This window comes from Melozone crissalis, unplaced genomic scaffold (genome assembly GCF_028551555.1).
Source record: "Melozone crissalis strain CALT ecotype California unplaced genomic scaffold, PUWL_Pcris_2 ptg000013l_1, whole genome shotgun sequence".
NCBI lineage: Eukaryota > Metazoa > Chordata > Aves > Passeriformes > Passerellidae > Melozone > Melozone crissalis.
The window spans coordinates 49,050,367-49,338,724 of record NW_026535791.1 but is presented as its reverse complement, the minus strand read 5'-3'; the positions used below and the strand labels follow the sequence as shown (position 1 = coordinate 49,338,724).

The 288,358-nt window shown below is 41.7% G+C and overlaps 3 protein-coding genes across 4 annotated transcripts in view; 1 reads left to right on the top strand and 2 right to left on the bottom strand.

Moving 5' to 3' along the window:
* The window catches only part of TMEM255B (transmembrane protein 255B), a 66,862-nt gene extending 17,621 nt beyond the window's left edge, over positions 1-49,241 (top strand). The window contains exons 4-9 of the mRNA XM_054271886.1: positions 11,020-11,109; positions 32,807-32,887; positions 36,768-36,853; positions 39,548-39,707; positions 45,688-45,831; positions 48,576-49,241. Of these exons, the coding sequence (XP_054127861.1) occupies positions 11,020-11,109; positions 32,807-32,887; positions 36,768-36,853; positions 39,548-39,707; positions 45,688-45,831; positions 48,576-48,743 (729 nt within the window). The 3' untranslated portion in view covers positions 48,744-49,241. The remainder of the gene's footprint in view (positions 1-11,019; positions 11,110-32,806; positions 32,888-36,767; positions 36,854-39,547; positions 39,708-45,687; positions 45,832-48,575) is intronic.
* Positions 49,242-53,134: 3,893 nt separating this feature from the next.
* Positions 53,135-92,878, bottom strand: GAS6 (growth arrest specific 6). Of its 2 annotated transcripts, XM_054271545.1 has the most exons (15): positions 92,798-92,878; positions 92,269-92,435; positions 78,494-78,518; positions 77,614-77,676; positions 73,026-73,148; positions 71,349-71,468; positions 69,199-69,324; positions 67,855-67,976; positions 67,622-67,740; positions 67,040-67,229; positions 61,573-61,737; positions 59,800-59,968; positions 58,052-58,224; positions 57,056-57,281; positions 53,135-53,694 (listed from the first exon to the last, which is right to left on the bottom strand). In XM_054271545.1, the coding sequence occupies exons 1-15, from the start codon at positions 92,865-92,867 to the stop codon at positions 53,543-53,545; spliced, it is 2,010 nt and encodes a 669-aa protein (XP_054127520.1). In that variant the 5' UTR covers positions 92,868-92,878; the 3' UTR covers positions 53,135-53,542. The 2 variants fall into 2 exon arrangements, with proteins under 2 accessions (XP_054127520.1, XP_054127521.1); XM_054271546.1 differs by lacking the exon at positions 69,199-69,324.
* A 48,266-nt stretch (positions 92,879-141,144) lies between these two features.
* Positions 141,145-269,039, bottom strand: RASA3 (RAS p21 protein activator 3). The gene is made up of 24 exons (XM_054271484.1): positions 268,809-269,039; positions 230,445-230,562; positions 220,512-220,615; positions 208,349-208,443; positions 197,833-197,909; positions 174,740-174,820; positions 171,994-172,066; positions 167,693-167,772; positions 163,598-163,702; positions 162,941-163,097; positions 162,013-162,161; positions 160,231-160,345; positions 159,277-159,351; positions 158,310-158,433; positions 157,053-157,159; positions 156,356-156,433; positions 155,354-155,431; positions 154,735-154,808; positions 150,981-151,087; positions 149,963-150,045; positions 146,345-146,556; positions 145,493-145,596; positions 143,566-143,749; positions 141,145-142,984 (listed from the first exon to the last, which is right to left on the bottom strand). Exons 1-24 carry the CDS (start codon positions 268,861-268,863, stop codon positions 142,909-142,911), a joined length of 2,511 nt encoding a protein of 836 aa, XP_054127459.1. The 5' UTR covers positions 268,864-269,039; the 3' UTR covers positions 141,145-142,908.
* Between the last annotated feature and the right edge of the window lie 19,319 nt (positions 269,040-288,358).

The window sequence follows — 288,358 nt, the reverse complement described above, 5'->3', positions numbered from 1 at the left end:
CATGGGTAAGGGTGGAGAGGAATCTGTGGAAGGAGGGAAAAAGACGTGTCCCTTTTGCCAGGAATAACCTGTTATATCAACTCACTGTGGTGTGAAACCATCATCTAAGTGTTGTCAGTGAGTTAAATGCCTGAAGATAGATAGCATAAATTTCCCAACAGTGCTGGAGAAGTTCAAAGACTCAAAAATAGATGCTTTCACTGTGCAATTTATGAAAGGAAGTGTGGGAGGTGTTTCAGCTCTTCCCTGATCTAGTTCCTTATGGATTGGCATTTCATATTACATGTCTACATGTGTATGCTTTCAGATTTTACCAGCACAGATTCATCAGCTAGACATGCAAATATTTATTTATATGTAAATATTTTAATATAGAAATCTATTATGAAATTATAACCATGTAATACCTAACCTGTAATATATGCTCACACATGTACATTTATGAATTTACAGCTGACATGTCCTGGAAAATACCTGTAATAATGACAAAGAAGTCTATGCCACTGTGCCACTGACATTATGTCTTTATTTTGTAAAGGGCTTTTTACACTCTTCATAGATGTGTGTGCCAGGTTGTTTCAGCTGTAATGGGTAGCACAGTCAGGTCTGTAGCAATCTTTGTGCTCCATCATCAGGGCTGTGTCTGACACAGCTAGAGATGACACCAAGTACCTCCACCTGCAGCCCAGCACTGTAGTTTTTCCCTCCCACACAGCCCTCTGCTGGTCCACTGGTTGTACCAGTCTCAGGTCTTACCCACCTCAGGTTTCTCACCTTACTGGAAGACAGAAGTGGAATGTTGGTTACAAAAGGAGAAATTTTGAAAGAGATTCTTTGGTTTCTATTTGGAGAGCTTCCTTGGCAACAGGAATTACTTTAGTTTGCTTCTGGAAGCTTAAATTCAATAGAAACAGAAAGATGCATACCTGTATGAATGAAAATATCTCTCCACCACCAGAGCTTATTTCCAATACTGAAGTCTTTAAAGGCTGTCACCATTCTTTAGAGTCAGAGACTCAAGCCACAAAGTCAGTTTAAGTTCTCTATCTTATTAAATGGCAGTCTTTTGGGATGTGGTTCCTTTCAGATCTTGCTTGGGAACAGCACACAGGATTAAGGGCATAATAGGGCACTTCTTAACTGCCAGTTTGTTTTCTTGTGCTGTTTATGTAATGAAAGCATTTCTGTCACACAGCTGAAAACAAAAGTAAACCTGATGACCCATGAAATGTGTTTGTGGAACAATGAAGATGTCAATTACTCTTCCTAGCAGATAGGAGCATGGGCTAGAAAGTGTCAGTAAGGAATCTAATTTCTGGTGTGTGCATGGTGAAGAAGGTGAGGTGGGCTGTGCCCTGTGGAAAGGACACAGGCAGTTTCTGAACCTCTTGTGGAAGAATTAGCGCAAATTAAATAGCCGACATCCCTGATGGACAGATACAATCTTCCAGACCCTGCAGGTAGAATTTCACCACCAAAAAACCTTGTAATTAATGCAGTTCTATAAAGAGGATGTGTGCATGCAATTACTGTTCAGGGAAAGAGGATTTGTCAAAACAGAGACTTTGGTGTGAAAACAGTTCTTGCTGCTCAAACAGTCAGCTCTGACGGTCTCGATCTATGTAAATTCCACCATTTTTTATCAGGAAGCATAAACTTTTATGACACATGGTATGCTATATATTTTTGGGTTATTGTTCTCATACCACCCAGAACAGCTGTTTAAGTGATGAAATGACCTTGTTCCAGCTTAAGCAATAAAAGAGCATCCATAAAAAGAAATATGTGATGAATTCCTATAATGTCAACACTGTTAATCAGTGAATCTAAATTTGTTTCACTTTTGTTCCCTTTCCTTTAATGCTGTGTTTAGCTTTTTCTTTTAGAGTGAATTTGATGTCCCTAAATGCGTAATAATTTTTAACTGTTCTTATCTAAGTGCTTTTGTTGATGTTTGCAAAGGGGAATTCTTACCAGTTTGAAGCGCCTACTGGGTTAAGACTTGATGAAACTGGTTCCAAAACCATTAGCATTTCTCCAGCTGTGAATCAAGGTGATTTTTTTTCTCTTTTCTGTGTAAGGGTGGCCAGAGAGTGGCACTATCTGGAAAAGCACGCTAGACTGAACTGCCCTGAGAAGCCCCAGTGCTGCCCTACATAACAATAGGAGTCTGAAACAGAGGAAAGGGGGCTGATCACACACCTGATTTAATGGGATGGAAGAAAAGTAGAGCAGCTATTAAAAAAAATCTCTCTAAAAGGAGTGAAAACACAGGAGCAGAGCAGATGAAGTGCATTTCCTTGAAATAAGAAGGTCAGCCAGTAGGGGGGTTGGATCAATTCAGACTTGGGACAAAATACAGCAGTGCTGTTTGAATGAGTTGAGTAAAGCTGAGATGTGCTGCTGCTAGAAAGAAATCAGGAACTGCAGTAATGGTTACCAGGATGATCTGTGGTTCTAAGATGTGAAGGCTGAAAAGAGCACCATGGATAATAAAGTTAACCCTGCACCAGGAAAAAAAATTCCTTTTTTTTTGTTTCCTTCTCTTTCTTGTCTTAGAAAATGTAAAGCAAGTTCAGTTCTGTTTCATTTTTTTGAAAATTGTTTTAATAATATCTGTTGGACTCCAGTGAAGTATCAGATTCCACCAAAATCCCAGGAGACTTGATAGTGCATCATCAGTGGTGGCATTTTTAACTGAATCAAGATGAGCATTTTACTCATCAGTGAATGAATTAGCTTGAATTTAATATGTATTCATTTACACATAAATCATATTCATTCTCTGATTGCAATGTAATGGTGACTCCAGTTTCAAATTCTTAAGTGCACAGAAGCTTCTTGATATAGGTTTTTATTCTGTAGATTGGTCATTCTAGTAAAGATTTGCTTTGCTAAAACAATTTGAAATAATTTCCTAGCTATTTTAAGTCTGGTTTTGTAGCTGATATTAGATTATGAGAGAAGAAAGAATGCATTAATCAGGTAACCTTTCCCAGTAATTTTGTTTCATATTTCGTAATGGCTATTGATTGAATTCCTACCAATCTTTCATTGTTTGAAGATAAAAATATGGGAAAATTTGTCTTTATTTTATATAATGTTTTTCACATAAACTGTATCGTCATGTGTTCTTCATGTTAGAAAAAAAAGACAAGATGAATTATAGAAAGCGTAGAGCAAATGCCTTGGCTTAAGTTAAGGATTAATGCTCAAGACAACATTTCTAGAGGGTGGAAACAACAGAGAGACCTAGATCAGGGAACTATTAGAACTAGCATACAAGCTTTTATTTGGACAGTACAATGTTAAGGCAAATGTTTCCATGCCACTTTTCTAGAGACTTTATTGAACTATGGGCTTTCATGCCCTAAAGGGAAATAGCAAGGAAAGCTGGCTGGGTGAGCCTTCCTGCCCTGGGTGAGCCCTCCTGCCCTGGGTGAGCCCTCCCTCCATGTGTGAGCCCTCCCTCCATGTGTGAGCCCTCCTGCCCTGGGTGAGCCCTCCCTCCATGGGTGATCCCTCCCTCCATGGGGTGAGCCCTCCTGTCCTGGGTGAGCCCTCCTGTCCTGCGTGAGCCCTCCTGCCATGGGTGAGCCCTCCTGCCGTGGGACCCAGCACAGCCATCACACAACCCCAGGTCTGTGTGAGTGTGCTCAGATGCTCAATTCCCTTATCTCCATAACAAGCTGCCACAGCAAGTGGCACAAGGAAAGTTCCCAGCAACCTGAGCAGTCTGTTCATCTGATCAGTAAAGTAGTCCCTTTATATATAATAATAAATCAGTCTTCTGAAACATGGAGTCAAGATTCTCATTGCTTCCCTCGTCCTGGGACCCCTGTGAACACCACCACATTTGGTGACCCTGAGTGAGGAACATTTTCCTACACCCTTTCTTTCCTTACTCAGCTGTGCTGCATAAACCTGCTTGGGCTGGAGGAGAGCCAGGACTGCTCAGTCACCCTGCTGTACATTTCCCATCCTTGGATACTTCTACAGTCCCTTGCCATTGTGTGTAGCCTAAGTCATGAATTATCTACAAAAGCTGAGCAGCAGTACCACTGGAAGAGAAAAAGAGGAAAACAATGTGCCTACTTTTTTACATGCCTATGTCTGATAAAAATTAACTGTGACTACCTAAGTTGTAACAAAAGATATTGCAAATCCTGCCTTTCACAGTTTTGCCCTTCAGGATGTGGGGAAAGGAAAAAAAAAAGATAAATTTTCCAAACGAAAATGCCACTTTAATTTTGAAAGTGAATTTTGATCTTGTTTTTTCTCTTTGGCATAATAATTTATTCCTCTCATGTGGTTTCTGTATTCTTTTCCCTTTTTTTATCTAATTAATTCGACCTTTTTTATGCATGTGAGGTTGCTTAAATGTCTCATGGGACTTTTCTCCTGCCTGTGTTACACCAACTGGCCTTTTCATGTTGTTATTTTTCCTAATTATACCTGACACAATACTGGGAAACAGCAGACTTCTTCACAGGCAGTAAAACAAAAGTCTCCTTGACCACAAACAAAAAAATAACCCCAGTCCTTATGATTTATTCATTACAGCTAAAACCTAGCTTTTACTTTGATAATCCCTAGGACTGTAAATTACATGGAACAGGTGAAACAATCTATTAGTTGCTGTCAGCACTTCTGCCTCCTTCCCTTCTGTCATGGCTACATGGTGTCACCTTCTCATTTGCACTGAATCTAGTGCTCATCTCTCTCTGCAGTCTTCTGATTTAACTCATTTGAGGGCATCAGCAGTTTCTGCCTGTGGAGTGAATTTCACTGGCTTTCTGTGTGTTTGGGTGGGCACAGGAGCTGGGATGAAGGGATGCAGCCCTTTGGGACAGAGAGCAGGAGAAAGGGCTGGACAGCAGGGAACCAAAGGATTGGAGGAGAAGATGCCCTTTGAGTTGGCAGTGAGCAAGCAATCACACAGGCTCCAGTCTATAGCCTGAGGTGCTATTTACAACAGAGAGAGGGAAGGAAATCTGAATTGAAGATCTTTGGTTTTGCTGATAATATTGAACAATATGGCTGGACTTGCTGAATTCAACTGTGAAAAGGCCATAGGTTTCTAATTTGGTCACTTGATCTAACGATGAGACCTAATCTAAACATATGACAACACAATCATGGAATCACAGGATGGGTCAGGTTGGGAAGGACCTTAAAAAGATCACCTAGTTCCAGCCCCCCTGCCATGGACAGGCACACCTTCTGCTAGGCCAAGTTGCTCAAACCCCATCCAGCCTGTCCTTGGACAGTTCCAGGGATGTGACATCCACAGCTTTTCTGGGCAACCTATTCCAGTGCCTCACCACCTTCACAGTAAGGAATTCCTTCCTAATACCCAATCTAAATTTTCCCTTTTTCAGTTTGAAGCCATTTCCCCTTGTCGTCTCACTACATGGCCCATATAAAAAGTCCCTCTCCAGATTTTTGTAGGGTTCCTTTAGGAACTAGAATACATAGTTTGGGAAGTCATGAAAGTCTTTCACCATTATGAATTCTTGTGATTGTAACCAGTGCACAGCTATGACTGGAGTTGGCATTAATGAATAACGAACATGATGTGATCCCATCTCCTGTGGTGTGACAACCCTCCAGCAGAGCCTCAATTACAGCCATGCCATTTTTTAAGAACCAGCCTATGGAAAGAGTATGTTGTCAGGCCATAAATTGTGGAGCATATTACCTGGGTAGTGAGAAACATCCTAATTATCTCAGTTGTGAAAACTGTAGGAGTCTTGCTTGTGCTTCATTTTCATCACAGCAGCAAAACATCTGTCCTAAGGGCAGAAAAAGAATTGGCTGTTGTGTGAGAAGCAGCTGCACAGGAGAGGGCATTCCAAATTAGAGAAAATTAATTCACAATTAAAGTAGTTACATACAGGCCCATTTCACAAGACAGGCAGTGCTTAGTTGACAGCAGCATCTGAAATACAATGCAATGCAATGAGTTTAATTGTCTTAATTTTGCAGGTTATTAATCTATAGACCTGCTGAGGTACCATGGTAACAGATGCAGCTCCTGGCTGAGATTGGTTGTTCCAGCTCCCTGGTTGCACCAGGGTGAAAAATCATTCTGTGTTTTGGATTTGTGATATGAGTTTTTGTAAACTTCTACTCTTACATGATCATCATCATCCCCATTGAAAAAGTGCAGCAGATTTATTTAAGACTACAATTCTGATCTTAGGGACATGGGGAAATCCAACCAGTAAAAAGGACCACAGAATTAAACAGTAATTTGAGAAATATAATGTTAGGGGCAGCCTAAAACAAACTGCCGCATGCATTTCTTTTCCAAATACTTGAGCCTGTGTGGGAATAAAAAAGATCTTTACAAATCTGTGGCATTACATTTACACCCCCTTTTGCAAAAACTTGACTTTGTAGAGCAAAAAATATTGAGTGGCAGTGGTTGTCAATTTACATCAGTCAGGATAATTCTGATTCCTTCTCTGCCTGGAAAAGAATCCCAGGGAGGCTTGATGAACAGTGCTTGGAGACATTGGAGGCTGTGCAATGCAGAAGTAGCCATTTAGCATGAGGGAAGTGAGTCTGTTAGATGTAATGCAACTTGCATCCAGTACCAAGGTGATTTTGAAAACAAAAATCCATGCATTTTTCAGTCTCAGATCTACTTGGTCTAGATCAAGAGAAGGAAGCATCTCACGCAGCATCTGGTGCTGGAAATGACTGTCATTACCTGAGAAGTTGTGCTCTTTGGTTGAGGATAGGTAGAGGCTAAATTAGAATGATGAGGAAACCAGGGATGTGCCAGAATTGAGAGTGTAGCTAGCTCCCAGAAGTATCCACAGGGCTGTTGGAAACAGCCAGACAAGTGCCAGCCTGTAGCCAGCATGTGCTTCTGCTGAGGAGCACCGTGGTTTTGGGTGGGTCTGCTGGCAAACATTGGCTGCAGGTCTGTGTGTGTCACACCAGGGATGTGGCACCATCAGTGTGTCATTCAGCACAGAGTGTGCCTGGGGACCTGAGGTGCAGTGTTTGTGTGCAGTGTGTACATGAGAGTGTGCCTGCAGCTGAGCTGGCCTCATCAAACTCAAACATCCTCTTGGCTCTGCTCTCTGGCCAACTCTTAGGGGAATCCTTGTGGGATACATAGCTGCCAATCCCTGTGCCAGGTGCATTTCTGACAGCTGGACAAGAGTCTGTGACCAGCATCTCTGGCCACTGTGTGTCCCCTGTTACCTTCACTAGTCTTACTTGTGCAGGAGGGTGATAGTGCAGGCAGTGGTGTTGTATACCTGCTGAAGGACAGGAGGTTCTCCAAGACAGGTAAATTCTGAAAAAAAATGCAAGTCTTTTCTGAAAGGAGACAGTATGCAAGGATTTAGCAGTCCAGCCTTTCACTAGTTTTACTTTTTAGAGCGTTTTCATAGTTCTGTGACACAGCTGAAGATAGATCACAGCTCTTTAGTTAACACTGTGTACAAAACTCCCTCATTCCGTGTGCTGTTTTGTTCTCCCTTTTGCTAAAACCCCTCTGTTAAACAACTGCCTTTTGAGTTTGATTGTTAGGCCCACACATTACAGTTTTCAGTGTTTAATAGCTGGTTTTATGTCTCCCTTGTAAATAATCAGATTATTGTATTCTATACAAGAGCCAGGAGTAAACATGTTCTGATGGCAAAAGCTGTAGAGAAGCCTGGCTGCACATCAATGGAATAGCAAAAGCAAAACTGTTTCTTGAATAACTGTTGAAATATATTGCTATAAATAATGAATAGCTGTCCTGACAAAACATAATGCTGTTGAAAATGGAGATAAGATGATGTGATGGATCAGTATTTATTTTCTTTAAAGTGTTATTTCTTATACCTGTCAGCAAACATTCTCTATCTTTAAATGAGCTGCATTTCTTCTCTTTCTAGACAGTCCTAGGCTTGTGAACTCAATGCTCCACCAATCACCTACTACTCAGGAAAATTAGCTTTTGAATTTGCAACAGCTCTTCATTTGGTTGTCCTGGCAATTTTCAGAAGTAATTAATTTTGTACTTGGTTTTTTATGTTTTTCACATTCTTAATAAGCAGTGAGAGATTTGAGAGAGAATATAAATCTATAATTTTATTTTAAGAAATTTTTTAGTGTGCTCTTGTACTGTCACTTCTTTTGTCGTTCAAATGTATATAAGGCAGTTTCAGTCATAAAAAGCTCTCGGTGTCACGTTCTGCCACTTTGGCATCATGATAAATATTACTTCAGTCAAGAAATGAAATTGATTCTGAAGGGACTGTTCACTGAAGTAGTTGCTAGTAGTTATGGATAGGAACAGCAGGCTGTAAACCTTTGACTTGCACACAATTCCTTGGAAGCATAGATGATCTCCAACATGACTGAGGAGTGCAAAGCTCCTCAGCTTTTTTCTATAGCTCCTTTCTATACTGTGATTTACTGCACCTTTTAATGTGGTCTCCTAAGGCTATATGGTGAAACTGAAAGGCCAGCACACTCATTAGGTGATTTAAGCTATCTCAATGAGTGGAAAATGTTGGTTTGGGGATTGTAGATCATCAATAAATTGTTCATGTGTGAAATGAAAAGCCACCTTGAGGTCAGCTTCCAGTAAATTCATCTTGAGCTCAGGCTAGCTCACTTAGCCCACTAATTATTTGATTGACTGCTATGACTTGAAAAACAAGATAGAGGTATCAGACAATACTGGCTTAATCAGAACTTTTAAACACTACTGCTTTTTCAAATAAAGAGACCAGGATCTACAGCAAATGCTGCTGCCACAGGGCACACAGCCCTCTACCCTGCAGTGATAGGAGTCCACAGCCCTCTCAATCTGATTAATTGCATGCCAAGATCTTTAGACAACCAGATTCATGGGACATGACCTTCCACCCTGGAGAAGCAGAGGTTGAAGTGTGATGCAGCCAACAGTGTTTTCCTAGGGTTTCAGCAAGAGGGAGCTGGCTGCAGGGGGAATGCAGCAGGCTCCCAAGATCAGCCAGTACCATCTACCTCAGCCACATTTGTGTGTGCCCCTTTTCTCCCCATGCTGAGGATTCCAATTCCACAGCAATCCCTATGTCAGTGCTGGCTCATCTCTGATTGTATGAGACATGAGCTGAGGGGAGATTTAAGGAGTGTGTCAGAAAGCATTGTGATTCTCCTGCTTTTAAGCTGTACTTTTTGTGAATTCTCCAAGAGCTCTTACCTCCATGTGGGTGATATTGCTTTGATCTGTGCATCCAAGCTGTGGGCTTGTATGATTGTAGTTTCTTACCTGCCTAATATAAATATTTTTGAGAAAATCAACAATGCTACATCCCCTGGGAGGATTCACATTGTACTATTCTTAACCCAACACAAGCTAAAGAGTCCAATTTTTAAGTGAGCTAGTGATGACTTACAAATTTGTGAAAATGGCATCTAGGTAATGCAGATTTTGTATAGGCAAAAGGATATATGAACTGTATGGATACAATTTTTGTAATCTGTATCTAGGCATTCCAGGAATACATGCTGTGAAGGAGCATTTAATAACTAGTAAATAACAAAAAGGTTCCACATTCTTAACTGAATCCCTTTTCCCTTTTCCATGTGCCCTATCAAAAAAAGAATGCTGTTCTGTCAGTGTTCAAGAACTGTTTTTAATCTGTTGTTGTTATTAACTATAACTTAATACTGTTGTAAATTAAAAGCAACATATAGGATGTTTCAAGGGGTTCCTCTTGGGACTTTGCCTGAGAAATGCCAGAGACATGAGTAGTATACATTACATTATATTAAAAAGCACAGCCAGATAGTGCATATTAGGTTCACCTGCAGGAACTCACTCCTTCAAACTCAGGGTGCAGAGTCCCCAACATCACAAAATCCTCTAATCTGGGAGAGGAGGAACTGTCAGGTTCTCTCCTTCATCTGATGGCATTGGGCCTAGCAAACCCAGGGGAGTGCCCTCCCAAGTGCACAGTTGGTCTTTCAGGGCTTTATCTCACCTGGCTCACAGCACTGCACCCTTCAGATGTGACCTCGGAAGAAGCCAGTGTCACCTCAGAAGTGTGTGCCAGCAGCACACTGACTGGTCCCTGAGAGAGATGCATTCCACATTCTTTCCAAGTGCTGTTGCTCTCTCCAGATTGAATTGGGCAGGAGCTCATGGTGTCTAGGTTTGTTCTAGCCCTGCAGTTGCTGTGAGAGCTGCAGCACAGAGAGCAGGGGGCTCAGCATGCCCAACCTCCACAGCCTTTTCTCCCAAGCCCTCCATACCACCACAGCTTGTGCCAGAGCTGTGCTCCAGCAGTGCACCATGTGCAGTCCTGTGGAGAGAGAATTAACAGTGCTTAATGAATGAAGCAGTTTGGGAGGTCTGAAGCTATGGCTAGTAGGTTGATGAAGACATTGTGCTGTCTGTGCTGCAGCTGGGACACTCACTGAGCTCTGCTGTGCTCTGCTCTCTCCACCCTGAGACTGAGGGCCAGGTTGGAAACTCCAACAAGGGTGGGGGCCAAGGCAGCACACCCCAGCCCTTCCACAGGTACCAGTCCTCTGAATCTCTGATTTTGTTGTGGCATAAGCTATTTGGGATGATAAAAAATTTCTGATCATTCACAGGCTAGTTACTAACTTAGCTACAGATGCCTTTATCTATTGATGTGAAATACTACCATGTAGTCATGCTCCAAAGATTTGTGTAAGCCAGCAGGAAGAGGACTTTTTACCATGTCCCTGTGGAAGCACTGCTGTTTTATTAAGTAAGTTGATTTGGAAGAAATCACCATTGAATTTAACTCTTGCAGCTGGCCTAATTTTCTCTTGAAAGATTAAAACTTTTCTAGTAGGCTTGATGGACTGTCAACTCAGCATCAAGAATTTCTGCCTTTTTACTAGTGTATGACTGTCATCCTGACTCACGATCTAAAGTGAGTTACAGCAGTGGGAACCATAGTTTCAGAATACTAGAAAAACTAGTGTAATTGTTTTATTTAAGAAATTATACTGAAAAGATTACTCAATCTGTTTTTCTCTTCTCAGCTGGTGGCCTCCATTGTGTTTATCAGCTTTGGTGTTGTAGCAGCCTTCTGTTGTGCAGTAGTTGATGGAGTGTTCGCAGCACGACACATAGTAAGTGCACTGATTTTGTCATCTTTCAATTTTGATTATGTCATTTCTAGCAGGAATATATTTTCTTTTGGTTTATGTTTAGCAGTATATTAGGGGTTTTGATAGATCTTGGTGGAGATTCCAAATAGAAAGGTGATATAAAATGATGTCATGAAAGGCATGCTAAAAGGTGTATCTGCTTAGAAAAGGAAGACATTTCAACCACTACCAGAATTTGTTTCCTATTGTACAAAGGCTTTTTGGGTTCAGTAAGGATTTGGAATGCAACCAGTGATGAGCACCCTCACCTGATGGGATTTGAATATGCTAGTTTATATGTTAGAAATGTGTTGTTTGCTGTTCTATCTTTTGTGATAGAATGCCTAAAAAATCAGTCAAAAGCCTAGATTTAATTGAGCTTTGATTTCAAAAATCATCAGGAAATAAGTAGTCATATGTGTTAACAGACATTAGAGGTCAGATGGAGTATACTAAATAATACAGCATGATAGTATACAAGCTCTCTCTGCTATGAAATACCATGAGCCTGCTCATCTTTCTGCTTATGTTCATTGAGGGGCAGCATAACTCCACTGGCATCAGTGAGACCCTATTGAATTTCTGTTAGCAAATACCTCAGAATAATTAGGCTTTAGATCACCTGGAGCATAAAGTTATAAACTGATTTATATTTTAGTGTTACTGAAGAGGGCTTTAAACCAAATGTGTGTTTCTGAGCTTCATATGCATCGCACAAGACAAAAAACATCTATTGGCGTAAAAAGCTGAGGTGTGCAATGTGAGCATGGGTAAATGCTCTGGATTGTAGTCATGTTTTGTGGTATACAGACCCTGCATGATGCCAAAGTGGCCTGCTTTTTCTTGGATTTATCCTGTAGCTGGTCTGAATGATACCTGGTTTAACTGTTCTGGTTAGCAAAGGCCCAGGGAGCCTTTCCATGGGAGCTGCTTAAAAACAGAGGGGAGCAAATTCCTATTTAGATTCCCTGCTCCAGAACATTCAGTGGTTGTGCCCTGGAAAACCACTGACACTTGCTGAAATTTTGGACCTGTCCTGGAGAGGGTGAGACAACTGGGGTTGTTTAGTCTGGAGAAGAAGAGGTTATTTATCTGAAAGGAAGTTACAGTGAGGTGAAGGTCAGTCTTTTATGCCATGACCCACTTGCAAGTTTGAGAAGAACTGGCCTTAACTTGAGCCAGGGGAGGTTCAGATTGGACACTGAGAGAGTGAGTAGTAAGCATTGGACAAAGTTGCCCAGGAAGATGGCAGAGTCACCATTTCTGGAAGTCCACGAAGGCATCTGGATGTGTCACTTAGGGATATGGTGTAAAGGTGATTTAGGGTTAATGATTGCACTGTATGATCCTGAAGGTCTCTTCCAACCTTGAGGATTCTGTGATTCTGTAATTTCCCAGGAACCTGAATTATTTCTGTCCTGCTTTAATGTGATCATTAGGAAGTGTTCACATGGCACTTGTGCAGTCTTACACGTTGTAACTGCAGTGCAGCTGTGCAGCCACAGCCCCCCACTGCTGAGGGTAGACACAGCTTCTCTGGGGTGAGGTCCTGTGTCAGGGGACAGTTTGTGTGCTCAGTCTCAAGCACAGACACAGCCGTTGCTCCTCACACCTTTCTAGGTGTTTTCAGTAGGTGAACACCGAGGCACAAAGTCATTGCACTCACCCAAGAAAAAAGCACTTTACAATCTGGGGTGCAGTTCTGTATCTGGGTAAGTCAGTGACTGGGTATGACTGCATCTCCTGTGCAGAGCTGGAGGGTGGAAGGGGCTGGTCACCATCCATCCATTCCCTGGTGTGCTGGAGTTGTACAACCCGGTAACATGATCCTGCTTCAGTCACATCATGACAGCCTTCATGGAAATGCATGACCAGTTGACAGGCTTCATGGAAATCCATGACCAGTTGTTGACATTTGGGCTTAGTTCTGTTTGTCACATCTGTATCTTGATGTCCCTTTCACCCATGACAGAGCAAAGAAATACTAAGTAGCACTATTTGTTGGAAAACTAATTTGCATTTCAGCATGATCATACTCCCTTCAACTCATTCTCCTCTGTCTAATAAGGAACTTGATAGGATCAGGTGAAGTAAAGGTATACATCACCAAGTTTCTCTGACTAACACACCTGGGAAGGTCTGTAGGGATGATAGTGTAAGTGTGCTCCCAATTTAATTTACAGGAATGGTGGGGCTTTATCAGAAGAACATGTGCCATGCAGACTACGGTGTCACTGCCACAGAGTTACATCCTCTTTGCATCACAGCTCATTTCCTTCAGGAAGAGCAGCAACATCACATTCAGTCCACTCCCTACAGGCAGTACCAGCTTTTTTCAGACCTGGCTTGTGTTGTTGCCATTTTGTCCACCGCCTTTGGGACACAACTGCTGAAGAGTTGGAGTAAACTGTCCTCCAGTCAGGGAAAGGATAAATTCAATGTCAGAGCAGGTGCCTATACTAAAGCCATCAACTTTTTGTGAGAAATGGTAGCTGAAGCAAAGCAGAGACTGACTACAAATACAGCATCTTTCACACCAATTTGGAATAAGAAATGTGTCCGCCCTTTTTGTTTTATTTTATAGCTTCATTTGAGCTGGAAAGGATGTGAAGAGGACAAATCCCATAATTGCATATTTTTCTTAGTATATGCCTGCAGTGGAATGGAGACAATTATTGTTGCACATTTTCTCCTGCTTTTATAAAACTGTGAATAGCATAATAAAATCGTTTCCTCTGTTTTATTTCCTTCCTAAGAAGGCATGAAATTGACAAAAATTCTTCTAGGAAATGGATGTATTTCAGAAAAGAGATGCTTCAATTATTTAAGACTTACTTTGCTTTATAGAAAGCTCTGGGTCACACCATTTATAAAATTAAAAACACTGAAGGAAATGTAGCTTGATTTAAAATAGCAGTAGCTTATTTAAGAAATAATGCAGATATAATTCACCTTAAAAAGAAAAAGCCAACCAAACCAGAATCAAGAAAAATAAATCAAAGTTGAAATTAAAGTGCAGTGATGTTATTTCAGAAAAATATGGTCATTAAAGGAATTTATGTGCATTTGTGTTTGCTTGAGACATTTTGTTATTTAGTGGATGAGAATAGTCCAGTTGTTCTAATGGAGATCATTCAACAATCTCCTCCTACCACACAGGGAGATGTCCTGTCCCACCGCAGGTACAGGTTCTCTGCAGTAGCTATGATCTCCTATTCATGACTGCAAGCCCTGACCATTGCCATATGATCTTTAGCTTTGCAGTTGTGCTCCACGTGGAACCAAAAATAGGCAACAGCAAGAAATCCAGGTGTGAAGGGAATAAATTGCCTTTTCCAACCGAGTTTAATCTGTGATTCTGTGAAGGAAAAGCTGGGTGCTCTGGAAGGCAGAGTTACTTGTCCATTGTGACATCTAAAATGCACAGCAAACCAAGCAGTGTTAAGTGTTGTTCCTCTCCTCTTCAAAGCCACTTCTGTGTGACAGTGATTTAATTTCATTTTCAGCTGACGTAGTTTCTTCCTCTTGACAGTGATGGCTTAAGGAATTAATTAAAAAAGAATATGTCATCAGGTGCTAAGCCCTGAAATGAACTTGAGAATGAACTTAGCTGAACTAGAGGATTCTGAAACATTCTTAGATTCAGATCTTCACCCACATGGTGTAAGTGCAGCTTGTGGACTGCTAAAGTATATCAGCTAGGTAATTACCTACTGGTTTGGGAGTTTAGAAATTAAACTTGAAATATTTGCCTTTTCTTTATATCTATTAACTCAAAATACTGTTTGTTAAGATGGGCATTATGTGAACTCACTTTCTGTAAGGCACAGAGGCAAGGCAATGGGAAAATGGAGTCTTTGATCTGGGGGATGTCCATGCAGACCTAGCGAACAAATAGCTACATTATAAACATGTTCTATCTGATGAAGATCTGCTGATTTCTGTGTTAAGAGCAGCTCCCAGGCAGACACAGAGACCCCTGACCAGCAGTGATCTCAGGGCTCCCAGCAGTGATCTATGGGCTCCCAGCAGTGACTGAGGGCTCCCGGCATTGTCCTGAGGGCTCCCAGCAGTGACCTGAGGGCTCCCAGCAGTGACCCATGGGCTCCCAGCAGTGACTGAGGGCTCCCAGCAGTGACCTGAGGGCTCCCAGCAGTGACCCATGGGCTCCCAGCAGTGACTGAGGGCTCCCAGCAGTGATCTATGGGCTCACAGCAGTTATCCATGGGCTCCCAGCAGTGACTGAGGGCTCCCAGCAGTGACTGAGGGCTCCCAGCAGTGACCCATGGGCTCCCAGCAGTGAGTGAGGGCTCCCAGCAGTGACCCATGGGCTCCCAGCAGTGACTGAGGGCTCCCAGCAGTGATCTATGGGCTCACAGCAGTTATCCATGGGCTCCCAGCAGTGACTGAGGGCTCCCAGCAGTGACTGAGGGCTCCCAGCAGTGACCCATGGGCTCCCAGCAGTGACTGAGGGCTCCCAGCTGCTCCTGAGGCCTGGGCCAGAGGATGCCGGTGCTGCCGTGTGTGCCCTCAGGAGCTGGCAGCCACATGCGGTGTTTCCACGTGCCATGACCGAGGATATCCATCCCCTTCCCATCTCTGGAGCTTCTCACGCAGTTACCGACGCTCAGGCAAGGACAGCAGCAGGGGTGACTGGCAGCTTTGCTGGCCACTGCTGCATTTTACTACAGGGTGGCTTCATAAGTCCGTGGCATATAACGCAGGCCACAGTCTTGCACACTACGGGCCAGATCCTCTAAAAGCCATTTGAAAATGTTCTGAGCGAGCCTGTTGGCCTTCCCATTGAAGAAAAAAACCAAATAGTTTTATTCCATGTCTAATACAACGCAAAGAATAATTTCTCACTGGAATTGAATTAGGTAGATTCTCTGGAGAACAACTCTAAATGCATTTTGTGTTCTCCATGTTGCCACATGAGACAAAATTACACCTAATTACTTTTAATTCCATTTCCATCCTGTATGACTCATTAATGTAATAGCATGGCATAGTATATACCATCAAAAGGATCAACAGCAGCATGTCCAGCAGGTCAGGGGAGGTGGTCTGCCCCTCTGCTCTGCTTGGGTGAAACCCCACTTGAGGGGAATGGGGTGAAACCCCACTTGAGTGCTGCATCCAGCTATGGAGTCCTCATCAGCAGAGAAAGGATATGGATCCCTTGGAGCAAGTCCAGAGAAGGGTCACACAGATGATCAGAGAGATGGAGCACCATTCCTACAAGTACAGGCTGAGATAGCTGGGGTTGTTTAGCCTGGAGAGGAGACAGCTCCATGGAAACCAGACTGAGGCCATCCAGTACCTAAAGGGGCCTATAAGAAAGATAGAGACAAAATTTTTAGCAGGGCCTGTTGCGATAGGACAAGGTTTTAAAGTAAAAGAGAGTTAATTTAGGTTAGATATAAGGAAGAAGTTTTTTACAATGAGGGTGGTAAAACACTGAAACAGATGGCACAGAAAGGTGGTAGGTGCCCCATCCCTGGAAAGGAATTCAAGGTCAGATTGGACAGGACTCTGAGCCTGGTCTGGCTGAAGATGTTCATTGCTATTAGATGGACTTTAAAGGTCTCTTCCTACCCAAACTATTCTGTGATTCTCTGAAATGCTTTGCAATTGTATTTTTCTTTTAGCAGAGTGAGTAGTAAACATTTTAACTGAAAACTAGCACTAGTTCAGTAGTGATTTTTATGTTGATGGTCCACCGAGCATTGTTTCATTGTGAACTTCCTAAATACAGAGTGCTTAAATTTGCAATCAGTACATTTTGATGCCAATGGTCAGCTGTCCCACAGTATTAATTCCAGTACTAGACCTTGCATCTGACACTGAAGCACAGATTGCATTCTTAGGCACCAGCCATTTACAGGGTGGGATTAATTATTTTTTATGAACTTAGTTCAAGAGATGGGGCAAAGGAGGATTCTTGCAACCAGCTTAAGCCCATCTGCCAAGAGTTCTCTTTTGTGCTGCAAGACAACCCCATTCACACATCCAAATGCAGTTGACTATACTTTAAATCAAAGGGCAAATACTTTGAAAAAGAATTTTCCAGGAGGGCCTGAAGAGCTTGGAGCCTGTTGTACTATCATTTTTGTTCCTGTTACTCAGATGTATTTTCCCTGTGAAGCACATTATAGCTTGGGAGTGTCCAGTCCTGTGAAAGGTAAATTAGTCAGAGGTACATAAGCAAAAGCCTGAAAACAGAAGTCAGAAGGACATCTACTAGAAGAGAAGGTACTGACATCACAGAAGAGTTTCAGACCACCCCCACAAGCTATTTTGAAGCCAGATTTGAACTGGACATATAATGCTAAGCTGTGTTGATGTGAGCGAAGTGGTGGGACTGTGTGGAGTTTGGTCTCTGGCTTTTATTTGGCAACATAGGAATAGCCTGTGGGACCACTGCTAGATTACTGATTCCAGCTCTGGTTTTTCTTGTTGCTTTGCCAAATACCTGATTGACTTGGAAAGAGTTTGGAGAAGAAAAATCTGATATCTGAAGTGGTAGCTTTTAGAAAAAGTACTCAGAAGATTGATTTGTTTTATTTAACATAGAAAAGGTTGACAGGTAAATTGATCATGGCCTTTCTAAGGTATCTGTGTAGTCAAATGTATCTGATAGCAGATGCCTTTTGGTCCTTCGCACAAAAACAAAAGAAGTGCAGTGAGTTGAAGTCAATGCTAAAGAGATTCAAACCATGGGGCAGACATGGTTTTGACAATAATGAATTATGGAAGCAGCTTTGTCAAGGTTATGGATAATCCTCCATCACTGAAATATCTGAATTCCAAGCTTCTTTTTGTGTGATCTTACGAAGCATTACCAGAGGTTATGAACTTGAAGCATATGTCTTGGGATGAAATGATTTAGACTTTGTTATTCAGGAAGTCATTCTAGAGCAGGGTCTTCAAGGAAGGCTTCTGTGAACTATTTTTACAGTCAGGTAGAAACTCTATTGCCTCTTGTAAAACCTGTCTGTGTGGTGCCAGGACCTGTCCTCTGCTAGAAAATGCTTAGGATTTGATAGACTAAAACCACTTGAAAACCATTTATCAATATTTCTGATCTAGGCTTGCTGATCTTCAAATCAACAGAGGAAATGCAATCTTTAACATGAACATAACTTAAAAACTTCTCTACTAAAACCACTATTCCTCACATACTGGATAACATACAAGACAACCCAATGATGAATACATTATATATATATATGAGTACATATATATTGATTATATTGGATGCATCCAAGGATTTGTCAGCAAAACTGCCATCTTGCTAATGTTTTCTGGTCTAGAACACAGATGAAGGGATTTTGTACCCACAAATCTGCAATCTGATATTCCTCTGTTTCCAGACAGGTATTATGTATACAGCCCAAATATACTGACATTACAGAGGAGCTGGTAGTATGCATTATGGTTGCCAGATATTTTGCAGTAAGAAAAATAATGGCAACCATTTTTATTTTTGGAGAACCTCTTATGATCCCCCTTGAGTTTGCAGAGCCTCTCACACTGGCAAGGATAAAGCTCCCAGTTTACACAGTGCATTTTTTTTTTTTAATCCCTGAAATTCCTTTCAGGTTTAGCCAAATTGCAAATTCTTTAAAATCCTTTTTTTCCTTTCCTGCTGTGACTTGTTCTCCTGAGGGAGAAGGGCTGGTATTGTGCCAACCAAACAGAAATGTCTCAACCATTAGGCAGCACACACACTGTGTTTGGATACCAAAGAGGAATTCACTTGTTGATAGGAAGGGAAAAGAGGGGTTTGGGTTCCTTTCCCATCTGCCCCACTGTAGAACAAATGCCTTCACTGCTGACAAACCAAGGATTGATCCAGGATTCCAAAGCCCCCTGACATAAACACCGATCCATTGGCTTTCCTCTTTGAGATGTAACAGCCCAAACTGAGATCTCTCATTAATGTCTTTGCTTTGGTCATTCAAACTGCAGCAAGGCAGCTTTGAGGGAGGAGTTCTGTGAAGATGCAGTAAGACCATCTTTCTACAATTACATGCAATATGGAGGAAGGAAGACTGTTCTTTTATTTTAAAATGGGAGTTTGTACTTTGGGAAAATGTTAATGCATTTGAATATTTGAAAGCTAATGCCACTGCCATTTAATTGCATGATCCTGTTGCACAGAGACCACAATGTCAGTGTACAACTGGGCAGAATTTTTAGTGCATTGGGGTTGTAGCAAATCTGGCATTTCCAATCTCTTTGACTCTGAAGGTTTAATTATTTTCTTTTAGCTTTGCTTCTAGTGTACTTAGATAGGGATGAATTCCATTGAGTATATTGTAAATCAGCTTCAGAAATAAGGAAATAGGATAGGGAAATTGTACACATTTTACTGGTATTAATAATCATATTATTAATGCTAGAAATAATACGAGAAAGTGAGAAAGATTTGATCCAAATTTAAAATTACACTGGTATTTTAGTTCTCACAGATTATAGTCTTCTGCATTTGTACATAGGTAATGCCTTCTCATCTGTGTGGCTGCCATACATCCAACAATCAGGAGAGTGGCAGAGACAGCAGAACTTGTTCAGCAATGCAGAATAGCAGCTTGGGTCAGGGGAGATTTATTGTCTACTTCCATCTTTGCTTCATTACTTTTCAAAGCATGGGCGTGATGGAATTTATGCAAAGTGTACAAAGCAAGTTAATTACACTTTAATCCTCAGAAAGGTGGGTGACTGGGGCAAAGGGCTTGCAGTCTGTTCTGAAAAGCATGATCTACTTCACTCTGATGGGCTGCCAGCAGAAGATAATGTCCTTTATTGTTTCCTATTCTCAGAAATGGTTCTAGACTAACAACAGATGTTTCTTTTCTATGAAAAAATTTCAAAGCTTCTACACAGACATATAGAGGGAGTGAAAATAACCACCTGCAGACTTCAGATTGAAGCAAAAATACTTAATAGTTTTTTCATCATTTCTCAAAGGAAAAACATTGTTTTCAGTTGCCCAGTGCAGAAACTAGTGGAGTTAAAAAAAAAAAAAGGCATTTTGTATTCACACGGATCTTAAGTCCTTAAATTCTACTAGAGTAAAAATTAAGGGTGTAATTAAGGGTGTTTCAGTGTGCTGCAATAAGCCCTAGCAAAAGGTTTTATTTGTTTCACCTTTAAGAAGAAACCACAATTAGTATGAACAATCATATCATAGAGCAGGAATTTCTCTCTCTGTGGGTGGATGATTATTCAATTGCATATAACATCCATGGAAACTATGTTCCCAGGTACTCAACAAAGTTTTGATTTATGATTATTTATGGCTCTGTTAAGAGCTTATTAAAATGTATTGCATCACTGCTGCTAGATTATGGAACTTCACACTTGTAATATATTTATTTAGTCTTTTATGATGAATTCCAAGACGGTAACATACTTAAGAAATTTTTTTACCTAATCTGCCTAAAGTTTTCTTGTACGGCTCAGTGCAGTTCTCTCCACATTCCCAGCCATCAGTATATCCAGTGACTTCTTCTCCTCTGGAGCACTGAGCGCCATGTATTACAACATTTCTAAGATCTTCTGAGATGCATGTAAGCTTCAAAATGACAAGCCAGTGGAGATGGGGAAAACTAATTGTACCTGAGCAGTCTGGGCATTCATGAACCATTTCACTAATTGTTTAGACTATTTTACTTTTAAAACTCATGTCTTTTCATTCCTCTTGAGATTTCTTTCATGGGCTTTCTCCTCTATTACCTTTTGGATCCCAGTCCTTCAGTTCCTCCCATTTGGGTGAGGCCAGTCAGCCTGGCTGACATGTGGCATTCCTGTTACAGGAATGATAGGGACCTTTCATGGCAAATTGCTGGGCATAAACAGCTGCTTTCTGGCTGGTTTCTGCTAATAGCTGACATAAAAATGTCATGCATAAAGTTGTTTTTACATTAATCGAATATAGTAGGGATATGTTGTGCCATGCCCTGAAAATTAAAACCAACACAAAACCAATGTTTATTAAGCCTCCAGCATTTTATCTGTAGATGTAGATATTCAATATATTTATATATTGCTCAATTAGTGTATTTAATGCAGCCTCTTTTCCTTCCCTTTGCTATAAAACAAATCCAAAAGAGCAGTATAAGTTAAACCCCTGTACACTTCAGTCAGCAGGACATTCAGTATTTCAGATGCCTAAAGGCTAATGTCTTCCAAAATGACACTTGTTGCAGTAGTATACTTAGAGATTTATATGAGATTAGTGCAGCTGGGCAAAACATGGTGCTCATAATGCCAAGGTTGCAGGTTTGATCCCTGTGTGGGATCATTCCATTCACTTAAGAGTTGGACTTGATGATCCTTGTGGGTCCCTTCCAACTCAGAATATTCTGTGGTTCAGTGATTTCTTACATACTGTGATAGCATTAAGACAATAGGAAGGAGATGGAGCAGTTTTTCATGTATTTGAGTCACATTACCAGAAACAGAATAAACAGTTCTTGCATTCTTGTGGATACGTTAATTACTCACATGGCACAACATCATTACAATCAAGACAGAGCAATCAGTTCATATAACAAACCCTATAATCAAAGTAATGTAATCAATGGAAGTAATCAACTATAATAAGCAATTAAATACCTAACTGCATCAAGCAATAACTAAAATTACAGCCTTGAATAGTATCAGCTAATTGCATCATTAGAAACTTGTGTAAAAGCCAGTGGTAAGGCTAAGTTTTTAACTACACAACATAGCTATTGCAGGTGTTGTGGGAAGGTCTATAGCTTCATCCTGAGAGATGCTGGCTAGCAAGACTTGACTAAAGAAAAGCAGAGGCAGGCTTGGATTTGCTGTATTAAGGCAGGAATAGGCTTCCTCACTGGAGCCTTGGGTGGCCTTATCCGCAGAGCAGCCAGAGCAGCAGCGCCCAAGCAGACACACACCGTGTCACTCAGCAGCTCTGCACACACGTCCTTCCTTCCTACCACCACCTAAGCCTGCTCAGCCAAAGGCACTGCAAGCACTGAACCTCCTTGGGAATGTGCAGGGGAGTCAGCTCCCATTTCTTTTGCCTCTTCCTCTGCACTCCATCTGCTTGTGAAGGCTGACAGGCCTTTCCTCCCACCTTCGTGCCACGGAGAGTGTGGCCTAAAGTCATTGAGGGAAAATCACCTGTTTGAAGAGGTCTTAACCTCTCCTAATAGATCTGTATCCATCTGAGAACAGACCTGTCAGTCCACATCAGGAAGTATCCTGTCTGTGCCCATTGTTCAACAATGGGGCAGCTCCAGCATCTGGAGGCTTTTCATTTGACTGTAGCAGTACTAGAAGAACACAAACCTCACCAAAATAAAGAAGAGTAAGACTAAGGCTACCACTGCAAAGTATGAATAAAAAAAAACTCAGTGAGGAAATATAAAGTGAGACAGAAGCATATTTGTGTGGTTTTCAGCCATGACAGTTTACAGGTATTCTGAATATTTTATTGGTGTGAAAGACCTGAAATGAATATGTGCTGCTACCAAATGTTAAGAGAAGAGGATTCAGTAGGATCCAGTCTTTCAGATTAAATAGAAATTCTAAAAAGAACCCCTGGAAATGTGAAGTAAATCTAATTTGTGACAGTAAAGTTTTAAGCCCCACCAGCTGCTTTTCCTATTTTCAGCACTGAAGTTGGGTTGTTTCAGCATAGCGGACAAAATAGGCAGGGTCTCTAGGCTGGAGTGCAGCATTTCTAGAAGAAGATTAGCTCTTAAATTCATGCAAGGCCGATGTAGAAGCACAAGAAGGGTAAGCGCTGTCTGCAGTCTGCAGTGGAATTGCTCTCATGGCATGACCTCACCCAAAGAATGTAACCAGATACCCTGGCGGCTGCCTCCGAAGTGCTTAAACAACACTGGGGATGTACTATTTGCACCAGGGGATCACTAAAGTGCTGTAGTTACAGTAGCAGTATGGCATGGACAGAAGCATGTCTCTGTCTCACTCTGCCTTGCTTTGAAGCGTTTGATCAACTGTACATTTGGGAGCCCTTGACTCCTAAGGCATGGGCAACATGTGTAGAAACTGAATTAACACATACTATTCTAGGGCTTAAAGTTTCTTAATATACTTTCCTAATTATTGTATACATTTTGAAAAAAAATAGCAAAAAAATTGAAAACATTCTATTCCTGCCAGTTGGGTCTGTTGCAGCCCTTGGCAGAAGCATGGCCTTAGAGCTGGGCTGCTGCACTCACACAGGGCTGTGGGAGTACAGGAATGGCTCACTTTTTTTTGGCATCCTCCCTTCCAAATCCCACCCAGCATGCACTGTGCACACCCTGACAGCCTAGGACTTCCCATGTCAATAGCCAACGTGATGGTATCGAGAGAGCAAAACATCAGAAAAAGTAAGGAACAATCACAGGGGAGGAAAATGGCTGAAATGAAGAAATGGAAAGGCCTGGAGGCCCACTTGATGAAGTGAAACTGAACTGACACATTTGGATTCAAAAGCTGATTATGATCTTGTTGGCTATGTTAATAATTCCAGAAAAAAAAACTGTCTTAGTGCATGGTCAAAAGGTGAAATAGGAAGGGATTATTATAGAATGGTAGAATTATCTAGGTTGGAAAAGACCTTTAAGATGATCAAATTCAATGTAAACTTAACACTGCCAAATCCAGTAGTACATTTAATTTTCTGATCATAACTGTACTTTCCCAACTTCCTTAATTAAAAAAAAAATTGTTTGTTTTTGTTGCAATTTCTGTCTTTCAATCATCTCTCCATAATGCCCATGACTTTATTTTCTAGCACCTGGACTTCCTTTCAGGGTCACAGTGGTTTTTAAGCCTGAGGTTTTATAGCAACCACAGCATTCCAGATAGCTGCCAGCCAAATGCTTACAGCCAATTTATTATGTGGGTTGAATTTCTTTGTGAATAAGAGAGGTGGAGATGCAATGTCAGCCTCTTTAGAGTCCCTGGCACTGACTGAAAGAGCACATCCTGGCAGAGGGCAGGAGCTGATGCCTGGCACTCCCCTAACAGCTGCCCCAGCTATTGAAGGGGGGGAAGAGAAGCCCACTGGGCCCCATGGTGATGCTGGGCAGCCCAGGACACTGGTCTGACCAAGGAGTCAACATTTCCTGTGGGAGCACATGATGTGTCCTGCCCTGAGGCTCCTGCTACACACTGAACTCTCTTCCTCTCTGCTCAGCTGCTGCCTGAAATAGAAATGTTTGAAACTAATGGTATTAGTTACAGAAATAAATTTTAATAAGGCATGTGAGGAAAACTATGTTAATAACTGTATGTAAACAAATAGTTTACAAAACAAACTGTATGTAACTATATGTATACAAAAATTTTATATCTCATGAATTATGAGTAAGGCATTCTGTTGGACTACCAGGTAGTTAAAGATTCTTTAACAACACAAGAGAAGATACAGGTCTTCAGGAAACTAGCAGTTTTAAAATTATTATTTTAATTAGTTAGTTTTCTGGCAGTTGATGAGGGTTCAATAACTAGAAATACAGACTTGGAGATTTCAGGGGGTATTGTTTCTTCTTTATCCATGTAACTGTGAAATACTGCAAGATAAATTGTTTTCTGAAAACAAAGCCATTTCTGCTTCAGAAATTACAAACTGAAAACTAAATTGTAGGTTTATCTGCCAGTGAATAAAAGCCCAAAACACTTTTCAAAAAAACCCACCCTTGTTTCTGATTCTAGAGGGGAATGGTCATGTGCTCTATGTGGGAGTCACAAGGCTGGGGAGCAAACTGAGCTGCAAAATGTTTTGTGCTTCAAAGCTGATGCCCCCTCACTGCAGTGTTGATGATACTGGCCTTAGAATCAGAAGTTCCTAACACCAAAGTGGCCAGAACCAATATGTAAACTGTTCATAAATTTTTTTTACGTGACATATTTCATTTGTTTGTGATTGAAAGCAATTTTTGTATTAATCACTCCTGTGAATCCCTAGGATTTTCTAGCTGTCTTCCTTAGGAGAAACCCTTCTCATTGGGAATGCTGTTGGAAAAGATGGAGAAATAGCCCTTGGTCAGAGGGAGACAGGAATTACAAAAGACCTGTAGCATTTCCTCTCATTGTTTGTACAGGGTAGGATCCAACCAACTTTAGCTTGGGCCCCCAGACAGTGATCCAGTCTGCCTGCTTTCCCAGGCTCCTCATATGTTGGCCCCTTCTTTTAGGAGCTTCTTTATCTTTGGTCTGAAGGTTCTCAGGTTTGTGTGCTCCCATGTGCCATGTGCTGCCAGCCAGTGTGGGGCAGACACAGATAACTGTGTTCCATCTAGCCCCCCAGAGAAGCATCAAAGCTAATTACTAATAACTTCTGTTTGTTCATATTTGCATGCCTGTTTGGAGAAAGTTAGCAGAGTGTGATCTTGAAGGGAATGATAATCTCCAGAACACCCAGCTGTTGGCACAAGGCTGAGCTGGCACTGAAGGGTGATGTTTCAGTTTGTTTTTAGGATTAAACTTGAAAAATCTTGGCAGCTTTCCCTCTCCTATTCATTGCTAGCTTTGCTGTAGATGAAAACAACCAAAAACAGAGAATTAAAACTTGACACTAATGAGACACTGAAAACATTATTCTGATTTTGGACTCCTAAATTTTATCTATATTCATCTCTTTCATGTGACCAGGATGGTTCCTTGCTCCCCAGGCCAACTGGCATGGTGAAACCCACGTCCTCACTCTCAAAGTCTCTTGGAATGTAAATGGCAATGTCCAAATTACTTACTGGGAATGGTTCTTGGCCCATACTAATTTACAAACCATGCCCAGAAAATATTTTGGAAGAGTGATAGTTTGCCCAGGCCAAAGCCATCACCAGCACAGTTCTAGCAATTTAATAGGCTTGATGCTTGAGTTTCAGCCCTGGGAACATTCCCTGGCATTGATCAATCTACACCTCTCTTGATGCAGCTATGGGAGCTAAGACTAAATAAATACTGTAATTGGAAAAAATTAGCCCTCACTGTATAATTATTTCAATAAATTATTAGCCATGTTTTGTAAAGTATGGCATACATTTCAGTCTATACAGTTTAAGCTATATCTGCATTTTCTGAAAGTGAGCTTACACATAAGGGAGATGGAATTTTCCCCATGTTATCCAAAATATATCTGTTCTCCAAGGAAACAAAAACTGGCATAGAAAAAGCTTCTTTCCATACCTCAGCCTAGAGCCCTTCAACCTCCTCACAGGCATTTTATCAAATCCACCAAAGATACTGTTAAAAAAATACTTTTCTTACACAAAAAATGTACTGCAATGCTCCCACCATTAAAGACAATGTGGGATTTCTGTTGTACGCTCTTAAAATAAAACAATCAGCCAAACCAAAACCCTCTATATTTGGACCGTATCTTCTCTTCCTTGGCATAAAGCCTTCCCTCTTGTCTGTCTGTCACTCTCAGGTTTTAATACACATACTAGAAAAGTATTGAAATAAAAAAAATTCAAGAAGAGGGAAAGTTACAGTTTGCTTTGTAGGGTTCAAGGCTGAGCAGTTCTGATTTGTCTGAAATTAAAGGGAAGTACTGGGTATCGTGGGTTTTGGGGGGTTTTCTGACACATCTGAAAACTTAGCTTGATGGCATTCTGACTGTACCTGCTTGGTATACACAAATGTAGTTAGCTAAGAAATCATCTTTTCCAGTGCTCAGAAGGATTGAATAAAACCTGTCCATTTTTCTTTTGCACCAATAAATAAACAAACCCAAGAATACAACAACATTTTTGTAGAAAATTCGTCCTTCCTTACCAGCCTACGTATTTTGTCCTGTGTGTATCAGCAGAGCTTTAAGCAACAGAACTTTCCCACCTGCCCATTTCCATTTAAAGGGACTTACTCAAAGAAGCAGAGAAAGGGAATACATTATGTGTTATATATTAATATTTTACATTAGTGGGAGGTATTGCATAGCTCTGTCTCAGTAATAGTGGTTGAGGAAGTTCTTGGTATCAAATGATACTAAATTAGTTAAAAAGAATATTGTTGTTATACACTTTAGAGTTACTCTTAATAGATGAAATGTATATATATACATACACACACATATATAGTATTTAACAGTAGCTCTGTCTCAACACTATTGCAATAAGCAGTAGAATCAGGAAGAATCAGGGACTGGTAGGTATATACTAATTCATACACAATCTGTTGTGAGCAATGTGAAGTATTTTAAGACCAATCTGTTAGGAATAGTTTTATAGCTTTAAAGTATGTCTCATTTGCCTTTGGTAAGAGACACTCCTATAAAGTCCAGTGGGTGTTTATGTGGTGTGACATACTGTTGGATAACTTTTAAGCACTTTTTAATATCTATGTGGTGCCTTATTCATATAAACACCTCAGTAGACAGACAGACCACAGCAGCTCTGTAACATGAAAATGGAAGCTTTTACCAATGCAACATTTTGGCATCCCCAGTGTACCTTCACTTAAAAGCTGCGTGCTTTAGGTGTTAAATTCTGTAGGTGTCCGGACAAGGCCAATGTTATCTAATCTTTGTTATTTTTGTACACTTGATCATCACTCATTTATTTCATTGCACATAGAGATGCATTTAGAGAATGGACTGAATGCAGAAGACTGGCTGTATCAGTGCAGCAAGCTTGCTGTCCAAAATTAGGTGCAGGAAGGAAGGTACTTGTTTGCCATGATTGTGCATGCAAACATAATAACTGTATTCTCTGTGGTCGCTTCCAAGTCACAGCTCTGACCTTTTTGCTGCACATCAGTATCAAGCCATAATAGCTGGTATGGATTAATCAATCACCTCTTTCCTCAGAGAACAGTGGTGCTTCCAGTCACAAGCACACTTGGATGAAAAGTGTGCTTGTCTTCTCCATTGAAGACCAAACCAAAAAAAGGACCAATTTCTTTTTTAAGAGGAAGAAAGTGTAAGAGGTAGAAAAACTGTGTAAGCCAAGAGATCAGGGCCAAAAGTGAGGATCTTCTTGTACTTGATGGAGGCAGATTAGACAGCTCTGTCACTGCCTTTAAGAGCAAATAGAGGTTTCTGAGGGGAGTATCTTAGCATTCAGGGTCAGACTCAGCCTCATAGTGTGATGTGGTGGAGTCGCTCATCAGCAACCTGTAGTAAGATGTGAACACCTCGAAGGTAAGGCCAGGGAGCATCTGTTTCCAGGTGCTGAACTCATAACCTATGATACTTTGAGAGAACTTGTTAGTCTGCTCATAGGCTGACATAGACTCTGACCCTCTTCACAAAATCAGAGTTGCTGAGACTGGGCAGAACCTCTGGAGATTTCTAATCCAACCACCTAGCACAGGTGGCTCAGAACTGTGTCCAGTTTGAATATCTGCAAGGATGGAGACTCCACAACCACTCTGGGAAACCTGTTACAGTGTTTAATCACCCATAGAATAAAAAAAGGTTTCTTCTTATGTTTAAATGGAATTTCCCATATTTCAGTTTGTGCCCACTGCATCTTGTCATTCTTCTGGACATTACTGAGAGAAATGTGGCTCCATCTTTACTTCCCTATCAAGTATAGACCCATAGTGATAAGGTACATGGGAACCTTCTCTTGTCTAGGCTGAACAGTCCCAGCTCTGCTTTGCTTGTGACAGATATTCCAGTCTGTTAATTCACAGCCCATGTCTGTGGTGTCTCTCACACTGGGGAGCCCAGCACTTTACCCAGTATTCCAGATGTGTCTCACCAGTGTTAAGAAGAAGGATCACCTTCCTGGGCCTGCAGGTGGTGCTCTTTGTAATGCAGTCATGAATACTGCTGGCTTTTCTTGCCACAAGGACACATTGCTGGCTCTTGTTTGACTTGCTACCCACCAGGACCCTCTCTAAAGCTGCTCTCCAGATAGTCAGGCCCCACTGTTTTCTGGTGCATGGGATTATTCCTCCCCAGGTTCAGGATTTGACATTTTCCTGTACTGAACTTGTTGAGGTTCCTGTGGGCCATTTCTCCAGCCCAGGTCTCTCTGAATAATGACACTGTCCTGCGGTGTTTGAGCCACTCATCCCAGTTTTGTATCATCTGCCAGCTAGCAGAGGGTGCACTCTACCCATCACCCAGTTCAGTAACTGAGATGCTACACAATATTATCGTAGCAGTAACCCCTGGAGCAGACAACTATTAAGTCACCTCCAGCTGGACTTCAGATCACTGCTCCCAGCACTATGACCTCAGCAGTTCTGCCAGCTTTCAGTCCAGCTCACTCTCCAGTTATTTAGCCCTTATTTAGCTTGTCTGTGAGAATGAGAGACTGACGGAGGGATTAGTGAAGATAAAGATCCAGAAACAGGTGAGCAAGAAGCTCCACTCATTCACCAAGCCAGTCACATCCTTGTAGAAGGTCAATAGGTGGTTCAGACATGACTCTCGCTTTGTAAATCCATGCTGACTACTCCAAATTGCCTTCATGTCCTTGAGATGTTTGGAAATTTTTTCCAAGATTATTTGCTCCATCCCTTCCCTTGTAGCTCCCTTGATTGTCTTTCTTGTAATCCTTGAAGACAGGATGTATCTCCAGCCTGCTTAAATGTTCTTTAAACTGATCCCCCTTTTGCAAGGGCAATTCTTTCTTGTACCAGATTTTCCCACTGGTCTCCACTGTAGACCAAGGCAAAGAAGGCACTGAATACTTTGATCTTTACCATGTCTTTGTACTACGCTGCCTGCCTTATTCAGTAATGTGCACACATTTTCCTGATTTCTCTTTTGCTGCCAATACACCCAATAGAAGCCCTTCTTCCTGCCCTTTGCAACCCTTGCTGGACTGAATTCCAAGAGAGCTCTGGCTTTCCTAACCCCATCTGTGCAGGCTCATATAACTTTTCTCTTTTCTTCCCTGGTGATTTCCCCATTACTGCTCTTCTTGTAGACTTCCTTTTCATGCCCAAGTTACATCTGGAACTCCTTGTTTATTCACACAGGCCTCATGCTGCCTTTGCTTGATTTCCTGCTAGATGGGATGAACTGTTTCTCAATTTGGAGGAGAATATCAACCCACTTTCCTGGGGCTCGTTGCTTTCCAGGACTGTACCCCATAGGAGTCTTCCAAACATATCACTGAATAAACCAAGGTCTCCTTTCTTCAAGTCCAGAGTTGGAATCCTGCTCCATCCTCTCTAGATTCTGAACTCCAGCATAACATTGGGGGCAAGGCTGCCCTTGACCTTTACATCCCTGAGCAATCTTTCCTTGTTTGTAACTATGAAGTCCAGCAGAGCTCCTCTCCTCGTCAGCTCCTTGTTCTGGCAAAGAAACTGCAATCCTCTTCGACCTCCCAACCAGAGCTGTCCCTGGAAGTCATGGCTAAAGGCTATTGCTTTCCCAGGACTGTGGAAGAATGTTGACCTAGTTCAAGACACGGCATGCTGTTCGTGTGGTATTTGCTTTTCCTCTAGAGAAGAAGAGTTACTGAAGCTTTTTTTCCTTACACTTGTGTAGTATAAATAAATATTTTTGGATGCAGGAAGCTAACCTTTCTCTAACCCTTGAGAGTTGGTGTCCAAACTTGCTTAAGGTTGCTGGAGTAATCAGAAAGGCAAACAAGCTGATGGAGAAGCTTTATTCATTGATCTCTCTGCATTCCTGCATAGCTCTGCATTTTAACTAGTTATGTATTTTGGATCAGCAGATTTATACAGTTCACACTTCATTATCCAACAAACAGAGAATACTCTGCTTGTGAGCTGAAGTAGTGCAGATCTTTATGCAAAATCTGTGTTATTCCTGGATGGATTTTAAAGCTTTAAAATGCAGTGTAAGTTAATCAGTGAAGATTTCTGTTAACAGCTTAAATAGTCCTTTGCTTGTAAGTTGGCATGGAAAGAGGGGATGGCAGATAATGGGTTTGCATCATCTGTCTCGGATCTGGTCTGACTGACTTACTGAGGAGCAATGAGTGCTTGACTACTTCCACAGAATCACAGAATCACTAGGTTGGAAGAGCCCTTCAAGACCATTGAGTCCAACCCATGCCTTAACACCTCAACTAAACCATGGCACCAAGTGCTACATCCAGTCTTCTTTTAAACACATCCAGGGATCATGATTCCACCACCTTGGGTGCACAATTCCAGTACTTTATCACTCTTTCCATAAAAAACCTTTTCGTAATGCTCACCCTGTATTTCCCTTGGAGCTTAAGGCTGTGTCCTCTCATTCTGTCATCTGCTGCCTGGAGAAAGAGACCAACCCCCACCTGACTACAGCCACCTTTCAGTTGTAGAGAATGACAAGGTCACCCCTGAGTCTCATTTTCTCCAGGCTAAACATCCCCAGCTCCCTCAGTTGTTCCTCACAGGGTTTGTGTTCCCAGCCCCTCTCCAGCCCTGTTGCCTCCTCTGGATGCGCTCAAGTGTCTCCATGTCCTTCCCAAACTGAGGGGCCAGAACTGGACACAGCACTCAAGGTGTGGCCTCACCAGTGCCCAGGACAGGAGCAGAATGACCTCCCTGCTCCTGCTGGCCACACTGTTCCTGACCAGGCCAGGAGCCCTTGGCCTTCTTGGCCCCCAGGGCACACTGCTGGCTCATGTTCAGCCAGCTGTCACCAGCACCCCCAGGTCCCTTTCTGCCTGGGCACTGTCCAGCCAGACTGTCCTCAGCCTATAACGCTGCAGGGGGTTATTGTGGCCAAAATGCACTTGGATTTATTAAACTTCATCTTATTGAACTCTGGCCATCCATCCAACCATTCCAGGTCCCTCTGCAGAGCCCTCCTACCTTCCAACAGATCTACAAATGCTCCCAGCTCTTCATGCTTTTGAAGGCACGGATCAGGACTAGATAAGTGATGGAAAGTTGAAAAAGTCATTTTTTTTTTTTTGCAAACAAGTAATTCCGAGACTGCTTTGGGATAGACATTGGATCACAGAGGACTCAAGCTGTCAAATCCTCCCAAAACAAATATGGTCTAGTCCTGAATCTGACTGAGGTATGCACCCTCCAGGCTTCAAAGTGGCTGTTTGCCAAGGTCAGAAACACACATTTTCCATCTAGCCAAGGATATTTCACTGTGTTCTTCCTTTATATCAGTTTGTGGGAACTGTTACAAGTAAAATATGAAATATGAGCAGTGAATGCATCTTTTGCAACTGTATAAATAGAAAATAAGGCAAAACCAAACAATGTAAATTGCTTTCTCTTTATGCCTTAATTTCGTAATTATTCTTTGTTTTACTTCTGGGGTTTGAAGTGTGTGTTGTAAGTGGAATACTCAAACTATTATCTATTTTACTTTGTTCTCACCATGGACATTGTTGAAATTCTTTAAAAAGAAAGTCCAATATCTTGAAAACAACCTGCAAAATAAATCTTGGTTCTTAGGTAAGAAACTGCACCAGAAAAAAGAATGACTGGACCATTGTCAGAGCAGTACCATTTGACGTTGAGTGTGGTTAAATGACGTCAAGTGGTTAAATGCCAGAGGTGATGTCTTTCAGAGAAAAATAGATCATACTCACATAGCTTAGAGGTAGAGTGAGGATGGAAAATGTAACCCTGAGGAGAGCCATTCAGGAAGGAAAGCCAACACAGGGGATGTAAGCCTTTTACCCAAGTGACTGCACTGCTTCAGCTCCACAGAGCTGTAAACATCCACATGGGGAAATTTACATAGTGCCTTCCACTTCCTCCAAACCAATCACTTTTTTGGCTGTTTTTCTCTTTACAGGAACCCAGACCTCTGTATAACAAAAGATGCCAGTTTTATTCAAGTGGAATAGGATTCCTATATGATGCCTACCAGACTGAGGTAAACAAACTCACCTCATTATGTGTTCATTTCTGCTGTGCTGGGGAGGAGCGAGGGAGATGTTTGAGAGCATGTGTGTGCATGTAGATCATGGGTAGATAGAAATGCCACTGTTTTTCTCCACAAGTGACTCTCTGCTTGTCCAAGCTTCTGATGATTTAAAATCACTACAGTCAGTGAGGTTTTGGGTCATCATCAGTGTTTGGATCCAGTACTTTACTCTGGGGTTGGAATGATTCCTAGTCCATCCATGCTGTAGAATAACTGTCTGGAATGTGTTTGTCACATTGGCATCTTCCTCTAAGAAGGCTTTTGTAGACTCCAAGTGGAATAGGAAATATCTAAATTAATCCATCTGTATCATCCAGAAGACTTCAAATCTCTGTATTCATCCAGCACAGGTCAAGAACATCAGCAGTTTGAATGCAGCATTTTTATTATCTCAGTGACATTAGCATGGTCAGGAAAGTGCCTCTATCCAAATGGCTCGCTTCCTGAGAAGTCCAGAGTTAGTTTCTTTTCCTATTTTATTATTGTGGTAAATTGGTGGCAGTGAATAGAAAAGTGAAATGGTATAAACAGTGGTATAACTTTCAAGAAGCCAGTTGTTCTTCATCACCATTCCTGCCATGGCTAAGAAAAGGTGTATGGGGAATGGTGCCACTAATATTTCTAGAAAGCTTAGTGAAGTGTACTAGCAGGTTAAGCAGCTCCTTAAATCTTGGAGGATGTTAGGGCATCCTGCTGTTGATTCCAGAAAATGTATGGCAAAAATATTTCACTGATCTCATGTAAAAGACCGACCCAGACAAACTTCTTAAGTGTGACAACACCCTTTCCTGGAAGATTTACTCCTTCCTCTTCTAAAGTGTGCATGCACACTCAGACTCAGACATGGCCTGAGAAATGCTTCTGATTCCTGTAATGAGAATGTGGTTGGTGTCCCACTGACCACAATTCCTTGCAGGTGACCCCAGCCTCGGGCTTCTGGCCAGATGGTTTTCCACAGCTCTGCTGGTTCTGGGAATGTCTAAACTTGGGCCACCCAGAACTCCTTTCTCTATTCTGGAAAAAAACCAAACCCCATATCTTTTAGAAGTGTATGTAGTTTCTAATAACATTCTTGTCTGGTTGTTCACTGATTTAGAGTCAATGTATACTAATTCAGAGTTAGGAATTCATAGCATTTATACTTGGCTTTTGCTTTTCCAGAGGTTGCCAGGTAGTGAGCAGGGGGCATGCTCTGCATGCCAGGCAAACACTTAACTCGGAAAGCAGATTGTTTACTGACTGCAAGTTTCCTTTTGATTGACATCTCTCACCTGTAAGTGATCTCTAGCTCATTTGGTCTGCCTATTTCAGTTCTCTTTGCTCAAAGCAGAAAGAATTTGATTTACTGGCAATTACCATGACAGGAGAACATATCTTCAATTGATGCTGTGGAGATAATAAATCACAAATGCCCAGGACATGAAAAAGCTGTGTGTCTGGTCACTGAAATGAAATAATAGGTCTTGACATGCAGAACACCCACAAATGGCCTGTTTCCACCACCCTTGCTCACACCACACACCAATTTGTTTATTTTGGTTTATCTACCCTTCTCCTAAAAAGGAGTGTCTTGTTCTATGCATGTTTTAAAAATGCAGTGATAAAAATAGATAACTGTAGTAACTTCCTTGGCCAATAATATGTGTCTTGTAGTGTAGAAGCAGCCAAAAACATGTTTAAGGTCATGCTGATCTCCCTCTTTTTGTACTTTTAGCCTTCTCCATTATAACAGGCAGACTGGCTTTATTAATGCTTGGAGAGAGAAAAACTACTTTTATTTCCTATCAGAAGTGGTCCCCAAACCATGCATGAGAACAAACCGCTTTTTAGCAGCCCATTCCATCTTATAAAGCCCTCCTATCCCAATCATGCATGTGTAATGGAAAATGGTGTTTTAACTCTGCAGATCCTAGGCCATTGTCACTGCATAGAGGAGGTCAAAACCAAAGTCTGAAGATCTACTGAATGCAGAAGTGTAGGGCATCCCACAAAATGGCTGAGGTAGCACACTGTGCTCCAGGATTGGTTTCCAGCCTGCTTTGAGAAGTAGCCATGTGGGATGGTTCAGTCACTGCCTTGATTAGGATGATGTGGTCAGTGACAGTAGGTGCTCCTCTTGTGCTGTCAGCTGCAGCTCAGGCTGACAGCTGCAGCTGAATGTGACTTCAGGCCAGCAAAGCCCTTAGGTTACACTCCAGTAAGTTCAGACACAATAGAGCAATGGTGGTGAAACAAGGTCCTGTCTCAGGGTGAGATGTCCTTGTGACAAGTGGGATGTGCCTGTATCAAACTGTGAGCTCTTTTTCCAGATTGCAACCTAGACTGAGACTGTCCTTTTATTTCTACCATTTTGGGCTAGAAGAGGTGATTTGTATGAGACACTAACCACAGGTACAGCCTTGTCCTGAGCAGCAAAGCAATCCCAAGGAATCATTTTAATCTCCTCCTAACATTAATTTTGTCACCCATCTTCCACTGCCCAATCAAACCCTGCTAAGGACAAGTGTAGCAAGTTGGAGAGCAGTTATGAGATGAACTTGCTCTGTTGCTGAGTGTGTGTGTGTGTTTAAGGTTTTCCTTTTTGCTGGGAACAAGCACATAAGGAGTACAGACTTATCACCAGTGACAATTTTCATATTAAAAGGATACACAGATCCAGGACTTAGGAAGTGAGAAACATCTAGTTTAATATCTTTTGTGGACATTATTCCATGGAGTAAAACATTTGTGGCTAAGCCAGAGCTTAGCCTGAGTCTGAGAAACTTGTCAAAAGCAGGCATGTATTCCTAAGCATGTTCCTTCTACTTTTTCATTATGAGTTTTCCATTCAATAATATATTTTAATTGTATTTTGTGAACAAAATAATTCTCAGTGGTTGCAGAGATTCTTTTTTCCTATCAAATAAAAGCTATAGAAAGAATGTATTTTCTGACTGCTAGCTTTTAAAACCTGACAGCTCTCCAGGATTTCAAAGTCAATAAGCTAAAACTCTCAGGGAAAAAAAAAAAAAACCCAAAACCTTATATATCAAGTATTTCAATTGGTCTGTAGTGCCAAATAGAAATAATTAATGCTTACCATACTTAAGGAGTCATTAAAATGATTTTGTGTCTGGAAGGAGAGTGGCTTACGTGTGCCTGCCTTTATTGGTCTAACATCTGTCCATCTCTGCAATTCCTCCTCACATAAATAAACCTTTTCAGTTTTGAATTTGAGAGCCTGCAATAAATGGTACTGATTTGCTGGAGTGCTTGGATATTTTCTGAATTATTCTGTTTGTGGGTTTGAAGATTATTCTTGCTGTTATTCATAATTACTTCCTTCTTCAGGAGGGTTTCACTGAAAGGGGAGAGCTCCCCTTTACTGGAAGCTGTTCAGATAAATTGGCTCCCTTGCCATTTCCCCACTATAACAACTGGTTCTCTTATCCACTTCAGTGTTTGCTGTAGTGTCTCTCTCCAGACCCACAGTCAGCTTGTCACAGCTGTAGAGCTCTGAGGCTCCTGGCTGCACTCTCTGGGTCTCAGCAGAGTAGCACCAGGCTGTGCAGCAAAGTGCTTGAAAACTCTGGCAGCCCTGGCTGCAGGCTGGTCCTGAGAGCTCTGGGCTCCACAGTGCAAATGTCCTCAGACTCAGGACTCCTGTGAGCTCAGGGATGGCCTTCTGGCTTCCAGTCATGAATTCTAGAATCTCAGGATCTTTCTGCACAACAGGTAATACAACCTGACAATGTTGTAGTAGCTGGGGTTTTTTTGTGGTCAGTACAGTAGGATGATTCACACAACAGTGAAACATTGAGCATTAAAGTAAGTTTCTGGTTTTTGGCAGGTTACATGTCATACCTTAAACAGCAGGTGCCAGCTGAAAGTGAAGAGTAACACATGCTATTGCTGTGATCTGTACAACTGTGAAAAGTAAGTACCTGTGTGCATTCTGTGGCCTCTGAGAAGTTCTTGGCTGGTTGTCCTTGTAACTGGCAGGGCCTGAAGAAGTAACACAGGGAGCTCGTATGCTGAGAAATCCAGTTTCTCTGCAACTGAAGTCCTGATGCCAGCACAAAGTATGTCAGGAGTTGTTCATTTGTGTTGGTATTACTTAATTGTCTTTTCCTTTGAATATGTCCATAAGCATTTTGCCATGTCTTCAAAACTGATCACTCAATTACATCCCTGCTCAGATATACTGTTGGTCTGGCAATGCATTTTTCCCATTAGATTTACTGAATCTTCTGCTTGGCTCACCCTTTGCACATCTTACTGTCATAAATCACAGAATGATTTGGGTTGGAAGGCACCTTCAAGACCATCTAGTTCCAGCTCCCCTGCCATGGGCTGGGACAGGCTGCTCAGAGCCTCATCCAACCTGGCCTTGAACGCTTCCACTAATGGGACATCCACAGCTTCTCTGGGACATCTGTTCCAGTGTCTCACCACCCTCACAGTGAGGAATTACTTCCTAATATCTAAATCTTCCCTGTTGTTTAAAACCATTCTCCTTTGTCTTACCTGATCTTCTATATAATTTTACCATATACTCTCATGCAACCTCTGCAACCCTCTACAGGTCAGCCACAGTAATTTTTCCTTCTTTCCCCCTGTGTATTTCCCATCTTTCTTCCTTCCTACATCTATTTTATTTTGGTTTTGCCTCCTCTTCACATAGTAGCAGCCTTGAATAACCCCAGTCCTCTATAGGACTTGGCTAGTGTGATGCCAGACATTAACATTTTATGTGTAGGGAAACAAGGTGGGAGCAGTCAAGCTTCTACACAAGGCTTCTGCATGAAAAGGTAACTTTTAGCCAGATGATATCTCAACTAGAGAAGTAAAAGAACATTTGGGACTAGAGAGAAGTGATTTATGCAGATGGGAGACACAAAGTGAATGAAGGTCTATGAAATGAATTAAAATCCTATGTAGACTCTTTTGCTTATGTAAGAAATGTTAAATCTGGACATGATGGAGTTGTACAAAACAAGTGGGAAAGGTAGAGAATGCACAGCTTTGGTACCTTTTCTATAACAGACAGATGATGGAACATCACATTTGCAATGCAGTATGTGAGAATGTTTCCTTCCATGGTACACAGCTGATGTCTGCATGTTAACAGTGAACCAACCAGCCCAACTCAACACAGAAAAGAACAGGACTGCTAAAGGGGTGAAAGTGTTGGGAGTTGTCAAAAAAAGTGACTGAAACTGTTGCTTAAAGTAACCTCAAGGAGAGATCAGGCATATTTCCCTTTCAGATGGAGATCTTCAGTGCCATTTTTCTAAGACATTAAGTTTGTTTGAAACACTTGGGACTGCTCATTGCTGTGACATTATCCAATGATATATTAAATGTGTATGTTCTGCTATTGTCAACATTCTACAGTGGACAGCAAGAACTTATGGCACTGACATGGACAAATCCAGGGTAAATAAGCAGTGATGCTGCTCTAGAGACTTGGCAATTCCTTTTCACATGATGGCTAGAGAGAAGTAGGAAGAGGCACAGGCCCACAAAGTGATTTGTTGTCAGCCTAGAATAGACTGATATGAAGGCAGGATTGTAAATCAAATTTCCCCAGCCTCATGGCAGCTGAAGCTGTAGGTTTATTTAGTTAAGATGGGCTCATGGCAGGGCCCAGGTGAACTCAACAGTAGTGATTCTTCAGTGCCAGAACCATGACCTGAAGCCATTGATTGGATATTTCCAGCAGTTACTGTGCCTGGCTTGGTGCTTCCCAGAAATGTTGTGGACTGCTCTGCAGAGCTTTCCCTAACCACACATGCACTGGGAGATGGGGGAACAGAGGAGTGAACACAAACTGCCCACTTCTGGTTTCCACCATAATCTCATGGCAATTTGGCAGTTTCCTAACAGTGGAAAAACAGGCTTGGCATTTAAAAAAATCTTTCCTACTCAAATAGCTACCCTAGAAGATCATTAGTGGGCTCAAATTAAGGTAGGTACTGGAAAGGACTGCAGGAACCTGTGGTTTCAAATTTTGCAGTAGGATATTTCTGGCTTTTGGCAAGACAATGAGGTGTAACTTCACCACATGCCTGATTTACAATAACCAGTGTGGTGTAGAAATATGAACAAAGATTTCTGGGTAGTACAACCGAAGTGTAAAGACATCTCTATACTGTACTGTGTTGGAGCCACAAACACCATAAACAAATGTAGCTAGCTGGCATTACCTCCCTTCCTGTAGCTGAATTAATGCTTAAGCAACTTGCCTTCCCCAATTTTTGAGATGCCAGCAGATTTCTAGGTGAGCTGGGTAAAAAAGCAAAGCTAAGCAAGCTTTATCTGGTAGCTAAATGGAAAGGGTAGCCTCCATAGACTAAGATTATGTCTCTGTTTAGAGGCACTGAAGAAAAAATAAAGAAGGGTCCATGCTGGTAAACCACCAATCAGCCAAACTGGGGTTGGATTGCATTTGATGCTGGCCTTAGCAGAGCCAGTCTTTCAGCAGGGCTTTCTCCAGTTCTTCTGAGCAGTTTTTGGTGGGAGCATGGGTGTAGTACTTTGCCAAAGAGGAAAGCAAGCAGGAAGGATCCTGTATTGTGTGCAAAACCATTCCCACTGCAGTGACATTGTCTCTGCATTCTCTTTCAGTTCAGACCAGTCCTCCAGCTACTATGAGTTTCTGGGTGTGAGCAGCTGTCAGGATGTGCTCCACCTGTACAGACTGTTGTGGTCCTCCACAGTCCTCAACATCATCGGCTTGTTCCTGGGGATTATCACCGCAGCCATTCTTGGGGCTTTTAAAGACATGGTAAGGCTCACAGTGTTTTGCCTTATGAGAGGACTTTCTGTGTGTTGGCATTATCAAATTAAGACCAAGGAGGTATAAATGCACAAAGGAGATGCTTTAAATATGTTTCCAGGGTGTTGTGGGAATCTGGAATGTGAGCCACAACAGAAGGTACCAAGAGTGTAACCCAGGTTCTTGTTAATAGCTCCCTTGGAGCAGATTAGAATGAAACAACACTACATGTCACTGCTTTTAAATAAGCAATGTAGGGTTTATTATAAACCAGTTTGGTTGCAAAGGAAAAACAGCTATGGAGCCGTTTTGGTGATTATCTATAGTAATACAAGATTAAAGAATTGCAATATGAATGTGCAACAACATCACCCAAGGACACACACAAGGAGAAAGAAAGAGAGAGAGGACAGGAGCATGAGGATCTCACCACCCACAAGAGACAAGGCTTGGTTGCTGTGCAGTCTTGGTCCAGGTGGTGGTTGCTGATCACATCTGTCTGGTGGTGGAGGAAATCCTGAAGAGTAGTGGAGAAAAATCCCCAGAACACAGCATCTGTGGGTCTGTATTCACTCTGGTTCAGGTGGGAATGCTCAGGTACCTCCCACTAGGCGGGGAGCTTGACATAAGAATGTGAATTATGGGATGCTTTGGGAATCCTTGACACCTTCTAAGACAGCACAGCTGCCCATCCTAGAAGCAGAGTCAGTTATGTCCCATCAGTAGAGATAAAGATGCCACAGGCAAATGTCCTGAATTCCCTGGTACTTCCCCGGGGGAGGAGGGGGACTCCCACAACTCAGTGGTTTGTGTTAGAGACCACAAATTAGCATGACAATGGGAACAATCCATCTCCACAGGATCCAGCTCCTATCTCACTCACAGCCCATCATTCACCCTGTGCCTTATCTGATCAGAGGTTTAGCCATTACACACCCAAAAGTTCACCTCCTCCAGCTCAGCTGAGCGCCTTGGGGTCTCAACAAATGGGGGATGTTTTGAGTCGTTGTCCCTTATCAGTTCAGCCTCTGTCATGGATTTATACCTTTAGGCAAAGCTGTTGCCAGCTGTTCACAGCTAAGTAGGTCAAGCCCGGTCAAATACATGAATGGAAGAAAAATACCACAACAGTGTGAACAAATGCTGGCAATTCACTTAGTGGCATTTGTTTTTTCCCTTCTAATTCATCACGGAATGTGTGGGCCAGCACGGAGTCTGAGGATGCTAATTTGTGGCTAATATGTAAAAGTCAAGTCCTACGTGGGACTGCTCAGCCTTGTGTAGTTCTTTTCCCTAAGAATGGGGTGAATTCTGAAGTACCAGTTAAATTTTTATTCAAACAGTCTGCTCGGGACACTTCAACATCCTCTTTTGTTTCACTAAGGAATGCTGCCTTCTAACTACTCCCTGTGCCACGCCACGATGCTGTGCATCACAGCATTCAGAAGAGACTGTGCAGTGAAAGTGATTCTCCAATAAAGTCCCTCATTTGCTGGGTTACTGGCACGTTAAAGGGTGGAGTTGGTGTTCCTGGGATTATCACTGTCAGTGGCCCTGTTTGCTAGAGCAATGCCTACAGACCAAGCAAGGGGCTCATGATTCACTAGGCTTTCAGGAGAGCAGTAGAACTAAATGGGCAGAGGCATGGAGGTGGAGGTGAAATGCAGAAACCAGAGAGAGGTTTGATAGCAGCATGGGCCATCTTAGATCCATGATGCGTCTGGTCACTGTTGTAACTTAACACAGAGGAGAAAACTGAATAGAAAGATGGGTAAAATAAAAAAAAAGAGAGAGATAGAGCAGGCAAGAGAAGGCATGAGAGATAGCTGAGAGATAGAGCAGGCAAGAGAGATGAGCTGTACATTAGTACAGGAGGGGGAGAAGAGTGGCAGGAAGGGGCTGCTCAAAACTGGCACCCAGTCAGAGCCAAAGACCCAGTCAGACTCAAGGCCATCAGGCCTGACATCTCTGACCCCTCAGCATTCCTTAGGAAGCATGCCCAGGCTGTCTACAATGTGTGTTGGGTGCTTAAAACCATGTTTAAAGTAGAGCAGGGCCATGTGAATTTCTTGAAATTCACCTTTGTTAAGGGTTGCAACATTTCCTGGAAATATTTCTCTGTCCAGCTTAAGGTAAACAAGAGCCCTGAGCTGTCTCGTGTAAGAAACGTGCAGCTGAGCTCTCCTTTATGCAGGGGACTCCTGCAAGGAATTGATAACAGATTGCAGCCAGCCACTGAAGACTTGCAGCTGCAAGAAAACTGCTTTCTACTCAAGGGAGTAGAAAGCAGTTTTCCCATCTAAATTCACCCCCTCCCTGTGAGAGGAGCAGAAGGGGAACAGAAACAACCACAGTGGGAAATGAGGGGAAGGAAGAGCAGCTTGCATGTGGAGTGAAGGCAGCTATCATCTACAATAAGTTTTTGGGGGAGCACTGCAGCTTAGTGCCCCCAAAATATTTCTCCTGCCTCACAGATGGGTGTGAGTGCAGCTGTGGGAAGCATGCAGAGAGCCAGCCTGAGTCCACCTAACCTGTCTTGCTCAAACCTAAGCTTACATGAGATTTGGGCTGAGGCTCTGATACAGCTCTGTGCTTTGCAGGGCCATCACTGCACTGCTGGTGAGGAACATCAAGGCAAGGAGATGTTCCTGGGAGAACTGCAGTCTCCATGATCTGGCACATTCCCTTGCTGGGAGGCAGAGCCTGGGTCATGGTCTGGGTCCTCTGACTGGGTGACATAAAACCATGGAGAGAAATCCCAGCCGCAGTGGATGAGCAGCTTGACCCCAGGCTTAGCTGGAGTGAGCCTGTCAGGGCTCCAGCTAAAAACCTCATCTGAATAAGCTGTTCAATGTCTCCACTGAGTGTGAGCAGGAAAAGGATGTCATAGGTCAAGGGAAAGATGAGTTTGTGTCAGGCTTGTGAAAGCCTTACTAAAGCAGCAATCCAAAATGCAATGATTGCTCCTTGCTCCTGCCTGTGCTTTCTCAGGGTTCTTTTGAGTTAGTACCAGAAATAGTTTGCTAATCTGCTGCTCCCTTTCCTTACAAAAGGAGTAACTCTTGGGGGAAGACAGGGGCCAAGAAAACATCAAGTAGAAGAGGAAAAGAAAGGGGCATGGGACTGAAATAAAAAGAGCAAAACAAATCCCTTTAAAGCATGTGAGAGAACTATTTACTTTGTTTTAAGATGTCACCTTCTCACATAAATGCTCACTTGTCATTTTGCAGGGGGAACTGCAAAGCCCCCTGAAATGCCTCACAGCATTGCTTTGGGATTGACTTCCAGAAAACACAAGGCCAGGCTGACTAGTCAAACAAAAAACATCATGTTTATCTCTGGGGAATGCTGGCAGCTAAACCATGTTACAAAGGGGAGAGTTTGCAAAATAGTGCCCTTTCCTTTAAACCCATCATATTTTCTGGACAGAAAAAAAGTGTTGTTTTGGTTATTTCGGCTTTTCTTTCTTGTGACAAATTCCCTGCAGACCCTGGGCGCTCCCCTGATCTCCTTTTAAGATCTGCAGCATGCTTGGATATAAGACATGGAGGCAGTTACCTTAAAGTCACCTCTAACAAAAAAGCAGATCAAGATATTACATCAATAGATGTAGTCGAGGTCCCAAAATGATACACTGTGATTATTTCTTACAGAAGCTGCAGGTAAAGAATTACATGGAACATTTCACTTGCTGATGAGGAGTTAATCTAGAAACTCCCTTCCCTGTCCCGTGTTCATTTGATGACTTCTTGATGTTTTTCTGACACACCTTGCCAAGGAATCTGCCTGCCCTGAGTTTAGGGCTGCATTAGTCTGAACTACTGATAGTCCTGAGGGGAGGATGGGGGGTGGGAAGGGGATGCTTTTTAAAATTTGTTTTAATTAATCTCCTTCTTGCAGTCCTTAAAGGAATCTGAACAGATTAAATAGCATTGCTTCCTTCACCCTGCTCTAAAAAGGAAAGCAAAATGAACCCCTAATGATTGAGCTACTTGCCATGGGTTCATGGCTTAGCACTCATGCAACTACAGGTGCAGTCTGATGTGGAAAGAAGCTGGAGGTCAGACAAATGCTCTGGCAGGTCTGTGTGAGGCCAGTGAGCTTTGTGAGCTGGCACTGTTAGCACTCCTGGCTAGTTCACAGCTCCTTATCTCTTTGACTTGGGTGTTGGCGCAGTTTAGAATGTCTCAACCCACCCGTGTATTTTGGGTGAGTAATTTAACACAGAATCATTACTGGAATACTTGATAAAAGCATCCAACCAGCTTCAGTAACCATGAATTGTTGCTGGCCCTGGGCTGAGATCAGATAGAATGATAATAAGGCGCTTTGAATTAGAATATGTGGCCTGGATGACTCCCCAAATTTGTCTTCTAGGACTGTTGAGATGTTCATCCTTAGCAATTAGAGAGCATTGCTCTGTGGGTGGATGGAATGTGAGAGGACTGAGAGAGGTCCTTAAGAGGAGAAGCCAAAGGGGGTCACACAGCAGCACCCAAAGAGACCCACACCAGAAGGCTGGTGACAGATGCACAACAGAACATTTCACATCTGTGGGTAAAGTTTCTTCACTCATTTATGTCAGAGGGATGTGATTTTATCCCTCCTCTGAGGAAGGAAGGGCACCCTCTGGGGCTGTGCACTGGCCCCAAACCTTTGGGTCTGAAGCAAGCAGGTTACCTGCTCTTCCCTACTCCTGAGGCAGTGTCCTTTCCCCACCATATCCACCCAGCAGGGCAGGTAGAAAGGTGAGTAGCTTGCAGATGAGAGTGTTCTGAGGAGGGTGCCTTGAAGATGAGGGACTTTTGCCTTCTCCTGTGAAATAAGCTCTCTGCCTTTGATCCCAGCCTTTCTCCATGCCAGCTCATGAAATGCCAGATTTCCCCAGGAAGCTAAGGCCTAGATTTTTCAGTAACTTTATGTGGTACATCAGTGACCTAGATGATGTTCTCCATGTACAAACACAATTAATATACCTCTTTCTCAATCAGAGAGATCTCACACTCTCTCCAGAGGGTGCAATGGTTTATATCTCCCACTGATAAATCTGAAAGGAAGTAAAAAAAAAAAAAAAATCCTGGCTGCTGCTTTCAGCATTTGTCTGGCAACTACCATATTTTATTATTTCAGTGAAAAGAAAATTCCATGCTCCCATGTGGAAGAATCTGCTAACAAAAACAAAGGAAATAAAATAAACCACTGGATTTATCTCGTGAAAATATTTCACAAAGCTCTGTTGCTCTGCTGTCCTTCACAAATTGTTATATAGCACAAGGTTTTAGGGTTTAACACAAACCCTCTTTCACATCCAGCTTTTGATCTTTCTTCCTGACCAAGATTTTTTATCTGTTTTAATGTGAGCTATTACTTCTTCATTCAAACTTCATTTTGCATTGTAATTAAAAGACATGCCATAAAGCCATGAGAGAAGGATTTTCTGCAGTAGGAATGAGGTAAGCACATTGAGAGTGATGATGGAGAGTCAGCAGCAAACTCCATTTCCCAAGTGAGAGTGAGCTGTGAAAGAGGAACAACTGGTCTGGAAAGGGAGATCTAGGTAAATCTGTGTAGGAAAGCAGAGAAAAAAGACTTGAGGGCCTCAGGTAGTTGCCATTGCAAGGAGCCAGCTGTAAATGGTGAAGGACTTGGTGTTTGGATGGATGAATAAGAAGAGGCAGCCAAGGCTGTATGCTGTGCACTTCAGGGTGTCTTGGATCTGGAGCCCTGCCAGTGCTTCTGTAACTGTTGCTAGGGAAGCACCAGCAGCCTTTTTCCAAGGGAAGAAGATTAAAATAGCTGTGTATTTTTACTCAGAAAATTCATTCCGGATACAGCCTCCTCTCATTCTGTCTGCAGGTTTTTTGTACTACTGCTATTGTGTTGGAAAATAGAAAGCTGTTAAATTGTCTTGTTGCCTGTATTAGGAGCAACTCCTGCTCCAGCCCCCTCTGCACTGTACTGATATTTTGTTGTCTTGTGTGCTCAACAGGTACCTCTGTCCCAAATAGCCTTCAGTGCTGCACCTCCTCCCCAGATCCTGTACAATCCTGCCCAGCAGATCCTGACCTACGCTGGGTTCTGTCCTTCTGCAGCAGCAATTTCTACCTATCCCTCCTACCCACTGCCTCTTCAGGTACAGTACAAACACACACCCCTCTCACACACCACAAAAGCACTAGCTGCTACTCAGTGCAAACTCTGCAGAGGAGCTCTTAGCTGGATCCCAGCTCCCAGGTTTGTCTGTGGGATGACTTAGTCTGTGCCTAGTTTTCTGCTCTGTTCTCAGACCTCAGGATTTCTCTGGTTGTCCTTTGGACTCTCACCTGCTGGTGAGGTAAGAGTTGCCAAGAGTAGACAGAGAAGGGGATAGAAACACATAAAATTAAGCTGAAAATATTCATGTAAGTAGTCATGAGGATCCATTGTGACTGTTCAGTCCTGTGTCCACTGAGAAATAGAAATACATTGCATTTTCCCCACATTCTTATCTGCGCTCCAAAATAAACACTATTATTTCCCTAGATTTCTACTTTTTCAAATAAATCTGTTCATTTATCTTCCTTCACTTTCATAACATTCAGAGGCAGACACCAGGAGCTGTTCCCAAGTCAGGAGAGGTTAGTAAGAAACACTGGGATCCACTGGGATTGTTAGTAAGAAACAATAGGAAAACTTAACTCTATTCCTGGGGAAAAAAGTAAAAGCAAGCCACCTCCCTGTATGTATGAACTCATTATGTTGCAGTTTGGAGAGAAGTAATTTCTGCATCAGTATATGAATTTTAAGAAATCAAAATAAACTTATTCAGAGGTACAAATCATGAATGATGGAAGCAGGAATGATAGGAACAGCCAGAAGCTTAACTGTCATCTGCTTCCATTGCTTGAGAGCTGTGGGCTAAATCCATGGGGCTGGAGGTCTTCATGTTCCATCTCAGTGCTTCAAGCTGCTGGATTCAGACCTTCACAGATGGTTGTAGTCCTTAATCCCAGTCTGGAATTCATCTGACTGAACACAGGGGCTGTTGGCATGTAGGGATCTGAACTGCCTGATAATGAGATCAAGTAGCCACCTGGCCCCTGCTGCTACTCTGAGAGGGTCCAGGTTCAGGTCCCATTTCCCTGGGTCACATCTGTAGGGACATCTGGGATATCCCATGGCATCCCAAAAGGGCTGCACACTTAGATGTGGGAAACTGAATTTTTAGCTGCCCACAGATTAGAAGTCCCTGACTGAGCTAGTCTACCCTTTAGAGTCACCAGTGGATTATCTCAGGTTAAAGATATATGACATTCATTCCTGGTCCTTTGCTGAATCCAGTATCTCACTGAATAAATGCTGGCCAGAGAGGCAAAGTCTATAAAAGAAATCAGCCATATAGCAAAAAGAAATGGTGATAGCAGGAATGCATTTTGAAAGGATGTAACCAGCATTTCTTTTGTTTGCTGTGACATGTGCCAACAAAATAATACAGCCCTTGCTGGTACAGTTCAGCCTCAACTAGTCTTGGTAACAGGCCAGCCAGCTGGGCAGGTAATGGTCCTGATTAGCTGGGCAGGGACTGCTGGTGATGACAGCTCTTATGGGTTGTGCCACTTATTCCTGCTAGAGAGAACAAACTGCAGAAGCAATTCCAGGCAAACAGATGGAAGCAGTGGTTGCAGATTGAGAGGGGAGGGAAGCAACAACTCTGAAATAAATAAAGCCCCAAGCCAACCCAAAACCACAACACCTAAGTTTGGAGGTGATGTATCTAGCAGATCTGTCAGTGTACCTGCACTGCCTCAGAGAGTTAAAGGGCCCCAACAAGCCTTCCTGTTGAGATCTCCCCATTCTCACTAAGTCACTGTGTGGTACAAATGCAGGACAACATTCTCCTTGCCAGGAGGGTTTGACCCAGCAGTCACATGGAGCCCCATGGAGGAAGCAAACACCTTGGCATGGGGTCTGCCAGCCTGGACAGCTCTGAGATGCCATCGTCCAAGGGCAGCCCTGGCCTTCTAGATTGTGGATATTAATTTTTTTTAGCAGCAGGGAACATCACTTGCCCAGATTTTTCATTTCCCTTGAAAAAGATCCATGATTACTTTATCTCATTTTTAAATTCCAGACACTTTAAGTTCACTTTAAAGTCTGAACTTGAGGGGAACTGAGCCCAAGTCTTCAGCTGAAGCCCACAGACTGACACGTGCTGTCATATGAGAGGAGGAGTAAAATCGTCATCCTCTTGAAATCAGTGACAAAACTTGGTTTAAAACAGTAGAAGGATTTTATCCAGAATATTACTCCCTACATGCATTTTTTTGTGTTAATGAACCCTGTTTGTTTCTGAAGATAGGCTACTTCCCAAGCTCTATTTATTTAATGTGCCTTTTTCAGGCAAAGCCCCATCATAGCTGACTGCCAAAGAGGGAAACACATGCCCATCTGTAAAATTTTCTCTTAAGAGGAATCTGCATTTGGCAAATAATTATGCAAGTATTATGACTGAGATTAATTACATCTGAGGTAATTTAAATTTCACAGTGAGGCCTGGAAAGGAGCAGCTACACATAACCTAATCAGTCAGTCAGGTGCTGTGCCTCACCCAGGAAGCCAAGCATCTTTTCCTGCAGAAATTCCTGTTCTGCTCTATTGCCTAGCTGTCTGCACAATGTCTATTAAAAATGACTTGGGTTACAGATGGAATCTCTTGTTTCACTAGACACCATCATTGCTACACTTAAGCAGGTGCTTTAGAACTAAAGTTAATGTTGTGCTGCAATGCATGTGAAATTTAATCATGGGGCTTATTATGTAACACATGGCAAACAACACAAAGCTGCAATGGGGTTGTAATCCTTTACTGAAGAAGTTATTTTTCCTTGTCTGATACAGCCTGCCAGCAATTTTCCAGGAACATCATCTACTGACATTTCTTTATCAGAAGAAACTCAGCCTCCATCTCAGTCCAGCTCCAGCTATGGTCTTCCCCCAAATGCTCCAGCCCTCTATACACCAACTTACTGCTTGCCTGGGGAAAAGCCTCCACCGTATGCACCATAGAACAAAGAATTTATCTTAGTAGCTGGTAGGCTTTTCTTTTGTTTTAAAGAAACCTCTGGAAACTGTGCTGTGCAGGCAGTAGACTTCCCAAAGGAGCCCAGCACAGAGTTACTGCCACTCTGCTTTTAGCCACATCTCCCTGTGAGCAGGGCAGAGCCCTGGAGCTGTGAGGGCAGGCACATCACCACTCAGTGTGCCTGCAGGCAGATGTAGTAGAACTTTCTGGCTACTGTAAGCATGAGATGCTTCCCTCCCAGTCCACTGCAGAATAGATTTTCTTCAAGAGGAAAAATGAAGAAAATACTCCAGATATGTGTTCTGCTTTCATGAACCAATATTGAGGGGTTTTAGACTGTGTTGTCTGAGTGGGTAGCTGGGAGCTCCCAGTCAGTAATTTTGGTTAGCAAGAGTTTGTTTGCTTGTAGTGTTTAATAACTCTTCTGGTGAAAGTGTTGTACTAATAAAGTGTGGCAATTATTTTACAATAAAGTTCACTGTGTATATTCATACTATCCTAAGGCTGTGCATATTTGGAAGGAAAGGAAAACAAAAGAAGAGAGGAAGAAGTACTCTACCAAATAATTTCTCTTTTCAAGTTTCAGATAGAAAGGCTAATTCTATTTGGACTGTTTTAGCTGAACTTTTTGCCAGTCTAGTCTTCATAATAAAATGTCATGTTAATGCACTAAAAATACCATTTCCAGACGTGTATTTTAGGCTACACTTTAGTGTTCAAATTAATTTCTTTCTAGTCAAAAGAGCACCACAAGCAAAACCATTTTAGGTTAAATGCCTCTTATTTATTTTTAAGTTAATCCAAGACCTAATGCAGGTATTTCACAATGACTGAAACAGAGTGAATGAAAGGATGAAAGGAATGAAGGGGCCCAATTCCTTTTTTAATGTATTTATTTTTTCCAAAGGCTAAGCAACAATACCTTTGGCAGTGCCACTGACAGGAAAAAAGTCATATCCCTGTTGTCTGCACCCTGCCTCCTCACATTAGCTGGGATTCCTTTTGGCACACACTTGCCTTATGCTGGGACAGGGGTACTTACAAACAGCACAAAAACCCATTTAATGCTGCATCCTTTCACTGCATTTTGCTCCTGCAGGAAGGGTGTTGGTGCTGCTTGCTCCATAGATCTTACAGTCTAGACAGCAATGAAACTCTAGAAATTTCCTGAAATGCCTAAGAGTAAAACAAGGAATGGAAGCTATTTCTCATAAACATTTTAAGCAGCTGCTCTGTATTATGAGGATATTGAAAAAAACTAAATAAACAAAACCAGCTTACTTGACAGTTTCCTTTGAAAGGAAGAGACACCATCAGACCTGTTTAAAATGGAAAAAAGAGTGATCATCCTTTTGCATAATACTTTGCAACTTGCAAAAAATATCTGTTAATACATGTGTTTTACCTCAATGTATAAAAAGCAGATTCAGTACTGATACACATAAGAAGAGAGATTAATTTACATGGACCATAAAAGCCACCTTTTGTTCAATTAAGGTTTTTCTGAGATGCAGTTTTAGGCCAGTGATGAGGTGCCTTACTCATCTTGTTGACAAGGTGAGTTATATGAACATGGCTGAGAAAAACAGAAGTCAGAAAAGAGATCATTTGTTTTGTTTTAAACATTAATTTAATGCATCCCAAGTGCTTAGTTCTTGTGCCAGTGCATGCTGTGAAAAGCACAGTCACTCTGATTATGAAGTAAGTGAAGCTACACATTTACTTCTTTTTACTTGCTGTGAATACTACCAGGGGAACCACCTGGGTCTATTTAGAGGACTCAAAGTCCAGAACAGACTTGATCCCTTTGGGTTGAACACCTAGACTAACTGAACAAGGATGAAATCAATGTTTCTCTTGGGTTGAAGCAAGTGACTGAGAAGGAATGAAGGAATGCTTTTTGCAGCTACCTCTTCTTCCAAACCTTTCTCCAGTATGGTACTGCACTAGGGTATTAAAACAATTCATCTTTACACTCTGCTCCCCCTTGTCCCCCACCTCTTCTGTCATTCTCCAGACTGAGAAATTCGGAGTTTCTCTTCTAAACCACATTTTGAGTCAGGGTGCATTGTGGTCTATGCAAAATATCTACACATACATGCACACATATGCACAGTTTGGGAGCAATTTCTGCTCTGAATTAGAGAATTAAATGCTCTCGTACACATGACATTTAGTATGGAACTGCAGAGTACCATAACATACCACAGGATTCACGTTTCCAGGACCCAAAATAATTCTGGCCACATAAATAGTGTCACTTACATTAACACAAAAGTCAGACATGCTTGTGATTCATTTATGCCACACGGTAGTTTTTTTGGAACTACCACAGAGATTTTACCAAAATACCAGACATGAAACTATTTTGATAGATTGTTTCATTTGAAAAGAGCAAAGTAAAGCAGGGCTTGTTTCATCTTCTTGGTTTAAAAATAGGTGTCTTCCGAATCTGTAATTTTTTTCAGTGGAGTTACTCCAAGTCTAAACGATGGGAGATTTTTGTGGTGGAACCCCAGCTGGCAGCCCAGCCCCAGGCAGCCACTCACTCATTCTCCCTTGCTGGGATGGGGGAGAGAATCAGAGGGGTAAAAATGAGAAAACTCATGGGCTGAGATAGTCCCAGTTTAATAGGTAAAGCAAAAGCCACACACACCAGCAAAGCAGAGCTGGAATTCATCCACCACTTCCCGTGAGCAGGCAGGGGTTCAGACATCTTCAGGAAAGCTGGGAAACGTCGCGTGGAACAGGGACTTGGGAAGACAAAGACCATCACTCTAACTGTCCCTGCCCTTCCCCTTTTGTCCCCCAGCTCTATGTGCTGATCATGAGGCCACATGGTGTGGGATATCCATCTGGCCACTTGGGATCAGCTGTCCCAGCTGTGTCCCCTCCCACCTCCTTGTGCATCCCCAGCCCCCTCACTGGTGAGTGAGAAACAGAAAAGGCCTTGGCACTGCAAGCCCAGCTCAGCAATAGCTAAAACATCCCAGAGTTATCAACACTGTTTCCGGCACAAACCCAAACTACAGCCCCATACTGGATCACAAATTGATCCAGAGTCATCAGGGGTAACTAAAGCACTTTCAGAAACAAGCTGGTTTCCCTTGCTCAACTAAAAAAAAGGCAAAAACATAGAACTACTCCTGGGTTTTCCTATCCATGCATGGTCTTTCAGTAAGTTATTACTGTCTGGTGGGAAATTTCCTTTCAAACTTGTGTCTGGTTAGAGCTGACAGTAGATCCTTCTCCAAGTATAAATGAGTAGATTGGTTCAAAGTGATAAAGTTCTGTTCTTTTCTGCCCTACTGCATCACTGCTGATTGTTTTACTTGTGATAAGAAGCTATGATGCCATGTCTAATGGCTAATAGAGTAGCTTTCTCTTCTCTGCTAAATAAAGCAGGGATCCTTGCTGGAAAATATGCTTGGAATAGTCTTCCCCTTCTTTCCCCTTTTCCTCTGGGACAGTTTTATCTTCACAGTTTGGTTGCAGATGTTGCCGCACATGAGGATTATCAGACTAATGTGTTATCTCCTTATCTGCTTAGGGAAAACATAACATGACTGACCAAGAATAATTTATAAAAGACCTTGTAAAATTAGACTTTTTTCATGCTAATCCTCTGAAGGATGGTGTAACCTTAGCCACCCAATACTTGGATTTTTGCACTGCAGCATATACCAAAATTACTCAATTTATTCATTTGATGCAAGACAAGGACCAAATAAAACAAGATTTAAGTGACTCAAGAGAGACTAGGCAAAGCCCATCCCAACTTCAGAAGGATAGCTGAAAAGTTGAACACACTTTATGGCTCTAAAACCTTTCCTGCATAAATCCCCATGGATATTCTCACCTCATGCAGTTCAGCCTGGCTAACTCTCACAGCTCAAGCCTCTCTGCTCCCACTAGGCTCACAGTGAATGAGCCAACCTAAAAATGCAGCAGCAAAAATATGTCATCACCAGATAATATTCCCCAATTCTCAACACCTCATCATTTACTCCAGCAGCTATTGACACAAAAGCTGTATGGCTTTCAACTTCTTGAGTCTTTCCTTCTAAATGTTTTCTGCTGACCCAACTTCATTTTCCATTTTCTGTTGACCAAGAATTTTTCTAAAGGTCACAACTGGTACCAGAAAGATAAGCTCTAGCAATAAGAATAGCAGCCACCATTTGCTCTGCAGCTGAGAAGATATGAAACACTGATGGAAGCATATAAACCCCAACCCTCAACCTCCAAAAAAAAAAAAAGGCAGCCCTTCCCCTCTCCCCCACCCTCTCCCAGTGTAACCTCCTCCAGACACCAGAATACAGAATAATCTCGAATAATCTCAGTACAGGTAAATTAAAAACTTGTATGTAAATATTTTATTCTCTCATATTTTGCAAATCAGAAAGCAGTGTTTGGTAATAAAAATAATACAGAATTATTATTTTTCTTCCAGTCCATACTCATATATTACCAGGTTTCCCACATTGCAGATGAAACTGTCTCTTACAGCCTAAAGATAGTATTCACTTTCAGTACATTCTGTACTTTTGACTTATTTAATATTAGTCTTCTGAACTATTTACAAATATATTACAACCTTTAAACCTCAAAGCAAAGAGCATTTCAATAATCAATCTGACATAGGGATCAGTAGCTTCTACATAACTTCAGTGTTTAAGAGAAACTATACACGCAGTGCGGTAGATCTGAATAATTTATATCTTTTAAAAAAAGAAAAGCACTGAAAGTTTCTGAGTATAAAACTTTCGCATTGCAGTGGTACCTACTGACCCTCCTGGACTGGAGGACAGGAATGTGAGGTGATGTCACTGTGCTTGTAGAGAGCCTCATCCAAGTCCAGTGCTGTGTTGTTCAGCTTGAGGGTCATGCAGCCATGGTAGGAGGCGGTGACCGGAGTGGAGGTGACAGGAACGTCTGTGGGAAAGGGGAGATAAATGTCTCTGACAGCTGCCTTTAAGTAAACACCTGCCCTGCCTAGGCTCAGATGGATAGTGCTTCAATGAGTTCAAGCTCACCTCTTTCCATGCTGGCGTTTCTACCTCCCCTGCCCCCTTGCCAGAAGGCAAGAGCCCAATCCCAGACGTGAGGAAAACACCATCTGTTCTGGTGCACCAAAGCCCTTCTCCCAGGCTGAACCCTTCCTCAGCTGCTCTGTGCCTCTGCAAGGCCTCCTGGATGAAACCTTGTGCTGCACAGCTTCACTGCAGTGGCACAATGTGCTCACACAGCCCCTCCATCTCCGAACCCTCTGCTTTGTTATTGGTGGAGATGTTAGACCTCCCTCTAATGCTCTTCCTCTTCAAAATAGCCTCCAAAATATTACGGGGAAAATTTTATGACAGGAAAGCACTTCCCATATGCTGCCTCTGCCACTTGCTGGACTCATCTTTACCACGGTTTTGCTGTGTATGAGCACAGGAAGTTTGCTGGCCTTCATGAGCAAGGTGCTGGAATTCATCAGTTGAATTGGTCAGACTAATGAGGCTAATTTTTACTGTGGAGATCCACTGTTCTTTTAATCAGTTTACCAGAGACAGAAAACAGATGGCAAGAAGAAGACACTAAGTACAATCCAATAGACTAGAGGAAATTAGTCAGTCTTACTACTAACTTCTGTAATATCATATACAGACTGACTGTAAACAAACAAAACCACAACACAGTAACATAACAACAAGAAAATCTACATGAGCTCTGTCCTCTACCTTTCCCCAAAGGTCTTTAGTTTATTTACAACCCAAAGCTGACCCAATCAAACTGGTTGTGCAATGGAAAATAATGAACTCAAAGAATATTTAACTTCACAGTGATTCAAGTGGCTAAATAAATCACTTATCTTTACATCGAAGCAAGGACAACTTGAACAATAGGTTGTCCTGTTGACCCAAGATTATATGAAATTTAAAGTGTTCTGCCTGGAGATATGCAGGGCTGATGTGCTCAGACACAGCTCAGACAGAATCTGGGACTGAGTGGGAGAGAGAACATTTGTGGGAAATCTGTAAGCCACAAAGAAATACTATAAACCTCTTCAGCTTCCTGGGGGAGAGCTACCATTGCTCAGTAGTTGTTTTATTTAGTGATGTTATCTATTTCCCATTCCCCTCCGTTTGCCAAAGTTTATCTGCAACGTCTGCTGAAGGAATGCAGCATCTCTGTTGTAATACCTTACAGGAATGTAAACTAAATTTTGAGTCAGAAGAGTTGAAGTTGTGACTTAACAACTTGAAGACTCATCTAAGGAGTCAAGCAGATTGCTGTCACATGTGCCACAGAGCTGACTGAAAGACAGTGTGGGCTTTCAGATGGATTTGTAAGAGATTAAAAAGAATTTTTTTTCATTTTATTGTAAAAATACAATAATTTATACAATGAAATACAATTTCATTGTATTGTAAATTATGTGAAATATTTAATTTTCTGTTTTGACTAGAAACGGATCTGTCCAAAATGTGGTCATGTAAAGATTTGTAAGCCTAGTTTAAAGGTTTGTTCACCTAGTGGAATGCATAGTTTCTGAAAAATCACCTATGCATTACATAAATTACATAATTTAGGATTTACCAGAACTGAAAAGCCTACAGGAAATGCAATTAATGTCTACATGTTCTCTCTTATTTGTTGAAACTCTAAGTAGTATTTCTTCCACATCTGCAACATTAGCTGTGCTTAGGATCAGACTTAATACACATTTGGATCCAGAATTCTTTCTTTCTTTGTGGCAAATGGAATAAAGAGGTGAAGTTTGACCACTATACTGTTTTTTCCACAGGGTATGGAAGCACGGAAAAACCAAAAACTACGTAATGTTTTCAAAATCTGAATGAGCCAAACTGACTTAGATCTGACCATTTGGTATTGTTACTTAACCCAGAATGATTAATCCTACTGAAGTGCTGAAATGTTTATTTGTTTGGCAAGTGACAGTGTTTCTCAAGCAAGTGCCGGGTTCCTCTCAATGGCAAAAGCAGAGTGCTGGCAGAAATTCCTGTTGCTGAGCACAACAGATCAAAGGGGGGACAGCAGCTAAACCTACAGCAGCCAGCTGAGCCTGAGCTGCCACAGCCATGGCAATGAAAACCAGGGCTGCACCCAGCACAGGTAGTCTAAACCACAGAGAACCTGCACAGTGACAGAATGGGATAATTTCTGAGCTGTGGAAATCTCCACTGTGCATCTGAGAGCAGCTTAAAAGAAAGCAGGCAACCTCTCTTGCCTGTGCAATGGCCAGCTTAGATAATTTAATCTGAGAGCAGAAAATGCCACGTTTGGGATTTCAGCCTTGTTCCTGCCTCTGTGTGAATGTCCCAGAGTGTGTGGCCTCCCCCTTTCAGGTGTGACTGGGAGCCATTTGCATCATCAGCAAAAATCCTCTGTAAACTCTTGCTCATGGTGGGGACAGCCACACCATGTGTGCTGTGTGGCACCTCAGCCACCCTGTTCCAGCCTGACTGCTTCAGCAACTCACAAGAAGCCAACATTTGTACCTCTCCCTTGCTTGGGCAAGTAAGGGCAAGATTTTGCTTAGCTGCTGGCATCATGTGCATCAGAGACATAAGTGTTTCTTTAATAGCATTCCTCAGCAGAAGGGATTGATAAACCTGTTGAGGCAGAACAAGAAACAAACTCCCAAACTTGGCCAAAATTCATGATTCAGATGAAAGTTTGATCTTAGGTTCAGAAGAGAGGAGCAGACTGACCTCCCAGAAGAAACCCTGTTGTGCTGAAAAGCCAGAGACACTATAAATGGTGTTAGCCCCTTGGTTGTGCCCTACCTGCCCCTGGCTGGGAGGCAGTCAGTTAACTGTGCCGTGCTGTGATCACTTCAAAGAGCATCAGCCAGGGACAATCCCCACACTGGGCTTCCCAAGTTTCAGGTAAAACCCCCTGAGGCCCTAGTACTCCCCTCAAGGAGTGCTCCCATGGATTCATTACATTAATGAAGCACTGCAAGAACCTGTAGCCCAACTCCTATGGATTTTACCAGGTTTAAGGTAATAACCCAGTTTACAGCAATCCTTCAGATTAAATAATTCTTATTGTTGAACAAGCAAAACCTCCTCTTAATATTTTTGCCTCCAGCTGCCCTCACAAGGACACAATCATTCAAGCAAAGTGCAACCCCAGGTCCATTATGTTCCTGCATCGCAGACAAGGCCTGCTCAAGCAGAAAGAGAAGGACTCTCACAGCTTGAACAGAAACACTGTTCCTGACTCCCAGCTCAGCAAAGAGAGTTGGAAGTCTGTGGTTCATGGTACAAAACTGGAGGCTCACCTGGCAATCCTCCCACGTATGTCTTCGTTGACGGCAAAGAGCTCTCCAGGATGGACAGACTGTCCTCCAACTCAGAGATGCTTAGTTCACTCTCTCCTGCTAGCCCATCCACCCTCAGGGATAAGTGATCTTTCTTGAGGAGGACATCCACAGAGTGTTCCTTTTTATCACAGAGATTTATTGCCAGCCTGGACACAACTGTGTTCTCCAAAGCCACGATGACAAACTGAACAGCAGCAGAAAGAAAGAAAAGCAGGCAATGAGCAGAAAAATACCTAGCTACACTTACCCAGTACCAAGATGAGCCCAACGTGTCCTTTATTACAAATATATTGCAGAGCCTTCAGAGAATTAGGCTTATTACTATTGCTGATTGTGTTCTGAGCTCATTTGCACAGATGAAAAACCAGTGAACCAGTGGGACTAATTCTTGAAACTGTGTTTTCTCAGAGAGAGTTCTTAGTGGGTCTTGCAGAAATCATTATATTGCACTGGGGACAAACCAACTGGAGCTGCTGTACTATAAATGAAAATTGGCTCATGGGATTTAGTGAAATCCTTCCTGGCTTACCCTTGTGGAATGCCAGAATTTAGCCCTTTGTTATGAATGCCATTCAACACTCCACCATGACTGGCTTTTCCCAGCACCTTTCCCACACCTAAAGCCTGTCTCTTGGCTACTTTGGGACAGCTACTGATAAGCAAGAATAGAAATCCATGGTTTATGGCACTAAACAGTTTCTGTGCCAGAAAATAAAATATGCCTGCATTCAAGAGAGCAGTTCTTTTACCTAGGCCACATTTGCAAAGAGCTCCCTATTAGCATCTGACACACACCTGTAAGAGGCAGAACTTCAGTTGTTTCAGACTGTGCTCTTAACAGATGGGACAAATAATGAGACAGGCAGCAAACCTGACAGCTGGTTTTGAAACTGACTTCTAGTTACCAGCAAGGAAACAGCAAGGAAACGTCTCTACAAAAATACTTGTTTGTACCTGTTGCTTCAGTTTCTTTGTGGAGTGATAGTCAATCAGAGACAGCGATAAAGGGACAGATGCTTCTTCTGTAACTAGGGCAAACAGCACACCAGTATCTGTTGCTGGTTGAATTACAGCATTTACTTCAATTTCCCAATTTGTCTTGGTTTCATTTCCAGAAGAAGGTTGCACTGCAGAAAAAGGAATTCATTGGACAATGTGTCAAATGGGTAAGCTGTTCAATTTCTCCCTGGAGAAGAGCATAGGCAGATGAGCATCTGGAGGGACTGCCACATTTTTTTTTATTTTACAAAAAATCATTCCAAAGCACCTGAACATAAAATTGGACAAGAAAATGGCATCAGTTTCCTCTTGATACCTTATGCATTCTGCTGCTTTTCAGAATGTCAAAGGATAACATAAAGCTTTTTATCACAAAGAGTTAGTCAAATTCCCATGGCTGCCAATCTGACACATTCAAAGAACTGCTACAAGATAGGTCAATTGAAAACCAGTTTTTGAACCAGTCTGTCCAAAGATCATTGAGAAATCTGAGTTGAAATTTGACATGCAGGAAACATTTCTATGAAAGCCTGTATTAAACTCAAAAATTGTGTAAGCATACTACACTCATCACCTACTCAAACTCTTCCTGATCACCGATCTCTCAGAAGTGTGGCACGTTTTATTTCACCTGTTGCACCCTGAATTAAATTTTCTGGTATCTACTTACTGCCTCAGTGCCCTAATAATTTAAAAGGTAATGAAGGCTGCAAAGAAAGATATCAATGTGCTCCTGTAACCTCCCTTCACAGGACTATTAGCTTTGGTACTTCACCACATCTTGAAATACAATAATCCATTCTTTATAGAGCTTACCACTGCAAAGGAAAAAAAAAAAAAAAGAGAATGATTGTTTGAAAAAAAAATGCAGGTGCTGAGGCCTTATCTGCACTTCACCTGCATTTTAGATGCTGCCTTGTCTTTACTTTAGAACTTTTAAATCCATGTGCTAAGTAATATGACAGACACCTGGTACTCCCTAATTGACCACGGCACAGCAGAAAAATCCACATAACACTGAACAGATGGCTCCTGCAGAGCAGGATTTACACACCATACTAAAATAGATGGTCAGCATTTGTGTGGGTTCAGAAATATTGATAGCTGATTACACAGATAAGCAAACACAATAATCTAAAACAATAAAAGGTGCCTTTCTGAGTGCTACATTAGTATGGACAAGTTTGATTTGAAACCTGTTATTACTGTATGCCAATTTCATTGGCTTCTACCAGAGATATGCTTACTGCATTTGTCCCAAGTGTAAGTAACGACAGCCCATGATTAGAAGTGAATCCAAGACAATAGACAATATCAATTTTTCTGTCTATCATCATCTCAAGATACAGAAGTATGGCTTTCAGGTCTCCCTGTTGAGCAGGAAACAATGGCAAGAACTGGAAGCACCTAAGCTGCTGACAGAGAGGTGTAAAGCCTCTAAGGCTGAGGATGAGCTGGAGCCAGTCTGGCTGTGAAATGTGTTACTGGAGCTACACAGAAAGAACCTGATCCCTGCTGGCCATATTTGCACTGGCTTGAACTATCATTTACAAGCCTTCCTTTGACAAGAACCACAAGTTTAATCTTTTCTGCATCAATCTACAGTGAGTCTGGTACACACCTAAGTTTTAACACTGTTTATTAACCAGGTATGGTTAATGGCAGGACAACAGGTCAGAAACAAAAAATCCCAGCCTACTTACTGTAAGTAAGATTGAACACAGCAAAACCTCGGCCAGGATAGAAGGAGCCTCGTCCTGCCACAGCAAAGCACTGCATCTTTTCATTCATCTTTATGGTCTCCTGGATGGAGGTGTCCTCCCCATTCAGCCAGTTCCATGCCCGCATGCAGCCATCCAGCCGAGGGTTGATCTGGGAAGATACAGCAGCATCTTATGCCTCAAATGATTGCTCAGTGAAGAGGAATTGTGTGCAAAGGAATATTCAGTTATATTCTCATACTAAACAGTAGAAATCATTTTGATGTGTTATGCACACGCAAACCAAGAGGCAGCAACCCCAATCCTGTGACCCCAAGCAAGTGAATGGTCAGTATTTCCCCAGGAAACTCCCCTGAGCTCAGCTTGTCTCCACAGGCCAGAAGGGCACTGGCTAGTGCAGGCGCTGGTTTGGTTGTATTGGTTCTGTAAGCTCCTCTATGTGTTGCCCATCATTAATACAACTTATTTCTAAAGCTCTGTAGCTAGAGCTCCATAATTCAGCACTGCAAATGCTGGAGGCTAACTTAAGGCTGGAAATCCCAATCCTTTTTGTCATTGCAAACAGCCTGCATGACACACAAGACAGACATTGGAGCTGATCATGGTATGAGTTTTTGGGTTCTGGCTCAAGGAGGGTGCCTGCACCACAAGACTGGCACACCACTCTGTACAAACCTCATTCCTTCCAGCTTCTAGTTAGGCTATCCTGTACCTAATGTATTAAATGTCTTAAATTTAATTTTAATATATAATACATTATATAATAATACATTTAATAATGCATTAAATTAAATGTATTATCCTGTACCTAATGCCAGCATTAAAATGGGAGTCAGTTTGTAAAGAGAAGGCTCCTTGCAAAGTCTTTAAATCAGCACCACTGCCCCCAGTTAAGTGAAGGAGAGAGAGAATTAAGTGCCTGAGCCAGGATAAAAACCTGAGGAGTTTCTGGCCCTCAATCCTAGGTTCTGACTATACCCTGGGCTTACTGTTTCTGACAAGCAGTGGCCCTGAATGACTTCTTGGGAGGCACAGGAGCTGTGAGGCTCAGCTGCTGCACTCCCAGTCACAGAGCCTCAAGCTTGTCACCCAATTTAGGAATAAAGAGATGCAAATTTGGATTTCAAGGTGTCAACTCTGCTGGTGGTGGGCATTCAAACCAGCCTGAGCAGCAGCTATTCCAGAAACACAGCAATCATCCAATCGTACCCAAGGACTGCCTTAACTTTTATTCATATGCAGTATCTACTTCAATTAGGAGGAAATAAAGAAAAATAAGCTTCTCTTTTTCCTTGGCTCTCACTATAGTGACAGAGCAAACAAATGCAGCATATTGTGATTTGTTACACGTGAAGAACAAACTTTGGCCACAACACAAAGAGTGCCCCAACATTGGTTCCAGACTTAGTAGGCACAGTGTCACCCTCACACAGGGGCGTGCCCCCTGACCCCTCCCCAGGCCACTCCTGCTCTCCAAGCCAGAATGACCACTGAGGACTTTGTCATGTGCTCCAGTTTTGCTGTGCCCTAACTCTGCAGGTGGGATACATCTCACCCAAACTTACCAATCAAAACATCTGGGGACTCAACTTTGCTACTGGCTTATGGGCAGAAAGCTGCATCCAGAAGGTGATAGTTCTACCTGTTTCAGGGCAGGTTGAACAGCCCTCAGGAAGGACCTACATTACCCCAGGAGAAGATGAACTCAAGCCCTTCAGGCATGCAAAGGAACACAAGTTATCATGCTATACTTACTGGCAGAATAAGGTCCTTTGTTTTGAAAGGAATGCCTCCCACTGTCAAATTCAGCTGGTACACTCCCTTGTACAGTGTAAAGAGGTTTCCTGAGACAGCAATTTTCATAACTGCATCCCTGTTCACCTTTATAATCAAATTTCTTTCAAGTTCCTCAACAGAGATCTGAAAAAGTAAAATTCCAAATTGAGTTATTAAGTACGAATAGAACTTAGTATCTGTAGTTGCAGGTACATGACAGACCACAGTGAAATCCCCAAGATAAAGGAATATTTTCAGTCCCCAAGCCTCTTTGTTCACCTTTTAAGTTATATTCCACCTTGAAATGTAAATCTACTCTAGAAAGCAGTCTGTGATTAACCTTATTGGTGAAGACAGTCCACCTACTTCAAAACAGCTACAGAAAAATGTGAGTGGATTAAATACATGACTTGTGTAGGTTGCTTTATGCAAAATGTAAATGCAATAATGAGTTATTAATGAGAAACTTCCTATTGCAACTGCATGTGAAAGGAAAGGCTGGAAGGACAAACAAGATGTCTTTTGTTGGATCAGTGTAAGATAATGCAGAAGCCTCCCAGACCCAGTCTTTTAATATCAACCTCCTCAAAAAGCACAACACAGAGTGGAAATTTTGAGAGGATAATAAAAATGTGTAATAGGCAATAACTTTTCTCTCAAAAAAACAATTGCAAGTTTTCCTTCCATGTCTCTGAAAAGCTACTTCTAGGAAGATTCTATTACCACTGAAAATTCAAAAAGATTTCATCATTTTTATTATGACCAGGCTGCACAGAGAAGCACTATAAAGCTTCTGTGGAGGGAGGGAAGGTGAAGCCCAAAGCTGATGCACCAGACTGACCAGCAGCCAAGATTCTGCTGCCTTGGACATGGGTCCTGCTACCAGTGAGGTGCTCTGTGGCTGTGGCAGAAGACAATCTCAATCCTTCTGTAAAGAAGAAAGGAACACACCTCCACTATTTCATAATCTTCTTCCCACTCTATGACAGATACTCCACCTACTCACTCTTCATCTGTACAGCTCTGTTCCCTGGGACACCCAGAAGCTGCTTCTATCAGTGAGCTGCTGTACAAACCAGTTATCTGTTTCAGAGGATGTTTAGACATGTCCTGTCCTCTCCCTGCTAGCAGGTCAGGTCCTGAGCATCTTTCTCTCTGTATTCTGACTAGCAGTCCCAAATTGCTCTTATCAGCCATTCTGAGCTCTTGCTCTGTGGCTGTAACATAAAGGAGAACATAAAGGAGTTGAGCAGGTTTGTACCTGGGCACTCCCTTTGGATTGCAGTCTTCAGTAATCAAGATTAAGTGAATTTGATAGTAGGAAAGATTATTCACAGAATTTCCTCCTCTCATGAACCTTTTTCTTCTCTTGTGAATTCCAGTACAATCTGGTTTATATTGCTACAGCACTGTTTCCACCTGCTGTGTTGCTCTATGCCACATCCTACAGGACATGAATTTGTCTGCAGCTTGCTTGTTTAAAGCAGCACCTACATCTCCAGACTGCATTTCATGGAGACACACCAGCCAGTCTCATACAGGCTCTTTCTGAGTACTGGGTGGCTGTGAAGCCCATTCAGTGTGTGGGAACATAAGCGCATAGGCTGTGCAGCCAAAAACTCACACACCTCTGCCCAGTGTCATGGTCACCACTGCCCTGATGCTCCAGGCTGTGGAGTGCCACAAGGAGCTGGCACAGAGCACCTCCCTGCTCCTGGCACAGACACTGGGCAGGCACAGAGCCAATGGGAATTGGGAATAGCCCGCTGCAGCAGTGCCCATACTCTGAAGAAACACTGCTACTTACAGGGCCACCAGAATTCAGGGCCTTTTAAAATTTTATTAGATTGCATAGCAAGTAATAACATATAAAAAAAAAAAAATCTGAGTTCTTAGCTGCATCTGATCTTTAATACAAGCAAACCAAAATCAGTGAAAACTTCCATAAGAGAAGGGGTTAACCCCTGTGGGAATTCTCAACAGATTCCAGTTTAGGAAATTACATTCTGCCTACTTTACAATGCCCTCTGCCCTCTTAAGCTCCTGCTTCTTATAGTCAAAGATTAATTGCTGGTGCCCTACCATCACATATAAACCAAAAGAGGAAGCCTTTCAGTAGTTAGCATCCTGCTCCAATTCCCTACTCCTATGGCAAGGAGAAGCTGCTTGCTGCCAGCCACCATGGCTTAGACACATTCAGCAGGACAGTTCTCACAGCTAAGGGTTCCCATATGCTTAGGCATAGCAAGGGCAGGCAGCTTTGTGTGTTGGACTCATGCCCTGGACAGCTCATGGCACACAGCCAGCCTGCCCACTGTTTGCTGAAAAGCAAGAGGACAGCACTGAAAAGGGACAGACCAACAGTCAGCTGCAGGGTTACAACCAAATACCAACCTTGTGATTGCTTAACTTTCAGCCCTGACATTTAACAGTGCAGGTAAGTTATTATTTTTGCTAACCAGACTGTGCCCTCAGAGCAGAACTAAACTGAACACTGAAAATAAGACAAAATGATGACTGTTTTTGGAAATGCAAAACAAACAGAAGGCGAGTGCATTCTCTATCATAATTTCATACGTGCCACTTCATCCAGCTGCATTACACACAAATAACCACATTAAAAGTCTTTCCTGAGGTTTGCTTGTTTGTGTTTTCAATGCTGGTTCAATGCTCATTGCAAAATATTTTAGGAAGGATTAACACCAGAGAAAAGGTGTTAGGTAGAAATATTGGCCTGAAGTTTTGAAAATGCCATTGTATTTCAGTAAAAAGTATGCAACTTTTGCTCAAGACATGAGAACATTGCTGGTGCTTTTTCCTATCTTTTGCTTTTAAATACTCAGTGTTTTTCCATCTGCTGAAAGTTAAATAGTAAAATTGCTATTTTCTCACAGCCCATATGAAGTTCTCTCCAGTATCCAAAGTCCTCTGGTAAAGATCTAGCCAAAACTAAGGGCTTGATTCTGTGCATACTGAAGTGCAGACTAAAGCTCACAACTGCATTTAAGCCTTGACTGTGACATCTGAAGATTGTTGGGGCTGTGTTTCATAGAAAGTGAGGCTGCAAAGTACACACACAAGTCCATGCTCAAAATGAAATGTGTGGCTACATGTTTTATAATAGGAGACAGTAAAAGAAATCTTTAAACAGGATTTCCTAAATCAAAAACCATGCCAGAGAGAGAAAAATGGAGAAATGTGGGAGGGGATAAAATGTAGGAACATATTTACAGTTGTATCACTCAGTCATATAGATTAAATGGCATTTAGAGGTGTGTGACACTAGATGTCAAGCAGAAGAGAGCCAAGGGTGAAAGCAAGAGATAAGAAAATACAGCAGAGAAAGGAGAAATCAACAGCCCCCCAGCAAACCAGGCAAGGTCCCAGGTCTCAAAGGTGTAAAATAGGAAGTCAAGAGACCAAAGGTTCCTTCTTCCAGCTGCTGTTCATCTGTGGGTAAATCCTTCTGCTTTGGGGCACTATCAGCACTGTTTCACTCTGGGAGACAGTGACCAGAATTATGGCCACTGACCTGCTCCAGGTCCATTCCTGCGGCAGCCCTGCACGATGCTCCCTCCTGCACTCGTGCCATCCTATCTGTGCCTCTGGCACTGCTCAGCCCACAGGCAGGGCAGCCCCCCTGGCTGCAGGGACACCTCTGCCTCCCCCCCATCAGTGTGGCTCCTGCCCACCTGCCCCAAAAAGCCTTGGGAAGCACTTCTGGGGGATTTACACAACCCCTCAGAAAATGTGCAGGGTGTGTTGCTGCAGCCACTCGGCCAGGCAATTCCTTGGTTAGGATGGTACCTGGGGATAAGAGCCCTGACACTGATAGCTGGCAGGAGACATTTAATTCTTGTCTAAACATGACACTTTCATCCCACTGCCTTCTCTCCCTGAAAAAAGAAAACACATTTCAGCTGTGTCCCCCTCAAACTAATATGGGCTAGTTTGTAATTATCTTATAATGAGGTCAGGCACTTAGCAGGTATGTTAGCTCCTCTATTAAACAAATTAGCTTCAAAACTGCTGATTTTTGTGACTCCCAAGTCACTCCAGTGGCATCCACTCTGCTTTTCACTCCTTCTGTCACCATCCTCTCTTTGCAGGCAATTACAATTGTCATATTTCAAATTAGCAGAACAACTCTTACCATAAAATTTGGTAAGAACTGGCTTGAAGCCATTCCTATATGTAAAGATACAGCATGTCACACATTTTATCTACAGCTTCACTGAACCTCTACAGTTCTCCATTTGGAATCTAAAATTGTTTCACTATCATTAAAGGAACTGAACCAAACATCACCTCATCTGCTGGAAGCATTACCAAATGTTAGTGGTTGATAGTGAATGTATTCTTAATTTATTAATTAGAAACAATTTTTTCCCACTTTGCTTATTTCTTTAATGTATGATTTGGAGCTTTTATATACTAAAAAATGTAAACCAGAAAATGATTCAGTTACCAGTATCTGCATTTGTCTCATATGTGAGTTAGCTGAGAACTTCCCACCCACTCCCCAAGAGGCACATCAACTTAAAAGTTAAAAGAACTGATTAAGTAAGAAAAAATGAAAGGAGAGGAAAAGCAGAAGTGAGAAAGCATGTATAAACTGCTCATGTAGTCTAGATCACACTGCAGCATGTTTTTCATGATCCTGGCACAAATGGCAACAACCATAATGCTCCCAAAATCACCAGCTGATGTTCTGTGAGAGTGCTAAGAAGAACATGAACCCTTACAATCCATACAATCTCATGAGATTTCTGAGATTATGGTATCAATAAAAAGATGCTTGAGGGGTTACAGTGGTATTGCTGGGTTGACAGTTGGCCTTCATGGTTTTTGATGTGTCTTCCAACCTTTTTTGGAATTCCCTGATGCTATAGACTCCAATATCTTTACAAGGGAAACAGTCTATTTTCTATATAAACAGGCCTGAAGACTTTATAAAAAGTATATTGTAGCATAAGAGATTTGTCAAGGCCTCAGAAAATCTGAGGCCTGTAACTAAACAAATGAAGGAATAAACAAAAGGAATAAACACACCTCCCCACACCAAATACACTTGGAAACTTTCTTAAAAGAACAGTAAGAGAGAAGGATCTCTTCATCTGACTTCCAGCCCTCAGCCAGAGGGCATCTTCTTGAACTGATGGGAAGTCATCTTAGCCCTGCTGCATCTCAAAGGCACTCTTTCTGCAAGTGGTTGCTCTGGTTGTGCAAATTAGAGATGCAGTGTATATTACAATGGATATAAAGTATACTTCAATTTCTTAGGAAAATTATTTTCACCTTGGAATGTGTAACATACTGGCATGCCTTTAATGGACAGACAGGTTGGAGAAGCATTTTCCCATGAATGCACAGAGTCTGTCTGCACTTGATGAGTGCCCCCCAGAGAGGCCAGGAAGGGGTGGGGCCCCGGCAGGTGAGGGCTCACCGTTTGCCACATGCCGTGGTTGATGAGCGGCCCGGTGCTGGTGACACGGCCCATGCCGCCGTACTTGAGCTGCAGCTCCAGCCGTCCCTTGCGCAAAGCCAGCACGATCCACGTGCTGCCTTGATGGCCTCCAGCAAAGAAAAGGATACCTTCAGGATCAAAGGTTCTAAAGTCGAACTCAGCCACAAGTCTGACCGCACAGGTGCCAAGAAATAAATTAGTTATGCAGAGTTCAAAAACCACAGAGTATTTTCCATACAGATAGCATCAATTCTAGCAGCTCTAAAGCTCTGTTAAAATACACTAGCTTTTAGTGCACTCCTGAAAGCCTTAAGATGTGAGTACAGCTTTTAAAACATCATCAAGAATAAAGAGTACAATAATATATTTCAGTAATTATCCTAATAGCTCTGTGGTCAAGGCTGCCTTTCTCAATTACTGGTTTAGGTAATGTTTAGCCTAACAGGACTTCATAATCCAAGCAAATAATGATGAATGTAGGGTCAATTATTATTGTAACAACTCCCTTGCATGCATCAAAGCCAGTTAGAGCATTTCACTGCCATTCTAAACTGTCCTCACCTCGTCAGTTGTTTCCTTTTGAAGCGCAGCCTGATAACAGGAGTGCCGCTGAACATCCTCCCCAGGTGCAAGGATTTAATACTCCTTCCAACAGCAAAAGGCACACATGGTATGATGTTCTATAATCAAAACACATTTCTGAGTGCTTATTATCCTCACAGAGCAGAAAGAGAATCGGAGAGTGCTGTGAAGTAAAGGTCTGTCTGCAGTTACAGCAATGAACGCTGACATACCTCACATGTATTCATGTCCTGGGAAAGCTTCACTCCCCCTCTGCCATCACAATGACAGGTGTAACTCCCTGGTGAGTTGACACAGGTCTGTTCACAGAGCTGTTCTTTGCATTCATCTATATCTACACAAGACCAGCAAAGAAGAGAGATACAACAAACTGAGTTTGTTTAAACATTTAAACATGACAGAACTGAGGGAATGGCCTGAAGTTGTGTCAGGGGAGGTTTAGGTTGGATATTAGAAAAAGTTTTTTCACCTAGAGGAGGGTTGGGCACTGGAACAGGCTTCCCAGAAAAGTGGTCATAGCACCAAGCCTGACAGAGCTCAAGAAGAATTTGGACAATGGTCTTGGGCACATGGTGTGACTGTTGGTGATGGTGCTGTGCAGGGCTGGGAGTAAAGACTCTATCCTTGGATCCTTGTGGGTCTCCCTTCCAACTCAGCTTATTCTGTGAAATCTATTTTCACAGACAGATTCCAGCTGCCCAAAGATACATAGCAAGTCAGTGGGAAGGCTGGAAGCAGAACTCAACTACTTGTCTGCTGGAGCAGAGCCCTGGGCTTTAACTCCTAGACAACACTTCCTCCCTTCAGGGCCCTTCTGCTATGCCTGTAGTGACTGGCTTCTGCTCCTTGCAGTCAGGGAGTGCATATAAAACCTGAGTCTCATTCACTCTTTTCTTTTTTTCTTCAGCTATTTTTTATCTTCTTCACAAACAAATGCAGGAAAGCAAACTGTGACAGCTCACAGGGATCTCTTCAGGCAGAGTTTAACACTTAACGCCCAACAGGACAGGTTGGAGTGTGATTTGAGTTAACTTAGACAAAAGGCAGGGAACAGTGCTGGTTTTGGAATACTTCCAAAACTTACTCTGTTGAGAAAGCTTGCAGCAGTGTAGCCAGCAGAACTCTGCATGGTTCCAGTACATATTAAATTCCTAGTTCAGAGTAATACCACAAGACAGGTTTTGAAAAAAGAGCTACTGCTTTGTAACTTTTCTTGTCCTATGAAGAGAGACAGCAACACGTACAGATGCTTCTGAGCTTTCACCAGATCTTGCACTTGTTGAAATTTCAAGAAATCTCAGTACTTTAGCTCATACAGCTCGATTCCAGTCATCAAAGGTGACTGCAAACTCACTGAACTCAAAGATGACAGCAAGCTCCATGAACTCAAAGTGACTGCAAACAGCAAACTCACTCCTAACTAGGGAAAGGGAAGAGAACTCCAGTGTGTAAGCAAGATTAAAAAACAAATAAAAAAGGCTTTTACTAAAACTAAATTTCTGGGGTTCTACAGATTTAAGTTATATCATAAATGCTAACACATTTCTTGTGCTTACCCTGACAAGTTTTTCTCACATCATCATACTTGTAGCCTGCATTGCAAAGACATTCATATGAGCTTATTAAATTTTTACAGTGAGCTTCTCCACAGATGTCTGCTGATGCTGTGCATTCATCTATGTCTGCAAAAGAAGCAATTAAACAACACAACTTCAGAGGAGTATAATCACTTCACTCTTCACACAGAGTGAGCTTAGGGCAAGGAGATCCCTGCATTACTTTGAAAAAAACCAGTATCTTTAAGAACCTACTTTTAGGGTTAGCTAGTTATAAGAAGTGACTTCAGGCTTCAAAAATCAGTTGGTCTTTTTTACCTTAAGCCATTAACCACTGTTGGAAAAAGCAACGTAAAGTAAACCAGGAGAAAAACTGTAAAACAAAACAACTAGCACAAAACCAAAAAGTCCCACTCTCTCCAATCAGGGGACTGAAACTGCAGGTTTAAAAAAGCAACAGGCAGAAACTTAGGAGTGCCAGCATGAATCTTATCCAAAATGCTGAAGGAACACTCAGCCTATGGCACTTCAGACATTTCTGCTCTGTGTCCTCAGACAAGCAAACAATACATTTTCATATATTTACAAAGCTAAGATCTGAATCTGCTGGTGGCAAGGGAGAACTGAAGCAGCCCAATTTGTCCCAGAGAACAAGCCATGCCAGAGAGACATGGGGTTTTGCCATAAGGGCAGGCAATGAACTGGAACTGGAAGTCCATGAAAAAACCTGATTGTTTTCCTCACATGTTAACTAATACCCTGCAAAATCCCAGTGTTGACAAAACATTTGCAGTGTACTAAGAGTTTAATATTTACTTTTGCTTTCTAGTATGTGTTAAAACTGCAATTACTCATGACTCTTGTTGATTTTCCCACATATGAGTGAACTGGCTGAGTACTCTGTGTAGCTTAGCCTACAAATCAAGGCAAGAGGGAACTTTTGTGTGTATGCCCACAATGACAGGAACAAACATTTAAGAAGTCAAAATGCAATGATAAATCTGAGCTATCAATAACCACACCTGACAGTAATCTCAACAGCTGGAAGGTCACACATTGAAGCTACAGAATGCTTATATATCAGTGCTCACAGTGCTCTAGGAGACAGTACTAGGGTATGGAACAAATGTACACACACAGCAAAACAAACACATATGTGAGCCCCTTGCCAGCCACCTGTCCATGCTGGCTGACACCAGAGGGCAATTCAAAAGTGAAGTTGGCTCTTCTAAGTTGCTGCTCCTGTTAGGAACCATGTAATCTATACGGTCATCACTTTTTAGAGTGTAAGTGAAATAGAAACAAAATCTTGCTCTTTTCCTTTTTGCTGGTAGCATTAGTAAGTTGTTCAGATAATGTATGCAAATTGTTTAGAAATATGCCACCACATCCATCTCTAAGAGACATATTCCTGTTTTTTCATTTTCATATATATCTTTTTCATAAAATGAACATAACTTTAACAGCCACCTGTTGTTGAATTACTGAGTTTGTCTCAGCATGCAGTCTCTTAACACTTCTAAAATCTCAGTTGCTTAAGTTTTGGTTATGTAAATTCATTTAGCAGTTTCAATCAGAAACTTCAGGTCCCCATTTTCTGTTCTCAGCTGGTATGTAAAATAGCTGCCAAACTTCACCAGGGCCTTTCTACACCTATTAATATTGAGTTGCAGTGAATTTAGCCATCTGTATCTATCTGAGTTCATTAGCAGCTGCACACATACAAATCTAAAACAATAAAATAAGAAGCACACAAAACAAAAACAAATGGCTCACATACTACAACACTGTGAGACTGGAAAGAATCATAACAACACATCTGGCCAGCACTTCCTCCTCGCAATGTCAGGATATGAGGGCTGATCAACTAAACCAATTTAGCACAATCCAAGCCACAAATCCTCCATGAATCACGCCTCTGTTATGCTCTTGAGAGCATCATGGTCCAACTGCTGACAAGCCCAGGCATGCAGGCTGGCTGGAGCACCCAGCAAAACCCCAGTGCAGTAAAGCTAAGAGGAGCTACCAGCAAGATTCTGCTGGGCTAGGGAGCAGAGCAGGACTGCTCAGGGCAGCCCAGCTCCCCAGAATACAGACACAAGTCATGAAGCAACCCCCTGAAGCAAACTGAGAGTCCCAGCAAAGCTTACCTTCACATATTTTGCCATCTTTAAGAGCATAACCACTGTAGCACGAGCACCGGTAGCTGCCTAGCTTGTTAAGGCAGAGCTGGTTACAGCCGCCGTTCTGCATTCTGCATTCATCAATATCTACATCAAAAGAAAGTCCACAGTCAGCTGTTCACATCTGTAAATAATCTACAGAGTCACAGGGCAAGAGGCATTGGGAAGGAGAAAGATCAAACAAGAAACAGTATTACAGATGCAATAAGTGATAACAAAAAGCACAAAGATTTCTTTCAAACACTTCATGTGTATAAGCTCAAGTTTGTTTAACTTACAAAAAAAAAAAAAAAGGGAGAGAGAAGGATCTCTAACTGAATAGTATCTCCTTCACAGCTCTGAGAATACATAAAAGTATCTTTAGTCACTGTGGAGGCAAAGAAACTTGTTTGCAGAAGCAAACTACTTATGTATTTTATATCATAACTAAGTACTAAAATTATGCTATGGCCAGTAATTCAGGACAAAAGCTTTAAATAAAATAGGAACACTATATTGTTACTATTACAGAACTCATGAGAACAGAGGAACTTCCAAGTTCAAACCTGCTGAACATTTGTAAGCTTAACTGTGCCCCACTGAAATTGGCAGCAAAGGCCAGTAAAATCCAGCAGAGCCTGAGTTTCACCCTCAATCTACCCTACCTGCTCAATATGTCCTGCTTGTGTATGGGACTCCAGAGTTAGCTGCTGGGTAGAACAGCATGTCATGGCATTTTATAATAAAATAAGGAAATATGCTTCAGACTGATAAGAGCCTGAGCTCTCAAAGCCAACTGGATGCAGACTGATCTGCTTTCTGAATTGATTAAATAAGATGCCTGAGTGATCCTATAAACTCATCACAATATTTACATGAGAAGGAAAGGCTTGGATCTCCTGCTGTTGCCACAATTCTGGACTGGCTGAATACAATTCTAGTCATTACTTACTATTGACAAGCAAAGAAGCAGTAGCCCTGACAGGAAGCCTTGCAGGCAGAAGAAAAAGAACCAAAGAAACCAGAAAACAAGAGGAGGGAAGATAACTTGTAGAGAAAACTCTGTGGGCAGCTGGAACTTCTTGAACGAATAGTTTCTGTCTGAAATTCTCTTTTGAGGTGATGGAAATGCACCAATGGAATATGTGGAATTAAGTGGACATGGAATAAGGTCAGACTAGCAAGGAGGCTTCAACAGACTAATTTTATCAATCTGTGTGTTATCAGACTCAAACCTCAACTTGCCAGCTGGAAGTTGCTGTTCCCACTGCAGGGATGCTAGATGGGAAGATGGGCCAGCTTCTCTGGCTCTGTGGTCTGTGATCTGTTACACCAGGGTTCACAGCAGCAGCTGATGCAGCTCTGCTTGAAAAGCCACTACTACTCTATTTCTGCTGCTGCTTTCAGAGGGGTGGAGCAGAAAGTTGGGCCATAACTTCTTGGATTACACAGCCAATACCAAGCTGAGCTCCATTAGAGTCATATAAAAAAGTTGATGTGAAAAACTACCTGTTTCCCAGAAGGGTAAAAACATGAACAATGTGTAACCCTGGTTCAGTTCTGTGACTTTTGAATTGTGCAGCACAGCATCAGTGACCATTTGAGAATACAGGAAAACCCAAAATATCTTTGTTACAAGAATAAAAGATAATGAAACCAAATTACCTTTTTCACATTTCTTTCCCTGCCAGCCACGCTTGCATTCACAATAGAAATCCCCCTTGAGATCCTCGCATTTGACAGTCCCTTCTTTGTGACAAGGATTGGGAGAACACTGGTTTGGCAAATCTGATTTACACAAGGAATAAAAAAACCAAAACAAAACAATACATTGAAGTCACTGGCAACAAGGTGTTTCACTCTCATTAGAAGATGGGAAGCTTAAACAGTATTGGGGAATCACTCAAAAATACTTGCACCTGGCAAAACTATAAGCTGATTCTTAGTGCTCACATGCCAAACAAGCTGTGCCAGGAATTTTACAGAGCACATGCAGTGGAATTCACTTAATTGCAAAAGGGAGTGAGCTACCACCCCCATATCTGAAGGACATATCTTGAAAGAAATAACTTAAAGTAGCTTATTTTTCTACTCTCACTAATTTTTGAGAAAAACAAAAAAAGCAGTATCAACTCACATACTCAAGAAAGGATGGGTACTCTTTTCAATCACCTTAGGTAGTTAAACTGAGGATTTAACCAGGACTGATAGATTTCCAGCTATTTTAAATGAAATTTTTTATTACATAGAATGAAAATAAAAAAGGAATACCCATATAACAACAACCAAGGAATAGCAAACCATTAATCCAGTTTACAAAGAACACAATGTTCATATGGGGATTTTTAAGCCATTGAAAAGAAGCATTTAAGCCATTTTTCATTGGAAAGAAGAAGGGGAGTAGTCACCACACTTTGGGAATGACTGAAGGAATAAATATCTAAGAGTCATGTAGCCACTCACCAACTGTAGTCACCTGTCCAAATTCACCTACCCACTTACCTGCACAACACCCAGGGACAGTGCTTCATAGAGGTGGCTAAAGGAAGGATGAGACAACACCCTTGTTTCCACAAAAAATGAGTTGGTAGCTATCAGGTAGTAGTAACCTTTTAACACCAGTGCTGTAGATCGGTGGTCTTCAAAAACATGAATGTGGCAACAGCTTCCACAACTTCAACCAGAAGGAACAGTGCAGGAGCTCATTCTGCCGATTGAAAAGCTCAAGAGCCTTTCTTTTCACATATCTCCTCCCAGCATTTGAAAGTGCCCAGTGTGTACACACTGAGTGAGCAGCAGCAGAAAAGACCTGCACAGCTTTCCATGCACTGGTTCTGCTGAGTCCAGTGTGGACTCTTGATATTCTAAACATGACAGGGAGGCTTTTAGGAGAAAAGCTCTTTGTAGATTAGCAGCCCCATCAGACTTCTCAAACTGAGAAGAGTTAAGACTCCTGCTTTTGTCAGGATTACTATACTGCTACATGTCTCTCCTTAGCTTCCTCTGTGTGATCCTGAAAGTCACTGTCATGACCAGCTACTTTGAAAGAACTTTAACACTTCTGTGAGTGCAGGCAGCAGCAGCTGCAGTTGATGTCTCATAAAGCACTGAACAGCACTTTTGTTTGCACTGACTGTCTTGGATTTAAATCTCAGGTGGTTGAGGTTGGCAGGCATCTCTGAGGTCACTTGTGCCATCTCCCTGCTGAGGCAGGGCCACCTGCAGCTCAGGACCATGGCCAGAAGGCTTTTGATTATCCCAGGGATGGTGACTCCACTGGGCAGCCTGTGCCAGTTCTGGTTCACTCTCACAATGAAAAAGCATTTCCTGATGTTCAGACAAAACCTTCCAGCTGTGCAGAGCTGGGGCAAAGGCACAGCCACAGAGGCCAGGCCACACAAAACAAAACACAGCTACATGGGCTGTCTTAACATCCACCTGCCAGAACCCCTCCCAGTAAATCCCTGCCCAGCTGACACACTGCTGGAGGGGAGGAGCTGGGGAAGGAGAGGCCAGGTTAAGGTGGCAATGAGCCACAACAGAGCAAGCCTGTCCTGGATGTTCCTTGTCCTAGACACATCAGAATGTTTACATGAAACAGAAGGGTTTAGGTACAGTAAGACAAGGATTTTTCTTTTTTTTTTAGCAGCACCCACCAAGCCTCCTAAATATGGCAGTGTTTTCAGTCATTTGATAAGCAAATCAAATAAACAGGGTTATGCACAACTTATCTGGTGTATCCACAAGTTTCTGCTTCTTCCCTTCAAACTGGATTCTGACATGCCTTGCAGAGCCACATGGTAGTAACAATGCCCAGCAGGGTAATAACCCATGGTATAATCCATGGATATCAACCACAGAGATTTCTATCACATCAGCACTGTGCTGATTGTTTTCTCCCCCTTATCACAAGAGTTTGAGAGCATAAGACACACTCTTATACTCTTCTGGTGGCTTCACAGTTGTGTTATTCTGCTGGCTTCATACAAGGTGCTCCTGATTGAAATCATTGCAAAAGAAAAAACCTGAGCTTTTGTTTCCATTCATTTACATGACAGATTTTAGTAAAGCTGTTAAAAGTAGTGATGAACATGACCTTTTCATGTGCTTTGAGCTATGTCTGATAGCACCTATGAAGCTCACAAGTGCACACACAGAATAGAACTACCAATTCCATCTTTGAAATCTGCATGGAAACAAGACTTTTTTTATGCCTGCTGACTGTCATTTTCAGTTCATTACTTTGTTCTGTGAACTTATTTTTTGATACCCAAAAAGTTGTTCATATTGAAACTTCATAAAATGCTAGGCTGCAGATAATATTACACTCAGTAACTTAATAGTAAAAAGCAGGCACATATGACCTAACAAAAATGTCATTGAGTTTTTTGAGGCCAATTCATTTCCCAAAAGTCCTGCAGAACTTTCCAAAGCCTTGCAGAACCAAATCCTTAATCCCTAGATGACCTGCAGGATCTCTTTTAGAAAAAGACCCAGATATGCAGAGAAAGTATCAGTATCCATGTATAAAGTAAGCATCTATCTGCAAAGCAATTATAAATACTCATTGCAGTCAGTGGAGACAGTACAATAAACAGAGTCTGTGGAGGGACCCAGGTCTCCTCAGAGCAGACACAGCTTGGCTGGGGAAATCCCTCTAGAACCAGAGGAGATTAACTCTCTGCTAACTCTGATGGGAATACTGCTCATGTAGGCACGTATGATGGAAATACCTATTTACACACTGTATCAACTCTTCTGGATCTAGAGGGGAATCCTAGTAGCAACCTGATCTTATGAGTTTATGAAATTAGGAATCCTCACATATTCCATCTAACCTGCCTAATCACTGTCATACTTAAAATTTCTGCCTTATTTCCAGTATAAACTTGTGCAGTCAATCACCCTCCAGCCCTCAGGCTGTTCAGTAGCTTTGTACACCAGGTTAAAAGAACATTCCACTGCCTTGTTTTGAGAGGAGAAAGGCTGTTAAGAAACAAAGTTTAGAAGTGTCTTGCAGGCACAAACCCATAGAGCTACATAGTCTTTTGGCAGCATCTGTGAAAAATTAAGAGACACACTAGCACTGGCCAAGCACGAAGCCTGTCCCTCTTCCAAGCGCGCTTCAGGCTCCTTCTCTGTTACTGCTCCTGTGAACTGATGATGGCTAGCCAAAACTCAGCCATTTAAAACCTGTTAATATTTTAATGGGGGAAAATATTATAATTTTCTTTCCAAACCACTGCATCTGCAATGGGCAGAAATCCCTAAAAACAATTATTCAGCTTTTATTTTTTTCTGTTTTTTCATCACTACCCTTTAGACTCTCATTTCTGAGACCCTGATTAGATCTTTGGAACACGTGTTCCCAGTGGATATCAGCATTTTCAGCAGAAACTCCTGCCTCTTTGCTCTGCCACACACACAAGTAAATGTAAACATTCAGCCTCACATCCCACTTTGGACAAGCTGGCATACTGCAGCCAGCACAGGTACCACAGGCCTGAGAAGTCCCAGTTCAAAGGACTCAACAACCATAAGTGATACTGCTGCAATATGTGAGGGAAATTCTTCACATATCACTTATTAACCTTGGAATTCAGTCTTTAAAAAGGTTGTTTTAATGCAGTTTATTAATGTAAAAAGTTGACTAGAGGCAACTAGAAAGGTATTAGAAGAATTCACTAAATTTTCTTCTCTAGTGTTAGTGAAGGACAAAAAAAAACCCCTTCACCCTCTACAAAGTTATCAGTTTGGCTTCCAAACTGATTTGAGGTTTTAAAGGTAGCAATATTCAAAGCATAGTCACATGATACATTAAACTGATCTCTCAAAGCAAAGAAGGCTGGCACAAGCCTGGTTTGACTTTAAATTTTTCTTGAGGTTCCTTAATGGAGTGAGCCAAAGCTAGCATTCAAGGGAATAGAAAACAAGGGGCCAACCACTGTGTACCTTATGCCTTATGGCACTTCCTAGTTCTTGTCCCTCCTACTTCTCATGTTATTCAAACTTTGGGAAACTGGTGGGAAAGAAACTTGCATCATAAAATATCAAAGCACTAAAACATGACAGCAAGGTGGCATTAGGTTATAAAATGGGAAAGATTTTGTTTAGTGGTATGGAATCTTAAGCCTGGAGAATAGGAAGACCAGTATTAAAATACTACCAAAACCAGAGATGGCTGAGCTAGTCCCACACCTTCAGGTAGAATGAGAGAACATTTAGCTACAATATAAAAACCAGAAATGCTTACTATGAACACATGTAAGGAAATCTGGATTTCTCGTATACGGCGACCCATATTTCTGAATACAAGCTGAAAAACAGAAAATGAAATTGTTATTGTTGCAGTGGTGAAGGACAGCTGTTCAAAGCACGTAAAATGATACCTGGCCTACAAAGATTTGGAAGGTGGATGCAAAATCTATCCAATATTATCATCTCCCAGATGCCTTGAAATTCTGAAGTTCATTGAAATCTTTTAGCTTTGATGTACAACAGTTAAAAGCCATTTGAAAAAGATGATCACTTAACCAGATGCTACTATGATTCTAAAACTATGATAGTAGCTACTCCAATTTGACGATCTAAACTTCTTAAAATATCTAAAAAGTACATGTTTTTTTCTCCCACTGTGGCATTTGTAATCTTAAATACATAATTTTTAACACAAATAGAAAACAGTATGATGCCATGACTATGATACAGTCAATAGAATAAGCCAGTAGTTCAATATGGCACCTGTTTCTTTTTTAAAAAGAAATCTCCTTTTCCTTTTCTCTTTAAAAAAGAATCTCATTTATAAAAGGAGATTAGTTAAAAACTAACTTCATTAAAGAGGGAAAAAGGTAGAAAACTACAAATTATTTCATAACAAGCCACTGATATATATGCAACATCAAGATTTCAACATGCAGAAAACACAGAAAGCATCTCTGTCTGCAAATGTACACATAAGTAAAAACACACACCCCAAAGTACAATAAGGAACATAAAGTCTATCTTAAAAGTTAGAAATACATGTTTATTGCAATCAGATTTCCATGTCTTAGCAGAGACTTCAGCTGTGACAAGCTCCAGTGTTAGGCACATACCAGCACTCCCACAAAGTGGAAATAAAAGCTGCAACTCACCCAAGTATTTCGGGTAAAAATATTCCTGTAGAAGGGAGAAAAAAGAGCACAGATTTATTGAATTGTATTTGCTTCTATTTTCATGCTATTTAAGAGCTGCTTTAGTGCTCTTGTATGGCAGTTATTTAACAATTCCAAACACCTAATCTCCTTTTATTCAGAACCAGAAGCAGCAGAGTATTAAACATGCATTTTGTCATTTGAAAAGCAAAGCAACATTAGTTTGTCTCAAGGTATTTTTTGATGGCAGCTGATCTGGTCAGTGACTGAGCATGAAGACACCCTCCAAGCTGCTGCTGATGGCATGAGGTAGGGGAAAGAATTGGAATCTGGGACAAACCCCAGAGGGAAGAGTACAGGACCCTTCAGTCACCCTGTGCCTCCTCAAAGGCATTCTGCTGATGCAGGGCATGAGCACCACAGGCACTAGGAAAGCACTTTTTGCTCTTGCAAGGAGCACCCTACAACTCAACCAGCACCCATTGCTGTACCACACATCACATCCTGGGTGCTCAAAGAAGGGAGCAATGATGCTTTGCAAGAGGGGGGATAACTGACATCCATTTCTCTAAAACCAGGCTGCAAAGGGCATTGCCATTCCTCTCATTCCACATGGTCAGGCATTACTGTTCCCTACTCTGCATCCACAAAGTGCAGCCATACGGTGAGAGCAGCATCACTGTGCTGATGTGATGTGAATCCAACCTTGCATGTTGGAACAGTCAGCCTGGTGAGGCCTGGCAAGCCACATGACTGCTTGCACCAACACAGGGAAACAGCAGAAAAATGCAGTTGTGCTGCTTGGAAGAATGGGAGATTGGCTGAAGCTGACAATTGTATCGCATTCTTAAAAAAATACAAAACTTCATGGCCAGGAGAAAAGCATTTTTTTCCACCTTCATGCTGGTTTTCATAATACATGTCACTAATTCAAGTGCAGTTAAAAATGGTAATTGGGGTATTGAATGAGGAAAAACTTATGCATTGTATCAGTGCTTAATTTCTTTTTAATAAACCATTTCTCAGCTAATTATGAAAGCATATGCACAGTATCATTTCCTTTTATGCAAGAGGATCAATTTCCATATAACATTATATTCAGTGAGATTGGGACAGTAAATACCCTGCATTCTACAAAATTAAATTGGTCTATACAATGTGCAAGAGAAGAAACTATTTTATCTTCTCCTCTTATTACAGATGTTTGGATTGGATCTATACAGGCATGTATAAACAACAGGGACAGGCACACACCATGGTTCAGTTTGATCTGGGCTGTCCAGTGCAATCAATTGCACTGCTGTCATTTACCAGAAGAATCAATTGCTTCTGGCAAATATGCTCCAGTTACTGAAATGCACCATGTAAATATTCAGCCTAAATTATGAGAGCATCAGCAAAGAAGTAGAAGCAGCAGCTTACACTAATGTTAATTTTCAGTTCTGATATGAGAGTGATATTCTTGGCATCTTTTGTGGCTGAGCTTTGAAACGTTTCTTCCGCATGAAATGTGTCATCAGAGTGATGAGCTCAGAACCCACTATGGTCCTTGCTCACTCCTTTTTTTTAAGGTTTAGTTTGGAAAAGACAAGTCATAAAAAATGCAGTCAAAATAAAAACAAATCTAAGCAGTCTAAATATTCAAATGGGTGCTCATATGTGCTATAACCACAATCTGAACTTCAACTAGCACTTGAGGAGAAAAAGATAGGGGCATGTAATAAAATATTCCAAACATTTCTGTCATTATTTCCCCTTTGTTCCAGGTACTTCACAAGAATGTGCAGATAGATTTAAGCACCAACAGGATAATCCAGACTCTGACAAGAACAACTATTCTGGCACTGACAGGACAATAAATAGGAGCTTTCATATTCATGGCTATCAGCCTAATTGCTCCATGTCAGTGGTGGCAAAGGCATTTTCTCCTTGACCTCTGATGAATGAGTTGAGTGCTTGAAAAGTGGTACAGAATTTACTTTTGTAAACATAACTTCCAAACTCAAACTGTGTATTGATTCAATGCCAGTTGAACAGCAGATAAATGAAACTCCAAGGCATTGTACCACCACAAGCTTCATTCCACAGAGTATGCAGCCAAGTGATTTAAACAGGAAGCTATTACTAGAAATTTAGCTCTTCTTTCCCTGTTTTTCTCATTTGCTTATGTTATATAAAGGCACTTGCTGATCAGTAGCACTTCTCCAGGTTTACAAAACCTGCTGATATTACTATTCTAAAACAAAGACACGTGCTCACAGGCTTTAACATGACTCATTTTTGTATGATTAGCTTTTCATTTCTTTCCATAATCAATATTTCTTACAGTGGGCTTCTGTAAAAACAATGACAATGCATTTACATTCAGAGAAAAGACCGATCAAGAATGAAGGATGAATGATCTTACACCTTGAGAAAAGGAACCTGCTTAAACTGCAGTCCCTTTTCAAAAAACACTAATGAGAAGTTTTCTCAGTTAAAAATTCAAGAGTGCCTAACTTGATACAGATACACATTATTTCTCATGTGACACTCAACTCTTCAATGTCTTTTCAGTTTTCTGTGATGTACTAAGGCTTAATGACCCCCAGATGCCAAAGAAAATGAAAATCCTACACAGGGTTAGGTCCCTGTTAAAAGTGTGCAACTCATCTTCTTTCCACTAGAAGTGTTCCATTGTATTTTCAGGATCCTAAAAAAATGCCAAGAGAAATGCTTTGAGGCTTGCTAAGAAGGAGTTGGCAAAGATTCTCTGTTACTATTTTGCTGATTTCTCAACAAGCCACTTTCAATTTCAGGCTCAATAAACTTCTCACCATCCAGAAAGTCACACACCGTTCGCAGGATCAAAACACAGGAAGTTATTTAACTGTTATCACTAGGGTGGCAAAAATCACCACAGAATTATGCAAGTGTTAAATTTAAAGCTTGGATTCTGACAAAAAAGGTCAACATTTAAGTGTGGTCAGCCCTTCCCCTTTAGATCTGCTTCCTAATTACTGCTGAAAATAAAAGCAGGAGCAATTGGCTTTTTAAATAAAAAGCTATAAACACATACATGTTGGACATAAACATCCTCTGGACAGGCTGCTGCACAGACACTGACCTCACCAAGCTCTCTAATCCTTCTGTCCAGCAGTAATGTCCCAGTGCTGGCAAAAGGTAGACAAAGGCTGCAGAAGCTCTGACCTCCACAAGAGACCAAACATCATGAATGTAGCCTCAAAATTCTAACCTCTGTGAGTGTTGCCAAGAAAACTTAAATGTATTTCCACTTCTCTTCTTTGTGACCCAGCAAACTTTCTGTCTGTCTGGCTTCTACCTATCAACCAGTTATGGCTGGGATGGGAGAAGCTACAGGACACTGGCAGCCTGTGGTGCCTGGTAACATGAATGGTCCTTTTGTAAATCACATCTTTTATCTGCTGCCACTACAGGTCAAACTTGTAGTATGAGCTGTAAGTCACCCATGAGTTACACATCGTGTGCCACCCAAAGCACAGCTCAGCAGAGATCTCAGGTAAAGAGGAAGGAACAGGAGAGACTGGGAAGTGCCTGAGATGTGCACATCTCCACCCTTTCAGTGAGGCGGAAAGCAGGGCACCAGGCCAGCCTCTCCAGGCAGGTCCTGGCTTGCTTATTTCTGCTCAGTTCCAGAGATCTTGCTCTTGCTGCCCAAGAGACAGATCTGGGCTTTAACAGAAAGATTTAAGCTCTACAGTCCCAACCCATTTCACACGAATATATGTACACACTGGAAGCAAGTCTTCTGATGCATTAAATGCAATTATTTGCTTCCACAACAGTGTTGCAAGATCTGAGAGTGCATGCTTTTATTTCAAGGCAGAGTGACACCAAGCATGGCCATAAGAATTCTGTTCATGGGGCTAAGGTGCTCCTCTCCCACCTGCGGCTGGAGCTTACTATTACCCTGATAAAACAGCTACTACAACACTTGGTCTGGATACCTAAAAGAGCATAATTTTAAAAGTGTCTTCAAAAAAACTAACCCAAGCAAACAACCCCCCAAAACTCCAGGTTGTTCATTTTTATTTTTGGCTTTTTTCCTTCCAAATGATAAGAACAGTTTGACTGGGGCCACCCCCACAATGCCTGTCATTGAAACAACTGAGGAGAACAGCAACACGAAGGTAAGAATTCACAGCTGTGGAGTGGAAGGGGCAGAAACACCTATGTCAGCCTCCCTGCCAAAGGAAACCTACACTGGGATGGGGTCACCATCTATTTTCAACTCTATGGCCAAAGTCCACAGTGGTAAAATCCAGAAGTTACTGTAATTATACAAGGTATGCATTAGTCCTGCTGCGTTTTTAGAGAAGATGGAAAAACACCAAATCAGAACAGGCGTTAACATGAGTCACTGTACAAAAATAGCCCTTCTGAAAACATAACAATGACCCTGTCAACACCAGGAAAATGTTCTCACTGGTGCTTTACTTTAAAGTAATTGGTAACACTGGACACCTCAGAAAAAAGGGCCTGCTTACTGCTTCTGTTTATTTTGCTTGAGTAACAGGTCAGGTAAGACTGTAAGGCACAGAATCTTATGAAAATCATGTTTGAGCTCTAGAGGCCACAAATAAAAGATGTAGTTCATAGGAAGGCTGCTCATGTTTCTGGACATCTGGCTCTTGGTGGCCCTGCTTGGACAAGGAGGATGGACCACAAGGCCTCCAGAGGCACTGCCAACCTCAGCCAGTCTGTGATTCTGTGACTGGAATGTCACTAACACTGGAGCATTTCACCGACTCGTGTTAGCAACAGTGATTTCTAAAAAGCACTTTCTCAGTTACCTAGTTACCTCTAAGAGAGTAGCAACAACTCCCACATTATGCCCTTTCCTCATTTCCACATAATGACTCTCCCTTTCCCTTTTCCTCTTTCCTTCAGGACTGAATGTTTGTCTTGGGCATGGCCAGAGCTCATTTATAAATGTTCTTCATGTTTCCACACTATGGGGCTTGCATTATCCTTGAAGAAATCACTGCTTCCAACCATAACTGGCTGTAACTCAGTGTTTGCTAGTTTTCAACTGTTACAGCCTGAGAATGCAAATCTCAGCAATGCTTGAGAACTCTCCTTTTTTTAAAACTCAGCCCCAGACTTTAGGTGCACAGCAAATCTCACACTGCACAATATGGGCCTTCCTCCTGTATCAGGGCATGAAGCAGTTCTGCAATTCAGAATTTTAAATATATAGAATCAGTAATTTCAGAATTTATGCTCAAATGAATGCCATGCTGCCTGCACAAAGCTTTCCCTCTCATCATGAGGCACCCAGCACTCAGCCAGGGCAATGTGTTTCCTGTTGTGCTTTGTGGCAATCTGTATTCTCCAGATGAAGAGCAAAGAGAACTTCTCCCCACAATTTGGCAAGTGAGGAGTTAGAGAAGCAAGTAGGTCACATTACAATCCAAAAGCAGCCTCCAAGTCTCATCTCCTACCACCCAAGTTACAGTTGCTGAGGGTGGCTTTTAGATTGTTTTGTCCATTTGTCAAGTATCCCCTTCACACTGTCCAGCTATTCCGGTGCACAAAGCTGGGACTGGCACCAAGTTGTTGAAGTTTCCAAAACAGAAGCATCCAAGACTCTACTCTCCAGCATGACATCTTCCACAGAGACTGGTACCTCTGCAGAATCCTTGAGTCTGAAATAAAACCCATCTATTGTCATAACTTCCTTGGCTCTGTTCTGGACAGCAAGATTGTTTCCCAATAGCTTACTGAGATGCCACTTCAGCAAAAACTGTTTCTCTGCAATGAGGAAAAACCCACCATTGGAATGCATAATTAAAGGAGAGAAAAAAAAATTACTGAAAAGAAACAAAAGACAAAAAAAATGTTTATGTATATCACAGAGACTTTACATTTTGTGAAGATGCAGGGGGCGTGGAGACATGATTTCTATAGGTGGCCTGAGGCAGGGTTTGACTACACAGTAAACAGCATGAAATGGATATAACTGGTGCCAAATACTTCAACAAAAATAATTTGTAGTGTGATTCCAATTGGTTGCATGTGCTTTTAAGTTATTCTGACAGAAATCTGATCACAAATGCCTTGAGGTTTCCTCCACTGCTTCAGAACTGAAAGGCTACTTTCCCTCCAGCTGCAATAATGTGCAAGATCTCAATTTGATGACAAATGTCATCTCACTCAATGTTGCTTGTTTGAATCATTACTTTTGCAAGAGTTACAGTATTTGTATGTAGTAAACTAACATTTGCTCAGACAATTTAGTCAAATTAAGGAAAACAAAACATGTAACATAAGTAAAAGGCTGTCTATATTCACTCTGTAATTATTTTATACATATTTAAAACAGAACATGTCATATATCCTATCAAACATGATTTAAATATCTATGATCTCTCATGGGCTCTGTGGCATTTTATCCACTTTAGTTTTCCCCCTCCTTATAATGTAATCACACTGTTTCTTTGGATCTTGCTTAATCTGCAGAGGCTGCAACTCACACGAGCAGCACTCAATCACATTAAGGCATTTAAGGATTCAGACTCTCAGAGGGCACAGGCAAGTAAGGAATAGGGAAGTGACATCTTAGATGATACCAGACTCTTGTGACAGAATCTGGTCTCATACTTCCCTGTTCATTATTTTCATAATTAAGCAACTTTTGCTTTTCCGTTCTTGTCCTAAATATTTTCTGGAACTGAACTACACCTCCCTGTTCCAGGAATCAGCCAAATATGGTTGCTTTCCAGGAACATGTGGTTCTGTGCAGTGCAAGCATGACCAGTTCTCCTTTTATCTCTTCATTTGTGTACCCTTCTGTCCTGGCAGGTGTGTAGAGTGAAGACAACACCAACACTTGTTCCCCTCTCTGAGTATCCTCCTTACTTCCCAACTTTGCTCTTCTTCTAGTTCCCACTGCTGATACTCAAAGAAATAGAGAGAAAACACAAACCCATCAATAAGTAAATTTCACACACATATGGGGAGCCTATAGAGCAGCAGTCATAACAAAACTGTGATTAAAGCAAAGATACAGAAGGAAGACCTGCTGAAAAACTTCAATCAGATTCTTCAAGGCTTGATTGTCCATTCATTGCTTTGACAGGCTGATCTCTGACAACCATTTCTGTTTCTCTTCCAGCACCTGGCCTTCCTTCCCATCCTAACTCAGGATGTCCTTTCCATTGTGCCAGTCTCCACTGGACTGGGGAACCAATCCAGCTGCAAAATTACCATTTTTTCTCTGCAGGCTACTTTTCTTTAGGTTAAGTTACTTTAATTGGTCCATGCAATCCCCCAAATTGCTGTGCAAGGAGGGTGAAAAGAACAGGCAAAGGAGTTGCTTATCTCTACTAGAGCAGCTGGATCCTCAGTGTGAAACCAAAGCTTGAAAAGCAATGTGAGGGGAAAAGTAAACCTTGCTGCTCTGCTTCTTCTCAGTTTCTTCTAAATCTGTGGTCATGCTTCCATCCTTGTTCTTCATATTTAGTGGAAAATCACTGCTTGTAATTCATTAAGCTCACTCAGAGTATGGAATACACATGAATCACAGCTGCCAATTTATACACATTCAATGTTTCTCTTACCTGATTCTTAAGCAGCTGCACTAAAAAATTATATTAATTCCCAGTAGACTGCTAATTTTGTTTTTAGTTTAAAAAACAAAATGAGACGAGTTCATGGCCACAAAACTGTTTTCTTAATTTTTAATTGACTTTTTTCCCTTCTTATGTACTTATTGCTACTTATGGTACTACTCTAAAAAACTGATTTACCCTAACTTCATCTACTTTTTCCATTATCATCCATCTTGAAACCAATATAAACCCCCCTTTCAATTTGTCATTCTTAGCATCTTATTCCACCCTATCTTCAAACAGTCCCTCAGCACATTATTAGTCCCTTTTGTCTTCTCTTGCTCCTCCCCTCCTGCTGCACAGGACATTTAGCATGCACTACGTCTGTGATGTGGTGTGTCAGTATTTCCAGGTCTATTCTGAATTTTTGGGCTGCTCTCCCATGAGTGGAAACTAATACAGATCAGGCAGGTATGAGTCCAGTAGAGACGATGGAGTTGTGACTGCTTCCACCAATGGCAAACTTCACTCACCCTTCTCAAAATCTTCTGATAAAGCAGCATTTAGCCAATAAATGCCTGACCTGCCTCCTAAGGCAGGCAGGAGTAGTTTTGTCACCCTCCTGTTACTGAACACCACCACTGCCAACAAATACTGTGTCTGTACTGCAAAGGAGATGGGTACATCCAGGCCCACAGTCCCAATCCTTGTGCCTTGCAGATCAGTTAGACCCACTGGATTTTGGTACAAAGTTCCCTTGTCTTTTATACCAAACTACAGGAAGAAGGAAAGAAAGGGCAGGGAGTGCATCTGGTGGACACACGGATCTCATGCCAACAGGCTGGGATGCCACTGTGGCATACACCTGGGCACTCAGATTTTTACTTCCTTTTTCTCTCCTTCAACCCATTCCTAGACAAAAGTCTAAGTATCCCTGTATTTTCTTTCTCAGAGGCTATTAAGCAGGTATCACTGTGCCTGGAAATCCATTCTTACATGTATTGAGTCCAAGCAGGTTAAAACATCAACACAGAGTTTTCCAATAACTCCTTCTCTCTCTCTGCATCAACAAGAAGAGATAAAGAAATTTATACAGCTATAAATCTAGCCCTTTCTCCATGCTCTGCCAAAATGTCAAAACAAATCAGTATATCGAGAAGAACTGCCACAGCAAATAAAACCAGATTTTTGCCTAGTTATTAAAGGAATATTCTATACAGGGATGATGACATCTGTATCTAAAGATGATATCAGTATTTTCCATGTCTAGACTACACAACATTCACTAAATTACTCAAAGAAATTTTACACTGCTTTACTTTCCCAGTAACTCCTCTCCTCCCTCTACATGCCTTCATACTTTACTGATTAATATTTACAAGCGTGTGTCTACCTTGTTATTCTTAGAAATAACATCTAAACATTCCCTGACAAGCATGCCTCCTAAAAGATCAGAATGAAGTCTGGATGACCCTAGTCCATGGACAAAGCTCATCTGTGTTATCAAGACCATGTCAGGTTATGGAACACATAAAAAATAAAACCAGTGAGCCATCAAGAAGAAAACCAACCAAACTGACCCTTACCACACCCTATAAATTGCTTCATCTTCATTTCAGCTTCTCAATAAACCCAGCCTAGCAGAAAGAATGCTGACATTGCTGGATGTTTTGTTAGGATCAGTAATTTTCAAGACAAGATTGCTAAAAGCCCCCAGAAACTTGGTCTGGTGTCACTGCTGCCCTTGCCACGAGTGGGACAGTGGAGTAGATTCCTCTTCAGCTCCAAGTTCTGCTGTGATTCTCTGCCAGTGTTTTGTGTATCTGACAAGATGTAGATTTAAAAAACATTTTGGATGCAAGTCCCTCAAAATGTGGAATTTTCACGTGTCTGCCTATGAATCAGATGTGCATTCTGCACGCACATGGAAACCAGCTGGCTTTGCACAGTGCTCTACCGAGGGCCAAACCCATAAACAGTAAACACAGGTGGCCAGGCTGACCTACATCAGCGTTTCTGGTGTGCCTAGCACTTTTCAATGCATTCAGCACAGCAATTTCTAAGGTGAGCTGCAGGAAGAGCAGTAATTCTTCAGCAGTAACAACAGCAAGCAAGATGTGCAGGGACAGATGCTGCACTGTGGTCCCAAAGGATAAGAAGCTGCATTCAAACATCTTCCCTATGCTGAGCCTTTCAAAGCAGAGAAACTCCTTGCACAAGGACACTTTTTTCTTCAGTGAAATGCAATGTTTCTAAGAAGATCAGGATCTACACTCCCTTCTGCCCTTTGTTTTACATGCTTGGATGACCAGATTTTTAGAACGGGTCAACCAAATTCCAGAGCAGTTTATCAGTCACTTAACAAGCTGTAATACCTTGACTGCATACCAAGGTCAAATATTTCTGCAGTGCTGCTTTTATAAGGCCTTGTCAACATCTTAAATAAGATAACATTCTTATCTCTGCATCCAAGATGTTTTGCAACTTCATCCCATCTATCACACCTAGCATGTATTTTGAATAGATCACATTTAGAAACAGTCTGCATACCTCCCATCAAGATGTTTCCTATCCTTCTTTTTTTTTTTACCTCTATATTATCTTTTAATTTTTCTGTTTGGCACGTCTAGCATAAATGAAATTACAAAACAGGAACCATCCCAGAATTCTGCAGTAATATTTAAGGATGCTATAATCAGCTTCATGAAAAAGGTAGGCTGCAAGACTCATTAATCCAGGCTACTTGCTTTTACCATGTATAGTCATACAAGTGGCACAGACTGAGTTTTGCTCTGCCTCTTAAAAAAAAAACAATCTAAAAATGTTTCAATTGATCTTCCTTCCTCTAGTCTGAGCGAGCTGATATTTATATTTTCCGTAACATAAAAGACAAAAGCTGCACTGCCCTGCACATGAATGGCCCTTGGGCCCAGCCTGATACACTATTCTTAGCAGCTGATGTAAGTAATCTCACACATGGCAAAATCCACATTCTGGTTTCAGAGATTGTGCATCTTCTGCTGGCTGCCTGCAGATGTTGTTATGGGAAGCTGATCATTGAAACAATGGAAGGCCCACAAGAAGGGTGCTCTGGTGTAGGTATGTGACATGTCATTTCATTTACTGCTCTGTCCAGGAAATCGGTATCTTTCTGTAAAATTCTTGGCTAGATGTTAGAATTGGCTGCATAAAGGTATGGGAAGCATGGGAAGCATCACATGAGCTGTTAAAACCTTGCTTTGTCTTACCTCAACTTCTGGAACTTTTTGATCCAGTTTTATTGATCCAGTTAATGCAATTTCCTATCACATCTTTAGGTCATAGGTCTTAAAATTAACCCTTCAAATTCTCCTCACACAACCACAGGATAGTCAAGAATGGCAAGGTTGGTAAGGAAGACTCATACATTTCATTAGCATCTAATGGAGGGGAAAAGGGAAGAGGGACAACACTTCTGGTCTGACATCACAAGCCTTTCTTGAGGCTAACTGAGAAGCATCAAGATTGATCAGCTAATCTGAAACTAACTTTCAGCTGTCAAGGCTGCAAGAGCATTGATCCTGTGGGACAGAAAACAGCCAAATGCCCACATAGATGCTCATCTGGTGCTTTAAAGCATAAAACCTGGCAGATGCAACAGGACAGATTGCACTGCTGTGTTTGTCATGGCTTGCCTGCCTCACAGAGCTCAGCACAGGGCAAAAAGTACTGTAGCGGCTTCTTTCTGCTACAACCTAAATAGTTAATCCATGGGACCAGGTTCAGCAGGCACATGCAGAAATTTCATCCTTCCTAAACTACGAGGAATCTTCATCTGTCAACAGCAATCTCTTAATTTCCCTCATGGATCAGCTGCAGCCTGGCAATATGCTGAAGCATGACTGCAGTGACTGTAATTCTTCAAAAAGCTTGGTACTGTGCACAATAGGTTTTAGCTTTCCTAAGTCTCAACTAGCTTCCTTCTTTTGTCAGTCACTGGGGCTGGATGTACAACACAGCATCAGTCAAATGACAGCACAACAGCTCCCTACTGCTTAAAATACACTTCCATTGTGAATTAATACTCTGTCCATGAAATCCAGTTACTGCTGAAAGAGTAGTCACCTATGCACTATAAAACAGTGAAGCCTTCTAGTGCAGAGCAGCAGCAGCCCACATACATAACCCCTGCCACCATGCATTGGAAAGCTGCTACTGAACAGCAGCTGCTGCTTTCCCATCACATACTGATTGCAAAAGGGAGAGGAAAGGCCAGAAATCCCCCTGATATATTACAGCACACTGGCTTCTCAATCAAATTGAAGCAAAGTAATGCAAGGACTAGGACATACTGCACTTAACAAGCAGCTTCACAGCTCTTGGGAGGTTTGTGTCTCAGAAAAGGTGGGATCTCATACCACTGCAGATCTAAGTGTCCTGGTGTAGAAGGACATGTTAGGGGGCACAGACACTAGCCATCTAGCCTTTCTTCAGGTTTTCAGAACAAAGTGCAACCTAGCAGCATAACAAAGTAAATGCACCAAAAATCAAAATCACTTGCAATAACAGAAAGCCAGCATTGTCCTACAAAACACACTGAAAGTATGATGGCATCTTAAAGAATTTCTATTGCATGTGAAAAGATTTTAAAGCAAAATGATTTCACTATTTTCATTTCAGTAGGAGAACTGTGTATTCTTTACAATTTACAAAATCAGTACCAAACACTGTTAAAAACTCCTGACATATTTGTACACTATCCTACCCTTAAACTAACCTATCAATATATCCCCTTTGGCTACCTTCCTGGCCAGCAGCCAGTTAGTAAAAGTAGTGACCTTAGATCACCTTTGTTCCAGAAGGCTACAAAATCACACTCATCAGAGTTTTCCCTGTACTCACTGCTAAGTGATGAATATTTATATTGAGTTTAAAGTTATATTACTCAACACAAATACTGTAGTTGTGCCAGCCACTCTCACCCCATTACAGTTATCCACATTCTGAAGTAGCTGTTTTTGCAGAACAGAAGCAAACACTGCTACATGCAGATGTGACTACAGGTACATACAAAAGGTGTAACGTTAAACACTACCTGGGCAAGCGTTCCATATTAATCTTGAAAATAAAGATGGTCAAACTCACATCACTTTGCTTTGTTGTGCTTACTACTGTCTTGTGACAGCAAGCTACTGCACTATCCAGTGCTGAGGCTGCCAATGAAGCACACGTGTCAAGACTTGTCCTACTGAAGCATAAAACATCTCCTCTGCTAAATGCCTCCCCTGCCTGTGGTTTGTGCCTCTGTGTACACACACACATGCTCACTCTCTCTCTCTCTCCCTGCCTCTGTCCTATCTTCTCCCTAGAGCATCATACCATTAACAGGAACATGCTGTGCAGAACTGAGCTTCAGTTTGAACATCAAGAAAATCCGCTTCCCACTGCTAAATCAATGCCAGAGAGTCCTTGCAATGAGAACAGCCTATCCAAAACAGTGTTGAGAGGAAGTGTAAAGTGGCTGGAGGAGTAAGCCAAGCTTAGTAAAGCATCTGCATGCTGCTCAAAGTGAGAAGACTGAAGTGAAAGTCAACCTTGATAAGACTGCACAGCTCCGTGCATGGTGTGCAGTCTGTAACTGTGTGAATCCAGTGCTAGAAGTGTAGCAGCACCACGTTCCCATATATGTGCCCTCCTGCTGTTGTAGTGACAGGTCCTGAACCTACTGATTCTAAATGCTGACCAAGCTGAATTGGCCCCCACAGATTTAAGAGTGGTTAGGACATTTGTCTTAGAAGCCCCAGTTGTGACATATGCTGCAACACTGAGGGGATTTTAAATACAGCTGGGATGGGAAGCTGGAGGGAAGAGCAGGGTATCCAGACAGAGAAGCTGTATCATTATGCTGCACTGGTCTTGCTTCATGGATTTGGACCGTGGGTGAACAGGACCCTTCCACTCTCCAGTGGCAGTCCCGCCAGCCGGTGCCAGGCCGGGCTGCTCACTCAGAGCACGCTCACAGACACGCTGCTGACCGCACAGACCTGGCACTGCCCTTGTGCAGGCTGAGCACAATGTGCCTTCCAGCCGTTCCCCTCATGGCCCGGGGTCCTCCTCCTCCCGACGCCTTTCCCAGCCGTGCCGGTAGCTGGCATCCAGCCGCGGGCAGAGGGTGGGCGGGAGCGCAGAGCAGGACAATCCCCCGAACCTCCGCGTCCTTACCGTCTCTGGGTCATTCTCAAACACCTCCCGGGCCTCCTCCTTGCTGCAGTGCTCCTCCACGCACTCCCTCTCCAGGTGTCCTTGCTTGGTCTCCTCGAAGATCTGGTACGCCCGCCGCTGCCGGTGCCGCAGGAACTGGGCGGCTTCCGGGGCGCGCAGCAGCACGGCTGGGCAGCCGAGCCGGCACGGCGGGAGGCCGGGAGCAGCAGAGGAGCAGGAGAGGAGCGGGAGCAAGGACAGGCAGCGGTGAACAGCTGAGCCCGCCGGATCGCCCCGGACCCCCGACCCCCGCCCCGCACACCAGACCGCCCCTCGGGGCCACCGAGCGCTCTCCGTGCCCGGGGCGCCGCCCGTGGGTCCCCGCGGCCTCAGCGCGGCCCCTCACGGCATTCCCTGACCCCGCCGCCGCCCTCACCGCAGCCGCGCATCCCCCGCACCCCAGCCAGCACAGCCCGCACCCGCACACACGCAGGGCGGCGGGGATGCTCGGCGGCGTGTGCGGGAGGCACGAACCCCCCGCGGTACTCACTCTGCGAGGAGTCCGCCGCCAGCAGGACGAGCAGCAGGGCGGCCCCGAGGGGCGCCGCGGGATGCGGCATCGCGATGCGGCGGCGGCCGGGGCCGGGGCCGGGGCGGGAGCGGCGGAGCGGGAGCGGCGCGGGCGGCGGGCGCGCTGCTACTGCGGGAGCGCGGCGCGGAGCCCGGCGGGGGAGCCGCGGAGCCGCTCGCCCGCCCTGCCCAATCCTCACCAGGCACCGCCGAGCCGCTGCTCGCGGACACACCTCGCTCGCTCGCTGGCTCCCGGCGGAGCGGCCGCCGGCCCGGCCCCGCGTACCTGCCCGGAGCGGCCGCGGGGAGCGGCGGGGGCGGTCACGGGCAGCCGGGCCGAGGGGCGGCCGGCAGGACGCGGGCAGCGGGCGGGGAGACTGCGCCCTCACCTCCAGGCACACCGCTTTAATAGCTCCAGGCACATCTCTTTAATAGCTCCGGGGCTCATCACTAGCAAGGGAGAAGCTGGCACCAAACCCAAGCCAGTCCTGCCGTAAATTAGCAACTTGGCTCTCCTCATACACCAACACAGGTTTCGTCAGAAACGCATTTTCAGTTTGTTCCAGTATTTTAGGATGAACTCCTCAGGAAAGAGATTAATGTCTTTTGTTACCAATGTGTTGCAAGCCATGCTTTACTGTCCTTTGTCCATCCGAAGTTCCACAGGACACTTCCACCGTGGGAAACCCTGTTAGCTGTAACCTAGAGCTGTGGGGTCAGAGCTCAGAGGGCTCTCAGGCTATCTAGTGCCACTGCTTTAAAGCCGTGCTGTCTATCTGTACTGCTCTGTCAAAGGGTAAGTGTGACAGATAGCTCCAGTAACACCATGTCCATACATTCTTCGAGAAAGCTTCAGAATTTGGCATAATTTGTTTCAGAAAAAGAACTTATCCAGTTTTAGTTTGTTATTTAGGTATATCTAATACAGATTTTGTGTCTCCACAATAATTACTGCAAATATAATAAAACAAATGTAAACAATGTATTCATATCACATAGTTGAAGTAAAGTAGGTGAAAACAGAAGAGCCAGCCGCATTCAAAGCAATTGTTCCTACGCTGGTATCTTCTGACAATGCTCAATAGTAGAGATACAGGTAAGAGGTATGAAAACATATAAATCACCATTAAGTGGTCTTTTTTTTTCTGTTTTCAGCTCCTGAAGTGCAGAGGAAAGCTCTCAGGTGAAATCCACTGCAATCCTAGCAGCCACAAATGTACCACTTCTCTATGAATTTGTCAAATAGCTTTTTGATCTGTTGGTACACCTGGCCTCCAGGAGTGGTGGAAAGGTCTCAAATTTACACAAAGGCTAGGCAGGAACTTTTTCTCACTGGTTTTAAATCCAGTGCTTAATAATTTTACAGGGTACTTGAATTTTTGTCTTGTAAGAAATCATGAATGATCATACCCTATTTGTTTCCACCATACCAGTATATAGACCTCTCATAATTTCAGAACCATCCTTTTTCCTGAGCTGTGGAGCTTTGGTCTATTACTTGTTTCCAAACCCCTTTGAGGTAGCATTGCTCAAAGGAGCAGTCCTTCCAGTTCCTGTTGCTTTTTCCTGTCCTTTGGCCATGTCTGTTTCTTGTGCTAGCATGCTGCAAACTCTATCAGAATAATCCAACAAAAATGATTAATTTTGTTCATATCAGTTCCCCCACTGAGCTGCTGAACAGCTGCACAAACACCAAAAGGGAGAGGCTTTAAAGGGTGACAGTGAGTAGCTGCAGGCAAAGGAGCTGGGGCCTAATTTCATCAGCAGAGCTGGCCAAAGTGGTTCATGAAGCTACAGCTGGAGGCAGAGGTTTCCTAGGACTGGCTGCCACTTTCCTCCCTCTGTCATGTATCCTCCTGCCCATGTCCACAGATGTGGCTGTGCCATTTCAGCTCAGTCACCTGGCAGGAAACTCTTCTTTGTTTTAGAGTGTGTGTGTGTTACCAGGTTACTGTGCTGAACCAGCTCAGTGACAGCATGAAGAAGTGTGGAGTGGGATTACAGCAGTAAATCCATATTCTGCTCTGGGACTGCAGCCTGAGCCCCTCAGACACCATTCCCACCTTTTCATCCTGCCCTGCATGTTTTCTATTTATACTTCTTTTCAGACAATGTGGGCAAAACTGCATGCAATATACAAGATATGATATTATAGCAAGTGTTCTGCTTCTTTCTTACTTCTGTTTTTTTCTTACTATTTTCAAACATTGCATGGGTCACTTCTTGACCCATGACAGCCATGAGCAAGAGGTCTGAGATCTCTTTCCTCAGTGCAGATTTACCACTGAATGCAAAGGTGAGGGCTGTGTTTCATGGGTGTGTCGCTTTGTGTGTCTGTATATTAAATTTTGCTTGTCATTTATCACCCTGTCACATGAAGAGTGTTATCAAGTGATACAGCCAAGCCAACTGAACAGCTTCTTGCTACCAAAACAGGTTGTCCCACTCTGCCTTCCCTCTAAGCTTCCACCTTATCCCTGGATGTACAATCTTTGTACACTTTTATCACTGATGTGGCCTCTCAGCAAGTAAATTAAACTCACTAAGTCAAAATAAAAGTTAAGGGTTTTTTGCTAAAAGTCTCCTGGTATTCTTGATTACCAGTTTGAGATTTGTCTGTTCAGATGAATTTTGTATTATCTGCCAACTGACCTCATGGCATTAAGTTTCTCCATAAAATTTCTGAAGATGTTGAACAGCAGAAATTTTTGTGGGTTCTGGAAACTGCATTATATTGTGTAATCTAATGATGAGTTTTCTTTCTTTCACATTTTTTTTAAATCCTTTTCTGCTTATCCCATATGATGACACTTTGAGAGCATATGGTAAAAGGCCAGCTCAAAAATTTTTTAATATCCAGGTATCTAATATTATCAGCACCATCCTTGTCTAAATAAATATCATTCCTTGAATATCAAATGGATTTGCAAAACAAGACATCCCTCTTGGTATGCAATGCTGATTCTTCTCCAACATATCATTCAGTTCACCAGTTCTATTCTTATGTTTTCCAGTAAGTTACTTGGCACAGACATCAAACACTGATTTTGGTGAGCTCAGAAGTCTCTTCAATAGTTGTATTTTCCACCTTCCATTCTTCTGGCATGGTAGCATTTAAGGCAGATTTAAGCAATGACTTGAATAAAGTAACAGTTTAATTTTCTTCAGAATTAATGGATTTTTTTGTTATCTGGTCTCAGCTGTCCCAGTAATGTCTTAGGGAACATGAAAAACAGCATAGAAAAATAATGCTGAAAATATTAAAACAATGTTACATGAACTGCTTGTGCTCTCAGCTTGTCCCATTTTAGACTCTCTTTTGATTTTACAGTAATCTAGACACAGATGTTTCCAAATAGAAATCTGAACTGTAGGATTAGTTTCCATTGGTTTTAGACACTAACCAAAAATATGCACCAAATCTAACAAGTTTTGAGAGAAGTGACTAAAAATATAACTAGAAGGTGTTTGTTAAGGATCAAAAATCTAAAAGTGGTTCATTGGTTCACCAACCTTGAGACACTTACTCCAAATGCCAACTGATGTCCTTGGTTTTCTCTTCCTTCATTAATCCCAGAATAAACCAGTGTGTAGTGTGCAGACAAGCTGCAGAGGTGTAGCAGAAGGTTTAACTGAGCAAAGTTCATTTAGGTTCCTGCCACTAATTACATTTGTAGTCACCAAAGTGCAGAATGAAACTAAAATGTCCTGAGAAGAGTATGCAGGCCTCACAGCTTTAGAGCTGAAGAAGCAGGGCAATGGAGCAGGTGAAGGGTCTGGAGCACAAATCTCATGAGGAGCAGCTGAGGGGGCTGGGGTTGTGTAACCTGGAGCAAAGGAGGCTCAGGGGGCACCTTCAACCACAGCTACCTGAAAGGAGGTTGTAGTGAGGTGGAGGTCAGTCTTTTCTCCCAGTTAACAGAACACAGGACAAGAAGAAATGGCCTCAAGTTGTGCCAGGGGAAATTTAGATTGGATATTGGCAAAAATTTCTTCATTATAAGAGCAGTCAGGCATTGGCACAGGCTGCCCAGGGAAAGAGCAGAATCATCACCTCTGGAAGTGTTCCAAAAATGTGTGGTTGTGGCACTTGGGGACACGATTCAGTGGTGGACCTGGAAGTGCTGCATTGCCAGTTGGATTTGATGATCTTAGAGTTTTTTCCCAACCAAAACAATTCTATGATTCTACATATTCATTGTGTACAAGAGGAAGGGATTCCCAAGCCTGCCCTTCCTTCCTTCTGTCAATCCTCTAGCCAGGGACACTGTGAGGTGCATGTTCTTGACTTGTGAAGGACCCTCTCTTATGTGTAAAGTACTTTTCTCACCTCAAGGAAAAATTGGTTAGACATGTCCTCTGAGTTGTCCCACAATGCCAAAGTATCTCAGATTTCACAGCAAGCAACTGCTTCACATGCTCATTCCCATTAATTTCCTGTTATTTTTCCTTTGAAAGTGTTCCTAAGGTGTCATTCCTACTTTTGCTTGTATTTTACAAGTAGAAGGATATGAGATTACATCAGAATATTTAAGAAATTAAATTATTGTGGAAGGCAACATACTAAATCAGAAAATCCCTCTGAGAGTAAGAGAGCTGATTCCATGATCCTTGGCCTGAGTGCAGTACAGGCTGGCCATATGCCAATTATACTCAGCACATTAAGATCTGGAACTTGCTGCTTAGTTGTCAACTATAATTCACAGAGTGATGCCAGGAAATAAACTTCAAGGGCAAGGAAGTTCTGAACTGTCATCTTGTTCTCTCTATGCCTGTCTTGGTTCCAGGTGAATGAGATTTCCTTTCATTAGAGGCTAAAATGGTTGCTGAAAATGTCTTTAGGCACTAGCAAAACCAAATTGCTTACCTGACAGTGGCACTCCCTTTGCAGCAAGCATGACAGTGAGCAAACTCCTGGGCAGAACTGGCACTGCCATCCACAGGTGAGCTCCCAGACTGAATGGCACCAACCAACAGCACAGACCTCCTGCCACAGCCTGCAGGACATTGTGGCTCCTGGTTATATACCTCTGCAGGGCATCAAAGGGCTGAGGTGGAGGTGCAGGACCAGAGAGTGTTTTCTGTGCAATCTGAGTCACCACTAAGTACCTGGAGGCAGGGAGCCCAATGGGGCTGTTGTATTTATGGTGACAAGATGCTGTGGAGATGATCTTCCATAACTGATTCTGCTTTTTACTTCTTACTCCCTTTAAAAAAAAATAGCTTTGCTTTTCTCTGTTTTGAAACAACCTCTGTACCTCTGGGATACAAGCACTAGATTGTGGACTTAACTGTGTTGTGGAGGAACACCAGTTCCTTTTATCTTGCTCCTGCCTTCACAGGTGTGTTATCCAGTTGAGGATATTAAATTCAGTTCTAATAGATTCCTTTCTTGATGATTAAGCATCTGTTGTGCCATCACTAAATGTCTCTCTAGTGTCTCCATATGTTGCCATTTGGAAAAAGAATTTTGTAGAGGTTGAAAGATATCTTGATTTTCAACACGTGTGACAAGGCAAAGAAGGGAGCTCACAAACTGGAACTACTGTGGGCGCCATAAATAAGTTTAGAATGCCCCTAGCAGGTAACTTATACAAAAAAGTAGAATCCCAAGTATCCTACTTGGATACTTCACACACACACACACACACACACACACACACACACATCTTGTTTATATGGAAAATCACACAAAAAATTCCTTACTGAAACAGTGTCATTTTGAACACCTGAAGATCTGTAATTTTGTTTCACCCAAAGATGAAAAAGCTCCTGTAGCAGTGTGTGCAGCATGCCCAGGTGGGCCTCAGTTAATTAAACAAAGTGTGGATTCCCACACTAAAAATTTAAGATTTCTTTTTGTCATCAGCAGGAATTGAACTCAGACTCCAAGACAAGAACCTTTCATGGTACCCATGCAATCCCTGCTGCTTGGGAAACCCATCTGGTAGATCCATCTGGACCTTCTCCTAATGTGCCACTGCCACAGATGAGCTGGGGCTTTTTGCACAGCCTGCACTTTCCTTTTTAAAAACAGAGTTTTGGACACATCAGATTCATTTAACGCCTGGCTGTTAAGTGAGTCAAAATAAATTAAAATTGTAAAGTATTTGTGATGATGAGAAGTGAAAGTGGGAAGGTAATAAAAATGGGATGCGAGCCTTCTAAGAATATTTCCAGGCACTCAGTGTACTGCTGAATAGTCAGGCAGCTCCACTGAAAGATGTTACTGATGCATATGTGAAACCTTATTCCAACACTGATTAAAATGAATGTCAGAAGGATGAGAAACTGCAACTAAAAGCAATTAGAAGCCATGCTTGGATTCAGGCTATTTTCAGGGATAAATACAAAAAACTACTTTCTCCTCTTCCAAATATAAGTCCTTCATGGAGCCACACAAACATGTGCCTTTGTTTAGATCAGGCCAATATTTTTGTGTTAGAATGTGAAATTTCATCCAGAGGTATTTAATAATGTAAATGGCATGGAATTCCTCTTCTCTGGTGTGTTCAAGTTTAACATTTTCTAATAAAAACAATCACAGAAAAGGTGCCCTTATACTGAACAAGTTTTTTGAGTGAGTGGCATATATTAAATCAAGAAGAAAAGGGCTAGTTTTCAAAATATGCTTAATTCTAGTGATGATGAAATGGATGAAAAGAATAAGTAAATGTAGATTAGAGAGAGAATCAAAGACTTGGGTAAAAAGTGGAGCTGAATGCATGGAGAGAGATGTAGAAAAAAGGTTGTTAATCTTTTACACATGTCATTTACTTAAAAAGAAATTTCATAAAAGACTCTCCAATTAATGTCTCTCCTCAATAAGGGATCCAAATCCTATTTTCTGACAGTGATACATTATGCTGGAGGGAGAAGGAGAAAAGCTTCTTTTCTTCAGGTGCTAGTCATGCCCATGTCCGTATGCTGAACGGAATGACCAGAGGAACAGCCTTTGCAAGGGACCAATTTCTCTTCAGGGCTTTCCTGCTGGATGCTCTGCAGCTGAGACACCTGAATCTTGCTTTGGAGCATTGCACCAACATGGACACTTATGTTTCTTCTTCTCTTTTCTCTGATGCCCCCAGCCCTGTGGAAGTGTGCTGGGATAAAACAAGGAGCACCCTGATGATGGGTAAATTTTCGCGATCTGTGCGATTGTCAGGAAAACATTGAGAGAAAACGCAGTGGCAGCAGATAGAGCCCAGTTCTGACTTATACTGAGGACAAGAGTTCAACAAGCCTGAATCCCAAACCAGATTATGAGTAGGAATGAACTTTTGAGTGATGTAAGGGATGTCATAAACATTGCTGGTGGACAGGATTTGTGTTTTATTAGGCCATTGGTATATGAATATACCATGAGGTCATCATGACTTCTATTCCTATGCATTCCACACATGCTTGAGTCCTAGGGGAGTTTTAGTTACTTGAATAAAGGCTAAAAGAAATATAAATAAATTCAAGGATGACATGAGGAGGAGAAGAATATTGCAGCAAAACAATAAGAACAAATATAAGCCCATACAATGCGTTCTACAAAACCTCACCAGGAATAATATAAACACCAAATGACAAATGGAGTTGCTGAGACATTACTTGAGTTGGAGCTGCCTCTCCAAGGCAGGAGGGAGAGTACTGATATTCATTGCTGACTGTGAAAAGGGCCTCTTAGCAGAAGACCATGATGTTTCTTTATTGTTCTCATTAACTCAAAGCAATAAAAAACTCCCAGCTGTATGATACAATATAATGGGACAGTGAGAGACAAAAACAGAGTTTTAACTAGATGTAGCTCTTGCCAATGCTTAGCTCTTAGAAGGAACTCTGCTCTGAAGCAGCCTCCTTGCATCAGTCCGGGCTTGGAAGAAGGGAGAGGAGCTGTCACTGCAGAGCAGCTCTCGAGCCCCGATCCCTGGGGCAAGCTGCTGGTGGTTGGGAAGAGTTGCCTGGTAACAAGGAGCTGCTGCCTTCTCATTTCCAGCTGTAAAACTGCATTGGAAGGAGCTGAATAATACCAGAATAGAAACCTAGCTTATGATTTGTGGTTTAATGCAATGAAACAGGAGTATAGTAGAGGTGACCTTTGAGTCCCAGTAAATATCTGTATTGTACTTCAATATCTGTATATAGGCCTTGCCCCAGTAGGTCCCAGTTGATCTCGATGGGCTGCAGCTGTGGCTAATGAAGATAACTGGGATAAAAGGGGGTGGGTTGGCCAGTCAGGGAGAGTCTTGGAGGAGCCCTGACTAAGAAAGAATGACATGTAGAAGAAGGAGTCTGTGCTGTGAAGATCTGCAGCTGTAAGAAAACACCAAAAGAAGGTATGGGACTCAAGAAGTATAGCAACAACAATATCTAGAAATATAACAACAACACAGGAGTGATGTTATGGCATATCTAAATTGTTTAGGATGCACGTCTTTGCAGTAGAGTTCCAGCAGGTCCATGTTGCAAAATGGAAACAGAGCTTTCTGTAATCTTTTATTGATCAGCTTCTTGTTCCAACAAGATTTGTCAGTGGAATGCTGGTGGTGTAACCTCTGGTGTGTGTGTAAAGGATGGGGAAAAAGGTAATAGCAATGGGGATTTTAACAGAGCAGCACAAGAAACAGGCATAACCAAGAAAGCAAAAATTCATTTTCTGGAAAGTGTATGAAAATATATGTATTGAAATATCAACATTTATATTTCATATTTGAATGGAAAATACAACATCTGATGTGCTGATTTCTCCATCTAAATGGAAATGTGTACATTTACCTATTGGTGGTAATAATAATAGCAAGGGTCTGAATTTAATTCTAAAACAGGTGTTCTGCTTTCTTTTCTGGAAGGGAAATTCTAGTTGTGCAGTTTGAGAGGGACTGAGGCTTGAATGACATCTCTGTTGACATCCCTGTGGGAGACAAAATGGAAGTCTGGATCAGGCCAGAGCAGAAGGTTATCCCACTGTAAGGCTGTTATCATTGAGGGAAGGAATTTCAACATGTGTTGTTGGGCAACCTGTGCTGACTGCCATGAAGTTTCCATTCAAAAGTTTCAAAAGCTGGGGAAATGCCTCAAGGAGAATGCCTGCAAAACCCCAAAGCAGCATACAAAGAGGAGGGAGGAGCCATCCTCTGAAGTCCTGGGAACAAAAGGTGACACTGATGTGGGCCTTGGCAGGGAAGGCAGTCATGGGGCCTGCTTACCTTCTTTAGAAGGGTTGTAAGCAACCAAAAGAAAATATCAGCTTTGGTTTAAATTTTAAAAAATCCTAGTTCAGTGTGCTGTTTTGGCTGGGGTAGAGTTAATTTTCTCTATAGTTGCCAGTATGGGGCTATGGCTAAGGCAGTGTTGATAACTCAGGATGTTTTAGCCATTGCTGAGCAGGACTTGCAGAGCACCCGGGCCTTTTGTGCCTCCCACCCCACCCACCAGTGAGGGAGCTGGGGTGCACCAGGAGCTGGGAGGGGACACAGCAGGGACAGCTGGCCCAGGTGAGCAGAGGGATATCCCACATCATATGGTGTCATGACCAGTATGTAAAGCTGGGGGAAGAAAAAGCAAGGGGGGAATGTTTGGACGAATGGTGTTTATCTTCTCAAGTCACCATTACAGGTGGTGGTGCTCAGCTTTCCTGGGTTGACTGGATGCCTGCCTGCCCATGGGAAGTGGTGGATGAATTCCTTGTTCTGCTTTGCTGGCCTGTGTGGCTGTTGCTTTCCCTGTTGAACTGTCTTTGCCTCAACCCATGAGTTTCTCACTTTCACCCATCTGGTTCTCTCCCCTATCCCACTGGGGAGAGAAGAATGAGTTGAATTCCTGAGTGGCACTGCAGTTCAACCATGACTTTCAGAAACATTTTATTTTAACCAGGAAAATTAGGGAGGGAGAGGGATATCTAGGTGAAGTATGACTTCCCTTTTCATTTCAGATTGCTTTGAAAGATACGGTAATGTCACAATACATTGCTAGTGAGAGCTGGTTTTGAGCCTGTGTAGTGCTAATTTTGCCAAATACCAAAACCTTCAAACATTAAATGGGCAAGAAATGGTACTCAAAATGGTACTCAAGAAATATGTCAAGAAAATATGTTTCATTCGTATGCAATCTGATCTTCAGGTAAATGCATCAACATCCTCTTCTCCACAAGAAATCTTCTGTGTTTTAGGAAGATAGTGAAAAAACAGGAGGCACACAAAAATCAAACCAGTCTGTACCCCCATCCACAGATGCGTACAAATATGCACATAGATGTATCTCCATAGACATGCATGTGTTGCCATGTCCCAACATCCTACAAACACAAATCACTTAATATTCTCACAGCAGTCCTCTGAGACAGGAAGGTATTATCCCTGTTTACAGATTAGAAAGCAGAAGTCTCAGGGAAGTTCAAAGGTAAAACCCAGGAAGAGCTGGAATTGACTTTAATTTTTTAAAGTCAAAGGTGGGGGATTATTATGTCCAAGATTTAAAATACCATCTTTTTTTTTTTTTTTGTAGTTTGACTTGATTTCAAAATTTCTATGGCAAAGAGAGAACAATCATGGAATAGAATAGTGTTCAATTAAAAGGACAAAATTATTGTTTCCTTTTAAGTTGAGAGAGGGGAAATCTTTCCTTCATCTTAGCTTGTATCAGAGTGGTAATTTAAAAATGAAGTGCTGATTCTTCAAAAAGAAATTTAGTTTTGCTCTCATTGATGCCAGCTGGGTCTGCAAGCTCTACCACAGGAAGAGATGAATAAGTGGTTGGGAAAACCTGAATGAATTACACTCAGACCACAATAATTAAAGCCCTTCTTGGATCTTAAAGGCTGGAACCAGAAAAACAATGGTTCAAAAGACCCAGTCCAGGATATTGCATTTTCGTGTGGGCAGTCCAGTGCATAATAAAAACTCAGCAGCACCTTGCTTTTAATGAAATAAATGAGGTAAAGCAGGTCTGGAAGGGCAGCAACCCCTTTTACAGACTGGTATAAGGGGCAAATAAATCCACTCCCACTGCAGGACACAGTCTGGGGCTTCCTTCAGCCTGTGGTGCTGACTCCTTGTCCCTGAGGAGAGCACCCTCACTTCTTATGGACAATGCTGTGAAGCAAGGGAGATGATGGAGTGTGGTGGTGTTTTCAGGGGTCCCAGGACGAGGGAAGAGATGAGAATCTGACTCCATGTTTCAGAAGGCTGATTTATTATTTTATGATATATATTATATTAAAAGAAAATGATATATTAAAACTATACTAAAAGAACTGAAGAAAGGATTAGAAGGCTAGCAAGGAAAAGAAGGAATAATAACAGAAGCTTGTGACTCTCAGAGAGTCTGAGCCAGCTGGACTGTGATTTGCCATAAATTAGAAACAACCACATGAGACCAATCACAGATGCACCTGTTGCATTCCACAGCAGCAGATAATCATTGTTTACATTTTGTTTCTGAGGTCTCTCAGCTTCTCAGGAGAAAAAATGCTAAGGAAAGGATTTTTCAGAAAATATCATGGCTACAATGGAGGGATCTGTGATGCTGTGGTGCATGGAGATGACCTTCAGGAGGGGAATATGGTGTCTCCTACATTAGCCTCCTTCAGAATGTTAGTGATTTTTTTATACATTATATTACATACAATACAGAGTGACTGTATATTTTATACAAGACCCATCCCAGCACTGAGTACTGGCCTCTGCTGCAGATTCTCCTCTAAACTTAGTCAGAAATTACTTGTATTGACTCTCTCCAAAGGAAACCCAGTCACCAAGCTGCTGCTCTTTGTCTGTAATCACTTTGCCTTCATCTATGGTTTGGCACCAGCTGCACCAGGAAAAGTCACATAACTACAGTTTGCTTCTGAGTTGATTTGATCAGAAGTTCAAATTCTAAGTCCCAGAAATTACACATTGGTTATAATGAAGAAAAAAATTTCAAGCATTCTGTTAAGAAAATGGTGTTAAGCAAAATACTCATAAGTCAAACCTATTGCAAGAAAAACACCTTAATATCTGAAAAAAACCCCAAAATAAAATGGACAGGAACTTAAGTTGTTATCTGGCTATAAAATTAAGTTCAGCTATTTTCTTACTTGAGCTTATCAGTTCTTATTTTTATTGTGTGCATTGTTTATATATTGTGCTCAGAAATATTTTATTGCATAAATGTTTGGCTTAAGGGAGGGAGGAAAGGGTGGGAAAAGTCCCAACAAATAACCCAGTGTATTTAAGGCTTTCAGTGTGTACATATGCTGCAAGGAAGATTCCAGCAGTGTGGTTTACTGTATGCCAGGTGCATTTTGCTGCTTGGAAACAGAGCTCAGCTTTCTACAGCACTTGGCCCTCTGTTGAAACCAGAAGTCTTCAATATGCTCATCACTTGAGCTGACAGCAGCTCTCAGGGCAAGTGCAGTAAATGCACAGGAATGCACATTTTGGGGGTGAAGCCCCCTAAATCCCACATGCAGTGTCCTGAAGCAGCAGACTCACTGTGTGTGGGCTGAATGAGTTACATCAGCAGAGCAGCTGCCCATGCTGTGCAGTGCTGGGTCTGCAGCAAGCCCAGCCAGTGCTGTTCAAGGCACTTGGTGGGACATGAGGGGAAAGATGCTCTACCTGCAGCTCTGGTAGAGCATTCCTGTGTCTCCCATGGGCAGGGCCTCACTCTAACCTTCAGGTAGAAAAGGGCACATGAGGCCAAAACTTTGTGCTGTGTGCCAAACAAATAGGTAAAACCCTTTGGCAATGCACTAGTGTGAGTCCTGCACATGTGCTAACCCATAACACGGGAGCTCACTCACGTGTGGACCCGCGTGCGTACATCCCACACACCTGTACAGACTGCACACAGTGAAGGTGATTGCCCTCTGCAGTATTCCAGGTGTCCCCGCTCAAAGCTGTGGCTGCATCCTGGGTGCCAGGCAAGGAGTGATTAAATCTGAGCCCAGAACCTCCCCAGGCACAGCACACACTTACCTGGTGGGCAGAGGTGTAGAACCTCCAGCAGCCCTCTCTGTCCTTCTGTCTCTGTGTGCCCAGATATCTCCAGATTGGCCCCATTGCTTGAACCCCATGGACAGGAGGCACAGAGGAGCTGCAGCACAAGCTGTTCCCATGTGATGATCCCTGAACCCCCATCCTGCTTCCCTCTCTCTTGCTGCAGTGTCCCCATACCAGTCCCTGTGAGTAAATGGAGGGGCTCCTCTGATGCTCACCCAGCTCCTCCTGCTGAGCCTGGGAATGCTGTCTCCACCCCAAAAGGGCTCCCTCCAAGTGCACAAGTGCACTGCCTCCTTCCTTCCCTGCGTTCAGCCTTTAATATGCATCCCTGCAGCATTGTGCAGCTTCCGATGGGGGCTGATAAGCAGACTGCTTTTTTTTGTTTCTGTAAAGGCAGAAAACTAATGCAAATGACATTCACTGTGGGTTTTGATGTGTGTGGCTTGATGCTTATCAGCTCAATTATGCTGCAGGAAAATGAATGGCAGGATTGTTCTCCTAGTCTGACATGGAGTTTAACAAGAAAAACCGTGAAACTCTTGTGTTACAATCAAGTGTAACTGGGATCTTCACAATTGCAGAAGTAAAGTGGGTTCTCTGGCCAAATTAAAGAAAGTGGAGAATTGCCAAGGAAAACATTTTTGTCCAGCTTAGTTTATCTGATGTTACCAGCTTGTAGTGATACATTATCATAGAGGGTTATTTCCTCTGTTAAACATAGAAGCAAGAGCAAGGATGGATAAACAATGTAGGCAAACAAGCCCCAAGTGTTTAATTATTTTAGCTTACCACGGCGGGAAGCAGGGGTGGAGGGGGAAGGAGATAAAATTAAGCATTCCTCAAAGAGTCCAGCTACTGCTTTCTATGTTGGAATTGTCTCCATCAGAGAAGGAAGCCTGAAGCACAGAGCAAGTGGCTGTCCAGCAGCCAAAAGCTCTCTCAGAGCCCCAGTCTGTTGCAAAAGAGGAGCCCTCTGAGCAAGGCTGTAACTCAGGGTGACCCAGATCTCATAGCCTGGGAAATGCAAGCAGGAATCAAACATCTTGCCTGCTTTTGGATGTGTCTGGAGCAGATGTCTGTGTTCAATCCACTCACTCCAGGCTTTCCTCATGACAAGCAGAGGGATGCAGATAAGGGCATGGTTCATCTGACACTTATTTAGGTGTCTGGTTTGGGATGAAATGATTCACACCCTGAATACATTATACATTGGTTAAAAAGAGACTATTCCATAGTAGATGTCTGTGTTACAAATATCAATATTTCATCAAAAGAGCCCATAGCTCACAAGATTTCCTTTGGTGGTTGCCATCAGCCATCATTGCTGGCCCCTGGGATCTGTATGGCTTTGCTCATCCAACAGGCAAAGGGAGGGACAGGAAACCAGAAACTTTCCTCTCAATGAATAAGATTTAACCCTTCAAAGCAAATGAGTGAAGTTGCACTGCAGCAAGGAGTGGCAAGAATTGTCTACCCAGATAATGCAGTTTCACAGGTAGTTATCCCTTTAACCTTGAATACCATAGTTGAAATATTTAGATAATTCCAGTGTGTCCCAGACCTGAAGTCTCTAAGCAAATCAGAACTAACAGAAAAATTCCAGAGAGAAAGTATATGGTACAGTAAATGTTGCTCATTACCACTATAAACCAGTCTTCAGTATAGCAGGTTTGCTGCAGAGCTGTGTTTTAGGATAAATTTTTATACTTCCAAGATAACATACAAAGGAGCAAAGGGATCTTCCACGATGAAGGGCTGGAACATGTTTGTGTGGCTGAGACAGAGGTTTTGTGTGGTAGCACCCCATTATCTCCACACCTGCAAGATGAGGAGCAGAGCTTTGGCTGAATGTCCATTCTGGATTGTGAAATGTCCGTGTGAGGGAGCAGGGACAGCTCAGCTGACCTTCAGGTCTGGCTCAGGTGCCAGCACCCTGCCTCCCCCACACTGCTTGGAGGGCAAGCCATGAATGGGGATGTCATTTCCTCACTGATAATCTGCAGACCACTGGATCCTTTTTGCACATAAAGGTGTACTTTGACATGCTAAAATACAGCTCCTGCCTTACCTTTTTCAGTTAAATTGGGCAGGGTGAGACACAGCCTCTTCCAACAGCTTATTTTGGTTCATAAACTAGGACATTTACTGGCACAGCAGCAGAAAAATACATTTGCTAACCCTTATGTATAACAAACAGGTGTTATGGCAAAAACATGTTTTGCAGAAGGTACCAAGTAACCTCAAGGCTGAACTGAGAGCTGTAGAGTTGTCTCATTCTCTGCCAGAGATCCTGGGATGTCATCCAAAATTACCTGTGGCTTCTTGAGTTCAGTTCAGTTGGAGATGAGAATCAGCAAGAGAAGTGTGTGTAAGCATCTACATATGCAGAAGCAAGAAAAGTGACAGACATATTGAAGACTACATCTTGGTAGCCCACATGTAAGTCCAGGGAAACTTTATAAACAATATACATATTTAAACATTTATACATTTCCCAGTAGCCACTTGAAAGCCACAGTTTTAATTCATGATGCTGAAAGTCTTGATTCAGAATGACATCAGTCAACACTGAGTGTCTGTCAGAAGCTGGTGCTTTGGATTTCATTAGGTTGTCTCACAGTGGTGTGGAGCAACATCTTATGGGGCTTTCTGTACTAGATCCAGTCCAGACAAGCTACCAAGTGTGTGCTACTTCAGGCATGTAGAATGTCATTTGTACATCTTGATTTGAGGCAAACTAATGTTCTTTTGTGGTGTGGAGCTGTACACCTAGATTTATGAGTGGGACCCAGATCCTAAACAAGAGTCGAGAACATCAATGCCTTCACAAAATTAAACCTCTCAGTCAAGTTCTGGAAATCAGCAGAAAGTACCTCTAATCCTATATTGCTTAAAACTCACTAAAAAAATAATGTTTCAGTGACATAAAAACCTAGTCTAAGCAGTCTCTTGTTCTCTCTCTTTAACTAATTTCTAGAAATTAAGCTAGAATAAGCCCCTGCAGTATAAAAGGCTCCAGACCTCACAGGAATTGTTAGAGGTTTGCAGGAGGCTGTGGTGGGACTCATCTGAGTAGGACAAAAGGATAGGATAAGCAGCAGATGGACATTTTTCCTAGTGTGCTTGTAGGCATGTCCATGTACCATCTAAAACTGGGTCTTGTGGACACCAGCAGTTCTGTGGGTGTGAGCAATAGAGATAGAACTAAGCCAAGCAAGCCAACAGAGAAGCTATTCAGCATTTCTGTGGAGACAGAGCAGCTGGTCCCACATGGAAACAGCCCATCCCCACACACCCTGCTCCACCTGCCAGGTACAGTGGAGCTTCAGCTCATAACATCAGAGCTCATGGGAAGCTAGGAGAGGAGCATGGACTATCCTCTGCTTTAAATGTATTTGGGCACTGCACAGTCAACTTTAACAAGCTATTTTATGGATCCAGCTATAATATCTGCAGGAGTTCTCAAGACCAGGCCCCCTGAGCTGGCTCAGCCTGCCCTGCTGTGCCCAGCACTTTGACTGCTTTCACCCATTGCCCTAACAGGGGCACAGGCAGTGGCAGCAGAAAGCCCAAACTGGGTCAGTCTCTGCTGTTGTTTCTTCATCTGTGGGAAGTGTACAGAGAGCTGAGATTGGAAGCAAAAGGTCTGCAGCAGGGAAAATACAAAAGCCTAAGGGATGCAGAGTTTGTTTACATACACTCATTTTTCCTTTTTCTTATTCTTTGTTACTTCATGAGTACTGCAGCATGGAAACATCTCACAGTGGAAAAGCTAGGCCAGTCATGGAAAGATATACACTGAACAAAGTGCTGGCATCAAATAAAGGTCTTCCTACCACAGGCAATACTAGCATGGTAATGGTTAATGTCATGTGTGGGATTCAAACTTATGCAGCCTATTCTGAGGCAAAGGACCTTTTGGATGTCTGCAATTGAAAATGGAATTGATTGAATTTTTCATATGTCCTGTTTATATTTACACATTCTTGTCTGGTTAAAATTTGGAAGCTTTGTGGGTCATTTGTGTTTTGTCTCTGTGACTGGGGCATATTTTAAAAAACAACCTGAAATGTCAACAATATCAAGAGAAGACAACAGTGACTGTCTGAGATTACTCTAAGCCTCTCTTTCCAACAGAGGAAGAATAGGAAGTTCATACCTACTTTTACACATAGGATAATTTTTTAAATCTTTCAGAAATTCTGTACTGTTCAGACAATTTTCATTGTCATTGGGGGAAGCAGCAAAGTTTGGTACATCGCTGAGAAATGTTTGTGCCTTAAGCATCTCCTGAAGACTCATTTGCAGTTTTATTGTACACCACATTCTGCAGGTCACTTCAAGCCTAGTTCTGGTTTTAATAGGACTAATGGCAGTTCTAAATACTCCCTTTGGGAGCAAATGAATACAGCCCATTCATTCAAGTTGACAAAAATTAAGTAAATGTAACATTTTCCTTCTGAAAATAAATGGAAATATCTTTAAAAATGAGCCTAAAATAGATATTTACATCATGAAAAAAACCGTTCCTTATGTTCTTCCAATTTGTATTCATTTTTGGCTCCTTCAGCATCAGCTATTGGTGATGAAGTAGTTGAAAAGGAGCATAAGTCATTGAATCAGTCATGTAGTACCATGACCCATATATTCCTATTGGGTGACTTGCTGCACTTGCATGGTTCCAAGCAGAAAGGAATGTGTGTTTCTTGGGAACATATAGCTTGGAAAAAGCATATAGATGATAAAAAAAGCATGCAGCTGAACATGGAAAGACACATCTCTGAGTAACTGCTGCTGTACTTTTTCTCAAAATCCATCTGTTTATCATAAATTTTCATGTCTGTGCAAGCATATTAGGAGATATTGAGTGATGTGGTAGTTATTGGAATTATTGCAAAACCAACAAACCTGAGGAGAAAGCCAGTTTTTCAACATTCTATTTACTATACAGGACAGCAATAGAGTACACTGGTAAAATTTTGAAACTTCACAGTTACAGTGAGTAAGCACTCAGTAAGAAAAGCACAATTTTGCAGCAGGTTTCAATTACATCCACAGTGGATGTCAGGGCAGTTACATCAGCTCATACATTCTGGGTAAATCAAGAGGCTGATTAGCATGGATGAATTGTGCAAATAGAAGCTTGTGCTTCTTCTCTCAGTTATTTCACCTCCATTTTCTCCTGTGAACACAGATTTCTCAAGAAGCAGTCAGTGTTTTCAAAATAGGCCTGTAATGAACTGTAGGCAGGTTTTGCCTGTTCAGTGATCAGGCTGCTGATGAAATTACCTTCCCTGAGAACCCAGGAGTCTGCCATCATGTTGGCTGTTTATTTAGGTTGTCTGCTCAGAATTATGTTAAATTCTTGCCTTATGCAGGCACAATATCTATTGCACTATTAAACAGAAAAAAATAAATACCAGCAACACAAACATTTTCCCAGTTCAATCACTAAGAGGCAGACTGTGTTTGGAAGGTATGTTTTAAATGGGAGGAATGGGAGACTTCACAAAAGATTATATATTATTTGATGATATTTTAAAAGCAAACCAAGACTTGAAAAAAAATCTATAGGATAAATATGGCCTCTATAAACTTTTAAAAACCCCAGTACAGAGTCCTGCTGGCCTTTAGAACTGCAGTTATAATATCAGCGCGCCAAATAACATGATCAATTTCTTGTGTAGACATAATCTTCCCAACTCCTTTCCAGGCCTCCTCTTCTCAATAGCCATTCCTGAAAATCTCAGCAGTATCCCTGGGGACAAGCAGGGAGTTCAGACCCTGTGATGGTGTGAACATCCCAGTGATCTGTTTTGTCCTGCTCTTTGACTGCAAGCTTCCTCTGCGGCAAGAGGCAAGGGAGGATGAAGAAAGAAGAGCAGCTCCAAAACGATGTGCTGCTGGTAGGAAAAGGTGAGTGCAGAGCAGGAGATGTTCTGAGCAGATCCAAAGGGACACACTGATCTGTGTGTGTGGCTGTGGTGGAGGGTGCCTGAGAAGGTGGGGAGGTTGTCAAGCTGTCCAAGCTGGGAATTGTTGACTTCACCAGTGCTAGCAGGTGCAGCAGTGGAGGCTCACATGGGTGCAGAAGCTGTGAGGAGAAGGTGCAGCAGCCACAGGAAGACTCTTTGGCTGTACCGCCTTTTCCTTGTTTTCCCTTCTGCTCTCTGCAAACCTGGAGGTGAGGAGAAGACTGCAGGAGCTGCAGACCAAGGATGCAGCTGGGGTGGAGGCAGGCAGGGCAGCTTCTCCTGCCCACAGAGTGTCTGTCTGTGGCCATGAGCCACACAGGCTCTGGAGTTCACAGTGGCAGCAGCAGACCTGCTTCCAAATGCGGGACGATTGGGTGGGATGAAGGTTGGTTCCCCAAAGGGTCCCAGGACTGGTGGAGAGCACTTTGTGTGAGCACTGTGAGGGTGAGGGGCTGGTGGACATACAGGGCCCTCAGTGGTTAAAGAGGCTGTGAAAAAAGCTGGGATAGAGGGCTGGCTCTGCTGGAGCAGAAGGATAGGGGTGCTGTTACCCCCAGAGGTATCAAAGGGGACCATGCTGAAAGGGTTTCAGTTGACTGAGGACTACAGTGATCTGTCAAAAAGAAGGACAAATTCCCATCCTGTCATTGCATGGTTGGCCAATGACTTCAGAAAAATTCAGTGCAATTTCCTTTCCAAAAGAAAATGTTGTTTTGAAGTAAGCCTGTGCATTTCACAGATGTGCCAATATACTGGCTGACACAGCTCCTATTCTACAAGAATATATTATTTCTTTTTGATAGGAGGTCAAATAAAGAAGGGAATGGACTGAAACCAAATTCCAGTATATTTGTTATTTCCAAGCTCCTAATTCAGAAAAACAGTGTTGCACAACATTTTTTGCTATTTCATCCATGATTGTTCTCTGAGGGATCAACATTACAAGACACACTCATATGGACAGCCTGGGCAAATATCTCCTTAAAAATTCCATGAGGATGAAGAACAAGACTTTCTGGAAATCACTCCGTGCAAAACACTGTCCAAATTCCATTTGAAGAAAAAGACATGTACACAAATAAAACACATGCAGAAACTTTCAGACTTCAGTGGCAAATCTCATTTTGCTTTTACCTCTGCTCTCAGATAGGAAGACTGCTGGGGTCTTAAAAGCTCTATAAGCAGCAATACCTCCTCCTCCTCTCTCTGTCCCCTAACAGGTTTTAGCTTCTCACTTTGGGGTCTTCATAGCAATTCTACCCAAGAAAAAAGGGCAGGGGTGTCACCAGAGCCCTGTACTGCCTGCATGCTTCATGTTCAGCTGTGTTCTGGATGCTCTGCACAGCTCTCTGAGCCTGACCTAGAGAGCCATGAGCAGCAGAAATATGACCTGAGTTCTGCAGTGATCCTTGGCTCTGATACATGGCCCTTGTCAGCTCAGTTGAGAAGAACCATGCTCTGAATCCTGCCTTTGTGAAAGCAGAACCAGGGAGCTCCAGCCTCACCAGCCCGTGCTGCTGCAGCCAGCTGTGCAGGGTGTCAGGCAGCACAGCTGGCAGGGCTGCACCAGCAGCTGCAGGTGACATGGGAAGGAACTGGGGAGAGGCTGGGAGTCTTGGGAAAGACACAGTGACATTCCTTTGGTTTAGAGCTCTAGTTGCCTTCCCTCATGTCAGGCTTTCTGGTGTTCTGTTTTTTTAAAATAATGATTTATTAATTCATCTGTATATGGGGTAGGCAATAAGCATAGCCATAAAAAATAAAACAAAGTGAAAGAAAAGCAAGTGCAGAGGCTGGAACAGTACCTGGAGTTATAGCAGTAGGATACAAAAGTCACAAAAGAAAAAAACATGCAAAACAGATTTTGTTGACTCTTCTGCTCCCAGAACCAGCTTGGGTTATTTTCTGGGACTTCTTTCCCTCTTTTTATAACTTTCCAGACTGGCTAAATTTCCCAGTAACTCTTCAAATTCAAAAGCAAGCTGTGCCTACAGGAGCACTTCTGTCTCAGTGGTCACAGAATCACAGACTCTTGTTTTCCCTTCCAGCACCACCAAGCACTCCTAAGTCACAAAACTGAGGTCATTGCTTGAAGTTTTGCACAGTTCTGCCTGTGCATGCTTGGGACTTTGCAACATGAGGAGATCAGCTGCAAAAAACCCACCAAAACCAGAATGGCTTGAGGCATCATTGTCATGCGCTGTGGGTCATCTGTGTCCCAGAGATCAAGGGCAGAAATGTTACCAAACCAGAACATCACCCCTAGCCCCAGGAGAAGGGGAGGTTGGAAGCCTCACAAGTTGTGAGAAACAAACTACAGAGAGCCTGGGGCAGGATCTATACCTCTTCTGAGTAGCAGATCTCCACTGTAGTCACAAGCTGTCCTGAATTCACTTGCTTTTTAACCTATTGCAAAAATTATCCTTAAATAACAGCAGTTTCGGGGCAGTGTTTACAGGGAGCATTCACACAGTGTTAGAGCAGCAGTACCTAAAGGGAAATTTAGGTTTGCTTTTCCTCCCAGTAGCTGCCAGCTATGCACAGATGAACATGCACAGGTCCAGCTCCAGCTCTGCCTTCTTCTGAGGCTCCCAACATTTACCTTTTTGCCACCCAGTAAAAGCACGTTCAGCTTTACCTCAGGCTACCTCATTGTGTAATCTGAGACATCTTTATTCCCTCAGGCACAGCCCACAGCAGCAGACCCAGGTTAGAGGAATTATCACCTCAGGCAACAGAGACTACATCATGTCATGGGTCTGGTCTGCACAGTTCCATCCCTGCTAACGCTGCTGATATTGCTGTTAATCCATGCTGCTGGTGGGGGAAAGCCCGCCCCAGATGTGCATCCCTTGGTCTGTAGCTATGGAAGCTGGGCTCCTACTCCCCATTCCTCTGTGTCACATCAGGACCAAGTTTGTCTCATCCCAGCATGCAGGAGGAATAGTTATTTCTCTCCAAGGCAAACACTGAAAGACTCTTAATTCACGTTTAGCCTCAATAAAGGGAAAAGGCTGAAAAATTACAATATTATGTATTTAATCTCAGGGCAACTTCATGGTTGCCAGCTTCTCCTGGGAATCCATCCTGAGCTACAGATGCTTCAGTAGCTCCCTCTCATTCTAGATGCAGATGAGGCCTCATTTTCCAAACAAGAATCAACACTGTAAATGTTTACACTGCAGTAAAGCCTAAGGAGCTCTTCATTTCTTAGCAGTTGAGAGGAGATCAGCAGGCAAAAGGCACCACTGAGCAGCCACTCCTATCTGTCAGCCTGCTCTCTGCCATACAAAAGTCAGTGATTTCTGCTTATATACAGCAAAAAGAGTCGTTATTGTTTCTGACTCAGCTCGGAGTATTTTGTCATGTCTGATTTTGCTGGAGGCTCCAGCCCTTCACGCCAAGTTATGTTATCACACAGCAAGAGCAGCTAAATAGCCCCAGATGGCCTGCTTGGGTCACATTAGCCTCCCAGGTTTTCAGCAGCACTTTCATATACCCTGTTACTCTTGGATAGTGCAGAGATGGCTTTCTCAAGCCAGGTTTGTGAGCAGTCTAGGTGGATGCTCCAGGGCTCCGTTGTGAGACCTGGCACATGTTTAAAGTACTCTGGGTTTGAATAAATCATATCCCTGTGTACTAGCATAAAGGAATGTGGATGATACTCTTGCGGTTATCCACAACATCTTTGTGGAGATTTTGGGAAGAAAAACAAATAGCACCCTTCCAAATATTTTGAAATGCTACCTCTGACTCTGAGGAAGAAAAAGTTTAAAGAGAAATTAGGCTGTCATGAGTTATTTGGACTAATAACCACCAGCACAATAAGTTAACTTCTAAAAATATTGTTTGGCCGAAACTTCTGTGTCTGGTTTTGGGGAAATTTTTACTGATCTGTGCAGTAATGCACACACTGTAAAGATTAAACTTTCAGCAACTTGATAGGCAGGTTTAGCTCTAAGACAAAGTCATCACACAAATGTTGTGCTGCATAAATTGGGAGACATGGCATGGTTGGTACCGGGTGCTGTGGAGAAGCATCATCACCCATCATCTTCTTGGTGGCTCATTTTATTGGTAACAACCCCACCTGTGGTCTCAGCCAAGATATTCTATCTGAAAAAGTTGAACTGAAAAGATCTGCAGAGAGTTCTCTGTGTGGTGGAGTGTTATAGATGGATAATGAGATTATTGGCTCTTGCAATTAGAAGATAACTATTGTGTGAATATTAATAAAAGCTTTAGTGATGTATAGTTATGTTATTGTAGTTTAGATGTCCTCTGTTCTCCCCATAGTTCCCTTCCCCCCCCCCCCCCCCCCCCGTGGGGTTGTCTAGGACAGGTGAAAGAGAAGGCTGCACACGTGTCCCTTGCCTGGGGCAACTGGGAATGGAAAAGCTTGGTGCTTAGGGAGTGTAGCATGACAACACCTGATCTTCAATCAAGTTACAAGAAAGCAGTCTCCACTGATAAATGGCAAAGAGCTGACTGACAAACTTTGGGAGGGGCCAGGGCTGGCTGATGCAACCCCCAGGGGTATAAAAGACTGAAGATGAACCAGCCATGTAGTATGCACGTGGGCAGTTCCCAGCGCTGTAACTTTTTCCTTGTGTAGTCCTTTGTTATATTTTTGTCAAGGTTTAATACACCTTTTAAATTTTCAAAGGGAGCAGTTGTTTCTCACATATAGTATAACAAATGTGCTAGATTTACTGAAGTGTTAAGTTTGGAATTTGCTATTCAAGCATTCCTTCAATGGGACGCAATAGATACTTTGACAACTTGTTTAAAAGAAAAACCTGGTCTCCATTATGTGCAAGTGTTATGTCATATACAGTTGAAATAGGAAGACACCATTCTTTTAGCTCAGTTTTGGTCATTATGACTACATCCTGCCATTGATCTATATCTGGGTCTCTAAGCTGTGTCCATCAAAAGGCCTGAAAATGTATCAATGGCAGGATACGGCCCTTTGTTCTGTCATGTTACAATCACAAGGAATCAGAATGGGATCTGGCTCCCAGGACTTGGAGCTGGCCTGCAGCTTTATGAGAGTGGCTTGCATCCCTCAATGAGAAAAGCCTTTGGAAAAACAGGCTGCCATCTGCTAGCTTCCAGGCTCTGACACTGCCAAGTACAAACTTTCTTGCTATATGAGCATACCAGCCATTGCAGAGTGTCAGTGGTGATTTATAGCTGATAGCAGGGTGTTCTCGGATCTTTCTGGCAACACTTCTTGACCCCCCTCCATTTATTACATTTTGATCCCTGATCAAACAGATGTTTGATTTTCCAAGTGCTCTTGCACACAACATTAGCCCTGCATGTGCATGTTTGGCTGGGGAGCAATGGAGAGGAGGGAGGGAGAGCTCTGACTGTGCTCCTCTTTGAGTGTCCAAAGCTGCCTGATGGCCTTGGGCTCCTCAGAGTCCTTAAATTCCAGATCTCCCTGCCACACAACCCTGTAACCTTGCATCTTCTGTGGCTATGGACTGTGCAAGAGAGGGGTAGACGCACTCTTGGTGGCCCAAAGGAAAGCTCTTTCTCTCCAGTGTCATAGCCAGCCCCTTCCAGTGCCAGGAAAGGGTAGAGCTGGAAACATTTCAGCCCCCAAACATGTGGGGTATGTTTGTTACAGCCAGAGAGCATGGTGTCAGCTCAGTAAAGCAAGATTTGCTCTGCTGCCATAAATGTCTCTGTAGAAGTAAATCTTGGCAATAATGAGCCAAAGAAAGGTGGGAGCCTTGCAATCAGTGATCAAAACTGCTTCCACCCACTCCCATTCACAACCCATTTCATGTTTTCATTTAATGCCACCAGAAACCCGTTTAAGCTCTCAAAGTACTTGACCAGGAATACTCTCTTGAAATTTAGACCAAATAACTTGGACCATTTTTCTAAATAATTTCTTTGCAGAAATTAATTTTCATCCAGAACACTCTTGTGAAAATTATTTAGGCATTGATTTTGTACTGAAAAAAAATGTCCTCTATAATTTTGCAGTCTTTAAGGGTAATTTAATATTGAATACTATTAATAGATTAGGTTAAAAATAGGTGCCCTTTTTAAAACTAATGTCAGGAATTTAAATGAAGACTTTATTCATACAGAACAAATGGAAGGTTGCAAGACTGTGTTTTTTATACATATTATATTATTGAAAGGTTCACAATACCCTTCTCAGCCATTCCAGAAGTCAGTTTTACAGTTAGATACTTGTTAGTGAAAGGAGGATAATTTTATGGACAAATATTTTCTAATCTCAGAAAATTTGCAATTTACTCCCAAAATTTTTTTCTTATTTATGTGTGATATTAAGAGACGTGAAAAACATCACAGTAAAGGAGTATTCAGAGCAAAAGGTCTTTAAGGATAACATTATGTGATGTTCCAGTGTTTCCTCAAATGGACTTGGATTCCAGATGATGTATGACTGACCAGTCTACAAACTCCCAAATAACCAATGCTAACATATTGTTCATGTACAACTGCTAATGTACCTATTTTTAAGCCTTTTGTACTTTAAAACAATAATCAAGTGAGAAGGTTTGGTGTAACTCTTTCAAAATGAAGCATTTTATTTCACTGTCAGTCACAGCCTTTGCACACCGCAGCCAGTGTCAGAATGGTAGAGGTAAAGTGCAGTCTGCAAAATGTGGAAAGCAACTTCAAAGCTGCCTTCTTTGTCAGGTGCAAGGCCCAAAATCACTGGAAGGGGCAATGAGCAGGGCCCACCTGGAGCTCAGGTGGGGCCACCATTTGCTCTGTTTCTTGACTCTTGCAGGTTCATTTCTGGCATCCCCAGGTCCCTGGTTGCTGCATAGCTCATGTTCATACAGTATAGTTTTCTTTTGCTTTTTCCTTTGATCAGTTTGGAAGGAAGGACTTGCTGTCCCCATGGCCTGAAGGCAGTGAGCCCTGAGCAGCACAGCTGTGGAGATGCAGGCTGCCTGGGAGTTTGCAAGCTGCAAACCCACGGCATATCCTCCACCTTTCCCCTTTCAATCTTTCCCTCCTGGCTCATTGAAGGAACCTAAAAGGGGAGCAGGAACACTTTGAAATTTGAACACAAAGAGGCAGTTAAGGGGTTTAGGAGAGAACACAAGCTTGATCAGTAAAACACCATCACACTGAGCTTCTTCCATTGCAAATGTCCTGAAGCAAGTGAAGGTGCAAAATGGTGGCTCCGAATGGCTTCAGCCATCCATGCATAGGAAAACAATTCTAAATTCAGTTTCCACAAGAGAGATTTATTTTTCTTTTACTTGGATAGTGGTTAAAAACAATATCTGAGTTTTATGTTGCTTCCTGGCTGAAACAACACCTTCCCTGCATGTCCCATACTGCTGCTGCTGTACTATGGAGAAGCAAATGCAGGTTTTTGTTTTGGACTGCTTACTGGTTTGGAGGCATTCATGCCTCATCATTAGCTGATGCTGGGACTCAGAGCTCTCCTGTGTTGTGCACACTATTAACCAGCCAGCAATTTTGAAAATATTTTTATTGCTGCTAATTACCCTCCAGGGAGACTGTAAAACACAGTTTTTATGGCAATCTCTGAGCTGTCCATGCCTGGAGGAAAAATCTGAGAATGATTAGCCACGTTTGCTAACCAGAGCATCACAGAGATTGTCTCTATGTTCCTGTGCCTGACTTGTGCCAGGCTGCCTGGGAGATGTTTACAGCTCCCCTTCTCAGAGCTATTCTGAACAGTGATACTCACTTGGGAGGGAAAAGAGCCATAGTTCATTAAATGTGTTTCTGTTTCTGAAATAAGCACTTCAGCCAACCTCCCACCAGTGGACTGAAGATGTCCCAGCTTAAAAAACTGCACCCTATCTGCAATGGCTTGGTCTAAGGCAGCTGAGGGATTTGGTGGGCTGCTGTGGAGAGAGGTTGTCCATGCTGTCCTGAGTCTATCCAGGTGTACTCCCAATATGTGTGTCCACCATATCACCTGTGATATCCATGTCAGTGGGGTGCTGGGGAAGGAGATCCTTTGACTATCTGGGGCACTTCTAGAGCTGTAGCTCTGTCCTGACCTGGGCTGCCCTGCCATGGAACCAAAAAACAGCTCTCCCCTTGCTCCTTTACCTCTGACCATAGGGGATGGCCCCTTTCTTTAGTGCCAGCATCAATGCTTGTAACTCCACAGCTGGCATGGGGCAGGAGGCCTGTGAAAGGAGAGTGTTCAAATGGCTGGGAACCAGGGGAGGCATTAAGATGCCTCCTTTTGTCACCATATAGATTCTATACAGAGAGATAGAGAGGTTACAGCAGAAATGAATGCTGAAGTCTCACCATGGTGTGCTCAAGCCACTCACCTGGCCCCACATCTGTATTACAGGTGGTGGCACCTGGTTCTCTGGGTCAGAGTGACACTGTGATAAACTGCAGCACAGAGCCAGCACTGAACACTGCTGCAGCAAAGAGAGGGCTTATTTGTGTTCAGGAGGAAGAGGAAAGAAAGAATTACACTCAAAAAAGGAAAGAGAAGTGAATAAAGACATTAGCACAACTCCTTCTTGGGGACTGAGAAAAGGAGAGATGAAAAGTAAAACTACTGAGGCAAAATAATCACATCTCAACAGTTGTGCATGTCCATGGAGAGCTTTACCAAGGCAGGGCTGCCCAACATTGCTGAAAAATGTCAGTGGGCAGCACGAGGCTGGGGAAAATGCTTTATCCATGCCCTGCTGCCACTCCTGCCCCTCTGAGTAAGCTACCTGCTCCTCAGCATCCCTCAAATGCAGACACAAGTGGAAATTGCTCCCTTCATGCTTCTCCTTGGCTGCCACACACACGGTGAAGACACCAAATGCTGGTCCCTGCCTCCACCCATGGAAACCTGGATCTGCTTCTGGGCCCAGCACAGGGAGGTTAAAGGATGGTGAGTCACCATCAAGAGTGGTGTGAATAGCACCTCATTTTGTGGATTTGAACATTGCAGGGCAAATTAAGGATAAAACACTTTCTCTAAGCTGAAAATGACATACTTTTGCAGGACTTGAGTCACACTTGAGCTATTTTAAAACTCTCTTAGAATGCTTAGTTTTATTTTTCAGGAATAATAAGTAAGACAGGACAAATTTTATAAAAGCTGTGGCCCAAGCAGTGCAGAGGGTCTTATGTGAGGGTCAACAGAAGACTAGATCACAGTTTTCCAGTTTGGCTCATCCTCCTGTAGGAGACTTTTGGAAATTATCTGGTACTCAAATGATCTTTGTGCTCGAGGTTTTCCTTCCACACTCTAGAAAAGCTCAAGATCTGATAGATCCCTGCCAGACTGAACTGCAAAGTGGAGTGGAAAACAGAAATTCTGATTTGAAGTCCCATATATAAAAACCTTTCTATCCCAGGGGATCTTGAACCCAAGCAGCCTTCTCTCTTTCAGGAGCCAAAAATGTTTCGCATGAAACCCTTCCTGGAAAGATTTGCATGCTTGCCCTGATGTGATCATGCAAAGAAACTTTGTCAGTAACCACAGAAACTGAAAATCAGAATGCATCTGCTGAGCCTGAGCTCTGTTTCTGTCAGGAAACACCCTCCTTTGCTAGGTCTGGGTGCCTGCTCCTTCTTCACCTGTGCTGTGCTAAATTTCTATGAGCACTGATCCACACTCTGTGCCCTTCTCCCAGAGTGTGAGCTTCATAAATAACCCGCTCAGAGGGTTCTATTTCTCTTGACAGCCTCCTAGGCCTTAGGTTTGAAGCCACAAAATGTTTCCAAGCAATGTCAAACACAAGAAAAGCAGAAATCTGCTGCCAGCACTTGCCTTTTCATGACAAGCTCTCCCAGCACTCAGAGGTAACATGAATTGTGCAGTTGTTGAAGGTGGCACATTCCTCTGTTCACATGCATTTTTCTGGACTCTGTAAAGAACAAGGACAGAGATGTTAAAAGAAATTAATTTAAAAGATTGCCAGGAGGTAATTGCAGACAAGCCTCTCTCATGACAAGTCTCAACTGAGATTATTGATTTCTCATTTGTGCACTACACACCTTGACATTTCAAAGGCCAGGACATTTTTTGCAGCAATGCCAAAACATGGGCAAATAAATTAAGCCGAAGTACGATAGGGGAGGTTCAGTCTCAGGAACAGCTCTGCTTTTGGTCCTGCCCAGCATGGGCCACTAGCCCAGGGTGCCCTGAGGGATAACCTCACTCAGATAAAATGATGAATTGCAACAGAGCCATTCCAAGGAAGCTACATTCTTGCTAGGACCCTTTGTCAAAGTGAAATCCTACTGAATCATCCCTCTGAGGTTTTTGGATCAGGCCCATCAGCATCTGAGGCTGAAGGAGCATAGATGAGATAATCTTCAGCAAGAGCATAGGAGAGTAATAAATGTCTGCATCACATTTTCTATGACAATTTTCCGTATAGAAATTGGAAGTCCTGAGCATGAGCACACTCAAGCCATTCTGCTTCTTTTCTGGAAAATAGCAAAGATGAGAAAAACACCACACTGATCACAAACCAGTTGGGTACTTTCACTATGAGCAGCTTCTTTCCCATGTTATTCCCACTTTGATATCAGCCTGTGGGGTGAGATGGTTATATACAAATCTCTGCTTTCCTTATTTAGTAGACAAGGTCCAGGCTGGTAGAGTCCTTAACAGTGAGAGTTGAATGGTGGGTTGTGATCCATCTTGCCATCCTCACAGCATGAGGATGAAAGCTGAAATCCTGACTTTAGACAATAATTCACAACAGTCAGCAAAATCAGACAGAGTTGCCTTTGACTTCAGCAAGGGCAGATCAGTCCCAGGGGACAGCACAGCTTGCTTTGGCCAAAGGCTTACGGGATTTAATCCCACGCTTTGCACAGCAGAGAGCCACACAAACCCTCACTTGCATCACCATGTCTGAGTGCTCTGGGGCTGCTTCAAGAAAACATCTGCTGAAGAAAGCACGGGAAGAAGGATGGGACAGAGTGGGCCTGATTTAGGTACTGAGGCCACTCAGGAGGTTCAGGTGCCCACTAAAGCCACTCTCTAGCAGTAATGCCAAAGTGTCCCACACAGCTAAAGGTGATTTTGCAGGTGTGTCCACACAGAAACCTGCCAGACAAGGAGCAGGAGTGTGTGAAGTGAGGCCATGGGTGTCAGCCCTACCCTGCAGCTTTGGTGATGGCTGGGCAGCACCTGGGCCTGGGCCTGGGCACTCCCCTGTTCCTAAATAATCTCTTTTGTGATAGAACAGTAGGGAGGCAGCAGCTGAGAGGTGTTTCTGTGGGTTCCTGGTTCTGCATTGAGGCAGGTAGTTAGAGGAGGCAGTGAAGGTTTTTGGATTCCCAAACCCCTTTGTGGTGAAATTCTGGCCATAGCGAAGCCAGTGGGAATGCCACCACTGCCTTCCACCAAACCAGGATTTCACCCATAGGTATTAGTTTTTCTCTCTTCCCAAGACCAGTGCAGATATTAGAAAACCACATTTATCAGGGTATTATATTTGCAAATAAATACTCATTGTCACGAACCTGCTTTCTTTGTCAAGAGAGGCCCAATGAGCCTAAGAGAACAGGCTGAGGAGCAGCAAGGATACAATGCAACAAAGCACAAATAACACAAGAAAAGACTAAGAAAAGCAGATTCAGTCCTTAGGAGGAAATAACATCATGTTCTGCAAAAATAATCAGCTGACACATGCAGCATAAAGCACTCTCTGAACTTTGTTTTCCTACAGTTATAAGCAGTGTTTTCCTGTGGTACCCTGCACACAGCCTCTGCTCTCTGCTCAAGAAGCAGCAAATCAGATGAGGTGGTTCATGACCAGCATGACAAAGAGAAAAGCCTTTCTTGACAAAAGATCATTCTCTGCTGAGCTAAGTCTAAACACAAACCAAACCTGAGGTGATAAAAGGAGAGAGATGTGGTGTGAGGAATGGGATCAGCGGGATAGACATGCTTCTCTTACCTTTGAGCTTGCTCCAGCCTAGATCAGAACATGCATCAGGTCCAGATTTCATGTCAGCAGAAGAACACTTATATTGACTAAAACTTCTGAGTTTTACATCCCTGTGGCACCAATTCACCTGCTCATTGAAGGGAATTAATGATGGTGCCACATACATGACACACATGGTCACAGAGCACTTTCTACAGGTGGTCAGGCTGATCCCTTGAGTTTTATCTGATAATTAACTAAGTGTTTTAAGGCAGGATGGTTATGAATATTTGGCACCAAGGGAATGCTGCACAGCTAACATGGCTGCTTTCTAACAGCATCTCATCCTAACCTGGAGTGTTGCCTGTTTCTGTTGGACACAATAAAAAAAAAAAAAAGATGCTGTAGCAAGTATAAATGAAACGAAAAAGGGAAACAAAACTGATGATAACATCAAAAATATGGATTTGAAAGGACACTTCCGAAGTGACTTTTTTATTGTAGCACAGAAGAAATTACCTATGTTGCATATTTTTTTAAAAAGGGTTCAAACTTAAAGTCTACCAAATGACCCAAAATCCACAAGAATGTAGGGGAACACAGTCCACAGCAGCTGCCAACCCACAGGTATGGAGGGAATTTGGCTCAGTTGCATCTGGTAACATAACCTGAAGACCAAAATCTTTCACAGGAGAGAAATTCCTCCTGGTAAAATCTGCTGAGGGTTAATGGCCTCTCTCAAGGCAACTGCTGAAGATACAAATGCATTTACACACTACAGTGAAACATGAGCTTCTCATTTTCATAGTTGTTCCTGTCATAGTTGATGTGCATAGAAAACATGCAGGTATGCTGAGGGCTCCCACCTGAGCATCCCTGAGGGCCTTGCACAGACAAAAGCTCAGCACTGACCCTCTGGCAGGGCTGCAGCTTCCTACAGTGACCCTGAAGGAAACCAGTTTAGTGACTGTGAAAAATGCGTATTTTATGATTGGCTGTTCACAAATATTAAAATGAATATTATATGTGCTATGTTAGAAAGTTATGCTGTATTAATTTTCTTAAGTAGGGTGTTAAATATAGTTTTAGGTTATAACATAATGTTAAAATAGAGACTATGCTATGTAAGATACTTTTTTTAAAGAGAGGACTCACACCAGATAGCAGCCACAGGACACCTAAATCTTTCAGAGAAAAAGAATTTATTGCACCATTATCAGAAGAAACAAACTTCTTCCCACCTCACTCAGCCCTGAAGATGCCGTTAGGATTCAGAGGAAGAAGTTGACACTGACCAGACAGAATCCTGTGTTTGAATGGAATTTATGCATCATGTATGAGGTGTATGAATATGCAACAGGCTATTGCTTTTAAGGGTTAATCCTCTGTTAACGTGTGTCCTTTTTTGGGTTTACTTTTTGTTCTTATTGTCTCGTATTGTCCTAAATCCTAATTGTCCAACTTTTTATTACTTGAATTATGTTACTATTTTTATAACTGTTTTATTACTATTAAACTTTTAAAATTTTAAAAACAAGTGATTGGCGTTTTTCACAGTGACTCAATGGCACGTGGTTAATGTGGGGTCTATTCTCCTGTCACCACTAACATTCTAATCCAGGGGGAAACTCTCCTGTGTGGAATGGATTAGGCTCTTGGAACTGGTTTGAACCTGCATTTTCCCTGCTTGCAGTTAATGTCACAGTTTGGTGATGGGAGAGCAGTGTTTCAGAGAGTTAGGCTGTGAAATTTGCTCTGATTTGTAATATCCACAATGAAGAGGAGACACGAGCCATGAGCTGGGGAAACATCTCCAACACCATCAGACACGTGAAGTGCAGTGGCCAGGCTAAGAAAGTCCCACTGCAGCACGTCACATCTGATGCTGGCAGGAACATGCCTCAAGCACAGCTGATGTGCTGCTCCTGCAGAGCAAGCTGGAGCTCCTCAGAAGGGTTTTCCTCATGCAAGACTGCATGGGGCAGCTCCCTAGACAGCTGTCCTACCATCAGCCGCTTGGAAAGGAAGTTTTGCTGATATAAAAGCTCAAACAAGAAAAGTAGGACTGTCACCTACTGTTCTTATCCAAAAGAGCAAAATCCTGCTGGTCTAGCACAATGTAGCATCACATTTTGTGACTGTGAGGAAACATGCCCACAGCACCATGGGCTGAGCAAGTGGGATCCCTTAAGGGCTGTCCCAGGGCAGCATCAGACACAAACTCATCACAGCAGAGACAGGGAATATGATGTGAGCAATCTATCTGAGGGCTCACTCATAAAGCCTGGCTCCACTAGTCATGCTCCTCACCTAGGACTCCAGCATTTTCTGATTTCCCAGTCAGGAGAAATATTTAACATTTAGAACCTTTTTTTTTTTTTTTTGAGGTTGTTGGTACATATTGAAACTGGAACATTCTTGAAAACTGGGATTTCTAGCTCCCACAGGTGGAAACCCCTATTCTGCAGCACTGCAGCCTAGGTCACACTGTGCTGAGGGTCCTTTCTGGAGGGTCATGGTCCTCAGAAGATGAGTGGTTAAAAAAGGTTCCTGAAAGACACTAAGACAAGACAGGCCATTGTTCATGGAAGTAAATAAACGCAGGGAACCCACTTTGACAAGACGATTTTTTAGAAGTCAGACAACACACAACCATATGTATTTTTGTATTTCTGTTTGTATTTCTGGCTGCTTACCCTGCGTAGTTTGTCCTGTGGGCTTTGTTTTTTGCCTGGATTACTACATCTTGCTTGTTTTGACTGTCAGCTGGAATAGGTAGCCACTGGCAAGCAGTGGGATGGAGAGTGCTATTTGCAACTCCAAACAACTGGCATTCACACAGAGTCATGCTAATGCTCTCTGTGTGCATTCTTCATTCAGGGGTCCCCCAGGACCCAGATTTATGGCAAAGTGCAGTGATACTGGAGAAACAGCCTGGCAGCCCTATACTCACTTCTATGGTTAATCAGCTTTAGTATTCCTTGTTGTCCCTATTGCTTCAGCAGCTATAAGCACATAAAAGAGATAAATTGGAGAAAATGGGAAAGGCCTCAACTGTAATATTTTGAGTATTTTTTCTTAGACCAAGAACAACTGGATCATATTTTGCAATCTGAACTTTAATATTTTATTTTCTTAAGCTGAGGCTGCCAGAATTTTGCACTTATGCAAAAGCAGTACAATTACTGTGTCTCTCTGCATCAGCACCACAGAAAAGAAGTCAAGCTAACATTAAACCATCCAAAGACTGAAACCTTCTACACCACATGTCAGTCAAGAGCTCCCAAAGGAGCAATACTGAGCCTCTTCCACGGGGTTTTCTAGTGACAAACTTGCTAGTTTAAATTTCTATTTCTCAATGTTTTCTGAAAGAAAAATGTGCCAAAAAAGTCCTTTGGCTGAGCTCCTCCATGGCAGGGGCTGAGTGAATGTGCAGAGCCAGCAGCTCTCCTGCCAGGCAGAGCTCAGTGCCTCTCACACCAGCTCAGGGGTTCCTGGAAACTCTGTGTCCCCACAGCCAGGGGACACACACCCAGGCCTTGCTGGGACATTGTGTAAATCTTCCTGTCGCTCTCTGAATGCTTATTCAAGGTCCCAAAGCAGAGGGGAGGAGCCTTCCTCACTGACTAAGCATTCATTCACGTCCAGCTGAGGGGTGGGTAATCCTTCCTCAGCCCTCACACATCCTCCCTTGCAGGGATCCTCCTCCAGCAGACCCCAGCTTGAGGAAAACATCTCCAGGGCTGGCTGCTGCTTTCAGGATGCTCTGTGAAGCTCTGTCAGACAAAAACATTCACTTACCAATTGCCAAAGGTAATGAATTTCAGCCAGGTTGGAGCCTTGCCTGCAGACCTACTCCCATCCATACAATCTCCTGCCCTGTGCCTCTGCTGGGAGGGAAGCTCAGGAAGAGAGAGGGCTCAGTGCCACTGAAACACTGGGTGTTTTTCACATAGGCTCACCAGTATTAAATCAGAGTCCATCTGAGGAGGACAGTTCTCCAGCTCAGCTCCAAGGACAGTGGCACTGCTGACACAAAGTTGTGGCTCCTCCATCCAGCTCCTGCATGCTGGCAAACAAAAACCTCATGCCAAATAAAGAGCTGCAAACACTTTGTTACAGCAGCTTGGCTCTGTCCAGTCTGGGCAGGATTGCACTCCAGGTCAGCTCAGCTAACAAGGTGAGCTGACATGGAGCAAATCACATCTCCACAGGAAGGCATCAGGAAGACACCAGTTACACTGGTCACTAATTTCCCCAGAGGGTGACTGTTTTTCTCTTACAAACACCAGACGTGTCTCTGTCACTGGGATCCTAAAATCTTACATCTTATCAGGTCCAGTATGGTGTACATGAGGATCATTTTGCAATATACCTCTAACTTTTCTCAGAACCACTGAAGGAGCTTTTGGCAAACAGAGCTAATTTCTGGTGCACAACTGGACAATTATTACTCTGTTGTAATAATTGTCCAGTTGTGCACCAGAAATTAGCTCTGTTTGCCAAAAGCTCCTTCAGTGCTTTAGTTGTGGGGCAATAGTTGTACCCCACAGAGAAGCTTTCTTGGCCCAGGGGCTGATTTGATGAAGGAGAGGTGCTGCCAGTCCCAGAGCAGCTGTGGGCCTGGCCTCAGCCAATGCAGAACCACACCAAGCTCAGCTCTGCAGCCTCTGCTCTCCATCTGATGGAGGCTTTGAATCTTCTTGCAGGAACTGGAATTAGCTCATAAAAGCACTCACTGTGGGGACACCCTCCCACCTTTGGTATTTGGCTACAAAGCAACTGCTGGGGGCTGCACTGAGGCCTCACAGTATTTCTGACCCTTGCACCCAAAGGAGACAGCAAAACACAAACCTGTCTTTGGGTCCAAGAGGCACCACCTGTGGTTCAGAAGAGACCCAGGGTGGGTCTGATACAGTAATCATGGCTTAAATCTGCATAGCACGGGCAGGCAACAGCCACTGGCCTCATGATGGGTCCAGTTCTCTTTTATTTAGCAGCATAGAAATACTCAATGTCAGGGCTGGAAACAAGGTGGTGAAAGGGAATGAGGGGTTCCCATGCCAGACCAATTTTCCAAATCATGAGTCACTTCTAGTGTGCTTTGGTGCTTGATCCTTTTCCAGCTAGTATTGAAAAGAAGACAGTTGGCATCCAATGGGGGAAAGAACAAAAAGCCCAAAAGAATCAGGCTCCCATTGGCAACATTTTTAGAGGAATGAGCAGTTTCTTTTTGGCTTGTTCCTAACTTTATCTTTCCCAAGATAGGGCATGGTGTCTGTGGGAACCAGCTGCAGCTCCAGCCAGTTGTGGTGGCTGCACCACTGTGGCCTCCTCTGCAGGGAGCTGGGCACCAGAGCTGCCCCTGTGCCAAAGAGCTCCCTGTCTGGGGTGGGTACAACACTGCTAGGTAACAGGAGAAGGACAAACAGAAACTTTATATTCAATTGAAGTACTCTGTGAAGCTTGCAACTTTTAAGTCTGCACTCTGTCTCCAGACAAAAAAAAAAAAAAAAATCCCCATGTAGGCAGCTGGAGACTTGGATGTATTTGGAATATTTGTCCATTGGTAAGAGACTCCAGTGGCAAGTCTGTCACTTACAGGATAAATCAAAAATTTAAAAATAAACATAAGGGCGAAGCAGTTTTCTCTCTGGCCATGAGGTTGCACCATTGAGCTACTCACAGCTAAACCCAAAACTCACCTGCCCCAATTTTACAAGCAGTGGTTCTGCAGACACGAGTTGCCTGTCATTTTACATTGACCATCCCAAGAGATGAGGTTTGCCACAGTGCTAATTTAGTGATGAGTCAGGCCATCCAAACTCTCCTGGCCATTGCCCCTCTATGACCTTTCCAACTCCTTGCATGAGAATCAGCATTGTATTGGCCATGCCCATATCATGTCCTTACCACGATGCCCTGGGGTCCCTGGTGAGGGCTAGTGGGTGCAGGCTCTGCCAGGCTCTCAGCTGACCAGGGCTATCCTCAGCCAGCCCCACCACACAGCTCCCCAGGCATGAGCAGAGGGAGTGGGACAGGCTCAGGTTGCAAACTGCAAAGTAGGAGTTCAAAAAATATTTACAGGTTTGAGTGGGGAGCTCAATATGAGCTCCTAGTGGTGTTTATTGTGTTAAGTACATGAAAAGACAGATAGAAACAGACAAGTCAAATCTAATCTTGGATACCTATATTTGATTAAATTACCCACCTCTGGAAGACATTGAAGAATTGGAGAAGAGCATTTTGCTGCCAGACATTGTCTGGAAAACATCAGATCATGACCTACGGGACATCCACTTTCCTCCCAGGCAGCTCTCTGCATTGCTTTTGTGTACCTTTGCCAAGAAAATTCAGTACAGAATGAAAAAATCCAGCTTGCATAGATGCTTTGCTGGCCCCCTGCAAGCCCCTTGCTCTGAAGAACATATTTCCTACAGCAAAAATGATCTCAGGGAAAAGAATAGAAAAAGAATTACCTTATGAAAAGCTATTTCCATCTGCAGCTGCATGGTTGATGGGATGCACTCAATGGCAATCCAGGAAACACTACCCCTAGCCTTTCAAGGGGGCTGTATGAACATCAGATTAAATTCTTCAGCTCCAAATGGCATTTACATCAGGAAAAAGGGAATTATGCTTTCCAGAGCTTCTAGGGACACAGACTGTGCTGACATTCCATGACACTTATTTCCCTGTGCAACATTGCCAGGGGCAAATGCAAGAATTGCCCAATATTTGCTGATGATGTATCTGATACACAAACTTTTTCACAAACTTTTTTTTTTTTCCCTGCAGTGATTGATTTGGTTGCAGCAAGAGAAAGTATTGTGTTTTTGAGGAATACAGCAGGACTTCCCATGAAGCTGGCAGATGTATGCTGGTAACTTGGAAGAAAACGTGTCAGCCCCACTGATAGAGGCAGGGAAGAGGGGGAAAACGTTACAAGAGAAACATAAAGTAAGTGGGAGATTTTACCCACTATGCTGCAGCAAACCTTGTGCTTTGCAAGATGGAAAATTATCTGTAGTTCCAACAAACACCACAGGGCTGCTGACGTGCAGGCAAGTCCTACAGGAAGGAAAGCAATGGTGACCTTGGAATATATTTTGGATGCCTCAGTCTGAGCTGGAGCAGCTGTGCTGCAGACAGCCCTGCACCACTGAGGACTAAGGGCCACCCTCAGGGAGCAGCACTGCTCAGACTCTGCAGACCTCTGGCTGCCTGACTGCAGGGAGGTTTGCTGGGAGGTTTTGGAGGAAGGCACATTTCTAATTTCTCTCATAATTCTAACAGTCAACAGACGTGGTGTCCTCAGACCCCCCTCACTAAGGGCCAGCTGACAGACAGCTCACACTTCAGTTTCTGGTCATCCTCTGAATATCTTGGTGAAAAGCAGAGCTCTGGTGAGCCATTGGAACTGCCACAGCTCCAATAGTGCTGCTGGTATGTCCCGAGCACAGAGAGCAGTGGCAGCGAGTGAGCATTACTGAGTGTGACAGGGGCACCTCAACACCCCAACATGCAATTCTGCTGCATCTGCCTCTACTGAATTGGGGTTAACAGTGGTGGCAGTGGAGTCTGGCTGGTTTTGCACCTTCTACCTCAGAGATTTATAGATGCAAGCTCACGTTGTCCAGAGGGTTTGTAGGGCCAGTGTCTCCCAGCAAAAAACAGAGTATGCAAGAGAGAAGTTTGGGAACTGCTGTCCTGTGCTTAGCAGGGAATAGAGGTGCCCTTTTTTTTAAGATTAATATGCCAGCTCTTAGTTTTGGTAGGATTTGAAAGGATCTAAGGCTGCACTGACTTTTCTCTCATCATGGAAATCTGAGCAGAATGCTCAGCTCCTCTGTTTCAAGGGAACTGAATGATGAGCAGCTCCTGTGACTTACCTCACCTGACTCCAGACTTATCAGGAGCCCTTGAAGTCATGTCCCCTGGACTTGCTCCAGAAGCTGTTCCTTGGAGTCAGGAGCTGTACAGGCAGTGACAGATCATTTCTGCTTCTCCTCTCCCACAGCAGAAACACACCAGGCTCAGGAGTGAGTGCTTGGGATCAGCTCAGGGCTCAGCCAGGGAAACACCAGCAGCAGCCCCAGGGATTCTGAGAGGTGGAATCTGTTGTAGGCAGTGAAGAGGATACACTGCAATCCCTTTGTGTCTCCAAAAGCCTTCAGTCCAGAGAATGGCTTAGGGGAGAGCACACAGTGGGATGCTGGAGCTATATACTCAGGGTGAAGCATAATCCACCAAGGCCTCTCAACTGAATCCAAGTCTTGTTTTGTTTGCTGATAATTCAAAACCCTGAGGTTAAAGCTTTTAAAACCCATTTAACAAGAGGCAGTGTTTGTGACTTGGGCTGATATGAGTGTTTCATACACTCACTGCCCCAAAAACATCTCCCAGACCAATGTTCAGATCTCTGCTGAGTGAGGCAGGGGAATTCCCCTGTTAGTGAGTGCCAGGCTGCCAGAGAGCCCAGCTCTGATAGAGCAGACTAAAGTATATCTGCACAATGAGTTTTTGGCTGTGTGGCTCTCACTGCACCCGGCAGAGGTGGTTTACCTAGAGCATCATGCTGAGTGTTTAAAGAAAAATTTACCTAGAGCATGCAGCACCTCTCTCACCTTTGAAGCTAACATGCCCTGGGGGGCAGCAAAGGCAGAGATTTAACCTCCAGCAGGTTTCTCACAGCTGAATTTGCTCTTCATTCACCCTTTTCTTCATTTTCTGTTGCAAATCATAGAGAGCTTCCCAGTGCTGGAAAATGTTTCTGCTGGGTTTTAGCTCAGTAGTGCCCTCCCCAGCCTCTGAACAAACACATGGAACACACAGCTCTCATCAGTGGGAAGTGGCCTCTTCACCTTCTGCTGAGTGTAAATCTTCCAGCATCATCTCACCTGTGTCTGTTATAACAGAAACAAAACAGATAGCAGGGAAAGGAATACTGTATCTAACATTGGTTTCTTCTCTCACAGTCTTTTGTATTTACCCCAGTGTCACTTTGAGAAGAGCAGCCTGAACCAAAACCACCTCACTGGTGCAGTTTGAACCTAATTTTGTGCTTTGCCCACAGCCCTTCCCACCAAATCTGTACTTTGTACTACAAAAGCAATGACCATGGTGGAAGAAGAAGGTAGAATTTAGATGACAGGAAATGGGTGTGAGACAGACCAGCAGCAGGAATTTAATGGGGTGAGAGCAGATACTCAGCTAAACAAAGCCACACATTGAAGGAAAAGGAGCATGGCTTCAGCATAGCCCTTTAGAAATGAGCATTAGAGATCACAGCCTCACCCTGCACCAACCACAGCACCTCATAATGGATGTAATTCCTATGTATAAAGTGTCTTGGACATGCAGCAAACCAGACTGAAGCTCTGTTTTTCTGTTTAAATTAGCATCTGCTTCTCAGCTGGTCCATGTCAACCCTCACAGCCAAGAATGAGATACTGCAGCATCTGGAGACAGACATCTGAGCTAACCAAACACAAACCATCCAGTCCGGCAAACATAGCTGAAAGCAGCCGGTGCCCCCAGCACACAGGTCCTGCCAGCCCTGTCTGCCAGGGGAAAGGCACAGAATGCTGACATTCAGGGCTGTTGCAGAGGAGGAGCTGGCTGAGAAGTGCTCTACTCCCAGCCCCAAGCCTTGGCTCCAGTCTCAGGCAAACATTTCTTAAGAAGGGATATCTGCAGGCCACCAGTCACGTGCCTGCCAGGGAAAAACCACAGAGCAAACAAAAAGAGATCAGCTGATCTGTGCAGAGCCCTGGGAGAGAGCCACACAGCCAGCATGATTTATGCTTCCTCTTCCAGGATGAGCCCTGGAGAGGTGCTCCATGGGCACATGTTACAGCTAGTGCCAGCTGGGCATGGCTGGCAAATTCCCTGGGCTCACACAGCCCTGCCAGGTGCTCCATGGGCACATGTTACAGCTTCCCCAGTGCCAGCTGGGCATGGCTGGCAAACTCCCTGGGCTCGCACAGCCCTGCCAGGGTTGGCTGGTAGCCCGAGGGGAGCAGGATCTGCTCCTTCCAGGAGAGCTGCCACAGCCATGCCCGTGCCATGGGAGCTCAGGAGGGGCTGTGGAGGTCAGGGTTTGATTAAAGGGTGCCAGGGAAGAGGTCTGAATGTGTGATGCTCAGGAGGGGACATAAAAGAAAACTATGGAGAAAACTTCTCCCCTGTCCAGCTGAGGTGCAGATCCCTCCCCAGACCAGGTCTGAGCAGCTCCCAAGACATGGGTGCCTGTTTAGCTCCTTCTCTCTCCTGCCTTGGCCAGCCTGGGAAGCAGCCCAGCCTCTCTGGGGCTGGACACCAGGCAGAAGCAGAGGTGGTTTGCCAGCAGCTCCCTACTAAGGATTCCACTCTGCTGACAACCCCACCTGATCCCTGCAAACAAAACAGTAAGGCACAAAGGATGCTCTCTGTGTCTTAGGGATGCACTTGAGAGTTGTTCTTGGTCAGCTGAGGAGCTCTAAAGGAGTCTCACAAGATTCAGGGCTCACAAGATTGATCAAATATAGTATATATAGTATTCTTGTTCTGCTAGTGTTTGCAAAAACAATAGGATGATATACCCACTTCCAAATTTAGGAATGCCAGTATCCTTCACATTGTTTATAATATTTTTTTCTCCAGAACATAAATCCTTTGGGCCATAAATCCTTTTGTCACATCTAATGTGGATGTGATGGCAATGTGGATGGGATGTACTGTATTAATGCTGTAAGGCCCTCTGGCCTAGGGTTTTCTTTCCAGCCACCTCAGAAATGATCACAGGGCCACCTGTAGCTCTCTGATCCACACCACAGGAATCACTTGTGGCACTGGAGACTTAAATACACAGTCATTTTCCAGTGTTTAACAATAAGGATGCACAGCTCACCCAGTCAAGTGTGTTTCCCTTTGCACTTTGGAAAAGAGGACAGAACAGCAAATCAGGGGACCAGAGATTGTTAAAAAATTACAACAATATCCCCCACATGCAATACACATGCAATAGAAGAAGTACAAAGTAAACCAAAAGCAATGACCAGGAAAAGTATTGCTGCTTTGGTGCTCTAGAACTAAGTGGTACCACATGGGAATTGCCACTCTCCTTGCACTGAAGCAGGAGGGGTTCACCTTTCTCATCTGGCTGCCCTCTGCCAAGCAGGAATATTGTTTTATCTGGCATCAGTGCACAGCTGAAAGCACTGTGGATTTGTCATGCAAGGCTTGAACCAACCTGCTCAGATTCTGCCAGCCCAGGTTTGTTTGGAGGCCATGCTGGGTCCTGGCTGCTTCCAGGGCTGTTGGAGCAGCCCCAGCTTTGTACCTGACCAGGTGTGGTCCTGTCCCACCACAGGAGCCAAAGGAAAAAAATTCAGTTTGAGTTCTCAGAGCACATTCAGCAGGAACCCCCGATGGGCTCACATCCCACCTGGCCCTGTGTGGCACCCCCTGGGCCAGGCACCCCCAGAGCCAGGAAAGCACCCCCGGGCTTCTCCTGCTCGGGGTCAGCCTGTGCCGAACAGCACACCCTGAGCAGGACCCGGGGCTGAGGGACAGGTCCTGCAGGAGATCCTGCACCCCCATCTAGTGGCCTCTGCGGTCCCTGTGGCACCAAAGGCAGGAGGGAAAACCCTGAGAGGACATCCAGGGCTCCGGCTGCACGGCGGGGGTGTCACTGAGTGACAAGGTACATTACAGCAGCTGGGACTCCCTCCTGTCACCCTGGCTGTGCTTCATCTCAGCAGCTTCAGGCGGCTGTCCTGTAAGAGATCCTGCCACGTTCTCTGCAGTCTACAGAATGGAACTGAAAAATTTTCAGGTTTGATTAATTTCATACTGAAGCAGACATACTAAAAATGTTGTGAATCAGTTTGGAGAGGCCTCTCTCTTTCCCCTGACTATTGGAGGATGAGTAACTAATTGAAATGTCATGGTGGACATCTGCAACTGAGAGGCAGATCTTATTTTCTTTATCTTATGATGTCTTATTGAATCAATTTAAATACAAATCTTGCTTCTCACAGATATCACAAGAGGTTTGAGATTGCCTGTTTAAGTAACACTCCAACAGTGCTGTCAGAGTTGTGTATGAACATACTCAGCAGAACATCATTCCCCATTCTCTGTGAAAGAAAACTCATTCTGGTTTATGCCATTTCAAAGCCCCTAATGTCTGGTTTTGAACACTCAGCCCTTGCCACAAATACTCAGATAAATGAAATTTTACAGGCAAGGATGCTGGCATAGTTGCCTGTGGCATGGAAATACTTCTCTTTGCATCCCATTACCTCCAAGCAGCACTGAGATTCTTGTAAGGAAGAACAAAACTTCCCAGAGAGCTCACCAGCTTTGCTCTTCCTCCACTGCAGCACTGTATCCCTGCCCAAGTGACCTTGACTGGGTGAAACAGCAGTGCTGTCTCAGAGACAGAGGCACTCTCAGGAGCAGCCAAAAGCCCTGATCTGAGGGGCAGCTGGGATGAGGGGCCCCCTGGAGGTCCCTTCCACACTGAGTCTGCTGGTGATTAGTGATGGCAACCAGGACTAGGGCAATGGTGAACACAAGATCTGAGACACCAGAAGGGGCAACAGGCTGGGTCTGCACCTGGGGCAAGAGGAAGGTGCTGGTTATCAGGGTCTGTCTCCATCTATTCTGTCCAGGCACCAGGTGAGGAGAGGAAATTGGGATAGTTTTGGAAGGGCAGGGCCAAGGAAGGCAGGAAGGCAAAAGAAGTTGTGGCAACGTTGCCTGCAGAGCCTGGGAAGACTCCCAGCAGCCCTGCCCTGCGACTCCCACATGCAGGGAGCCAGGGAAGTGCCCCACTCTCCTCCCTGCTGGCCCCAGGCAGCTGCAGGGGATCCAGGTACATGTGGCTGCATGGTGGCTCGTAGGGTTCTCAGCTCTAAAGGAGCACAACAGAAAACAACAGCTCTTCTTCACAGCAGGAATTGCTTAGGCAGGGGAAACATGCAGAGAAATTTAATTACTGAACAGCTCAATTAAGAGAGCATCATTCAGCTTTGGGAGCCCAGTGGGCAAAACCAGTTCTGATTTTTCTACTTTAGGCTGCCCATGGCCTCCTGGCTCTTGCTTTACATTTGACTGTGTCAGGTCCCACCACAAGAGCTGAGCAGGCCCTTAAACACCAGAGCACTTGGCCCTTTCCAGCCCAGGAAGATGGGTCCTGTCTGTCCATGAGATTTTCATACCTTTCTCCTCTTAATGAGACTGATACTATCTGCCCAGGCCTGCCAGTATCTTCATCCCCTCTCCTGTAGTCACAACTTCTAAATAAAGCAAAAGCATCAGCCATCTCTGACACCAAAATAGCTTGGGCACCAGCTACTCTTTCGTGAGACTCAGTGCTTAGTCCTCTCAGAGGGCTCAACAAACTGCTCCCTATGAGGGCTTTTTGCTCACTGTTCCCTCTTCCTGCATCTTTGGCAGAAATTATACCAAGGAATGATGATAAACAAAGAAGATTGAGGCCCAGGTCTCTAGTGGGAAAACCAGCCTGAATCTAGTGGGCTGGTGGGGAGGGTATCACACATCCTCTCTGGTGGTGAGGCTCTCTGGGTGGCTTGTCCTCATCAGCTCTGTTGGTGCAGGTGTTTATGAGACTGCTGTACCCCTGGTTAGGTAAACAGTCCAGGTTTTCCCAAAATCTCCTCCTAACAACTCCCAATTATTTTACTGATTCAGTTTCATCAGTACTATTAATGGGATGCAGAAGCACAGCCAGAATCTCTCTCAGGGGGCCTTACCACAAGAGGAGACATAGCACAGAGCTGTTCTTACAACACTGGGTGCAGGGGGAGGCAGAGCATTTGCATCTCCAGACACCACAGATGAGTCTGTCTATTTTTAAAGTTGCTTTTCTCAGCTGTGTCCTCTCTAGTCATAGGCTCTCCTGGCTGCCAAAAAGATAGCTTCTATAGAGAATGAGAAGTAGGAATTCTAGCTGAGCTGAAACGCAGAAAGACTTACCAAAGAAAGCAAAACACAAGGAGATTCAGGGTAGCCCTCCCCTTTTTTTGTGCACCATTTGTATTTTTATCAAGTATGTCTTTCTTCATCTTTAATTCATAAAACTCACTTCTTGTACTCCCATCATTAGATTTCTCTACACAGACGTGATGACTGTAGCTTTAGTTTCCACCCCCAGAGAAATATATGGCTACATTTATCCAAAGTATCTTTCTTAGTCAATTAAAATTACAAATTCCTACCTTTGGTATATGATGGCAATCCTGTGCACTGCTGTCATCTCTACCAAAACATACTCATTTGCTGCAAGAGTCCATATCCAGGTAGTACTTTTGTTATGGCCTCAAGCAAACAACAAAAAGTGTACTTCCTTTTGACAGCTTTAGGACAGAACAGTGCAACTGTGGCAGAGGTTAAAGATGATGAATTAATTTAGTAAAGTCAGACACCACACAGACCCTACACTTGTAGAGAGAATTTGCTCTCAACACTAAGCAGACTGATGTCATCCAGGGCATGCTTTTGGTTAAGATTCAGCAGAGCAAAGTTTTCAAACCAGTAAAAAGCCAATTTCTATTTTCACCATTTCAACATTCCTTACATCTAGCCCAGGCTGCTGGTGAGCCTGTTTTTCAATCAATACTTCCACATCATTTTTGCAGGCAAACCTACTAACCCCAGGCAACTTTGTGGTTCAAAGTAACAGCTTTACACAAAACCAGTAAATCCAATAATGTTACATTTTCAGGTAAGTCAGAGTGACTCAAATGGAGTAGCAGAAGAAAACTAAGGATTGAAATTAAAGGCATGTGTAATTGGTCACAGGTTAGGAGGGCTGGTTTCTATCCTCAAGATATGCTTTGTTTTAGGAATCCAGAACAACTGATTCATGATTACTTTTTGCAATCTTTTCTTTCAGAGATCATATCCAGAATCTTATCCACATGGGAATACAGTGCTTTTTTCTTAAAACTTCCTCCATTCCTTAGTACCCACTTGAGCTCTGGAATAATTTATTTGCCATTTAATGACAGTAGCCCAAGAGCCAGAAGGAAATGCTGCCTTCAGTCAGCCCTGCTAGCCCAGCTGCAGTGCACCCACAGAAGGTGGCTTGTGGGAAGATGCTGTTCTTTATCTCCAAGCACCACCCACTGTCAGTCCTTACACCATTTTCCTGCTGCAGAACCCATTTCCTGCACCTAATAATGGGGGCTGGAAGGGTTCTCACATTCTCCTGCTGTCCTGTGAACTTCTCACACAGACCTTTGAGAAGGTGAAGCTGCAGAGAGTATGGCAGAAAGAGGATGGGAATCCCACTGAAGTTCAGGTGCCTCAGACAGCTGTGTCACACAGCCAGCTGCCTTACACATCTGGGTCCTGTCACCCCATCAGCCCTGCCCTAGCATACTGCTTCAGCAAGGGAGAAAACAGGCACAGGAACTTCTCTGGCAGTAGGGGTCCCAGGAGAGAACAGCCCAGCTTCTAACTATTTTTTCAATCAAAAATAATTTTGTTGTCTTTCAGCCTCAGACAGAGGAGAGAAGAAAACTGACCTGATGTGTTTACTTATACCTATGCTTTTTTTTTCCTATTTTCTTCATTCCAGACACAAGGGATGCCATCCCAAGTTTCCCAATCAAACTATTTCTCTTGTGGGTAGGATTTCTGACTATTTCTGAAGATAGCATCAGAAACATATGCTGCAGACAGACAGGAGATAGAGGCTAAGCAAGTACTGGAAGCCCAGTTTTAACACAACCCCCTCACCAAACACACAATGTTATGCTGTAAGAAAAGCAGATTTCAAAGATTTCCTATTGACTTAAGCTAAGCTATGTTAGCAGGAGATGAAAATTATTATATATACCAGATGGGATTGAGTGAAAAAGAGACAGAGCTGAAAATGGTTTTACAGTAATTTTGTATTTAACTCTTCTCATTTCTTACAAATCTCGTGTCAGTTTCCTACCTCATTTTATGTAAAATTTTGTTTTCAAAACAAGGTTTACAGTTCCTCAGCAAAACCCCACACGTACACAACTGCAGTTAAGTTCACCAGGACACTGGTGATGTGTCTTCCACCACAAGTTTGGTTTTTGTTCCTGGATGTGGTTTATCTGTTAAACCACTGCTGTCACTCACTCAGCCCGAGCATGCCTGCAGCAGCTGGGCCGCAGCAGCTTCTCGGAAGCACAGGCCTGGGTTCTGCTGAGAGACCCACCCAGCAGTGAGAGTCACCTTCAACATGAGCTGAGTGACACACCCGGAGTGCCAGCCAGCAGCTTTCCATCCTGAGGGGCATTGCCCAGCCTCCCTGGAACGCTCCCCAGGAGAACCAGCGTGTGCAGCTTGTCCCACACCTCAGAGCCAGAGTTCTGTGCACATGAGTGTCCTGAGAGGACGTGTAAGCTCCAGGAGTAGGAACAGCAGAGACCTCAGCAAGTCCAAGGCTTTGCCACAGGACAAGGATGGTGGTTCCATGGGTCTATGAGCCAATCCATAGGCATGCAGGGTGCTGTGAGCTCAGCTCATTCCTCCTGTGTCCTGGTTCAGGGCAAATCTGGGAGAGAACCCCCAAAGGGCTCCTCTAGGAAAGCAAATTCAATCGGCCCCGCCCCCCAACCATTCCGGGAGAAAATACCTCCTTGGAGAAAAGTGGAAAAAAATGTTTATTAAACAATAAAACCTACACCATATTAAACAATAAAACCCCTTGCTGCTCCAAAAGAGACTGAGAAAGCCCCTCCCTGGGCTGCAGCTCAGCTCACTCAGTCTCTGATCAGTCCCTCAGTGCTGGAAATGGCGCGGCCCAGGCCCGGCCCGGCGGGCCACAGGTGCAGCTGCCGGTGCCCTGCTGGGTCTTCAGTCCAGAGCAGGTTTGAACAGGTCAAAGAAAAGGGAAAAAAACCCCACAGTCCAGGGAACTTCTTTGCCTCAGCTAGCTAAAACTAACTAAAAGCAAAGGAGAGCTCTGTCCTGCTGTCTGTCCATCTGCAGACAACACAGTCCAGGAGCAGGAATATGGGAAGAGTGAGTGCAGTGTCTGAAAACAAACTGCATGCTTCTTCTCTCCCCCCTTCACTCTCTGGAACAAGTCTTAAAGGTGCAAAACTTATTATTCAGCATAAACAGAACAACACAATTGGGGATAAAAGCATCATATAGTCAACGTAGGACACCCTGTCCTTTCAACATGGCCTCAGCTCAGTTACTGTGCAGTAACACAAGGAACCAGTTCAAGATGCTGACCTATCTGAGCAAGCTTTCTTTGCTAAGGTAGTTCATGGCTGGCTCAGATGCCCAGTCTGCCTCACTGCAGAGTCCCATGGGTGCAATGCTGACAAGAAAAGGGGTGAGTGGGGATGGGACGAGGAGCAAGGATGGGACTAGGCAGGTTTCACTCACAAGGATCTCCATCCATGGCCCCCACTCTCAGCAGATGATGTGCCAAGAGGCATGCTGGGGGCCACTGTGAATTTAAAAAGACTCCAAACGTGGACACAGTTCTCAGAAATAAACCATTTCTTTTAATTGGCAAGTAGAACACACATTACAGGTCATTAGTATTTTATAAACAATATTAAGTTACAAATACATGTTAAAAATTGCAGTTCATGGCAGCTAAAAGCTTGGAGTCCTAAATGCATCTTTGCAATGCTTCATTACTTCCCTTTCCCCAGTCTGCTGGGTGAAGATGAATAAAAGATCATCTATCATCTACTAGAAGGTGGTCTACTATATATTCAAACAAAACCAAAACTTAATTCCTAAGAATATCACTAACAGAGGCATTCAAAGTACTTTAGCCATCTTAAATCATGTCAGATGCAATGAGGACACACTTAAGAATTATTCTTTAACACATGAAGCAAAGACAGACATCTTCACATTAAACTGATCCACGCTTTCTGATCCGACTCAGCTTAAAACCTGTACTAGCTTCTACCCCACAGAGGCCTAAAGTCCATCATGCAGGCTTCCAAGCCATCAAAGTTAGATGTTTGTGTATCAGACCCTTACACAGAGAAAAATTATGGTGTACAGCTAAACAGCATACGTAAATATGCATTGAATATTTAGAAGATCTTTATTCCTTCTCCTTTTGTTGGTATTAGTGAGATACACAGCTCATTCCCTTTTTACTATACTCATAGTATTACCAAGTTATCATTATGCATGTTAATATACTAAATATCATTTAACAAGTCTCTTTTAAAAAGTATTTAAAAACATTTTTGGAAAAGTAGAAATCTATTTTCCAGAAAAGCAAGTGGTACTAGGATAGCATGGACTCCAGTGCATAAACATCCTTTCAGAGAAAACCCATCCTGACGACTTTTGTGCCTGGGAATCAGCATGTCTCAGCTGCCAGATTCATATTCTATTTGTCCTTCTCACTGTGCTGATAAAAGGTCATCAAAATCAGCTTACCTTGCCTTTCAGTTGGCAGACTTTCAAAGATTACCATTCACTGGACTGTGTAAGAGACACATAGCTCTGACATGAGTACAATTCTTTCTTACTCATATTATGAGAGTCAGTTTTATTACACTGCTGAGATTGCATCTTCAAATCCAAAGTCTGCTGAATGTGCCTGGAGAAATGACTTCGTATCTCAAAAATATCAAGAGTACCATTCAGATTTGAATTTCTATTAAAAACTGTGCACAGTTAGCAAAAATTACACCGCTGTAAAAACAAAAGGCCCACTCCTTGGCCTGCTCAGAATACACGCTACAATGTAGAGGATTACACCAGAGGGATTTTTCTCTGCTTCTTTTCTAAATGCAGGCATTAAAAGTAAAGTGTTACTAAGCTTTTCCTAAGACAGCACACAGGGGATATGGCATAATATACATTAATCTGGAACAAAAAACAGTAACAAACGACCTTTCTAGAAAATGCTGCACATTAGCAGCATGCTTGGTTTCCAAAACACAAGGAATTGCATGGAAGTTGTCAAGATGAAGTCCACACACCTTGATCATTGAACTGATCACTAGATTCCAAGAAACCAAAGCAAATTTAAAAATACACATGACAACTGCCTAGAAGGCAGGGTTTTATCATCTGTCAATAACCAGATGAATAAAGTGCATAGCAACTATTATAACAGTTTCTTGAAAAGAGAATACATTTACCAAGTCTCAAAGTTTGTAAGCTTGACACTTATCCATACATTTTGCTACATGTGTGGCTTCCCTTTTGTTTTGCTATTTAGCATCACTAATCAACCCTTCAGCACTGTCCTGCGATTTCCTTTGCACTTCATATGGAATGTGCTGAGATCTCTGACTGCTGCCTGATGTATGTCTGGAAGCTCTTGTCACCAATGGGATGTTCTCTAAAAGAAAAGAAAAAACCAGTTTTACACATAGAGCCATCTGTCAGGACATGAAAATGTCAGAACAGAAGGTGGAACACACAAGAACTTCTTCCCTAAATTTGATTTTCAGAGTTGCAATTGTAATGTTAACACTGCATTTTACTTGAGCTAGAACTGACTGAATTGATCCTCTCTTTTGTCAGTCATATGCAGAAAGCTGTATGTGTACACAAAATACAGTCATGTGGCTGTGTCAATTACTCTTTCCATTTTTAAACCAACACTCCAAGATAAGCTGGTAAACACCTCTATCTTCCGCTATTAACTACTGCTCAGCTCATCAGCATGGGCTCAAAATTTAAAACCAACAGTATAACAAACCCACATTTAGATTTTATGAATGAAACTGCATTAAAAACAAGCATTAAAAAATGCACTTCAGTGCTTTAAAACATTGTGGTATAAATACTAAGTCACAGTGCTATTCTGTATGTATTTGCAGGACCTTTTTTGGACAAAATAACGTGAAAACCAGAGCATAAGCAAGGGAAATACCATCTTCCAGGACTGTTCCTGTTTGTACAACCCATTGCACTTACTGGCTTCCATACTTTGTCTTCTTAAATTTATCCCTCTTATATTGAGCGTGCTCCTGCTCTAAATTTCCAACACCTTCAATAATCAGCTTTAGTGTTTTATATGTCTCCTTAGGGTCATCAATGATGAATGTAGAATACTCTTCCTCTTCAGGTCCATCATACACAGATTTGCTCCCACAGGCCTCTGGAGAAAAAAAAATGAAGTACAGGAATAGATATGAGGCAAGAGGGAAAAAAGCAAGACAAGCAGACTAAAAATATTCAGTCTGGGCTTCATATAGTTTCTTGGTTTGCTTCTGTAGGGCCACCACACAACTGTGGCTGACATCAACAGCGTAAGTTTTGCTGGGCTGTTGGGAGGCACAGAGGGTGTCCCATGCTCGTTCCCTCCTCCTCATCTTGTACAGAAAGGGCAGGAAGCCTGGCAGCTGCTCCTGGCTTGGTGAGAAGCTGTCCTTTGCTGCACAGGCAAGGCTTTAATCTCAATTGCCACTATCTGCACCCCATGCACACATTTGGAAACTTACACAGGCCTGCCTCTGCCACTGTGCTGCCTGCTTGATCTGCACAAAGTCAAGTATTCACTTGTGGGGACAGGTTCCATCGCCAGGCAGCAACTACAGGCTGAATTTGAAAACATTACAGGCTGAAGTGGTTGTGTTTTACCACATTACCCCTAAAAGATTCATACAATAAGTATAAGCAGAATATGCCATAACTACTGCCTGGCTGCCTGCTTTATGACATATCCAAAGGAGCAAGTTATCCTTCTATACCTTCTGATCTTAGCAGGGAGCCCTCCTGAATAGGAGATCTGGACATTGATTACACATGAACATCCACAACATAGTTCCCATGTGATCTACTCCTGCACTGTAGTGGGGACAGAAGAGGAAAGAGCATTTTACTTTGTCTCTCCTTCTAGCTTTACTGCTGTCCCAGTCTCAGCTTTCAAATTCCCTTCCCCTTGCTGCACTGTCTGTGCCAGAGCTGCGTCCTTTTCCCCGGCACTGACACTCGATGCTGGCTCTGGCAGCGAGGATTCGGAACAGGGGAAAGCTGGGCACCAGTTCAGACAGCTCGGAAGTGGTGAGGATCTTGAGTTTGCAATTGCACAGCAGCCAGGAACAGATTAAAGTGCTTTCCAGTCTGTGTGTTTGACACCACTGGCTTATCTCATATTATAAAATAAAGTCCTATTTAAGGATCAGTGCCACAGTGAAGGCTTCCCCGCCACTCCCTGTGCTAAACTGAGATTTCAAGTCTGGCACTGTGTACACCGGATACTTCTCTTGGCATGCCTACTAGTACCAACTTCCTCTGCTGTCTCTTCTTTCTTTTATCCTTTCCATCACATCTCTGCTTCCCTCAGCTCCTGAAAGCTTCCCAGCCAAAACTCCACTTTTTAACATTTCACAGGCACCCACAGGTCATCCTCAATGGGTAATTCTGACAGAGCCTTTCCAAAGAAACCATTTGTATCCAGCCTGTTCTTAGGCTCTGAATCAGGGAATGTGTGTGCACATGACTTCTGGTAACACAAAACCATATTCCACTGAAACCTCAACTTTGCTGGTGCAAGCTCTTGTCAGGATCAGTAAACCTCTGGTTCAGTGCTAGCTCTGATTTGTCAATTCAGAGCCTCCAAGCAACGCCCTGTGCCTATGCTATTTTAGGATGATGTGGTTAAGACCGTATTTCAAACAACTGTTCGTACGCAAAGAACTTTTTACAGACCATGCATGAGACTGCACCAAAAATAATACACACAACTGCCTCAAGACTGCAGAAGGGGAAACAAGTGGAATAAAGGCCACTGTGTTCTAGGAAGTGATTTGCAAGGCTAGATGAGCCAGAACATCCAACTTCTCACAAGCATTTTTGCTTTGGTAAGTGAATTGGAGATGTAATGATCTTTAATCCTCACCTTGCATTTTTTCCAATTTTGGCATATATAGGTTGAAAAGAGAGTAGATGCGCTCAGTTTCTCGATCTCCATCTATATCCAGTTGTATATTTGCTGGCAGACCTCTGTAAGGCATCAGAAGAGAGTAAAAGTTATTTGCTAAACAGTGTATTATGGCACACAAAGCACTTGACAAGGAAAACAAAGTAAATGTGAGTTCTCATGAAAGCCAAAAGAATGTGTGTAACAGAGTTCAAAACCTTCAATTTTTTCCCCAAAGAAGAAAAGTTCAAACTCATTTAAGCCTCTATTTATCCAGCATCTTTTCACTGACTTGAAAGAGAAGACTGTATCAGTATCCAGCCATTATGGTGAATTAGACAGCTACAACCAGATGGAGGAGCCAAAGTACTGAACTTCCAACTACCCAGGTCTTATCTCTTAGTCTAACTACCACTACAGTCTTGTGACTTCTCTCAGTTTAGATGAAAATTGCTTCCTACAAACCAGACAGTACATCTTTGTTTAAGAGAGAGTATGAGCAGCACTCTGAAAAGATCAATGTAGAATTAAATCTATCAGTAGATACGAATTTACAGGAATTTACAAACAGGATATTGAAGGGATTTTGGACATTTTTATTAATGACAGATAATCAAAACTAAAGTATTTTTAATCCCACAGTCACCTCCTATCATCATCTCTAACTCTTAGAAGTCAACATTTCCATCCAGACATGCAGAATCAGGAACACCAACAGATGGCCTTTGAACACCTGTACACCTGGCAAGTCTTGGTTAGCTGTGCCCTTGCAAGTCACCCTGCAGAGACACACATACCCATGGCAGTTGCCATGGCACATGAAACCCTTACCCTGTGCAGGGTGTGCAGCCAGGGGTGTTGTCTGCAGTAGCTTTACAGCAGAGCCAGTGGCCATTGAGATAGGCTGAGGGATGGTAGACCGTCAGGCGCTTCTTGTTGCACTGGCTAACTTTGGTGAGGATATCAATCCAGTCCTTGGCCTCCACACAATTATTTGCTTGGATATACAGGACTCTTCTTTCAGGTTGGATCACCTGGAACATCTGCAAATAAACCACAGAATAAAGCACCAGGATGAGTCAGTGAACCTAGGACTAGAATCAGAGTGAAGATTTATTGCAGGAAAAACACAGCATAATAAAAAAATGGACCAATAAAAACATTTCAACACAAATACAACCAAGCAGCAAATGTGCCCTTAAAAGAACGAGACCTTTCACCTGGTACAAGGAATAAGATACCATTCCTGTAGGAGATGATTTACAAATAGCTAATATCAACTTGCTGCTTGGGTCTCAACAAGACTTGTTGTCAGCCTCAGGGAAGCAATTTTAGTAATGCTGCAACTCCAAGTTTTGGAAGGCTGACAGAGGAACCCAGTGCTGGCCTGAAAGGAAACACTCATCAGCAGGAGGCAGAAAAGAGAAAAATTAGAGTCTGGATCCAGCCTTAGTGACAGCTTTGCCTTAGTACTGCCATTTCTCCAGTCCTTCTAGTACCCGTTTCAGCATGACCATTGCCTTTTAGTAACTTCCGTGCTTCTATAGCTGCTATTAGAGGATCACAGAAATACTGTTTCTCTTTGATTGACATCAGGTGGTTTAAATAATTACACATTAATTCTGTTACAGCTTGACCACCGAAAATCTTATCTAAAGCTCTCCTGCCTGTTCAAAACAGCTTGCAACCTACAAGGGTATTTACTTTCCTCCTCTTGAAGAAGAAACATTGTGATGCACAGCCTTATTGCTTGATTACACTGATCTCACACTGAAGATTACTAAGCTCAAGTTAGTGATCCTGGCTGCAAATTTTGGAAAGGTAAATTTCCTTCATTTCCTCTAGCTTCTGCAAATACTTCATTTTAATGCATTTTCTTCTTTCAGTTATGCCTAAATTATCTTTCTCCCCTCTACTTCTTCACTTGATTATTCAAATCATTAGACATTACATTGCCAGATGGAATACAATTTTATAAACAGCTGGTTTCATTGTGCTGTTTTAAAAAGAAAACCAGAGAGGTGCACACCCACACACAAAAAAAACCCCAAAAAACCAACAAAAACCATATAAACAAACTAAACAATAAGAACAAACCAGACTCAACAGAATTGAAATTTGCCTTTGTTTGTTACATATACCTGAAATACTGGCTTGAATTCTGCACCTAGCTGGTTGGGAGAATGTTGCAGACTGGTACCAAGCACAGTCCTTTCTTCCCTTGTGACACTTTTAAATGTGCATCATGCCAAATAGCAAAGGGAAAACTCAAACAATCATTTCCCTGGATTTAGCAGGGAAGCACTACTAGTATCAGACAATTGGTCTGATATTGGTCCCTAATGGCATCAGACCATGATTAGAAAAGCACAATGCACCATGGCAGCATAGGAGCTGCTTGGTGTGATCAGTCCAACAGTGCCAACTACACACCAGAGTCCTTTCAATAAAACTCTTCAGGGCATAACTGGCAATTTGATTTTGGGATGGAAGGAAGAAAAAGGAAGACAGGAGCATGCAGTTCAACTCCCTATTAACACAGAGCTACAAGTAAAAGAATTTTAATGTCCTGCTGGGCTAAATGGAGCCTCCTGCACTGCAACAAGGAACAGATTTAAGGAATATGGCCTTGTGTAAGGGGATACCAACCAAAGTGATCCAACATATGGCAACAGTTACTGAGGAGCCCACAACTAAGCCAAGAATTTCAAGTGGCTGCAAGACCTTTACACTACCAAAACCACCAGTTGTCTCTCAAACAACACAGAAGACTCAAAGTACTTAAAGCCACCCCCAGATTCCCCAGACTGTGCTTAAGAACAACAAAGGCTACTGGCCTCACTGCCAGATAGGCAGGTTTAACATGAGAGAGAAAGACACACTTGGTGCAATTCAGAGCACAGATACACTGGGAGTATTTATACAAAATGTGAATTTTTATCACACAGGCACCCACAAGGGAATATCCATTGCAAATACATCTGCTGTGGTGTTTTGAGAATTCTGATCTTGCTGCAGTAATCTATTTATGTATGGCAAGAAAAATAGGAATATATTAGTACAAGAAAGTGATAACATTACTTTCTACTGTTAATGGAAAGACTGAACCTTATTCTCTGGAATGGATATAGTCACCTTGATTTCCCAGGTAATACTTAATTTAAGCAACCAAAACAGCACAGGGTTTTTAATGCTAACAATAAAGGTATATTTTTCCAATAATAAATCTTCATAATGCAGACATATTTTGGATGCTCAGTCTAGCTCAGTACACTCAGCATAAGTTACAGAATCATAGCTCACTCCTCTCTACAGACAGTGAGTTTTATCTCAACTGTGTGGCTGCTTTCAGTTCAAACAAGTTAGTTTGCAAAGTGCAGTTCATCACATGTTATAGCTGCCTTCTGATAGCCTAAATTATTTTGCAGCTTGGTTGGTTTTTGTCTGTGTAGTAGAGTCATAAACACTAGAGCAAACTACAGTACAACTGAGATGTGTTCTAGAAGCAGGTGAAACAGAAACTTACTCCACATTTTAGCAGAGAGAGAGATACTACCAAAATCATACCTAAAACTGGGAAATACTGAAGAGCCTAGAATTGTATTTAACTTTTAACAAAGAGCTGTTTGAGGAACCTAATATCTAGGGCAGGATTGAGCACTGCCCTGCATGGTGCTCACAAGCAGTGTAGATGGCAGGAAGGACTTAAAGGCAGAAAAAGATAAAAGTCACAACAATTTTTATGTGTAAGTAAGTCTGTGGTAGGTGCATGTTTGAACTGGGAAAAAAACCCTGAGCTCTTTTTTTGTTTAGACACAATTTTTTAAGGACTGGACTCAGCTTTACAGGCAGAGGTGTATGAAAAAGGCTCCCAACATCACCCAAACTGATCAAGTCTGTTCTTACACAATACAGAAGTTGGCAGTGGTGTTCCATGCATGAGAAATACAGCTGTATTTTATTCCCTAATGTGGCAACCAAAATGGTAAACCATACCAGCACAGCACAGATGTTTTGGTACATAACCTAACCCAAATTAAATATAAATATACAAATCCATGAACCAAAAAAGAAACCTAATAGCTAATAAAGAAGTAGTGATCCTTCACAGTTATAAGCAGCAAGTTCCTGCTCACCAGAGAGGCCTGGCAGAAAGGGCAGGGGCTCGATCATCTTACCTGTGTGTGACCTTACAGAGCTGGCAGCTGACCTGCAGCGCTCAGTACTGAGTGTGCTGCAGATCATGAAACCCAGAGACTGCTGACTGGGCTGTTAAGAATCTCAATGGGCTGCACTTTTGGAAACTCCTGCTACTATATACAGAACAAGCAGCTGTGGTTGTACATCTTTCAAGAGAAACCCAATCCAGGTTACAGAAGGGAAAAAGGCGATTAGGCTGCTGGATCTGGAGCAGCCTAACAAATACATTAATGAAGATGACCTACTTACATTTTTCATTTTAAAGGATTCCTCCTCTAGTCTTTCCACTGCCAGAATGTTTTCAATTGGAATGCTACACAGAGGGTGATCACCTGCAGAACACAGACACACAGATAATGAGCTCACAACTCATCTTCACCTTTTGCCCTTTTTCCAAGGGCTAATTCAGTTTCTTTGAAGATAATTTTGACTGCATAAGAAAAGAGGGAAAATCTTTCACTCAGCAGGGATTTGCTAGCATGGTCCTTAAGTATTATCTTAAGCACATTTCTCTTTTCAACTGCACTACCTTATGCTAGCAAACCTCTTAGAAACTGATTACTGCAGCAGGACACGGTATATTTACTGCAAAGGTGACCATGAAATAAATCATTCTTGTCAGCTGAACTGAACTAGTGGTGATGCAAGACCTCAAAGCTGAGTGTGAAATAATGACTGGCATGATCTGAACACACTTCCTTATCTTTCTTCCTCCCTATGTACTTACATGATGAAAGGAAGTGGTATTTGTTGTGTACTATTGAACAGACAGGAACAATTTGCAAAAAAGTAAAATCCTTGCTATTAGGCAACATTAAGTGAACACATTTTTTTGAAGTTCAAAGATTGCAGGTGAATTCCTGTCTACTGTATCCAGTTGTGCCAACACTATACAGAATTTATGAGCACATGCTGAGATGCATCTGAGAATGTCCAATACAAACCCAAATTCCAGCTTGAGGTTTGTAGGTTTTGTTTCCTAGGACGATCTAGGTAACTGTGAAACCTACAGATGATGTTATTGACTGATATTAGACAAATATTATCAAATAGTTTGCTAACTTAGAGGGTATTGTGCTATCTAAGAAGCTTCTCTAACTGTCAATACAGACACTAAAAGAAGAGCAAGAACATACAGGCTGACAGACATGCCTGCACTGTGTCTTGTATAGTTTCACATCTGGATCTCAGTCTTCTACTCCTACACAATCCTTCTGTTTAATCTTTGCTTCAATGTATCAAAACAAGACTGGCAAACCTTTGTTACCTTTGCTTTTCTGATAGGTAAACTCGTGGTTTGTCAGGCGAAACCATCTCTTCTTAAAGTTTTTCATTCCAAATCGTTTTCTTCCTTGTGCTCTCTTGATCATGAACCTAGCAAACAGGGCACCAATTGTTACAGTACATGCTTATGTATGGAGATTTATACATAAATGTGTACATATAGAGATATGTCATAGCACTTGCAAAGCTTTAGGAGGGGATACAGAGTGTTCTCTAATTATTGAGGTCTTGTCTTGGCAAGGAAAAGTGTCACATTTGGACAGGTTTGGTGCATCTATTAGTTAGGTCTGTCCTTTTTCCAGATCTAGATGAAGGGCAAGACATGTAATTTGACTTGAAGTTAGTTAACTAATTTAACTGAGCTGCAGTTTGTGCCCTTTCTGCAGTTACAAATCCAGCTAAATGGTTTCCTAGTACAGCAGAAAAAAGGCAGAACACTGTTAGTACTGCTCTGCTAAGCTCAACCTGTTGACTCTACAAGCTTCATTTATTTTTTTTTAAGCTATGAGAAAGCTCAAAAAGTTTAGATTATGTTTAATAATTAACAGGCAGGTGTAAAGCCTCTGGAGCACAGGGACTGTACCCTTACATGCTTTAATCACTCTCAAGCTCTAAAAACAAAATCAGGATGTTCCACAGCCTCATTTGCAATTGCACACAGGTACTGCAGTTGAAATGCAATTTCAGTAACAAAGCGATCTCATGGCTGGAAGGCAGAGCACCCCCATCACTTTTTCGGCAGATTAGGGGTGTTCATTTACTGAGTTGTCAGTTTTAATTAATTTCAAACTTGAATGAGTTTATTGTGAAATTAGTTTACCGGGAAACTGTGATGCATCCACCACTTTCCTAACCACTAAATCAATCCAAAAGCTTCATTGTGACTTTGGTGACTTCAAACTGCTCAGCAACACTTTTGTTAGATAAAAATGTGTGTCCATATGCAGTAGAGAGTTGATAACAGCTACTCTACACATTACATTAACTATTGTGCCAAATACAGAACTGTATAATGGAGTGGGTAAAAACTACTTACTACAGAGTAGTTTTTGTCAAGTAGGAAGGCACTACACAGCACAAAGAGCACACAGAGAGAACAGCAAATGACCTGGTTTAAGATTTTTCAATAGCACAGCTAAAATGCTTAGAACAGCTAATACTGTTTCTTGCTTCTGGTACCTTCAGTCACAAATAACTACAATACATCTGACCAAACCACAGGTCTGTTTAAAGCTCAAACAGAGATCCAAGTTCCTTCAGACTTTAACTATTTTGTAACCAGCTGGGCTGGTGCCTGCTGCTCATTCCAAGCTGTGTGGGCAAAAGCTGACAAAGACTGTCTACAGCAGCAGATTTTTTTTTTAACTGGTTATAGTTACACATCTCTCATTCTTAAAATGGTCAGACAGTTCTGTGTTGGTCCTTATTCTTGGAATACTTGAGAAATATTTAATAACACCATGTGATTCAGGTTGTCACCAGGCCCATTGGCAGTAGCCCTCAGATTCCAGGTTAACACAAATTTCAAAGGAAGAACTGACACTCTTGGGCAGGACAACATGCTCTTCAAGTTAGTTTCTAATCTTTCTCATGCCAACACTTAGAAAAGGTGACTTAAAATTGCAAACTCCTACAGAGCCTCCCTTCTTTGAAAAAGGCAAACTCCATATGGCAGAGCTAAGAGCACATTTCTAATTAAATTCTTCCTAGGTGACACAGCCAAGAGAAAAATGTGCTTTTATTTTCCAGAGATAGGTGACTAGCATTCAAAGTCACAGAAGTGATACAGTCAACTTCTTTGTTTCTAGCAATTGCAGAAGATATGAGAAATCAGAGCAATTAGAAGCACAAAGGAGAAAAAGTCCAAGATAAAATCCATTTCAGTACAAGGTGGTTGGAGAAACTGTTTCTTCTCATGCTTATGGTGGACCTGAATCTGGATCCATCTTAGCTTTGCTTGGAAGTACTGACATGCCCTTTTCACCACCAACAAAAACAAAAAAAATTAGTTCTCCTTTTCATTCTCTTCCTTTTGGAAAGAACCAGGCAGGCAGCTGTTGAGCAGTGATGGCATGATTGATGCCAGCATACCCAAGTGCCAATGACTAATCTTTTCATCCAAAAGTACTTATGCTCTAGCTTTCCATTTGATACTCTTAACAGAGGTAAAGATAGATTAAAAGCACAGAAGCAAGCAAACATATTGCAAAGGCAAATAGAAACCTTACTAAACAGCCATTCAGTCTGGAGAAGAATCAAATCAAAGGCTGTGAGAAGTCCCACAACAAAACATGGCAATAATGCAAAAAAGAAAATAAGACTGTTGAAGGCCACTTCTTAGCCTTGGGAATAATTTACATGAATAGTAATTAAGAAGTGCCTAGAAAATGCATGGCCTCTTCATCATTCCCAGTAAGTTCTTCAGGATCCATACAGTGCTTCTTGGTGCCCTGCCTATAGATAGAAATCCTTTATTCTCTATTTACAGCAGGTTTTTGTTTTAAGGAAAATAAAATAAAAGGTCAACATCAATAAATGAGTAACTAAATGTTCTGTGCTGGGTTTACACAGGCATTTCAGGATGGTTAAACAGGGTACTTCCTCCCCAAAGTTAAGTCAGACAAATCTACTGCTGCAAAGGACATGCTGTCAGCCAGTAGCTACAGCAAAGCAGCAACTGCCTCTACCATCTTACCTGCATGAACTATTACCATCAACTTTCTTTACTGTTAGTTTAAGAGTCCTTACAACAGCAGCCACAGGCCGAGCAAGAAAAGACAGAAAAAAATCAGACAGGAGCAAAAGAAAGACAGAGGCAGAAAAAAATGTTTTACAGTTAGAGGGTAAATGTTACAAATTATAAATTTATTTTGAAAACCAAAAGGATGATAAATGTACAGAATTAAATTAGACAAAATTGCTTCTAAGGACAGAGGTTTATCAGAGAAGTGAACTGTCAAGGTTAAACAGAAGGGGTAGTCATGTTTTCACTGAAAATGTAGGTTTTGCATTACTTAAAACAACGATGAGGGCTTACTTTCAGACACTATTTGAGCTTACTGAGCTCTGATAAATTTGGATTTTTTCCTTTCTTCCTCCCAGCTCAAAGAAGCTATTTCTAGTATGCACTTAGATGATCTTAACAACCCAGTTTTGTAACAAAAAATGCCAACAATTGGTATCTGAAACTAAGACAGCATATGGAACATACTTCCCAAAAAAGGAAAGGTACTGAAACTATAAACTGTTCCAAGTGCATGTCAAATTTTCCTTGAAATGCCCATGATAATAGTTAGCATATGTATCTCATAGGGCAGCAAAAGCAAATTCTGTTTGCAGGCTTTGCTCTGTTTAAGTTATTCAGTATCTCTCTTCAGAGTCTTCCATTATCTTCACAGTGAAATTTTACAGCTTTTATTCACTAGAATTCAGGAAGATCCCAGCTTGATTTTCATACAATGCTGAGTTTATTTGGCCTTAGCTAAGCTAATTAAGTTCTACAGGCTTCTCTTTCCTCCACTTATTTCAAAACACATTTATATTAAGATCTTTAAACCAAATGAAAATATGTTCAAATCAGCTATAGCAACCACAGAGAGCAGAAATTGCAACACAAGAATTCTCCTACATCCCTCTCTGACTGCATGAATGGAACAGGGGTGGCAGAAAAAGAGATGGTTGCCTTAGAATGGTAGTAAGCACACGACTGGATGGTTTTGTTGCACATGCATACTTACCCTTCTTTAAGCAATATAGGTTGCTCTATGCTCTTGTGATCTCTTCTTCCTGAAGATGAAATCAGATCTAGAAACTAAAGGTGAAAAAAGGCAGATGTAAAAATGGCAAGAACACACTACCCAAAGTAAAATCTTTCAGCATTTGCACAGCACAGAGCTATGAGAGTATTTGTAAAAGAAGTTAAACAGAAGGTAATGGCAGAAGCTTGAGGAATTTGGGAGGTTTTCTGGGTTGTAACCTAAAAATAGCACAAATGCTCTTAAGCAGTAGAAATGCAGATGCCCAATACTTCTTGTGCTTCTCCTTTGTTATATGGATCATTCACTTTCTTTTGGACTAAGCAATTTTCATCACAGATCTGCAGCACTCTATAAAGTACACACATCCCAAAAGCTCTCAGCAGCACCCTGTTAATCCAACCTATTTATTAACTAGAAATAGATGCAAAGAAATTTTACTACTGATGTGTATAATTTGAAAAAAGTTTCTTGAATATTAGTTATCAGGAGTCTGCTTTTCTCAACACACTTCCTGGTCTGCCAACAGTATGTATTGCTTTCTAGGATTCAACTTCAACAGCACAGCAGGATTTTTAGAACCTTCACATGTATTACTTACATTTTTTACTGCATCTGCATATTTCTGTTCATTGAAATAGTCATAAAATGTAGCCATGTAAGATTCCTTGAAATTGGCCTGAAATACAAAGCCAAAACCATGCATATCACCATACAGTTTATACAGAAAATATTATTATTAATAGCAGCAGGTCAGGAGGAAAACCACTGCAGACAGATCTTTTTCGGGCCAGAAGTAAAATAAGGAAAGTAGTACTTTCATGCTATACAGCACACATTCAGTAGTACCAAACTTTTATTTCAGAGAGGCAGGAGAATGCATTTCATATGTTCAGTTACTACAGTTAATAATGCATTCTTTAAATGCATTAAATGCTTCAAAATTCTGCTTTGGCTTTATTTTTTCCTCCTGACAATAAGTATAAGAAAAGTAATTCTGCTGTCTTGAAGGACTCACAGCTGAGGTACACAGTCACCCACAGTCACCTGTGTGAATCCTAACAAGACCCCAACCACCCCAAATTACCACCAGCTATAGCAGTGTGGTGCCTTAGGTACAGTTATTTCAATCAAACATCCAGAGTATGGGCATCTAGCTCTAATCTCACCACTGACAGAAAACTGAACTGCTATGAAAAGGAAAGTATAGCCCTTTCTCTTACTGGGTAACTTTTCTCAGCTGAGTTTTAAAATGCTGAAACAATCTATTAAGGCTTCTAGAGCTGCTGATCATGTATCACAGATAAGTAGAGAACTTCACAAGTTCTCCTGATTGTTGTCTTTCTTCCAAAGGAAGGAATGTAGAGCTCTGAAACAGACTTCTAGATTGGTAACACAATTTTGCTTTACCGAAATCTAATTCGGATTAAGATAGATTTAGTTTTCCTCTAAACATGAGAGGCTTATAATCAAAGCAATCATAACCAGTTTTGCATGAGCCTAGTGCAACTCAAGCATTTTAAAGGCTTAATTACAATTAATGATAAAAGATTTAAAAAATCACTTTCCTAAATTAAGTCATTAAATGAAATAGCATACTTACAGATTTAGATTTTGATAAGCTGCCTAGTGTTTGAATGGTTTTAGAGATAAGGGTCAAAGTTCGAGAAGTCTGAGGATCCTAGGAAGAAGAACAATATTATATGGACTAGCTATTTAAAATAATGAATAGAGGAAGGTAAACTATATTTATTCTTTCTTATTTCACTTGCAGAAGAGTAATAAAAAATTAGAAAAGACCCTCAATAAAACACTGCAGGAAAAAAAATGCTTTTATATTAAAAGGTTTTTGGCTCGTAAGCCATCATGCTCCATTAGCTTCAGAGATCCAAAGGCAATCACTTACAAAACAAAAACAAGGCTGTCCACATCCTCCCACTCCCAATAAGAACAACTACTAGAAGCCTGACATATATTGTTTAACATCCAAAATATTTCCAACACTTCTGCCAATCAATCCAGCATTAATATGATGTGGCAAGAATGAAGCAATGATCCTTTTTTCCACAGTAGCTTAGACCATCTACCTTGTTTGTCCTTAAATTTCACTCTTCTTCCAACATCTCCCAAGTTCTTCACATGCAAAGTCATTCAACATATGCTTCACATCCAAGACAGATATAACAGATCTTTGAACTAACAAAGGTACTTTTCCTGAAGGCTATTACAAGAATTGAAGAAAGACTCTTCTGGTGACAGAACCATAAGCACAGCTAGAAAAAAACTGATACAGCACTTACTGGATGGTGTGGTGTAAGCTGAAAGAGGTTTGGAGAAAGAATGGCAGGAGCAAAGAACCTCAGGAAAATAAAGCTGCTGACAGCTGTGTACCTTACATCTAGGTCACCTATTAAAAAGAAAAAAAAATACCTCTACTCAGCATTTCAATAATCTTTCCTGAAAAGCCTCATGAAATTATCAGAGCCTTGAGAGAGCTAACTCCAGCATGTGCTGGATAATGTATGTATTTGTGAGTTACAGGATTAACTGATGACAGAGGATTTGGAGCCAGAGATGAGCTAGCCTAACGCAAGGAAATGTCAATGAGAGCCTCTTTAAAAAATAACCAGGTTCATAACATAAGCTGCAAGAACACCATTCACTTTTCCACCACACAGGGAATTTCACAGACATCTGCTATTCCATATATGCACTGAATTATGATGAATAATTTACACAGTTTATGAAATGTTCAGCACAGAGGCCAAGTCTCAGTTACCTACTTATAGCCCTGAGCACAAGTGTTGTACAGACTCCTAATGTATCTATTCCAGTTGGTAGATACAAAAAATACATTTTATGTATTTATTTAAACATAACAAGACGACAGCACAGTCTATGGTTTTCCACTTGAGTTTGCCTACTCCAAAATGACTATTTAAAAGCTGAACTCATATTACTCTCTCTAAAACTTCCCTACTGTAATCTGCTTCCTTTCATGAAAATACAAAGCTTGGTTGTTTTGCTTAATTCTGATTTTACACTGCCCACTGACTCTCACAGAGTCAAAACAGCTAAGAGAACTGGAAAGAGTTGTTTCTTGACAGCCAGAAAACCTTTGCAGCACATGGGCTCCTAGAGCAGTGAGCTTGCAGTAACTCCAATTTATAGACTGGCTTTTATTACAGATTGACATACAAGCAGAAAATAATTCCACTGCATGAAATCTGCTGAATGAGCCATTACAATATCATGAACATTTGAAAATTGAGTACACTTTGCAAGTACTGAACCTATAAATGATCATCATAATGATCTTTTTAAATGCTGTTTTCCTTAGAAAGATGTTTAAGAAAAAACTCCAATCATCATCAAAAATCATGTTCCTTTGTGGAATGAATAAATGATGAGAAAACAGCATTAACATACTGCAAATATTATTTTGGATAAATTGCTGTTCACATACTAAATTCAGCAGGGATTATGCAGACTGCTAGACTACACCTGTATTTAAAAGCTATCAGTTATGTAAAATAAAATTATATCTATAAACTCACCTTGAAAACGTTTGGCAGCTGATTCTCTCAGTGAAAAGAAAATATCACACATCACTGTAGGACAGCTTACACCAGATTTTGTAATTACAGTAAAAATGCGATCAACATACTGCCTCAGATTTTCCTGAAAAAATGCAAAGATTATGACAAAATTAGTATAATTTTCTGCTGTGCAAAGTGGCACTATTCCTGGTTTTATTCATAGTGGCATCATTAAAAGATTCCCACTTTCAACATTATACACTTGAAAAACAAACTCTCACTCAATTATACTGTTTGGGAAATGCACATATTCAAGAAGAAGAGTAAAAATATCATTCCTATTAAACCAAACATTAAATGATGCAGCAGTATGGCAAATCATTCCTTCCTCTAGCACTGTTTACTATATCATCAGCAGAATCATAGAATCATTAAAGCTGGGAAAGATCTCAGATCATTGAGTCCTACAGTTAACTCAGTCCTGCCAAGTCCACCACATCCATAAGCCCCTCGTACATTTCTAGGGAGGCCAATTCCACCACTTCCTTCAGCAGCCTGTTCCAGTGCCCGACCACCCTTAAGAAACTTTTCCCCAATATGCACTTTAAGCCTCCCCTGATGCAATCTGAGGTCTCATCCTCTCATCCTGTCACTTGTTACTTGGGAGAAGAGGCCAACCCACAGCTTGCTTCAACCTCCTTATAGCTGAAGAGAGAGAGGTCTCCCCTGAGCCTCCATTTCTCCAGGTTAGCCACAGGCTAAATTATCCTTGTCCTCAGGGCAGCAGGAGAAGTCATTAACTTTCTACAGGTATTGCATTTATAGCATAATACAAAGCTGTTGTGAAATAATTATAAGGGTGATGTCAAGAAATCTTACAGAGTATGCTAATGAATGACAAAATTATTTGCAAGATCAAGCTTCTGAGGACCTCAGTTAAACTTGATGGCATAAATAGAGACTGTCTTCAAAATCTAATGCATACCCTGTTATTTTCCAGGTTTTCACCATCTTTTAATTTCACAGGATCAATTTCACAAGGTTTATGGACCTGGCAGATCTAGAAAAAAATATATAGTTAACAATTGACATATAAATTTATCTGCAAGTACAAAAGGTTTTGTAAAAAGCTTAATCTTTTAGCTTTTGAGATGAGATGTAAAAGGCAAAAGTCAACTTTATAAACAGTATTTTTTTCTTTTAACAGCAAAGGTAAATTATGTGTGATCTTTATTTTTTCCCAAAAAGCAGCATTAATTTTCTACCCTTTCCTTCAACTGAAATGCAGAACTGTTCTTTAGACTTTCTCAAGCAAAGCTGTCCAAGAAAAGTCCTGTTTTTTTCCAAAACAGTCAACTTTGAAAGTACTTCCATATTCTTTAAAACTTGACATTCTCTGATGAAACATTAAGACAAGAACAGCTAAAGAAATTGTCAAATCATTTAAAGGAAGTCTGTGGTCTGAAAGTATTGCCCAATTACAGCACTAAAATACCCACACCCACCATTCTGGACTGTAGAGATAATAAACCATTGTTCCAATATGTGCATCACATGCACAGTTATCTAAGAATAACTGCATCCCTTTAAACCCACTGGATGAAATGTATTATTTATAGCTTCACAACAGCTTTCTATTGGATATACTATTTATTAGTTTCTCAGAAACAATATATGCTAGTTTTTTTAAAACAGGGTAATGTGGTTTAATAAATAGAAATTTTACTTTTCCTTTAATGCAATCCAACTGTTTCTGAATTGGGCAACTCAGCTGTGGCTAACTTAACAAACAGGATTTTAATGCAGAAACAAGCTATTAATAGCTATTAAACATTATTCTTACAAAGTGCTCTTAAAATGAGAAGTTATAAACAGTATTTGTTCCCTGAAGGCCTTTACAATGATATTTTACCAAATAAACAGTCTGAACTGTTCTTACCTCATCTATAATTGGCTTTAGAGTAACTTGCAGATAATGCATCCCTGCCAGTTTCATCGTCTCGTCAATGCACTTGGAAGTTAACGAGTTTCCTCTGAAAATGGTGTTTGGATCTCTGGAAGTGAACAGTTTTCTGTAATTTAGTCTCTTTGTAATGAACTGCTAATACATGGAGATAAAAGCAGCAGTGAAAGGTCACAGAATTCTAGGTTTGAATACACAAGCAAAACCTCCCTTTGACAGCAGCCTGCCATTAAATGCAGTCATGCAGCATTTAGTGCACTTCCAGGGTCTAAGAGAAAAGCAGCAGCCTTGGAAAACTCAGAGGGACTACAGATCTTCGTTGTATTAGCATTTTGTGCTCAGTGCACTATCCTAATACACAGTGACACACAGGCTCAAATTCAAGAGGTCTACAGCACAAATCTGGGAAACACATCTGTTTTCACATGCTAATTTGAACACTGCTAATTTGAGTAAGGGAAAAAGGCAGTGACTTTAGTCTCACAACTACACTGGATATTGCACATGACCTACTACTTGCCTCTACAAAATAAGTACTTGTGAGCTGGGAGGAAGAAGAAAACACAGGCTCCAATGGCACTGCCATATTTTCTAAGGGACTTGGAGCACTGTTCTGTGATAACACAATGCAGACCCCAGTTCAGCCCTGATAACTGTGAGGCAAGGTGGCATCTTGCAGACTCTCAGGTTTTCCTAAAAATCTCTTGCACAGAACTCATCTTGTATTAGACACACAGCCTCTGTGACTGATAAAGCTTCAGCCAACTGCTCTATCATGTACCTGTACCTCCCTGATCAGCAATTTACTTTATGCAAATAGGTACATAGCCAATGATCTCATCTACAATATGTATCTCTGCTGCTTTTTTATCAAACTAACATGGACTGACTAGGGATCAGCAAGTTTCCTCATGCTACAGCAACCATGCTGTTTCAGTCAACCTGAGTTCAGAAAAAAAATACACCTATCTACAGGAAAGAAAGCACTTGATCCCTCAGACACTCTGAAAAGAGCCAACCTGCACAAAGACTTTATTTTGTACTAAGCAAGTATCCGTCATTTCACTTGACTCCAATTGTCTCTTCTACTGTTAGTCAAGAGCATGACTACACAGGCAGAAGGATTGTGGCAGCAAATATTCTTTAGCATGTGCTTGGGAAGAACACTAGATCTTACGCTGTTGAACTATCTACCCACCAGTAAGTCAAACAAGGAATTCAAAAGAAGCAGCTGACAAAACCCAACTTCACTTTCTGCCCTCCCATTTAAATTCAATCCCATCCTTAATCCTTCACCCTCTAACTGGGAGGACTAGATACACAGCTTGCCTTAAATATTTATGATTAGCAAGAAACTTGCTTGTTGTTTTGAACAAATTCAACAAACACTCAGCACTAAATGATTTATTAGCACACGATAAAGCTGAAATTATTTCATATGAAGAGCTGAAGGTAATGTACAATTTCAGTTATCATATATACTTAAGACTGAGTAAAAATTGCTGCTCTCACATGTTAGAATAGTCCTGCAAATAATTTCCACAAAAAATGATGGGAACTCCTCCTCAAGGTCAAATTAACCAGATCTTGAGAGCAGCGAAAGAATTTCGAAAGAACTCTGCCACACAGCTAGGAAGAACAGGAATGACCCCAGCATTTTCTTCTGAAATTGCATATTTCTAGAAACTGAGTGGAGGATTGTAGCACTAGCCAATGCAGTTTAGGTATTTTTGATAGCAGTTTGGTTTTGGTACTTACTGAGTTCTCTTCACTTCAGCATTCGCAATGGCACTTATGAAAGGCACAATTCTGCCATAGTGTAAGAAAAGCCTGACCAGAGGTATGGCTGCTTCCTGCTTTTCTCTGCAAACTTCACCCAAAATATGTGCAGCTGATGCTGAAACAGGCTGAACAGTGGAAGATAAAAACTTTGAGAAATCCTTCCAGAACAACCATTTTTTCTTTCTATTCCCATTAGTTCCTTAATGCAGAACCCCCCACAACAGTTGCAATGGCCAGTTACCAAAATGTCTGTATATAACGTGGGTGGATGCCACATCCCAGTTTTTGTGGGCTGTAAGTTCTGGTCACAAGAGGGCAGCAATTAAAAAACTACTACAGTACAGGCTCTTCTTATCTCCCACATTTTTAATGGCTGTCTTTTCAGTAAATGTCACATGCCTGGGAAGCAAATGAAGAGAAAGAAACTCTATCTAACCCTTTGCAATTTCAAGTCCCAGTGAGTACAGAGAGGGAGTTCTTTTAGTGAAAAAACAAAAGCACCATTACAACTGTAAAAAGTACACATAAAGGGACACATGGTCCAAATCTCTGATGTTTCAGGATTAGTTCTTGGTTTGGGTTTTTCCCAATTATGCAAAAAAAACTGCTCCTGTCCAGTAAAGGTAAACAATTGAAATTAAAAAATCACCAAGAAGGTGCTGCTGCTAAAACCACTGTGTTCCTGGGTCTGCCTTCACCCACAGAATGCAGATAAAGATCTCTGCAAGGACTGAAAACAAGCACAAGGGACATGCAGAACTTAAAAATGCTCTGAGGTCTGAAAAGGAAGAGCTGACCTCTCTGGTAATTACACAACTATGGTGTCAGCAAGATAGTGACAAATCTTCAGAGACCCCTGTGAAGATGATCTGCAAGTAAACAACAAAAAACACAAGCAAATTACCTCAACATCTGCAGATTTTAGCAGGACGTCTCGCAGAGGACTGTAATAGTCTGAGGAAAAAACATGGTCCTCAGTGTAAACCACATTTAACCTTAAGGAACCCAGGTCATCAGGCTTCAATGACTTGTTACCATTATCTCTGGGCTGCAGAAAATACCTGATATGCAAAAAATAGGACAGAAACTTAGTGCTGAAACATAAGATTTTCTCAGGGTATATATGAGCATAGAGAAACTCTACAGATACACAAAGTATTTATATACGTATCAAACTCTTGAGAGTTCTGAATCAGACTTCTTAATTAAGTTTGCCAGTCTGTTTTGCACCAACTGCAACATGGGAAGTTCTGAACACAAAGATTTATGTAGATATGATTAAAAACCCACACACTAAAACCATAGCACTGCTGATGAACTGCAGTAAATAATATAAAAACAACATACTAGAACTCCCACATGCTACAGAGAGGCAGACTGAAACCTCTAATCACATTATCAAAACTTCTTGTTCTTACACTTGCTAAGATTACTTTGGCTTGCTTACAAAAAAGATACAAATTAAATCCATTTAAACTTTATCACATAGCAATAATTACTCTTAAGTCTTCAGAGTAGACATATGTTTCTACTTATTCTCCAAAAGAAAAATGTCAAATACCATGCTTCATAAGAACTGGACTGTCGGAGAAATTTCAAAGGGAGTCTCAGTTCTCCCAGAAACTCATCACCAAACTTCAAGTTACTGGCATTCCAAAGATCAACCCTGTAATAAAAACAAATAATTCAAAGTACTATTAAGAAATTAAAATAATACTACTAATAATAAAAAACCCCAACATTTTTGCCAAATTTGTTAGGGTTTTTCCCCTGAAGTCTATGATTAGAAAGACTTGAAACTGTACAGCAACCATTTCCAAATAGTGAAGAGATAACCTTACCTTAGACTTCTGAAGCCTGACAATTCATCTCCATAAAACATCAGTGAAAAATATTATTCAGATTAACTTTTCTCATCTATACTGTTTCCACTGTCCATATTGATAAAGATTCAGGTGGCTGTCTGGCTACCCCAGATAATGGAAAAATACAGGTAAAATGCACACCAGGGGAAAAAGCATGAAGTTATTTAAGGACTACATATTGTCAGTCCCTAATTTGGGATTACTAGCAGCTAAGTGGCAGCTTTACAGAATTAGTTCTACACAACTTTTCCCTGTTTCTAGCTCTTAGGAACACTCCTGTGTCAAGCATACAAACTTATGGCACCTAAACTGGTTCTGTAGAGTTAAAGCTGTAGGATGGTTCTACCTTCAGTACAGCCTGTGTACTGGCTGAACCTTACACAAATTTTGGCACTTGGTCCCTCACATTTGGGAAGTTCTGGTATCTATCTGTAGATGATTCTTTCTTCCTTTTCATACGCTCTTCAACATCTGGATGGAAAACAACTGCACTGAGACTCAAAGCAGAAGTACTGGTGTCCAACCCAGCATGCAGGTTAACGCTACCATACCCACCCTGAGGCAAGGATTTCACACTCCAGGGTATTTGTTTCTGTATGTATTTTAAGGTTTTCTCTAAGAGCTATTTTTGTTAAAAAACAAGATCAGCTGACTATTTTGCAGTTAGGTGACAGCTTGAATGTGCCCTAAACTTTTGGGGGAAAGACAGTACGTGGAAAGAAATTTTTAGTTTTCAACTAATGACAATTTTTAGAAGAGCAACTTGAACTTGGATAAGGTGCAAAGGCATCCAGTTGTGGATGTATTTACACAACCCTCCTGGTGCCAAGCAAGTCACAGCAGACTGGCCAAGGAACAGATGTTGACAGCCCTGTTAAAGGTTTATCTATCTTATGCAAGCACAGAATGTGTTACTTTTAAATCCTCTGAGCCTTGTATCTCTCAACAGTGTCTCCTGCCCCAGCTGTCATTCACCAGACACACCATCAGCCCACACTCCATTCCTGCTAGGTAAAGTTCTTTGGACTCTGATAATTTGGACAGTATTTCTGCAGGGCAAGAACTCTCCAAAAGGAAAAAAACTTCTTTGAAAATTCGACCTTCTCTCTCCTTTCTCCATATTTGATGGGTTATTATCTTGCAAACCAGTTCAGACAGCTAAAAAGCAGCTTCAAGAGGAGAGGAGTCTTTAAGCCTTTTTACACAGCCGAACTTAAAATTTACCAAGTATTTACAGGCTACTGGTTTCTAGTTTATCCAAACTCATTTAAGATACCAACTAGCAATATAATTTTCAAACACAGACAGCTAAAGGGTTTCCCCAAAGTTACAGAAAAAAAAAATCAGTGCAAAGGATCTGTACAACAGGAACTAAAAATTCAAAGTAGATCTCACACTACACAGTAAGCAAAGCAGGCATGCAAATTCTGAAGTTATTGTGTGGTGCTCTTGGAGTATAAAGAATAAACAGAACTTATTAAAAATGTTAATACACAGATCTCAGAGTCTAAAAGATCATTGTTTCCCAATATTTTTAGAAGACAAAATTATGACAAGTGTTATTCTGAAACTGGTCAGATTGTAGTCACAGAAAGAAACAAACAGGAGAGAGGGGGAGGAGAAACAATGAATTCACCAGAACATCTGGTCCCCAAGTGTTGATATGCCCAGCCTACAACTTCCTACACCCACTCAAAAAGAGAAAACTTTTCATAGCTTTAGAGAGAAATCATGAGAGACTAAGTCTCCTCTTCACCCTATGGAATTGTATCTTTCTCAGGAGAGGAAAAAGAAAACAAATCCCCAAACCCATAAATTGTATGATCTGTCCAGAGGGCCTGGGGGCATTCTGACTCTCACTAAACAGAGTGGAGGAAGTAAGCGGGGGTGGAAGGGGAACCCAAGATGGAAACAAAAACACACTGTCCCACAGGGGACAAAAGCTCTAAGGAGAATTTGCCCAATCAAGACTGACACTTTATCTGCTTTTGCCTGTTATTTAAGTGCTTAATCTTTTCCCAACTATTTTGCAAGCTTCCTCTAAAACTATTTATCTGTACCACACTGTGCTGTATTGGTTTTCAGGAATTATAGACTTTTCTGAAGCTCAGCTCCACATCCTTTATTGCTGCAGACGAGTCATTTGTCCAGAAAATATACTTAGCAAGTTAAACAACTGTATAATTTCATTTAGTCCAGTAGTATAAAATAAGAATCACTGAAATATTAAGCAATATGTAACTGCTGTACACCAATATCTAGCGTCTCCTTCAAAACTATCGAAAAATCTATCAGAGAATCCTAGCTTTCATTTAAAATCAGTGCATGGCTGGGCACCATAGTTATAAAGATTAGACTGGGCCTTCTGAGACATGGTGTATTTTCCAGTTTATCACATACATCCCATAGAATATGGGGCATGCTGCTCCATATCTGCCTACACAAGGCAAAGCTTTGCAGAAACACAGTCTGGTGCTAGGACTGGGTCACCTGCTGTGCTGCAACACTGACACCACCAAAGCAGCTCGGCCCTGCACCTGGGCCTTTGCTTTTGCTCCCATGAGTCAGCTGTGGCTTGCCCCAAACCAACTACCTTGGCACTGCCTGACACAGATGTTCTCTGTGAAGCAGCACAGCTCCTGCCTCTCTCATGTATGAATATATATTTATGAATAGCTTCCCTTTCCTGCCTCAGAGCCATGGCAAACACAAACCTGTCAATGCTCCTGTAGTGCTGTCACACTGCACTGACAGGCTACATGAGCCAGCAGCTGTCACACCAGAACAGCCCTCCATCCATTCATGAACACAGATGTGTTTTGCTTGCTGGGAGGAAGTATTGTTCCCCTTTCCTGGTCTCCCCTCCTTTCCTTAGTGCCAGCTGTGATTCTGAAGGAACTATGGAACCTTCTGGGAGACACCTCACTGCCTCTCTAGCAAGAACAAATGGGGAGGGAGGCAGTGCTACTATTCTTCCTCCAAACACTACCACAAAGGAGAGGAGAATTTCTCACCACCTGATGCAGAAATAGCAGTATTCATTTACTGTGCACCAGATGGCCCAAGCCTCCAAGTTCCAATAGTATCTGATGCTAAGACATATGTGACACTTTCAAGTTTTGCACCTCCTATTGTTTTCTCACCCCTCTTTATACTCACCTGTCCCCACAGACAATGTTGACTGGCCTCAGCAGGTTTTAAAAGAGAGGATGGCACAGGGTGGGGTGGGATAATTTGGTTTTGAAATCAGAATTGCTTTTTTCCTGTGCAATTGATTTCACTTTTATCACACCAAATCTTGCAATAAAGGGTTAAAGTTGGAAGGTTAAAGAGATGAGAAACTGTCTCTGCCCCAGGAAAACTCTTGACTTCAAGAGTCTCCTTTCAGGGAGGAAGGACCTTATACAGGCTGCTAAAATTAAGTCATAAAAGAAAATATACTCTGTAACTTATCGCATCACAGAGCCTCTGGGCTGTCCTGGGAAACTGAGGGAGGGAGGAAAGAAGAGCCCAGACACAAAAGGCTGAGCTTAATGACAATTATACCAGTATACACACAGAGCACATGAGAAACAAGGAAAATAAGGATCTCTCCTGCATCAGAACCACCACACATATTCAAGATAGATTCTGCAGGACAGTGGAGGTAAATAAACATACAGATACAGTGACAAAAACTCATCTTGATTTATCAACAGAAAAACCACACTTGCCACTTTGTAAACAGAGTCTACTAAAAAGTTACACAATTCTGGAAGACAATTTTGTGCTAATAATGCATTTTATATTACCTAATCTCCATTTTGTCCACTTCATCTACATCTTCAATGTCAAAATGGGATTTCTTGTTGTAGCTACTAGGTCTTGTAACCTAATAAAAAGGAGAAAACTTTTAGCAGCTTGATCTGATACAAAAACATTCTGATGTAACTTTCACAAAGCTTTGGAAGAGCACAGTATTTTACTATCAGCAGTAACTTCAGTCCTGATACTGAAAACATTCAAGCAAGTGAATAAACATGTTTAATAAGAATAAACAGACTACTGACTATAAAGTGGTGGTTACACAATCATTACCAAGAGAAAGCAGATACTCCATACTTTTTTGTACAGGGAAGACCATCTTTAATATTACTACAGCACTTTAAGTTTACATTGACAACAAAAAACACCATTGAAAGGAGCACCACTTTCATAATCCGTCCAGGGAAAGAAAAGGGCAATTAATATTTGTTTTAAACACAGCTGTACAACAGATGCCCTGAGGCACTTTGCAGAGCACAGGGGAGGAACCACAACCACCCTTAAAAACATTTTGCAGTGTATCCTATTAAAATTAGGAAGTTCTTCCTGTCCTGATATCCTGGAAGTTAATTTAACTTGCCCATACAACAAACACCAAGCAGACCAAGAGACCCCAGCCTGCATTACGCATATCAGAATGTAGAAGCAGCTGCACAGTTCACCAACCATATTTGCAAGACTGATTAAGTGGAAAGCACAGGAAAAGAAAAAAGGAAAAAAGTATAGAGTATTAGCATAGAAAGTTTTTGTAAAAACATTTCTTAAATGTTTGTACAAAATGTTTTCTACCATGATTGTAAGAACAGTTTGGTGGTTGTATTTTTGCCTAGTGCGTCAGAAACTCGAGAAAAAGGCTACCCCACCCAGCTGAAACCACAGCAGGAACTGATCAAATACAAGGGTGTATGATGATGTGTGGGTTCAGCTCTTGGTTGCACACTGAAGCTGAACTTTATTATATGTTTGAATATACTTGTGGCTTAATACTCCTCACCCACAAAAACTGGCTTTTATTGTAAACTTGACTATTTGGTTTTGTACTGTACATAAGATGCAAACGGCACTCGAGGGGGGCAATGATACAGTTGCCTAAGTGGAGAGAAACCAGAAAACAATCTTTGGCAGAGGACACTCAGAGCCTTTTTATTTGTGTATGTGTGAGGCAGGCAACATTTTCAAAGTGATACACAAGAACTAAAAGACACTACCAGCAGCACTGAGACCAAATGCTCCAGACTAATGGAATCAAATTCACCTGGTAAGCCCAAGAACACAGTGGATTTAAATGCAGTGTACAACTTCAGCAGTTAAACACAAGTTTCCTCACCCTAGCCTTGCAAACACTTCACTGTTTCTGCAGAGTGTCCTAAAGACCTGCAAATGATAGTTTCTACTACCACTGTGAAGCTTATGGTGCAATATTTAATAATGAAACAAACTTTTAAGTCTCTTTCTATCTGTAACACAGGAGTTGTTACAAAAAGCTGTAGCATAGGTGCAACTTATGGCATGTCCCTTCTAAGTAAACACCTTCTCAGAAGTTTTGCTGGAATCTGCATTTATGATATCTCTCTGTTCACCCATATGGCTACTTAGTGTGGAGATCAACACAGCTCAAGAGTGGTGCTCCAAAAGGGATAGCTGTACAGAACTGGAGATGAGGAACCTTCCAGTCCACTGTGCTAAAGTAGCTGACCCATAACACTGTACAATAAAGGGGGCAAAACTCTGCTGTGTTGTCCCTTTCACGTGGGAAAGCTGGCAAGCCATTTGTCAGCTGCTCAGGTTTTTTTCAGCACATGCAAGTTTACAAACAGGTCCCCAGCACTTCCTTCTTGAATTCCTGTAAGAGGACCATTTTACTGTAGCTGCACACACAGCTCCACACCACACTGCAGCTGAAGCAGTGGTGAAAATGGCTCTATCAGGTGCAAGTTTCATTCACCACACCCCTCAAATAAGCCCTTCTATTTCCCAAACCAACAATAAGCTGTCTTTCACTTAGAAAATTAAATCTGTGTAACTTTTTGGTCGTAGAAAGGAAAGCACCCATTCACTGTCTTTTACAGACCAGCTTCTTCCTTGGAGGCTTGGACAATCACTGTGCTAGCAGGCTGCAAAAAAGCTGATGAAGCTGTTCAGGAGCAGAAAGTGACACCGCTGTCAACAGCATGGATCTCTCAGCTCCACAGGAACTGGAGCTCTTCCTTTGCATGCACCAGGCACAGGTCTGCCCACACCTCATTAGTGAATATATTTCCCAGTCACAGCAGTTCTACTGAACCTTGTTCCTTGAAGATGTTTAGCCTGATTTGTACTAACTACTCTCAAAATGACATAAATCTATGATGGCTCTGTCTGCAGAGCTATGTTTATATTTCTGGCTGATTCAGTCATTTCTCAAGCTCTGCTCTTACCAGCACAGAATTCATTTTGCTTTGAGTTAGCAGAACTGTGGCATGGGCTTGAGTTCAGGTTTTACTTTTGCTGGTACTTGCACACAACCCAGCTCTCACATAAAGGCAGGCTAAGCAAGCCCCCAGCCCCCTCTCTCTCAACTCCAGGTGGAAGATGCTTTGTTTCTCTCCTTCCTCTCCCAGCATGGCATCACCTGCCAAGTTCAGTGTTTAAATACCAAACATTTTCTGTTTCTGCAGCACACAGAAGTATGAGGAATCAGGTGAAGTTTTTGTGGCTTACAGTCTTACATTCTCATTAAAAGGTTCTCACTGACAGGCTCCTCCAGAACTGCCTGTGTTAAAATAAGGAAGGCCATCTTAGTTTACTTACATACAGCATCACTCTCGGATCACTGCCAAAGACCACAGCTCTGGGCCAGGTGAGGGACTGAAATCCTGGCTGAACACACAGACACCTCAGTGCAGTTTCAGCACTTGGTCTCACAGCACCTCTGCCCCTCTAACTGTGCCCAGCAACTCCACAGAGCCTCATGGAGCCAGGAACTGGGCACAAGAGCTCACTGCAAGGAGCTATATCCTATATCCTAGGATGAGATGGGCTGTGTTAACAAGCAAAGATCACCTTAGAAAGCTGTCCTGGCCTACCCTCATGGCTTCCAGCTCTCAGGCACTACAGAAATCCTGCCAATCAGGAACTTGCAAAATCTGTTCCTTGTATCCAAACACATTACATCAACAAGAGCATGGTTCTGCTGGTATGACAGACTTTGATTGGTCAGTACAACTACTGGCTCCTAGGCAAAGATAGTGGTTTGCAGGAGAGCGAAGACAGCAATGTCAAGAATGACACTTCAGATCTGCACAGCGCAACAGCACCTGTATGGCTCCTCTGTCCCCCAGCTTCCCTTCCTCATGTGGCTGTGGCACAGAGCTGATCCCAGAAACCACATCCCTAGGTGCCATCCCTATGGCAGCAACAATTTCTAATGCAAATATGGCTTTCATCTTTCAGATCACATAAGCAGAAAGAGCTTTTCAATCCATGCCAACTGCACTGTGCCACTCTAGCTTTTATTCCATCAACTTCACAATTACAGATACTTTCTTGAGGTGTCTACTGAAATAGAACAGTCAAGCACACACCAGAGAAAAAGAGAATGATACGCATAGTTTAGAAGACAAAATGAAAAGTTTCCAGAGAGATCTAAATTATAAACACATGCACATATATGTATGGACACACCACAATTAGAGCTACTCTTGCCAAAAGGAACCAAAATGAGGACTTTCATAGAAGTTATACTTTATCTTAACTGGACTAGTTGAAAATGCTCTGTATTAAATAAAGATATAGAGGTTTTACCCACTTGGAGAAAAGGCACTAGTATTGCAGCAGACTGGTAGACAGCCAGAACAACCAGCTTAAGTGTATTTTTCCTCTACAGTTTTCAGTATTCCTAAGGAGATAACCTTTCTCCCAGTGACTGGGAAAGACAGGGTGGACCAGCTATAAAAACATAGACTAATAAAAAATATAATTTCTCTGCATGTGTGGTTTGTTCAGGTTTTTTGAACTAATTTTTAAATGTGTTTTTTCCAAAACTCTCGTGGGGTGAGTTGTGATTAAACGTAAAGCCTGTTGCTCAGAAGTGCCCAGCTTGAAGCTTTTCCTACAGAGCACCTGAGGTGAAAGCAGGATACTGCTCCTTCAGCAGACAGCCAGTCTGAGCCCTGGTACTTCTTTCCCCCACACCATGCTTTGAAACAGCCTTCAAAGATGACAGCTGGCACAACATGGAGCAGGATGCTGTGCCAACTATCCACAGTATAGTATTTCAGTTTATCACCCGCTCCTTTGAAATACCAACCTCAAAATAAAACACTTCATCAAAATGTGGATTGTTGGTCTTCTTTTTAACTTTAGTCTTTTTGGCTTCTGATCTGAATTAAGGAAACAAAAACAAAAAAAAGGGGTAAGAAACAACATTAGTAGAAGTGTGATCCTAGAAGAGAGCCACTGAGGAGGAAATAGCCAGACACTTGATTTATCTGATAAAACTGGAATGCCATGTGGTTCCAGCACAGCAAGGCACAGACACTTGCACACATTTAAGAGAGAGATTCAATGCATTCCTAGTTCTCTAAAGTGGCAGTAATCACATTTTGTTATCCTATTTTAAACACAACTCCTTGAACCCTTATTCTTTCACTTGGTTGACATAGAATCTTTTATCTGTACAAACTGGCAAGAATAGGGCTCTGAGCAGCAACATTTGGAGGACAGTCAGTCTTGATGTGACTCAAAAATTCCTCATAATCTAAAAGCACAGGAGACAAAGACTAGCCTAGCTATTTCTGTGAGTCATATTTTATGATTCTGGCCTGAAAAATCAATCACTGCTTTTCAGTGACAATCAAAAAATCCAGAATGGTTTCTTCGGTAAGAATATTTTTATTGCTGTATGAGCATCCCTTTTCCTGCAGCACCAGCAGCACTTAGTTAATAAAGTGATGGATTACTATGACCAGTGCTGAGCAGAAGTCTGTATTTTTATTGTCCTGAAGGCATAAGATGTGGCAGACCTCCTCCCAAGCACTCAGCAGGCCTGACCCAGCTCTGCAGTGCCCATTCATCCCCCATGGGCCGTGCCATCCGCCTGTGCCTGCCTTTGAGAACACAGACATTGACTGCTGGGCTCAAGCCAGCCAATGCATTTCTCACAGGCCAGCCAACAGCTGTCTGATGGCTTCCACATGCTATGAACCTATGCTTGATTTGTTCTCACTACCTACAAGAGAAAAGCTGTGTGTCACCAATCCTACCCTACAGCTCTGCAGGCACAGATAAAACAGATGCAGACAGAGAGGCACATCAGCCATGTGGAAAACTGACCTACTAATCATTTCATCCCAGAATCTATCGTTCATTTCTCATCACCAAAGCTGCTTAGATAGCTCGTAACTGCTTATATTCACTGGACAACTCTGTGTATTTCACAGAGGTCAAGGGGAGCTGGATCTAATTCCCAGACTTCCCATGTGAGTTGAATGGGCCTGTCCACCAGCATACAATATTTTTCCATCCATAATACAGGCACAGAAAGAGTTTCTGTCAGGAAGTCTGATGACTCTAAGTACAAATCACATAATAAACAGCAGCATTTTTGTTGAAATTTTTATGCCTGTCATTGCATAATTGCAGCTGAATAAAGCAGCTTTCCTACTCTAAAATGAGAGGCGCTGGAAAGTCCAGAGAGGAGAATGATGTACAGATTAAGAATATCCCACTATTCCTAGGAGAAGCTGAGAGATAAGAGACACTAATCTCCTCCAGGACACAGCACAGATTGCCAACCCCATCTCATCAGTCACACTTGCCAATCAGCCTCTTTACTGATAAACCCATCTGGGAGGGGACTGGGAAGCAGGATGTAGAACGGGAGGTGATTAAGGCAGCACAATTATTGAGCAATTACAAAGCAGTGAATGGGAATAAGCTGCATGCTGCTTGCTGGAGATAGGAAGCAAGCCTTCTCCCCCCACCAAAACCCAGATAGGAACAGAATAAGGCTAGGCTCCTTATTCTGAAGGAAGTACATTATCAATAGTCACACATTATTCAGAGTGGGGGCATAGGGAAGCAGACAAAGGTAAATTCAGACATTTAAGAGTTGGTCAATCAGTCTTCTTACTGTTTCAATAATAGACACCCAGCCAGTCATTTGAAACAAGTTACAGCCTTAAAATGAATTGCACAAGTCAAATACACAATTCCATTAATGGAGATAAGGCACAACACACCTACACAAAGATGCAGAATACAGACATGCTCGAAGACTTCTCTACATGCAAGGTAAATATTTGTCAAAAATGCTTCTTATTTATAGTATTTGCAACAAATTGTTGTAAAACATCATTAATAACCCATGCCACCAAATTTGATTCTTTGAGGTCACAGCAGAGCTGTTTTGTTTCTAAAATGACACAGACATAAAAGATGACTAGATAAGCAGAAAAACCAGTGACATCCAACAGCACAGAAAATTTTCATAACAGATGGGAAAATTGAATCCCAAATTTGAACTGAAGAGTATCATGCAGAATGTCATCACTAAAACCTCATTCCAAATTTTATCCATGATATTATGTCTGCATATATCAAATTACAGGACTGAGCCATTGAGGGTTTTTGACATACATATTAATTTGTCACACCTTGAAAGTGAAGACACTCTTAAATATTCACATGCAAACGTGCATACTCGGCAAGATGTTGATGTATTCACATTTCTCTTCCACCCTGCCCAAAATTAGGCAATGAATTTGCTCAAAAACTGGCCTCCAACTGTGAGGTGAGAAGATGCATAAATTAAGACTAACCACAAATTATATACTCTGGGATATTCAAATTATTCAGATCTTTACATAAATCAAAACTGAAACAAGTCTCAAGCATAATTCAGTAGCTCATACACACACCCACCCCAACATTTAACATATTCTAGCAGTGTCTAAACACTCCCAGCTGTCCATAGGAGAAAGCAAATTTCTAATAGACAAAGGAAACAGAAACCACCCTTATAAAAGGGAAGCTCTTGAATGTGCAATACTTGCCTGGAGGGTCCTGCTAAGGTAACAGTGGCATAGGGATCACATTGCCCATTCACAATGGGCAGCCCTTGGCACTCCAAAACTCTAGAAAAGAAGAAAATGAAGACAAATACATTAATTTAATGGAAAGAAGCTGGAGGGAAAATAAAGCTGAAGCATGTTCATAGGGTTTTTTTCACAACACTTTACACTAGGGAATTTAAATGTCACTAAGCAGAAACATTTAATTTATACTTGAACTTGACAACACATTCTGTTCTTAAATACTAACTTTAATAAGGGTCAAAAATACTGTTAAATTACTGCAAAGCCTTAACTCAAAGGATTTTTATTATGCAAGCACGGCAATTTAAGGTTCATGAAGTAGGAGTCTGCTGTCAAGATGGGAGCTGTCAGCACTTTAAAATTCTGTGACAATTTATTCACCAAAATACATAACCAGAATTTATTCTGTAAGAGAAATATAAGAAAAAACCCACACAGACAGATCCCAGAAGCAGCTAAATAATTTCTCAAAATAACATTCATGAAGACCTCAGTGCTTTTGCAAAATTTGGCATGGGCTTATTTATAAAGTTGTGTTAATTACAGACCAGGACATATAACACAGCCATCCTAAATATTCAGCAGCTCTGCACTCAAGGAGTAACAGAGACATTGGAGGGAAAAAGTGGAACAAACTGGGGTTTGCTGCACACAATGGTGGGAAAGCTGCAATTCTGCACTCTCATTTCAACATCTCTTTGGGGAAGAAAAAAAGAAGTAGAAAAAACCCAACACAACTACCCCCAAAAACTGAAAAAATGCTGCATGTTTCAGAAGTTAAAACCTACTGAGGAATGCAGCATCAGCTGGAAACACAGACAGACAAGCCAGTTTCCAGAACTCCCCCTCCAGCAACAAGTTCTGCTTCCAACAGGTAACCTGCTGGGCTGATGTATTTGCACAATTTTCACTGGAAAGTTTCAGTGAAGACAAACCACGAAGCTCCCTGGGCAAGTGAGCAGTACCATCATTGCAATGTGAAGTATCATGCAAAATTCTGGGTGCTATAACATCACATGCAAAGTACTAGCCATTTTACTGTTTTCAGTGATGGCAATTTCAATGTAAAAGAATGTAAGGGTGAGCAATAGAGAAAAATTCAGTGACAGACAGTGCTCCACAATTTCATCCACAAGGCAAGCTATATGGTTACATATAGTGAAGACTTTAAATACAGTTTAACTACAGGCCTGTTATTACTTACCCTCCATAAAAGGAGAAAATAAGTAATATTCTGCATCAATACAGGAATCATTTTTGTACCAGAGAAGGCACAACCTAGACAGGTTCAGAGAGCACTACAAGTAGAAGAAGACTGAGCACCACACTAAGGGGCACACACAGGTAGCTGAAACAATACATTACATTCCTAGCTGAATTGTCCTACCCATGGCCCCTCAGAATGAAGGCTAGGTAGCTGTCTTTCAATACAGGCAGCCCCCAATAATGCACCAACTCACAAGCTTCCCAGTTGCACAGCCCTCACCTAGCTGACTCCTCATTGCTAACTAACACTAGAACAAAAATTCATTAACACTAGTACAAAATTCTGTTGTGTTTTCTGGATATGCAAGTGGAATCATAGATCAAAACAACAGAGAGAGTTAGGAAAAGCCTGGATTGCACAGGCCACGTGCTGCTTTTATTTCTGGACTTCAATTATTTCACAACAAGTTCACCATCCACAGAGACAGAATCTAGAAACCTCCAAAGCCACGCAGTTTAAGATTATATCTGATGTTACAGAGTGCTACAACACAAACAGTGAAATTCAAGCCACAGATTCTATCCCAGCACCAGCTGGAAATCCATGGTGTAAGCTTCAGGAAACCCTCAGCATCAAACAACACACAAAACACATGATTTGGCTGCCTCAGTGCAATGCATACAGTGCCATTTGAGATGACTTAGTTTCTTCCACCATCCCTTGATGCTGCTCCACATAGGCAGGAGGTACCCATGAAAAACACATAAATTTGACAGCTCCACATCTCTCAGAGGCCTCATAAATAGACCAGATGCCTGCTTGCAAGCAATCAAATCCAACTCCAAATTCACCTAGCTTACCTTACAGAAAAAGTGTAGAATAAGCTTTTTTTTTTGCACATGTAGTAATACAAATACTCAAAATTGTAAGGGAAATGCCACTTTTTAAATTTAAAAGGGGCAGATGTGAACAGAAAGAACATGTAATTTTACACTGTAGCCTTCTGACAGAGTATCTGTCAGTGCAGGAGGAAAAACCAGTAAGCACCAGCAGAAAGTTTTTATGGAGAGGCAGGTGCAGCTTGATTTTCTTACAAGTAAAGGACAGACCAGTTTCCTTCCAGGGGTCTTTGCTCTAGTAGGACCACAGGACCACATTCACAGCAGAAACACTTGGCCAGTGAGCCACAGCAGGACTACTGGTAATTCTTTTAGGATTGCAGATGTGGCGTGAACACATTCCTATTTAACAGAACAATTGTACACCAAGTGTCAGTGTCAAACCAAACTCCTGTGTTCCAGTGCTTCCTTAAAGCAGTCTGGAAGCTCCTTAAAATGAAATAGTAGCTCAATGACTTTATAGCAGTCTGCCAATTTTCTGCTGCTGATGAATGGATTCCAAGCGAGCTCTCATCCATAAGAGAAGAACTATGTGAAATTTAAACAGTCAGAGCATGTGGCCAGAGAGACTATGACTCCTGTTTTAGTAAAAGCAGTTCTTTCCAGAGTGTGTAGAAAATAGAAAGTGATCCTAGAGAGAGCATAATCTACACTCGAGGACATACAGAGTTTGCAAATCACTACACAATCAAAACAGAAAATAAAAAACATCACAGATGAACTTGAATGATGAAAAGTGCGAACTCATCCAAACAAAAAATATGTATATCCTAACTGTACACATGTACAATGACAGGATCTATTCTAATATTGCCACATAGAAGAATTGAAGATTTTTATTGTGGGTAGTCCTGTGTTATCACATCCATCATCAGCAATGGAGGCAAGCAGTATCACCAGCTGCTTGGAGAGAACCCAGCAATGTAAATCAATGGGCACCTATAATTTGAATTGTGTGTGCTCTCCAGAACACATGGAGAACAACAACAGATGGCTTCTAACCACCCATAGCTCTCCCAAGGCTGTACTCTCCAGCTCAGAAAACAGAAGTTATCCATCCACAAACAGCTTACAAAATCATGAATGGTGTGAAGAACATTTCCTCACAAAATAAGAACTAAGGGGCACATAATGAAATTACCAGACAGAAGGTTTAAAAATAAACAAAAGGAAGTACTTTTTCTACACAATGAAATTGCAAAATTTATTGCCACACAGTGTTGTGAAGGCTGAAAGAATATGTGGATTAAAATCAGCACTACAGAAACCCATGGAGTAGAGGCTTGTAGGCAGCTATTAAAGCTTAATGGTCCAGAAGCCTCCTTCAGCTCAGGAAATCCCAAACTGGTGATCAGGAAGGGTGCAACACTGGAGCAATCACAACACTTGAAGTATCACTCACCAGAGAGCATCAGTACTAGGCTAGACTAGAGGGACATTTTACACAGTAGGGTACTTGTTCTGTTCTCTGGGGAAAAAGCAAAAACAAAAGGAAAAAAGAATAAAACAAAATACACAGATGTTCTTGTGCAGTCATGATGACTTAAGAGTAAGATGCTTCTTTGTGTACTTCTGGAATAAGGAAAGCAAAAGCAACCTTGAAAGAAACAAAATGTGGGAAAACAGGAAACAGACACCAACAGACTGTATCACAAGCCTTTCAGGTAATTTAAAAGCAGTTATTGTTTAAGAATATTGAAGAAATCAGTCAAAAGACTGAAGACTTAGGATTCTGAGGAAGGAAGGCTGTGTTTGGAGAGACAATCATTCTGGTTCTTGCTTCTTATAAAGCACTATGAGAGGAAACAATAAAATTCAACAATGCACAGGTCTGTTTGACTCATGTTAGAACACTCTCCTTAGCTACAGGATACTGTAATGTCAGCGCTGCTTTTGTTACAGCCATTCTCTTCAGTCATGGGAAAGTTGCTAAGTCAATTACTGCTCCTCTCTCCCAGCCTTGTACCAAAACACTGGCTTTACTTGGCAAGCAAGGAAAAAGCTGGAACAAAATGTCAGCTTCTCAGAGACAATAAAATGGAATCTCAACTATGCCACAAGGCCATCACATTACTTAGACTGACAATTCATATCTGGATTAGATGAAAAAGAAAAAACAAGTGTAATAAAGGTATGATCTTGGGAAAGAGGGGCATAGTGGGAAGCAGTGAACAAAGCCAGTAAAAATAAAATGCCCCTGCTCTAGTCATCTGCAGAATAAACTTAACTTACATGTACTAGAATAATGAAAAAGAGCCCTGACAATCAAAATTATTCAAGAATTACAAGTCAATCCATCAGACCTCAGAGAAAAAAAAATGTCTGGTGGCTGCCAGAATCTTGTCTACCCAACTGGTGATTTCTCACCATTAGCTGTCTGGAGCCCAGCTGGGGCAGAATGAGCCGTCCCTCACAGCTTGCCTGGCTGGGCAGAGCTAAGGTTAGTGCTGGGTCATAGGAGAAAACTCTCAATGCAGCTGCCTCACTGTATTTTGCTTGTGGTTTATAAAATTAATAGGTTTCAAGAAACAAGGCAGTTCAGTTTTCAATATGGTTCATGACCAAACCTTCAGAAGAGTAAATAAGCTATGGAAAATTCCCAGTGGGTAAGAGAAACCTCAAAAACATAAACATATCATAAACATGCCCTTGTGTCTACAGAAGTTGAGAGGGTGGCAGGAGCAGAAAGTCTTGAAAAAAATAGAGATTTTTCAACAAAGACTGAGTGGCTCATATCTGACTGTACAGGCATTTCCTCTGGGTTGCCAACTCAGCACTGGCAACAGCCCCTACACAAACATACTCAAAATCAGCCTTAACACAGGTGAGCAACATCAAAATGATCCAAGCCCACAGGCATTCCATGCTCCTGCCCAGGAACTCCCAAAATTGTTTAGAAATTACAGGCTTTGTGATTAGTTCAAGATGCACATGTGTCATCAGCCTCGTTGTGTGTCAGAATGGACAGCCAAGGCAAAAACAGACCAAAATAAGAAACCAGAAGGGACATTGCTGCTCTTAAAACTCATATGGGTATTTACTGTTTTTCCAGAATAAATCACTTCAGTCTACCAACGCAGGCACAGTTGTTTCCCCACTTTCAGCTTAGAGTGGGGACCAGCACACCATTCCCATTTTCCTTCTCAAATCAGACAGTTTTCTCACTGTGATTTCTCAAGAGAAGATAAATGCATCATTTTTTTCAATACAATTGCTTTCTATCACGGCACCATATATTTTAATTGCTTGGTTTCTGAGATCAATATAGACACTTAGCAAGTTTGCTCATCTATCTTGTCATTCCTCTATTTCCAGCCTTCACTTTTTCCACCTCTCTTTCATTTCTTTATCTTGAGACTTCATTCCACCTCATATGAACATTTTTTGGCCATACTCAGGTTCTGCTCTGCATCATTTTAAAGACAAGAGACTTCCTCCCTGCTTGCTCTAGTGATCTAATCATTACTTGAACACTCAGTACCTTGTGAGGAAAGCCTGACCAGACAAGTACCAACTTAAAAGCAAACTTGTGGTAGATTTGTCAGAACTAACATCAAAACAATGCATCTTTGGCTTATGCTAAGTACTTGTTTGATAAAGTACATTTCCCAGAGCTGGGTATATGACTTAGCTTCTTCAGTCTCTCTAGCTCTCTCACTCTCTTTTTCCCCTTCCCAATTTTTCTTTACTACTCACTAGAGTAATCTTGTAACATACGTACTATCCTGAGTACTTTGTCTTGCAGAGGTAACAGAACACCTCTAAATACTCTCTCCTTGTGACTGGGCTTCTCATGGAGCATAAAATAAAGCAATTACTCTGTAACTTCATAATAGAACAGTCCAGTCTTTTTGTCTAACAGCAAAGAGGTGGTGTCCCTTCCTTGCAATATTCAGATCATTCCTGAATGCTCTTTTCTTTTGGTGCAGCTTTGCACCACAAGCTGAGCTCCCTTCTCATTCCCAGTGGTTTAGGAGGAACTTTGCTGCATGATGGACTTCCATGTGCACCTTGGCCAACCTCACACCTGGCTGGGCACATGGCAGCTGCTCTCAGACCAGAGAACTGACTGACACCTTCCACCGCAAGCAGAATTATTGCCAGGCCTCCTCCTTATTCCTTTTATTACAGCCTTAATAAACCAGTTATACTCACATATGTCAGAGGGGTTTGTCTGAATGTAATTCAGACAAAGTACATTCACCATTAATAAGCAGAAAGGTGCCATGTCTAGCTCAGAAATTCCCTGAATCATAAATTTTCAGAGGCCAGGAGAGTGTGTCACTGTATGACTGCTCTCATCATTCTTCATGTCCTAGACAGACTCAGAGTCAGTATCCCGGGCTGAGTCTGACCAAATGCTCCATCTGTTTGTGCACCTTCAGACAAGCCCTGCACTTCCCCTCCACTTCCACAAAGTAATCTACTGGATGTCCACTGAGGATTTAACATACACACACAGCCCTTTTTTGTCAAGAGGTTGATGAAGTGGCCAGTTTCTTCTGGAGTAAGACAAAAATTCTTACCGTTTTCTCAATCCTGGTTTTTAATTCCACTCTGCCTTTATCATCAAAACTACTAGAATTATTACGTCCCAACCCTCTCAAAATTTCTTACCAATCCACACTATGACTTTAACTTGTCCATGTCCCCAGGGAGTGAGGAAGCTGAGACTATGGAATAGACATACTGAATCAAGTCCTTGTCCTCTGGATGATCATCTGAGGCCAAAGGATCATGCCCACTCCTAGTAAGTGAACTCCAGTAAAAGATTATTTCAAAAGTTCCTATTCCTTGACTTTTGGAAGTGATCTATTTGTACCAAAACAAGATTTCCTACTATTCTTCTCACCTGAATGTTGTTTTGTACTGGGAACAGACCAGTTTCCTCTGACAGCAGTTCTCACATCCTGGGAATTGCCTACAATGATGTGCCCTGGTTCACCTTCAAGTTATGTCCCACACAGACAGAAAATGTTACAGCACTGGGTAGTGTCTGGTGACCACTGACCATGCCACCATGGTAGAACAAACCAGGGAAAGGAAAGGATGGAACAATGTCCAAGAAGATAAAGCCATATTGAACAAAATACATCAATACTTGCTTTACCATAATGATTTTAAGACATTTTCCCATTACATTATTTCATCTCTCCAGGAAAACTGAAACCAGAGTTTTTATCCAGTCCTCATCCACACTGCTGGTCTCCAGTCTAGCCTCCCACCACTCTCACTGCCCCTCCAGGAAAACTGTTCTCCTTGAGGAAATCCAGCAGTACGCTATCGTGTCTGGATAATACCCTCCCTCCTTTTGAGTTTATTTTGGTGAACAAACAAGTTCTGTCTTATAAAGCAAAAATAAACACTTGCCATCTCCTTAACATTTGAGAGGATTAACAGTTAACTGGAGCTATTTTCGCCTTCATGTGGCAACTCATTCTGCCACAAAGATCTGTGGCACTAAATGAAACCCTGCCTCATTCAGACAAATGGCACTTCACCTGGACCAGCAATTTACTCCACGTGTATTCCCTCAGAATAAAGATTCTTGCAGTATTTGAGGCATTGACTCTGAAACATTTATATACAAAATGTATTTATACACTCAAAACTACTCCCATTTTGATCAACCTTAAGGTTGAGGACAGAGGAATAGGCTGTGCAGGCAACTGTTCTGGTTTTTTCCCTTTTAGAATACTCTCCAAAGCCTCAATGACAAAAGCACAATGGAAACCTTGAAACTGAGATTACAGCTGCAACCCCATGTAAGCACTACTTTTTCTTCCCCATTTCCAGTTCAGTTGAAAATCATCATAGTCCAACAAATTTAAACATGTTCTTAAACCTATGTTACCCTGAACAGATTCCTTCCCAAGCTGACCTACAACTATTTTTGCAGCTCCATGCAGCGTGCAGATTAGCTTTTGGTCTTAAGCACAAAAAAAGTTCTGTAAGCACAAAATTTCTGTCACACACACACAGCTCTTGTTAACACAAGGCTGGCTATGGTGATTTCCTTCTGAGAGAGCAAAGGAAAAGGAATTAACTGCTAGTGTCTTAGATCAAGCAAAAATTTCTTTCCCAGGTATTTTACTGAAGATATTTTATAGCAAAACAGGGACAAATACTCATACAAAGCCAACAAATAACATATAGAAAACAAGTGAAAGCTAATGAGCACAGCCCCTACTTCCCCATTCTATCAAATCCTATTACAAGTATTACAATAAAACTACATCCAATGCAAAACCCCTACTTCATTAAATAGAAGGAAGAAATACTGTCAAAACATATGCATCCCTAAAACCAGTATTACTTCAAATAAACTGCAAACTTCTCATGTCATTAAACATCTACATTTCTTAGAAGTTTAAAACCAGACTTTTTTTTGCTATTAATATGGGAACTGTCCTCCATACTACAGCTCAAACCATCCCATTTGCTTTTCAATATCCACTCTAGAAAGACCTTTAAAAGCACACATTTAGAGTACCATCTGTATGCTGTACTAAAGAGAGCAGACAAAAAAGTGGGTGACAGCCAACCTGTTCCCACAAGGAGTTAATCCATTAGTAGTTAAAGCCAGTTTATGAGCCAATTACAGGAGCTTCCTAAAAGCCTCCTCAGAAAACTCTTCAGTTATGTCAATATTAAAAAATGGTTAAATTATCCTTTACGACAGTGCCTAGAGGCTTTAAGCAGAGACACAGGCTCACTGAAAATTTGCTCTACACTGATTTAGTGACTATTCCTGGCACTGACATCATCATTTCCTTCTGCCTTGGTCTCAGACTGGCAACCCCAGCTATTAACAGGGAACAAGAACTTAACAACAGGAGAGAAAAGAGAAAGGCTAAGCAAGCAGAAGTTATTTCTAGTACATGCTGATATTCAGAGAAGACAAAAGATGCAGGTACAAGTTAAATCAAAGCAAGTAGTATATAAAAATTGTAATGGAATAGCATTAGCATTTTCCATCAGGAAAGGATAAATGTGCTTAATGATGGTACTATATTGATTCTTGCAGGGGCAAGTGAAGAAATTTGAATTTCATGTAGTATGGCAGGAAGCCAAGGAACAGGTCAACGTATTGAGGCATTTGCAGAAGCACTCATGTTAATGCAGCATGGTGAGAAATGCAAAAGGAGTGAAGCACAAAACAGCAACAAATACAATGCACAGCAAATGATTAGAGCCCAGCCAGCAGCTTTAACTGAGCTGCCTGTGGCAATCCTCAATGGAGGCAATGAGATCCTGTCTGTACAGGCTGATAAGAAAAGAAAGAAGACCAAAAGGCACCATGGGAGTGAGAGGCAGAAAGGCTGTTATGGCTAAATAATGAAGCCAGACTATGGCACAAAAATCTCCCATGTCATTTTTATTTGCTTGGAAAGGTATACGTGTCTCAGTGCTCTGTATGGGAAATACAGGTTTTATGGGAAGAAAACTGCAGTGATTTCTGACTTAACCTGCTCCCAGGAAGGAGCTGTGGGCACACAGCACAATCTCTCCTTTCAGGCAGCACTTGCATGTCACTGTGTACATACATGAGCACGTAAGCAAACAAAACAAGCTGCAGGAACATGTCCTGACTTCTCCCCTCCACCAGCCAGCAGAGGCCAGAAGCATCTGCAACTATTAGATGTTTGATACTCATATGACAAGAAGGAAGACCAAATGAAGAAGCTATTCTAATAAGGAATACCTTACAATCAGGAAGCTATTATAATCAGGAATAACTGACACTCATCCCTAAGACAGTGTGACACATGGCAGAGTAAAAGTTAAAGAAATCACCCAAAAGCTTCTGAGCCTACTGGCAGGAATCTGATTATGAAGTAAAAGGTAAGGAAAAGGCTAAAAGCAGAAGCTTTAAAGAATTTATGACAGAGAGAAGGAAATAGGCACCCTGGTGGGGAGTGGGTAGGTGCGGGTGTGTGACAGTGGGGGTATTCAACTCTGAGAAACAAAAGAGAGAAACAGAAGCAGCTCATCCTAGGGCTTTCCTACCCAGCTGGTGAGCAAGAGTTTCCTCCCAAGTGCTGAGTATGGTCATGTCAAACAGATATCCCAGGCTGGCCATAGACAGTAGTATTTTAAATAAAAATGTAGACATGCTGGTGAGTGACCTGAACTGCCAAATACCTGGAACAACTGGGAGAACATGAAGCACAGGAGACTGGAAAACAGCATCTAGGATTGGAAAACAGCATCTAAATCACATGCCATGACACATTTGAACCACAGGGCCCAACAACACACAACTCTTGGGCCAAGGGAATGCATCAGCTGAGAAGCACCTTTTGGGTGATGGGGGATGCACAGGAAGGGAACACAAGGGAATGAGATGGTTTAATGAAAGCTGTAGCACCAACAGAATGTAAACCCAGCCAGCTTCTTCTCATCCCTACCCAGTCCAAGTATACTGATTTCTCTACTAAATAAATTCTTGAATACTCTTCCATATAGGTTTTCACACCATGTGTTTAATTAGATGTAGTAACAAAGTTTAATTAGGTGTAGTAAGAAATACACCTTTCTAAGTGAAAGCAACACAAAAATAGGTTGTAATTTATAAAGAAAAGAAGTAATTGCCTGTGGAACTAGAAAGCAATCAAATGTGCCTCCAAACACTTCACAGAGGCTACAATCCCCTGCAATGAGAATGCCTTGGCACACCTGAGGTAAGCAGAACCTTTAATGCTTTAAAAAACTCAACTTGAAACAACTCAGAAAAACTCTTGATTACGTTTACGTAAATCATCAGATAACCTGGGATCTTGATTAACAATAGTTACTATTAATGGGTAGTGATCTTTGCTACATTTTGCAATACTTTCATAATGGAATTCAAATTAAGTTGATTCATTAGCCCTGCTGAGACCCAATGGCAGCTATGTTGCCAACTAAGTTCTAAAGTAACGCTGATACACTGAATTTGCTGTGATAAGAGAATTGGGCTAAAGTTATACAAATTGTGTCACAGTGAACATAAAAATGCTCTCCAACTAGAATTCACAAAATAATATTAATAACTTGATTCTGTCAGGATTTACATATCTAAAAAGATGTCAATGTATCTCATTGTAATTATGGACAATGCAGTAATCAAACACAGGAGGCAAAAAACAAAAAGCACACAGTTTTTAATATGGAAATCAAGGCATTATATCCTCAAAACCTGCCCTTTATTTTAAAGAACGAAACCTAACTCAAACCAGAAACATTTCATTTAAACCAGATACACAAAGTCTGTGGAGAGTCTTCTTTAATAAATCAAATTGCAACGTACAGATCAGGCTTGTTAACTTTCATTTACCTACATTTTTTACACTGATGCAATAGAGATATTCATAGAATAGTTTGGGTTGGGGAGTCCTAAAAGATCATAATGTTCCAACTCCCCTGCAATGGGCAAGGATGCCCTTCACTAAAGCAAGCTGCTCAAAGCCCCATCAAAGAAGCACAAGCATCATAAGGATCAAAATGTACATTTTGCAGTACACTTTCCTATGAAATTAAGTGAAAAGCCCTTACCAATGTCCCTGACTTGGCAAAAGAAGAGATCAAACAGGATTCATAAACCATTTATTTCAAAAACAGCTGTCACAGGATGGTGACTTGCCTAATTTGAATAATTCCTCTGGTCCTACAAGGAGATGTGCAATAGTGTTCTGTGCCTAAAGGATCAAACTGTGAATGTAATACAGAAATTCCATGAAGGACATTTTGTGGCCATTCTGTAGCAACACCAAGGCAAGTAAGTCCTGCAGACAAAATCTTCCATTAGCAGTGAAACTTCCTTAATAAAGCATCATCCTCTGCAATGCTACAACTGTAAAGCACCAGGCTCTTAAGACTCTCCACAAGTTTTAAGATGTTAGGAAAACACCTATGGAGCAAAACCCAGAAGGTGCCTGGAGAGGAAGCCACAGACTTCTAATGGAAGACAAAATCCCTTTGACCTGTTTGACAGGAAAAGGCACCAGCTGTGATTACCTGCACAACAAAAGCACATCTGAATGTTAAACCTGGTAGCACCTACCAAGGAACAAAGCATTACACAAATTGTAAACAATTTCCCCTGGCACACTGTCCCATTTGACTTTCTACTCTGAAAGGTTGGTCATGTCATAGGTTTAGTTAAAACCTATGACATCCCATCCAAAGAAGAATGTGCTTCACCAAGTGGTGGTTATACCATTGCTTGTACAGCACAAAGCCTCTAGAGATGAAAAGCAACGTAAAGTGCTCTTTATTGAAGTTTTTTGTGGTTTGTCACTTCATCTTAGAGAAAAACAAGATGCAAATTAGGGCAAAGTCAGATAGGCATGTTGATATAACCAGCTGTAATTAGAGGCCCACAGCAGCTTTTTAATTCCAATTATTGCAGAAAGAATTTATACTGATGTTAGTTTATCCTCATAGTTCGGGATGAAAAGGGATCTCTGGGATCACATTCTGGTCTCTTTTGAGACAGTGATGAAAGCTCACCCCTACTAAATTTGTGCAACAAGTTCATGATTACTTCATCTTGAGAGCACATTTCTGAAGAGCAATCGAGGCTTAACTCAAAGGAATCACAACTATTAAAATATCCTCAAAATTTTCCACATGAAATTGTTTGCTGATTAATGATCATGACAAAAAACAAACAAACAAACAAACAAACAAACTCTCCACCCCCAATGGTTTTACCACTTGTTTCCCACTAGTCTCTTGAGACTCCAAACATTGGTTATCACTTACAGTAGGAATAAGTAACCATACATTCAGAAAGACTCTTCTAAATAAAGTGCCTACTGAGATTTCACTGGATCAGCTAGATTGAAAAAGATCTCCAAGATCGTCAAGTCCAACGTATCACCTTACACCACCTTGCCAATCAGACCATTGTACTCAGTGCCACATCCAGTCTTTTCTTAAACACCTCCAGGGATGGTGACTCCACCTCCACCACCTCCCTGGGAAACCTTTTCCAATGCCCAATCATCCTTTCTGTGAGGAATTTCTTCCTAATATCCAGCTTAATCCTCCCCTGGCACAGCTTAAGACTATGTCCTCTTGTCCTGTCACTTGTTGCCTGGGAGGAAAAGCCAACCCCCACCTGGCCACAGCCTCCTTTCAGGTGTTTGTAGGGAGTGAGAAGGTCCCCTCTGAGCCTCCTCCTCTCCAGGCTGAACACCCCCAGCTCCCTCAGCCGCTCCTCACAGGATGTGCTCTCCAGAGCCTTCATCAGCTTCACTGCCCTCCTCTGGACACACTCCAGCACCTCAAGGTCCTTCCTAAGCCGAGGAGCCCAGAACTGGACACAGGACTCAAGGTGTGGCTTATATAATTGAATTCAGTCCATGGATCCAGCCTGTCCAGGTCCCTCTGCAGAGCCCTCCTATCCTCCAGCAGACCAACACTCCTCCCCAGCTTGGTGTCATCAAAGTTTTTCTTGCATAAATCCAGCAGTCACTCACTCTAAGACATATTTACCAGTTCCTCTATTTTTCCTGTAGCTGTTCCATGAACACTTCTGAGTTTAACAGCATGCTTTTTAGCCCAGTCTCCTAAAGAGAGAAGCTTAAGAGAAAATGCTTTCTGTCTACATTTGTCAATCAATCTCCTGCTGACGATTTTTTTTTTTAATCAGTTGGCGTTTTCCACAGAATTTGAATAAGTGGTAGAGATTTCAAAAGATACTCCAGTTCTACTAATTTTATTAAACTCAACGGCTATGCACAGAAGAAAGCAACCCAGGATGTCCCTAGGGAGGAAAGGGCTGCACACAGCAGTTCTCAGCAGCTTCTGACTGAAAAGTACATAAATAGTGAGTCTGCTGTCACACTGTGCCACCTTTTACAAACATGATGTTTGGGCTGGTGGGGCATAAAACTGGACAAATCAGCAGAGACTGTCAAATAACTAAAAGGGTAAAACCATACACAGCAAGTATATCTGCAGCTGGATACAGTCTAGCTGAATTGTTGCCTCTGTTTGAAGCTTGTATGAAATTATTACAAAACCATCAGCTTGGAAGCAAGTCAACAGTAAAATAAGTTCAAATTAATTGCAGACATTACTGCCTTCAAAAGCACAGCATCCTTGACAATTTCTGTGCTCACTGCAATTTCTTTCAGAGTATTCCCCTTTTCTCTTCGTATTTATGAGAACAAAACTATTAGATAAACTAGCAACCATTCCATTCTTGTATGGCAGAAAGGAATGGGACAGTGAAAATGACAGGTTTCAAAGTGCTGTTAAATTAACAATGTGTATTGAGAGATTTTTAATCTGACTCACAAATACTTTTTATGTTACAAATATATAATTGGCAAAATAGATGAGTTTTCCCACAATTGACTCTTACTGAAATTCCCAAAAATGGCATCCAAGTCAAAGGTTTACACCAAGACAGACAAGTAGGGGGACATAGTTGACACCAGGTGATTTTAGCACTGTGGATTCTGGAAAGCACTCAGTCATAGCACATAACTAGTTGCATTCTCAGTACAATAATGTGCCCAGAAGCACAAACATGATTCCAGATGGAGTAGGGCAAGAGATACTTTCTCATTATTACCACATCCACTGTATGACTTTTTGCAATAACTTCCTCTCAACAAGTCCTTCTGTGAACAATGAAGTTAATGACAAGTGTTTCCTAGGTATTGTGTACCATGTCTCTACTTTCCTTATATCTGAAACAAAACAGAGAAGCACAACAAAAAAGAAATCATCCAACCTCAACACTTGGGGCCCTGCAACTTCCTCTCTACCCTCCAGCTTCCCCTATTTCATCCTACCTTGATGTCTGTCCCGAGCTCCATTCTGCTACTTAAATATCATGTTGGCAAGTGCTGCTCTTGGAGCAACAGATAAAAAATTTGCAGAGACAACTGTAATATTTGTGCCTCATCACACTGCTCCTTTAGAAACTCCTCCACTGGTTTCAGATGGTGCCTGCCACAGAAGCTGTAGAAATCCCAAGAGTCATTCAGAACGAAACAGGGTGCAAGCTCACCCCTGTATTATGTGAAACACCTTGTACTCCCAAAGGGAAGAACTTTTTGATATAGGTCACATTGCAACACAGCTAGCTGGTTTTTCCTGGGGCCCTATCTCAAATGTAATTCAACTCTTCCAGCTGATCATCATTAAAGGACATCAGTGAAGTAAAAACTGCAGACATTTGGGGCACTGACAGCCTACGGAAGGTGATAACAATTCAGTTCTCAAAATCCACACACCTTTTACAAACACTGGCACTACAGGAATGCTCTCTAATGCCCCTGAAGCACCCTAACACTGACCTCGAGCACATTTAGAAATAAAATAATTTACCATTAGGATTTATGCTTGAATAATTTGCCTTCATTTATAATCCCAGTCTGTGCATACTCTGTGTAAAACAGGAAGTACTGTCACATTACCTACATAGCAGCATTTACTGCTAAAACAGAATGGCTTAAGACTTACATTTGAGTCTTTAATTACAAACCAAGTTTTATACCTATTCCAGAATCATGTGATGACTATCCAATCTCAAAATGGTGAGCACTTTAAAATATGTTCTGCTGGAGAAGAGTCTAATTGAAGTTGCTGTTGATTGGGATTACAGATAAAATAACACTTGTATGTGATTTGCATAAAGAATTTCATGAATAGAGGAGAAGCACTGAAGAAACACTGAATACAAAAACAAAGAAGTGTGAAACAAACTTCATTTAGTGGGAAACACAGCAGCAGCAGAAGACAGTACTTCTATATGTCAGAGGTTTAATGGAGAACAGTTGAAACTTGATTTAGGCTACAAAATAGTCAACAGAGGCTATGGTGGGGATGGAGAAGCACAGCAGAGACAGTGTAAACTCAGTGTTATGAGAGCTGGGAGGAAAAAAGAAAAAATTTATGCACTATGTTAAAGCCTTATAAAGATACATCTCTCTTCTTTCTTCTCCTCTGTACTCCCAAAACCCACAGCATTGCAGCACTCCATGATAAAAGTACCAGACACTATGTGATTTAACCTCTGAGCATTTTCTCCCCATCAGTTTGTTACGAAACCCACACCAGATGAAAAGCATGATCAACATGCAATCCTGCAGGAAAAGGTGCAGCTTGATGCAGGGCATGCTCTCCAGAGAAAGGAGATTGTAACACATTTAATGGATGCATGAGTTTATTCAAAATGAAGCCATGAAACTACTTCATGTCTTCATTAGCATTCCTTCCCAGGAGCAAACAGAGGTTGAAATTTTTCAAAATACTGTGAGTTCACCTGATTGATGCATACATTAAACTGGCTTTCTTGTAGTTAGCAATACCTTTTTTCCCCTAATTGATCATCTTTTAGGCAGGAAAATAAGCTTCATTTGACCCTGAGGGGAGTTCAAAGCTGGCTGTATGTCTCTGCAGTGGAATGGAAACTTTAATAAAGCAACATAAATGTATATTCTCTAAACTGGAAGCAGCAAACCCAAGAGGGCTGGGTGGCACATGGACCCATTCTGGATGCAGGCACAGTACCAAGAGATGTAACACGACAGGAAAAGCAGCCACTGCCAGTTCTGGCCTCCTCTGACCTCCAACAGGAGCTGCAGCCCTGCACCACATCAACACAACCATCAAGAGCCTGAGACTGAGCATTACTGCCTCACACAGCAACAAAACATTGCCTCCGTGAAGAAACAACCCCAGGTTCCTGCTGGCACTTTGGTGGAATACTAGTTCCAGTCTGGAAAAGGAAAATACTTTTTGCAATCACAGGAGGAAACAGCAGACCTGCACCAGACAAAACCATGTTTTCCTCTTATGCTTTAGATTAGGATCCAGACTGCTGATCCAAAAGCAGGAATGGCCATTATCTCAACCCTTTCAACCAGACCTGATATATGTAACTTTGCCCTTCATGAGTTGTGGCCAACAAAACAAAAAGGCTGAGCTCTGAAATTTTCAAAACAAAGCCATCATTTACCTTAACCTTAGAAACATCATATTGCATAAGAGACTTTTAAACAGTTACATAAAGTCAATCTGCTTTAGGGCAGTGATTGTCAACCAGTGAACAGCAATGCTCATGGACAAGGAAGTTCAGATCTATAATGTGAGCCCTCAGAGAGGAAGGTCAGATGCTGCTCACTGCATGCTCGGTGCTCTACTCCCATGGCAGGGAAGGCAAGGGAAGCACCACCAAGTCCCAGGACTCCCACGTCCAGGCAGGGACCTTCTGCTTTAACCACATCTGACAAATGAAACCTTCTTCCTTACCTCCCTCTTCCTCTTCAGAAGGTTTTTAAAGCCCACAGATCAGTCACTGTTCTTTTAACAATCCCTGAAGCGTTGATCTTGGGGATGTCATACCTACTTATTGTCTCCTTTCCTGCCTGCTCTTGTAAACTGCCCATTCAGCTTTGTTCCACATGGTCGGAATACATCTTGTGGAGCCCTCAAGAGAGCTGCACAGCATTTAATTCATAAATTAATGCAGAGCAGCCACATCTTCCATACCAGAGCTACAAAAGCTTCACTTTCCAAATAAAATTTCAGCATTGATAATGTATTTGTAGACTTATGAATGACTTACTGGAGAACTGTGTTACTACACGTGAAAGACAGCAGTAGCCTCTGAAGCACAGATGTTGTTATTTAGCTATATAGATTTACTGGGTGGGAGAAAAAAGAAGCAGAGGGGAGGAGGGGTGAGCTCTCCAAAGCAGATGTTTCCCAGCTTTTTTAAAACTAAGAGACAAGACATAAGACAACACTTGAAGGAGCAGCTGGGGACAGCGAATAAATACAGACATTTAAATGTGACTAATTACATACACATGCTGGAATTCTCAGAGGATGATCAGGGAGCCAGGCTCCCAGCTCACTCTGACTTTCAACAGGAGTTCAGTGGCCTGTTCCTTCAGGCATGCTGCAAGATGTCATCTTGCTAAATACAGAACACTGCCTCTAAATGTTGCCTCTAGTAGCTTAACCACAGCAAAGCCTGCAGATTGCTACAAAGCTATCTACAGGAGCCCTCCTCTTTATTAAACAAATACAAATGCATGTATCTGCTGTTCCTTGCCTGTGTGGCTCTGACAGATGAGACAAAGTTGTCTGGACAGCCCAGAGGCCTTAAAGCCTCTGGGGAACCACCTTTCTGTGCTAAACACAAATACATTGCCCAAAATTTGCTCTAGCAATGGTGGGGAAAGGTTTACAAAAAGTCTGGAGATCCTTTCCAAGTACTTTGGTTGTAAAGCAGAAAAGGTTTCTGTACATGGAAAGTGGTGGCTCATAAAAAAAAGTTCAGGGAAAAGTACATACCATTGATTTTCAGATGTATTCATGCAATATGGCTAGACACACACTGTTCATGACTTAGCTCAGACACCTCCACCCAGCATGGCTGCAGAAAGAGAATCTCTCCCTGGTCATTTTCCTTCTTCTGCATTACAAAAAAGAAAAGTGCAGTTCCACGATACATAGGATTAAGGCCTGTTTCAGCTTAAAAAGCATGAAGGAAAAAAAAAAATACAACAGGGCTCAAGCAGCTGCCAGAAGCTGTGTGTCAGCACAAAGGGGTATGTATGGACACAAACAGCCAGAATCATGGGAAAGTCTTGACCACTTCCTTCCACGGCCTATCTTAAAAATCTTCATAAAATTACAGATAGATTTCTGGCAGATGACAAACAGGAGAGAGGCTTCACCTCACAGCCAGGGAGGCCAGATGTTGCTAGTCACAACAAGCAGTGGCTGACTGTGCAGAGGGCCAGGAAGGCTGTGACTGTAAAATTGAGGAGGAACACAGTGCAAGATCTTTTGTGAGTAAAAGACAAAAAGGAGAGAAGCCAGACCTACTAAGACTTTCTTTTTCCCAGCATTCAAGGTGACTCACTACACAGCACAACAGTGCTCAGTACAAGTGCAGCTAGAGGAAGGTACCAAACCACCAAGTCCATACTTGTTGTTGTTTTTTATCTGACATACTTGGGCAAGGGTCTGTGGTCAGCAGGCTGCACATCTCATCTCCCTGTATGGTGTGAACATACACATCAAGAGCCTGCATCCCAAGTCCTGTAACTGGGATCCAGGAGACTGATGGGGGTCAGTCACAAGGACCACCAGGTTTTGTACCAGGTCCCACAGGGGACGCCCACAAGTAGCAAACCTTTCCCAGAAGGAGCATCCCAAGTGAGAGCTGTGGTTCTTACAGAGTATGACAGAAGAAGTTGCTGGGGGACACAAGCAGTGTGAGTGTGGTGCCTACATCTGTACTGTCAATGCAACTTAAATCCACTAATGCTTCTCCTTTTAATCTCTTGTGCAGGGATTCAGCCCAGGAGATTGTGCTGTAGCAGCTGGCTGAGACCATGGCCTGTGATGAAGCACAACAGCTTAGTGGGTTAAGACTAAATGAAAGTACTGAATGCTTCTTAAGGAGAAGCTATTAGGTAACCGGTTTTGAACTGAATTTTTTGCTTCCTCTGCAGGGGCTAAGGAAGCACACTTGCCTTTTGCATTTTTTAATAATCTACTACTTAATGTTCAAGAGCTCAGCACTTAAATATTTTAATTTGCCCTTCCATTCAGATGAATTTTTCCATCCATTCATCCGGCTGACTTCACAGCATGCTCCACAGGACTGAGGGCTGGCTCAGCCCCAGCTGCTTTCCAGGCTTTCTGGAATGCAGAGGTGGCAGCAATGTGAACAGGCTCAGAGGGCACACTGAAAAAGACCTATGGGTAAGCTCATATCTTTTGTACCTTCTGGAGAGGTAAAAAGGTTTCCTAATTGGGCCAAGTCTTCATTTAGCCAACATGCGTGGTCTTTGAAAACAAAGTACTACTCTGGGACTTAGGAAAAGAAAATGTCTCTGAGGTATTTTTAAACAGCTGCCCACAGGATGCAGCTTTTGTTCTCCCGGCAAATCTGAACTGTTCAACCAGTTACATGTATGAGGGAATTTGCAGGGTAGTGTTCATCTCTGCAGCTAAATGCTTCATTTAAAACAAAGTCAAGGAAGTTCACAAGACAAGCATTAGATTCACCAGAACAAGTCAGTTTTTAAGATGAAGTGATTCTAGATTCTTGCTCATATTTTTACAGCCTTATTTGCTCACTGTAACATCCACAAGATATTAATAAGAAAATCAGTGATTTTCACAACACTCAATTGGAGTGCACTTCCCTAGAACACCTAGTCTCGGCTTTGCACTCCTGACCTACCTCTAATAAAGGCTCTGCCTCTCCTGCCTTTGCTGCTCTCCTCACTGGCAAATTCCAGCTACAAAGACATTTAGCTAAGCATTGCTTAATTACCACACTTTTCTAACAGGCTGAAGAGCTAGAACCAAGATGTCTGTGAACAAACCTGCAAGAGACTTCAGATCACGTGGAAAAATGTTAAGAACTGCAGTTCAGACCTTCCTGAAGCAAGCAGTGTGGCATGAAGAAAATGCTGGACTACATTCTGAAGTGCTTTTTTTTATCCCATGATGTAAACACTCCCCTTCATCTTTCCCTTCTTCTTTCTCACAGCTAAGACAGACAGCCATGAAATCCTGCATCAATCCTGTGGAATGACATAATCTAGAAGCATTCTTCTTTCTCAATTCTCTTATTTGAACTGCTAAGCACTACTTTCACCACTCAAATAACAAATAAATGTGGAAAGTAGACAAAGCCGAGTGTCCAGGTCAGATATCAAAGAGAAGGTGGCAAAGGGAAAGGACAGTTTCAGCAGACAAAAGCTTGCTTGAACTCTGACTTTCAAATTTTGTTTCTAAGACACCTGAACTCATTATGATTCAGTGGCTAAAACCCCACAATTTTTCTACGCATTGCAGCTAATACACTGAACAATACCTAGCAAATCACAGTTAAAGAATGCTTCACAAAAAAAACTGAAGGTTTTTTTATCTGCATTGTAGAAAGTTAATGAAATAGTCTTCAAATAGAGAATACACAAGCAAAAATCTGAATAAGTATTTAAAACCTGTCTAGCCAAATGAAAAAGCTAGGAAATCACACTGTTAATGTAGTCGTTGCTTTACTGCTATTCATGAAGCAAGAAGCTGCATGTATTGCATATTAAGAAGGACCTTTTCAGACACCTATTTCAGCATTTCAGGAAGTTCACTGAAAAATCCATTGGTACTATAATTTTACAGGGCCCCACTTAACCGAAGACAAAACCTTTAAAAGACAGCTGGCTGTGGTATGGCATACTCTCTCAAAATAAAACAAACACAGGCAAACACTTCTGAAGGTCCTTCAGCACACCTCCTAACTATTCAAAACAGATGGGAGCAGAAGGGTACTTCAGTTAATCTATGTTTGCAGAGTCACGGACATCACAGGATTTCAACCCACAATTAGGGCTCAAAGGATAAGGACAGAAGGCTCTGTGGCTGTATCACATCTAAGGAGTGCATTATACACTTTCAGAAAGGTCAAAGCAAAAAAAACCAAAACCTCAATGTGGTAACCAGGACAACTGTGCTCCTTTCCCTGTCTAAACACACAATCCTCCAGGCATGCTTCAAGGAAAGTCCAAGCTCAGTGATAAACCCACTGTCCTGTATGTTCCACACATATTCACCCTCTCTAACACAGAAATTGCCTTTTTCCACCTTCTACTTCCCCTTGTCCCACAAAGCCTTAGGACCAATAGCAATACGAGCAACACTTAAAAGATGCCAGACCAGGACTGGATAGATACAGGTTTGAGCTCTGATTTCTCAGCACGTGTGTGACCATCATCACCTGCTAATATTCAAATTGTGCAATGGAGAATGACACAATGAGAGTCCTCAGGCAGCAGCTAGAGGAAGGCTGGGCCCTCCAGGTGGTGCACAGCTATACTGACATGGCAATTTTTGTTCTTAAAGAGGTTCAGCTGTGTTCCAGCAGCACTGTGCCCTGGTTAACAAGTTCACTGGAGCTCAGAGCCTCCACAGCAGCAGACTATCCCCTGCCTCATGAGAGCAGACTGCAGAGGGGAAGAGGTCAAATGTACCTGCTGCAGAGGAGGAGGTCAAATGTACCTACCTCTGGTAGGACCTGCATGGCCAGAGGGTACATGCACAGGCAGGCAGGACCACTTACCCCAGCCCATCCTCATATCAAGAGTGGGCCTACAGTGATGGGGGTCACCATATGGGTCACCTGCATTTGTTAACAGGTCCCAGATGTACAGACTACCAGGACAAAGCCTTAGCAAAGGCAGCAACAAAATGATACTAAATACTGGTCTGAAAATTAGGCTGGTCAGAACTTCCCTAGCAGAGCATTTATCATATTGACACGACTGACACAGAAGTGTGTGATGCCAGCAGCGTGATTTTGACAGCTCTTCTGCCAGAGAACACAAAGCATTCCTCACAGAGGCAAGCCAGCTCTGCCACTGCTTCTGGGGTAACGTGAAAGGCTTTGGTGTGGCCTGAGAGCAATGGTCTTGCAGATTCCTCCCCACAGGACAGAGAAATCTTTACTGCCATTTGAGTCCTGTGGCATCTCTGTGCCAACTTGAATGAGACCAGATGGCTGATTCTGAGGCTGCCTTAGTAAGTGATAGCAAACTTTTGTTTTAAGTCAGCTCTGTAGCACTCTCACCACACAAGCTGTGCTACAAATTTACTTAGCTGGTAAGGTCCTTAATGCAAATTAGAAGGACATTAATATTACCCTTTGATGTCTTTTTAGTATTTATGCCATGACTAAATTGGGTAAGGAATTGATTAACATTTAAGGCTATTAGGAAGAAAATTACATAGAGGGAGGGAAAGGGAAAATGAAAAAACTCACATGCTATAAACTCATAAGGATATTTCTGATTAGGAACATTCAATGTTCAACTAAAAGTGTTGATTCCTCCAACTATTTTTAAATGAAGCACTGCAGACTGTTTGCAATCAGTCTGTTTCTCATAACTTCACAGCTACATTTCAAGTCCTACCGAGTTGCGAGCTTGTGGCAGACAACACCAGTGTCTGTTATGACTTCACTCAGTCTCAGCTCCAGGTGGACTTTCCCCTGAAACACACCAAAAACACCACAAAAAATGTTAGTTTTATCCATAGGCACTCACACCATTCCAACTTCAACCAAAGCAAGCCAGTTTGTGCAAGTAATTCCAGGAGAAGCCTAAAGATTAAATAAGAGCTGTATAGCTGAGGTCTTTCTACTACCAGAAAATCCAAACTAGTAGTCATTCAACTAAATTTGGGTGCATAATTCCCACCATTATATTATAAGCTGAACTGATTGAAGGATACGGAGTGTGTATGGTCTGACACAGAAATGTTATGCTGAAGTTGTAATTAGCATTTTAAATATTAAGCAAGTATCTACAACACTATTGTTAAAAATGATATCACAGAAGTATCTTATAAATTAACCTCTACAGGTTTTTAACATTATAAAAATAAAATGTATTAAGCAATATAAACTGTAAGACAGGTATCAATAAAAGTATATCAAACAACTATTAAAAAGACACATTAAAATGTTCAATCATGTTGCTAGCATTCACAGTATCTACTGTTACACAGTGCTCAAGTCCTTACCATCACAAAGTACCAAGGTATACAAGTGTTTTTATAGAAATATTTTTGCTAGTCTTAAATAAATGTTTCCTTCTCAGGAAAGAATGCTTCAATGCACTTAGATGAGCCTGAGAGCAAACTGGCCATTTGCTCAACCTCACACAGACTGAATAAAATGAAAGCTCCTCATTTCAGAAATTAGGTTGAAAAAAAGATATTTAAAAATCAGCAGTATTTCACGCATTTTCCTAGCTACATTAAGCATAAAATGATTGTGATAGCTCTCATGGGCTAAAAAGCCATTTTTTCTTGTAGCTTTTGTCTTTCTCTTGTGAAAGCTTTGCAAATGGTCAGCTGCTCCAAGAGTGACTCCAAGCTTCCTACAGAAAAACAGAGGTCATGGAATCACTGGGACCAGCAGCCTACAAGTATTCCCAAAATACCTTCCAGTGTTTTACTCCCAGTTAAAAACTCAAATACCTTGAAATAAGGCTACAGTAACATGCTTTCAGGCTTATTTTACAGGAAAGGTTACTCTTACATAAACAGAATGCTTTTTCCCAAATCAATTATACCATTATGCAAAACATAAGGATTCAGCTGAATAAATTCACTCCTGAGAAATGGCATTAGCTGGGTTTACAAAATACCAGATAATTCATTTTGCAAAGGGAAGATGGAAAACTGCAATAAATTAGTATCATAAGATCAAAAGTTAATCTAATCAACAAGAAGGTCAACCTATAATGGATTACATGTACCACAGAAACAGAGAATTGCCATGATCTTTGACTGACAGTTTGTAAGAAAGAAATCTATACTTTTAGTATTAACAGAACTACTGTAATAATAACAGGAATCTTTTATTGTAGTAGGTCTGCAGAGTTTACAAGCAGGAAAGATTAGACAATGCAACAGAACAAAAGAAAAAGTTCATTTTACTGAAAACTGAAAAAGTGACTTCATCCTGCTCAGAGATAATTCCTCCTTTGGAGCCAGGGATTGAGTCTAGGCTCAGTCCTGCATTAGGAGGCCATAATGTTTTCTTTTTTCTGAGAAAAAATCTGGAGGTTTGGCAATTCTGAAGCAGCATGTATTGATTATTCAAAACATTTCCATTAGCAAATATATTTCAGGGTTGTTCCTAGAAGCTGCTATGCTTATTGGCACAACCTTCTGTGGAAGGGTAGGACCCCTTTTCAAGGAACAAGCTGAAGGAGTGCCAATTCAACTGCTGAACACTTCCTTTTCCATCAGCTCCTGCTGATATGGAGGGTGGGTTCACAGGTCACACCTCCTTCCTAACCACATCTAACACCACATAATGGGGCCAGCCAGCTTCCAGTTATTGATTAGAGAAGCCATTGGATGACTGAATTTCTTGTAGGGAAGCAGACAGTACTCAAAAGGAAATAAGTAACAAAAAAAAGTTTGAAAGGCCTTACTGAGAACACAATTTATACTATGCTTGTTAAATATGACCTTTACTATACACTCTGTTATCTGAAAACAAAACTGACTGCAAGTTGGCAAAAAAAAGAAAACTACTCAAAGTCCTGGTTTTCTAGATACAGGGAAAGCCTGTCTCCAGCCTGGAATGAAGCAGTGAGCCACTGTGGATTGAAACACCAGAAAACAGTTATAAAGCAAACAAAAGTACACAAACCCTACCTAACTGTATCATGTTTCCAGCAGGTGCAAATTTGTGGTTTAATTTAACCGCAGTACTTTGAAGGAAAAAAAAATGCACGACCACAGATTATCCTAAAGTTACTCTTATGACAAAGTTCTGCCATCCTGGCATGAAGCAGTTTCAGCATCCTGAACAAGGCCTCAGAGGCAGTGCTTGCAAGGTCACCAGGACACCACTGGGAGCTGTGTCAGAGTGCAGCTAAATGCACACATTTTGCCCTGGAATCTGACACACCCCACATGGAGCAGTGACTGTAGATTCAGATGCAACATCCAACCCAGATCAAAATAGATGCAATCTGGTTTTTCAGAGAAATATTTATGAAAAGGCACTGACAAATACCAGGAACTTTCATGCCTATCTGAGGCTCTAGAAGATGCACAGAAGACTGTCAGTCTGCCTAAGCTCAAGACAGGAGCCAAATCTATCCAAATTTCCCAAATCATTTTAAAGCAAATATCAACCAGGCCTCCATCCTTTTTGTTACTATCAAATTTTTAGAAATCTTTCACTTCTTAAAGACATCAAAGGAAAAGAACAAGTCTTCCCTGCTGATTTTAAACAAAACTACAAAATATACAGTTTGCTTGAATATTAAGTATCAGGTCAATAGCCTTAATATCCAGGGCTCACACAGCATGATAATTCATTTCCACAAAAGAACAACAGTTGATATCAGAAAAACTCCTACGTAAGGTATTCGTTTACTATTTTGTTTACTATTAAACCTGCTGGCAAGAGGTTTGTGGTAACCCACCTTTCTACTTCTCACTAGCCTACCCAATTTTGCTGGGAACTTTCCCCCCAAGGTGGGAGGTGCACCTGGATGAAAGTTTTTCCAAACATTTATTACACATGGGGACATTTTTCCCAACTCAACTCTGCTCATTGCTCAGCAGTGTGGAAAGAGGGACTGGGACCCACTTTTGGCTCCTTACTCTTCATCCTGCTGGTAGAGTATTTCTGCTGCAAGCAGTCTCACCCCAGCTCCTGGAGATGGAGGACAGATGACATGTAACAGGAGCTGTAGGAGAAGACTAGGCTAAGCAGGTGACATGAACCACAGCTCAAGACTGACTCATGCCAACACTTCATTTTTTTTGCAATCTCAAATTCAGGACTGTGATAACACTGGTATGTTGGTTTATCTTCCCTTGCTCCAAACTGTCAGGAGAAATGAGCATTGGAAGAACTCAGCACTGCACAGAGACCATTCCAAACTAGGAAATAATCTGCACCACTGCTTTTCCAGTCTTTCCAAATTTTATTTCACAATATATCAAATGTTATTGGGCAGATTCTGTCTACGCTGAAACCTTTTTACCCAGTTTCTCGGGAAGTCACTTTCTGCCATCAGTAAAACTTAAAAGCAAACAAGAAAACTGAGCCAAACCCTAAGGGCTCACTAAATGCTGCCCCCGAGGGAGTGGGAGGGGAAAGATCAAAGGTACAGCTACTGCTTTAGGTAAATCCAGCCCTGCAGCATTATCAGCAGCCTCACATAAGGTCAGGCCCAACAGCAGGTTGGGAGCAGGAGGAAGAAGGAGTTTGTTTGCTGTCTACATTTGCTGCTCGTAGCAGCTGCTCCTTCCTTTAGCAGAGGGCAGTGGGCGGCTGGGAAAGGTCTGAGGATCATGCTAGAGATCACAGCCTGCCTGCTGGACCACAGGGCAGCTCCCAGAAACTGGAACAGAACCCAGCTGATTGCTGAGGCAAGTGCAGCAGCTCCATGCAGCACTGCATGGATTCATAAATGCTAAGCAAAGCGGAACTGATATCTGCTTACTCTCCATATGTGCAAGCATGTCAGAACTGCTCAGGAGCTGGCAAACAACTTCACATGGCATAATGTTAACCTTCCTGTTTCTCTAAAGGAAGAATAGTGCCATATGGTCAAAATCCTTAAAATTAATCTTTTTTTCTCTCTCAAATAGTTTGATGGGATATAATATGTAGATGTTGTACATGAAAGAGTTTCATTCCCCCAGACAAATTATGTTCTGCAGACACAGCCCCACGTATGTTACTTTAAAACCATGTACACTCATTGTTCAGCAGCAGGTGCTCCTCACCACAATAGACTAGCTACTGAAAAGTAATAGACCAAAACATTATTAGCTGCCCTAGCCCTTTGTGCTGTTAAGTCCGAATACTGTGCTCTTACATTCACACAGGAAGTCCTGCCACAAAGCAGGATCTGGTCAATAGCTGCTCTTTCCCTTTACCACAAACATTATTTACCATTGCTGATGCATGGTTCAGTTGTCTCAAATAATTTTGTCAGTAGGCATTTAGCCTTGAGATTCTCCCCACCCTATCAAAATAGTCATGTCATCTCTCTTCAAAACAACTAGAAGATAGAAGCTTAAGTGGGTAGCACCCATTTATTTCCTGTTTGTGGTTAAAAGCTGATACCTAACCTGGAAGCAGCTTCTTCTTTTTACCATTTGCATTTACCCATGCTTGCAGTAGGTTGTACAAAATGCGTCAGTGACTCATTTTTATGCTAGAAGTGTTTAAGTACCTACAAAAAGATAGAAAATATCAGTGTTGGACAGTGGGCATGCAATGCTCTTAATTGTTCATCGGATAATGTAATTCTATCAATTACTGGAGTGAAACTGCTCTGCACAGTTGCTCCTAAAGACAATTATATCTTGTATCTTCAAATGTATATTCTTAATTAACAATCAGCAACAGAGCCATCACAGTTCAACACAACTTGGTCCACATATACAAAGAGCATTGATTTATATAGAACAAGAAGCAAGCAGACATGGGACAGTCCTTGGAAATTTCAACAAAGTGAATAAAAATAACAAAGTAACATTTCCAGCTTCCTCCACAGAATGGGATAAACTGTACTCAGTCTTGTGTGATGGAGAAGATGAGCTAATTAAAAAAATTGTGGTAAAACCTTGGCTCTGATGAACTCATGGCAAAACTCCCACTCCCAGAAGGCCAAGATTTCATTCACAAAGCCTGACACTTGGGATGCAGATTCTGCATTCAATGCGAAGGTGAAGAAGAAAAAGGAAACATTTTTTTGAGAACCACACCATGCCTTAGCTAGGTTCTTCTAGTTAATACACAGGCAGCATTTCAGAGCCAATAGTTATGTTGAGCAAGACAAGAGGATTTTAGGTGTACTCTCCAAACATACCCATAAATAATGTTTTCACTAACGAAATATAGTACACCACATGACACAGTCCATACTCAAGAACAGACATGTTTAATCAACAATAGTCAAAGGCCTGCATAGACAAAATGCTAAAGTGGTGAAAGGAAGAGGAAAAGCTTTTGGTGTCTGAAGAAAGTACTTAACATCAGTTCATCTTTGGCACAAAGCTTTGAGTACAGAAGGTTAAAATGTGAGACAATTTGCTTCCTCAGTGTTGGTTATCTGCCCTTTACATGCCTTTTATTTTTATTAAGTTGATAGCCAAATAGATATCTCAGACACATCAAAGTTCTTATGAAAAGGAAGGGGAAATGAGCAATTATCCAGTTTTTGTCAGACTTTTTTTTGCCCCAACAATGACTTTACATAAGACCTTGAGCATAAATGGCTTTGGAAAAGCATTCTATCATTTAGAACTGAGAACTCAGCTGTAAGAGGACATGACTATTACACATTTGTCAATGGAATGGAGGAAGTAACTCAAAGCACACTTGAAAAGGGGAACTTTTAAAACAAGAGCCTGCACAGGAAAACATGTCAGAATAATTTCTCTTTGCAAATGCCCCCATTTAGGCATATACTGACAACATGGTTTAGAGTATGCTGGTGTATATAGATATTAATCAGAATATATCTGGATCTTTAACCACTTCATTGATTACATGTACACAAAGAATGTTTAGGTGGCAAAGCTCAAACTTCACAAAACAGACTTGAACTGTGAACTTCATGTGAAAAAATATTAATGGGAAAACTACTCAAAACCAGGAAAGGCCTTTTAAAGACTGCATGTGCACTTGGGCATAAGTTCCACTGAGAACACATGGACCACTGAGAGCATCTGTCATCTACAGCCCTAGGCAAAGATCTGAATCAGTTAAGGGTAAACTTCCTTCTGTGAAGAAAAGGAAAACATTCATGGATCCAAAAAGAGGTACACGCAACAGCACGGCCATTTTTGCATCCAGACCTCAAAAAGTATGACAATGAGAATACAGCAGGTCCTGAAAGGCAAATGACTATTAGAAAAGAAACACGTCCCATGTAAAGTGTGCAACATCATGCTCCTCCTGGCCTCAAGCAGCTTACAATGTTGTTCCTGCTGCTGCTAGCCCCTCCCCTCCAGCTGAAGCTGCCTGATTGCTCATAATCTATTTCAATGCAAAAGTTAAACCATTTTCAGTAATGGCTCAATTCCTGTTCTACTTCTCACTAAAATTCTTGGGCTCATGTACTGTCAGACACTGGGCATTTAACTCTGGGCACAGTACTGAGGAGGAGGCACGCTCCATCAGAACATGGGAACTTAAAATTCCTTCAGCTAAATGCACACAAGCCCACCTGGTTATAGCTTTCTACCTCCAGAACAAGTTTCTCAGTCTGGAAAGTTAAGCCATAAATTAAACATTAATGGCTGCTGTCAACTTCTATTCTGTACTCTATATAAGAAAGCTTCCTGATCACATTTAACATTTTACTTTATATTTAAAAAGGAAATACTCAGACATCATGTAATTTCATATTTGTATGCCAAACACAAATATAAGCTGAAGTTTCATCATTTGTTCTTCACAGAGCAGCTCAAACTTAACCACCTAGAGCACAACTGCTGTTTAATCACCCAGCTCTATCTCAACAGCATCCAGGCTATCCTGGATGGTAGTCCTGACAGGACTAGAGCAGACCATGCACTGTGTTATCCTCAAACTAGTGAGAGCAAAATCAGCCAGTGAAATGTGGGGGCACTGATGCAGCAACAGAGAAAAAGTTCAGCTTCAAGGGGCAGCTACAGCCCACGGCTGACTCTCACAGCACTGTGATCTGTGCAGCTCTGGCAGCCACTGCCTTCCACTGACTCAGGCAAGGGGAAGTTGAGATGCACCTGATGATGCTGATTATCTCACTGGGTGGGTTTGCTAGATAAAGGGTGAATCAAACGCACAAAAGGCATTGGGTGGGCTGTACTGCCTGCTCTGCATCTGTGGGCTGAGCAGCTGCACAGTCCCACCTGTACTGCTCCATGTGAGACTGAACACAAGGTGCTGGTGAGATCACAGGCTCAGCAGCACCCAGCACAGACATACAATGCCCTCATTTTTTCTTCAACATCAGCAATCATGCCAGACTCCTTTACTTGCTGTCAAGCAATAAGTGGAGGTGGCATTAAAGCGTCTGACAGTAATACTCATATCTGTGTAGTCTGACAATTAATGTAGTCCTGCTGTCAGTAACACCTTTATCTGCAATAAAATTTATGAAGCCATAATCTCACTCCTGAACATACAAAGCACCTTTATAAGACAGTAAGAATTGGCAATGTTGTAAAACCATAAAACTACATTCAAAGTCTCAAGCTAAACACCTTGGAAACAATCTCTGATGAAGTTATACAACACTTAACACTTACATACTGATTTTTTAAAGTATACAAGAACTCATATAAATGAAGTACCTACCATGCTGAACAAAACTTTAAATTTCTCTCATTAAACTTCAGATAGCTCAAAATATCAGTTCTTACATCACAAATGTTACTATCTATAATTTCAAATCAGTCTTTCTGTTCTCAAAAATGAGGTACCATGCCCTAAAAGTGGGCCACAAGAAACAAAGCATCCAATATCACTAATTTTGAACAATCCATTGTTTTTAAGGTGGCTTTCAGTTTCTGACTTTGCTGGCTGCTCTGCTTAAAACCTGGGTATTTTCAGACTTCACACATGGTAAAGCTAAGTCTCTCATAGGTTTATTTATTCTTACCCAGTTTCTTTCATATCATGGCCTAATGTATTAGAAATAATTAGAAACCTGGTCTCCTTTTTCTTTTTTAATTTCTCAGTCTGACTGCATAACCCCAAGCAAGTCACATTCTTTCTGACATTTACTCTCACTGTATTCAAAGTGTGGGAGTGACAATAGCTTACCTCAATAGAGTGCTGTGATGCATAGCTAAATAGCCATGAAGTGATCTACAACATGGAAAAATAGTACAACAGCCCCTGGCTGACAAAAGCAGAAAAAGCAGGAGTTTCCTGGCCTACAGCTCAATGTTTAATCCACTATATTGTACTGGAAAAGCTGCTAGAATGATAAAACTGATAGCTGCCACATTAAGACTGCCTTTGTACTAGTATTTGCATGATTCACTGCAAATGTTAACTATTAAAATTTTCTTAAACTATTTCTTTAAAGTTGGAGGAAAACTGAGTAACATTGTAAAAATACTCATCATTAATACAAGGATTTTATTTTTCCTTACAAATCATGAAGTGCTTAGGACAACTGAGATACTGCAAATGTAAAAGATACAAACAAAAAAAAATTCATTTGGCTATTTTCACTTGCATAAGAATTCATACAAAATATTTACAAATCTGCTCCCATTATTATAGAAAACCAAACCCTCTTGCAACCTAAACATAAAGACCAAGGAACTTTTAAATAAATGATAAATATTAGAGTATCATGTAAATCATATTTACACTACGTGTAATAAAGGCTTATTGTGGAGCCCAGAAACAGCTTTTAAGAGTTGGGCTCTAGTGAGGATGCAAACAGAAGTGATAAACTGCACAATTATGAACAGAGAACATGCTTCCAGCAAATCCTGTGCTCCTCATCACTCAAAGCAAGAGCTGTCTGCCCCTTACATTAGCACTGCTGCCCTAGAAAGGACCCTGGTCTAAAAAGCTTCCACAAATTCACTCTGTATAAATATTGTAACAAAACAAACAATGCAGAAGCTTATCTAAATATTGGCTTTCTTCAACTGATAAATTACAAAGGGAAAGTATTCATATCATACAGGAAATAAACACTTAATCTATTGTTCCAAAGGCACTGTCATAAGAGGCTTTGGGGTAAGAAGACAGGGACACACCAGGGTAAACAGAATAGATCTCATAGTTAAAAGCATGTTAAAAAGCCTTTCCATCACCAGTGACACTGAAATGTGGCATTAGAGAGGATCAATATTTTACAAGAGAATGTCACAGGCTCAAGAGGCTGTCCTGAGGCTTTCTTTGTACCACAGGCACAACAGGGTATTATTTGTCTCTCCAAACAAAAAGAAAACCTAATCTTGCATGCATTTTCACATATGCTTCACCATACATGACTACACTTTATGTTGGAATGTGTGTGCATTTTAAGTGTCATTTTCCAACCTGGTATATGTGCAGACTTGCACACACACTGAAAAGCCAAGGCACTGTGTCCAACCCTACCATACAGAAGTATCTAAGAGGCATTTCCCCTTGCATTTATCTGAGACTTTTGCACAGGCCAGATATTCATGTCTCCTCCTAAACAAATATTGTGGTTCAAAAGTGATACTTACAGGAGGAAAAAAAAAGGGTATACTTACAGGAGGAAAAATAAAAGTAACTGGCACAGTATTTTGCTATATAATTTGATTGTTTGCTTTGTTATAATGACTGTTTTCACAAGACCTAATGTCATAACAGAAAATAGAATCTGCTTCAAAAGAAGAAAAGTACAGAGAGAGGAGTCACACTGTGTAGAAAAAAAATTTTTTTTTTGCAAAGTACCAAAACCTAAATGTGATTTAGGGCTGAAGTAATACAATAATCAGCATTCCCACTGTATGGAAGAGGGCCTGGAGATCTGGCAAGGAATGTTTTTCACATTTAAGATGTACTTATTGCCATTCCTGTGGCAACCGGCCAACATAATTATTTTAAGCAGTACCTGCAGATACTATTTTCAAGATGGCTCCACTCCCTGAGGAATCAACTGTTATTTATAGGCCTGAAGTTATTTGATACTTGAGATAAACACACCCTCCCTGTATCAGACCTGATGGTTCACATTGTTTTCATTGATTCTGTATGCAGAATCCTGACCCCCAGTGATTTATGCACACTTTTAATCCACCCTACACTCATCACCAAAACCCAAACCATACTAATGGGCAATGCTTCCTTTTTGTAGGGAAGCAACATATCTGCCCCAGAGCCATGAAACCCATGAAACTGCCATGGCCTTGTTACAAATACTCTTTGCCAAGATATTTTTTTAACCATCTCACCTGTACTTCTGAATCAGCATCAACATGCTGGAGTTGAAACCAGGTGTCTCTGTTATGATACTTCTGCAGATCTTCTTTCTGTATAGCAACCTTTCCTGAAATAGAACAAACCAGAAGCAGAGTTTAAGACATACTGTAGCTCCACCAAGATATATTTCCATCAAAACCAAGTTGCAAAACAATGATTTAGGGCCTGTCTTATTCAAGAAAGGCTTTAGAGCAAGGGAAGATTTTCTTGGGGAATATTTCTTTACACAATACATAACGATGAGCACAATATTGATGGATCATACAATTCTGACAAGCATCTTTTTCCGCTCCATTTTGTGAATGACTTGAAAATTCCTAAAGTCCTACACACAGAGTGAAGCAAAGGACATTGTGGACAAGCTTGAAAATATGCTTATAACAAAAACATCATTATTAATTCTCTAACATGCAATTAAACTTGTGGGAAGAAAAGCTTGGAAAACACTGCACAGATTTTTTTGTGGCTGATGTCTGTAACAATCCCAAATTAACAGCGCCCTGCATATGTTATTGCCAACAATATTTCAGGATAGGCACTTCACTGTATAGTTTTGTAGGAGAAGGGAAACAACTAGAGATGTCAAATCACAGCAGATTCCCACATTTGCATTTTGGGGCCCTGTCAATCCCTCTCTCTCTCACTCAAATCTTTCAGACTTGGCATTACACAAGCCAGAGCCACCCAAGGGCTGTCCTTGACTCTAGAGAAAAGCCAGGGGGGAAAACCACACCAAAACACTGAAGAATTTTAACTCTTACATTTTTATCCCCCTCTTGCCACTACCAAATTATCTGTTTTGGTAGGTACAGTAGCAGCACCCAGCTCCATGCTGTGAACTAAGAGCATGCATGACTGCAAAGGGTCAATGCAGAAATTTCTGTCCTGCCCAATCTCTCTCAGGCAGAAAGTAAAGCACTCTCTGAGGAGCACTGAAACTTTTTCCAAGTCTCTTTCTTTGTATACACAAAGCTGAGTGTGGCATGCCTGAGGAGCACGTGATGCTCAGAAGGCTGCTTTGGGCTGGGTGGCTCCCCAGGCACTGAGCAGAGCAGCATGTTTGAGGGGAAAGAATCCAGGGCAGTCAGAGACACTAACAGGGCTCCAGGAAGCTGGGGTTTGGCAATGTGGTTGGGTAGACTTCTGCTGCTAAAGTGAGTTGCTCACATACAGTTTGCAACCACTGCTTTGTCATAAAAACACAGACTTTCTTTAACCAAATGTTGTTCGATAAAATTCACCAATGGATATATTTTTCTGGGAAAAAGAGTACCAAGGCAACCTAAATTCATGCAGTTTGGCCAGATGTCAGTAATACATTACCCCAGCAAATGTTAACAGAACACATTTACAAAGAAAAAAAAAAGGCAAGAACACATGATCAAAGACTACAAAGGTGGCAAACAAAAAGCACTTCCCTTCAGAAATCTAAAAGCTTAGAGAAGTCCTAGCAGCAAGCTATTACACACCAGCATTCCTTCAATTTATGGCCTTTTCCTTTAGTTGGATGGCTTCACCCAGCCCTCCTGTTTGCTGGGCTATGCCCCATATCACGTTGCAGCTGTATTGTTCTGTCACCTCAGGCTGTTTCTGATGACAGTTTCCAGATTTCCAGTCCCAGTTTCTAAACTACCTGCCATTCTTCCACAAACTGCCCTGCATGGTATCTGGCAGGGTTTCTGCTCGAGTTTCCCTTTCAGAACTTCTGACCCATTATTTCTAAGTCTTGTTCACTCTGTCCTCAGCACCATCCTCTCACTGCTTGGCCTGTGGAGATTATCAGATCCATCTCCTGTCAAGCATTTAACTAGAGATTAACAAGGGAGACTCTTTACTGGATATGCAGAGCAAGCCACTTGAAACTTCTTAGAAAAGCAATAATTAAATTACACAAACTTACAAAATAATATGGCAGGAAGGGTAAATAAGACATCTGCACTGTGCTGAACAGAAGACACGACGTTATTCTGCTGAGAATCCATGGCATGATGACGGTGTTTTTTCAAAGCTTCTACTTTTATTCTCCAACCACAGTGGTTTGTGGGGAACCTAGTTTCTCTAAAACACTTGGAGAGGAATACATTGAAATGCATGACCTTCCACTAACTGCTTTGGACCTCATTTGAAATTGTTTACTTTCACTGGCTGCTATCCTCACTCTACCCTTTAATCTCCTGCAGAAATCCTCCACTCAACTGCAGGTTGCACACACTCTGCAAACACTGTCACCTGCCATCATCCCATTCACAGCCACCTCCCTGTAAGGAGTGCCCTGAAGAAAACCCAAGGATTCTTTCCCAATATCTGCATCTGCACGTGGCATAAATGGGGTGATCACTGCCCCCTTTTTCAGCAGGGAGTTCCACTGCTCTCTGCATCAAGGATGGCAGGGTAACCCAGCAGGCCACAAAGTCAGTACATGATCATGACTGCAGCACCAAGTGTTCACAGGCAATGGCACGTGCCTCCAGCTCTGAGGGAGTTAACATGGTGATACAACTGTTTTGATTAGGAAACTGTTTGAACAGCACTGTTTGCTCTGCACACAAGCAAGTTTTATTAATGACTGAAACTTACTGACTGGGCTGGCTATTATCCAGGGGTTTTCATTGCATACCAAATGATCCACAAAGAACTAAAATCTACTAGGGAAAAAGAAAAGGGTGGCAGAAAAAAGAGGGCCTACAGTTTGGCCAGTCTAAACATATACAAAGATAGAATACTGATAAGGCAGAATGTCTGATCTGCCCTGTTAAACAGTTCTCTGCACACACACAGAGGAGCTTTCCTCTCACTTTGTTAATAAGTCTTCACCTGCACCAGCCATGTGCATACGCTCATCCAGCTCACATTCCTCCTCCTCATCACCAAAACACAGTGCAGGTGCTGAGCATGGTGATGTTTCTGCCCTGGTCTACACAGTCACTGCTCTTCCACTGGCTGACCTACATCTGACCTGGCTCAAACAACTTCCACAGCACCAGAACTAGGCTAAATCCAGGCCAATAATCACAAGCTGTTGGCACCTGTCATTTGACCTGACACTACACGATAAGAACCTGTAATTCTCCCTGAAGATAAACCCGACACGAGAGGTCAGAAGGATTTACCACCACTCATTTAGGGGATGTTTTCCTCCTTGTGTTTCTTCAGCATGCTCTCAAACTCGAGCCCATTGTCTCACACTCTTTCTCAAGACTTGGGTGGCTTCCAGACAGCCCCAAGAAACTCTAAATCTTGCACCTGAGGCACCCAGCCACTCCTGCTGGTTTCCTCAGAGTGGCCCCAGGCTGCAGAGTCTGCATCTGATTCAGCTTTTAGACACTGCATGGGAAGAGGCAGGAAATAGCCAAGCTTGTTCAACAATGTAAGGTGTAATTTCAAAACTTAGTATAAGTTACACTTTTAGAAGTTAGATTCTCAGCAATAACCAGCAAAGATGAAGTAAAAATATTCTTCTCATCTGAACTAATTTCTTTCTGAAGCCTGATGCTCACCAGAGCCTCAGACTGGGGGAGGGTAGGAAAGCCTCACACACTGCTGTGTGTTTTCCATCCATATGGCAACATTTTCCCTATGACCATCCCCCTCCTCACTTCAGACTGAACAGATCTTCACTGCAACATTTAAATCCTAAACTCTGTGTTCAAAACAAAGGTGCAACATGCCACAACTGAGCTCTTCCCTCTATGAACCTCTCTTAAGAGAAAAAACAATATAATAAAGTTACTACCTAGGCCCTGGATGGTTTTAAAGCTGCAAATTCCACTTTATAATCCCTGGTACAAACTGATTTAAGAGCCTCCTCTTTAATTGAACATTCTCCACCCATGCACCCCCACCCTCTCAAGCAGGGCATACTGAAAACTATTGAGGAAATCAAGCTAATCTAAAAAAAACCCTCAAAAAATGAAAATAAACATTCTGTGCAAGGAGAAGAGAATAAGAAATAAGTTTCATGGGCCACATGTGGGTGGTGTTGGCATTTTTAACACAAAGGTCATTTCAACTGACCTGTTTTAGAGCTTCCTCACTCAAGAGTCACATGAACATAGCTAGAAGACAGAAGACAGCAGGAAATCTGTAATTTGGGCACAGAGGCAGAGATTTTGAACAGAGAAGTGTAGGAATTTCTGGCTATACCACCTGGAAAAGTGCTTGTGGAAGCACCACACCCTCAGTGCCCATCCCTCACTGGTTACAAACATTTTTCCAAAACAAGTCAATGCAGCCCATTAACCTGTCCCTGAACATGCCTAGGCTTGTTATGTCAGGGTCAACATCTCCATACAAACACTGACAGAAATGATAATTTGGCTCAGGCATTCTCCACCCATACACAACCACCTTCTGTCTGCAGTACCTGTTAGTGACAAAAGCATTAGGCATTGGTTGAAGGATTAAATCCCACCTTTAAAAGAGTAATTTTCTAGACTGCAAACGAGATATGCAAATATTTCTGACAGATGCTAGACTAGTAGAAGATTCCTTTACTGAAAAAGTAGCACAGCAGCAACAGGAAAGGAGCTTGTCATTTTAAAAGGGCACAAGGCTCTACCAGAAACATGATCCAACAGTTATTTTACAGAAGTCTAAAATCAGAGAGAGCATTTCAGGACCTCTTGTGCCTTCTCTTTAGGTTATCTTTATCTTGGAATACCTACATAGTGAAAACAACAGAATTTTACACACTGTTGCCAGGTGAGCTGATATTATATAATATCCTTCATTAACAATGACTGCAGTACAGGTAATTTACAGCAAAGGGTTAGGTCTGAGTCACACATTAAAAGGCCCCAAAAGCCTAATTAACTGAGTCTTCTCACAGCTCTGAACAGACTTTGTCTCCTTCCTATGTAATGCAATATGTGAGCCTCAAAGCTACTTCAGAAGTTGCTTCATGTTAGTATATTAGGTACACAGACATACTGTATCACTGTATTGATTTAATATAACTGTTATGAAGGTGCACAAAGAAAGGAGCTTTCAATGGTTGGAAAGACTAGGGACAAATCAGAACCAATTTTAATCAACACTTTAGGCTGTGAGAGCCTAATTATCTTGAAACAAAAAGCATCACTGCTAATTCAGCCTACCTATATGGTTATAATTATCTACATGAAAGGTTATTTGTCTTTAAATGAAAGTACAGAAACCTTTCCTGCCTTTTTCAAGAACACCACAAATTCACTCACCTCTCCCATAACACACAAAAGATCAAAATAAGCAAACTCCCTATTTCAGAATTACAAAGATAAGGATGAGAATTATGGGCAACATAAGGCTTCAGAGCCTTAGAAGCAGCAGAATTGTTCCCTCCTGGCTCATGTGCAGTGCACCATGAAGCACAAGCACTATTAAACCATCTGCTACAATGGATAAGAATTTAGTGGCAATAATAGCAGAACACTTCCAGCACAGCATTAGTGCATCCACAGAGAGTACTGAGGTATGTGATATTCATGACCTCAATTTCATTTGTTTGGGTTTTTTAAACCAGTCTAAATATACTAAGAATATCACTTATTAAATCAATTTTTCCCCTTTGTGGGATTTATCTTGGATAATAAGGCAGAGAAAAGTAGGCTGTGGACAAAACACAGCTTCCATCCTTTAAAGTTGCAAGCTGCAGCATTGCATGAACTTCCATCAGGGTTCTTTTGCTGGTCACAATGCAAGAGATCTCACCTGGCTTCCATCTGAATTTCTGCTCTCCCTCCCTGCTAAAAACAGCGAAACCCACACACAAAAAGAGGCAATCCTCAACCACACCTCTGGTATCAACTCTCTGCCAGCTGCTCCCTGGGCCCTTAAAATGGCCCTACATTTGAGCCACTGGCTGTAGCCTGTGGTGGGTTGCAGTGGGAGAGCAGTCCTGAACTCCAGCCCTGCATTCACTGCTGTCTGCCTCCCAGCAGGCACCAAAACCCTGAGCATGCTGCCTGCACTGAACAGCCACCTCATCCATCCGCTCATTCTACATACAAACAACATTAAAACTTGTCCTCGTGTCAGCAGGAGGTCAGGAGGGCTGCATGAAAAGACAGTCGAGGTTCTAGCACATTATGCTCAGTAGTTTTGTTTAGATCTGTATTTCCAGGATGAAGAAGAAAGAATACCAGTTTTCGAAAGCTCAACTTTTTTTTCCCTGCTCTTGAGACCACCCATCAGGTTAAAAGATATTGTGAGTGCCAACTTTTTCTATGCAGAGCGTATTTACTTTAGCCTTTCTGTGTAGCTGCAGAGAACCTTTCCAGGATAATTCTAGCTTATATCTTTTTGAGACTTGCTATGGAAGAGTCATCTGTTTCCTTTATTTCATTAGCAGTTACATTTATATATCATACTGAGTAGATATGTTACTCCCACGTCATCCACCAGTAATTATGGAAGCAGCAAACCACTGCCCAAGCCATGCTCAGGCTGGAAGAAACCAAGGAACACTATTCTCTACTGAAATTTTGACCTCTGCTTCATGCTTTATTGGAGGATCTTTCTTGCTTAACTAGCAAGAAGCACAGTTCATCAGGGATGATTTTTTCAAATTTTTTCTTTTAAACCAGTAAAATATTGAAATAAAAAGGTGATGCTTCAGCTACATTTGGTAACACTTACCTAATAACAGGAGATGGTTTGCTTGGATGTTTGGTAATAAATTACTCTACAAACATACCTCCTCAGCTTTGGAAGTAACCATTAACAAAGGCACAGGTAATTCAAACATTCAAGCCTCAAACAACTTTCAATTCCAAGGTGTTTTCATTTTGTGAGTGTCTCCAAGAGTTAGGAGTTGGTTTCATCTACTTTAGCCCACATTAGCCAAATTTAACTCCTTCTGTAGGCAAATTTGTTTTAGTGCTTTACATTGCTTCACCTCATCCAGCATTAAGCAGGAAAAGAGTTACAACCTAATAGGATAGAATAGCCACAAGAGTCTCAATTTGTCATACAACACACCTAACAACCTGTATGAAGGTGACTTAGAGCAGCTAAGTTATTGTAAATGTAATTAACAGAACCACATACTAGTCTTCTCCCACTGGCTTTCTACTCCTTCACTGAAAAGCTTTAACATTCCACATCTGTGCTTTATTCAGCACCATTCCATCCCCAGCAGCACAGCAGCATTTTGTTCTACTCAGTTCCTGCTCAGCACAGCTGTTGGCAAGTCAGTTTCATGTATCTCTCACCAAAACAAATTAAGTGCTGAGGTGAGAAAAACCAAAATCACTTAAGTAGAGGATAAATGATTGTGTACTTGTCACCTGAAGGACAGATGATATCAACCAATCTCTCACCCAAGTGTTAAGTGATTTGGTGTGGCATATTTCCTGTTTTTAATCTGATCTGTATATTTAAGGTCACAGCCTGGCAGCCTGAGCTATTCATTACACACCTAGAAATACCAGCTCAGGGCATATCACAAACATGGTTTTCCTCACTAAATCTAGCTCAGTTATTCAGGTGTGAGAAACCCAATTTATCGTTATTACAGACACAGCATGTCTCATTCAACATCTCTAAAAGGCTGAAAAATATCAAAACAATCATTAAAAAACATTTGCCTGATATAGCAGCACTACTATCCTGATATTCCTTCTGCTGCATCTAGCCAGAGACATCTTTTTTTTCCATTATTAGTGGAGGGGCACCAACTGAGTTTTTCAAGTTAGCCTCATCTCCTCTGTGTTTTTCTCATTCTAACAACCAGAAGGAAATAGGCGATCTACACATTATAGACACATATTCCAGCAAATTGTCTTACTACTGAGGCTTGGTCATTCAGAAACAAACAAATGCAATTTTAAAATGCTTTCATATTTCCTACTCAAAGCATCTCAACACACTATACAAATCAGTACATAAACTCTATCCAGTAACAGTCAATATCACTTAAACAACGACTTAAAACTAGTTTACTTTCACAGTAACTATTTGCTATTTTATCTTAAAAAAGAGAAAAATAATATTTCAGATCCACTGAACTCTGAATTTTCTTCATTATATTTGCATTTCAACCAGCATTCAATATTCTTCCAAGACACAATGGTTCAAAAGTTGTATCTGTTAAGCTAACAAAATCCCAGATGACTTAGCAATTATGATTAAGAAAATGCAAATGTAATAAGCAAACATGCAGACTCAAAAGATATCTTTATCTGCACAATCCTCCCATCCTGTATGCCAAAATACTACAGCATGTTCCAAAACATATCTGCTACACATATTTCAGTTTGAGTTTGTTTGGCTCTTCTCAGAAGTTTGTGTCAGAGGTTTCAGGGGGTTCTTGTTTTTCATATTCTCTCTCCCACATCTTCCGTTTTTAGTAGCTTAACCATTCTCATCTGTCACACACTGAGTTGCATTTCTGAAGTTAAAGAATTTACCATCACAAAGTTATACTTCATATTTCAATAAATAAAAGCATGCCTGAGCTCCAGTAACCCTGGTAGTCAGTACTGTAACACCAAGTCCGCATTGTAATACCAAGTCAATATTGTAACTGGAAACACTGAACAGTGAACCAAAAGGAATTCTGCTAACCAAACATCTACAAAAAGTGGCTACTTGCTGAATTCTCACCATTTTGACCCATTTGCACTCATTCTCTGTCTCAAAATCCCCTCAAAACCAGCAAAATAACAATGCAAGAGATGTCAAACATTTCAAATCACACATAGGTAAATTCACAAGCTCAGTAACATATGAACTTTAAATCAGTCTCTCCTTGATGGAAGACACTAGCTCCCAACTCCCTCCTCTGAAAAAGTTCATTGCTGGATGAGCGTAAGTAACTACATTTTCTTCAACAGAAGTCTCTCATGATAACAGAATGTTACAAGGGATCTTTGGAATGCAAACTAAGGGCCCCTGACTTTGCTGGTTCAGTGGAAAAGAGCTCATTTTAGCTCTACTCTGATCACCCCTTTCAGTACAGACATCTTCCACACCTTCCTTGCACAAGCCTCTTCAAGGAAAGTTTTAAGTCTTAAAACTGAGCTGAAGATACAGATAGAATAACTATTGCTTTTAAATGTTACAGACTTTTACAAATTGAAGAGTTCCTTTCTGTGGAGGGATAGAATGTAAGAGAATAATGCAGAAGGTAATCTCACACCTGAGGAGTTGCAGCTGTACCAATCACCAAAGATTAGGAACCGCCTGCCCTTAATAGGCCACAGCTGTGTCCAATAAGAGGAGTGCTACAAAAAAGTGGGTTAGCTGGATGAGGAGAGAGATGGAGTTTGTTGTTGTACTGTGAGGAAGGAGTCAGTGCTGTGAGGAGATGTCCATGAGAAATCACCGAGAAGGTATGGGAACTTTTGCAATAAGATGACAACACCCTTGTTCAAAAAAAACTCCACTGTTGAGCTTTGCAGCTGCTGACTCCCATAGTGAAAACAGCCACAAGCAGTTACTCCAGAGCACTGTTCTCTTTCCAGAAAAATTTCCTACTACAAGCAGAACTTAGAGAGTAGTACCAAACTGACAGCAATTCTGGATTTTTTCTTCCCTTCTCTCCATTGCTATTTATCACACTTCCATATCTTTGAAATGCTTTTCAAAACATGTCTCAATAAGAAGTAAGGGAAACAGAAGGAGGAGGTGAGGAAAAATACTACAATACATAATGTGCACTGTGTAAAATATCAGTGTAGGCAGGAACAGAGTTTTGACTTCTAGTGCTACATCAACACTGACACCAAGCTCTGTGGTTTGGTTGACACACTGGAGAGAAGGAATTGAGAGGGCCTTGGACAAGCTGTAGAGGTGGGACAATGGGAGTTTCATAAAGTTTAATGAGGCCAAGTACAAGGTCCTGCACATGGGTCAGAGCAATCAGAAGTTCAAACACAGGCTGGGTGGAGAATGGATTCAGAGCAGCCCTGAAGAGAAGGACTTGGCAGTGCTGGTAGAGAAGAAACTCAATGATCCAGCAATGTGCACCTCAAATTTCAAAGGCAAGTGTATCCTGGTGCTGCAACAAAAGCAGTGTGACCAGCAGGTGTAGGGAGGTGATTCTGACCCTCTAGGTCTGCTCTTGTAAGACCCCAGCTGGTGTACTTTGTCCAGGTCTGGGGGCCCCCAACACAAGAAGGATGTGGACCTGCTGGAATGAGTCCAGAGGAGGGTCACTACATTGATCAGAGGGCAGGAGCACCTCTCCTGTGAAGACAGGCTGTTCAGCCTGGAGAAGACATGGCTCCAAGGAGATTTTCCAGCTGCCTCTCAGTGCCTGAAGTGGGCCAACAAGAAGGCTGGGGAGGGACTTTTTGTAGGGCATACAGTGATAGGACAAGGGGGAATGGCCTTAAATGAAGAGTAGCTTTAGAATAGACATTAAGAATGAATTTTTTTCTGTGAGGGTCGTGAGGCACTGGAATAGGTTGCCCAGAGAAGCTGTGGATACCCCATCCCTGGAACTGTTCAGTGCCAAGCTGGATGAAGCTATGAGCAATGTGATCTAGTGGAAGGTGTCACTTCACCATGCTTCAACCAAGGTGTTGAAACTAAATGGCCTTTAAAGTCCCTTCCAACCCAGCTCTTTCTATGATCCTAAGACCAGTATAGTAACACACCAGTTTGCCTACCTGTGGATTCTGCTACACATGCAAGAGTTAACATTGCTATTTCCTGAAGAGAGTGAAAAATGAAAACTTGATCAATCATTCAAGCATGCAAACAAAAGTCTTTAAATTTTCTGCATGTCCTCTTCACAAGCTGCTCCTAGTACCTTTAAGATTACTATAGCAGCTCCTGAATAATTCCCCTCCAACATCAGAGCTTGATTATTAAAACATGAACTTAGAAAACATGGAGAAAATAAAAATATTTGCACTTCTCTATCTGCAATTTAACCTGTCTGACATGTATTAAGTGGTTCAAGAGACTGTTTTTCCAAGAAGAGGAGTAAAGCCCTGAGCAAGAAAAGTCCCTGGCCTGTTGATGGGTCACTGCAGCTGCCGAAAACTGGTGACACACAAGAGATCAGATAATTTCAACAATGAAAAACTCATCAGTTGAAAGAAGGGAGCTGTTACTTTCAAAGTACAAGGGAAACTAGACATTAGAGAGAACAAAAAGCTTTCCAAAAGCTCACTCAACAATCAGAAATTGACTCCCTCCTCCCCAGGTTGCTACACACACATGAGCTCACCTACAGACAAAGACAATGATGACCTACTTTCCTACCTCATATGTAAAACAATAATTAAAGAAAAAGCTGCATGACAAATTACTGTAATGTAAAGATACATGTAAAATATCTGCACCAGCATTCCATGCTTAAAGAGAATTTTTTTTATGCCGTTATACAAACTATTGCTCAACATCTGACAACTTCCTCTCTACAACCTCTGTCAGGATAGCTATAGCCATCTATTTCAAAAGAGATGAATAACTCAAAAAAAAAAAGTCCAAAGTGTTCAAGTGACTTAAAATAGAAACTGTTCCCCTCAATAACAACTAAGCTTTTACAAAGTTTTTATCCCCAGAGAGATAAATGGAGTGTTGCGCAATTTGCTGCAGATGAAATACACAGCAAATAATATCTGAAAAGCAGCAATCTTGTCATCCTCAAACAGGCACTGGAAGTCTTTTAGAGCTATTCTGCAAGTGACAGCTTGCTCTGATACACTCCACAAAATTCTGTCATCATTGTACTTGGGGTACCTACAGCCAGTCGGATTCCTCTGCCTGGTGTTAAGGCAGCCAAGTGTGCAGGCACCCAAGTGTGAGGGCCCTGGAAAACTGCAAGACTAATAGCGCTGCAGTTAGGAAAAAAAACCAAAAATAACATTTGCAGTGACAAATGTGAGGCTGTCAACATTTAAACAAGGTTTTGTAGCCTGTTTTAGTTAAACTGCTCACTATCCTATTTAAATAAGGTTTTGTAGCCTGTTTTAGTTAAACTGCAATCTGCATTCACTATCACAACAGTCAGTGCTTTTCTCCCCAACTTTTTAATACATAATATGTAATATTGAAGGCATTTTTGACAACTGACAAAAGAAGGACCTACCACTATCATCATCAGTCCTATCAAGACCCCAACTCCTAAGACTGCAAATTATGTAAAAGTTAAAATCCAAGAGAAATAAGCTGTAAGGAAAGTAGTAATTTATGAACACATACCTATGATGGAATCCCTTCGAAAAACATCTCTGTCAAAAATATAAAATGACAGATGGCGAAAGGTCCGAGGAATTTCACAGTAAAAGTCTTCTCCATAGAAGGGGCTGAGTGAACAAAAAAAAAAAAAAAACAACATACACAAACACATACACACACACAAAAAAAAAGGAAAATAGATTAGTGTTGGTATCCTGGACAAGCTGGTGCGTTTATATTTCACACTCAGAACATCACTCAGGACTGTGATGGCCTTTCCCACACTGAACGCTCCCTTTTAAGCACAGTTCCATTTTGACTCTTCTTAAATATCTTACACGCTCACAGAACAAGATTTTTTAATGAGCAAAAAAGAACAGATACTTCTTTCTATCTGGAAAACAAGTATCCCTTTACAAAGGGGGCAGAGACCACATTATTTGTTAACATACCGCACTTGAAGGGCAGGGAGAGGCCCCTGCTGCCAAAGAATGCTTACAGTAGACTATTAGGATAGAGATCACAAAAGCATACTGAACAGGATGAGAAAAATACAGTATGGTTCATGGCTTTTTTTTTAAAGCACTTAGTATACTTAAGATGAAATGCCTACAGCCATTGCATCTTTTCTCATCCCCTGCAAAGTTTTTTATTTAAAGTCAGACCCAGCCAACTGATGGTAACTACGCCTTGGAGATGGCAGCTTGTTACGTCAGAGCACTGAGTATTTTTGCATAGTGGAATTGTATAGTTTTGATGTGGGTTTTTTTGTTTTGTTTTTCTTTTTACAATAAGGCCTTTTTTTTTTAAGGACATTTAAAAAAAATAAGAAAGTACTATCTCAGCATGAAAAGCTCCTTACGGACCTAAGGGGCTTTCTTTGAATCCTACCAATTAAAATGGGCAAAAAAATTCTCAGACACCTGACAGCAATGCTTTCAGTTTCCCTCTATCAAATTACATGGTTAAGAATTTACTCCTAGGAACTATAAGCATATATAAACATTATTTATTCATTGACAGGTCTACCATTTTACACAGACCTTTCATTCCAAGTCACTCACGCTTCAGTAGATCTAAATGAGTGGATGCAATTTAAGTCACATGGACAAATACAGCAAGCACTGCAGATGTAGATTTAAAAATATATCTAATTCCAACAGGCCAAAAGCCAGTAAGTTTTTTCTTCCCCTCTTATTGCCTTGGCTGAGCTCAAAAATGAGACATGATTGCGCTGTAGTTTTCATCACTATTAAAGTTTTTTATGTTGGAAAATCAGATATGCAAAAGTTATTACCAACTCCTTGAATAAACTTTCAAAATTTTCAGGATTTTTTCAGGAAAGGTCATTTCCCTGGCTTCTTTCAGGGATGTTTTACACCACCATATGTTTTTGCTTGTATTTCTGTCTATGGGAAAATACACTCCCTCAGAATCACCACGTTCCCTCAAAAGCTAGCTGACAAGTCTCCCTTAAAACACAAAGGCACTGCAAATTAGCTCATCAGTCTGTGTTTGAAGGGAAAATCACAACATAATTTCATGAAATCCAGAGACATCACTCTGGATTCACCAAGAACATTACTTAAGTCACTACTCCACTAGCCACACAAAGAACACATGTTGGATGAACAACAAAGCCCAAGGCATAGCCACAGGTTAAACTTCCACCACTGAAATGGTTTCCCATTGCTTGAAAAAAATGCATCCAAGTTACAAGAACCAATGTGAGGCCCACTCAGCCATGCCTACTGTGAAGGCAGGGGAGGAAAACCTGACAGCTGGAAATGGCAGCTGGTTTGACTCCTTGTCCCAACTGCCCCTTCCAATTCAGCACTCCTTGTTACATCCTCTCTACCCATTCTGCTCTGATAAGTTTCATTTGGAAGCAAGAATTTCACAGCCACCACTTCAGGCTCAAAATACCTTAATTCTTTGTTAAAGGCAGCTTCTACCAAAGTGGGAGCTGCAGGACTGTCCCAGCAGCCATGCTCGTGCTGGCAGCCCCAAGGGCCTCGCTCTGTGCACATCACTTGGTGCACGTTTTCACACACAGGCTTAACCCTAGGGGGCCAAACAAATGCATTAATATTGCCCAAATACCTAGTGCATTATACATGCAAAACACTTCCATCATTCTGAGCTTTAATACTCTATTCAGCCATAAAATTGTCCTTTCTGCTGGAAGAACATGACAGATGAATTTATTTCACTCATGACCTTAGAATGAAACGATACTTAATGAACTGTGGATTATATATCCAATCCTCTATCAACAATATAAGGGAAGCTTCAGTGTACTGCAAATTTAAATGCAATATAAATACAAGTGACTTATACTGAGCATAATTTAATGATTCTGGGGGGAAGAGACATCAACTGGAACCTTTGGCAAGTCCCTTCCATTAATGTTTGCCATGGGTGTTGAATAGAGGCAGAAGTCAACTAAGATCAATCCACAGCAAAACAAACAAGAGCCAGAAAAGCAGTGTGGACAACAGGAGGTACCTAGCTCAATGCACAGAATCAGAAAGAGACTAATTAACAGAAGAAATGCTGTGAAGGCTGACTTAGCCATGCAGGGACTGTATCAGGTCACTACTACTGGCACCAGGTTCATTAGTCTGAGCAGTGCAGTGTGAGCCACCATCAACAGAAGAGATGCTTTGTTCAGCTCTTGGCTTCTCCCCTCTGAGATCTTGAGCCCCTTGCAGATTCACAACCTCTCATCACTCAGGTAACACCCCTGAGATGCACTGGTTCTTAATTAATTTAAGCAAGCAGATTTCCAACACAAGCATACTGTCTCTGCACTGGGTAATTAGCCAGAAAAGTTTTAATTGTAACAACACACATCAAGATAAATCCAGAATGCTCCCAACCCAATCTTGTGCAGCTCTGCAGAAACAGTAACTTCTTTCTGAAGGAATCAAATGCAACCACACAAATACTTCCAGCTTCCACTGAAATGTGTGCTTTTTCTCCATGTATCTCCTCAGAACAGTACTTGCTTTGTCTCCCACCAAGACCTGAAGAGCAAGAGGCGCAGCAGTCAAATCCCACCATTTATTTCCCAAGCTAACTTATCTCGAGCAAGAACCCCAGGGCTCCAGAACAGTTTTTCCAAAAGAACAGCTAAATCCTTCCCCCAGTGTCTCCTCTCTCTGAAAAGCCAGAATTTGTCAGATGGGGATTCAGTACTTTTATTTTGACAGAGCAATTAATAAAAAGCAGCAACATCTGCCTACCCAGCCCTCAGGAGTCTGACAACATCCTCCAAAACAAATACTGGAACTAGCCTGGCCAAAAATTCAGAAATCTTTCAAGAACCAAGTGAGTTCAGATTCAACTTACAGGTTTTGAGTTGAACTTTCCCTGTAGATGAACCAGCCCTACACTCAAGAGATATTTTAATCATTCAGAGTGGAGGAGTGACAGTGAGGGCCTCCTCCCCAACCCTGGCAGCACAGACTGCACATGAATATGATCACAGGGGAAGGGCATGGCCAACACCAGTGCTGTAATTATTTCAGTTTCTTCTGCACTTCAAACAAGTGGTGGGATGTTACTGCTGAGAGCAGGAACTTGCAAGGCCAGAAACAGTGGATTTCCCCTGAAAATGCAATTCATCTTCTTCCAAGCTGAACATAACTGCATTTTCAAACCCAGCTTCTTCAGTAAGGACTACTAAGTTCAGAACAGCTCTGCTAATTTTTAGTTTTGCCATCAAAGTAACAAGAAGAGTATCACTGCAGGTATCAGCTAGTCTTTAGTTATGAAACAGAGCTTGTTATTAAATCACTGTCTCTTGTTTTCCTGATGGGGTTAGAAATGGAGAAAGATCTGTACCAATTTTTAAATCCTTGCTCCAAGCTTTCAGGCACACAAGGGCCTGATTAGCCTTCAATTCCACACACTCTCCTTCACACCCCTTTCTCATTTCTCTTTCAGTACATGCACATATCTTAGTATGTCCTGAGCTCAGGGAAGCCTGAGCTCAGCAGTCCTTGTTCCTTAGGAAGCACAGGGCTCTCTTACTGCACAGCTTTTGTACAGCCTCTATCACCAACACACACACTGAAAAATCTCTCCTCAGGACACTTTCTGCTCTCCTCACAGAAGAGACACACACAAAAAAATGAAGTCAGACAGATGCATAAACAGTGCAGCCTATCTGAACCTTCAGGCATACCCACTCTCCCCTCACCAAAAACTTGCTTGTTATGAATGCTCATGGCATGGGAGCAAGTTATGTTTTCTTGGAATACCAAGAAAACAAAACTAAAAAAGATCCCTCTAGGTATTGTTTCAGTCACTTAACAGCTTCACAGCCCTCCCCATTTCAAGGTATCTATTTTTGAATATCTTCTAATGCATGTTTTGGCAGTGAATATTTTCAGGAGGAGATGGGGAAGGAGAAGAGAAACAAAAATTACTGCGCAGATCAAGTAGAATGAAAGCAAATAATGAAGAGAATCCTTACTTCAAACACAATAAACCGTCTAAAAAGGGTTCACGAATTGTTCACATTGACATATTATACTAAATTCCAGAAGTATACTTGCAAGTTTATTTCATAGCTTCATATATCTACTGAGATCATCACAATATTAACGGAGAGGAAAAGATTTCATAAAACAAATGTTAGTGTAAAAACATTTCTTTAGTTTCAGGCTGTGTTACAAAACCTCATGCTTGTTTTTCAATACTTAGGATTCGCTAAAGCAGTTTTGTTTCTGTGCTGGCACCAGTACTTCAGTGGATGAAGTGAAAGAGTTGCATGATGAATAATAATGAAACCCCTCAAGCCAGAATTCTTTGTGTATGGATTTTTTTTAAACTGCTTTTGTGATTAAAAGTAAGGACTATTAACATGCCACCGACAACTCCACATCCTCTGACTATTTTAAAAGGTTTAGAAATACTGAATTCATCCTGCTACATGAACTGAACACCAGAGTTCACATCACCATGTGAGCAGGAAGCAGAATCAGTCTGTACAAAGGAGCACACTTGTTTGTTTCTACTGCTAAGCTTTTTCTACTACTTGGCTCATACTTTTTATGCTATGCTTTGCAGCATATGTAAGGGAGTGGGGTAGAAGAGAGGACGTTTATTCAAAGCAGATACAGCAAGCCAAATAAAATCTGAATGTACTTCAGTCTCCTACTAGACACAAAACTAGGAGACAACAGGCAAGTTTGACAGGCTCTGTAAAAGCCAAAGTTGGTAGATGCCACAGTAGCTTTCTGACACAATTTATTAAAAATTACTAATATTATATTTGAAGCACAGATTTGGCGGAGGACATGCAACAGGCAGTATATGGCACAGGAGGCAACCTCTAAATCCAAACATATCACTTCTGCCCACTGTTGAGAGCGCTGGCTGCAGTCTACCAGACACCCACTGAGCCTAAATGAATTTTTTCTGATGTCACTGTGCAGAGACACTGAGATGAACAGTGCTTTGTTACACCCATAACCAGCCCTACTACACAGAGGAAAAAATAAAGCAGTGTGCATTTTCTCAATCCTGTGCTCAGAAGAGACAGACAGACACATGAGCTATAGTTATCAACCTCACTTGACAGTTGCTGGTTTGGCTCAATGAGGCTTACAAGGATTATGATAAACTGAAGCAGCAGCCATTTGGCCCTTGGTCACCTCCCAAAATATTCTGTAAGATGACACACACAAACAGCAGAAGTCACATTATAGCTGCATTTACTTTTTTTTTTTTAATCACTCAAAGCAGCCTACAACACCAGCAATTGTTACTCACATGGGTGGCTTTTCATATAGATAAACACTCTCATTCATAAACCCTGCCTTGGGTCTCAAGGTTCACTTCATTCTCCTTCTTCCATTAAATCTTGCTTCCCTTACTGGCACTCTTCCCAGCTATATTACTTCCCTGCACAGCCATGCAGTGCTTGGCTTCAATAATATCCCTAACGAGGCTGAAGCTGTACCCCTACCAATCTCAACCCTTTCCCTTAGAGCCTCAGGATGTTCCCAAACTGAAGTTTATTGCCATCAGGAACTCGAGCCACTGTTAGGTGCTGTCACAAGCAGACCTTGGGAACCTGCAGGAGTGAGGCTGCAGAACACACTACAACATCCACCTCAGGGCCTCTGCTTAAGGCATCTGGGCTGGGGAAAACTTATTTCAAGGAGGTGAGCTGGCAGTGTAAGAATGTAGAAACAGCTAATGGAGCTAGCTCAGATACAACAGCTAATTTTGGCAACATTCCAACTACGGGAAACAACTTTGTGTTTAAAATTTGAGAAGTGGCCTGCATCCAAGATGTTATCAGAACATGAGAAATTTAGCTACACAGCCATGAACTCCAAACACACTGGGAAAGAGGATTTAAGCAAACCTAGAATTAGAAAATAGAATTAAATATGGCAATAAAAAAACTTAATGAAAATTCTGAGAGCTATTGGCTGAATTTGTTACCTGATCTAATTTTGAAACAAACACCGAATAACCACCTATGAAAGAGAACACAGCCTTAACTATGAATTTACAGCACATTTCAACATACAGTCACAAGCACACTGCAGACTTGTAGTTCTCATTGTTATGTTCACCAGAGACTAGCAAAAAAAAAAAGATATGGGGTGTGAAAGTGGGGAAAGTGCCTATGGCTTCATTTGCTGTTTCATTCAGGCTTTGATCACTATGTTTAGCATGTGAAAAATTCCTCAGTGAAATAGTGGTGAACTAAATAATCACAGACTCAACATGCTTGGCTCACCTCTCTAAAGCACACACTGTCAGACATTTGATTCTTAGCGTACGACAGATTTTGCCTTTATTCATATCCTTGAAACAAATTTAGAGATGTCACATTCTTTCCATTCTTCACCTATGATTTGAGAAGCTGCCTTGATTTCCTGTTGCAGCTGACACTGCCCTTTAAGTGAATGGGCACATTTGATGCAAACTGCAAAGGCAAAGTCAGTCTTAACACCAACAATCCAAGAAAATTCATCGTCAGGAAATATCTGTAGCTAGGAAACACTCCTGGATGGTGGAGCCTGAAGTAGGGAAAGCTACTAATGGGGGAGGATAAGTGGTTTATTGAGCAAAGGGAATTAATAGGCAAAATTCTTGTCAGGCTGTTTACTTGCAGCTCAGAACTAAAGAAAATTTGTAGAGCTCTGCATTTTAAAAACCACAGTCATTCTAACATGCTCCTTAGGACATAAAATACACGAGTCCCTTCACGTACATCTTTGCTAGGTTATATGGAATGGATCCAAATCTACTCAGTGTCTTTGTAGATGACGGTAATATAAATATTGAATGACAAATACAAAACAGAGAAGCATATTAAATCCTGGCTCTAACTGACCTCTCCCTCATATCCTATGACTTGCATGTGACCTTCTTAGAATTTAGCAAAAGCTTGTGCCAAGTTTACAAAAACAGTGCTGCTTGAAGAGTTCAAGATTCTCTCCCTGAGAACCTGGATTTCTTGGTCCGACCAATTCACATATTCACTATTCTTGCCCAAAGACCCCCAGAGCAGTGGGATGATTCTGAACTACCCATATAAACAGCACTTTCATGTTGCTCTGTGGTTTTATAGGAAGGCCCGCCCCAGTGGTAACCAACCCTTGACTTGTTTCAGTCAGACACTACTAAGTTTATTGCAGCAGCCCTCAAAATCTTCCAGCACAAAGCAGCAGTGCCCACCATCCAGTTTAACAGAAGCCAAGAGGCTGGATGGCAGGAATTATTTAAGTTCTATGTTGCAATTTATGAGCCCCACCTGACTGCTGAACAGAGGAGGTAAGATTCACCATGCTGGCTCCTCTCAGTTTTTGAGACACACATTCAGAAAAAGGGCATCAAGCTCACAGATATTCTCTTCAGAGCTCTGGTAAAGGCACTTGACTGGACAACAGGATGTGCTGGGTCAATTCTTTTGAGTTCTGAATGATTCATGCATTGTTGATTTAAAAGGTTACTGCTCTCAGCTGTCTTCTCATGCCTCTGCCACAGACTAATAAAAAAAGAAAATACGCTGCAGAAGATTAGGACAAAGCTCAGGGAGGCAACTTCTTACACTGTCCCAGCATAAAACAGAAGAGGATGAGTCAGAGCCTGAAGGTTCTATAACAGATATTCCAAGCAAGCCAGAATTGGACATTCATCCAAGTCCCTCTGGGAAGGAGAGATAACTGCTTCCTTTTTTCCATCTGCCAGTTCTATTTAAGCTTTACACCAGGAGCAGGCCTGCATTGAAAAATATACATTTATGCAATGCCTAGTAGAAGACTAAAGAAGCTCACTTCCCCACTGCAATCTGAGTTCACTATTACTTGCAATATCCATACTGGACAGAGAGGCCAGTTCCCCCTCTCTCAAATTTTGGTTTTGGTGGGGGGGTTGTTAGGGGTTTGTCTCGGTTTTATTTTTTTTTTATCTAAATATTTATGTCTACTCTCATCCTCTTCTCTAAGCTAAACAATTCTAATATTTCAATCTTTCCTCAGTGGTTATGTTCTCCAGACCTCTGATCATTGCTCAGTTCTCCCCTGAATTTGCCTCAATTAACCAAATGAACTTAGTCCTGTCAGGAAACCAGAAACCTTCCAATTTTGCACAGCCTCATGTACCTCTCCATCTTTATTAGACAATCTAAAAACAGATGCAGCTTTTCCCACTGAAGGAATTATACTTGTTGCTTATTTTTATTACCAAGAGTTTATTTTTTCAATAGAAAAATGCTTGGATTAATTCAAGGAAATGACATCAGCTATTCTCACACATCCTCACTTCCTATCTTCCATTTCCCTGTGAAGCACTAATGATCATCCAGGGAAAAAAAAAAACCTGAAAAAAAAACCCCAAAACAACAACAACAAAATGCATATGATTCACCCAATCAGTATTAAAAAAAATAATTGGTTCAGGGATATTTGATTTAGGGATACTACATGTCAGCTATAGGGGTGAGGAAGAAAGCATACAGAGCAATTTTTGCTTTTAGTTTGTATACTACAAATTAAAGAGCATTAGCACCATCATTCAAAAACACCAAGGCTTAAAGATGACAAAAATTTGTGTGAAAGAACAATTAAAGAGACTTACAGGAATAAATCCCACTCACATTCCTGAATGGGTCAGGTACTTCTCAGTAGCTGGGAGTGAGGTCTAGAGATACTTCCTGAAGTACATCATTTGCAATAACAAGACAAACAGCAAATTCCTAACTTATTACTCAAATTGGGAAAAGGGTGAGAGTTATCTCTTAAGATAGAAGTTATGAACTTGATTGTTCCTTGTTGCTTCTTTCCTCTCCACTCAAAAAAAAAAGTCTGGCTTACCAGAAGATACATATATACACAGCCTAGTTCCCTTTATTTTTATTTTTTTTATGTTTAAGGATTTCCAGAAGAAAGCATTTTAATTTTTACTACATGCTTCTCATTCTGTTTCATTCTACATTTGACCTCTGCAATCTCATAGGAAGTGTCCAAGATAATCAGACAAGCATCTTAAGTTCAAACCTCTCCTTTCAGTTATAGCCTCGTGACAGGAAAAAAAATAAAATTCTTAACTCAACTCCCTAGGGCAGCCAGACCAATGCAACATTCTAAGTCTAGAAAGATGCAAAATGGAGTTTAGTGAACCTTTTCTAAACTGAAATTTTAAAAGCTCAGGAAGTACAAAAGTACTGTAGAAAGAAAGAAGCACTGGTGATACATTGTTAGGGAAAAAATTAATATGGATTGCCTTGGTGAAGGCATTTTTTCCCCTTAAATACAGGTCAGTATCATGACATTACTTTTTTTACCACTAGTGTTTTCTAAACTGGAAGAAGAATCCTGTTCATTCTCTCTTCTCCCCTCAAGAAAGTATCTTTGGAATATTAAACAAACCTAGTTAGCAGACAATGAAAAGAGTCAACAGAATATTTATATATGTATGTGTTACCATAATGACTTCTCCACTATTTTGGTCCTGAAAACTTCCTCCTGGTCCAGGTTTACAGTACAGTAGCAATCCCTCATCTTGTTTGGCCCCGGATATGTAGGAAGATTTTTGGCTTCACCTAAAGACAAGAAAGAAAAAAACCAGAAAGGTTACATATTAAAATGTTATCCATAAATTAGTAATCTGTCAACTACTGCAGCATCAGCAACATAGCTGAACAAAAGTATTATATTTTCCTTCTCAAATGTGAAGTCTCCATCAAACTTTGCAGCAGTCTCCTGTTTTCAATGCAGCAGGTCCTGATCAGGTTTAGAGCTCAGCTAAGAACTAAGAAAAGTCCACTGCATCCAATTTATTCACATGTATTTAAATGCAGACTATCTCCTTCCATACAAAGTTTAGGTTTTGATTAATGTTCCCCTAAGATACCAAGAACACAACACAACATAGCAACCAAGCTTTTCAACACAGCCCGGTGATTTTATCCTGAAGTCATTACCAGAACACAGCAAATGAGCTGTGCAGATCACAGCTCCACCACTCACCACGGATGTGGAGATGGAAAACAGTCACTTTAGTTACAGCCAAAGCCTTAGATCACAAGCTGGACTTCAAAGCACTCTGATGGGATAATTAGCACTTGTGAAGCTGCCTAAGGCCCTTGCACAAAGGTACCATGCAAGTCATGAATATTCTTCACAATAAACATTTGTTTCAAAACTACAGCAAGAAGTTAGTACTATAATTAACAAAAACAAAAAGGACAGGACCGAGGAACTCAGGCTAACCAAGAGACTACCAAACCCAAGTGTATGAAACAAGAACAAAAACCACAGTTCTCCCCTTTACATATTCATTAACAACCAAAGCCAAGCACTAAACTTCCTTGGCTGACTGATAAAAATCAAAATTCTCCATCAGGAAACTGGACAAAGCCCCTCATCATTTTGCTGAAGCGTGTATCACTATGTGGAGGAGTGATTTAATTCTAAAGACAAAACTCAGACTAAGTGTAAGTCTGCAGTGCACATGGTCTTATTTACTGTCACTCTTCCAGTAGCTGGAGATTATTAGCACATAGCATGGGTACTAGGTCATTCTGTCCTGGTAAAAATATAAGGAGTAAGACCAAAACTGCACAGAGCAAGGGAACACAGGCTTGTTTGCCAGTACAGAAGGAAGCTCTAAATGATGGTAACAAATATAACTTTATATCCAACCCCTGCAGCTCAGCTTAAGTGCACTTTCCTAGACACAGTTCCCCAGTCTCTGGCTCCCAAATAGCTTCATACTAATAACAGAATCACCTTGTTTTTTTCAACTCTGTCTTCAGTACAGACATACTTGTTCCTTTTGGCAGATTTGTCCCACAACAATCTGATGCATGTGCCTGTAAACACTGAAGATGCACAGCAAGGAAATGCTGAGCCAACCTGCACCCTCAGCTATTAAGGAAAGACATAAAATGACACAGGACTCCACATCTTCCTGCCTATCATCTCCTTCTGGCACACTGCTCCCACACTTCTGCTAACTGACCCACGGCATCCCTTGAAAACATCACACAACCACATTTCTCAAAAATGGCTTGTCCAAGTGTGACTGTATGTGCATGTAGTGCATACATATGTTCCATGGTTAGTTTTTTTTCTAAAGCTAACCATGGAGCATATATAGAGGCACTAAAAAGGGACTAGAAACTGTTGCTTCAGACACTAATGCCTTGCTTCAGGGTTCTTCTAAATAAGTTTGTTCGCTCAGCTCAGCTGATACAACTTGATAGCATTCTTCCCACTTCCTTCAGAGTTGTGAGACACTGGATTAAAAAAAGCTGTCTCCACTGTAATTTGAAAGTGTGACTGGAACATCTGCTGGCATGCTCAATGTGGTGTTAAACTAAGCTGAAGCATTAGCAATAGTTCAACTGCAGCAGCTCTAGACAAAAATATACTGAGGATTATTGATGGCTTGCTCAGTCTGCACTGCAGTCTCTCCTGCCACACTAAACCTCCAAGTTTTATTCTTGTTAGTCTGAGTTCAAGCAAGTTACAAATCAAATGCCCTACTCTCACACAGACTGAGGCCTCCAAGCTGGTCTTCTCTGCCCAAGCCAGCAAATTCCTGTTAATTTTTCTCCGTTAGAGTCACATGAGAGCAGCCTCTTTCCTGGATAACAGGGTACAGTTCCCCAAAGAGACAGTGTCAACAGGAAGTGTTTCAATAGCAGACTGATAAGGAACTCTTCCTCCAGGGCTGGCACACTGTTCTCACGCTTCTTCCAAGAGAAAGACACAACATTTTCAAGCTCAAAATCAAACCAAAACACTAACACAGCTTCCCTTTTTCTTCACTCTTCCACTTTCTGCTTCAAGATTAATGCATCACATGAAACCAAATCTCTGTTTTTCATCTTGATTTCCATTTTTTTTTTTCATGTGCACAATATTCAGTTAAGCACTTAAAGGTAATAGCTATTTCAAGTACTCTAAGAACCACATTTTGAGAACTCAGTTATTTCTTTCATAAAAGACTTACAACAGGAAAGCCCACAATATTGAAACCTAACTGCAGTGTAAAGGAAGACACAATTTAGCATCACTGGAAAATGGCTGCCTGCATAATCTGTACAGCAAATTAAAGGTCACGACCGTCACAATGGTAGAAAGTGCACAGAGGGAAGATAGAGGGAGAAGACATTTTACAGTAATTTCTTTCTTCAAAATGAAAAAGACCCTGGAAAACCATGGAGACCAGAACAAGGGATTAATTGACCAACCCAATATATTAATCATGTTACTGACTTGAGTAGCTTACAAAAAAAAAAAAACTGCTTCTTCCCAACACCGGCAGCAGCCAATGGCTGTTTAGATTCCTCCAGCACTGAGCAGTTCAGAAAGAAAAATTGATCAAGCTTTCAAGCACAGCTAAAGACTCAGCTCCCTAGCCAAACATTTTAAGCCAACAAATGTGCTCTGTTAGAGCTTCAGTTGCTCTTTAGATTCCTCCAAGACAAAAAAGTTCCCTCTGTGGCACTCTTTTGCCATCTACAATGAAGCTGAACAATCTGATCAGTATTTTTTTGGATTTGCTACCAGCAAACTGAAATAAAAGAAAGTCCTTAATACATTATATAGTCATGCACCATTTCCATTTTCTCAAAAAACAGAGCTGATGAGATCATTTATTTTGGGCAAGAATTTAATCACTTAACCTATGTGTGCAGAAGAGACATCTTCATCAATTGCATTTTCAAAGGCCAACTCCCATGTTTTTTCCTCCCTTCTTCACATGTGTGAAGTACCCATACAGAGGAGAACTTGGAGAGGGTTTGCAGATGAAAGGTCAACACACTTGCCTTTAAAACCTTTAGTTTTCTACTTCCACTAAGAAGAAATGGAATGTTTCTTAAGATGTCTAAGACCCTGACAATTTAGACTACACAAGCACTTTGTTTTGGAGCATAAGGCTTCCATTTGAAGCCACAGCAGCAGAATAATCTGTTCAAGTTTCCAATAGCTTTTCCCCCTATCCCTGCACTTCCAATGTACATGGTCCTAATTTAACTGTGTGCCGAACTCAATTTACCACTAAGTACTTAAACCTAGCAAAGCTGTTTTCAGCTGTGGAAAAGTTAACATTGGTATTTTAGACAAGTCTTAAAAAAAGACTGTACAATTCTGAATATGTCACCGGCTTGCTATCTTCTCCCCATTCTCCTCGTAGAATTACTACAAGGTTGCTACAGTTCAAAAATAGACTACCACAACAGATAGCTTAGCTTGAGCCAGGCACAGGGAATGCAACAAGCTGGAAGAAGGTGAAGGAAGAACTCAAAATTGTATTTATCTCCCTTATTCTTCCCAATGTTGCATATTCCTGCCCTGCTGAAACACCATCAACCAAAGGAAAGCAAGTTTAAAGGGCTCTCCTACACATATAGCAAGGAAGGGCACTGGGAGCATAACTGGTAAGAGCTAAAAAAACTTGGAAAATGCTTCTAGGAATAAATATATGCATACGTTTCCTTAAGGTTTTCCCACTTGAATTTTTTGAAGCCTCTAGTATTTTAAATTGAATTTAGATACTAGCCATTGTGTCATCTTTGTTTCTGATATATATGTCCCCAGATGCAACTTTCTGAAAAGCAAAGACTACATGGCAGCCACATATTATATCTACCTTTTGCAACAGATTTCCTGCTCTTGTGCTGCCAAATATTGGGTCACCAGCACACATCTGCCAATCTGAATGCATTAAGGAAGATTTTGCAATGCATTAACAAATTTAGCTTGCTGCTTTCTAGCAGCAACATATTTGACCATGATGGCATGAGAGAGCCATTTCTCAAACTGTTTTAGAAAACAAACAAGCAAACAGGAACCTACCTCCAAAAAAATAAATCCAATAAAAGCAGCTGAGCTTTCAATACCAGAGCATTTGACTTCAGGGAGAATGCTGAAAGACTTAAGTACAGAAACAAAATACCTAAAATCTGAAAAGGGCATCGTATCCAAACCCACAGCAATCCACTTTGTTTCTGCTATATTCAGGAAAATACCCTCCAAAGAAGCTTGCAGGGAAGCATTTCAAGAACAAAAACAGAGCAGCAATGTATGTCAAGAATGAAAAGCTTCTCCTGTTCTCATTTAAGCTCTCTATCTCAATAAAGATGCTGGAAATCTTGAAAAATTATCTCAAGCATTCCTTTCAAGTTTTCTTTCTTCTGAAAAAGCATTATTGCTTGAACACTCACAGATCAAGCAAAAACAGAAAAAAGAAAATGTGTGTACACCCAGACCTCTGATGACCACAATTTATGCTTAAAAAGCTACTCATGCACAAAATTCAGCATATATGTAAAATATCAAGATGACAACAAGTTTCTAATTAATACTTAATTTTACTTGAAACAGAAATATAATACCACTCAATGTGGATTAACACACACAGGAATAGCTAGAATTTAGTGTCTATGCATTAAATTTAAACTGAACAGAAACAGTTGCATTTATGTTGAATGCTGAGAAAGCAGTTCATTTTCTTGCACATAGAAGATCATCTTTTTTTACAGATGAGAAGGAGACTAAGGGAGGGATATGACTACAATACTTCAGGAAGAATATATTGAGAACATAATCCCTTTTATTATTGAAATGGTCACAGTTGAAAAACTTTCATCCACATTAGAAACCAACTTTGTTACTGTTGCTAATGTGATAATTATATGACATTAATGTAATGGCTGAAAGCAGAATAGATGGTTACATTTGTATATAATTCCTGTATGTAGATATACTGTGTGTACCTCTCAAAAAAGAGAGTTTGAATTAATTTTTGTCAGTCCAAATAGAAAATAGCAATAAAAAAAAATTTAAAAGTGAAGTTCCAAAAACCAGTGTACCCAGCATGCAACTATGGAACCATGTAAGCAGCTTAGTGATCCTTTGTACTTCTGCAGTAAAATCAAAACAACAAATACTTCCTAAGCAATACATGCCAAGTGTCAAAAATGTTCCTTTCTCACCACATCTGTGTATAATTCTCAAAGCCCAAAAATAAGCAAAACACAAAAATCATATATCTAAAAAGGAAATTAATATATTAATATAATTCTTTCTTTTAAAACAGGTATGGCTTGTAATGCTACTTGTCCAACAATCTCTCTTTGCCTTGACCACTGGCATTTATGTGCACACACACACACCACTTTCCTTTCATAGAGGCGACACATTGCATTAGATTTCTAAACCAGGTCAAAAATAGCGATCTGTGAAGAGATTTTGATGATCTGGAAAATGAGATTTTTAGATGACCTGTTCTTAATCTAAAAGCCCTTGCCTGCCAGCCTCTTTCCACGTGAAATGGTCATCACGTTACCAGGGATGGCATTTCCCCAACCAAACACCACTGCAGACCAGGCATTAGCAACACCCCCTGAGCAGCTCCTTACCATGGCTCCAAAACCACAGCCCTGCTTCAGCAGGCAGCCATCAAGGAAAGCACACTACATTAATTAAATAATTTTTAGACAAGAGTATCGTGTGGAAACCCTCCTGGCTTCAGGGAAAGAGCATCAACCCCAAATCTTCTGGCATGAAACTGAAGGCCAGCACCAGATGATACCTCTATTCACAGCCTAGTGACAGGAACATTGGCACCTGTTAAAATCCCACCTGCACAACCCACCTCACCAGTACACCCAGAGCCATAGTGCTGCACTACCTCCTTTTCCCCTTACATGATTAAATGTATCCTATACTAGTTAGGAACCTTCCTACAGATCCTTCCCTGCCCTGGAGCCTGCTCTGGCACAGCACACAGGCCTTTCTATCCACTGCAACAATTGCTAAGCCTCATCAGCCACAGCCTGCATGGTGAACAGACCCAGACCCATCACTCAGAATGGCAAGTAGCCAAATTCCCTTTTTCCTATACACATGGGATCAGACATTCCAGTTCTCCTTTTGCAGCCTTGAAAGTCCAAAAAACTGTCCACATATCTTGCTTTATTTTTCTGGGTGTAACAGAAGCAGCTGAGGATATTTTCACTGGAGAGCAATGAGAAGCTGCAGGCTGACAGTCTTACTTTTCTTGTAAGAAGAATGAACAGAGAGAAGGCTCAAAAAATCTTGTCATGATCTTAAGTACTTAAGTGCTTACAGCACCAGGGCTGTTAATCAAATCCCAGGGCTGAGAGGAAAGATGCCTATAAAGCAAGTTTCATGAGAGCTGCCTGCAAAATTAAGATTTTAGTTTGTACAAGAGGAGAAGCATAATTCTCCTCAACTCTTTAATAACTGGTTGCACGCTACTTGCCAATATTGTGGTCAACAGCAGGCATCAGGTTTCTCTAAAGATCCCCTTAGAATAGTAACTTAATCCCACAAAATAAAAAATACACAGTCCAGCTGCTTTTTAACAAGACTGAAACTATTCTGTGTAAAAGGATACTTTGAAGGTATCCTACTATTTTAAAGTAGAATACTGCCAGGAAAAAGGTGTTCTCAAGGAGTTCACATTTAAATTCAGTTTTCCTGTGGCATTCTAGCGGAAGCCTTAAGTGCTTTGATGTGATTTTTTTGGTCATATTTCTGCAGAAAAAATTATGAATTAGCTAGACTCTATCTGTGTTAGCACAAAGTTAGACTCAGTTCCACATTTATTATTTTTCAATCCCGTTTGTGTTTTGAATATGGTACTTTGCATCAGCACATCTCATGCAGCTCCTAGCTGCATTTGATAGAGACTTGTGAGGTTTTTCCTACAGTTTCAGAACTGCAGGGACTGGCTACAGGCTGTTCTGTGGCCTTGGAATTGTGACCTTGGTTTAGGTTGTGGCTTGTGCAGTCCTTGGTAGGTTTTCTGGTTTTGTTCCGAGGTGGGGCGTTTGGGAGGGGGAGTTGCTTGGTTTGGTGGTAGTTATTTTTTAAAAATGAAAATCAGCTTCCTAAAGTTATGAAAGACCTTCTCTTAGCAAAGTTTAAGTCACCGAACATCTGTTGTGGGAGGCCATGAGGGAGAGATTCAGGCTGCAGGAGGGGCAGAGTAGCTGAGAGGAAGTAACTTTAAACAGACTATTCCATCATGGAGCTGCACTGAGCAAACAGCGAGCAATTTTCACTATTTTTAGAAAAACAGTACAACACAGGAAATACAAGCAAGTGATTTACAACATCAAACAAAGAAATCCAACAAGTGTTCCCTTCTGAGAGCCTCTGTACTTTAGCATACTTTAAGATTGTTGCTCTGTAGTAAGGAACCTAGTCATTGCTAAGGAACGAAAGTACTGTTCTCAAAAAACATCAGCATAAGCAAAAAGAAATGTCTGTGGAAAAAAGTATTTTTACTTTCATTTATATTATTCACAGACAAAACTAAAAGTCATATTGCAATTTGTTTTTTTAAAAAGGACAATTTTTATTTATGTACATCCCATCTTTCCAATTGTAGATCAAAAAGCAACAGTGTGGAAAAAACCAACAAAACACAAGCAATGCAAAAGGAGTGATGCCCTCCCTCTTCCAGGACACTAATCACTTCTATCACAACAAGCAACACCAAAAATTTTTAGAGTAAAGTAACATGAAAAGTACAAATCCACCAAAGGCCGTGTTTTGCTTCGATTAAAAGCAAAAGGAATAATTGCTGAACAGCCAAAGGCTTTACTGGCCCTGTTCAGAAACTGTAACTGTTTCCTCCAATGATTCTGCTGTTCACAACAGCTCTTGCTTTAGAATGACATATTTAGAAACATGTTCACCAAGCAGAGTCTCAGGGAATCAAGTTTAGATCAGGTTCAGCTTGGTCCTCTGGCTCCACAGTGTTCAAACCAAAACAAAACCTGGCTATTGAGAAACTGGGGGATTTTGAGCACAGAAGTTCAAGGCAATCTTGAAAACTATCTAAGATTTAGGAATTAATTGAGAAAAGAGTGTCTTCTTCCACATTCAAAATACTACTCCTATTACAAAATTAATCTTCATGAGGGGAGAACAAGGTATTGATATCTCCTCAACTTGCTTTACTTGAGTCTTTCTTCAAGAACAGTGAAAATAGGTACTTTCCTATAACGAGATCAAATTCTTTTTTCCCATTTAAGTATTCCTCGTGTGTTTCTTCACACATGACAAGCATCCTCTGCACTAAGGAACAGGAGAACAAGATAAAAGGAAACGCTTTAAGAGAAGTGTGATCATAACCAGTTCTCAGTCTACATGCTTATCAATGGGTTTTGAATGAAAAAGGGAAATCATACTTTTCTAGCCATAGTCTTAAGTGGCTGACAAATGCTATGCTACAAACTCAGCTCTCAGCATTATCAAATCCATCCACAGTATTTGTTTTACTTTAGTTACTGGGCCTTTATTTGCATAACACTTTTCCAGTAGAGTAAAACAAAAATACATTTCACTTGGACATTACTAAGGTTGGTGCCTGATATGATTATAGGTGACTTTAAAAAATGTATTTCATTGTTGATTAGCCTGTATTGCACAGATGCATGACAACAATACACAAGAATTTACATCAGTTATGCTAATTTCTTGTTGCTAACTCACATACCCATTAACGAAGCAAAACCAAAGGCACCTCCCCATTCAATATCTTAAGGTGCCTAAAAGTATTTGAGCTTGACTATCAAAGCAACCACTTGCCAGCTTGCAGTGCTGTGCAGCTGGACTCTTAAGTCAACAGATGGAAGGATACACTGCCACGGATCTAAAAACTCATTGGTCTCTACACAGAAAGCAAGAGGATGAAATGCCTCTGCTCTGAAGCCACGCTGCCTTAACTACAGCCACCACACAGCTTGGCCCAACAATGTCTTAAAGATGCTACTTCCACAATATCCATACACTGACAGACCTGGACCATCATCATCATCCAAGACCCTAAACATTCCATTTACTGTGTCAGCAGGCTTACTAAACAAGTGTCTGTTTTTTCAGAAATCTCATCAGCACGGGATTCCTGGCTCCTTGCTGAAATAAAATTTTCACTTAGAAAGTACAGATGAAGACAAACAGACTTAAGTATAAGGAGGAAATGACAAATGTAGCTACCACTGCCTTAAGCCTTGGAAAGTTTTCAAATTACAAGCTAAGAGCATGTGAGATTACTTTTAAAATAAGCTGTAAGGATCTACCCACAAATCTAGAGCAGTATAAGGGATTTGCTTGACCAGCACTGAGAAAAATGAGCTGTAAAAAAACCAAACAAGAATTCCCCCATCCAATTTCCCAGTGTCCCAGGTGGCTGGGGGAAGAATCTCTCATGGAAATGAAGTTCACATGCACAAATACCTAAGCATTTACCTGTTCAGGCTTCATCTGCAGTCACAGGATCAGGTCCTCATCTCAGTACATAAGACCCAAGATACTCATCTCTGCACAAAGTAACTGCCAAAAAACACAGGCATGTTGTCTTCCATGGGAAGCCAATGCAGCAGGATTAAACAAACTTCACAGCAACACAGGTCTATTCTATTCCAGTGGATATTCTCAGAGAAATAAGAGCAAGACTCAAAATTAAATTCTGGTTGTAGTTAATCACCCAGAGGCTGAGTATCTTCCAAATCTGGCAATGTTCTTTGAAGCTGGGTATTCCGTATGAGCTGCTCACCCACACCCACAAAATTCACCCAAAGCTGAATTTTAGTATATCTCTTTAATCACCACAGGAATCTGTCTCACACAAAATGAAAGGAAAACCAACAATGTGAACTAGTATATGCAACAATTGTGAGTGTCTGGTACCTGTGAGAATCAGCTGCATATTGGAGACAAAACAAGACCACCACAAAAACCTTCACAAAAAACCCCAAAACACCACTATTTGAATGTCTATAGATGATCTCATTTTCTCCCACACTGGTCTGCACCTCCACCTACTTCATGAGCATTTTCCTGTCAAAAAAACATTGTTAACAACTTAAAACATGAAAAATGAAGTTGTTCATAAGAACCAGAATCAAAGTCTAATGTGGAACATAATTCATCTTTCCTTCTATTCAGGTTTTCATCTATAAACTATCACAGAGTTTATAATCATTTATTTCAGCAACTTCCAGTTCTTTACCATGTCATAACCCTAATTTGCTCTCAAGGCACAAACCAGACATTGCTCCTGGGCATATTCATAAGATACAATACTTTGCACAATTTAGGTGCCTGCATTAACAACTACTGTTGACAGACTCCTATGTAAGAGTATTTGGGCATGAACATAACACATTTTCTGAATCATGATTTGTTATTCATTGACTAGATACGGAGTTTAGCCAGCTAACAATGGCCAAACTCCATATCTACAGCAACATCTGGGTTATGTGTTTACAACCACACTATATGTATTTTCCCCTCTCTCTTCCTACTTCTGATCTGGCCACCACACATTTTTTACATTAATTTGTCTTTCAAACTGCTACTTCCCACAATGAACCAGCACCCCTAAAACCTTCTAGTACCAACATAAAGAACTCCAAGAGCCTTCATAACAGTGTATTACATAGCAGGGACTAGAAACTGCTACTGTCCTAAAGTTGTTCAAAACCTCCATTAAATCTCAGCTCCATCAGACACCTTCAGCTTCTGCCCCAAATACTAAAGTCTGATTCAGGTACCATGACAGTATGCCATCTACGTTAGCAATTTTTGTTATTGCCACTGCTTTCATAAATCTATAGGTTTCATAAAGTTCAAGCTACTACTACATTTGCAATGTTGTTTTTGTTCTTAACAGTATAATGAAAGAAGCCAAATTTAAGCAAGATGTATTTCAGCACACTGAATTACTTAAAATTCACCTGCATTATAAGCAATTCTTTGCTAGTTACTAGGAATCCCAAATTTAGTAGACTATTTTCAGTGGGACTCCAATGATATGTCAGTTACCATGACCATAATATATTTTTCCATACAATGATGCTGCTGAACCCAAACTGCAAGCAGTGGGAGAGCATGGAAGGGGTGAGCAGGCAACAACCTGCGGTGCCATTTATTTTTTAAACAGGATTTCAAACAGTGACTAATCTGATTGCCCAGAGAAGGGGAACATCACATGAATCCTGGCCTGAGGAACAGACCTAACGAAGAAAGCATGACTCATTGTGCAGGCAATGTGATAAAAACCAAATGCTTGATCTTCCAACTTCAGTAACTATGGGAAGAGAAAACACATTTATTTCTTCACTCCTCAGCACTGAGTATAGGTAACACAGGCACAACACTGCAGAAAAACAAGCAAGAATCTGAATATAGTCATTTATTTACAAGCAATGATCAAAACTACAGACTTCAGAAGTTTGTGTAGCTCTGTGCTCTAAAAACACAGCACTTGATATAAGCAGTTAAGATTCTGAAGAAACATCTGAGCCAAAATTACAATATTCCCTTGCAATTTCCACAAACATTCATATTATTCAAATTTGTATTTACAGGGAAATGTATAACTTTTCATGAACTGTCTGCAATCCTGTTGGGGTTTTATGCAAAGTATAAAGTGGGTATTAAAAATGGAAAGTGACCTACTTTCCTTTTCTAAATTATGCAAAGTGTTAATATAATGAAACTCAATTGATGTTGGTTTTCTTTCAGTCTTCTGGTTTCAGTTTACCAGTTAGTCATATCAGCTGCAGAAAATAGGGTAAAGTCACGCTGATTTGTGAAGTATTCATGAAGTGTTAAATATTTTGCATACTTATTACTAGTGAAAAAGCAGAAATAATTTGTCAATGCAGAAGGAATTCAAAAACATGAACGAGAGGAGTATCTGGCAACCACTCCAAAACACATTCACAAATTTTATTGTTATACACATCTTCAGTTTCATCATTCTAACACAGCACATACCTGCTCTCACTTTGCCTCAGTAGCAGAGGTCCAGCAGTAATGAGAGCTGCACCAACAAAGAAGACATTCTCTTTCTTAAAATGCTTAAGCCTACACAAATATTCATATATGATAAGGGAGGATTAAGCTTTAAAAAGAGAAGGGCAGGTAAAGGATATTTGACAGGATGGAAGTATAAAGACACAGCATTCCTAAACATAATGCAATACAAAAGATATACTGTAGTGTCTATCTTAGTTTAGAAGTCTCATTCTGAAAACTTTGCCAAATCTAACCAAGATCCAACTGCACAGTCTTTGAGCCAACACAGCTAGCTGGTGACAGTGGCTTGCTTTCATGACACACAGCTGGAGAAGGCACTGCAACCAAGCTTATTCTTCAGCCCAACAACCAAAAAGGACAACACACATTTAAGTAAACTTAAACTCACAGTTTTGAATCACAGTTATGTGGTGCAACTACTCAGTCGTCAAAAGCCCAAAATACACAAAACCTTGGTTAACTCTGTCATCAGCACTTTACAGAACACATCAAGCAGGCAAAAAGTGATAATGTACCCACACACATCAACTTACAGTTCATCTTTTTCAGAGCCCAACAGAAGTGAGAAAATCATGTTTTTCTTGCTGATACAGCATGTACTAGTTTTATCTCAAACTCAAAAAATAGAAAGCAATAAATCCTTTCATATTTATTGTGGGTCACATGAAGCTGTGTTATCACATGCAGCCAGTGTCAATAGGTACCTAAAGGCCAAACTATATATGTGCAATATCAAGTTGTCTTGAAATAATCTTCTCAAACCCCTGTGTAAATTCATAGCTTGCAAAAGAACATGAGACTGGAGTCAGGGAATGCTTCTGATAATCAAGTGTAAAATGAAGTTGATTTCTGGATTATATCACACACTTTCACAGACTGTAAGGAAGTTCTTCACAGACATTTACAATAACCAGATGCAAAAGTTAAACACGTAAACAGACATGCCCATCCAAGGACTATTTGTTGGATAAAAATATTTCCTTTTTTTACCTTTTAGGGTAGAACACAAGTTACATAGAGTAGATGGACAGAAATCCATGGGCATGCTGTAGTCACAACTTTTAATGCTGTAGAATGGGGACGAATACAGTGGAGATTTGGCTACCAAAACAAACTAATGCTTCTTTGCAGAGATCACCCGAGAATGGAAAGTCATTCATTCAGCCTCAGTTAACCCCTTGCTCATTTCATGTGTTGGTTTCAAAAGTGGCCCATTTATTTGTACAAAGCAATACCACACAGCAGAGCTGCTCTGTGCAGGAAGGCTCCATCCCCATGCAAGAAGTTGGCTCTTTTGGTTGAACACCTGGATTCCACCCTGCTTCTGCTGCAGACTCCATCTCTGACTGTGCACAGCAAGTCACACAGCAAACTTCCATGGTCAAACTCCATCCCTCTCAGTGCTTCCTAATCAAAATGCAACTTCAGACCCCTCAGATGAGGCTGCATGGGAACAATGCATTACAGTACTTGCTAATGCAACCGCATGAGGGATTGCAGAAGCTGCATCTGAGGGCCAGCAAAGCCATCCCAGCCTGACCCACCTGCCTCACACCAAAGGGCTCTCCTGTGCAGCATGTCAAAATCAACACCTTGGTCTGGGAAGCCTCTTGTCTGCTGTCATAATAGCACAAGGGTGGAAATCAAACACAAAGCAGAATTTACCAACACAGAGCTGGAGTAGACAAAGCACCTGGTCCTTTTAACAAGCAGGTAAGACAAACAGCTCCCAGTAAGCAGGAGAGGAAATATCTCACTGTTAGCAGTGTGGAATTCCAGGAGTGCTGTCACATCCCTACAGAGAAAAAAATGGCCCCCAAGGGCTTTACTATAGAAAGAACACTAATTTAGGCAGGAAAAAGGTAATATAACTGTTGCAGAGCAACCTGGCAGAAAAATGCCTTGTGACAGATTACTTTCATAGGAAAGACACTCTTCATGGGAAGCTGCCTGAGGTATTCCATACCAAAACAGAAGGGCAGAGAAACTCCCAGGTGGAGAGAGGGTACCTACACCCAACAGAAGCACAGAGTAACACAGAGATAAGCCCAACAACAGTTCCCACTAAGGCAAAGTTCACCTCTGCATACTCCAGCACCATTACGTCTGAAATAACCATGCCATAATCACAGCATAACCATGCTGCTGCCAGCTATGGACTTAAGGGATCCAAAGAAAGACACTTTCTCCTCATCTTCCCAAGATGAGCCATTTGTGAATCGGAATGTTAAGATGTGCAGTCAAAGCAGATCTTTCCTATACTGAAGATTTTTGACTTGTGGGGGTTTCTGCACCAGAAACTAGTTGTTTCTTATTTCCAGTTCTAACTTGTTCTGAAATGAATATATTTGTGTTATAAATTCAGAAGTGAGGCAGTGGTATACCTGCAAGCAGGAAAACAAATGAACATTTGCTATTCAACCAAAGAAACTGCCCCTAAAGCTTAGCAGAAATATCAGTGTTTAAATGAAACATCTACATAGGTAACAATACTCTAGGTCACTGTTATTTGGTTATTTCTTAGGAGTTCTTATAGTTATCACCCAAAGCTTCTCTCCTTTGAAAGGCAAATAGATTTCTGTACTAATATGTTCTTAGCATACATAAGATTTTCCTCCAGAGAAACAGCAACACTGTTTAATACCATAAGTTTGGTAGGAAAGCTGAAAGGAAGTATAACTGATTTTCAACTGAATTGCAAGTCAGTGTCTTCCTTTGCTGTACTCCAACACACTCATCCTGTGTCAGAAGAGTTACAAGGGGGTTTTCAGGCTGGGAGCAGCAATGTCCTCACCTGTTTCAGTAACACTGCAGCTCCACAGCCATTTGAAGCCACCATAGGCCAGGTGACTGCTCACTGCCCACCCTGCCCCACATGGTGCAAAAACACAGGTTCACATGGCACACAAACCCATCAAGCAGAACAGACCACATCAGCTCAGAACAGCTCTTGTGCAGCCATTAGCTCTGACACGGTAGAGGCTCCTGATGGATCCACACCACAGCCTTTTGCCTTGGTGCAAGAAATGGGGCAGCAATGAGAGTGAAAGGGACAGGGCTTGTGCAATGCATGGCACTGGACACATATTTCATACAGGTTTATGGGATGTCAGCTCCTGGAACATCTGATGCTGCAATCTCAAGCACTTGAACTACAGGCTTATTTTCACAGCTACTCTTGCTAGGGTTGTTCTATAATGCCACTGACCTAAAGACTCAAGCAAATGCAAAAGTCTCTGACAAAAAGATTCTGGTTAACTTATGGGAAGATCCAGTTCAATTCATCATCATTCTCCATTCAACTCTATATTCCCTGACCACCACTTAATGCTCTCTGCTGATCAGCCTCTCCACTCTTTTTACTAATGGCCCTTTGAAAAAAAAACTACTAATCCAGCAAAGTTTTCCAGACCTAACAAAGTCTTTCTATCAAAATCAAAGGGAAATAAGTGAAGAAAGCCAATCTATGTAAAACAGTACCAAATCTTGTCCACTCTGCAATGCTTGAGCTCAAATAAACCAATTTGAACCTTTTTCCAAGGCATTCTTTGACAGGCAACTTCTCTACTTTCATTTATCCCTCCCTTTATTCAGTTGAATCACCACTGTGATTGAAGCTTATACTGTACATCATCTCCTTCATGAGGTTTCCTGCTCCTTACCAAAATGAAGTCTAAAATACAATCAAGAAGCCCACAAGGCAATCAGCTATTCAAGTGCATCCATACCCTACTTACCATCAGTAAGGCTTATTGTCCATCAGAAAATTAAATATTCTCTCCAAAATGGTTACCTCTAATTCCATCCAGCTCCATGCTGTCAGCTGAAGAGGCCAGGTCATTGGCTCTCCATCTCCAGTGCTTTCCCCAAAGTCAAGTGCAGCTATTGCCTCTGCTGGCTCAGCACACTGGAGATGCCATGGTGTGGCCACCAGTGAGTCTCCACCTGGGATCAGCAGGTTCAGCCAGCTCCACAGCTGCCTGCCAGCCCCTGGAAGCTGCAATAACAGCCCCTCTACAAGACAATGCACAGTTACAGCAAGTGAAGTGTGTCCCATTATGCCTGATCTCTCCAGCTGCATTCAAATCCAGCCATGGAGAGACATATCGGAATCACTGCTTCTCCAAATTCATTACAGCTCCTACTGCAAAACCACACTTCCCCTCCTAGCCAGCACAGTCACTCCCTGGGATGTACATGCAGACTGAAGGTAAGCAGACCTACTAGACTTTATTAAAAATACTGTCTTGAGATTATTCACCACAGCTGTTTCCTCTTCAAGCTAGTGGAAAACAGATGGCAACATAACAAGAGCTAGATAATTTTTAAAATTAACTCTAAAACATGACACTTGTACAGGATGTCTTCCACTCATGCATCTCCAAATGGGATAGTAAAAATAAATTGATGCCAAATGTCATTTTGCTAGTACAATATAGCATAATTAACATATCAAGAAGAAGGGCAGAACAAAGAATACTTCAAATTACACAGAAAAGCTGCATGTTGTGTAGAACACAAAGCTGTTGTAGATTCCCTACAAAAACACTGAGAACATTGTTTATCTCCTCTGTCAAACACCTACAAAGCCTGACAGCATCAAGACACCTACAAAGCACCAAGACACTGCAATTACAGGTGTGGAGAACAGGGGTGTATACTTTTTAATAATCATTAGCAACTTCAGTCAAGATTCACATGGGTGGGAAACAGCAAGGAAAGTATTTAAAGTCATACTAATTATCTCTGTGAACATAATGAGGGGATTTTATTTGTGTCAGTCTGGCTCAACTGCAGCCCATCAACTCTATTTCATGCATATTCCATATGCTTAAGAGTAGAATTAAAAGAACTATAAATAGACAACTGTAACAGTCTAAACACACATTGAGGAAGACCATTATTGAGCTACTGCATGTTGAAAAAATTCCTGCCAAACATCAGCACTGATGGACAGACAGCAATGAAAATCTCCATCAGTTATGCATCTACAGGACCAATTTAGAGCCAAAGGAGAAAGTCTGGACAGAAATGAAAGCTGTGCTTCTGACTACCTACTTTATGGGAACAGTTCAGGCTAAGTGGTTATCTTTTTTTTCCTAATGCTTAGCACTGAAATGCAGTATGCAACAGACCCTTGAACCACCAGCTCACATCTCAGGATCTACTAATGACTCTGAGTCTCAAATTTAGAATAGTGAGGAAAACAATGCTGTAACACTTCATTTTTCCGGGCAGACTCCTGGAAGTGACTACTTAAGTGTGGTATACATTGAAGAACTTACAAGGTGCAGCTTTTTTTTCCTGGCAGAAGAATATATTTATTTTAAAAGCTAACAAAGTAGTCTCTGCCAATCCAGACAACTTTCCAAACTCCACGGCAGATCCACTGAGAAATACATTCACTTCTATTCTCCTACTCCATTAACATGCCTGGTATCAGCCTCCACCACCTATTCTATCAACATTTCTAAAAACTAGAAAGTAAATAACCAGAGCAGTTAGACATTATCTTTTACAGTACAGCAAAATTGGTCCAAAAGAAAACTTATGTGTTTGTATATTTGTTCATCCCCCTTCAAAAAAAACCCTCAAGCATAAAACAAACCACACACATGAACTGTGCCAGATGGTTAGCACATTTAGAAACAGAGTTGGTCCTAAAATCAGCTCTGGATACACTCAACCCTATTACTGACAGCACAACACAAGCAATAGTCCCTGTGATTCTTCCACCTATCATGTTTATTGCTGTAATTTGAAGCCAAAAACAGCAGCCTCAAAGTGCCTCAAAACAGCAACACTTGTGGTCAGTAAAGCAAATATACAAACTGAAATACTGTTCTCTGTAATAATCTAGCATATATTCATAAAATACACTGCACAGGATCATAACCTGCATAATATATACTGTAATAACTATATAACTGCTTTACATGTTTTTTTATACTGTCACATTACAGAGACATACAAAAACCCAACAGAACATGCAAGCAACTTTTAACTTTGAAACTCTCTGTTCAGCTGACATTTAAAAAACCTTACTTTCATTTCTGACTACTTATTCTGCTGGGTTTTGATACAGCTTTATCTGAGATGAAAGAATTCTCTATTCTTTTTCTACAGGCATAATCAAATATCACATGTTGCTAATCTTTTACTACATCACAAATACATCTGAAGTGTCTGGAATAGTGGAAGTGTTTGGTGTATTGAAGAGCAAAGCAGTGAAAAAGAACAACTACAGCAAAAAAAGATATTTCCTTTCACACCATTTTATCTGACTTCCATTCTAAGAGTAGAAGACTGAATTTTGCATTTGCCTGCCACATTATTCAGCAAATTTGTGATCTCAAGCAAGACAGTGAAGTCTCTGACATACTCATGTACTCTTCTAGCTGTGACTGTATGAATCAACTTCCTCTATTTATGGCAAGTGGGTACTAAATTAACTCTTGCCTTGGCATTTATCAGCTTCATTCTCAAATTCGCGGGATATCCTCTGTCCGGCACAGTGTGCCATTCCAAGGAAGTTGTGTAACTCCTGCTGGCATGGCTAACCAAAGCTGACACATGTTTATATTGCAGAGGAAAAAAAAACCAAACCAACAAATTGTTACCATCTTGTGAAACACAAAACTCAGGTGAATGACACCCAGACTGCCATTTCCCATTCCGAGACCCACACCCAGACCTGTTCAAGTGGTACCTCTTCCATTAGTTCTCCCCCTTTTGTAAAGGCAAAGTAGACATAAACACATGTATTGAAAATTTGTCTTGTAGATTAGGAACTCAATTTCCAAATCTTAGACATAAATCCTGCCTCATTTTCTTCAGGAATCAGAAGTCATAAATGCTGCCAGTCAGGCTTACATTTAAATGGAAGATGGGGCACCTGTACAGTTGATAACTGCAAAATAACCACCTGCAAAATAAATCTGCCAAGGAATCCAATTACATCATTGAGCTCTAACCACTTACAGTGTACTTGCAAGAATGAGAAGGACACCCATTTAACAAGCTTCCTTCCTCTTTAACAAGCTTCCTTCCTCTTTAACGAGCTTCCTTCCTCATCCTTTGCCCGCCCCCGCCCCATCCCCATTTTAAATGCTTCACAACAACCAACTATATCATGTGGATTATCTAAAATAAAGTTCTCTCCCTTGTTATCATTAAGAGCTGCAAATTACCAAGAGCTCACACCCAGTGGAAGATGTTTACTGAATAGATAGTACAGCTCTGTGGTTTTCCCAGCAGGGAGGAAAAAGCCACTTAACTAGATAAGCCCTCCTTTCAACTTCTCTCGACTTCTACCTCCCTGCTGTACCCTTCAGCTCAAAGGAGCACCTAATCTTAGACAGTGCCAGAACCAACACTGCACTTAAGTAAAAGAACTCACATAAAATTCCAGCACTAACAGTCAAGCCAAGCTATAAAGAATCATTCAATAACTTACTGAACACATCTCATGGGCGCTCTCTGCTACTTTGTTTTGGGAGATTCTATACCACTTTCTTTACATAACAGCTGTGAATTTTCTCCCCCCAACCCTGCAACTGCTCTCTCCTTAATCCTTGCTAATTTGATTGCCTGTCATATCCCTGCTCTTACACAAGTAAGACACCCTTAAGCATATGGGAATCCTTGATGTCATGCAGCAAGGAATTACTAGACCCACAAAGTGCAGACTTTATGTGCATCTTAAGAGACGATAAAAATCTCTAAGCAATTTGATTATGCAGAACAAGCTTCAGATGCATTTAATAGTACTCCAGCATGTGCATTTAAACTACAGTTCAAAATATTTTGTGTGAGTTATCATTGCCTTTTCAGGAAAGGAAAAAAATAAATTAACAGTGATAACTTTTAACTCTTTTAACCAGGCAGAACTAAGAGGAAGATGAGGAACCAAATGCCTATCTATAAAAGACTGGTCATTACTCTCCCTTCTGTGGAAGAAGCACATTGCAAGTACTGCTGTTCTGAGACATGCCACTGTCTTTCAAAGCAGCAGGAAACTCAAATACAAACAGAACCAGCCCTTTTATCTCAAGTACAAGTCTGCAGGGAGAACCACAGCTTAGAGGGCTGTGTAGAAATTAGCTTATGAACTGTCTGCTGCAAAGACTCCTTCAACACAGCTCCCACAGAAATAACACAGAGAAGTCACTAAAAAAATCCTTCTGGGGAAAGGGAAAAGAAAAGAGGCAGGAAACAAAGGAACACTGAACTCGAATAGATCTCTTCTGCTGATCAACAGAAGGCTGCTGACATGATGTAAGGGCAGACTTGACACAGCCTGGAGAGAAGTAAGAGTATGTACCAGAAGCTTCACAAAAATCAGACATGGTTTTCAAACCACATAAAGAGGGAAGAAGAATAAATCACTAAAAAATGTCATAGAATGAGAGCAAGATAATAGTCAAAGTACATGGATGAATAAAGGCACAAAAACATAGCTGCAAAAGGTTAAAGAGACTTCCAGATAATTTACTTTTTGTCCATCCCAACAGTCTAATTAGCAATCACTGTGACACACTGGAGCAATAGCTGCTACCTAATACCTGGTGCCTCCTCCCTTGCCCTCATCATCCACCAAGGGCTGAGGAAACACCGGCCATCCCAGGCGAGCCCGGCGGCTGCAGCCATCCCACCGGGGCCTGGCTCCCCTCACACACAGGATGCGCTTTATTGCCACAGCCAGTGTTACAAAACACACAGACCTATCTTCTGTTATTGCATCTCCACTTCCTCTTTTCACCCTTTAGGACTGACACCACGGTTATCCCAGGATCAGGAACTGCAGCAGGTTTTATGTGATTTGAGGCCAGCCCAGACAAGGCCTTGCCCAAGCAGAGCGGTGCCAGGGCTCTCTCTGAGCAGAGCCTCTCCCCCGGCCCCAGGGTCCGGAGCTGGGCTCGGGGCCAGCCGGGACACAGTGCAGCTGTGTGAACCCCGAGCAGGCTGCTGGGGAGCAGCCCTGGCACACAGCACTGCAGGAGGCCTCACTGGACACCCTGCCCCACCTCAGGGCTGCGTTCCAGCTCAGGTCCTTGGCCCTTGGCAGAGCTCTGCAGGTTCCTCTGCACCCGGCCATTTGCCTTACCAGCCCCGACTCTGCCCTGATGACTTAAATTCTGGTGTTACCTTGGACCAACTCATCACTACAGAGCTCTCTGGTGGTCACCCTGCTCTTGGCTGACCCTGGCTAACATCATGAACCTGCTCTACCCTTCTTTGGCTACCATATGATTCCTCACCTCACTGGCAAGATCACTGCCCTGGCTGCTTTGTTGTCATGCTCAGCTTCCAGCCTGCCCTTTTTAATCAAGTAATCCACTTTGTGCTCCGTGACAAGTGGAATAGGATAGCCTCACATCAAATTAATCTTTTGTTCATTCAGTTCTGCTCTAAATATTAATAAAATACACTCTTATAGCAGCAGGGCACTGGAGTTCTGCTGCTAAGGGTCACAAGGATCAGTGGAGTATTTAACCATTGTTATTCAGAACAGGGCAACATTTGTCAAGGCCAAGCAAAAGGTTATGTTGTAACATAAGTGAACAGCAGCTTTTCAAAAAGGTAAACAGCTAGAATTCAAAATGAAATGTATTTACCAAGGCTATAGCAGACTTCTCTACATTGTTTAGACTCCAACCAAGTAGAACAGAAGTTATTTGCACAAAACAGTGCTCTACACCAGGACTGAGACCTTGGTAGTGCAGTGCTCAAAATTCCATTACTGTTAGCTTACTGAAAGGCAAAAACTGTATTAACTCCTGCAGATCAGCACGAGTCTAACATGCAGGGGAGGACAGCTACACAGGGGAAAGAGAAAGCAACAATTTAGTACCAGTTTCTTAATAATAGCTTCCTCTTTAGCTTCTGTTCTTCAAAACCAATTCAAGTACTACAGCTGTTTTCTGCTAAACTCTTCCTACACCCCTCAACTGTTTCAGCTAAAACAGACAACATCAGCTCAAGAGAAGTCAACTTGTTCAGCAAATATCCAGGTGTCAAAATTAAGTATTAGGCAACCCTTGCCTTTTGACCTTAAATAATTCAATGAAAATTCGCCAAAATCCCAGAGAACAGAAATCAGTATATTTTCTGATCCTCGTGAGAGATACTTGCTCTTGTACTGCATTTCGCTTCTCCAATACTGGGTATGCCAGGGAGGATTTGCACAGAAGGCATTTGACTCCAAGTGCAGATTGACAAGAACAGGATCTTGAAAGGAAGGAAGCAAGACTTGGCTAGGCAGAGAAACAGAATCCTGCTTGTCCTCCCCTGTCCCTTCCCCTGGCAGGGTTCTCTCATCACTCTGGCACTGCTTAGCCAAAGCCTGTTGATTCCATCTCTACACGGAGCTGGGAGAGGTGCTTGTGAGGCTTCTCCATGCTACTCTGTGGGGGAAGGCACATCACAAATGAAGTAAGCAGGAAGAAAGAAGAATGCACAATGGAATAACAATGGCTGAATACCTATTCAGGTCCAAGATCCTTACTACTTCAACAAAATTGCCTTCCAGAAAAACACAGAATTAGATGGAAATTGGCACCACGACTGGTAAATACCATTCTTCTATCCTGTCCCATACTTAAGAGAGTCAACTCTACCTTGAAAAAGGCTTGATGATTAAAGATTCCACTGTATGGTACGGAATGCAGCAAAGCAGCTCAACAACAATGCCAGAGCAGGTGTTGAACTAAACATATGGCAGAAAACCATTCTACTACAAGAACAGAATACAGATGATGGTAATGTTAATAATAAAATAATAATAATAGTAAAAAATAATTACTCATTACACAAGTACTACTGAAAGCAGTGCAGCATTTTTCTTTTAAAAGTAAATACATAATCCTGTAAACGCAGGAATGCTGTGTACACAAAGAGACTCAAAATTAAAACTAACAACCCTCCTGATGGCAGCCTTCAGTTTCAAGTGTTTGACTCTGGAAGCTCACCGGTGCTTAGCAGACAGGGTAAACAATACAAGCCTTTTAGACTTTTAGACACTGCTTCCAGCTGCCAGGAACATGAATGAAGACATATGTCCCATGTCATAATGTCACAGTGAGACAAATATCCAGGCTGTTTTACAGGCAGAACAGCAGCTATGTGTTTCAGTGACTTCCCTAAATCAGGCAGTCTTCAAATAATTAGCATAAAAAGTCATCTATCATTAAGGCTAATTAGGCAATTAATGAACTTTAAAAATCACACCTGAGGAGACTGTAAAAGGAATTAAGTGGGCCAGGTCAAACACTGTCTTATATCTTGAAGGTTTGGGGCTGAACCACCCAATCTAGATTATTACAAGAGTACAAACCGATTTTGTATCTCAGTGATTATACTGCCTACAGCTCAGCCATAACTACTGATATGATTCTGAAGCCTGGGTATAACTAAAGATCTTTCAGAGGCATCACTAATAGCACAGAAGATGTACAGCAGAATCCTTTTGACTTAGTTTTAATTTACAAAAGTCTCAACCTCCTTCCCTTATCCCCTGAAAGCTCTCAATCACAGCCCTACAACAGAATTCACATTAGTCCCCATCAAAATCCAAATAACTGCTCCATTCCTCAAAAGAAATACTTGAACATAGTCTTGATACTAAGCTGTTTTGTTTCAAAGATTTTACTTGAATGGTTGTTGAAAAAAAAAATTAAAAATCCTGATTAAAGTAAAGCTAACCCACTGGCTCAAAATGATGTTTAGAAGCTTTATATTGTCGTCATCCTCATCCTATGCTGGCCTATTTTAGTGCTAATCTCATGTTCCCAAAAGAAAACTATCATTCAACAAACAGAAAGCAATGCAAAGGAGAAAAAAAAAAGGCAGCACACAGTGGTTGAGCTATGGCTCATCCTTCCCACACCCTGTTCCCCCCACAGCTGTGAAGGCTCAGCCCTCCAGCACAGCTGGTTTCAGGTGCACCACAGAGGTCACAGAAGCTACCAACACTTTGTCATGAAAAAAAAAAAAAAGGCATACATGTCCAAAAACAATGGCAAAACAGCAAGAAAAAATATCAAATAAATGCACATGACACCTCTACTAGATCAAAGTGCACTGTGCTTTGCCTCTGTCAAAACCCCAACCTACCCCAAGAGAAAATATTCCAATTCTATCTCCTGCAGGCTGATACCCTAGAAGATACATACACTGCAAAATATGTTAGCATTGCACCACAACTCTGAAAACACCAGATGTTATACCTACAATACAACAAAGGCACTGATAAACCACAATCACTGCCTCCTCCAGAAGGACAAAGGGAACCAAATTCCTGTCTTCAAGGCACAGCTACGAGGTCCTTACTCCATACTCTGAGAGAAGTAGGTAGAAGCTCCTGTCCACATCTCATACTGGGGAGTTCAGGAGAGCAATAGGGAATCTGACCTAGCCCCACAGCCAGTGTTTTCCCACCACACAAGTTAGTGGGTTTTTCAGATCACATTCTGTAGCACTGAGTTAACCCCATGCAAGGCCAGAGGAGTTTTGGCGTATCTGCAGCCTGGCACTAATTCACAGACATGTAAGCTCTTATTTGGTTCTAAGCCCTTCCTGGATAAGATATTCATGGCTGACCCCATTTCATTCTGCCACTGGGCATGGTCTGTTAGGCACAGAACTTACTCCTATATGTTTCCAAATGCAGTGTGCATGGTAGTGCTGAAGTAGAGACTCCACCTTGCAAGCATCTGGTACTTCTGGTTATATCTCAAACAGCCACCAAACATTAAAAAAAAAAAAAAAAAAAAAAAGTTGGACACAGTACAACTAAACCTGAATAAGATTCCATCAGACCAGGAGAAAAATACACCTTAAATTCCAGAGATTCACTCTGCATAAGAAAGTGAAGCCTATATTCAAGAGCATGTAGAACAAGTTATTTCCAAGAATGGATTACCATTTCCCATTACCAGAAGCAGGGCACCAGCATACCAATAATTTGCAGGTGTTATTAGGAAACTTTAAAAACAACATTTTCCACTAGACTGTTACAGAGACTGGTTATATTTAATAATGAACCTGGCTTTAAAAGTAATTCAGCTCGTTTTTTTTTCCACTTCCAAACTCACAATTTTCTGGAATACTGTCACAGAATCAGGTGTCAAAACACACTAATTATCAGCCTGTAAGAGTTTCACTTTTACTGAAATGATTTTGCTCTATTGCAACATTCCAAATCACCCCAGGCACTTTTTATTCCCTCTCAAAAATCACAGAATCACCATTCAAAAACAGACAGGCAGGAGTATTGATCTGAATAAAAATTAGCTTTTTTCCTCCCTCTCAGGCAATTTTGCTTAGTAGGCCTAAAAAATAAAAAATCCATGGGAGAGTAGGGAGAGTCACACTATCTTGAAATCTAGTTCCTCTCAACTCTAACACGCAACACCAATTTCCTGAAGTCCATTGCAAGCACCACCCCACAGAGCAGAGAGGTTGGCTCTACACATCAGCAAGAGAGAGGGGACGCCAACAGTTCCCCCAGCTTTAAACAGGGCTGGATTTGTGACCATTGATCACAACCTCCTCTCTAAGCCATCATCATCTCTGAAGCACCTAGGCCTATTCTGCAGCAGCTCCTGTTGGTGCGAACTCTGGTGTACACAGTGGTCAAGCAGAGCCATCCAAGAGCTGCTGGCCCTCAGCATGCAGCAAAATTAATTATGTGGAACAATCTACAAGCACAGGGTAAGACAAATATTTACAGAAGTAAAACTAGTGCTGGTCAACTCCTACCTCACACTTAGGGCAAGAAATGCTAATAGAGCACAAATGTGGTTCTTCAGGTATCTTAACAATTTGAAATTTGAATATTATGCAACATCAACCAAAGTCTTAAACATGAAATATCTACCCTGTAAATGTGACTGCAATTTTATAAAGAGGAACAGGCCACAGAACATTTGCAGAAATAGCTGATGGGTCCTTTTTACTTATGTACCAGGGAATACTTTACACAAAACCCAGAACTTGAACATTATGTTCCTGGAGGTAAAATGCAACTTATCATTTGAGGAATTCAGCTAATAGGTTAATGAACCAGTGCTGCAGGGATAAGTACTCTGAAGGAAGTCTCTCAGGACCAGACTTGGTCTAGGCTACAGAGAATTTGTACAGATCAAGACGAGGGCCTCACTGACAGTTACAACAGTGCACAAAATTTACAGGGGCACAGCTCCTCTGACTCCAGCAGAGCAGGTGCAAGTTTTTAGGACCTCTACTGCATCCCTGAAACATAATAGAGTCCAATAGCAACAATAATCCCCTACAGAGCAAAATGGCGTTTGGGTTTACCAAATTCTCAGACACCCTGAGCAGTACAGTTACCTTTATACAAGTGCAGAAGGTGTGAGAACCTTAAAAATGGTTCTGTACCCATATAATATAATATGCTGAAAGACAGCTGCTGGAGTTTCACAATTCTGTCACTATTTTTGCATACCTTGTGAGAAACAACTAGCTCTTCCCTCAGCTCCTTACACTATGGAGAAAAAATATAATGTGCAGCTACCTCCATGTACAACCTATTTCATGTAATCACTTATATACCTGTTGTCAGGGAGATTTGAAAAAAATCAAAGGAAGACAAGAAATTGTACTGATCAGATCTGTAGAGGAGTGACAGGTCTCAGTGCTAGCACTCCGTGCTTGTATCTGCTAAAATGTACTAAGAAGAAGAAGATAAATATTTCCCCAATATTAAGTTCTCCATGAGAGCAAATGCTGCCATTTCAGAGATATTCCAAAATCAAAACTGGAAGAGAAAACAAATCAGCAAGTGCATTTATAAAGAGAAAAAACAACGCTTCCAATGCAAGTCTCATCTTAACAGCAGGTGTTTTGTGAAGAAGTTTTTCAACATGTATTGCAGCACTAAAGTTTTCATGACTAGTAACAGCACGAAGAATGAAAGCTGCAATCCCAGAAATGGCACTCACAGCTGGCAAATGGCAACAGCAGAAGAGCAGACCACTGGACTACGAAGAATTTGCATTTGTTCCATAAAACTTAGGGCAGCCACTCAGATACATAAAGTATTCATAAAAGCACAATTTTTCTCAGGAAGAACAGAACAACTACTTGCAAAAAATGAGAGCAATTCTGTTGGACAACTGCATCTCTCTTTTTTACTGCCTTTGAATTATCTGCAACAATGCAATCCCAACCAGTAAATGTAACTTAAATATGGCTGGTTTGGAGAGGATGGATTGGCTTTGTTTTAGGCACACACAGCTCTCACATCATGCCACAGTGTCAGAGCTCAATTTTCCAAGGCTGTGCTCATGTGTTCTATAGCAGTCACCAGCCTTTCAAACCAGAATCAAAAAGCAACTGTAGGATGTCACACCCTGTGTCTCCTGCAAAATAGATCTAATTTTCCATTACAAACTGGTGATTGTTCCTGGGCAGGGGGAGGGAGAGAGGGAGGGAGGGAGAGACTAAGAAAGGCAGCTTTTGTACTATCTACCAGATTTTTCTTCTATTTCTACCACCCTCCTTCCTACAATTCTACAAGCTGAACGACAGCCAGATAAATCAACGGAACTATTTTTCACCGAAATAAGACAACAAAACATCTGAAACATTTTGAGAAGTTTCAAAATACAGTTCAATTTCACTGCTCAATTACACAGTTAAACACAAGCACATATAATTACCTTTAAGAACTCACTAATTGGTTTAAAATGCACATCTTAGAAGATGCTAAGAGAAATAGCTTTCAGAATGTTGCACTGTAGCGCTCAATGAAACAGGAAATGAGGAACAAAGAAAGGAATTTCATAGATTCCAGATGTACTCTAACACCAGCTGGGAAATACAAGCAAGAATCAACTCCAGCCTTGTAAAAAGCTACCACTAACTGTTTTCTTCTAGAGTTCTTACACAGAAGTAAGTAGCTGTAAACAATTTGTAAACAGAAATATTTTTAGAAGGAATTGGAAAGAGTAATAAACTTCTTCCCTTCCCTCCTATTTTAAAGGAGTTTAAAACTCAGCCACCAGTTCATCTGGTTTTTTGAGCTGCTTTTTTTAAACACATGAAATCTGAATAAACAGTTGTAACAGCAGCACAACTGTAAATATTTCAAGTTGTCCACTTTCCAATACTTGGAATATTAAAGCTGAATGAAACTCAAAAGCAAGGAAAATTTTAAAAATAGTACAGTTGACTTACATTACATGCCTTCCATGCAACTGGAACTAAACAGAATTTAAATTTGCAAATTGCTATAAGATGAGTTATCAGTCACTTAAAAAAATTTTATTCCTACATCTATAAATTTAAAAAAAAAAAAACACTCCAGATTAAAAATTCAGGAAATAAAACTCCTTGACAAGTTCAAACACCCTTCTGCTCCCTGTGTAACAACATCTCCAATGTTTCATCTTCCTTTTTTTGAAACACAAACTCAGGCTTTCCAATGCAAACTTCTTCTAAATGGATTTTGAAATCTCTTCATAAACAAGTTTAGAGACAAAGAGACAAATATATTTCCTCCCAAAGTCACTGTAACATATGAAAAGAAAGCTTAAGCCTGAAGCATGCATCTTATGGAACACAGATCTGTGTCCCCCTCATCACAGAAATAGTTGTTCTTGCCAGCTTTGAAACTTTTCATTTATTGCACATGGAAGAATTGAGACACTTCATCTAACATGCATCCACCTCCTAGCAGTGTGTAAAAGTACATTCATATTTATGCAAATTAAACACTGCATCAAATGCTAGCTGCTAAAACCTACCAGTCATTCTGAAGGAAGTGAAACCCTCTTACCATCACATCACCCTAATCCACTTCAGTCAGTGGCCATGCAGTCACAGCTACAAACCTCAGCAACAGGGGACAAACAGCAAGATTCAGCTGCTGGGCTAATGAAGGGACCTTCGTTTTGCCCCAGTGCTCCCTGAGAGGCAATAACACACAAATGCACAAGTCTCTAGCAAAGCAGAAAAAAATGGTAATACTTCAAAGGTCTGGAATGAAAACTGAACAGCAGAAATGTTAATCAGAAGCCTCAAAAGTCTTCAACATTTGTGTTCTTCCCTCAAGAGACTTCAAAAATACAGATACACTATATTTTTTCTCTTTCAAGCAGAAGGGAAAAAAAAACCCAAACAACCCTCAAAGACCTCAAACTTTCCACTGAATATATGAAGTGTTTTACAGCTGGCACTGATCCACTAAAATTTGAGAAAGGAAAACAGGGGGAAAATATTGCAGTTCTCCATAGTTTTGAAGCTTCACATCTCATTTTGCAAAACTTTCACCCAGAAAGTCTTCTATAGGAGGAAAACAACATGGGAAGTTTCAGGGAACTTCCTTTCCCCCTGGTAGAGGTTAGGATGGGAGAGGAAGGAAGTTAGATTTGCTTTGTTTTTACTCCAAAACAAAGCTCTTATTTGGGTCCTAAACTCAGTCACCAATCTGCCACACTGAAGAAATCAGACACTGTTAAAGAACAGACATTTCATAAGGTTTAGCAAATGTCAGTAAAATCAGAAGGTTAGAATGGGTGAGTCCACAATCAGCTTTTCTGTTTAATAAATTATAACCTTTTATTAACTCCAAGATTGAGCTTTTCCTTGGTGTAACCACAAAATACATAAACCTGGAGTACTAGAAAGTTTAAAAGCACAGCATTAATATTTACTAATGCATGTTTTGACTATTAATATAAGCCTTAGGTGACTTGCTCCTCAGAAGCATTAATGGTGCACCAGCACACACACATTAATTTCCCTCTGACATATCTGGCTGAATATTTGTTGGTCAGATCAATATGAGCAATGCAGCTGTCTGGTATTTAGATCTTTAACAGTATGCAGCCCAGTCTACAAGCCTCTGATTTTATTCTAGGCTTCTGGCTCTCACAAGAGCTAGCTCTAAGATTTGTTCTCCAAACACATCCGTTTGCAAAGTGCATTGTAACAACATGAGAAGTGTTAAGTACTCCTCAACAACCCAAAGTGGATTTTACCTCATCCTTTCCCCTCCCCCACCTCCTCCAAGAAAAAAAATTGCTACATGAGATATTCAAAGACTTAACTCGACTCTCACAGAAGTGCAATTGCTGGCTTTAACAGAATTATTCCTAACTTACACTCCTGTAATGGAGATCACTCAGTGAGAAAGGACAGAGGGAATTTTAACCTGATTAATACTATCAAAGGTATTTTTGATGAGGTCTTTCAAATGTATTTTCTAATCTTGGTGTAGGCAACACTGTCCAGTGTTTACATGAGATCTTCCTTAAATGGGAGCATCAGTGCAACAAATGACTTCATATGACAACAGAGTGCTTGACAACATAAGTGCATAAGTAGAAATCTTGCTTTGATGCAGAGAAAGGGGAAAGCTCTGTCAAGCATAAATGTGATAATCATGATAAAACATGAGGTGCTTCAGCTTTAAAAGACAAGTGTGTGATGGAGAAATGGGGCAGCATGTGTGACTATAAATTAATACCAACTAGAACACCTAAACTTTCATAAACTGCTACGGCTCCTGAACCGAGTGTGAGATTCAAGTAGTTCTCAAGCAGGAGGTCAGAGATACAGATAGATCAGTTTGTCAGATAATCTTCCTGCCATTCTCTCTGGAGTTTTAACATTTAATCTCCACAGCAGCTGACCAAGCTGGTGTGTAATGGCAGCTAACAAATACAGCACCATCAAGAAAACCTACAGTAAGGAAGGGGAGTGAACTGAAGAGCACAGAAGGAGTCAGGCAGTGCCACAACACCACCAGTATCCAGACATGAAAGCAAGGGATGCACCTGCTGTCCCCTCCGACTCCCCACACACACACACTCCCAGTCAAGCTGCTGGACACTTGTCCAGAAACACCTCTGACAACCGCTGGAGTGCACAACTCACTAAAATGGAAAAAAACTAAACCTGAAAAGAAAATTAAGCTGCATTCTTTGGTTCTGCTTTGCAAACTGAACTGGATTTTCTCTCCTGAGAGCAGAGGAGCATTAGTCAACAGCAGGTGTGCAAAGAGCACTTCATGGCTGGGAGCAACATGAGTAGGGAAGGGGAAAGACAAGACCTGCCTTCCCAACAGCACCAAGTACTAATCTGGGGGACTATATCATGATTTCATGCATTGGACTGCAGCTATCAAACAGAATGGAAGAAACATGCAATACATAAAAAACAGCATCAGGCAGAACTGACACATAAAAACAGAGCAGGAGAAGGTAATATTGGCATCTAACTAACAGCAATTTCAGAACTAAAGATCTGGTTTTAACAAAGATAGTGAAATAGTAAAAAAAACAAAAACACAAAAAATATTCATCAGTCTGAAGAGTAATTCAGGGCAATGAAGTTTTCAAAAGCATTTTCTGGAAAACTGAGAAAGATACCCAGCATTTGTATGCCCTTATGTAAGAGCATTTGGTACTCTGACCACCAGACAATCACTTCCATGAAGAGACAAGAAAATACTTCTCATGAGACAGAATAAATAACAGTTCTTTCAAATGTACCAACTCCAGAAGAAGATCACAAGTTTGCTTATTGACATCAAGGGCCCTGAGCATGTCTGTTTAACAGATTCACTCCTGTGAATTTACCTCAACACACTCCATAAACCAAAACACATGAGCTTCCACTTATATATGAGTCCTTCTCTACTTAAAAGAAAGGAAAGCTATGGATGGAATGCTATGGAGTTTGGTATCAGGCTGGCAGCCCCAAACACAAGCATCTTCTATTACTTCAAAACTATATTCACTGCAGTATTTTCCACTGCTACCTCTGTTTCCTCCTCTCACTTGCAGAAAATACAGTCTTGCTCCAGCCATGGCTGTTCTTGACAGCGCATAAACAGCCAGGGCACTCTGCCTCTAGGAACAGCACTGGACCCAGCCTTTTCCATTCAGAACACTGAACACAAGCTGGTCAGAACACAGCCACCACCAAATCTAGTAATGTCAAATACTGAACCAGCAGTGACAAATCTGCGTAATTTATTCTGCATCTTCCATGGCCTGTGAGTCTCAAGCCTTAATGAGCATTGCTACAGTCAATCAATACGAATGTTAAGTTGCCACTTTATTTCACCTATGCAACATCAGTTTAAGCTGCACTTGTTAACTTTTTAATGTGAAGAAAAGTTCTTGAGAAGTCTTGAATATATTCAGGGTGAGATGCAAATAGCTTTTCTTCCTTTCTTTTCTTCTTGGTCCTCCAACTTAGAAACACCAGAAAAAACCATTGTTATCTTTATAAGAAACATTTCACACTTCCTAAATAATTTTCCGTTTTTTATAAATACATACATACAAATGTGTATATGTATATATGTGTGTATATCTATATATGTATATATATAATGAGAGAGTGAGAAAAGTACCTGGGAAAAATTCTCTCATTCTAAAAATATTTATTCCACAACCTTGTGCCCCATTTAAAATGGAATAAATCCTTTTACAGTATTATGCAATGAACATATTTAGTCGTAATTACTTCTGCAAGTAACCACTTAAGGCACTAAATCCCGGCAGACAACATTAAAAGGGACATCTTCTAAAGACAAAATGGATTTCCCTGAACAACCTTAGTATTAATAGACTTTAGGGAGACCTTAAATTTGTCAGGGACAAGAGAAGTTTCTTTTTAGCCTGGGAAAGGCAGAGACAGCTCTCAAACATTTACACTGTAACAAGTTTAATGGTGGAAGCTTGTAAATACCTTCTCTTGGCAATTGACCGGCTTAAACAGCAGTAAACTAGCACTTAACTAAGTACTCTGCCTGACTTCACCCAAGACTCTCAGCTTCACAAGTGTAATTGCTTTCACAGTGTCTTAAACACACAGCTCTCCATTAATTAGTAAAGAATAAGAAACAAAGAGATGGCATATCTACAGACCAACCATACTAATTTTGTCAACTGGACATAAACAAGTTCTTGCAGTTCCTAGAAAATTGAGTGAGTTTAGAACAGGATTAGCTGTGTGTGAAGCACCAACCTACATCAAATAGGAGCCAACTTTTATCACAAATATTTCACTGCTTCATGATTCTGCTCACACTTACTGGTAAGGATAGCTTATGCCACTGGAATTCCCACATTTTAGACTAAGGCCTCAACACCTTGTAACCACAAAATGGCCCTTTTAAAATGTGCTAAAAAAAAGATTTAGAAGTTCATGAATGTCTGAAATTGCAACAAGCATTTACATTGTACAAGGGGATTGTTACTATCTGTCAGCTCAAAAGTACAATGAGCAAAGGGTCCCCTCAATATATTACAGTTCCAGTAAACTCTCAGTGTGCAACATCCTCCTGTCCCAACAATTACGACTTTCAAATCATCAGACAGAACTATAACAAGCTCTACTACTGCTAGAAAAAATACTATTTTAAAGCAGAGCCAAATGCCCCTAAGTATAACAGTACTAGATTTTAGGGACATGAAAAGCTTGCCAAAGTGAAAATTCACAAATGAGCTGTTTCTTTAGATTTTTCATGTATAAACAATTTCACAAAGTAAAATCTGGCAGCAGGTTCTCTGCTAACCAGCATACAGCTTTCAACAACAGAAACGCTAAACATGAGCTTTCATTTTTTCAACTGAAAGTTTAATAGTTGATGCCATTTAAGGAGAAAAAAAGTAGCAATTAAGTACAGCATATTTATTAAATATTAACAGTGCAACAAAAGTCATGTTGTCAAGCAGAAGGACTCTTTGTAGTTTTTCCAGCCAATCATAAGCCACAGAGCCTCATGTTGTTTCCTTTCAGGTTTTGAAACACTGACTCATGGAAATATCAGCGCTGCACACTTCCTCAAAGTGGCAATCTTATAGGAAGTGTTTGTTTAGTCTTACATGACACATTGTTTTGTTTATGTATAAGGGATTCCGGTAAAAATAATTTTCAATTAAGGAAAAAAAAAGACATAAGCACAATGGTTTCAGTTATGGGAAGCCAAAATAAATCAATTTCAACTAGACATCTGAACAGCACATTCGTTAACACAAGTACTACTACTTTTCTTTCTACTGTACATTACTTCCTTGCAACATGAGCAGAAGTTGCCAGGCATTAACTTCTTTCAATTCAACTAACCACAAAAGAAAGTGGACAAGAGGTAGCACAGGAACAACTCCTCTTAACACTGGTACCCACAATGACAGTTCACACTGCTGCTCCCCAGCTTCAGTACCTCAGTGAGACATCTTTAGGAGGTGCCACACCACTGTCAGTTCAACTGAGTGAGGCAAACACACATCTTCCCACAAAGCTTAACTGTTCCAACACTTTGAAAAAAGGAGACAGATGGCTCAAGCTAAATCCAAGCTTGACTAGAAACAACACTGCTCAGAACATGGAAGCACTTAAGAGATGCAGAATGCAATAACCCACCTAGCCTAATATGGCTGATTCCATGTAGCCTATCAGTCCCAAAAGAACAAGTTATACAAGCAGAAGAAAATGCCTTCATTTACCTGCAGCTTCTTGGAAATACAGGACAAGCCAGCCATAGCAGCACACTTCATTAGGGCATTCAAACATCTCCAGGCTACAAATGTTTTGCACAGCCAAAAGCCTCCCAACCACATCTGCCTCTTCATTAAAAGAGGAATGCCAACATGGGTGTCCTCTCTGTTTGCACTGATTCCTCAATCAATCAATCCTACATTTCATCCAATTTATTCTAAGGCACACCTGTATATCAGTGTCCCCATTCATGATTTGCCAGCAGAGGTGCTACAGAGAAGGAAATGTCTTATCAGATCAAGCACAGAATATCTGAAAGTCAGAGATCAGACAGAGCTTGGCTATGAAACAAGCTCCCAAAGAACAGAACTGACCATCTCCTTAGCATGATGAATCAAAGCAAAACATGGAAAATGACAATCCTTTTTTGCTCTCAAATAAGTTTTCTTCTCTTAACCCATTCATTGAAAGATTAAAGCCTCCTGTCACTAGAAACGAGAGAAAACTACAAGACACCCATGAATGGGAACTGCTAAAAGAAATGTACTATTGGGAATAGCTGAAAAAAGCAGTGTCCCTCCAATGTTTGCCATCTTTTCAGTGGTGCCCAGCAACAGGATCAGGAGGAATGGCAATAAATAGAAACACAGTTAAGTTCCACCTCAACATGAAGACCTTCTTTACACTGATGATTTATTAAAAATATGGATACTGATCTAGAACCGATATCCAACTGTGACGGACAAAGACTCTCTAATAAAGTTAGGAAGTGTATGTTTATTGCGCTGGGCAGCATGTGGGATAGCTCCCAAATACACACTGCAATTTACAGGTGATTACAGAGTCCTTTTATCTACACAGGTATTGAATATCCAAAATACAAATGCATATTCATAACTTTGGAACATCTCATTGCCCGTTTGTATGGTAATTAGTTCAAAATAATTAAGCATGCATAGTTTGTTCCTTGAAATGGGTCGGTGGTCCCTTTCACGGGGAGGGGACCCAAAATGAGGAAGTAAATGAAGTCTTCCTCGTTCTCACCTTTCTACCATTTCAATGCAAACATGACAAATGAACCCTTGGTAGAACTCCCATTCCCTGTCTTCAACTGGTTTCAGAACAGAGGAGGCCTACAATTGTCTATGTTCCTAAAAGCTATTTATCAGTTTCTATAGTCTTCATTATAAACTCAGCTAACCAAACATTATGTTGGCAAGCAATCAATTATTAGTTAACTACTAACTCTTAACTTCATCAAGGCCTACCCATTTATTTTGATTAATTCTAATAAAGCTTTTCTCTAACTAAAACCTCAGCTCCTTTAAAATCCTTAAATTCCTTAAAGTTTTGGTGTCACTGAGGGTGGCAGAGCACTGGAACATGTTGTCCAGAAAGGTCATGGAGTCTCCCTCTCTGGAGACACTCAAAAACCACCCAGGCACTTTGCTGTATAACCCATGCTGGATAACCCATGCCTTGGCAGGGGGTTTGCAGAGGATGACATCCAGCGATCCCCCCCAGCCCTGCCAGCTCCGTGAATCTGTGACCTCCCTTCAGATCCACTCACAGGACCTTCTGTAGGGAGCCTACAAGCTTCATGTACAAATTCTAGGAGATGAGGATTGCTTTACAAGGCCAATCTCATTAGGAATACTTCCTCAACCCATCAAAGCAATCCTGCCACTTCCTATTTTTGTGAAAATTTCCCAAGAGACAGTCAGCTACAGAGAGGAGTGTGACTTTGGAACACGAGTGGCCGAAGGCGGGGGGCTGCCGGGCGCGCTGGGCTGCGCCCCCTGGCGGGCAGCGGCGGCACGGCGGCGGGCATTGTCCCCCCCGTGCTCCGGGAATCACCTTCCGCTCCGGCGGCACCGGCCGAGCCAAGCGCCGGGATGCTCGCGGCTTTTCCGCTCGCCATCCAGCCTAACAAACAGCGGGGACCCTTGCTGCGGTTCTACAGGAATCAAGTGCTCCGCGCCGACAGCTGAAGTCGGCGGCAGGATTAACTTTAGCCCGCGACATAATGAGATTCATCTCAAGACTTTTGCAGCTGTTATTGTATTCGATCCCCTCAACAGTGCAAAGAAATTCCCACACTCTCGTGACTTCAATCATTCAGGTTTAAGATCATCACTGTTTTCTTCTCAAAGAAACCCAACCGATCAAACACAAACAGCTTAGCCACAAGTCATCATCCTATACGCGGGATGCGTTCTTAGCCCTTTTACTAAAAAATCACAGATGGAAACAACTTGCAATATCATCACTCGCATGGTGTCCGGATTTCTCCCTTGTGAAAAGACCTTTTTTAAATTCCCCTCCCCTCTTTGAAAAGAGACAGAGAGCAAGTCTCCGTCCATACTCCGTAGGCTTACTGAATCTCTTTTCTGGATGTATACGAGAAAATAAAACGAACACGTAATTTTTAGTTTATATGATAATATTTTAATTCATAAAAACTGCTGTCACTAAACTACCTGTTGACAATTAACGAGGAAACGATCCTAGCAATGGTCTCTTTGATATGCTAACGCCACTGTACAATAATGAGATTTTCTACGTAACCTCACGTTTCAGTTTCATCCAACACGCCAATTGGAGGCTGCAAATTTGTTTCCGAAAGCAGGGAAACGCAAAGGGATATTTTTTCAAGAGCTTTATTAGGAAGCCACACGCCCTCGATACCCACCGCTGCGAGCCCGGCGCTGAACGCCGCCGCTTCCCCGGGAGCTCGCAGCCCCCGCGCCCCATCCCGGGCAGGAGAGCCGCTCGCTCGGCATGCGGGACCGATTGTCTTACGGAAACGAGGGATTTCCCTCCCAGCCGGCACACTCAGAACTCGACCAGGGAGAGTTTAATCCGCTCGCTGACATCTGTCGCTTACTTTCTAATAATGTGGTTTGGAACTCGCTCAACACAAGAAGAAGAGCGAATCTCCAAAAGCCGTGAGGAAGCGACAGCAGCCCCTGCCTGTCCCCCTGGCCGAGGGCAGGGGCTGACACAGCGGCTCCTGCACGCAGCCGCTTTTGGGCCGGCTGCACACCAGCCTTGCCAGGGACAAACAGTGCTGAGACCCGGGGGCCGCCTTCAAACTTTTACAGCGCAGCTTAGCAGCAAAAATGAAAAAGAAAAAAAAAAAAAGAAAAGGGAAAAAAAAATCACCCTAAAAAAAACCCAAAAAAAACCGCGCAAAAAAACAAAACCCGCGAAATCGGCCGAACACCCAGCGCTGCCCGGACTGCAGCCGGCGCCGCTCGCCTGCCGGACGCACGGCGCTGCCCGCCCGCCCTGCGGCACCGGCCGCCTCTCAGGCACCGGCCACCCGCCCCGCACGGCCCCGCCGAGCCCCCCCTGCCGCGGGCAACGCCCGCCCCGCTGCCCCCGGCGCTCCCCGGGCGGGACGCAGAGCCAGGGCAGCGCGAAGGGGCGCTCGGCGCCTCGCCGCCCTCCGCTCCAGCGGGGCTCTCTGCCCGCTGCCCCGCGCGCTCACCGATTTTAATCCTGACGCTCTGGAAGACCCGCAGCCCCTCTTCCTCCACCGCCATGGTGCTGCCGCCGCCGCCGCGCCTGACGCTCAGCAGTGCTGGAGCCCCGCCGCCGCGGAGGAGGCGCGGGGGAGCGGGCAGGAGGAGGCAGGCGAGATGCTCCGGCAGACGGGAAGGAGGGAGGACGCGGGACGGCTCGGGACGCACCGCGACCGGGCTGCAGCGAGCAAGGCACGGAGCGGCCGCGCAGCCCAGCGGAGCGCAGCGCCCGTCTCCCCCCCCGCGGGCTGGCAGTGCCCGCCCCGCCGCCGCCCCCTCATTGGCCGGCGGGGCGGCGGCCGCGGCGCTCATTGGCTCGCTGCCCGGCGGGGCGGGGGGAGCGCGGGGGAGCGCGGAGCGCGGCAACAGCTGGAGCGCGGCCGCCCCCCGCAGCACGGCACGGCCCAGGCACAGCGCGTCCGGCCGGGACCCCAGCGGGCAGCGCGGCCCGGCAGGGGCTCACCAGCTCCGTGCCCCGCTCCGGTGCCGGCCCGGACCAGCCGCCGGGAGCAACCCTTGGCGTCATGGCGAGAGAGAGAGGGAGGGGGAGAGAGAGGGAGAGAGAGAGGGAGAGAGAGAGGGAGGGAGGGATGTGCAAGTCCTCTTTCCCGCACAGCCATAAAGAGGGAGCTGTAGCGATGCCCCAGGTTGAAAGCCATTCATTAGCGAGCAAAAGGTCCCGTATTAAATAAACAAACCCGTTCGGGCGCTGGGAGCAGGCCAGTCTGTCTTCCTGGCTCCATTTGATCAGCGGCAAAGCTGGCTCTACCTGATTGCACGGGGAGAGCAGGGAATTCAGATTTCAGACTTGCGTGATTACACATTAAACAGCAAGAAATAGAACCTATGTCAGCGTTCAGTGCCAAACTTTGGGTCTTGTAAAGTCAGTAATTGAAATACGCCTCCCCAAAGGTCTGGCAAAAGCAGAGCACAAGGTTCAATGGAGGTGTACAGATTATTTCAAAAACTAAGAAATCAAATTACCTTTGGTGCAGTCACAATCCCCCTAAAGAGGCTTGGAACATCCCTATGCAGAACAGCCCAGGCACATCACAGTCCAATATGTCTGATAAGCACATAAAAATGCCCTTTTTCAAGCCTGCAATTAAAAAAAAAAAAAACAACAAATACTTTTCTGTTCTAGCTCTAATTTCAGGAGTGATAGAAAGGCAAACTCACTGAGGACAATCTATACATATATTAAAAAGCTAGTAATGAAGAACAGCAAGAAATGAGAAGGCAAATCAGTCACAGGCAGTATGAAGTCTGTACCAAAGAGGCGCATGAAGGCCTGATGAAAACAGTTGGGCAATCCATCAGTGCTTGAATCATGGAAGGTAGAACATACAATAAATGTCCTTTATTACCAGAAACAAAAGGTGAGGTATTGAAATGCAGAAGAGCAAATGAAAAGTTGGGAAGGAGATACAATAGCAGAGGAAGCCAGCTTGTAGGAAAGCCTGAGGCATCTGAATTTCTGAATTTTCCAACACAGGTATGGGTCTAACTGAAGGAAGCTGGCAAGCTCACAGCCAAAAAAGGAAGCAGTGAGTTATCTCAAGGAGCTGCCTGACTTACTGTGTCTTCCTTGTCTGCATAACCAAGTGACATATGTAATTTGATAAAAATACTTTTACAGCACAAGACTCCAAAGAGATTAACAAAATACAGGCTTCCATTTACCAACACCCAAGCTGTAATTCCTTTTTCCTCACTGTAATATGTCCTCTGCAACCTCATTACACCCATTCCACCATGTGCCATCTTTTCTTTGTAATGTTCTCAGCTCACTCCCAGCCACACTTCAGCACCTCTGCCTGCTGGTCCTTCACATCCTCCGTGATACCTACAGTGCTCTTGCCCCAATAACCTTTAGCATTTTCTGCACCATGACCCAAATTTCAATTGTTACAATAATTCTGATTCCCCTCTTTTTGTCTCACCTTCCAACTGGACAAGAGGCAACACAAGCAGCAGTATGAACAGAAATTACAAGAACTCTGATCAGAGAGCTCACATTTTAAGAAGACATTTTCTCAGACCAGCTACCCTGATGTTGCCTCTCAGATGCTGGATGTGACAAACAAACAACTCTGGGGTACACATGCTGAGGTATAAAAAGAAATATACAAAATCTGTATATTTCAATATATTTCAAGAAATTTCAATATATTTCAAGAAATATACAAAATCTGTATACAATCTGTACATGCTGAGGTATAAAAAGAAATATACAAATCCTGTTGCTTTTGCTCTTTCACCACATATGCATATTCCTTGAACATATTGATACAAAATAAATACAAGCCCACTGAGCCATCTCACTGAAGAAAAATGGCAAGCAACAATGCTGTACACAGGCACAAACAGAGAATTACAGCTATAAGCAAGTGGATCACGTTCAGCTATAAGCAAAGGTATCCTGTGCTTAGGATCTTTATAAATCTTCCTCAACAGCATCAGGAAGAAACCCGAGTCCTTTAAGTATTAGGGACATCTTTAATAAAATATTTTACTTCTGTGTTTGGTACATAAGGACTTCAACTGGCCTCATTTCTGTGTGGGAACTTTTCTTATCTGCAGAAAGTTGACCCCAAAATAGTAATTTAAAAAAAATCAATTTTTCATTTCTCTTCCCAGCATTTGCTGCTGTAAGAGCTGTTCTCAGCAGATACTGAACAGGCTATCCTTCCCAATTTGCCATTGTGTTCTTTCCAGATAGTCATGGCATTTCTATCTGTATCCTTTATGCCCAGAAAATGAAAGAACATACCTACCTATAATAGAGTCTTTGTATGTTCAGAAAAATCAAGCTCTACATAAATTCCCCACCCCTTGATGTGCACCCAAATTTACAGTCAGAGCCCACCATCTTAAATCTAATGTCATTTCACCCAGCATAAATTCACCTTGTAATCTAAGGTGCAGATTTTCTCCCACGCCCTAACCTCAAGTGTTGCTTGCAACCTCACCCTGTGCTAACGCTGGGCTCACAGGGGTGTGTGGTGTAGCACATTTGTTGGGGAAAAAAAAACTACACTGTCATGACTCCCCTTTGTATTTTGTGAAAAACAAGAGGCCCATAAGCCATGACACTTGGAAATCCTTCACCCAGCATCATAAGTAACCTGATCAGAAAGCATCTCAGTCCAAAGGTGTGGTTAGGGCACAGTGGCGTGCTGGGCAGCTTTAGGGATGCATGTCTGCCCATGGCTACACTTCCAGGCCATTTTTCAGGAGGGCCTAGCTTTGCCAAGAGCACAGATATGTCCAGGAAAAGTATGGCAAAATTTAACCATAAAGCCAGCCTTTCCTGTGAAATGTAGTGGAGCACAACCAACTTCCACACTTAAGCATAACAGAAACTACCAAACCAACTTCCACACTTAAGCATAACAGAAACTACCAAGATGCCTACAGAACCAATTAGCAAAAATTGGAACAGACCAACACTTAAAAACATCAAAACACACAAAAAACTAGTAAATAAAAACCCAGTATTTTTAGCAAGAAAAAATAGGGAATAAAACTGGCACCTTCTTGGACTTTTTGCCATTGAATAAATTAATATCCCTCACGTGAAAATCTACAAATGGCTGCTTGCAGCTCTGTGCTGTCCAGTTATGCTTCTGGTTTCCCACCAGATCTTCTCTGCTGAAGCTGTTTGTCAGTGCTTCTGTGTACCAGTGTGCTAGTTTATTTTCTGCCAGATCTTGTTTTCTTGACATACAGCTGAAAGCTTGCTGCTTCCTCTGTAATAAACTTGTCTCTGGATGTTATACAGTCCAACAATATAAATGCAAGCACTGTTTCAAAATTCATATGAATATGTATTTTTAAAGACGTTAAACATAGTATAAAAACAGCCAAGGAGTGTGTGCTGCTTTTTCAATTTCTCCATTGCTGAAATGAAACCTCAGCAGCAGCATCACATATGTGTGCGCATATTACACATAACATGTGCAGGCAACATGAGGTATGCAGCTGCAGCAGGCTCATCAAAAAAATCTAGGCAAAGTGAAATACTGCTTTTTAAGATGTGGATGAGTCTGTTAGTGACAATGTCTATCCCAACTTTCTTCATCCAAGCCATATGGGTTTATATTATCAGCTCTTCAGAGGATTCTTGAATCTAAATTAGACTACAAAGAAGGTCATTTTCTGTGACTCATTTGTGCCAAGCAAGGAAATCATTTCCTCTCTTGATCTACATGATAGCTTTCTCTTGGGAGGAAACAGAATATAAGAAGCTCTCTAATCTCCTTTTGCATTATGCAAGAAACTAACAAAAAATGAACCTTCTATCCCCAGGGTAGCACAAAGCTGCTACCTATATTTATGTGAAGGAACAACATATTTAAGACAAATCTAAGGAAATATCACTGTTATAAAAAGCAAGACTATGATCTGATGACTAAGATATTGTAATTGAATTCTAGGAAGACACAGACAGTTTTAACTAATAATATCTGTACCAGGCCTAAAGGCAGCTACTATCATGTCGAGATGCTGCATGATATGACAACTGTGCTGACTCAGGTGATCCAATAAACATTTATCCCCAGCAAAGTGAAGGGAGAAGCAAAGAAGTCTTTGTTAGAGCCTCTGCATCGTATTCCCTGTCTGAGTGGTAACTTCAGACCTTGCAGTGATCCCTCTCACAGGAAAACAGCAAAAGTAGCTGGGTATTTTTGCTCCTGAAGTCCTAGAGCCAACCAACTGGTCAGGAAAATCTGCAGTCCTTCCTTCAGCCTCCATGCATAGTGAGATATGGCAGAAATATACTATGCAAGTAGGAAATTAAGACTGAGTCTGTGATTACCTGTGGCTCCCCAGGCTAAGAGTTCACATCTGATGTACTCCAGAGGAATGATGCAACAGTAGTGAAACTGCTTGTATGGTTGGTCTGGCAGAAAAACACTCTGGCCATTACACTAAATAAAACAAGAAGAGAAAGAGAATGATAAGAAGAAGAAACCTTTAATTAGCAAAATGTCAGCAACAGTGACAAGAAAGGACAGATTTCACAATAATACAGAAGTGACAAAGTCTAATTGAAGGAGAAACGTGGGAAAGAGCAGATACTACTGAAGTGGCTGTTACTGAGCTCTGTGTATGTACCAGTACATATGCATGCATGGTACACTCACACACTGGATAAAAATAGATCTGTGCTTCAGAATCAGGAAAACCGGGGATTGCAGTGCAGTTACTACACTTAAAGAAAGGAAAGATCTCCCCTGTGACCCCAGAGTACAGGAAGTAAAGCATGTCTACCTGTTTTTCTTACTAGTTACCTTCAAAAAATCCCACATTTTTGCTGCTTGTTGCTGGAACATGGGGCCAGGAAGAGGCCAGAAGGGGGAAAAGAAAAATGGCTTTAATTACAGGAAAAGGGGGCCAGTGAGAACTTGTTGTTACAATAGCCAAGACAATACAGCTAACTTCCATGATATATGGGGTTTTTTTTAAACTTTTTCTTTTTTTGCTCTTTTAATTCTTTAATTCTTGTTCCTCACTTCTAAAAATCTGTCAGTCTAGTTCTCTCCTAAAATATATATCTATGTTAAAATTCAAGTCATTTCAGCAGCAAGTTCATAACATTCAGGATTCCAATGAAGTTCACCAACATTAAATACTTTCTGGTTAAACTTGCAAAAGCTTTGTGTTCTGGGCCGTATCTGCTTTCCTTGAGCTTATAAACTTTGCTTTCCTATGAAGGAATAAATCCCTTTATCCTCCATTAAAAGATTACAATGTAAGAAAACTGCAATAAGATCTTACAGAAAAACAAAAATAAAACCCAACCAAAACACTAAAAACCCCAGCGATTATGTGCAAGAATGAAATATGGTGAATTTTCCTGCAGATTAAAAAGTATGCATCTATTCTCACATCTTCCACATTAACCTTTTGTGAAACTGCTAGGTGAAAACAGCAAATAATATTGAGAAAGAAAAAATGAACAGCAATAGGACCTCCTAATGTTTTAAAAATACTGAACACTTCTGTTTATAATAAATATATGGTTATAAATAATGGTTATAATGATTATAAATGGTTATATGGTATATATGTGTGGTTATAATAAATATATGCAAACATGCATATAAACAACCGTATTTCATGAGCCATTGCATATTGGCAGCCATAATCATCATTTTCATATCTCCCTTGCTTTTAAGTCATCAGCTCATCTGCAGTCTTCTCTGTTCTTTATGAGAATAAATTTGGCAAAATAGGACTCCATCCTTGCTCTCCACCTCCAAGGCAAAATTTCAACCCCCCTCAGTTTGGCAGCACCAGTAATGTCTCTTTTGAGGGGACTGCAAGGAGAGCTTTTGCCCCTTCTTCTCCCTCTTATCCATCCCAGGGGACTGTGTAGCCTTTCCTTTTCCCAGAGGAAAGCCATTGGGATTATATTACAAACATCCACCCCAAAACACACATTAAACAAACACTTCTCTGCCTCTGAGATGTGTTTTGTGCTCTAAGTGACTCCTGTAAGACAGATGCTGTGAAGTTTACATTGACTTGGTGAAGTTTGGCATCACTCACCCACAAGCAGGGGCACACAGCTGTCCAATATGCTGCTGTAAGCCTTGACCAGACTTTTCCATGCAGTCAGGCGTTCAGTATGGGTCAGGTCCTGTGGTCTTCCTTTGCTCAAATACCCCATTGAAGCCAACACTAGAAGGTCAACTTGCAAATGCCACCCTCTCTGTGTGGTGAATAGCTCCCATTGAACACACTGGGATTACTCATGTGGTGAGTGACTACCAACAAGAGCAAAAGGAGCAAAATCTGGTCTTCATTAAGGACTGCTAATCTGAATAAAACCTCCTTCAGTCAGTAGTAACAATCAGGCAGAGCAGCTCTCTCAGTGAGAAGCTACATAGGAAGGGCAATAGAGCACCGTTTGTCACTATATTTTAACACATAATCCTTTGAAGCATCAGTTAACTATCCAGGCATGACTACATGGAGGAGCTCTATCCCATCACAGTGGATGAGCAAAGATAATCTTATACCATGAAACACAAATAGCCAGATGGTTATTTGAGGTTTTTGGAAAGAAGCAATTTCTCTGATTTGGGAGATTTAAAAAAAATCAATGCTGAATTTAAAAATAAAAATCACACCACACTTGATACCCAAGTATTTAATTACATATTATCATGGGTAACTACTAATGGGCTCCAATTACACAATCTTCGTTTATTGCTTTCGGAAACATTTATAGCCACTAGATAATGTCTAGATTTAAGTCAATATCTGAATAAACAGCCTGGAAAACACATCATTTGTACCCAGATTGGGTTACTAGCATGATTATCATCTGCCACCTGCTGGAAATAGCTGTGATAATGCAACTAAGTTCCACAGATGGAAGGTCTGGTCACTCACAGACCAAGCAGAAATGTCAAAGAGCAAAAATATATTCCTTGTACCCAGGAGTTTATTCCTCTTGCACCCACTGGGAAAGTTTGGTTTGCCAAAGAGGGATATTTGTGAGCATCCACAGAGAAGCCTTAACATGATCAGAAATAATTTGCTAGTGAAAATGGCATTATCTGCCTGTGTCTGACCAGAAGGCAAGATATATAGTCTGAAACTAATGCATGCAGCTAATCCCATCTCAGGCTGGCATAGCTGGCTTTGCCACTCTGCTAGAAATGGCACAATTGCAGGTCCCTCTGCACCATCCTCACATTGTCTTCAAGCCTCATTCAAAGAGATTGACCACTTTGGCTTTATGGTGGCCCATAAAACCCTCAAGGGCAACAAAACCTGCCCATTCAAGACATCTTCTCTCGCTCAAAAATAAAAGGGGGACAATGTTTGTATTGTTTGTATCACAGCAGGTGATACTCTTCAGAGAGCCAGAACCTTGTAACTTGCTTCCTCTGTGCCAGCAAAGCAGAGTGAGTAATCCAAGTAAGCCAGAGGGTGAATCCAGAGGCAGCAGTGCAGGACTGGCCTCCCTCCCTCCCTTGTGCAGCAGCAGGACACACAGGTACGACGAGCGGTTCTTGTCAGGGGCTGCCTTATTGTGTCCCACTGGCTGATGACAGGACTAATTGTATTGGTGTGATTTTGCAATTGGCAGGTCTCCCCAAGGCAGCAGGGAGAATGACACAGGCGCCACTATATTAGAGAGCCAGGCCTTTTTTTATTAAACAAAATCAAACAGAGGCCTTAAGCAACCAATTTTTGCTTGCCCAGCAGGTTTAGAACATCAGCCCAGAGTTAGTGTTTAGAAGGTTCTTGCATTCAGGGAAACAGTGTCTTTGTCTGCATGCCTTTCAATTATTTCTGAGGTCAAAAATGGAGAATAAAAAGGGAAAATGAAGATTAAAAAAAATGAAGAAAGAGAATTAAAATTGAAATTATTTTTGAAGGTTATCCAGGTCTGTGGGATGGAGTGGAAAAAGAAACAAGAGTACACATTGCAGGACCTAATAAAATTCTAATTAATTCCTCATTTTCTCCACTAACTTTTTTTGCCTATTTAAAGCAACCAGCTGTTTATAGCCCTGAAAGCAATATAAAAAAATCTAAAACATTGGGCCACACCATAGCAAGAATTAACATGGGCATGTACTACCACATGCCTCCTGAGCAGAGGAAGGGCCAGGCATGCAGGAGCACCAAGTCCCACTGCAGTGTCCAGCATTCCCTCCAGGAGCACTGGCCACAGGCCATGCATCCAGAACAATGTTTCTGTCAGCATTTGCTTTCAGCTGAAAGCCTTTGTTGCTTCACCCTGCTTTGTCTGTTCTTAGGAGGTCGCTGTGCCTCAGGCTCCTGAGTTTCCTCCTCTGCACTGCTCTTAGGAGGCTGACACCTCTCCTACAGCAGCGTGGTCCTTGCCTGCACTGTTAAGTGTCGCTCATCCCTGCCACAGATTTAGCAATGCCTCATGCAGAAAATTTGGCTGATTTACTCCTGTAAAGCTTGGCAAGAGTCTGATATAAAGAAAATACCCAGAAGTAAAAAATCTACCAGCCAAAGAATGAGCAGCACCCTCCAGCCTGCACGCACAGGAGTCTGACACCATCGCTGCAGCCATTGCTGCAGTGACATTTGTACCCAAGGGACACCTGGCTGGACACAGAGCCTCACCTGGGAGAACACGGGGCTGCCAGGAAAATTCACCCAGCCCTCTGACCCCAGACATGCTGGCCTCTGGCTACAGGCAGCTGTTCAGCAGCAAGAACCTACCCCACCCAAGTGCCTCCTCCATGGCCAGCACCAGGACAGGAGGTTATCACCCAGAAAGTGACACCTCCTCAGGCAAAGGTGGGGGACAGGGCTCTGGCCTTACCTCTGTGTCACTACCCTGTGTCACCCATCCAGGCAGTGAGACCAGCCTTCCCCAGAGAGCTGAGGGCTGCTGCACAAGCAAACAGACCTCAGGGCAGGAGCTCAGTCATGTCCTGCCCTGTCCTCTCCCTCTGTGTCCTTCTCCCACATTAAAACCCCTCAGGATCACTGGCTGTCAGTGCTTGTCTTCTTGGCAATTTTTCTGGAGATCAAGGAAATTGTTCATTCCAGTAAACATAGTGCAAGAGATTTTAAATTATGTAGGGAGATATAAATACATATAGATAAACAGAACTCTGTGTGATTATAGCAATGTTTTTCCCTTCCTCTTCCTCTCTTCCCACCCCCTTTCCCTTCTCTCAATTTCTCAGACAATAAGTGGGAAATTTCTTTCCCCAGCCAAAAATTAATTCTTGCTCAAAATTTCCAGAAGGGGTCAAGTCTAAAGGAAGCATCTGGTCAATGTGCTTTTGTACTGCAGTGGGGACTGTGGCCCTCACGTCCCCTCCCTCTGCACCACTCAGCACCACAGCACTTGTGCCACGCTCTGCTCACACTCACATGAGGGCAGGCAGCCCTGATGGAAGCCCCAGGGTGTGCTGCATGCACAGGCAGAGCACATCCCACTCACTCCAGCACGGCTTCCAGCTGCTTTTGTTATCCCCCTGAATACAGATGGACTCTTCAGCTACTGGCTTGGGTGATTTGCTCATGAGTTATCTGATAAGGGGCTGTGCTTGAGGGTCAGTCACAGCACAGGGTCCTGTCCTGTAACATTCTGAACTCACCAAACAATAATTTGGCTTCTCTCAGCATCTTCAAACACACATCCAGGGACAGGCAATGAATGAAGGGAGACTGGGCTTGATCCTCAAACACACCCACAAGTGGCTCTCATCCTGTGGCTCAGTCTGTGCATATGTTCAAAGTCAGTCAGTGTAAAATACTTCATAGAATGAAGTAAGAAATAGCCACAATTCAAAATAGTCAGGAAAGCTGTCAACAACAAAAACCAAAAAACTCAGGACATATTTTCCTCTTCCTACATACAGAAAAGCTTTAAAGCCTTAGGAAATACATTTACCACCCTGAATTTTCTTAGTAAATATACCAAGTTCACAGCAAATGAAAAACATGAAAAGGGCACTTCTGGTTGTGGTGAGCAACAGTACCTCCAAACATATGCTCTCTATGGGGCATGCAATGGCAGAAGAAGCATTTTTTAACTTATTCTGTAGCTGGGCAGTAAACATGAGCAGTTGCTAGCAGCTCCTGAGTCAGCCCAAGCTCTTCTGCTGGCAAAGGGGGTGGGAGAGGAAAGGGCAATGACTCACTAATTTGCAACACAGTGGGAAGTAACTCAAGAATCAAATTCCCAGCAGCAGTACCACCTGCAGGGCTCACAGCCCTATATATTTTATTTTGCTTAAAAATCAGACCAAAACAAAAGCAAGATTAAAAAACAAACCCAGAAACCTATGACAGCCATAGGGTGCTGAGACCTCCAATGAGAAACTGAGCACACTCCAAGATTAACAGGTTAACAAAGTAGTCTGGTATTGACTACCCTGCTCTTGTGCTGCAGAAAACACAATTCTCTCTACTGAGTGTGAAAGCTAAATGTGTTTTTGTCTTAATACATAGTGAAAAACACAGTTTTTGCAAAAAATAAAAATATTCTCACATTCATTATCTACTCATTTCTCATCTGTTCTTTATCAAGTACCTTTTGCTATTAAAAAATTACATGCAAGTCCAGTCTGCAGCTTTTAAAGGATGCTTCAGAAGACTGACTAAGCAGTGAAGCACCATTCTAAAGATTTTCCTGCTGTAGCTCTAAGTTTAGAAGTGAAGTTAGAACTAACTTCACTAACCCTAACCCTAACCTATTGTCCCTGTCTTCCATCACCATCTTCTGATAGAAATGACCTGCTGGACCTTAGGTAGTTCAACATGAAGACAACCATTGAAACTTCTGAGTTTTTTTTTTCCTTATGTCAAAATAAAACAAAACCCAGCAATACCAGTTTACCCCAGAACCCAGTTTAGAATGCATACATGCACAGTTTCTGAGGGTAGAAAGAGAATAGGCAACCAAGGAGGAAGTTTAAAGCCACTTCCCTTCACAAAATTTAATTGAGAAGCAGCTGGGAACCTATGCCAGGTGATTTCATTTCTCACTGGGCCATGTTTCCATCAATCTAAGAGTCTATGTTTTTCTTATATTTTAAGGGCTGCATCAAAGTCAGTTAAAAGATAATTATGTCCTTCAGATCAGTGCATAACAGATCATTAAACATATAGCATTTAAAAGACCAAGGCCAAGGCCCTGCCAAGCACTTTTATTTGTTCAAGAGCAAAATACAATTGTGTTATGTGCACAATTTTATTTAGGCATTTGAAAAAAATACACTTTAGTTCCGTACTCTTTATTATTTTGACTGACATTCGCCACATCTTTCTTTTATATTAACAAGAAATTAAGAACACAAACAGTGGGGGAAAAACCACATTTAATTCCTTTCCATCATTTCTCTGAAAATAAGACTGTTTGCCTTACAGCTCAAAATTAGTAGGTATCAAGATTTTAATTATATGTCTGCTTCTGCTGTTTAAGCTCCATTTCACACCAAGTGTAATAAAAATCACTAATGCCTATAATCAACCTTACTTCAATCACTGAAATGAAAAAGATAATTAAGACACCTATTAGAAAGAGCACTGGCACTGGTTCTGTGTTGGGAAGTTGTGTGATGGATGTGTTGCTGCATCCACATGAAACACTGTGTAAGATCAACCTGCACAAACTGCCTTGCAGTAAAGAGGAATATCCCTGGTTCATCCCTGAACAGACCAATTCTCATTAGTGAATTTTGGTACTAGCTGCCAAAGGTTCCCTCCCTGCTGCCCAGTGCTCCTATATAATGTGCATTAATCTGCCTGTTTTAGAGGACCCATGGCAGCTGCAAGTTGTAATTCAAGTCTTCTCCTTAGGAACTAAGGACCTTCTAAAGAAAATGCATGAACAAAAAGCAAACTTCTTCAGCAGTCTGCCAGACCCAGCTTCAGGGTGCTCCATACCAAGAGGACAGAAACCTCAAATGATCTCAAAGTCGTCTTTGGAGAAGACCAAGCAGATCTTGAATGAGCAGAAGAACCTTTCCTATTTTTGAGGGCCTGAGTAAAACATCTTTGCTCGTTCACTTTTCTGCCAAATACTGCCTAAGAAGAATGAAAGCCAAGGTGGCCATGGATGAGAACCAGTAGTCAGCTTGATAAATGGCTTTTGGAAGTCTGTTTTGTCTGTTTTTCTTAGCAGTCAGATATTAAGCAGATAAAGAAAGGTGAAAAGCCTATTAAACCCCAGAACTATTTCAGTATGAACACATTTGCCCTGGCTTTTGAAAAGTGCTTTTTTAATCAATGAAATAAATGTTCTAAAAAATGTATTGCAGAGCAAAAGACCACACTGTGGGTTTGTTCAGAGCATTACTGAGGTGTGCCATGCAATTCAAGACTCAGTAAATATAGCCCATTATGCAGTCCTTTACATATTTGTATGAATTAATCACACAATCATAGATTGGTTTGGGTTGGAAGGGACATTAAAGGTGCTGGTTCTAACCCCCCTGCCAGGGATCTTATTAATGGCTTACACCACTGTCTTTCCTTCACCGGTGGGAAGTAGAGCTGGTTTGTGAAGCATAACTGGTAATCTATTAAATGTATGAATAAAATACTCATTGCTATAACACTCAGTTCTTGTTTTCTATTTGCTAAATGCATTGTTTGAAATGCTACCACCAGCTATTTGCTCCTTTTCTGAGCAGCGGTGCCATGACAACCCCCACGTGACTGGCTACAAGCATACCACAAGTCTCCAGGGCTTTGCTTTAGAAAAGACTCAGATTGGTGTTACTCACACTTTTTTTTTTTTAAAGAGCCCAGTTTCAGAGATGCTGTATTTTGCAGAGATGCATCAAGCTTACCTATCAATTCTATCATGTGACAACAACTATTTCAGCTAAAATGGGACTAAGCAAAGTATGAAGAACTCAAGAAAAGGATGGGTAAAATAGTTTGATAAAGAGCATGTTCTTTAAGACTTCATCAAAGCATATGCTTACCCAAAAGGACTACAGTATCTCTCTACTCATTCTTAATGTGAAAGCTACTGATGAGCAATAAGGTAGAAGAGACATGTTTTGAGAATATCCAGCAAATGTATGTGTAGCTTTTGTGTCCATTTAGGGTATCATAATGATTTTCACCAAATTTAGAAGGGAAAAAAGATTTGATTAGTCATTTGCTTCAAATCAGTAATAATGCAGGACTGTGCCCTCTTCAAAATCCATAAGCAGTGAATAGCCTCAGTAATGATTCAACTGCATTGAGACCTTAGGAAGAAATTGTATCACAATACAATTAGCTTTAATACCAAGAAATAGTTCTTCATGATTTCGAGACTGGGTCTGCTTCATTAACTGTGAGCAATTTCCTTCTTTCTTTCTTTCTTTCTTTCTTTCTTTCCTTCCTTCCCTCCTTCCTTCCCTCCTTCCTTCCTTCCTTCCCTCCCTCGCAGGTGGAAAAAAGTTAAAGATGAGGTAGAGAATTGAATTTGACATATTTTTCTAACTAAATTGACAATATTGAAATGAATAAATTTCTTTCTGTATGAATTAACCTCAAGAGGCTCACTACTGTTTATGAGCATGGATATTTAAACAGTGGCTCTTTTAAAGGAGGGAACTGGTATCAGTGTAGCTGAAATACCCTCAGCCTCCACTGTTCATACAGAACTCTCCTTTGTTCAGTGTGCAGAGCGGTGTACTTCATATATGCATGAAGGGCAGACTAGAGGTTAGAGATCACCATGGTATATAGTGAAGAAATGTATTTATAGAGAACAAAATACTTGCCAGGACTCAATTGCTCTTGGATTAAAAACAAGTATTAATTTCTGGGTGCAAGAGAAGAGAAAGAATAACCATCATGTTGAGCGAAGGATGGCTTAGAAAGTGCAGAATTTTGGTTTTTGTTATGGGGTTCACACCAAGCAGTGATTAACAAGGTCCCCAGTGACCAGAGTGGCCTTTCCAAGTGCCTCTGTGTTGTCATGCTGGTGCTTCTAAATTCCCATGCTGGTTTCCCAGAAAATGCACCTTGTCCTGGTGCCTTGTCCTGGCACAAACACAGGCTTGCTGCAGTGAACACCAGCCACCAGAGCAGAGGTACCTGCAGCTGTGGCACCTGGGGGCTGCAGGGCACTTTGGCAGGTTGTCCTGAATGGCACAGCCCCCTGGAGCCCGGGCTTTTCATCTACCAAGAGACACAGAAATCGCTCTGAGAAAACATCAGGGTCTCTGCTTGGGGATGTGAAGGCTTTGCATTGAAGGAGATCACAAAAAAAAAATGAACCAGAGCAAGAGAGAAAGGAGAAATAGGAAGCAAGGAAGAAAACAAGGTAGACTTCTTGGAGAAGACCACTAAAAAGATGGCAATGTTTAGGGATAAGTTATCATTTTCTTCATGCTGCAAAGGTACAAAAATGTCAATGTGTTTTTTATGAACCCAGGAGAAAATACATCCAGTCTGAATAATTTTGCTATTTTCTTAATAGAAGAAAGGAACAGGGGAAAAAAAATATCAAAATACACATTTCCTCTCTGCAACATTCTGCATAGAATTAAAAATATAATGGTTCCAAAACCATCTGTAAAGTGCTGCAAGAGAGATAAATATGGGCTTATAAATGCCTGGCTTAACCTTTTACTGTTGTGCATATAAGAATGAGACAGAAATTGTTCACAATAATTCCCAGAAAATGAAATTATATTTATATGAATTCTACAGAAGAAATCCAGTTTCTAAACCCACCTTTTGTTGTTTCAAGTTTGGAAGAGTTTGCATATCTACAAATTAAAATCAGAGTTTGCATAAGTATCACATTTTGTTCTTCACACTGGCAATTTGTACAGACTGGTACAGGAACAACCCTCTTTTACAAATTACCTTCCTACCAAATTACCTTACTACCAAAATGCCTTCTTAAAGTAATTTTTAAAATAACTTATTAGTATGATAATTAAAGGCACCTGAAGAATCAGAGGAGCTAGCAGCAGCAGCCAAAACTCTCACAGGTTTGCCAAGTTTAGTTTTGCTATCCAGTAAAAGTCAGCTACTTAACATGATGGCATCTAGAAAGGATGCAGATGAGCCCTGTCATCATCCCCTGTAAACAGTTGGAGTTGGGAGCAGTTTCCTTCTGGGATCCCACCTCCTCTGAGATGACTGCCACAAAAAAAGCAGCTGAGTGTTTTCACAGGAAGCCAAGCAGCTCAAGCAAATTGCAGACAAAGTTAGAAACTGCTAAACATGATTCCAGTCAATGGTGTAAATTATTCACTCAGTTCTAAAAGCAAGGAACCTGTCCTGGTAGTATTTATGACAAGTCTGCTATCGGGAATTCAAGTCTGGTCTTTGGCTCATCACAAAGGTGCTTCAGAAAGAGGCATGGAAGACTTCTGTTGCATTCAGACAGTGCTTTGGTCATGTCCTACACTGGGGGGTTTGTGTTGGTGATGTGCTTGCTGCTTTGACTTGTCAGTCTCTTATTTTTTAAATAACAAGTATTTCTCTCTTCTTTACATATCACTGAGTCTGCCTGAGCTGGAACAGTTCCTGTATAAGTTGTGAGAGAGGGAGAATGTATTTCATGACAGACATTCATAGTTTCAGCTGATCCAGTGTCACTCCCTGCAGAAGCCCACTCTGAGAGAAATTTGCCTCCCCTCTTAATCCTCTCTTGCTCTACTCCATTACCAGCTTTTCTTCCATGGGGTTTACTTAGTCCAACACAGCTCACAGATTATTCTTCTCCCTCATATGTTGCATGGCTGTTTAGGTCAGATGGAGATAAATATTAGCACGCTGCTAAACTACCAACTCCTTGAGAATTATTAGATCCAACATGTGCTCTTAATGATTAATGATTGTTGCTAATTATTGCTATTATGCTAATGATTATTAGCATAAAATGCTAATAAAGAGGAGACCTAGGAATACTTTCAACACAAGAAGTCCTTTTCCAGTATTCTTACCCCTCTGGCAGCATCCCAAATAAGTATCTTTTTGGAAGACCCGACTTATCTTAGGAGTATCTAGTGCTTTCTTACACTAGTCTTTTTATTTCTGCTGGATGCCTAATGAAAAATGCCTGCCTTCTCTTAGACAGTCATTTCTGTATCAGAGTATCAACACAACTGTAAACAGACTGCATGCATTTTCTACATTTTTCAACATAAAGAAGACTTTGCATCTCTAGCAGGCTTTGGAACTTTCTGGAGTGTTTTTCTTTTCCACTACTCTTGTGGGCAAGTCTGGCTTTGCCAATGCAATGAATCATGTGTTTAATAGTGTTACTGCCAGCTAACAAAACAGAACACAGGAATTAAAAGATCTTCCATAATGATATAGAAGGACATTTCCAACAAGAAAGGAAAAACATTTCACTTCTGTTGCAGATGCAGACAGCAAAACCATTAGTGGACACACGTGCCCCAACAATACATGGCCACAAGCTGAAGGTATAGCACTGGCTATTTCACTGGGCCTTCACATCTCCTCCTAAAGGAAATAAAGAGCCTAGCAGAAGGCCACAATTTATGGGCCTTTTTTTCCCCTCAGTGAAGTGACTGTTACAACAGGACTATCAGGATCCATGAATAGCACATTCCCGGCAACATTAAATAACTTCTTTTATCTTTATGATTATTGATGAAATCAGAGTTCCAGATTAACAAGTGCTAAAGTGTTCAAATAGCCTCCTAAGATGTACTTCTGCACAGCCAAGAAAATACCATTGCAAATAACAAGAATAGCACAATCACCAAGATACAGAGCAAAGAACTGAATAATGGGATGTTAACATATTCAAAGCACAAGAAATAACAATGGGTAACCTTGACTGGCAGTTATCCTTCAAAATCTTACTGCTCCCAAGAGACAAATTTTTAATAACAGATGAGAGTGGAAAAGAAATTGTTAGCTAATTTTCTGTGCTCACTAAGAGGAAACAACAATTAAAAAAAACCCCCAAAAAACCCCAAAAAACCTGAATGTAAGCAAAGTAGAAAATATATGCAGCTAAACCCTGTCAAAGACTTAATTTCCAACACAGTGCCCCTCAGGCAATGGGAGTATAACCCATATAAGGACTTCAAAATTAATTTCCTTAAAATTGTTTATCATCTCACTGTGTGACATAATAATCCCCAGGCACCTTAAAACCATTTCACTAGCAAAACAATTCATTTCTTCTTCATGCATAAATTCACATGCTATATTAGGATGTGGGTTCAATTGCTGATGTTAATTTTTTTCCCCATTACTGTAAAAATAATTGCTGAAGTTCCTTTGAAAATGAAACACTGCATAACCCCACACACAGAGGTTAACAACAAAAACACCAACAGGAACCCACTAGTTTTAGGCATGCTCCTTAGAACTACAGGTCCTGATACCTCAAGGTGAGACTGGTTCTCTCTCCTCCTCCTGATTTCCATACTCCTATAGAAAGAAGGGAGAAAAAAAATTGTGATATTCTGGTATCCAGTTTATTTACAATCACTCTCCTCATGGTTATTTTGTCATGGGATGACTTAATGCACCAGTTTTAGGTACCCTTATACTACAGTGTGACCAGCATCTGGCCTGCTTTGGTTACAAAGCCCAGCAAACAAGGCAGATGCACCAGATTTCCTCCAGAAACCTGCTGTTCTAACATTAGCCACTCAAAACTGTCAGATCTGGATGAGCAGGATTTACTGTTTGCTTTGAATAGGACTTTGGAGTGTCTAGAATCAAATATGGGGAAGGAAAGGATGAGAAAGGAAAAGACTGAATTAGTATGCTCAAAACAAGACTATTCCTTCAGTGATTCTGTTCCAAGAGCCTTTCAAGGATGAGATGTTGAAGTCCAGGTATGAAAATTGTGCTTTCCTTGCTTTCCTCTCTCTGGGTATCTTCAATCCAAAAAAGGGGTTGTTGGGCCTCAGATAGCTGTATAAATAAGTTTTTCTCCTCACCTCTCCCCCATTCCTTCCCAATCCCCACAAACACATTTTTAGCATGGGTATATGTTCTTTGAAAAACAACATGGTAACATTTCTTTTCAAATTAGAAAATGTCTCAGGATGTCCAAAGAGGTTTTCTCTTTTCCACTGGACTATTTCCATTTTTATCCACTGTTGACACAGTTAACTTTAGAAATTGAGATTATTAATATCTTCCATTTTAAAATCAAATTTTAAAAGGTTTAAAATCATGATAACAATGAAAAGAACTAGCTTATCCTTCCTCATACATCTCTCTCTTTGTCATTCCATCCAGTTGTTGCTTCTCTACTTACAACAGCCTTCAGTCCCTTCAGGACAAAAATGGCAGGACAAAATGGCCTGCAACTGGACTTAATCCAAATCTCACTGAAGTCAATGGAAAAGTTACTATTTGATCCAAAGCCCATCAAAGACAATGGAGAGAATCCCACTGACTTCTCAGAAATCTGGATAAGTCCCATACAGTCCTAGCTTTTGATTAGAGGCTATGAAGGCTGCTAGAGACAAAAATTATGATGATGATTCTGGAAAATATGATGACAAATATTTATAGAAATTCTGCTTACACTGATGAATTGCACTCATCGTGCAGGCTGTGGTTGCAGGAGATTGTTTCAGGGTCCAATTCACAGCATTGCAAAGGGCTTTGTCTCCCTGTGTCACTATGAAAATGGTGCAAAAAAGGGTTCTCTAAACAATAGCACAGAGCTTTACCTGATCAGTGTCTGTTGTATGCTGTGTAGACAAGGGGACAGCAATTTTGAACACCTCATTGGGTACCCATGATATATCACTGCTGCTTGTTATGGCTTTGTAAAAACAGAATCATTTCTTTATCCCTTCTGTACACAAAGTTGGAGGAACATCAACTTTCTGCCAGTGAGAGAGAGAACTGTTTGCTGCTGGAGAAGATGTCCTGCATCATGAGAACAAAGGGACAAACTGACAACAAAAATGACTATAAGTCCAAAAGGTAACATCAGCAGCACTATTTCCACGTAGTTATCAAATTTCTTTCCCAGTGATAAACATAGCTAAGGATAAACTGCTCTGTGAGGACACATTTAAAAGGC

Coding starts and splice junctions, on each gene's coding strand:
- GAS6 (XM_054271545.1), bottom strand. CDS start 92,867: ATGCCGCATCCCGCGGCGCCCCTCGGGGCCGCCCTGCTGCTCGTCCTG. Junction 67,977..69,198: donor TGTGAGAAAAACTTGTCAGG/GTAAGCACAAGA, acceptor GGTCTTGTGTAG/ATATAGATGAATGCAAAGAA. Junction 53,695..57,055: donor ATACGTGGGAGGATTGCCAG/GTGAGCCTCCAG, acceptor CCTTTCCCACAG/ACGTTCCTGTCACCTCCACT.
- RASA3 (XM_054271484.1), bottom strand. CDS start 268,863: ATGGCGGTGGAGGAAGAGGGGCTGCGGGTCTTCCAGAGCGTCAGGATT. Junction 163,703..167,692: donor GTGGACAAAATGGAGATTAG/GTAATATAAAAT, acceptor TTTTTATTACAG/GGTTGATCTTTGGAATGCCA. Junction 146,557..149,962: donor AATCCTTTAAAATGAAAAAT/GTAAGTAGGTCA, acceptor GTTTATTTGCAG/ATGTTCCAGGTGATCCAACC.